Source organism: Alligator mississippiensis, chromosome 5 (genome assembly GCF_030867095.1).
Source record: "Alligator mississippiensis isolate rAllMis1 chromosome 5, rAllMis1, whole genome shotgun sequence".
NCBI lineage: Eukaryota > Metazoa > Chordata > Crocodylia > Alligatoridae > Alligator > Alligator mississippiensis.
In genome coordinates, this window is record NC_081828.1 from 217,303,446 (window position 1) to 217,539,526 (window position 236,081).

Here is a 236,081-nt window from a genome sequence, read left to right on the forward strand (position 1 = left end):
TAGTGGTCTGATGACAATGAATACAGCCAACAAGAAGCTGCTGCCCAGCTCAGCAGCATAATGACTTCCTAAGGGAGGTGTACAGGCCATTTTTTAATTCATTTTCTAATGAATCAGTTTGCAGAAAAACTGCTTCTGTCTTGAAAGGTACCTTTGCTGGCTTGCAGGGCTTACTAATTCTCAAAGTCAAAGCTACCTGAAGAGTGCTGCCTAATTATGCAATGTCAAATTATGCAATGTCACTACAAATCTCACAATATCCGCTGTCACTCTCAATGCCAGTAGTGTAAGAGAAATATGTTAGCCACAATGGCCCAGAAATTATACCATGCAAGCATTTCTTAGGGTAATATATTTTATGGAACCAACAGTGTAATGTTTTTAATGCCCCAATTCCTGGGGGTGCATGCTTATGAGAGAGTGTTAAGATAATCCCACAATGGAAAAAGAAAGTTTGGAACCATGGACGACCCTGAAAACTGAAAAAAAAAACCCTACATTTTGAATGCAACAATTTTTTAAGCCAATTCCATAGGTTTTGACCAGGAGTTTAGCAGTATTCCAAAAGGGGCAAAACCAGAGATTTTGAATGTAACAGAATCTAACTGCAGCGTTATAATACTGCAGCAACAAGCACATGCCTAACTTGACATAATTAGAACTATAATTAGGAACAGGCTCTCCAGAACAACACATGGCAGATACCCTTCTATGCAGTGTATTATGTTGATAAATCTTTTCTTTAGCTCTTTTACAGGACAGAAAACAGCTGTGAGCAGCCCAGCCTAGCTGGAATAATGACCATGCCCTACTGTGTGCACCAGGGCAGTTTGATATGAAGGTAAACTGCACTCACATGTACTTCAGCTTGGCCTGTCTACACTTGCTGCTTGCTTGGGTTGGGCACCAGCAACTGGATCTGGGGCAAACTCCCTCTGTAGACGTGACCTTATTTCATAAGGAAGGAGACTCCCTCCTTTCCAGTTCTTTGAAGGCATTTTGAAAACACAACGCTCTAAAGATTTTGCTCAATACTTCAACGAACTGTTTAAAATATTGCTTGGACTGACCTCCCTTCCTTCCTCAAAGTGGGAATGCTCGCAGCTCTGCACGTGTATATGCAGCTAGACATATACAAACACGTGCATGTATGAACAGGCTGTATAACCAGATAAATGTGCTGTCTACCTCAGTAGCTGCATATATACCCTGTAAAAGCAATCAGAAATCTTGTGGTAGAGGTGATATCTTTCATTAGACCAACTATAGTTGCAAAAAAAAAAAAAAGTCTTTATTTGCAAGCTTTCGGGCAGACACACCCTTCCTCAGGCAAAGGAGAATGCAAAGACAGTAAAATTTCTCTCTGGTAGAAATGAAACTTCATATTGCACAGGAGAAATGGAGGATGGTGCAACTTCTCCTGGGTGCAAAAGTTAATTTTATGCAAATTACGCTCAGATAAAAGTTGGGAAGTCTGTTTGCCCCAAAGGTGTCTGAGGGCAAGCAGGATCTTGACTATTGCTTCTTTCTTGAAAGAAAATTGCTTCTCACTTGCCCTCAGACACCTCTGAGGTAAATAGACTGCTCCAACTTTTATCCAAGCCTAATTTGTATAAAATGAACTTTTCCATCCAGGAAAACTTATAGCGTCCTCCATTTCTCCTGTGCAATATGAAGTTTCATTTCTACCTGGGAGAAATTTTGCGGTCTTTGCATTCTCCTTTGCCTGAGGAAGGGTGCATGAGCCCGAAAACTTGCAAATAATTTTTTTTTTTGTTGCAACTATCTAGTTGGTCAAATAAAAGATCTCCTCTACCACAAGATTTCTGATTGCTATTGCCTTTAGACCAACACAGCTACAACCTATATACCCTGTATGTCTTCTTCGGCAAGTCCTCGCTGACAAGGACAGTTGTTTTCCACGACTGTCTTATTTGTGTGTCTGAAGACAGTTGTTGAGGCCTATTCAGCATTGACAGACTCTACTGCAGCTCCGACATGTGTTTCCACGTGGGATGGGTGGCACTGGATTTGGCCCGCGACAACCCTATATGTAGTGCATGTGTACATAGGTGGCAAGCAGCCCCCAAAAGAGGTGCTCTGCTCCCAGCTTCGCCAGGGCCTCAGACCTAACAGCAGCCAAAGGAAACGCTACAAGGGCACAGAGAAGGCAATGCGCCTTCGCACGTGGCGCCGACACACGTGCGCCAAGCGAGAGGCGGCGCGCATGCGCACACTCGCTGCCGCAACCCCTCCCGGCCGCTAGGGGACGCCGCCGCCCCTTGGAGGCACGCAGGGGGCGGGGCGGGCGTGTTGGCGTCACACGCCGCGGAAGGCCCAGGGCAGGGAAGAGGCATGGCGGCGGCGGCGCTGGCGCGGGTGCGGGGGTGAGTGCGGCATCCGCCGCCATCCGCGGCCGTGCCGGGCTTAGGGTCCTCCGCGCCGTGCGGGGCAGGTCCCTCGGGGCTCTCCGCGGGCTGGGGCGGGTACAGCCCCTAACGCAGCCGCCTTTTCCCTCTCGCAGGTGCTGGGCCTGGACGCCCCCCCACGGAGCTGGTCGTTTTGGGGGTAAATCGTGCAAAAACGGGTGTTTGCAAGCTTTCGGGATCGACGTTTGCACCCCAGAGCTTGCAAAGACCAATTCCCCCGGCTGTTCAGCGGGTGGAATAAAAAGGGATCGTCTCCGTGCAGAGACCCGCGTGTCCCGGGGTGCCGGCGCGACGCCTCTGCGCCCGGGAGCCCGGCTGGGTCCCGCGGGATGCCGCGAAACGAGAAGGTAAAAGTCCGGACCTGCTTCCGAGGACGCCGCTCGGTTTCTCGTGAGCAAGCCTTCCAGCGTGGCCGGGTCTGGCGTGACCCCGCTCGTTCCTGCAGCGCTTGCTAAAGCAACCTTGAGACGGTTTGAGGCCTTGCTCCGCGCCGCTCGCTCGCTCGCTCGCTGGTTTGGAGCAAGGTTATAGACATTTCAGACATGCCCGGCGATAAACCCCTCCCGCCGTCTCGGTTCGTCGGGTTGCCAGAAGTCCCGATTTCCGTCTGCTCGTGCGCGCGGGGTCTAAACTGTTGCTTTTCCTCCGGGTTTAGCACGTCGCCCCCGTATCTGCAGCCTGTGGCTTCCCGGCGGTGCTGTTTGAAGAGAAGAGCTCGCGTTGCTGGGCTCGGTAAGGAAGCTGAAATCCCAAATGCTCTGAAAAGGAAGGGCTTCTCTGCTCTCATCTTCCCCTTTTACTTGGTCTTTCGGAGCCGCCTGACCGCAATCTGCTTCTGAGAAATCGGCGTCCGCTTCGTACGAACCCCAGGCGGGGGCAGCGCTTGTGGCTTCGGTCTGCCCGTCGAGTCAGGCTGTGGTTTCGTGCCCCTCCTGGCAGGGGGGAAAGGGCAGGTTCAGCCAAGGTGGAGTCCTAAACTCCACGCGCTGCTGCCGTGGCTATTCCGGGTATTTCCCGATATCCTAGCGTGCACATATCTAATGCTCAGCTCCCAGGAGAGGCCTCTGCGCTGCCTCTTCTCCGGGTAGGCGAGCTGGGGTGTGTAGAGTTAATTACGTGGTGCTGTAAAACCACTGCGTAGATGGACTTCAGTGACCTCCTGAGGTCCTTTCCGACCCTAATTTCCTAGGCTTCCCGTCCCCGTATATTCTCTCTGGCTGTGCTGCCATCGTTTGATCTTCAAGTGAACTACGCCCTGCTCGCTTAGGACTCCTTCGTGCTGCCCCTTCAAGCAGGAAGCCGTTTTAGGAAGGCAGGACGTGTCCCGGCTTGTAGGTTCAAAGTGAAGAGGCTAACCGCGTGCTCGGACCTTTGACGTCCTTGGGCATAGGACAGCTGGCTGGCTCCCTTTCACTGTCCCTAAATCGCAGATGGGGCTGTGTTAGGCTGTGCCTTCCCTGAGCTCTCTGGGTTCCCGCAAGCCGTTCAGCGTGGCTGGGTCTGCCTGTGACCTTGTTCATTCCTGTAGTGCTTGCAAGAGCAACCCTGAGATGGTTTGAGGCCTCGTTCTGCTTCTCCTTCGGGACGAGGTTACAAAAATTTCAGACATTCTGGCCTGGAGCTGCCCGTGCTGGAGGGAAGGGAGAGGAGAAGCTCTTCGGGACAGTCTCGAATGATGAGACTGTTGGGTGGGATGAAGACCTGGGGGGCCACATCCAATTAAGCCCCGTTGGGGGCCGTTTCTGCCCTGCCCTTGGGGGGGCCAGGGTAGAACCTGCCTGCAGCGGAGCTGCTGGCTTCCTGCCCTCCCCGCCTCACCGTGGTAAGCGACTCAAGCAGTCAGCAAGTCTTGTGGTCAGAAAGTTTTTAAGGTGTGACGTCTGGCAGGTCTTAATGGTAGGTCTGCTCTGTAACGTGACAAACCAGCTTGGATTGTTATCAGCAGCACATGCCTTGGAGGCAGGCTGCACCCCCCCCTCCCCCAAAGCGGTATCAGCTTGGGCATAAAAGCAAGGGCTCCTTGAATTTTAATGCCAGGTGTCCTGCTAATGAGCCTCAGGATTCATGGTGCCATCCCGCTTCGCAAGGGCGTTGCAGGGAACAGGTGTCTTACCCAGCGCCCGGAGCCCTACCTGCTCCTGCAGCAGCGGTCCTGATCCCCCGCAGAGACTGCTGGCTACCAAGCTGGCAGCTGCCATGTGGGAGGCGGGTAGCTCGCATCTCACTTGGGTTCATCCTCCCACGTGTTTCCCGTTAAGTGGGAACCGGTTGCCATGGTAACAAGTCTGTAAGCCTTGACCATGCCCATGTCTGTTCTTTCTGCTGCAGGTCCAGGTGCAAAAGCAGCAGCGATGGCTCCCGATCTGACCAGCGAAACATCAGGAGACGTGACTTGAGCCAGCGCCCTTTGTTCTTAGGGGACGTGCTGTTGAAAGAACCAGCGTGTGCGGTGGAGTCCAGCTGACAGACTCCAGCATCCTCCGTAACCTTCAGTGAGAGCTGGCTAGTGCTTCAGAGGAAGCATCTAGTGTGGGAGGCCGGTCGCTGCCGTCCCTAAAGACTTTCTCATACAGTGTCTGGGCCCTAAGGCGTTCTGAAGGATGTCCTGGCTCTGCCTCTGTGGCCCTGCCTGGTTTTGTAGCTCTGGCCTGTATCGTGTGCTCTCTGCTCCCACAGGGCATCTGACATTTGCTGACATGAGTGAAGGAAAAAAGATGGGGGGTGGAAGGGGATCTCCCTGTGCCTTCACGTGGCCTCCTGCTCAGCCAGATGTCCCTAACCTGCTGGGGACAGCCCTGTTGTGAGGAGTCACCTCAGGCTGTTGGGCTACAGCTGCTGTCGGGACAGCCATGGGACCTGGCTTCTCAGTATTTGAGCTGGGGCTAGCAGCAGCGTCCTCTGTGCAGGACGTCTCGAGCTGCAGATTGAGCTCTTCCTCCTCGGGGAGTCCTGGTTCATGGGCCTCCAGAGTGTGGTACCAGGTCTGGGAGTCGGGTGCGAGTCCTGTTGGCTGTTGGGGTGGGCTGCTGTGTACCTTGGTCCTGTCGCTGTAAGGAATGGGCCTTGCCTTGGGCATGTGTCCCCTTTGATTCTGTACAAATACCAATAAAGAAGTAAAGCCTGGCTTGCTGTCCTGCTTCCAAACCCAGTGGCTTCCCTCAGCCCTATCCAAGGGATGACACCCACGCCATGAAAGAAAGTGTCAAGAGCTGCGGTATCTTTTGTGTTGCTCGCTGCTATTACCCTCTGCTCCCTGGTGTCGAGATCATGGGCCAGACCCCCGCAATACCCCGAAGCCTGCAGGTGTTTAGCCTCTGACATCTGCCAAGCCCTGGTGCTGGGTTTGGGCATTGTCCCCCCCAGGTGGTGGATGTTCTTGTTCAAGCCCTTCCTCCCCCCTTGTTTGGCTTGAGGGCATGTGCCAAAGCCTCTTCGGCAGGTCCTGGTCTGGCAGCATGTGCTCTGTTCTGGGGAGGCTACGAGGCCTGGCTTTGTCAAAGTGTTGTGGCAGGTCTGCCTGCAAGAGCAGGAGCCTAGGCTCTACCCGGAGATCTGCTCTGGCTTTGTATATCCTCCCCCCTCCCTGCAAAGCCACTCCCTGTACAGCAGAGATGCAGGCTGCACCACAGCTTCTTGCTAACTGAGCTGTCAAGCAGCATGATGCTCCTGAGGGTGGCTTGCCACCACAGCTGCCCTTCTGTGGCAGTGCAGTATCACACACCTATGCTGACTGGGGAACTCGGCTCTAGCTTACGTGCAAGCTGCCTTCCTTCCCAGTGGGCCAAACCAGCTTCTCTGTTTGCTCAAGACAGCCCCTTTGGCCCAGTGCCACCCCAGGCACCCGGTTCCAGCCCCTTGCTCTCAGCAGAGGCTGCTGTGTAGTCGCCCTCAGAGCTGGCTGCATTTGAGTCTTCTGTGTCCACACAGGTCACTAAAAGCAGGATGACCTTCCTTTACAGGGGAATGAATCACTCCCCGATACCTCTGGGAGAAGAAGCTAGATTGATAACCAGGCTTGGGTGGATGTCCCTGTGCATGGCAGTGTGGAGTAAGCCCAATACGGTGGTGGGAGTTGGGAGCCTGAGTTGCCAGTCCCAGCTCTGCCACTGCCTCCCTTTTTGCCCATAGCCAGGTCCCTTAAAGCCTGACTTCTCTGAGGTGCCGTGCTCCTGGTGCTGTTATCAGGGGGGAGCTTGGACCCCTTGCTTCCCTTGCGTGGGTCTGACTTGCCAGCAGCACCCTCGTGCTCTCCCTGGGCTGTGCTGAGAGGCCTTTTGGTAGGTTAAGGACAATACATGGCACCATCAAGGGGCAGCCAGTGGGGCTTTCCAGGTGCTGTGCATGCTCATCTGCTCAGGCATGGCTGTAGCAGACTCCGCTCCCGCAGAGAAGCACCCCGATGGCTGGGTGACTCGCACTACCCCCTCCCCACAGCCCTGCTGGCATGGGAGCTCAGAAACCCTATGAAACTGGTGGGAACCTGAGTTCCCAGGGGAACCCTGGGACCCAGCTCTGGGGCAGGTCAGGGGAGCCATAGAGCCAGGAACCGGCCTGTCGTGCGAGTGGGCAGGAAACCCCACAGGGTTGCCCAGGGGTCAGAAGTGTAGGCGTTCAGAAACCGCCCCTTGGGCTTCAGTGCTTTTTTTGGCTTGCTTGTCTTGCAGAGGACCGTGCAGCTATTGCTTGGGTGGCTTCTGATCTGGACGCTCCTCTGCGCTCAACTGAAACCTTTAAAATATTTAGCAGCCAGCAATACGTTTCCTTCCCCCGACACAGCTGAGCTGAAGGTGCCTTGCCTGGGGGAGGTCACCTGCAGGTAAGGATGGTGCATGTACAACCCCACATTGCTCCAAAACCAGCATTTGGAGTACCTCAAATTAAGGCTGTTTGGACCCAGGCTCTTGCATCACATAAAGCCTGAATCCAGGACTGCAATCCATATCTAACCTGTCCTTGTTTAAACCTGTGAACCATTTCTGTTCTAACTAAAAATATCCCTCTTGATCTGGAATCTGAGGCTGGAGACAAGGCGGGGAGTCTCAGGCAAAATTATCTTTGCTTCTGAAGGTGCTTTTTTTATCCTGTTTGTGTTATGTTTAACCCTTTGGGTCCCTGCCTCCCATTGTTGGATTTTTCTGGGGGATTTTGTAAGTTGAGGTCTCTGTTTGCAGTTACTGACTTCTATTCAGCAGGGAAACATGGTTTTTCCTGAAACTGGACCTGACAACATGGGGTCGACTTCTATGCAAGGCCGATGTATAATCAGAACAATATGGTATGTAGCTGCCTGTAGGTAGGGGTGCTGACCTCTGGATCGAGCAATCCTCCTATATCCCCTGATCCTTAGCTTCTCTCTTAAAAGGGAGTGTACGAACAATGGTGTTGAGAGTCCAGTCCTTCTCAACTGGCCGCACACAGCTGCCCCGGATGGGGTCAGTACCTCTGCACCCTGAGGGTGCATTCCCATTTGGCGCATGCAGCGTGCTGGCCCCTGGCATAGCCTGTGCTGAGGATACAAGAGGGGGCCAAGCAGGGCTGGGTCAGGACCAGGGTTTGGACTAGATTGACCTCATGGGTCCAGCTGGGGCCAGGCTTTAGCTGACAGAAACGATGAGCTGGACCCCCCTGCACCCTGTTCGGACCAGAGAGTATCGTATATATGCCCCAGGGACTACAGAGACACTGACCCGGCTGCAGGGTGCGCCCAGCTGTGAGTGGGAGCTGGTGGATTCCCACCATCCAGCAGAAAAAACCCACCTGCTGATGAGCATCACTGGGACGACAGCCCAGAAACCCCCTGGGCCATTCCCCCCCTCCACACACGTCCCGCGGGGACCGTCCCAGGAAGACGTGGCAGAGGCTGAGCTGCAGGGCAAGCCCCCCCCATTAGCAGGAAGGATGCTGCGTGGTCCCGCGTCTGCCACGGCCTGCCGAGTGTCACAGGGAGGAAATGAGTCATGGCAGGGCTGGGTGTCACGAAGCGCTGAGCAGCTATTTCAGTGCACCATGCAAGCTGGGCTGATAAAGCAGCTGCTTATGTAGAATAGGGCCTGGTGCCCTGCCCCCAGCCTTTGTCACTGCCGGGGGGCCCTGCCTGCCCTTCAGCCCCAGACCAGAGCCTTTTGCATCCACCGCACAGGATGTTTGTGTCCCCAGTGCCCCTCTGTGCTCCTCACCTAGCTGTTCTGCAAGCCCAGGCTGGCAGGGCCTCTGTGAGGCTCCCTGCAGGGAGGTATTGGCTTGAGGCAAGAATATGGGCAGGGAGAAAATGTGGCACCCAGCATCTGGGGCCGTGCTGGGGTGTCCCAGGGCCTGGTAAGAATCCCCCTCATCCAGGCTGGGAGCCTGGACACAAGGGCACCCCTCAAATCCACCGGCTTTGGGGCATATGCCCACAGCCCTCTCCACATCCCACCTTGCAGAGCTTCTGCCCCTGCCCACGCTCCCCTGCACTGGGGCATGCTGTCACCAGCTCCCTGGCATACATGGCACCTATGACAGGCCCTCCATCCCATGCGTGTTGTGCAGGTGGGGGCTATCTGAGCCAGGGGCCTCTCGCGGCACTGGGCAAGGCAAGCAGCAGGGCCCCTGCCAGGCTCCCCGCGCGGCCCGCCCCGCCGGTAACGCCCCTTCCCCGCCACGCACAGGAAGCCGTGTGCCGGGCTGGCTGGTTTTGAAAGCCCTCTTTCCTCTTGCACTTGCTTTCTGCATCTCTCCTCAGCCCCGGCCCCGTGTGCCCAGCAGCATGGCTGAGCTGGAGGGCCTCGAGTTTGGGAAGTCTGACTTCGTGCTCCTCGACGAGGTGACCATGGAGCAGTTCCTGGCCAACCTGAAGCTGAGGTATCCACTGCCTACCATGCTGCTTATCATGCTAACCAACATGGTACCTAGGGCAGGGCGTGGGGGCTAGGAGGCCATGGCTCAGGCTGGGCTGGGGGTCTGCAGTTGGTCTGCATCCTCCGGGAGGATCAGGAGTGCGACCGGGGTGGTCAGAGCTGTTGTCCATCCCTCCCTAGTGCTGGGGTGAAGCAGGAGCCCTGATGGCAGGTTGGGGAGCAAAATTTCCATGGGACTTCCCCCTCTGCACCGAGGGAATCCCGGCAGCGGGGCCGCACCCCAGTGCAGTAGTTACCCAGACGTGCCCCGGTGATGTCAGCGGGAGCTGGGATGTGCTCCCTACTTCCAGTTTCAGGCTGGCTGTGCTGTGCTGTGCTGTGCTGTGCTGTGCCGAGAAGGGCGGCTGCACCTTGCTTGCCATCAGCAGGGCCTCACCCCAGAGTTGGAAGCAGCAGCCCTGGCAGAGCCTGGGTGCATGCCCTGGGACTGGGGGCTCTCCTGGCTGGGGTCAGAGCCTAGGGCTGCTGCTGCTCCGGAACAGGGAGCATCTGGCTTGCCCTGGTCACAGGTCCCTTGCAGCCTCTGGGCTTCCTGGGTGGCCAGCACTCCAGGGAGAGCAGCCACTGTCAGCCAGGAGCCCTGCCCTGCCCGGGGCAGATGTGGGGCTGGCCAGGACCAAGGGCACCCGGCACAGGAGTGAGATACCTGCAGCCTCCTGCAGAGTCTGGGGCATTGTAGTGCTGGGCTGTGGTCACTCTGGGGTGGGGGGGGTGTGCAAGCATGCATGTGAAGGTGTGTGTGCCTATGCATATGTGTGTGTGTGCATGCATGTGTGCATGTGCATATGTGGGTGCGCCTATATGTGTGTATGCTTGTGTGCGTATACATGTATGTGTATACCTGCTCACATGCGTGAGTACGTGCACACCCTTTGCTGCTCTAGTAGCTGTTGCTTCCAAGTCCTTGTGGTCTCCAAGCAACCGCTCAAGTGAAGGCAGGAAGCGGGAGGTGCTGGGGGGTTACAGTGAGGGAGAGGGGAGTGTGTGCCCGGGAGGAGGATGCTGATGGTCCAGGAGGGAGGGAGGCAGCTTGGCTGGGCCTTGGGGGCATGGAGGAGAGCAAAGCCCCTTTCCCTGAGCCCTGTGGCAGCTTTCTGGCTCCTGCTGGCCCCTAAGGAGACAGGCCAGGCAGGTGCCAGTCTCCTGGCAGCATGCCCCCCCAGCCCAGCCCAGCCCATTTCCCCACATCCCCTTATTCCTGCCCCCCATGAGCACATTGGGGGTGCAGCCTCACTGCCTCAAGCTCTGCAGGGTTGACCCAGGCTCCCAGTGTTGCCCTGGGGGGCAGCCAGTACCACACACCTCTGTGCCATGGGGAAACTGAGGCAGGGCCAAGCTGGGGAGAGAACCCTGCCTCCCAGGCACCCCCTGCACTCACCCCTCCGGCCCCTGGTCCCATGTGAGCCTTCTGGGGTCATGGCCTGGCCTGGCTGAGCCACAACCCTGCAGGCATCAGCTCCCATGTCTGGCCAGGCCTCCACTGCCTCCAGATCTCCTGGGTTCCCAGGACTGGCTGGGCAGGACCTCAGTGCCCTGCTGTGCTCTCTGGTGCCTGCCAGCCCCATCAGCCTATACAGGACAGCCAGGGATGGGGGTGCCCTCCTCCATCCCCTCAGCTTCTCTCCCCTCCCACTCCTGGGGCATGTCCACGGCTCCAAGGCCCCTAGTGCTGGCTTTGCCAACATCCTGCCCACTGCTGCTCACCAGTCCCGTGCCCCTGCCTAGCTGTCTGGGGTAACTGGCATGCAGGGGCTCAATGGGGAGCAGCCAGGGATGGAGACATAGCCAGCCTGGGGCTGGGCACTGGGCACGGCATCAGAGGCTTGCAACGTGCTGCCATGAGTGCGTGTGCGAGTGAGTGAGCCAGTGCACCTGCTGATTTTTATGGGGCATGCTAGCGATGCGTTGTACATGTGTGTGCACGTGCGTGTGAGTGCACTCTTTGATTGTTATGGGGTACAGTGGTGATGCCATGGCTAACGTGTGTGTCTGCATGTGCATACACACGTGTACCTGTACCTGCTGAATCTTGCGGGGCACACTGGCAGTGCTCTGGCTAATATGTATATAGGTATGTGCTTGTGCACACATGTGTGCACCTGAACATGGTAGGCCTTGTGAGCCATGCTGGTGATGCTGTGGCTAATGTGTGTGTGTGTGTGTGTGTGTGTGTGTGTGCGCGCTCACTCATGTGTGCACCTGCACTTGCAGGGCACAGTGGTGATGCTCTGGCTAGCATGCATGTATGGGGGGAGGGGGGGGCTCATACGTCAGACCAGACCTAAGCAGACCCCTCCTGTTCCCCGATGGACTTCCCCGGCTCCTTGGCCCCTCCAGCTGGGGGGCAGGTGGGGCGCTGCCAGCTCGGGGAGCTCCACCCTTCTGCGGCCAGCATGGGGCTGGGAGTTCCCTGCTCTTTGTTTACAGGAAGAAGCAGGTTTCACAACCCCCAGGCACTGTGTCGCTGCCTTCCTCCAAGTCCAGCCCTCCTCCACCCTCTGAAGCCTGCCTGGGATGCTGCTGCCCTTTCCCTTGCAGGCTGTCCAGGGACAAGGGCATACCATACGCACCTGAGTTTGCCCAGGTGTTCCCTCCACTCCCCAGGCTGGGGCCAGCCCAAGGGACATCTCCCAGCTGCCCTGCCCATGCCCCCCAGATTGGCACGTTCAGCTGGGGGATATCAGCACCCCGCCATTACCATGTCCATGGCTGCAGAAGTGCAAGGGGCCCATAGTCACACAGCCACTTGGGTCCTGGCAGGTTCGAGAAGGGGCGGATCTACACGTACATCGGGGAGGTGGTGGTGTCAGTGAACCCCTACCGGGCCACGGAGCTGTACGGCCGGGACGTCATCGAGCAGTACCGTGGGCGCGAGCTGTACGAGCGGCCCCCCCACCTCTACGCTGTGGCTGATGCCTCCTACAAGGCCATGAAGCGCCGTGCCAAGGACACCTGCATCGTCATCTCTGGTAGGGGCTCCCAGGGACCTTGCATGTGCGTGTGCACACAACGTGGGTGCGAGAACATAGCCTGGGGTCTGCACCCCAAGGTACTGTTGGGTGTGCTACAGCCTGGAGTCCCCCAGCCCCCTGCCATTCTGGGTCTGGACCTCCAGTCCTTGCTGCCCACAGCAGCCAGGGCACGTCATGCCCATGCTACTGGCCCTACAGCTGCCTGGGCTGGTCCCCGTGGCTTCCAGCCCCACATCACTGAGTTTCAGTAAGGTGGGGGGGCTGTGAGCTCTTTCTAGCCCATCTGTCTGTCTGGCAGGGGAGAGCGGTGCTGGCAAGACAGAAGCCAGCAAGTACATCATGCAGTACATCGCGGCCATCACCAACCCCAGCCAGCGCGCCGAGGTGGAAAGGTGAGTGGGTCTGGGGTGGGCACAGGGGGGTGTGCTGACTTGCCTGGGCCTGGTCCCCCTGCTCACGCTGCCCCGTTCCTGCCCCCATAGGGTGAAGGACGTGCTGCTCAAGTCCAACTGCGTGCTGGAGGCCTTTGGCAATGCCAAGACCAGCCGCAATGACAACTCCAGCCGCTTCGGCAAGTACATGGACATCAACTTCGACTTCAAGGGTGACCCCACTGGCGGCCACATCCAGAACTACCTCCTTGAGAAGGTGAGGGGGCAGGGGCAAGTGGCCCCGGGGCTGGAGATAGTGCCCTGGGGCACCTGGGCTGGGAGGACAACCTGCTGGGGCTGCCCGGGAGCATGGGGGAGCGGAGCTAGATGGTTCTGCCTGGCGGGGCTGGCAGATCAGGTCCTGGGGCAGCAGGACCTGGTACCTGGCACTGACGTCCTGGCCTTGCCCTTGCAGTCTCGCATCCTCCAGCAGCAGCCGGGCGAGAGGAACTTCCACTCCTTCTACCAGGTGAGTGGACAGCTGGGCTGGGGGCATGAGGCTGCAGCTTGGGAGCCTCCGGGGCACTTTGGGGTCCTGGCAGAGCCCCCGGCTCCCATGGTGGCACATCCCTGATTGCTGCCTGGCAGCGGGGAGCTGGCAGGTCCACAGTCCCCACAGCTTGGGGCTGTACCAGGGAAAGGGCTTGCTCAGATCCCCTGATGGCGTGGGCTGCTGGCCCCCACACCTTGCCAGCTGGGTGACCGGGCTGTGCACCGCTAGCTACTGAACATGGGGAGCACAAGAACATCAGCACTGCCACGTGCTGGGTCAGACCCCAGGTTTGTCTCCTGTGCTACACAGCGGCAGGGAGCGGAGGCTGGAAAGGAGAGTGACCTAGATCTGACCAGGGGTTTTCCCACTCTTCCTCTCTCACTCGCAGCCTCCGGCATTTCAGGTCCGGGATGCTCTGATTCAGAGCTCCTGTGCTCCATAGCTACTAAAACCCCTTTCCTCCAAGAACGTGTCCAATCCCTTCGTGAATCTGGCTAAACACTCAGCTTCCCCCACATCTGGTGGCAACGAGCCCTTCCCTTTAATGACACGCTGGGTGGAAAAGAACTTCCTTGTGTTCATTTTAAACTAATGGCCTGCTAGTTTCATGCTGTGATCCCTCATTCTTGTATTGAGAGAGACAGTCAATAATAAATCTCTATTGACTTTCTCGTCCACATTTAGTATTTTGTAAACCCTTGCTGTGTTCTCCCTCAAGCGTCTCTTCTAAATGGAGCAGACCTGGCTCATTAGTCTCTCCCATATGAAAGCCCCTCCATGCCACTGATCATTCCTGTTGCCCTGCTCTGGACCTGACTCCGAGGGGCAGAAGTGCAGCTGCCATCTCGTGGAGCCGCGTCCCCTCTCTGCCCCGTGCCCCCACAGAAAGGAGCCTCCTGGGGGAGCAGAGCAGGGCCATGCTGCCTGCCCTCATTCCCCATGAAGTCCTCCTGTGACCTCCTGCCCTGGTTCCTCCCCCGCTGCATGGGCTACGGGGTCTCAGCGCTGCTTCTTCCTCCAGCTGCTTCTTGGGGCCTCAGACACATTGCTGAGCTCCCTGCACCTGACCCGAGATGCCGCAGCTTACCGCTACACCCAGGAGAGCGCTGGTACCAACGTGAGTCTGCCCACAGGCCGGGGGGGAGTGGAGGGGGAGCTCAGGCACTGGGGCCATCCAGAGCCAGAAGGTGGGGACTGGGGTCCTGGGCATCTCTCGGGATCAGGCCACGTCACCTGTCACCGCAGGGCTTGGACCTTGTGGACCCAGCAGGGGCAGCCAGCACTAGGTCCCAAGACAGGTGGTTCACCCTTGTCCCCCTGGCTGCACCCACCCCGGGTCCCCACGTGGCCATTGCTCCCCTGTGCAGGGGGTGGGGAGGCTGCACTCCCTGTGCCGTAGTGAGCCCCCCTACCCCAGGGCACAGCCCTGCCCCTACAGCTGCCCCAGTGAGACCTCAGCCAGAGGAGGCAAAGTGGGGATGGCCAGGAGCCCTGCCAGTCAGGCTAGAGACCGCTGCAGGGGACAGTGGGCTCCCACCAGGCTGCGTGGCTCAGCCCAGCCTCTGAGCAGAGACCACCCCAGCCAGGGACAGGCCTGGGGGTGACCCTGCCCAGTCTGGCTCCAGTCTAGGGGTGAGCAGGGGGCACCGACGTCTCTGCCCCCTGCGTTCCCTGGAGCCACGGCTCACACTGCCCCCCAACACTGCCGCAGTCCATGAACAACGACAAGTCCAACTACAAGGCGGTAGCGGATGCCATGCGGGTGATCGGCTTCAGTCCTGAGGAGGTGGACTCCGTGCACAGGATCCTGGCCACCATCCTGCACCTGGTGAGTCACGGGGTGGCCTGGCCGTGGCCCCATCCTCGGGACCGGTGCCCTGCCCCGTGCTGGCTCCGGGGGCTGTGTGGGGTCCTGGCATCGAAGCCCTGTGGCTGACAGCATCTCCCCGGGGGGAGTCCAGGGCAACGTGCACTTCGTGATGCCTGGGGAAGACGTGGAGGTGGAGGACATGGCGCTGGTGTCCCACGTGGCAACGCTGACGGCAACGGAGCCGGAGAAACTGCTCCAGGCCCTCCTCTTCCGAACTGTGGCCACTGGGGGAGGTGATGTCATTGCCAAGGGCCACAGCACCACGGAGGCCAGCTACGCCCGGGACGCCTGTGCGAAGGTGAGCGGGGGTCCCCTTCCCCAGCTCCTGGGAGTCCATACCTCCCCTAACACACACGTCCCAGGCACTGCCCTCAGCGGGCTGCATCAGCTCTGGCAGGCCTGGCACAGCCCAGCCATGCCACAGGTTGTGCCCATGTACAGCTGGGATCATTGCCTGGACCATGCTTACCCCTGCATGGCATGGAGCCTGGAGGTGACCATCGCTGGGCAGACTTTGGGGACACGGCCTGTTCCCTCGCCCAGGCTACTCTGACCTGCCGGGGCTGGGCCTGTGTGGCGGCTTCTGCCCTAGTGCCAGGGCACAGCTGTGACAGGTCCCAAACAGGCCAAGGTCCTGCAACTGCAGGCTCTGCTTTCTCCATCACTACCCTGGGACATCTTCTGCATGGGGAGGGTGCAGGCGGCAGAGTGAGCTGGGTTCATGGCAGAGCCCACACGGCTTGGAAAGGCTCCGTGGCTGCAGTGCCTGGGAGCCCTGGTTACACCGTGCCTGTGAGCCAGAGCTACACCTGGGGAACTCCCCTGCAGTCCCAGCACCGGCAGCCCCCCTCGGCCCGCGACAGAGGGTGGTCGATTCACACCCCGAGCCCCCGCCATGGGGCAGTAGTGACCATGCCCACCCCCTGCCCCCCCTAATCCTCCCTGGCCTGCTGAAAGGTGCAGTTCCCGCAGACCCAGCGGGGTCAGGCTGGGATGGGCAGCCCAGGGAGCATCTTCTCCATCTCTGTCCCCCCAGGCCATCTACGAGCGGCTGTTCTGCTGGATCGTGGGCCGCATCAACGCCGTCATCGAGGTGCAGAACTACGACCCCCGGCTTCACGGCAAGAACACCGTCATCGGCGTCCTCGATATCTATGGCTTTGAGATCTTCGACCGCAACAGGTATACCCCCACCCCCCACCCCTGCTGGTGACCTCCCAGGGGTACCCTCCTCAATAGCACCTTTCCCAGCATGCATAAGGGCTTGGTTTGGGTTACAGGGTGGATGGGAGACCTACAGGAAGAGGCTAGTGGTTCTGCAGTCAGTGCTGGGCCCAGGGGGCACCAGTGGCAAGCGGGTTTAGGTGGCCAAAGTCCACCCTCCTTGCTCATGCCACGTGGATTCTGCCCTCCAATGCCAGGAGGCATGGCCGTGTGCTGTTCCTATGCTGCTCATGGTGGACATCAGGCATGTAATACGCAAAGCGAGATGAAGTGCAGCCCCGCGTGGGCTCTGGGTGTGGAGCGGGGGTGCGTGGCACATCATCAGGGGGCAGAGGATGGGGGCTGCAGCCCCTCTCTGCCCGTCCGTGTGTGGATTTCCAGCTTCGAGCAGTTCTGCATTAATTACTGCAATGAGAAGCTGCAGCAGCTTTTCATCGAGCTCATCCTGAGGCAGGAGCAGGACGAGTACCAGCGGGAGGGCATCGAGTGGCAGCACGTGAGTGCCCATGGTGGAGGGGGGTAGGGGTGGGTCCATGGCTCCCCAGGCCTGGGGTATCCCAGGGCCACGTGCTCCCACCTCGGCCCCGCTGACCCCATCTCCCACAGATCGAGTACTTCAACAACCAGATCATCGTGGACCTGGTGGAGCAGCCGCACAAGGGCATCATCTCCTTGCTAGACGAGGCCTGCCTGACGGCCGGCACCGTCACTGATGCTCTCTTCCTCAACTCCTTGGATTCCCGGCTGGGCCGGCACCCCCACTACACCAGCCGCAAGGTACGGGGGTGGGATAAGGATGCCCCATGACCCCTTCCTGTCCACATTGGGCACAGGTTTCCCGCCGCAGCCCTGTGCAGAGCAGGGCACGGGGTGTTGTGGAACGATGGCAGGGGCTGGTGGGAGCTCAGCAATGCATTCTGGGGAGGTGGGGGTCTTGGCATGAGTGTGTGGGGCCAAGACAGGTCTGACGGTGTGGTAGGAAGGGGGGTTTGCCCCTTCTGGGGGCAGCAGGACAAGGCTGCCATCCCCCTCACTCTTGGCCCCGCACTCGCAGCTCTGCCCCACAGACAAAACCCTGGAGTTTGGCCGGGATTTCCGCGTCCGGCACTACGCCGGTGATGTCACGTGAGTCTGGGGTGCGCCGCTGGGAACAGGCAGGCACCACAGGGACCGCTTCCACCCTACTGCAGCACCTGGCTTCGATGTCAGGGTGCAGCTGTCCTGGGGAGCCCCTGAGTCTCCACCCCCCACCTCTGCCCTGGCAAGGGATGGGGCATGGACAGGATCGCCAGGGCTGTAGGCTGGGGAGGCCTCTGTGAGCATCGCCTGGCTGAGGGCTCGGCTTGGATGCATGGGTTAGGTGTGGGGCTGCTCCTGCCCCCTTCTCCACCACCCCCAGAGCCAGGGAAGGAGGGGCCCTGCCCTCTCCCAGCAGGGCATGGGTAACAGCAGCTGGTGGGGGAAGTGGAGGGAGAAGGCTTCAGCTCTTTCCCCTATACCCACCACCCCTGCCCGGCTCAGAAGAGTCCCTGCCAGAGCTGTGGGACAGGGAGTGAGCAGAGGAGCTGGCCTGGGCTTGGTGGCCAGTGTGTGTGTGTGTGTGTGTGTGTGTGTGTGTACATGTGCAACACTGGGCACGAGCATGTGTACATTTGCACATGTGTGTGTGTGCATGCGCCTGACTGGACATGGGTGTGCAGCTATTCATAGTTTCATAGTTGGTAGGGTCTGAAGGGACCTGAGCAGATCATCAAGTCCAACCCCCTGCCATGACAGGAAAGAGCACTGGGGTCAAATGACCCCAATGCCTGCTGGTCCCCCCTGACTAGTTTGTAACAGGCCACTAGATCCCCCTCAGTCTTCTCTCGTGAAGGCTGAACAGGTTCAGGTCCCTCAGCCTCTCCTCATAGGACCTGCCCTGCTGGCTCCTGATCATGTGGGTGGCCCTCCTCTGAACCCTCTCCATGCTGTCCACATCCCTCCTGAAGTGTGGGGCCCAGACCTGGACACAGTACTCCAACTGTGGCCTGACCAGTGCCGCGTAGAGGGGGAGGATCACCTCCTTGGACCTGCTCGAGATGCATCTGTGGATGCACGACAAGGTACGGCTGGCTTTCCTGACTGCATCCCCACACTGCCAGCCCATGTTCATTTTGGCATCAATAATGATTCCAAGATCCTTTTCTGCCTCTGCACTGACAAGAAGGGAGTTCCCCAGCCTGTAGGTCTGCTGCTGGTTCTTCCTCCCCAGGTGTAGCACCTTGCACTTGTCAGTGTTGAAACCCATCCTGTTCTCATCTGCCCACCCCTGTAACCTGTCTAGATCCAATTGCAGCCTATTCCTCCCTTCTAGTGTGCCCACATCCCCCCACATCTTAGTGTCGTCAGCAAATTTGAATAGGGTGCTTTTTACCCCCTTGTCCAAGTCACTGATGAAGATGTTGAACAGCGTGGGTCCGAGGACCGAGCCCTGGGGGACCCCACTGCCCACAGCCCTCCAAGTCGAAAATGACCCGTCTACCACCACTCTCTGGGTGCGGCCCTCCAGCCAGTTAGTGACCCATTTGACTGTGGAGGTGTCAACACCACAGTCCCCTAGTTTTTTAATGAGAATGGGGCGAGAGACAGTGTCGAAGGCCTTCCGGAAGTCCAGAAAGACTACGTCCACTGCTACCCCTGCGTCTAAGGATTTTGTGACCTGGTTATGGAGGGCCACCAGGTTGGTTTGACAGCACCTGCCTCTAATGAACCCATGTTGGTTCCCCCTAAGCATAACCTCCCCTGCCAACCCCTCGTGGACATGCGCCAGGATAATTCTCTCAAAAAGCTTGCCCAGGATCGAGGTAAGACTAACTGGCCTACAGTTCCCTGGGTCCTCCTTCCTCCCTTTTTTGAAAATGGGAACCACATTGGCCCTTTTCCAGTCCTCTGGCACCACACCAGAGCACCACGAGCGCTTGTAAAGCCGTGCCAGAGGTCCTGCAATGACCTCTGCTAGTTCCCTCAGCACTCGGGGGTGAAGATCGTCAGGACCAGCTGATTTAAATATGTCCAGTCCCTCCAGAAGCTCCCTGACTAGATCCTCACTGACCCTAGGCCTGTGTGTGCCTTCCCCGGGGCCTGAGGGGGTCCCAGCAGATGGGCTGATCTGGTCCCTGTTAAGGAAAACGGAGGCAAAAAAATCGTTAAATAGGTTAGCCTTGTCGTCTGGTGCGACAAACAGATTTCCTAGCATGTCTTTCAGAGGCCCCACGTTACCGGGTACCTTCTTTTTGCCCCCTATGTATTTAAAAAAGGACTTCTTGTTGTCCTTAATCCGGGTAGCTAGTCCCAGTCCCATCTCCGCCTTGGCCTTCCTGACCGCCCCCCTGCAGCCCCGAGCACCCGAGGTGTAGTCCTCCCTGGGGATGGTCCCTCCCTTCCATTGGGTGTACACCTCCCTTTTAGCTAGGAGACGTTCCCGTATGCTTTTGGTGAGCCATGGGAGCTTTTGTGCCCTCTTGCCCCCTTTGACCCATGTTGGGATTACCTCCCTTTGGGCATAGAGGATCGTCTCCTTAAGGATCGACCACTCCTCTTGGACACCCGACTCCCCTCCCCTCCCCTCCGGGACCTCAGTACTTCCCCAACTATTCTTCTTACCTCATTGAAGTCCGCCCTCCTGAAGTCCAGGGCTGCTGCCTTGCTGCTGGCTTTTGCCACCTTGCGCTGGATGGTGAATTCAAGCAGGCGATGATTGCTGTCACCCAGGTGGTCGAGCACCCGCAGCCCCCTCACGAGGTTGTCGCCTGTGGCCAGCACCAGTTTCAACAAGGCGTCTCTGGTGGGGCTATGCACCTCCTGAGTTAGATAGAGGTCCTGTTTCTCGGCTAGGAACCTATGTGAGTGGTCAGACCTGGCTAACTGCTCTTCCCATGATAGGCAATGGCTGTGAAACCACCTCAACCAATTCTGTCAGTACCCTAAGTGGGATCCCATCAGAAGCTGCCAACTTAAAATAAATATAGCTTCTCTAAGTAATCTTTAACCTGTTATTCCACTCTTTTACGCTGTTTGTCTCCTTCCCCATCTTTGCTGCTGCTTATCATCTGGTAGCTGACTTTGTTCATGTCAGAAGTGACAAAGGCCTGAAATATTTCAGCCTTTTCTGCAACATCCATAACTAGATTGCCTTTTGCATTCCACATGAGACTTCTGGTTTCTTTGGTTTTCCACTTAATTTTGATATACTTGTAGAAACCCCTTTACTGCCTTGTGTTCTCTCGTTTATGGTATTAACAGAAATGTTTTCTGGAAATCAAGGAGGGGATTCTTATGCTCTCCTTAGCGTGGGTGAGTCCTCACCTGGAGTACTGTGTCTAGTTTTGGGCCCCACACTTCAAGAAAGATGTGGACAGATTGGAAAGAGTCCAGCAGAGAGGGAGAAAAGTTTTTAGAGGCCAGGGAAACATGATTTATGAGGAACGGCTAAAAGAACTAGATTTATTTAGTCTGGAGAATAGAAAACTGAAGGAGAGATTTGATAAGTCTTCAAACACCTGAAGGGTGATTACACAGAGGATGGAGATTTTTTCTGTGGTTGTACGGGACAGGATTAGGAGCAATGACCTCAAACTACAGCGGGGGAAATTTAGGTTGGCAATTACAGGGAACTTTATGACTATGCAGGTGGTCAAGCATTGGAACAGGCTACTTAGAGAAGTAGCTATGTAGGCGTGCATACCTGTAGTGTTGGCCATACATGTGTGTGTGCATGCACACTACACAAGACTGGGTGTGAGCATGCAGCTGTGCGCACGTGTTTCTGTGCAAGTGTGTCTGAATGCAGGCCTGGATACGTGTACCTGCCTGTCCAGATATTAGTGTGCAAGTGTATACAAGTGTGGGCATAAGTGTGTTTGTGTTTGCACTTGGGCATGAACACATTTATCTGCATATGTGTGCGTGCATGACTGGGTGCAGGCATGCAGTTGTGTAGGTGTGCATACATGTAGTGGTGGTCATGCATGTGTGTGTAGGTGTACACGTGTGTTCATGTGCATGGAGGCCCCTGTGCTGTGAGCCCCTCTGCTCCCTTCCCTGCAGCACTGTGTCTCTGCCACCCAGAGCAAGGCCTGTGCCTCTGCCCTGTTTGGGGTCGCTCAGCCCTGGGGGACAGCTGGTTTCTAGGTCCCTGCACAGGGTTTAATCCCCCGCCCCCAGGCACAGCCGCTGCCATCCCAGACCTTCTCTGCACGGTGGCGGCGACCCAGGTGCCCCCCCATTCAAAGTGCAGGTTACTGGCTTTTAAGCCTTAAAGGTGCCATGGTCATTTTGGGTGGCAATGGGGCACTGCTTTGCTCCCCGTGTGGAACCACCCCAGAGGGACCCTGGGAGGGTCAGAACAGGGCTGGGCGGGGAGCTGAGGGTGGAAGGAGTGGGTGCAGTGCCCATGCCCTGTGCTGCAGGTACTCAGTGGAGGGTTTCATCGACAAGAACAAGGACACCCTCTTCCAGGACTTCAAGCGGCTTCTGTACAACAGGTAGGCACCCTGGGCATCTGCCCTCTGCCTGCACAGGACTTCAACCAAGCCCCTCCCTGCCGGGCACCATACCATTGCACCCTGGGCTGGGCATGTCCAGCAAGCAGAGGCACCAGGGATGGGGCAAGCAGGTCGTGGGTGCCCAGCACCACCTAGCCCTGAGCCCCTGGCAGGCTGACCGGGACCCGGGCTCTGGGACTTGGGTTCATCTGGAGGAGAGCTGCCTGAGGGCGCCCATCCAAGGAGCCACAGAGCTCTGGGGCACGGCTGCCTGCTGTGGTGCTCTCATGGTCATCGTGGCTGTACGTGGCCAGCTCGACCTGAGATGGGTTTGGACCCAGGTGCGGCTTCGTCATCCTCAGGGCAGTGCCAGGCAGGGAGAGCTCTGCACGGCTCAGCTCGGGCACCGACCTCCCTTCCGACTGGGGCTAGACCATGGGCTATGAGATGCCCAGCTTCCTTGGCATCCCCTCCAGCCCTGTGGGCACTGGCCAGGTTGTCATAGGAGGGGCTCCAGCTCTGGCCCAGGACGGAGGAGCTGTGGGCGCTGCCAGGGGAGACACGGTCCCCACCAGAGAGCTGACGTGGTGTCGTGGGCTCTCCCAGCGCAGACCCCGTGGTGCAGGCCATGTGGCTGGACGGCGAGGCCAGCATCACCGAGGTGACCAAGCGCCCGCTGACGGCCGCCACCTTGTTCAAGAACTCCATTGTGGCACTGGTGGAGAACCTGGCCTCCAAGGTAACCCTGGGGCACTGGGCCTTGCCCACGTGCCACCCCCCTCCTGCCACGGGGGCACTGCCATGCACCACGAGGTGTGCCCTCCCCAGGGGCGGAGCCTCACTGTTCCCACCCCTCGCCTGATAGGTCAGTTGTTTTGATTGGCAGGCAGTGGAGGCATGGCTTCACCTGGTCTTCATAAAGGGTCGGGGTGCAGGAGCATGAGGTTCCTCCAGGCTGGGGCTGGGCACCCTCCACAAGGCAGACCCCACACCCTGGGCTGCACTGCCCTGCTTGGTGCCAGCCAGAGCCAAGCAGCAGTCTGGTGAGGGAGGGGTGGCTGGTTACAGCCCCTTGTATCTGCTTCTGGGTGCCCCCCCTGCCCCATTCCCCGTCTGCAGGATCCTGGGGGGATGCAGGGGTGCCTGGCAGGGAGCGCGCCATGAGCAGCTGGGCGTTTGCTCCCATGCCTCAGCCATCACCTGCTCCCAGGCATTGCTGTAGCTAAAATTAGCCCCGGTTGGAAAAGGCAGCGCGTGGGTGGGAGCAGGGGCAGGGAGCCAGCTACATGTCACGGGGGGAGACTGGCAGGGACGTGCATGCAGCCCCCACATGGAGACACAGGAACACTCGTGCATGGCAGCACAGACATGGGATACATGCTTCTGCACATGGGCATGCCCAGGCACACAGACCCCCCCCCCAATCATGGGCATGCACATGCATGGGCACGTGCTTGGACTCACATGCACAGACTCACCCCCCCCACCATGGACATACATGCACATGGCTACGCATGTATGGACTTACATACAAAGGTCTCCTGCACACACAGACATACGTGCATGGACTTGCATGCACAGACCTACCCCCCATGGACACACACACATTTGGCTACATGTACATAGACTCACATACACAGATCCCCTGCACACACAGGCATGCATACATGGATTCACAGACACACGTGCACACAGCCATACGTGCCTGGGCTCACATACACAGACCCATCTCCTCCATGGACACACGCATGCATGACTGCACATTTATGGACTCCCATATGCAGACCCCTACCCACAAGGAGACAGACACGCATGCACAGCTACGCAGGCATGGCTTCACATGCATGCACTGAGACATACACATCTGGGGCTGTACATGCACGTGATGTAATGCACATGCAGACACATGCATGGGGCATGTGTAGATGCCCTCTGACCCCCACAAGTAGACACAGCTTGAGCCTGGAGTCAGTGAGTATGTGCCTAGGAGGTGTGGGGGTGACACACACACTCCCCCAGCCCTTCACAGCAGCCCTTGCTGGTGCCTGCTGGGGCACGGGCTGCATGTGCATGCAGCAGCTGCTCCCCGCAAGGCCTCACAAGCTGGTGTCAGAGCTGCCCCAGGGCCATCAGGTTCAAGCCAGGTGGGGCTGGGTGGAGCCTGGCCTCACCCTGCAGCCTCCACCCCAGAGCCCCCTTGGGGTCCCCCAGATCCCCTGTGCCACTCACGTCCCTCCTGCCCTGCGCCTGCAGGAGCCCTACTATGTGCGCTGCATCAAGCCCAACGACCACAAGTCGCCCATGGCCTTCGACGAGGAGCGCTGCCGCCACCAGGTCGCCTACCTGGGGCTACTGGAGAACGTGCGTGTGCGACGCGCCGGCTTTGCCTCCCGCCAGCCCTACGGCCGCTTCCTGCTCCGGTACGACCCCCCCATGCCCTGACCCTCGACTCCTGACCCCACTGGCATTGCCTCCTGCCAGTCCTATGGGCACTTCCTGCTATGGCACGACTCCTCATGCCCTGATGCCTGACCCCCAACCCTGCCAGCATCACCTTCCACCAACTTCACCACCTACCAGCCCTGTGGCTGCTTCTTGCTCTTGTATGGGCCCCCCACACCTCCAACCCTGACCCCAACCCTGCCAGCATGTGACCTTTTCCTGCTCCGGTATATCCCCCACCTTGTCCTGACCCCAACCCTGCTCTTCCTTGCTCTGCCCACACTACCTCCCTCTGCGCCCCACCAAGCCATGGTTGCCCCCTCCCTGGGCATCCCTGCCTCACCCCTGCTCCCTCGAAGGGGTCAGGGCAGGCCATGCCCAGACCCTGACCCCTCTGGGCACCCGTGATAGGTACAAGATGACATGCGAGTACACATGGCCCAACCACCTGATGGCCACGGACCAGGAGGCCACGCAGGCACTGGTGGACCAACACGGGCTGCAGGGTGAGGTGGCCTATGGGCGCTCCAAGCTCTTCATCCGCACGCCCCGCACCCTCGTGGCACTGGAGCAGGAGCGGGCCCAGCTCGTGCCCATCATCGTGCTGCTGCTGCAGAAGGTTCGATGGGGGGGCAGGGCTCCTGAGTTCCCTCCCCAGTGCTGGGAGGGGGGTGGCGTGGAGAGGGTTAATGTCTCAGGGAGTGGGAGTCAGGATGCCCGGGAGGGGAGCGGGGTCCAGGGCGTCTGGGGGGGTGCGGAGGGCATTGACAGTCAGGACACCTGGGTTTTGCCCCCAGAGCAGGAGGGGAGCAGGGTCTAGGGGGTCCTGTCTGTCCGCGGAGTCACTCGATTGCAGCCACCTCTGGGGTGGGACGTGGCCACCACTGGGGGTGGGGGGCAAGTGGCTGCTGTCTGCCCCTCCCTAGTTGGGCTGGGCTGTGACAAGCAGGGGGGGCATGTGCTGCAGGCATGGCGAGGCGCCCTGGCGCGGAGGCGATGCCGGCAGCTGCGCGCCATCTACACCATCATGGACCACTACCGGCGGCACAAGGTGCGGGCCTACCTGCGCGAGCTGTGCCGGCGCTTCCAGGGCGTGCGCACCATGCCCGATTACGGCCGCAGCGTGGCCTGGCCCCCCCCACCCGCCGTGCTCGCCCGCTTCCAGGACCACAGCCAGCAGCTCTTCCGCAGGTAACATGCCCCCTGCCCACAGCCCAGCTCCTGCCCCACAGGACCTGCTGCCCCAGCCAGCCCTGCCTATGAACCACCATCACAACCCAGGCCCCTGGTCCCCCAGCCCAGGCCCCACACTCAGTGCAGCCATGTGGACATGCAGCAGCCCTGAGCCACTGGTGGGGACATCAGCCCAGGGGGAGCCAAGCACTCCAGCAACGGCCCAGGACTCCTGCTCCCACTGTGTCCCTTCAGTGCACTGGAGGTGTTACGTGGCATCCTGCGCTGGAGGGCTCCACGGTGCATGCTATGCACGTGGGCATGTGCCTCTACTTGTGGCTGTCTGTGCATGTGTATGCATGCACACGTGTGCACATACCTGTTCATTCATGTACACAAGTGCATATGCATGTGCATGCCTGGCGTGTTGCACAGGGCTGCATTTCCCCCCTGCACAGCACAGGCCCCTGTGGGGAGCTGCCCCAGGGTGGCGGTTGTGGGGGCAGGGGCAGGGGTGCCCTGCTGACCCACGACTGCTGTGCTCCCATGGGCAGGTGGCGAGCTCGGCAGATCGTCAAGAACATCCCGCCCTCAGACATGGCACAGATCAAAGCCAAGGTGGCAGCCATGGAGAACCTGCACGGGCTGCGGCCAGACTGGGGCTGCCAGCGGAGCTGGGCGCGGGACTACTTGTCCTCGGTGAGCACCACACAGGGCCACCACTAAGGCCCCAGGAGCGCGGGTTGGAGGGGAGACCGCCATGGGGACCTCAGTTGTGCGTCCTGGGGTGGGGGGCAGGTGGGCCAGGCCCAGCACTCTGCTTACTAGGGCAATTGCACAGCTTTCTTCAAGCCCCCTCAACCTCCTTCCAGTTGCTAGGATCTCTCTGCTGTGCCCCCTGCGCTGGGGTACCCCCTTGTGCCCCCTGCCTCTCCCTAGAGAAACAGGGCAGGGAGTCTCCTGGCAGTATTGCTGTGGATCCATGAGCAGAGCTGTGTCCTGCCCAGAGCTAGCTGCATTTTGCTGGTAGCTGAGTGCACGAGTGCCCATTTCAGGGCCCATTCCCCCCACCCCGTCCCGCCCAGCACAGCTCTCACGTGCCCCCTGCCAGCCCCTTTTCTTTACCCACCCCCACCAGCCTTGATGTGGGAACCAGACTCCCTCCATTCCTCTCTAGGACCTGGCGGGTGCGGGTCTTCCTCCTTTGGGGATTGGGTCCCCCCACCCACAGGGTGCTTTTTCTCCCAGGGCTCAGTATGAGTTGGTGCTGCCTGTATCCTGAGTCTCCTACTCCCAGCACCGGCCTGGGGCCTCCACACTAGCTTGTGCATACACACGTGGGGTCGGCTTTGCTGATACGTGCCCAGGGACTGCACTGCCTGCCTGTGTCTGTGCGTGTTAGCGAGCTACCCGCCTGTGGGGACATGTGTACGGAGCTCACGTCTGTACGGCAGCCCAAGCCGTGTCGGTGTGCTGCACAGGGGGATCTCAGCAAGGGCTCCCCTCCAGTTCAGCATGTGCTACAGGAATGCAGCCACCTCTGGGGTAGGGCAGGGCAGAGCAGTACTCACAGCAACACAGTGCAGCACATGACAGGGCCTGGAGTCGATGTGTGCATGAGGGAATAAGCCAGGAGCATGGGAGGCTGAGAGAGCGGAGCCTGCTTGGACCCCGCTGGGGGAAGGGTCCAGCAGCACTGCCCCCCTTTGAGGGTCTCACCCTGTGGTCTCCCATCCAAGTGCTGCATGAAGCTGGCCCTGCTTGGCTCCGGGGGCCACAGCGACTGCCTTGTGCCCAGCACTCCTGACACTCCCCCATTTGCAGGAGGTGGAGAACCCCGCGCTGGCCATCCAGTTCGCCCACAGGGTGCAAGCGCTGAAGGACAAGGTGCATTTCGGCTTCGTGCTCTTCTCCTGCCACGTCCGCAAGGTGAGAGGCCGGGCGGGAAGCCAGGACACGCGGCACGGGCACCGAGTGGGCAGCTCAGGGCAAGGCAAATGCTGGAGGGCTCTCCTTGGCACGTGTGCCTGTGTATGCGGGTGTGCACAAGTATGTATGGGTATGCATATGTGCATCCACACGTGTGCATGTGTATGTGTGAATGTTTGTACATGTGCACATATATGCGCATGCAATGTGTGTATATCTGTGAATGTGTTCTTGTGTGTGCACATGTGCATATGTGTATATACTTGTGCATGTGCACATGCCTCCCACCCCCTCCCCCATGCTGCATGCCTGCTGTCCATGGTGCTAACGGGTCAGTGCTGCCCCGTTCCTGAGCCTCTTGTCCCTCCTGGCAGCTTGGGGTTGTGCTGATGCCTCTAGCCCTGGTGATACCCTGAGCAGGCCAGGGGGGTTCCCCCTCCCCTGCCTTGCATGGGCTGGGGCTACGGGCGCGGAGCAGGGGGCCCCAATGCGCCCCCCGAGGCCCTGCCTGGGATCCCCCCCACCCCTTCCCAACCAGGTGTCGCCTGCCCTGCAGATCAACCGCTGCAACAAGAGCCGGGACCGAGCCATCCTGATCACAGACCAGCACCTCTACAAGCTGGAGCCCCGCAAGCAGTACCGTGTCATGCGCAGCCTGCCCCTCAGCACGGTGAGTGCCTGGGGCAGGGGCTGGGTGGGTGGGTGGCCACCGTGCAGGCCCACAGCACCTCTGCCAAGCCCACAGGGACCCCACAGAGCTTCCACCCTCAGCCTTCCTGGGAGGGCAGGAGAAGCTGGAGGGACCCTACGGCAGAGGCAGAGGCAGAGTCGGGGAAGCATGGAGAAGCCATGAAGCTGAAGCGCTCCTGGGGCAGGGGCCTTGCAGAGGCAGCAGGGGCATGGGCAGGCATCTCTGGGGCACGGAGGGGCCCTGTCCTGGTGAATCAACCTCTGCTGGGCCAGGCTCCAGCCCCATCCTGCTAATTGCTCCCAGCTGCATGCAGCCTGGGCGGCTGCAGTCCCAGCGACAGGCTCTTGCAAGACCCAGCATGGGGAGACGGGGCAGCTGCCTCCCTGCACCAGACAGACACGTGGCAGCTGCCCTGGGCTCAGAGGGGATTCCCTCGCCCTGCTGGCTCCCAAGCTGTCAGGGGCAGGCCCTGGGCAGCGTGCCAAGCTGCCCTGTCATGTCCGGAGGGCTGAGGACTCTTCCTTCAGTAGGGAGGCCGGGGCTTTGTGCCCTCACTGGGCTCCCAGAGCTGGGGATTTTGCTCCCCCTGACCTCATCCTGGAGCAGGGGCAGCGGCAGGTGGCGCTCAGAGGCCTCTACCGCCTTGAGCCTCCATGACGCCAGGCTTGGGGACTGCCGGGGGGAGCCTCATTGCTGTGTACAAAGGACTCCAGGCACCTGGACTGTGCCACCCCCAGCTACCCACACTGGCTCCACCCACTTCTCCCATCAGCAAATCAGAATGCAAGCTCACCTTCCTACCCTCGGCGGTGAACCAATAAGAATAAATCTGTTTTCTCATTGGCCGACACGGTGGCCAATCATGTGCAAGGGGAGGGGTGCCCGATGTCACCACCTAGTGGCTGCGCAGGGACCTGCGCCTGCCACCTCTGGTGACCCGGGCTCTGAGATACCAAAGGCAGCGTGTGTGTGTCGGCAGGTGACGGGGGTGAGCGTGACCAACGGGCAGGACCAGCTGGTGGTCTTCCACACGTGCAGCCACAACGACCTGGTGGTCTGCTTCCACAAGATGCAGCCGGCGGGGGACAACCGGGTCGGGGAGCTGGTGGGCGTGCTGGCCGACCACTGCAAAGCGTGAGTGAGGGCTGGGGGGCAGTGTAATGCGGCCAGCGCCAGCTGGTGCAATCCTGTGGGCATGAGCTCTGAGCTGGGGCATCACAGCTGGGTCTCCGACGTTACAGCGCTGCAGCTCCCGGGATCCGTTATCCCTGGGAATTGCCCCCAGCCCCGTCTCTCTGCCCGGAGGAAACTTCTGGACCTGGCACGTCCTCCCTGGAGCCAGGGGTGGGTGGAGGGGGAGGTTTGTTCAGACTGTTGAACAGCTGCCGCACTCCACCTCAGAGCTGGGTGCATTTCCATGGTGCCGCTCCCATGCTTGGCGGCTCCACTTGGGAGAGGGGGATGTGCAGGGCCCTGCCGGGCTGGGCTTGGTGTCGGCAGGGCCCTGCCTGGTGTGCAGGGGCTGAGCAGGGGGCAGGCAGCCCGTGGGCAGCAGGTGACAGCCAGGTCAGCCCCAGGGTCGTGCTGGGCAGGTGCGGGTGCTCCTGGGAGGGTCCAGGGACCAGCTGTGCTGGAGGGAGCTGCTTGGCTCACACTGGCTGGGCGCTCCACAGGCCTGTTGTAGTGGCTGGGCCGTGCCAGGTTTCATGCCAGCCCCAGGCAGCCAGAGACTCAGCCCCTGCCCTGCGGGCACCAGCATCCTGGCGTGGGCAGCCTGACCCCCTGCGCTTGAGGGCGCCGCGCTCCTGCCGTGGCCCAGAGAGCGCTGGCTTCTAGCAGGGCTCTGGCAGGAGCATGGGCACCTGCCCCATCCTACACGCACAGGCGTGTACACATACATGTGCTCATATGCACTCACATGTATACTTGTGTGCACATGCAAATGCAGGCCCAGCTCTGTGCACGCACTCGCACACTTGCACACTGACCTATGTGCACACACGCATGCACATGCAAGCACACTTGCACATACACATGCATGCACACTCACACATGGACACACACAAATGCACACTTGCACGTGCTTTCACATACTTGCACGCACACACATGCATACCCGCACACACCCATGAGGCCCAATGCCAGCCCCTGATGTGAGAAGTCTCCTGTAGTCTCCTGGGAGCTTTTGGGTGACCCCAGCCCCACGTGCCCCCCAGCTGCTCTGTCTTGGGGTGCCAGGCTGCTAGGAAGAGGGCAGGGCAGGCCAGGGGCTGAGGTTCGGATCTGGCCAGGCTGGGATGTGGCACTGGGTGGAGGAGTCCATCCTGCCGCTGGCCGTGGCGCTGGAGGGGTGCGCAGGGCAGGAGCAGAGCTCTGGGGGAACCCCTCCTGGCCACCTGCCTCAGTTTCCCCACCCATAACATGGGCACACAGTGGCACAGCACTGCTGCCCTGCACTGAGCCAGTCCCGGAGTCCTCATCCCTTGCCCTTCTCATGGGTGGGGGGGGACAAGGCCAGGCCACCCTCAGGGAGGTCTGGGCCTTTGCTAGACACCACACATGGGGGCTGCCACAGCCCAGCCCGCAGTGTCTGGGCAGGGGGCAAGGACCAGCTCCCAGGCTGGCATCACCCTCAGTTGGCAGGGAGGGTCCCCAGGCCCCTTTCCGGCAGGCACCTGCCCCTTTACACACTGCCGTCAGCTGTGCGCATTCAGCCTGGGCTCCCTTTGTGGACCCTCGAAAGGGGGATGAGGTGGGCTAAGCCAGCAGTGGCAGCAGTGCCCCCACATCTGACTGGGATCCCTGAGCTCCTCCGTGCACGGGGCTGGCACAGCCAAGGGCTCCAGGACTCTGGGGTTCCCTCCAGCCTCGGCCCCCAACTTGCTGGGTGAAAAGACTGGCACCAGCCTTCCTGGGACAGACACGGTTGTCAGGCTGACTGGGTGGCGCTGTTAGGGTGGAGGATGGGTGTGCAATGCACTCCTGCGGGCTGTAGCACCGGGTGGTGCACACTGTTGTCAAGCTGTAGCACCGGGCAGGGCATACTGTGGTTGGGGTGTAGCACACAGTGGGGAGCTCGGGGTGGGTTGTCGGGGTGTAACGTGGAGCGGGGCACACTGATTGATCCCGGAAGTGCAGACTGGTGCGTGCCTAGGGCCACCGTGGATCCCAGGTGTGCTGATTGGTGCGTGCCCACGGCCACTCTGGCTCTCGGGCATGCTGATTGGTGCTTAGGGGTCCCCACTGGGTTTCGGGGGATGCGACCTCCTCCTACCCCCACAGGTGGGGACACAGCCACGTGGCCGGCAGGCGGCGGCTCCGGCCAGGCCAGCCAGGCGCGGCCCCCCCGTACACCACCGCCCTGCCCCACTTCTCAGCTGTCTCTCTACCTGGGAGCTGGTTGCCAGGCAATGGCAAGAGAGCTCTTTAATTGCTGAGATTCAGTAAGGAGCATGGGATGGAGAAGGGGGTGGGCGAGCAAGGACAGTGTGGCTGGCTGTGGCCTGGGGGCAGAGTGGGCCAGGGCGGGCAGCACAGAGGCCACGTGCCCACCCTGCCCCCACTGGGGGGTCAGCCCTGCTCCATGGCCTGGCACAGCGGGGACCCCCCGAGGGCTCATCTGCCCCTGACGGGGGAGGAAACTGAGGCACAGGGAGTCGCTGCTTGGATAGAAACGGGTCTCCCCCCTTCCAGATATCTCAGGATCCCTCCATGGAGTGGGTGGTTACCCTGGGAAGCCTGTCCAGGGGGCACGCAATAAGTGACCCCACAGCCAGCTAGAGCCAGCCTGGGGATGTGCGCGGTGTGCAGACTTGCATGGCAGAGCCCCACAACGTGGGAGGACATTGGCCTTCCCACGCCTTCCTCCCTGACCTTGAAGACAGGCACCAAGATCCCTGAACCGCTCTGTGCCTCAGTTTCCCCCAGCTGTAGCTCCCCGAAGGTGGTGCCAGGCTAAGCGAACCCGAGGGGGGCCCGGCAGCAATGGGGTTAACCCACCACGGCCGAATCAGCCTCTCCAATTAACAGGCAACAGGCGTGAAGCTGGCACCTCCGCCCCTGGAGCAGACGGGCGGCCGCCTCCACCGCCGCCTGAAATAGCAGCTCCCCGGGCCGGATCCTGCCCTGCTCCCGTTAAGCCCGTAGTCACAGACCTCTGGGTTTGGCAGGGGCAAGGCAGCGAGGCTGGGCACCCCTCTTTGCCCCCCATCCCCGGGACCCCAGAAGCAAAGCGCCAGGGGTGTGAGACTTTGGCCCCTGGCTGCTTTCCCGTCGCAGCCTGCAGCCGGCTCCAGGCTGGCGCTGACCCGTGCTCTCCCCCCAGGACCAGGCGGGAGCTGGAGGTGCGCGTGTCCGACTGCATCCAGATAAGCCTGCGGGGCAAGAGGAGGCTGGTGGCTGTGCAGACGCGCCCCGATGCCGCCGCGCCCGACTTCGGCAAGAGCCGCGATGGCTTCGTGCTCTACTGGCCGCACAGCTGAGGTCAGGGGGCTTAGGGGCCTGCCTAGCCTTGGGCCGGAGGGTGGAAGGAGCCGACGTCACCCCTCCACCCAGCCAAGGCTGCGTCTGGGCCGGGAGGGCCCCACAAGCTGCCCGGCCCTGCCCAGAAGCCCCCAGGACCCGCGCTGGATCCCCCCTAGGAGGAGAGGCCCAACAACCCCGGCCCTCGAGGAGCCAGACAGCCGTCGGCTGGCAGAGCCGGCTCCAGCCCCATGTCCCTCCCTGCCGGCTTCGCACCTCCTTGCCCCCTGCCCTGACCTGTTGGCTCCCCCCGGTGCCCCGTCACCCTCCAAAGAGGGACAGCCCAGACCCTGCTTGCATTGCTGCCAGGGCTGGAGCTCCCCTGCACCCCGTTGCCGGACAAATGCCCCAGCGCTGCGCGTTCAGATCGGTGGAGCCCAGCCTGGGTGCCCGGCAGGCTGTGTATGCAGGGAGCACCGCTGCCCCAGGCCCCCTTGTAAATAAACCAGAGCCCTGTGGGCACCAGACAAGGCTGGCGTCATCTCATGGGTTGGCCAGGGGGACCCCTCCCGGGCACAGCTCAGGCCTAGCTAGGGAGGTGCTGAGATCTGCAAGCCTGCACAGGGGACAGGAACAGGCTTCCAGTCTGCATGCAGGGGTCCTGCATGGTGCTGCTGCGCACTACTGGGGCTGTGCCGGTCCACCCCAGAGCTGGCTGCATTTCCACTGTGGGGTCTTCTGGTTGTCCGGCTTCCCTGGTGCTTATGGGGGGTCTTAGACTCCAGGGGAGGGGGGCAAGCACAAGAGGCAGCCAGCCCAACTCTCTGATGCTCTCCTGAGCTGCTCCCATTGTGCCTGGGCCTTGCCCCGGCCTCTTCCCAGCTTGTCGCCCTGTCCCAGCTGCTGCTACACACGGCTCGTGGTGGCACTGGGGGTGTCTCTTTGCCTGGGACATGCGGGGAGGCAAGGGGTTAAGCCAGCTGGTACCAGCAGCACCTTCCCGTAAGGCCCAGGTGGGGAGCAGCTTTGAATAGCACAGAGCCACTGGCTAACGAGCTCCCACTGGCCCTGCGTGTCCCGTTCCCTGCAGGGGCGGCTGCCTGGGGGAGCAGTTCCCTCTAGTCCCCATCTGCTCTCCCTCCAGGCTCGAGTCCTGGCATCAGGCAGGAAGGCTGGGGAGGACAAGGCCCTGGCACACGGTGCCTGGGGCTCTGGGGAGCTCTGTGCACACGCGTGTGCAGCGCAACCCATGTCCAAGGGGGTCCTGCTCCAATCCGGCGTGGTGGGGTCCGGTGGAAAGACCCGCCTGGGTGATGAACTTCACTTGTAAAGGAGTGGGGGTGGGAATTGTTCGTCGATGTGTGTGCACACATGCACTGGTACACACGTGCCTATGTGCACATGCATGTATATGCTTGCATGTGTATGTGTATATGCATATGTCTGTGCTTGCACACACAGGCACATGCATGCATACGTACCCACGCTTACAGACAAACCCATTCGCATACACCTGCGTGCACACAAACACACTGTGGACTCCCAGGCACACACGTGTCCAGCCCCACACGGCCCGTCCTGCCTTTATCCCCCCCCCAGAGAGACATTCGGCTCCTTTGGAAAAGGGGCTGCGCTGCTCTCCCAGCTGCCCCAACCCCAGCCTGGGAGTGGGGCGCAGTTCGTCGCCATGACCCGTGGCCATGCGTGCCCCTCTCACGGGGCATGTGCAGTCACTCTGAGCACTGGGAGGCGGGGGGGGGGAGCAGAGGGCACCCCCTGTGCCCCCTTGGACAGGCTGGGCCCATGCCTGAGCCTACCAAAGAGCCAGACACTCATCTCCAGGCCCTGACGTGGCAGGCGAGGGGGCCGGACCAGACCTCCAGGAGCCCTCAGCACCATGAGCTCCAGCCCGCAAGGACTCCAGCGCCAGGAGGGAGTTTTCCCGTTTTATTTTGCATAAAGTGCCACAGTCATCAGCAGGAAATGACTCTGCCCGCCGCGCGGTGTGGACCCTCCTGGCCCCGGCACGGCACAGCTAGGAAGGGAAGGCAGTTTTGCCCAGACACCGGGCAGCAAGGGGCTTTCCAGCACCTGCTGTGTCCTTCCTTCTGGCCCCGCAACACAGCCGGAGCACCCCTCACCTGCTCCCACGGGGCTCTGGCCTGAGTCACAGCAGCAGTCACGGGCAGTGGGGGCTTGGCCCGGCTCCTGGGGGGCTAACAGCGGTCCTGAATCCCCCCTTTCCGGGGATGGGCAGAAGCAGGGACTGCTGGCCCCGCAGAAGGAAATTAAAACCCAGCCAGAGTCCAGTTCGGCCAACGCAGCGTCCAGGCGGGCCTGAGGCTGTCCCTCCCGGGGCAGCGGAGGAGGAGACACGCAACCGGAGGGAGACATGGGGGAGTCCGTGTCTCCGTGTTGGCAGAGCACACGGCTCTTCACGCGGCAGTGGGGGCGGCAGCTGAGCTGGCTGTGGCTGGAAAGATTGCCGCCCACGGTCCCGATTCTGGGCAAGGAGGGCAGTGGAAAGGCAGGAGCACCGCCCGCCATGCCGTGATGACGACATGGGCTGCCCGGTATCACCCTGCCGCTCCAGCCCGGGCGCAACTCGTGGTTCTCCATGTACGTGGCCAGTGCCAGGAAGCACCCGCTCGATCGGACCCCCGGGCCCTTTCCTGCTGGGCTCGGCCCTTTTCTGGCCCTTGTGTCACACACCAGTGGAGCCGACACGCGTGTCAAGCACCGCTACCCATGAAAGGGGTTGCCGCAAGCCCTGCCGCCTCCTGACGTGCTACATTCAGAGATCTATATGCCAGACTTGCTAGCCGTAAACCATGCTCAGGCCCCCCGGCTTGCTTGGGAGGGCCCAGCTCCAGCGATGCCTCTGTGCAAGGCTTTGCCTCGTGCACTGGCAGCTTGTTGCCAGAGAAAGCCTCTCCCCCGGTGTCCGAGGGTGGCTGGAGGTACGTGGAGCCCAGCATGGGGGAGCGAAGGCAGCTCAACTCCCCTGTCGCCACCTTGCAGAGCAGGCCAGGCCCATGCAGCTCCTGGGTTTTGCTGGGCCTGGCGAGGAGGACCACCGGCCTCCCCTCTAAATAGCAGCAGGGGATTTGTCCAGCTGTGTCCTGACAGAGGCAGAGCCTGCAGAGTTGGGGACACAGGCCAGGAGGGGGGCTCTGTCTTCACCAGGACCCCTCGGTGCTGGCCCGGCTTGGCCCCCGGTACCCGGGACCATCAGTGTCTGCTCTTGTAGGACAGGGTGGTTGCAACTCGTCCCTGCCTGCAGGGAGCTGCCCCCACAGCAGAGCACCAGGATGGGGGTTGCATGAAGAGGGGGGCCCCATTCCTCCTCTTTGCTGGGCATCTTCAGCTTGGGGGTCTGCCCAGAGCAAGGTTCGGTGCCTGCTGGGATGGTGCGGGAGCAGCGGAGCTCAACAAGGCTGTCAGGGGGTATCTCTTGCTCTGGAGTCTGGGGGCTGCTCCCAGCATAGAGCGGGGTCTCCCAGCAGGCAAGACTCTTCCCCCACTGCCCTCCAGGGTGTCCGTAGCCCCCTCCCAGGGATAAGAGCCAGGTAGCGCCCAAATAACCCCCATGTCCACTCCAGGATGAGCACCTGCAGGGGCCCAAGACCCCAGCCCTGCTCCCAAACCTGTCCACCATGTGCAGCCTGGCTCCAGGGTCAGCTCCGGAGCTCATCCCCGCACAGCCAGTGCACCTAGGCTGGTGACAGGCCAGTACGGGGGTTGGAGAGAGGCTGGGGCTGGCACTGGGGCAGCAGTGTGCACAGAGGGGGTGCATGTGTGTGTGTGCATGTGTGTGGAGGGGGGTATTTGTGTGTGTGTGCATGTGTGTGGAGCTGCATGGGTGTGTGCATGGAAGGGAGGGTGTGGGCGTGTGCACGCAAGGGTCTGTGTGCCTGCATGCAGGGTTGTGTGTGTGGAGGGGATGCGTGTGCGTGCGTGCAAGGGCATGTGTGTGTGCATGCATGTGTGTAAAAGAGTACGGAGGGGGTTCACTTGTGTGCTCATGGAGTGCATGTGTGCACAGGGGTGTGGGCGTGTGCACGTGGGGATCTGTGTGTGCATGCATGTGTGTGGAGGGGGGTGCATGTGTGATTTCACGGAAGGGGTGCGTGTTTGAGTATGCGTGCATGTGCAGACAAGGGTGTGTGGGGGTGTGTGTGGAGGGGGATGCGCGTGGGTGCGTGTGAGGGGTTTGTGCATGTGCGTGTACATATGTGTGCACACACACCACCCTCCCCAGGACTCACCCCCCAAGGGGACGTGCCGAGGAGAGCGCTGCAGGAGAGGGGGCAGCTGCCGTACGCACCGAAACGCCCGCGCACCAGGACGCCCGGGGCTGCCCTGCAGCTGCCGCACCCACGGGCCGCCTCCCCCGCAGCCCCCCGGCACCAGCCCAGGGCACGGGGCCAGGCTCAGCACCGGCGCCATGCCTGGAACACGGGTCGGGGCAGAGGCACCAGTCACCTGTCAAGGATTGGGGCCAGGTCGTGGCGGGCGGTGCCCTCACTCTTGAGGTCGGCGAAGACCTGGGTGAAGTAGCGAGGGTCGGCGTTGATGCGCAGCATGCGGGCGCTGGTGGCGTGGATGATGCGCAGGCAGCGGTCCCAGAAGGCGTCCTTGCCCGCCTCCACCAGGAAGGGCTTGAGCGGGTAGGAGATCTCGTGGCCCATGTAGGAGTAAGCCAGGTAGAGGCAGGTGAGCAGGGCGGCCTGCAGGTCACGCTCGCTGGCCACGGCGTCGCCGTCGATGGCCTCGCGGCACAAAAGGTACACGAACACCACGTTGGCTGGCGTCACGAAGGCCTGGTCCTGCCAGCCCTGCAGCAGCAGCGCCCGGTCCACGCTGCGCAGCCACAGCCCCGGCTCCGCCGCCGACAGGTGCTTGAGGCGGTAGCAGCGCCGGCACAGGAAGGCTCCCAGGCACTTGAGCAGCTCGCTGGTGGACGCTTGCACCACCACGCGCCGCGGTGACGAGCCCGGGGCCACCCCAGAGATGGAGACGGCGGGCACACGCTGCGCGCTGAGGGGCGCCGGGGATTGCTCGTCCCCGGCGGAGACGGCGAGGTTGGCGCAGGACAGCGACTTCTGGGCGTTGTGGTGGTTGAGCTGGGCCACGTCCTGGGCGCCACGGGGGTCGTGGGTCTTGCCTCGCCCGCTCCTCTTCTTGGTGGAGGCCACCAGACGCTTCCAGGTCAAGGCCGGCAGCAGCATGGAGGGGCGCTTGAGGCTGCGGTCCGCCTTGGACCCGCCGCCCTTGGCGCTGGGGTAGTGGGCGAGGGAGCCGGCGGCGCCGTCGTCGTACAGGCCAGCTTGGCGGGAGCCGGGCGACAGCGACAGAACCGTGCCCATGCTGGGGGGCGCAGGGGGGCCGCCGGCTCGGGGTCACGGGGGCGAGGCAGGCATGGCCGTGCCCGGGGGGCTCTCACCTGGGCATCTTGGGGGACAGGGGCTGGGCTGCCCTCCTTGCCCTTCCCCGGCGGCTCCGGCTCTTCCTCCCCAGCTGCGCCGGGGTGATGCTGGAGCCGGGTGGCACGGCTGGGCACGGCCGGCCGCCCCCCCCAGCTCCAGCCAGCTGCGGCTCGGGGGCTCGGGGATGCTGATGGCGGTCCCTGCCCGGCTGGCAGCGGCTGCAGCCGGGAGCTGCGGAGCAACGCAGGAGGAGGAGATGGAGGCTGGTCCTGCTGCCGGGGAGGAGCTGAACCAGGCAGGGCCAGGCCGGGGGTGGATCCAGCCCCCTCCCTGCCAGCCTGCCTCCAGCCTGGGGTGGGGGCTTGCCTGGGCACCAGGGATGCTCCGTGCCCAGCGGGACGCAGGGGGCACCTCTGCCACCTCTCCTGGGCAGCAGGGAGGCCCCCACACCTGCATCCCCCCAACGCCAGCCTGCCCGTGGTGTGGGGGGCGCCGAGGGAGCTGGCAGAGCAGCCCCCTCTATCTCGCCTTGCGGCTGAGATGGGGGTTTCTCAGCTGCTCTGTGCTTGCACCCCCCGCGCGGGCAAATGGGGGCCCACGGAGCCCTGCAGGCGCGGCCGGCGTGAGCTCACGCCCGTGTGCACGCAGGGATGCAGTCGAGTATAGCGCGGGCACAAGGGCAGAGGTGGCACCCCTCGCCCTGCACGCAGCTCTGGGGTCATGTGTGCATGCAGGGCTAGGGGTCACACGTATACACACGCACAGAGCTGGGGGGGGTCTCTTACACACGCACACGCACACACAGAGCTGTGGGCTCACACACGCCCCTAGAGCTATGAGGGTCTTTCTCACATACACACACACACGTGCAGAGCGATGGGGTCGCACACACACGTGCACACCTCCACGGGCCGGCGTGCAAGCGTGCAGGCTGCATGGTGCCTCGACAGGGCCGTGACCTGGCGCTTGGGATAGCCCGGGCACACGCCACCCGCGCCGCGGGATCTTTGGGGGCGAACGCAGTCGCCCCGCTACGGGGTCCCAGTCCTGCTCGGCCAGACAGGGCAGGGAGCAAGAGCGACCCATGGGTTTGGGGTCCCATCCCCGACCCCTGGGGTGACACCCTCCCTTCCCAGGGTCTCCACGTGGCAGGGCCTCGTGTGCCCACGCGTGTGCCACGTGCACCCGCCCCGGCCCCGCCACGTGGTGGCACCCCCGTGCCAGCTGCAGGGACCAGCGGGGGGGAGGAAGTCCCCGAGGGAACAGCCCCCGTGGGGAGGGGCGCCCCCCGAGGGAACAGCCGCTCCCTGCAGCGTGGGGGGAGGGGGGAGAGTCCTGGACGGAACAGCCGGCCCCGCCCCGCCCGCGCCGCGGCCTACACTTCCCGGCGGGCGCCGCGGCCACTTCCGGTCGGGGCCTTCCGGCGCGGCGGGAGCGGCGCGGCCTGCGGCGGGATGGAGGCCGTGCCCCGCATGCCCATGATCTGGCTGGACCTCAAGGAGGCCGGAGACTTCGCCTTCCCGCAGCCCGTCAAGAAGGTGCGGCGGGCGGCGGCGGGGCAGTTAATGGGGCCGGGAAAGGGGCTGGGGGCACGCAGTGGGATGGGGGAGGGTCTCAGGGGGCAGTTAATGGGGATAGGAGGCAGTTAATGAGGTTGGGGGAGGGGCTGGGGGCAGTTAATGGGGGAGGGGTTCAGGGAGCAGTTAATGGGGGCAGGTAATGGGGTTGGGGAGGGGCTGGGGGCAGTTAATGGGGAGGGGGAGGAGCTTGGGGGTAGCTAATAGGGTGGGGGGGCTTGGGGCAGTTAATGGGGGGCAGGTAATGGGGTGGGGGACGGGCTGGGGTGACAGTAAATGGGGGAGGGTTTTAGGGGGCAGTTAATGGGGTGGGGGAGGGGCTTGGGGGCAGTTAATGGAGTGGGAGCAGTTAATAGGGGTAGGGACAGTTAATGGTGGGGCTGGGGGCAGTTAATGGGGGTGGGGACAGTTAACTGGGGGGGGAGGGGTCTTCCAGCCCCTCCTGCCCGTTGCGCGGGCGCGGCCAGGCAGCAGCGGGCGTTTGCGCTGCAGGAACCGAATGAGCGAGGGGGGGAAGGTGCCCCGACCTGGCAGGGGAGCTGCCCGCGGGCAGCCCAAGGCTCCCCCTGCCCGACCCGTCCGGGCTCTGGACCCGCCTGCTTTGAAGCCAGGGCTTGCTGGGGTCGGGGAAGGGACCGCGGGAGGCAGGGACTGGGCTGGACCGGCCCAGCAGGGCCCTGCCTGGTCTGTGTCCTGGTGAGGCTGGAGAGGAAGCGATGCCACGGACTTGCTCTATACTGAGACGGTCACAAAGCACGGGGCAGATCCCTCCCTGCTGCCGAGGAAAGATTGTCCTGCCGTCGTACCCAGGAGCGCCTCAGGCTTTCAGACTCCCAAGATTGTCCTTGGCGAACGTGGGCGCTCGGCACGGCACCAGGTCAGTTCTGCCTGGGCTTGTCCAGCTGCCATCGTTGAGATGTAAAGAGAAATGATTATAAAACAGCCGTGGGCACGGGGACGTGGGCAGGGGTCGTGCCTGAAACGGGCTGAAGGAGTTTGTTATCCTTTGCTGGATGCAGCGCAGGTTTCTGTGTATAACTTCAAACTTTCCAAGTGGCAGTGTCCCTTTGCTCGGTGCCTGCCTCAGTTTCCTCGTTGCTGTCAGTACGTGCAATGTGTGCCCACATCACCTGAGCTGGGACCCCAAGGGCTGTTTGCCCAGAAACATTGCACTGGTGCCAGCTGCTGCTGTATCTGCGCAGACTGGGCAAAAGCTGTCCTCGGAGGGAAGAAAAAGGCCTGTTGCTCCTACATGTCGGCATGCCTCTTATTTTTGTATCTCTAATATAAAAGGGGAGGCTGCGCAGATAAATGGGTGGGACTGGAAACCTCCGACTGAGCAGAAAGATGGCGAGGCCTTCGAGCCTGAGGAATCACTCTGCCCTTCCTGAGCCTGGCCTTGGTTTGACACTGCTCAGGGAGCTCGGCTCGGCACAGCTGGTGCTCAGGGACCTTCCCTGTTGGAAAGGGTCACAGGATTGTGAATGATCAGGCAGCGTCTGTGTTGCAAGTCGGGTGCTGAGTCATGTTTGCAGGGCACTGGTAGCAATAAGGAGGAAAGCGGCAGTCCTTGCCATTCCTGTTTATCTGCCGGGGCTGGGAAACACCGCTGGCTCAGCACCTCTGCTCTTCCTGGAGACGCGGCCCACAGCTGTGCTGGATCCCTGCCCAGAGGGAGGCATCCAAGCCAGGGGTCTCTTGGAGATGGCGGGGGCTCAGGGTGTGCCTATGCCGCACGTGTCCTGGGGATGACACATTTTACACCCCAAGCAGTGGAAAGCAGCACAGTGGTAGCGTTGGATGCGACTTCCCAGGGTAAAGGGCATGGCGGGGAGTATTCAGTGCGTCACTACAGCTTTGGCAGCCCATTCTCTGTGCTTTGCTGGGGCCAGGAGACCCTGGGAGGGTCAGTGCCCAGTTGGACTGGCTCATCCAGTCTTGCTGTCTAGGCCGAGATGCAGGAGCGGGTTTGTGCAGCTCCCGGCTTTAATGCTTTTGGGCACCGGGAACATGGGAGGATCTCACCAGGGTGTTGTACCCTGAGGAGCTGCAGGGACAAAACAGCTTTAGCTCCTGGCGGGTTAGGAGGCAGTGCCGAAGAGTGCGGTGCTCTGACCTGCCTTATGGCAGTAAGTGGCAAAACTCCTTTTATCCAAAGATCCCGCAGCACCTGTTGGACCGGTTGTGTTTCCCCTGAGCCCACCCTGATGCGCACGAGAGGCTTGTGTCGGTTCCTCACTGGTAATATAACCTAAACCCAAGCCTCCTGCCTCTCCCTCCCGCTTGCTGTGTGAGCTTGGGAGTCCTTCGTCTCCCCTCCAGTCTGTGAAACGGGGAGGTTGCCTGCCCGAAAGGCCAGCCCAGTTCTTGGGAAGCGCTGGATCCTCTGGAAGATCCTGTGGAAGTTGACTCCAGGAGCATCTGCTCTCAGCAGCTGGTACCATGGGCTCCCACAGCAGGGTGCAGGAGCTGTGCTGTCCTGGTGTGGCTGACAATTCCCCACTTTGTTTGCTCTTGCAGCCCGGCCCTGGTGGGATAAGCCTCCTTGGCTGGTTGTCAGCTTGATGTTCAGCCTCGCATAGTCAGCAAGGCCCTGCCGTGATCTGAACATGACTGAGTCTGATTGGCATGGAGTGGGGCCTCCTCCAGCTGGCACTCTGCTCTGGCCCACCCCAAGGGATAGTGACCCTCTCAGGGCATGTCTTTGCCACCTCTATGCCCACGTGGGTGGAGCAGGAGTGAGGAGACAGGACAAACTTCCTGTGGACAGCACAGACCTGCCTTCGAGGTACTCCATGTTCAACAGCCATGGTGCCCCACACCTGCGGGAGGCTGTCTGTTGAGGAAGCTTTGGCCACACCTGCTTACACCTTCATTGGAAGCTCTTGGGCTTTGCCTTCCTCGGGGCCCATGCATGCTTGTGCACGTGGTTGTAATGTAGGGCACAGTGCCTTGGGCCGTGTGGGACAGACCCCCGGTGAGCCAAACTCACCAGCTGCTACAGCAGTTGCTTTGTGGTGTGGGCACGTACCAGTGCTGCTTGTCCTTCCCTGTCCCCTCAGCCCCCCACACCCTCAGGGGTATGCGAGGTCTCCTCCAATTCGGCGGGGGGGGAGTAACAGGTTAATAGCTCAGCAAACAGCATTTTGGGCCATGCCGCTAGGAGCCCCACGTGGACGCAGCACCTTGGGTGCTGTGTTGCATTATCCCCACCCAGGTGGCCCTGCTGGTGGGAGTGCTGGCAGGCAGCCTCCTCATGGGGGCCCTCCACAGTGGGTCCCAGCCATGCCCTGGCAGGCTCCTGGCTCATCCCGGAGCTGTTTGTGTAGCGGCTCCCAGCCCATGCCTCTCACAGGGCTGCAGGGAGCGGCTGGCTGTCAGGTTGCAGAGCCTGTTCCCTACCCAGCATAAAGCTGTCTCCACGCTCCCTTCGCCCTGCTCACCAGAGGCAGTGCTGGCCGAGGGCCAGCCACAGGCTGGAGAGAGTGGGCCAGGGAGCACCTCCTCCCCATTCTGAGCTGAGAGGCCTTGTACCTGGCAAATGAGCATTGGCTGGAGGGAGAGCTCGGTGGGATCCCCTTGTTCTGCTGGATCCCGAACCGTCTGTCAGCTCCTCACCTGAAGGCAGTGCTTGGCCAGGGGGAAGCAGAGCCCTGGGGTCTGGCCTGCCTTCCCGCCTGAGCCGGGCTGCATCACACCAGGGTTAAAGATCAATTGGATCCACTCTAGCCAGGTGCTCTGCCCCGCTCCTTTGGTGTATTGGCAAGGGCCACGCCACAGGGGTCTTGTGGGCCAGACGTCTCCTGGAGGAAGTGCACAGCCTCGTGATGACCACGCAAGTCCCGTGGGTGGTTGTGCTGGGGGAAGGGTGACCCGACTGGGAAGGCACAGGCTTTGCACTGCCTTCTGGGCATCGTCACTGCCTGATGCAGGTCTCGCCCTTGCTAGCCATGGTCGGAGGCTCCTAAAGGTTAGGCTCAAAGGTCACAGACATGAGGCCCCCCGTTGGCCCAAGTCCTGCATCTGCAGTGGTAACGTGCGTTACCTGGCACCGTGTCTTGTAGGCACCATCCCTGCCACAGCCTGGCCACCGCTCAGTGTCCCTGTGGCAGCTCTGCTGGGTGAGACCCTAGCAGAGAAGCTGCTTTGGGGGTTGGACCGTGACCACGGTTTGTTGTGTGCCAGTAGCGCGGTGTTGTGGAGAGCAGTAGCTCAGAGTCATGGCTGAGCTAGGTTTGGACCAGGACCAGCCCCAGGACAGAAGGGCAGAGGTTTTGGCATCTCAGGTTGCAGAGTTGGCCCCAGGGCATCGCCTTAGTGAGACCACCCCCACTCACCTCTCCACGGTCTTAAACCTACTTCGTGTCCTAGCACCTCATCCCTAAGGATCTCGCGCAGAGCTTGGGGTCTGGTCAGGTGCAGCCTGCTTCCTCTGACCTGTACGGCTCCCCTTCTGGGCCTTGCTCCACTGCGTACCCTTGGCTGGCTGGTACAATGAGAGCTGGGACTCCCGGGTTCTCTTCCTGCATCTGCCATGACTTGACTTGCACCGTGGGCATATAACATCGGGATCCCACTCCATGCTGCAAGCTGAGAGCTCAGCTCATCAGCCACAGGCCTGTGCCCAGCTGGTTGTAACACTCTCAAAGGCACCAGGAGCTATGAGGTGGGTCTCCCTTGTGACCCCAAAGCAGCCAGCTCACAGCAGGCAGGGGCAGAGCCAAAAATAGCCGGTGCCTCTGCCTCTTCCACTATGCCGGCTGCTGGCTTGACATGTCTTTCTGAGGGAGGCCTTGCTTTCCCCAGAGTGCTCCCTGCCAAGGAGCTGCGAGTCGCAGGCTCTGCCCCCGCTCCATCTCTGCAGCTGCTGTGGCTCTCCTGCATGGCCCAGAGAGGTGGAGCGCTCCAGCAAGTGGGCGGCAGGTGCCGCTTGGAGAGCACAGCACACCTGGCACCCAGGGAACCTTAGGAAGCAGACGGCAGAGAGAGGCGTGTGGTCCTGGGCACTGCCGGTGCTATGCACAGTCCAGATCTCTGCCGCCTGCAGCCATAGCTCCTGGGGCTCCCACCCTGCTGGCCCTCCGTGCTGAGAGCTTGGGCGGCTGCCGTGCGTATGAACAGCAGGTTCTCCAGAAGACTGCCCGTGACGATCCAGCTCCCTGCCTGAGCAGGTGTTCTGGCTCTTCTCTGGTTGTTGAGCCATTGCTCTGATCCCTGAGGGTCACTTACACCTGCGGTCGTGCTTGTCCGTGCAGTGGGTCCGTAAGCCCAGCTTTGCATTGCACAGCTTTCTTGTGGCTTCCCTTTCAGCCTCTGTTCCTGCATCTTGTCCTGGATTGCTGTGGTGTTGGCGTGCACCGCAGGCAGCTGCCACGTTTCACCCCAGGGGTGGCTGCTTTCAGAGTAGACCCGCATGGGTTGGTTTGTCTCGGGCAGGTTAGCGAGAGTTTAGCACAATGTACCATAAAGGCAGACCAAGACATCTGCCTCCCTGCCATAGAAACTCTCCCCCAGTGAATCATCCCATTGGAAAGGGCAGCTGTGCTTGGGGAGCTGGCCTTTCTGAGCAGTGGGTGTTGGGAGTCTCTTCCCTGCTGGTCCCAATTGCAGGCTCTAACTGGTCTTTCCTCCTCCAGTTTGTTCTGAAGAACTATGGGGAGAACCCAGAGAACTACAATGAGGAACTGAAGAAGCTGGAGCTGCTCCGGCAGGTGAGCATGTGGCTGGCCTTGCCTGTGCTGTAGCGGGGAGTGGCCCTGTGCCAGGCCAGAGCTCAGGCCAGTTAACAGCTGGAGCCACACTCAAGTGGGAGCCAGGGCAGGCTGTGCACCAGGGGCACCGATGGCAGGGTAATACTCCCCTCCTTTCCCCTCAAGGCAGCTGGTTTCAGGCCAAGCCATGTGCCTACAACAGTCCTTCCCAACATGGATGGTGGGAAGGCTTTGAGCCCAGCTGGCAAGGATCAAAACCACCGTGAGATCTCACCAGAACAGTGCCTGCCTTGGCAGCTGCACAAATCAGTCATGGGGCCTGAGTTTTCCTTCATGTCTGGCTTGTGACCCACGTGGGGGCCAAGCTAGGAGGTAGCACCTCACTGCTGTGGATAAAAAGCCACCTGGTCTCGGGCACCTTTCGGCATAGCCAGAGGCAGACAGGACTCTTGTGGGTTGGGAGATGGATCCTGGCAGTAGTGTCAATACCCAGCCACAGTGTCGGGGGCCTGGGCTTCAAAGACAGACTGGAAAGGCCAGAGGCAGGAGTATCAGTGCTGCCCGTGGTGTGACTCCCTCTGTGGAACATGCTTACGCAGAGCTGTGAGGATTTGCAAGCCTGGCAGCCAAGCCCACTCATTACATTAGCGTCACTCTTCAGGCCCTGCACCCTGGCTTCTGGCTGGTCCGATATAAAAAGAGCGGCTGGAGTCCCTGGCACTTTGAACTCTCACCAGCAAAATTTAAATCCCAAGATTTAAATCCCCTGTGGACACCTTGGGCTCCCTGCTGGGCAGGATGTGAGAGCACCTGCCTCTCCCAGTGAAATGCAGAGCCCTGGGGGGGGGTGTCTGCCTCCGACACACACTTGCTTTCCCCAAAATAGGATCGTGGGAGCATAGAAAAACAGGGCTGGTGGGGGCGCCACGCTCGGCTCCCTGCAGTCATCCCTGGCCAAACCATCCCAGACAACCTGATTTTACAAATTTCCAACAAGAGAGACTCAAAGTTGGAAAGCTCTTCCTAATACCCAGCCAAAACCTCCCTGGCTGCAACTTGAGACTGTTATTGCTTGTTCTGTCCCCTGCAGCCACAGAGATCAGCCCACCTTCATCCCCTTCACAACCACCCCAATCATACTGAAAAGCTGTTATCTGGTTGTCCCCACTCCCCCAGTCTTCCCCTAGCTCCAAACTAAATCATCCCAGTTCTCCTAACTTAGTCTCGAGAGCCTTGTTTCCTAGGCCTCTAATCATTGGACTTTCCAGTCTGTCTACATCTGTCCTGAAGCTGGGGCCCACAAAGCAGAGCTCCAGGGGAGGCCTCACCAGTGCCAAATAGAGTGGCAGAATCACTTCCCTTGATTTGCAAGTGATGCTCCTGTTAAAAGCCAAAAGCTGGGTTGCTGTTTTTGCAACAAGAGCATGCTGTTGCATCTAATTCAGTGTCTGCAGCTCCACCCAGCTTGGTGAGCTCAGATCAGAGACCCACTGTGCTATACGCTGCTGAGGAACAAGGAGAGAGTCTCCACCCCAAGGCACTAGCAGCCACTCCTTGCTCATCACCAGAGAGGACCACTCTGGGAACCACACTTGTCTTGGCACCAAGCAAAGTCCCTTTGAGAGGCGCTGCCATTGAGGGTATCGGTTGCCCCTCCCCTGGGAGTGTCCCCCACCCCTGTCTGGAAGCACCGGACCTTTCTCTCATGCTTCCTACCCTCTGTTCTCCCCAGAATGCAGTAAATGTGCCCCGGGACTTCGAGGGTTGCAGCATCCTGCGAAAGTACTTCGGGCAGCTCCACTACCTGCAGAGCCGCATCCCCATGGGGGCTGAGCAGGAGGCGGCCGTGCCCATCACCTGGTAAGGCTGTGCTGTGCTCTCCTCCCCTCCGCGTGATGGCAGGTCTGCGTCCAGCTGTCTGCCTGCCCTAGGGGAGCTCAGGAGCCCTTTCCCAACAGCAGGAGCAGGGCAGGTGAAGGAGGGACTCGTGTGGGCTCCAAGGGCATGCTATGAGCCAAGTGGCTTTGTCTCTTGTCTCAGTTTCCTTGTGGATTCAGGTCCTTCCTAGACTGCTGGAACATCCTACTCTCCAGCCTGCAGCTCTCCCACACTGGTTACTGGGTGACCTACCCTCGGACCAGCTCACCCCTCTCAGCCCTGTCCCTACTCTGCTTTGCGGGTCTTTTCTGCACCTCCACCCCTGCTCTTTCCCTTCATGCTCCTTCCCACAAACTCCTGGAAGACTGATTCAGGATCAACTTTAGGAAAAACTTCTTCACAGTCAGGGTGTCCAGACTGGAATAAGATCCCTCCAGAGGTGGTGCAGTCACCTACCCTGGGCATCTTCATGAAGAGACTAGACGGTCACCTTGCTGGGGTCACCTGACCCCCAGGTATCTTTCCTGCTTGGTGCAGGGGGCTGGACCCAATGATCTTCCAAGGTCCCTTACAGTCTATGAATCTACTGTTCCCTTCCCATGCTAGGAACTTCCCCTCAGCCCTGTGTGTGCTTTGCCCAGGACTCCCTCCCCGCTCCGGCCTTCCCGGTGACCTGTGCAGGATGGAACGAACCCGGAGACTCTGCTCTCTCTGTTTGCTCTGGGCCTGACATGTTCTCTCCTCATTGCCTACCTACCTGTGCTCTAGGGCTGGCAAGCCCATAACCCTTTCCAGCGCAACCAGGGCTCTTTGCTGCAAAATGCCACATGCATTTGGGACTATAGAATAATCTGATACAATCCCCTACTCCTGGGGCAACGGGAGTCTAGGGGTACAAGTGTTATGTGCTGTGGGTTAGCCCGGGCTGACGGGAGCTAGCCGAGGGTCCGTTCAGCAGTGAGATATTGCTGTTGCAGCACTCGCACTTTGCCAGACACTGACACGCACCCTCTGGCTGGCATGGTGGTGTCCCAGTAACCCGAGCCCCAGCGGAGGTATTGCTTCCTGTCCCCTCAAAAATGTGGGGGCCATGGTGAGAGCCAAGCTGAGACCAGGCCTGCGGGGAACATGTGGCAGATAGTGGCCTGGCGTTACACTGCTGGCCCCCAGGATGCTGGGGTAGGGATGGGCTGGGTTGTGCCAGAGGCAGCAGCCGGGTGAGCTTGTGTCTCTTGCTGTGCACACACATGGGCGGTGTGTACCTACACTCCACATGCTTTCAGCTTAAGTGCTAGGTGCCAGCTTGATACAGGATAGGAAGGGACCCCTTAGTCCACTGAGCATGTTTCTCTGTTCACAGTCAACAGCATATCCAGACTCAAACAGTGTCTGCTCCACCCCCTTATGCACCACAGCTACAAAGCACATGACAAAGCTACCACGCCTCTGCTGGGCCCCTTGGGTAACAGGCAGGAAGACAGGGGCTGTGTCTTGCTGCAGCAGATCAAGCCAGCCTCAATCCCAGAAGTGTCAAATGGAGCTCATCCCTGGGGAGCCTGTCAAAGTCTGCTAGTGGTGCAGTGTTCCCAGAGTAGCCTGATCATGCCAGCCTCTGAACTACCTGTTAATCTTCATCATTTCTCCCTTCTCTCAGGATGGGGAGATATACAAAACAGTGACCTAGATGGGTTGGCAGAGGAACTGCTCCTTTCCCCTAACATAAGAACAAGGGACTCCCAGTTGAAGCTCCTTCAGGCTAAGATCCACATATGAACCTCCCTGCCCATCTCATTAGTGAGGCCTCGGGGTTTGAAATTGGAAGTCTTAAACATAGAATCATAGAAAATGAGGGTTGGGAGGGACCGCAGGAGGTCACATCTAGTCCACCCCCCTGCTCCAAGCAGGACCAGCCCCAACTACATCATCCCTGCCAAGGCTTTGTTGAGCCAGGCCATAACACCTCCCGGAGATCCCACCACCACTGAGTAACATGTTCCAGTACTTTACCACCCTGCTAGTGAGAGTTTTTTCCAACCTAAACCACCCTTGCTGCAACTGGAGCCCATTGCTCCTTGTCCTGTCATCTGCCCCCACTGAGAACAGTCCAGCTCCATCCTCTTTGCACCCCGCTGCAGGGAGATGAAGGCTGTTATCAAATCCCCCTCAGTCTTCTCTTCTGCAGACTAAATAAGCCCAGTTTCCTCAGTCTTTCCTCACCAGTCCTGTCCCCCAGTCCTTGAACCATTTTCATTGCCTTCCACTGGACTCTCTCCAATATGTCCACAACCTTTCTTTGGTGGAGGGGGCCCACAGCTGGACACAGGACTCCAGATGTGGCCTCCCCAGTGCTGAATAGAGGGGAAAAATCACTTCCCTCAATCTGCTGACAAAGCTTCTACCAATGCAGCCCAGGATGCCGTTTGCCTTCTTGGCAACAAGGGCACACTGCTGGCTCGTATCCGTCTTATTGCCCGCTGTCAGCCCCAGGTCCTTTTCTGCAGAGGTGCTGCCCAGCCAGTTAGCCCCCTGCCTGCACCAGTACATGGGATTTTTCCATCCTAAGTGCAGGACTTTGCACTTCTCCTTATTGAACCTCATGAGATTTCTTTTGGGCCAGTCCTCCAACTTGGAGTAGCTGGGCTCGGGCTGTCCTGACACTCATGCAGAAGTAGGGCAGCTCCATCCCTACAGAGCCCCGGGGGAGTGTGCGAGCAGTGCCAACGTCCTGCTGTGTTGCTGACGCAGCCTTCCTCTCTTGGAGAAGGTCGGGCGTACTCCCTCTTGCTCTAACTGCTATGCAGTGTTTCACTAGTAGTCTGAGAAGGTGGATCACAACTAAGATCAAAGAGTGTGAATGGAGCTGGCAGTTGCACCATTAAGTTGTTACCCAGCATTAACAAACCCATTTCATTCGGGTTTAAAGTTACAGCAGGTTAGCTTGCTTACTCCAGGAGAGGCGTGAGCAGATGTAATGGTCAATTCAAGCTCCTGAGTAGCAGGTCTCACCTCCCCTTTGAAAATGGTTGAACATCATGTCCGCCCATGGCCTGAAACATCAGAGCTGGGCTGGCATTGGGCACCCACAGTCTTTTAGATCATTTGACTCCGGGCCAGTTGTCAGAGCTGTTAGTACTAACCCGTGCGCCTCTCCCAAAGCCATCATCGGTGTGTGCTCCGTGGGCAGCTGGGCTGTGCCCTAAGGCATCTTGCCAGCTTCCTTTGTGGCAGGCAGTAACTCACTCTCCTCCTCTCTTCGCAGGACAGAGATCTTCTCTGGCAAGACAGTTACTCATGAAGATATCAAATATGAACAGGCATGCATCCTCTATAACCTTGGTAAGGCCAAGAGCACAATGGCTTGGCTTCCTTGGCAGCCTCTGTTTGCAGAGAGAGTCTGCCATGGCTTGTTCAACCCCAGACAAGTGTCCTTCTCCCTGGCCAGCCCTTCCTCTCTGCATGACCCATCTCCTACTGTGCTAGGAGGGACCTGAGAGGGTAGAGAACCTAGGCAGCCTCCAGGAAGGTGCTTTGCCTTTTAGTGCCTTGCCATGAACAGGGAAGGCCGCTAAATGAGGCCCTTGTCGCTTTACAGCATTGGCCAAACCACAGCCCTTGATGTGCTTCTTTTCTGTGTGTCCTGTAGCCTTTGATCTGAGGCTACGTTCAAGGTGTGTGACTCTGTGTGTGTGTGTGCACGTGCGCGCGTGCAGTCAAGGATGATTCTCTTCCATGATGGTCTTATTTGTGGTCCGAAGGTGCCTGATGAGGCCTATCCAGGACTGACAGACTGTTTTGGCTCAGGCACATGTTTCGGTACAGGGTGGGTGCCTCTGGGTTTTTGGTTCTCGTGTGTGTGTGTGTGTGTGTGTGTGTGTGTGTGTGTGTGTGTGTGTGTGTGTGTGTGTGTGTGTGTGAGAGAGAGAGAGAGAGACAGACAGAAAAGCCTGATTCCAGGACCTAGCCAGGAGAGCTTGTCCCTTTCTCGGTGAATGACCTAGCAGTGTATCCACGTTTCACCACACCTGACAAATCCAGGACATATCTGCGTGAAAGCTGTATCAATTGAACTGCCACACATGCAGCTTTTCCCCCAAACATTCATCCTCCAAAATTGATGTGTGCATCTCAAGCGAGGAAGCTGATTTTCTGCCTGGAATAGAAGCATGGAGGCACTGTGAAATGGCTCCTGTTCTTTTTCTTCTCTCCTCCCACCTCCTCCTCACCCACCTAGCGTTGCAGTGAGGGAGGGGTGGAGTTCAGTCTTCAGCAGCAACTATCATTTTAACTGTTTTGTGCACACTGAAAACCTGGTAGTCGCTTTAGCTGTGCAGCTAAGAGTTGCTGCCAGTTATGCAGTGGCTTAAACCTGTAGCTTTTGCCTGTTCAGAAATGGGGGGTGAGGGAGCTGAAGATCGGGCTTTGCCCTGCTCCATGAGACTAACTCTGGGGGAGAAACCTTTCTTCATTCTACATTTCAGAAACAAGGTGCACGTGGTATATAAGAAAATGCAGTGTTTAGCCCTGGATCTGGGTGAAGTGGAGCAAACTGCCCCTTATTGGGGCAAAGATTCACCCTCCTTAAGTCAACTTGGATTTTTAGTAAAGTCATGGCCTTGTGAATTGGGGTATCCAGGGGGAGACCTCATGCCGGGGCAGGCATGGGGTTACAACCATATCTCCTTGAGCCATGGTAAAATAGTAGAAAAATAGAAAATGGGGGTGGAAGGGACATCAGTAGGTCGCATCTAGTCCAACCCCCTGCTCACAGCAGGACCAGTCCCAACTAGACCAGTCCCAACTAAATCATCAACATCCAGATGTTGAGAAAGGAGGCAAGTGCTGGGCAGCCTTCCCTGGAGCCTGCATGAATTTAGTGCTGCAGCCTGATGCTTGTGGGTGCTGTGTGCTAACTTCTCAGTGAGACTCGGAGCCACAATCCCAATTGTTCCTGGTCACCTCAGCTCCCTCGGCGCTATGTGAGAGTCAGGATGCCACTAGCAAACAGCCACGGCCACTTCCAGCTGTGAGCAGCATTCTTGCCTCCTAGACACCCCCCTTGGTGTTTGCAGCTGGACATCGCAGCCTCCTTCATTTCTTGTTGGAAGCTGTTCTCTGGGGTGCGTGCACCCTCACACAACTCTGCCCCACAGCTAAAGCTGGAACCCTAGCTGCTGCTGAAGGCTGGTCTCCTTGAGCAGAGCTATACAGTTTTAAAAGAGCTGAAGAGTCTCCAAGGTTGTGAAATGGGAGGAGAGAGACCTGGAGCAGCTAGCAGACTACAAAATTGCCTTAAGAGAGGTTACAAGACCATTTAAAAACCAGAGATGACTGTAAACACCCCTGGAGTGAAGAACAATGAAGCCATGGAAGTCAGGTGACTCCTGGAATAGCAATGCAACAGCTGCCGTAACATGGTGCAGGAATCAAAGCGGGGGGCATCTATCCCAGTCAGAAAATCAGCTTTCCTGCTCAACAGGAAGGTAAGCAGAGAAGGTAAATGTGCGCTAGAAACTGTGGTACTTTGTGCCCATGTCAGTATAAAACATACAGTCAAACATAGCTGTGCCAGTGCCACAGCCTGGCCAAGGGCCTTCAGTAACCTACAGTGGGTTCGTTTTACTGAAAGAGTCTTCCTTTGGGAGCTGTGATCGTGGACACGCAATGTGTGTAGTCTGGTAAATGTGGCATGTGTGTGAAATGGCTGCCGTTACTTCTGCCGACAGCCTGACTTGAGCCTTTTGTTTCCAACAGGCGCGTTGCACTCCATGCTGGGCGCCATGGACAAGAGAGTGTCAGAGGAGGTAAGGCTGTTGGAACAACTCGGTTCTTGCCTCTCTTCCCCCAAATGAATAGTAGCACAGAGGCCTGTAGGACTGAGAGCCTTTGAAATGGTCATGGTTTATCCCCCTTGGGGACTCGGCATCATGAATTCATTTAAAATCTCATGGCCTAAAATGTTTTAATCCCCACTTTCAAATATGAGAGTTGTGGCTGGCAAAGATGAAGGAACAAGGTTTGTGTGTAGCTGCAGAATCAAAAAGCAATGCAGCTGCACCATCCTGTCAGAAGGGGAGAGATTGCAGCTAGCACTGATTGTGGAAGTGTGTCTGGGGAGCATGTCCTGGGGTCACTAGGTCCCAACCCACTAAAAGCACAGCAAGTGAAACCCAGCACCGCCTACTCTACCTGGGACCTTACGGGCAGCCGCAGCTTGGGTGTAACATGCTTTTGCTGATACATGCGTGTGCTTTCTCCCCTCCCCGCCGCCCCTGGTCAGGGCATGAAGGTTTCCTGCACCCATTTCCAGTGCGCGGCGGGGGCTTTCACCTACCTGCGGGATCACTTCCCTCACTCCTACAGTGTGGACATGAGTCACCAGATCCTGAATCTCAATATCAACCTCATGCTGGTAAGTAGCAGGCATTAGTTGTGCCACCGATCCCAGTTACCTGGGATCTAGGCTTGTCAAATACTTAATTTTTAAAGGGATATTAACTAAGCTGGAGCTGGGGAGATGCATCCAGACCTGAATCTCCCTCCGCATGTCTGCTTCAAAGCCCAGTTCAAGGGGAAGCCTTTTGCAGGGCCATTGGATCCCATGGACAAGGTCTGAGTTGTCTTGGTGCTTTCCAAGACGTTATCTTTCTCAAGATGCTCCAAAGTGCAACTGTATGGGAGGAATTGTGCCTCAGGCTGTAGGACAGAGGCTGATCCCACTGTGGTGGGGCAGGAACGCTCTCTTGTCCAGCTACAGCATTGCATCCTGGCTTGTGGAGTTTCCTTGGGGTCTTCGTGACTGTTATCAGAATCGGACCTCAAGCTGTCTGGCGTAGGGGCCTGAGCAAGCAGCGGGAGTTGATTTTCAGATGGAGGGAAATAGCATGGTACGGAAAGAGGCTGCACAGGTGGCTGTTGATATGGAAGGTGATGAAGATACCTTGGCGTTGTCAATATTATGTTGAACACTTCAAATAGGACGGCTTTGTTGAGTCCATCCATTTTGCTGAACTTAATGCATGAAGTGCGGGAAGTCCAGGCTCCCTGGAGCAGAGGGAAGGGGTGGAAGTCTCTGGCTGGTGTGGGATCACCGGCCTTTCTTTGTCTTTGGGGAGTGCTGGGGTCTTGCACCAACAGGGGTGACCCAAATATGTGTGTGTTGGCTCTGATCGCTCGACCCGCAGAGTGAATGCAGTCTGGGCACCCTGGATGGACCAGCAGTCTGCCTCAATCCTGGCACCTGCCCTCCAACTGAGAGCGCAAGTCAGCATCCATGGCCCTTACAGTCCTTGCTTGACCTGGCCGCTATTGCTGCGCCTAGGTGGCTAATTTTGGCAGTGGGTCTTAGTCCACCAATCCTGGACTGAACCCGCCTGCCCACTGCTCTCAGACAGGGGTTAGTGCTTCAGGTCTCAGTGGCACCTGGCTACTGCTGGCTCCGAGGGCTTTGAATGGCTTTATCCTGGTGCATTGTTCATCCCCTGAGCTGCTTGCGCCTCTTGGCTTTGATTATTGTTTTTTAAGTATATTTGCTTTTGTGTGGGAGGTGGTGGCGAGACCAACTCCGGAGGAGTGCTGAAATGAAGCCGTGTGATACCCATTTCCCTGTGTCTCTTTCTCTCCCTCAAGGGCCAAGCTCAGGAGTGTCTCCTGGAAAAGTCTATGCTGGACAACAGGAAGAGCTTCCTCGTGGCCAGGATCAGTGCCCAGGTGGGGGATGGGGGTGGCGCTGACACTCCAGCTCTTTTGTCTCTGCTGTGCCAGGCTCCGCACCATTTATGCCGGTAGCTGTCCTGACCAGGACTGCTTCAGATGCTTCCCTTGCCCCATATCAGCATCCACTGCAGTCTTCAACCCTGGGTCAGGGGGGTTTGGAAGGAATGGAAAATATCCCTGTGAGACCTCGCTGCTGCTCGCTGAGCTGACACCGCTGGCAGCAGAGTTGGGAGGATCTGTCCAAGTTCCACTGAGTGCGAGAGGAACTTGTTAGAGAGAAAGGTGCCCAGAGTCAAGTCGCTTGAATCTGTGTGAACACCCCATAATCCAGTGCAGATGGGGCTTGCAGAAAGCCATGACGATCACAGTACTTGGGCACCTCGGGGCAGCCTGGCCTCAGGGTCGCATTTACTTTGGGCTTACGCTTTAGCTTGTGTTGTCGGTGTATATACCCACCAGTGCTTGCATGGAGAGGGCCATCTCCAGGGGTGCTGGTCTGTCTCGTTGCCAGTCAGCAGTTCGTTACCCTGCCTAAGTAACCATGAAGTCACATGGCTGCGTTCCAGCGAGCCCCCTCCCTGCCTTGTGGTTTTGCTCCTGTCTGACCCGGGACCGGCCCTGCTGTGAATCCCACTCATGCTCCCTCTGTCCTCCTCTCCCTGCGCAGGTGGTAGACTACTACAAAGAGGCCTGCCGGGCACTGGAGAACTCCGAAACGGCCTCACTGCTGGGAAAGATCCAGAAGGACTGGAAGAAGCTAGTGCAGATGAAGATTTACTACTTCGCGGCCGTAGCTCACGTAAGTGGGAGAGACGAGGCTGCACATTGGGAATGTCATGTTCTTTGGCACCTGGGGAAGTGCCTCTCTCCACCTTCGGTTGTCGATGGTGGTTCCCCACAGCCAGGATTGTCCTTGGAGACATGTGAAGTACAGGGTGCTACAGGGCCACTGAACCTTTCCTTAGGGCAAGGGTCAGCAACGTTTTGTTGTCAGCTCACACCATGAGTTGCAGATCTCTGCCCCTGGAGCATCCAAGCCACCTGCTCTTACCCTTGCTGCCATCCCTGTCCCCAGCAGCTGTGGCACGGGTAGATTCTCCAGCAAGAGCAAGCACAGGGGTGAGATCAGTGGGGACAGCTGTGAGCCAGGGATTTCCCTGGGCCAGGTTCAACCTTTTGGGGGGATGTCGGTCACCACCCCCTGCCTCGCGACATCCGGGGAACTTGTCTGCTTACCATCCGCGGCATGTGTTTCTTTGCAGTTGCATATGGGAAAACAGGCCGAGGAGCAGCAGAAGTTTGGAGAGCGAGTAAGTAGAGCCCAGTTGCTGCTTTCTGTTGTTTGGTGAATGCCCTCACAGAAGGGGTAGAGAGTTGCACCTTACAGACTGACTGAATCAGCAGTGTGGGAGCTGTTGAGAGCAGCTCTTGCCTCTGCCGTAAAGGGACCGGGTTTCACCTCCTGGCAGGACCCGTCCCTTGCGGAGCGCGCGTGCGTCTGTCCATGGTGCTGAAACCGCGGTGACTCAGGGGTCTGTTAAAATTGATCTCGGCAGCACCTCCCTGTCATGAACCAGCGTCCGAGCTGGAATACACAGGCTGGTCAGTCTCTCCTACTCCTTGTAAACTGCCACGCTACCCTCCTTGTTCCTGGGCGGGCTTTCAGCCAGCCAAGCTTTCTGTTCTTGCTGGTGTCCTGCAAAAGTGGCTGTTGGCTGCCCTCGGGCAGAGGGACGAGAGTTAAAGCTGAAAGCCGTATGTATATGCCAGCGATACAAGTTGCAGACCCTGGTGTCAGAAGAATTTGTGGGCATGGGTGAGCTGCCTCTGATCCCAGACACTGGGGTCCCCTACAGCATGTGACATTCCCAGATACCGGGGTCCCTTGCACCGTGTGATATTTCCCCAAGTGTCAACACTAGCTGTGGAAACCAAGCTGGCAGAGCATCATGCACGATAGCTGTAGCTGTGTTATTCTGTAGTAGGTGGTGTGTCGCAGCGCCCACATCTACATCCTTTCTCTAGGGCATAGTCATGGCTGTCTCATGGGCTGGGCACCTCCACTAGGTTTGGTTGCTTGGTGCCTTCTTGTCTTAGAAAGCTGTGCTGTACTTCTTAAAACTGGACTGTCCTAAGTGTCTCTATGCTGGGGACTGACTGCAGTGAGGCTGCCTTGTTGTTGTTCTCATGGGGACGTGGTAAGGGCTTACAAAAAATTTAATTGACAAAGAGAAAGTCAGAATCCTAGAAAATGAGGGTTGAAGAGAGCTCAGGAGGTCACATCTAGTCCCACCCCCTGCTCCAAGCAGGACCAGCCCCAACTACACTGTCCCAGACAAGGCTTTGTCTACCTGGGTCTTAAATACCTCCAAGGATGGAATAAGGATTTGCTCTTTACCACCTCTCTCCATAAGAGAATGAGGGGTCACAAAATGAAACTAGTAAATAGTCAGTTTAAAGCTAATACAAGGAAGTTTTTTCACACACCATGGAATCAGTGTGGGGCTCGTTGCCACCAGGTGTGGTTGAAGCTGACCACTTAGCCCGATTCAGAAAGGGATTGGATGCATGCCTGGAGGAAAGGGGCATCAGCACAGGAGTGAGGGGCACGGCCTTTGAATCAGAGCTTCCTAGATCTCAAATGCTGGAGGTTGCAAGTGGGAGAAGAACGGGGGGGTGGTGGAAACCATGGGCATGCCTAGGTCACTCTCCCTTCCCACGTCTGCTTTCAGCCGCAGTGTGATGCAGGAGACTGGGCAAGTTGGACCTATGATCTGACCCAGTCTGAGGCAGGTCTCGTGTTCTTGGGCCCCTCTCTTCCTAGGGGGGTGAGGCAGAACTAACCCTGCCTCTCTCTGCAGGTCGTCTACTTCCAGAGTGCTCTGGATAAACTCAACGAAGCCATCAAACTGGCAAAGGTACTTCCCCCTCCTGCCCCCCCTTCTGTGGTGCTGATTGTGTTTTAAAACCTTGTGCTCCGTGGTTGGGTGTCCCTTCAGGACACTAGCAGTGCAGAGTGTGCATATCCCCTGCAGATAACAGGGGGCACGACACCAAAACTGGCCCCCGCAGGGTGCTGGTGACTACAGCTAACTCTGGCTTTCTCTCCTAGGGTCAGCCGGAAACTGTCCAAGAAGCCCTGAGGTTCGCGATGGATGTGATCGGGGGGAAGTGAGTGCTGAACGAGTTGTGGCTGGATTATCTGTTCTGTATCGCTCTGGGCCCAGTCTTTGGCAGACCCTCCCTTCCCTTCCCTTCTGCTCCCTAGACTGGCTCTAGGGAGCTGTGTATCTTCAGTGTGTGTTAAATAGACGAGGCCGAGGTGCAGCCACGGGTTCTTTCCCACCCTCGCCCCTCGTCTGTATGCACCTTCCAGCTCCACATTGCTCAACGTGAGCACTGTCGCATGCACTTCACTCTTACCTCTTCCCCAGGCAGATCCCCACCCACTGACTGCCCAGCCTATAGAGCAGAGATGGCAGTGCTTGTTTCAGCCTCCCAGAGGCAGCAAACGTGTGATCTCGTAGCCTTGACAGTCACTTTTGTGGGGTTTTTTAGGTATAACTCGGCCAAAAAAGACAACGATTTCATCTTCCACGAGGCCGTCCCTGCTCTGGACACCCTGCAGTCTGTGAAAGGTGAGAGGGGCTGGGCATGGCATGGGTCTGGCGCTCTTAGCACTCGGTCTGCTCTGGCAGCAGAAGGGATGGGAACATGTCAGAGCAGCGGTGTGTGGCCAAGGGTAGAGAACAGGGCCAAGCCCTCATTAACCCCTTACTGCCAGTGGCATCTTTGCCAGCAAGGTTCTGCCTCCTGAAGGTGAAAAACTGTCTTGGTGGGATCAGTTGCTTCTGGGGACTCTGCTGTGTACTCTGTGATACTCTCCCTCCAAAGCCTTCATGACTTGCCACCCTCTGAGATGAGACTCTGGACTAGAGGGCCTCCGGTCTGCTTGAGCGTGGCGGGCAGCCCTCTGCCCACTGGGGATACGAGGGGCTGTGCTGCTGCCTCGGACAGAATAATGACATCCATGTCCGTTGTGAACCCAGGTGCCCCCCTGGTGAAGGCCCTACCCGTCAACCCCACCGATCCTGCCGTCACGGGCCCGGATATCTTCGCCAAGCTGGTGCCCATGGCTGCCCATGAAGCCTCCTCTCTGTACAGGTGAGTGGAGGGGGACCTGGAGCCAGCGCTTCCCCAGGCAGGCTCCCCTGCAGCTGCCATGAGGGGGGCTGGGGGTTGTTACTTCTTGTGATGTTCCCAGTCTGCAGGTGTCACAGGCTTTGCCATGGGGATATGTTCCCTGCAGGGGTGGCGGTGTGGGTCCTTCATGCCAACTGATGGGGCTGGGCAGTAAGGGGCTTACTCCACTCTGCAGGTCGGCGGGTGGGATTGTAGGAGCCAGTGCTAACCAGAGGTTCCCGAGTGGGTCGTGCCTCTCCTGGTAGTGTAGCTAGAACAACCCTTGGAAAGCTTGTTCCTCTCTCCAGTGCTTGCCTCCCGGCTCCTTTCCAGCCGGGCTGGTGAGGGGCTGGAGTACATAGGGCAAGGCTGGTCCAGCCTGGAGCGCAGCAGGGCATCAAGCAAGGGGTCGCCTCCCTCCCTTACCTGCTTCCCCATGCTAAGCACCCTTCTCTTCTCTGTCCTAGTGAGGAGAAAGCTAAGCTGCTGCGAGAAGTGATGGTGAAGATCGAGGCCAAGAACGAAGTGCTGGAGTACGTGTGCACTCGCATTTAACTGGGACCACGTCCCTCCCCCGTGCTTACTCCTTCCGCCATCATTCGGTCTTCCCCCATCCCAGCTGGCAAGGGGTGACCCCTCCCTGCAAGTCCAATTGCGTGTGCTCAGCTGTGTCCCGGCCCCCTGGCCAACTGGCAGCTGGGGATTCCCTCTTGGCTGAAGTGCTGCAGGCTGTGGCCCTGTCAGGCCTGAGGAGAGATGTTGGGTGGATTGGCTAAGGGAAGGTGCAGGTCCATGGGTCCCTGACTGTGGTCTGCGTGGGGAGGGTCTGCCATGGCAAGTGCTGGTGTGTGGTTTGCCCCAGGGTGATTCAGAGCGTGAAAAATGGTGCTGGAAATTGCGAGGGCTGATGGCGGTGCCTTGGCCCCAGCAGTTTGGGAGCCCCTGGTGTAGTTACTGCCCTTACATCAGAGCTGGTCACGGTGCTGCCAGGGAGCCCAGTTTGGAGCGCACACAACACCAGCAGCTTGTGACGTGCCCCTGGCCTGTGCTGATGGGCAGGGGATAACCCTGCCACTGGCCCAGCCAGCTGAGGAGCAACAGTCTCTGAACTCACCCAGCCCTTGCTCCCCCTTCCCCTCTGGACCTCCGCGGTGCCATGTGCTGTTGACAGCAGTTGCAGCCGTGTCTGGGGCGGAGCACATGCCAGTAGCAGTCTCCGTTCTGCGGGGCACGCTGGGGTCTTTCCAGCTCCTCTCTCTCGTCCACGTCCTCGGCTTGCGAGAAACCGGAGTCTGATACTCTCATCTCTCCAGCGCAGCCCAGGCAGGTCTCAAGCACTTTTTTTTTTGTGTTCACAGCCAGTTCATGGACTCCCTGCAGCTGGACCCTGAGACGGTGGACAACCTGGATATGTACAGCCACATCCCCCCGGTCCTGATGGAGAAGTGCGCTGCGCTCAGCGTGCGCCCAGACACAGTGAAGAACCTGGTGCAGTCCATGCAGGGTGAGGGGCCAGGGCTGTCTGCCAGAGCTCGGGCGCTGCCTGGGGATTAGAGCACAAGGGTGGCAATGGGATGCTTGGGGCCTGTCCTCTGCTTCGAGTCATGTCTCCTCTGTCTTGTCTTCCTGCCTGTGAAGCAGAGGTGGTAGCCAGCTGGGCTGGGTGGAGGGCTAGTGCAAGTCCTGGGGTCAAGCGGGTGTTTGTGGGGTGCCCCCATCTGCCAATCTAGGCCTGGTCGTCCATCTGATGCCTTGTGGCATCCTGCCCAGAACAGCTCTGGAGTTGGTAACACCACCCCTTCTCTGCCCTTCAGCACTCTCGGGAGTTTACACGGACGTGGAGGCCTCCCTGAAGGAGATCCGTGACCTGCTGGATGAGGACGAGGCGCAGGAGCAGAAACTGCAGGAGCTTCTGGGGAAGCCACCGGTGCAGCAGGCATCGCCCCCTGCCCCGGCCCCCGCACTGGCTGAGGTGGGCAAGGAGTGGACCAAGTACATGGAGGTGCACGAGAAGGCCAGTTTCACCAACACGGAGCTGCACAAGGCCATGAACCTGCATATCGGCAACCTGCGCCTGCTGAGCGGGCCCCTGGAGCAGGTGCGGGCTGCCCTGCCTGCCCCTGCCCTCACTGAAGGTGAGTGATGCCTCCTTGGGTAGGGGCAGCTAGCTCTGAGCTGCTTGGAAGTGCTGGCCTGACCCAGCCCGGCCCCAGTTACCTCCTTGCAGGGCTGAGACTGAGCCAGTGCCAGGGTCCTGCAGAAAAACGGGCACGTTCTCCCTTGCTCCTCCATCTTCTCCCTCCCCAGCAGACAGCAAGGGAAATCCACTGCTTGTAAGTGCCCCAGAGGTGCCCGTGATGTCGGGCTCTCAAGGCAGCTCATTTGTAGCCGAACAACTCGCTCGGCTGCCATCTGAGCCAACGGGGCATGCAGGACACGTGAGCTCAGCCCCGAGCTGGCGCAGTCTGAAGCACTAAGGGGAAGAGGAGCAAGGGGCAGAGCACCCCTGCCAAGTCGGTGCGGTCGGTGTCCAGCAGCTGCTCTGTGGGAAGAGGATGTACCTGCTGCCAGCAGCAAGCACTAGTGCTGTCTGGCTGGGGGAGTGATCCTGATCCTTCCTGTCTAGTGTGGGCAACATGAGCCAGCTGGGCCCCCATCGTGCCTGTGACCTGCGAAGGGTCCAGCTTTCCCCCAGTACCAGTTAGCCTGGTTCTGCTGGCACCCGTGGGCCCTGGAGCTGGGCAGCCTGTGGCTCTTGGAGTCCGAAGGCTGGCGCTGGCAAGCGTCCTTCAGCTCTCCATCTGCTTCCTCTTCCTGTAGACGACAACCTGGCGCTGCAGAACCTGAAGCGGATCCTGTCCAAGGTGCAGGAGATGAAGGACCAACGCACGTCCCTGGAGCAGCAGCTGCGGGAGATGATCCAGAAGGACGACATCACCACCTCCCTGGTGACCACGGACCGCTCCGAGATGAAGGTGAGGCGTGCCGGGAGGCGAGTGGGGCTTCCCAGGCCAGCACAAGGCCAGGTGGGTTGGCCAAGGAGAGTTGAAGGCATGCAGTGTGAATCTACCCCTCTCGCAGGCTTCCTCTTTGCTCATGTTCCTGCCCAGTTTCTATCTGGCCCGCTGGATAAAAAACACAGTCCAGACTGTTTGTAAAACTACTGTCGACCCTGATGCAGCACCAAGCATCGCACCCAAACCTGCCACAGGGAAGGCAGGGGACCGCAGCAGCCAACGTCCTCTGCTGTAAATGGTGGTTAATGTGTGCTCGAGAGATCCCAGGGAGAGGCCGTGCCCACACTGCAGAGGGAGGCAAACCTGCCCCCAGTCCGTACCGATCTGACCAGGGTGGGAAATTCCTTCTTGAGGTCTGACCCTGAGCAGAGGGGAAGACCCTCTAGCCAGGAACTTGCGGCTTTGCTCCCAGCAGGAGCACTGGCGCAGCCCAGTCAAAGTCCCCAGCCTGGGCTGCAGCCAACAGAGGAAGGCTTAAAAATCACCCTGCCACACATGGCAGAAGGGGAGGGCAACTAGCAGAGCCCAGAAGCCTGGGAAGTCTTCATAGGAGAGCATAAGCACAGGTTACACCTAAATCATCCCTGACCAGCGGCTCTCCTTGAATATCTCCAGGGATGGAGACTACAGCTTCTTGGGGCATCTCTTCCACTGCTTCCCTGCTCTAACAGCAAAGTTTCCAGGTGTCCAATCTGTCACTGTTCAGCCTCCTTCCAGAGAGCTGAAGTCACTGGTCAGACATGAATGCCATGTCCCTGGGACAGATGACCAGGGCGTGGGGCAGAGGTCTCCTGCAGGGGCCACAGGCTGTACAATCCAGGCCAGGCCTGGCCTCCTTCCTGCCGCAGTCTTACTGCACAGACACCATCGTAGGCTCTGTGGTCAGCCTCCAGGCTCACTCTCCTCCCACCCCATCACTAGTGACCTCCAACCTCTACTCTTCCCCCTGAGCAGAAACTCTTTGAGGAGCAACTGAAGAAATACGACCAGATCAAGGTGTACCTGGAGCAGAACCTGGCTGCCCAGGAGAACATCCTGAAAGCCCTGACCGATGCCAACGTCAAGTACGCGGCCGTGCGGAAGGTCCTCGCCGAGGTGGAGCACAAGTGAGTGCCGGGCAGTGGGTGTGCATGCAGCTGGGTCCTCTGGTCACACTGCATCCTCCTGCAGAGGGTGCCTGAAGTGCCCCGGCTGTGCCCGGAGCCTGTGAGAACAGCGGCACAGAGACGGTGGGGCTCTCAGCTGGGACATCGGGGGCTGGCAATGTCCCTCGTGCCCACCCGTGGGTTCAGACTGAGCTGCCTGCTCTGGTGCATCCTAGAAGCACTTGCACAACTGGCTCTGGAGGGTCCCACATTGTTCCTACGTGGCCTTCCTAACCCTTCACCCGCTCACCAGGATGAGCGTGTGCTGTTGCAGCCCGTGTGTGACCGCATCTGAAATGTAGGGGAGCAGTGGGAGGCACCAGACTTTGCTCTGCCATCTGCTCGCAGAGACCTCTCTATGGGGAGCAGTGTCCCCGGTTAAAGCAGAGGGTCTCACCAGCCACGTGCTCTTCCTTGACATCTCCAACTCTCATGTGCAAGGCAAAAGTGTGACGTACACAGACCTCCTGGGGGCTACGTGCCCACCCCCTGCTTTTCCTATACCCCACCTCTCATCCTGTACCCACACGTCTCCAGGTGGAACACCACTGTCCAGACTCTGGTGGCGTCCTACGAGGCCTACGAAGACCTGATGAAGAAGTGCCAGGAGGGGAAGGATTTCTACACTGACCTGGAGAGCAAAGCGGCCAAGCTCCTTGAGAAGGCCCGAGCAGCCTGCAACGCGACGGAGCAGAACCGCCAGCAGGTCCTGGAGAAGTGAGTCTCACCCCTGCTTTAATCTCGGGGTGGGAGGCGGATAAATCAAGCAAGGGCTCGGGAGGGGTGTGGGGCAGCACGTTGTCTACAAGCCCCATATTTAAGGGTGGGTAAGCAGGGCCAGACCCCGCTGGTACATGCCAGCCTGATCCCAACAGCCCCGTGTGGCCTTGCCTTGGCAGGGAGATGAAGAAGAAGCCCCCTCCACGGCCCACAGCCCCCAAGCCCTTGCAGAAGTCCTTGGATCCGGAGGCAGCGGGCGGCCTGGACGGGGCAGAGCTGCCATCGCTGGGCTCCCTCACACTGGCTGACCTGCCTGAGGAGCTGCGCAGCTTGCCCCCCGATGTGCTGGCCGCCCACTTCGCCCGCCTGCCCCCCGACACCGCAGCCGCCTTTGCTGCCAACCCTGCCCTGGGCATCAGCCTCCGGGCCCCCGGCCCAGAAGTCTTTGTGGGTCCTGGCCGCACGGCGAGTGCCCCCCTGCAGCCCCCTCTGGCTGGTCCACCGGGTGCCCCGTTTGCCCCTGGCCACTTCCCAGCCTCGACCCCGCTGCCCGGGCACTACCTCCCCGGGAGGGTGCATGCCCCACCTGCCGGCATGCCCATGGGCTCAGTGCAGGGTCCCTTCCCCCCTGCCACATACGGCGGGCCCCCAGGGCCACCCGCCCCGCTCATGCAGCCCTCGACCCCGCAGCCAGCCCTGCCACGACCTGGATCCGCACCCTCGCCCAGCCCGCAGCTCTTCCCAGGGGCTGCACTGGCACGAGGCATAGCACACTCCAGCGCTGCCCCTGTGCCTGTCCAGCCAGGCTACGCCGGGCCTCACGTGGCCCCCCCGAGATCTTCTCCACAGCACATGCCCATGGCGGTCTCTGGCCCCGCGCCAGGGACCCCCGGTGCCACCTACAGCCTGGGGCAGCCCGTCTCCCCAGGCGGGGTCATGCCTAGCGGTCTCCCTGCCGCTGTCCCGGTCAGACCCCCTGTCATGGCCCCCTCGGGCCCACTCCCATTTAGCCAAGGCAGCAGGGACATCCCACAGCAGCCCCAAGGCGTGCGACCTGCCACCACCACCGTGGACAGCATCCAGGCGCCCATCTCCAGCTGCACGGCCCCCCGTGCCATGGCTGGCCCGGTGCCACCGCAGCAGCTGCCTCCTCATGGCGGCTTCGTCCCACCGCAGATGCCCATGGGCCCAGCCGCCCAGTTCCCGTACGCGCAGGGCAGCGTCCAGCCCTTTGTGCCCCAGCCCCCCTTCCCCGCCGGGCAGCCGTCGCACGCCTTCCCCCCTCACGTCCAGCTCCCGCCCGGCGCCGAGATGCCAGTCCGGCCCCAGCCGTTCCAGCCCCAGGCGCCCTTCCTGCCTCCGAGCCGGCCCCAAGCCCCGCTCCCGCAGCAGCCCGTCTTCCCGCCTCAGGCCCGACCGCTCTCGCAGGCCCCGATGCTGCCCCCGGCGCAGTTCCCACCCCAGTTCTCCGGCCAGCCCACCGTGCTGGCCCCCGGGCAGCCTGCCCTGCACATGAGGACCCGGCTCTACCAGCTGCCGCTTCAGGACAAGCTGCCCCCGCACTCTGGGAACATCGCGTTCCCCCATGGGCCGCCCCAGCCCGGCCCTGCCGCCATGCTGGCCCCGGGGCAGCAGCTCCACCCACTGCCCGCCGTGCAGCCGGTGCCCGCGGGCTCCCCTGCACCGCTCGTCTCCGCCGTGCCCTTCTGCCCTCCCTCTAATGCCCGGCATCCGGGTACCCAGGCAGGCCCGATGCCGCCGGGGCCTGTACCACTGGGTCCCCAGCCCGCATCCTCTAGTCAGTCTGGCCCCCACCACGTGGCCCCCGTGCCCAGCCCGGCACTGAGCCAGATGCCGGGTGGGGTGGTGGTCGCAGGCCCGGCCATGCCCTCCCCGGCACCGTCCCCACAGCCTTCTCTGACCATGGTGCCACCGGCCACAGCCGGCCCTGCCGCCCTGCCGCAGCGGCCCCCACCCTCGCTCACCCCCGGCGCGGCTCCTGGCGAGGTGCAATTCCACCGGCAGAGCTCCTCCACCGACGACCTCCTGTCGTCGAGCCCCGAGAGCCAGCACGGGGGCTCCCAGGCGGCGGTGAGCCAGCCGCTGCTGCAGCCCACCAAGGCGGATGCCAAGGACGGCGCCAAGCCCAGGGCCGTGCAGCTCATCGAGAACGACCCCTACGAGAAGCCTGAGCGCGTCCTGCGCCTACGAGCCGAGCTGGAGCGCTTCCGCGCCCTGGTAGCCGGGCTGGAGCAGCCCGCAGGCGGCAGCACCAGCGAGCTGGACGCTGTCTGGAAGGACCTGCAGGATGCCCAGGAGAGGGACGCCCGGCAGCTGTCCATCGCCATCGCCCGCTGCTACTCCATGAAGAACCGGCACCAGGACATCATGCCCTACGACAGGAACCGCGTGGTCCTGCACTCTGGCAAGGACGACTACATCAATGCCAGCCGCATCGAGGATCTCTCGCCCTACTGCCCTGCCATCATTGCCACCCAGGCCCCGCTGGTGGGCACTGCCGCGGACTTCTGGCTCATGATCTACGAGCAAAAGGTGTCGGTCATCGTCATGCTGGTTTCTGAGCAGGAGATTGAGAAGGTAAGGCCCTGGGAACAGCCTTGCCCCACCTTGCCCGGCTGCTCTCTGGGTTGGCATGCAGCTGTAGTGCTAGGACCATGGGCTCTGTCTCTGCTGAGCTCCTGGGGTGGCCATGAGCCACAGACCAGGCCACAGCCTGCCAGAAGGACGCTGGCAGCACTGGGGAAGCGGCAGCCCTGGCTGCTTTGGGGCTCGAGTGAGCATGAAGCCCAGGTATCGGCGCTGTAGCAAGCGTCCTCTTGCCCCCGGTATTGGTGGGCTCTGATCACAGCCGCTTCCCATCCCCTGTGTGCATCAGCTGAGCTAAGGGCCGGGGTCTTGGGGAAGGCTAGGGGGGAGATGTCAGCTGGGCAGGGGCAGTCTGCTTCTCGCACTGCTGGGCTGGGGTGGCGCGGGGCCTCCTGAGCCGGCTCTCTCTCCCCGCAGCAGAAGGTGGTGCGCTACTTCCCAGCCGAGCGGGGCCAGCCCATGGTGCAGGGGCCCATCACCCTCACCCTGACCAGCCTCAAAGCTGCACCCACGCACGTGGAGAGGATGATCACACTCCAGTTCCGCGACCAGAGCCTCAAGCGCACCGTCATCCACCTGCAGTTCACCTCCTGGCCCGAGCTGTACGTGCCAGCGTGCAGGGGGGATAGCCAAGCTGGGGGCAGGAGGGTGCCGTTGCCTGGTGCTGGGGGGGGCACAGCTGGTTCCCGTGGGGAGAGCTCGCAATGCCCCACTGGGGCGGGATGGAGGGGGCTCCTTGGCTCTCAGCAGGGACCAAGCTGAGCTGTGCAGAGCCCCCTGCATGGGCTGTGCCGGGGCCCTGCAGCAGCCACTCTTTCCCTCCCTGCAGGGGCCTGCCCGACAGCAAGGGGAACCTGCTGCGCTTCATCCAGGAGGTGCACGGGCACTACCTGCACCAGCGTCCCCTGCACATGCCCGTCGTCGTCCACTGCAGGTAAAGCCCGGGGGCAGGTGCGGGCCTTCACAGCAGCAGCCCCAGCCCCGCTTCTCCCTGGCGGGGGGTGACTGCATGCATACGGCAGGGCTGTGCACGCTGCCCTGCACCCTACTCAGAGCCACCCTCCCCTGCCTCCAGGGGAAAGGCAGCTCCCTCCACTCGCCCCAGGGATGTCCTCTCTGTCCCCACCCCTGCGCTTGAGCCAGGCAGCTGCTCCCGCCCATGGATGCCTGCCTCGCTTTTCTTGCATCCCTGGGGCTCTGTGTTGTAACCCCCCCTGACGCCATGCCCTCCTCTCCCAGCTCGGGCGTGGGCCGCACGGGTGCCTTCTGCCTGCTGTACGCAGCCATGCAGGAGGTGGAGGCCGGCAACGGCATCCCGGACCTGGCCCAGCTCGTCCAGCGCATGCGGCGGCAGAGGAAGCACATGCTGCAGGAGAAGGTACCGGGCTGGGCTTGTGGAGGGGGCACGGGGCCGGGATCTCCGGCTTGCCCGGCCCTGCCCCTCACCCTGGCCTCCCTTCCAGTTGCACCTGAAGTTCTGCTACGAGGCCGTCCTCAAGCACGCGGAGCAGGTGCTGCAGAGACACGGGGTGTCTGCGCCCGCCGCCAACAAGCCCCCCCCGCCCAGTGCCGCGCACAAGGTAGGGCTGCCTGAGCTGGGGAAGGGGCAGTGGCAGGGAAGGGTCCGCAGCAGCTTGCGCTGAGCTGGCCAAGGCCTGGTTGTTCGTGCTGGCTGTGTCCTACTGCCCCAGGCACGCCTGATCTGCAGAGTGGGGGCACCGTTGCTCACGCCTGCTCCCAGGCACCTGTGGGGGCTCTGGGCCTGCGCGGGGAGCGCTGGTGGGACCAGTCTGACACGTCTTCCTTTTCTCCGTCCAGCTCTACGTGCACCAGGACCCGCAAGACCTGGTGCTGGGCGGGGACATGCCCATCAGCTCCATCCAGGCCACCATTGCCAAGCTGAGCATCAAGCCCTGTGCCCCCGGCCTTGAGCCCCCCATGCCCTGGCTGCTGCCCGAGCCGGCCCCTGCAGGCGACACTGGGACGGGCACGGTGCCCCCAGCCACCACCGCGGCAGCGCCTCCCAGTCTTGGAGACGGTGCCAGCCCTGTCCCCGCCGAGCTGCCCCCCACATCCGCCCCGGAGGTGGCACCTGAGCCAGAGAGCAGCAACCACGTGGAGGAGAGCCCAGGGCAGAGCCCCCCCGCAGAGCCCCCGGCCAGCGCGGCGCCCTCGTCCTCGTCGCTGGAGCTGCTGGCCTCGCTCACCCCTGAGGCCTTCTCGCTGGACAGCTCGCTGCGGGGTAAGCCCCGCGTCAGCAAGCAGAGCTTCCTGCAGCCCCACGACGGCGAGGGGCTGCGCGGCGCCCGGCCCTCCGACGACCCTCTCAGCATGCTCGACCCCCTCTGGACCCTCAACAGGGCCTGAGTGTGGCCGGGGGGGCCTCTGCCTCCGGCAATGCCAAAGCCCTTGCCTGCCTCGATCCCAGCAGCCAACTGCAGCTGCTGGACGCGGGCAGAGCCCGGGACTTGGGGGCTTTGGATGTACTCAGCACTACAGCGATGTCTCTGGCTGCTCCCACCCACTCGGTACGTCCGGCCTGGCCTGCCGGGAGCAGCCAGCCCAGACGCGCAAGGGGCCGGGCTGTCTCCTCCTGCCTCCGGGTTGAGCAGTGCCCTTCCCTCCCCAGCAGGAGAGGGCATTGGGGCAGGCTGGGAGGGTCATGTTATGTCCCATCCTGTCTGAAGGCTCAGCTCTGGCTGCAGTCCAGGCTGCGCCGCCCCTGGCCCCCCGCTCACCGGCAGGATCCCGGCGGCTGCCGCGGTTCTGCCTGGTCGATGCCTCCAGGGCAGGCGTCTGGCTCGCAGCTCCTTGCCCCTGCGCTGGAGACCGAGGGCAATTGCACTTTACCTGGGGGCAGCCAGGCACCGCCGGGGTCCATCTGGTGTGGAAGCTGGGGGCGGCGGGGCACAGCCTGGGCCTGCCCTCCGCTCTGTCCGGGGTGGAGGCTGTCTTGGAGGGCACCAAGGACCTCCCTCTGCCTGTGCGCAGCACTCCAGCTGCCTCCTGGCCCCGCGCTCTTCCTGAGCCCTGTAGCTGCAGGCTCTTCCCCGACACCAGGCCCCTCTCGGGCTGGCTGCCCCGTTGCTCCCTGCTCCTGCTCGGGGTCTGTGCAGTCAGCAGCACCACGGAGCTGGGCCTGCAGCCTGGGACCACAGAGCTGGGCCTGCTTGCCTTGGCCCGTGCTGGCGGCAGGCCTGCTGTAAAGCATCCCTTCAAACTCAAGAGACTTCAGCTCGCTTCCCGGGGCCCGTTGCACCCAGCAGGGCCCTGAGCAAGTGGGATCCCTGCAGGCACCACCCCTCCCTCTGCAGCACCAGGGTTGCTGGCCCGGGAGAGGGGCTGTAGGGGCTGCTGCCTGCGCTGCACCCAGGAGGCTGGTGCTGGGCCACCAGCGCAGGCAAGCCCTGATCCCAGCCAGTGCTGCGGCCTCGTGCTTGTGCCAGGAGCAGCTTCCACTGCTGGGGGCTCTGCCTGGCCTCTCTCACGCCTTGGGCCCCTGCTCCCCACGTGTCTGGGTGCAGCAGCTGCTGCCAGTGCCCGGGGAGCCCGGCCTGCCCTGCATGTAGCCGGGCTGTGGCCCGCAGCACCCGCCCTGCCTGGTCCAGGCTGCTCCACTACACCAGGGTCTCTGCCTTCACCCGGGTGCCAGCATCTATCTCCAGATTGCCTCTAACCAGAACTGACTTTTTCAGCTCTTTGCTACTAAAATAAACGGAAGGTTTGATCTGGCGCCGGGGGCTGCTCTGCTCGCTGCTTGTGGCGGGGGGGAGGAGGGGGCTCGGTGTTTTGGGAGGTCTGTAAGATGATGGGCTTGGACACGCGCAGTGAGGGGGCTAGCGCTGGCTCTGCCCTGGGCACAAGCACCCGCGCCCGCTGCATCTCCACTGCTGGCTGCAGCGAGCGAGCTGAGAGCATGGCCGCGCCAGCGGGGACGCGGCCCTTTGGCCAGGGTCAAAGTCTGTGCGACGCCAGCTATAAAAAGGGGCTTGGCCTGGAGCCGGCGGCTTCTCTGGCACCGTCTCCTAAAAGTTATGGCCAACCAGGCCTCTGGCCGTCAGAGCCAGAGCGGTGCCACTCGCCTCCCGGGGGCTGCAGTGACCTGGTTTGCACGCGGTGAGTGTCAGCCCAGCACAGCCCCGCTTCCACGTGCACATGCAGGATGAGTGTGTCTGCCCAGCGCCGTGAGCAGCCCAGTGTGGCGGCCTAGATGGGTGCAGTGGGTCCGCGCCCCTCTTCCAAGAAGGCAGGGTCGAGAGGCACCTTGTAGACCTGGGGCTCTCAGCCAGGGGTCCTGGGAGGGAGGCTGCACCACCTAGGTGCTGCGTGCGCCGGTAAATGCTCTCGTCCCCCGTCTCGCACTTCTGCCGCCTTCCCTGCTAGCACGAGACCCCACAGGCGGCCCTTGCCCCTCAGCTCCAGCCCGGGGGCAGACGGGGCAGAGAGCAGGGCATGGCAGGGCCTTGCCCTCACCTTGGATTGGTGATTCTCAACCTTCATTTTTTTTTTTCCCCGAATGTCTATAGCAGCTGGTGATTCTCAACCAGGTGCTGCTAAGGTCGGAAGAGCCCTGGAGGGGCCTGGAGGCTGGACAGGTTGAGAACCGCTGGTGCAGCCTAACCCAGCGGCAGGCTTCGGACTCGTGGCTCAAGTACCGCCGCCTGCGAAGGGGCTAACTGTTAACCAGCTCTATCCCGGCGTTCACGGGAACTCCCGGCACAAGGCAGGCAGTAGCTCCTGGCGTGCAGAGGCATGAGCTCCTGTCAACCAGGCTGGGGTTGTGAAAGCTCAGCCTGCTTCGTGCCGCAACAACGATCCCGCTTAGAAACCTTTTCAGCTGGAAGGGGATGTTTTTGGCTGCCCGGAGCCGTGGCGGGGAATGATGGGACCGTCCGGACCGCTGGTCCCCTTATTCCTTGGGGAACACGTGCCCCTCGCCAGGGGGTCCATTTGGAAAGCACCTTCCTTGGAGGATGCTCGCTAGAAGATCCTTGCTCAGCTCAGTAGAGCACCCCAGCAGCAAAAGGAGAAGCATCTGTGGCAAAGTGAAAGGCTGAAGAGCCCCTTTGACCGGAGAGGAGCTGGGAAAAGGACGCTTAAAAACCCTTTACGCTTTGCAATGAAAAGAAAGCGCAAAGGAGAGGGTCTGGGACGTGGAGATGGGCTGCAGACAGCAAGCTGGACGTCTGCAAAGGGCCGAAACCTGCAAAATCCAACCGAGGCGCTCGCAGGAGAACCAGGACCTAGGAAAGGGAGAGAAGCAGTGGTAGGAGCAGGCTCTCCGCCTGACCACAGCTGCAAGCGAGGGCGCGATGGGCCCTACAAGCGAGGGCGTGATGGGCCCTACAAGCGGGGCGCACCAAGCTCGCTGCCCCCTCCCTTGAGCTCAGCCCGGAGGCACACTACTAAGTCTGCTGCGTTTTGGAGGGGGAAAGCAGCAGATCCCAGGAAGAGCAGCGAGCCGTACACCGGAGGAACGGAAAGACTTCCAGTCTTTACGACAGACCGTAGGGGCAAGGGCCCTGGTCCCGCAACGAGAAGCAGCTCCATGACACGGAAAGGCAAACTGGGAAGGCCGGGAAGAAGGCAATGCCAGCGGACCAAGGAGCTTGGGAGGAGCGGCAAACCTGGGGCCAAGCGAGAGGACTGAGGGAGCGTGACGGGGCGCAGACATCCTTCAAGGCCCCGCAAGCATTTGCTTGGCAATGAAGGGCAGGCAGGGGCATGGCGACCCTGGGCAGAGCCGCACCTGGGGGCGTTTAAGGGGTGGAGACCATTTGAGGCCTGAGCTGGAAGGACGGGGTAGTCTTTCCAACCTCCGGGGGTTGTGGGCAGGTGGGTCTGAGCCTCTGCCCTTGCAAGACGACTCCGAAACGGTGCGGTTTTGAACCCCGAAGGCGGTGCTCTTCAATGTGCCCTGGACCCCCTGCCACCGGCACGTCCGGCTGCCACTGGCGCAACCCCCTGCGGAGGTGGATGGACAACGTGGAAGAGGGAACGGCGCCGAGGAAAAACAGTCGTGTTGGGAGGGCAGCGGAGACGTACTCCAAGGCTCGGAGCGAGGGGCAATGGGGGGAGGCACGTGCACGTAGCGGGACATGGGGAGAGAGCGGTGGGCGCTGCAATACGCCTCTGCGCTGCTTCCTCCAGAGACCGGTGCGCGGTCATGAGTAACATAGTGCCAGGGCTGTGGGCTCTGTGAGCAGTGCTGTTGTCAGGGCTGACGGCAGTGTCACGTAGAGTTTGGAGAGGGATGACCGTGCTTCGGGCAGAGGGTTGGACTAGATGTGACCTTTGGAGATCCTGCGCAGCCCCACTTCTCTAGAGGGATCCACTTCTCTGTGCCCCCATAGAGACTAGATAGATGGGGTGGACCCCACCCCCCATGGGAAGTTCACAGCACGGAGGGGGAAGAGTTAAACACCTCTTTCCAGTTGAGGGCTGGGGGGGAGCCCCACATTTTGGGCTGAAGGGTATAGCTGCCCGGGGGAGGGGAGTCGGACTGGGTGACTATTAAGGGGGGGAGAGGACTTGGGGAAATCCAGGTACGGGGAGGGCTGGGGTGGGGGCGAGAATCCCCTAGGCTTATTCCACGAAACGCGTCAAAACAGCCTGGGCACAAAGGCCGTGCCGCTCGCCGGGCATTCGGATAAGAGGGGGGTGGGCATAGTGATTTTAGTCTTGAGACAGGCCGGTCCTTGACAAAAGCAGGTACTTTTTGATCACAGGAGGTTTTAAAGACTCAGAAACATAAAAAACGAGGGCTGGAAGGATCTCAGGAGGTCACGCCTAGTCCAACCCCTGCTCCAAGCAGGACCAGCCCCAACTACATCGTCCCAGACAAGGCTTTGTCTAGTTGGGTCTTCAAAACCTCCGAGGACGGAGAGTCCACCGCCTTGCTGGGTAACCTGTTCCAATATTTTACCACCCTCCTACTGAGAGAGGTTTTTCCTAACATCCAGCCTCAACTTCCCTTGCTGCAACTTGAGCCCATTGCTCCTTGTCCTGTCATCTGCCCCCCCGAGCACAGAAATATTAACAGCCGTAGATAGCTACCCCCTGGTCCCCAGCCAGGCTCAGCTCTCTTTCTTTTTCCGGTTGTTCAGAGCGCTTAATAAAGGCAGGGGAGGGAAAGTTTCATCTAAGCTCTAGGGCGTGAATTTGAGCGAGGTCCTGATGCGGTGGCGATGGTCAAGATGTGTGCGAAGGAAGGGATGGGAGAGGCTGGGAAACTTGGTACGGGATATTTGGGGGGTGAAGAGCCCAGGAGCTGCGCGTCCCGCTGTGCTGGGGCCGAGCGGTCCGGTAGCTCCAGCTCCGCGCGCCCTCGGGTCGTCTCGGCGTCCCCCTGCACGGGCCGTCGGGCTGGTCGCTCCCGTGTCTCTGGTATCGAGTGCAGAGGAGCCCGGGAGCCCAACACCCCTCTGCCCCGGGAGCCCCTACGGCTGCAGGAGCCACAGGGATTTCCCAAACTAGTGAAGAGCCCGCGTTAGCCCCTGCTCCACCCAGAGTTGAAAGCCAATGAGCTCAGCATCTCCACTTTGACCTCACGGCTCGTTAGAAATCTACCCGTTTCCTTCTAAACTCTTCACTCCACAGGTGTTAACGCCCCTCCTTGCCATGGTCTGGATGGTCCACTGATCAAGCTCACCTTTTCCCTGCAAGCTGCTGTCTGGTCCCTGTTCCCTCGACAGCCCTGCAGCCTGCTTTTACCTCGCTGCAGTCGCAACGAAGTGGGGCTGGACGGGCCCGGCCCGAGGAAGGATCAACCCTGGACGTAGCCAGCCTGCGCCATCACATAGGCAGACACGCTGCAGATCAATAGTGGGAGCCTGGTATCGAGCATGCGTCAAACACCAGCCGCGGTGTTTTCTCTCTTTCATGGGCACATGGCAGCCTACGCAGGGGCAGATAGAGCAGGGAGCAGAAAGCAGAGCGGCAGCTCAGGCAAGGGAAGGGGCTCGGAGTGGCCATTTGTGGCACCCCTGCCAAAGTTGTTGTTTGCCCCCGGCTCTAGAGCAGCCTTTTCACCTGGTTCAGGAACCTGGTTCGTGTGCCGCAGCGCTCGCCTGCGTGAGGAGCAGGGAAGAGCCTGCGCGCACCTGGCTCGTCTGCTCTCCGGCAGCTCCTGGCCGTGGCGCTCGCGGCACCCCGCGCGGGAATTGCTGCCGCAGATGCAGGGGCCGGCCTCTGGCTGCGGAGCACGGGCCCATCCAGGGCTCTGCTCAGAGTGAGACTTTGCAGTGCACGCTGCAGCAGGAGGGCATTGCATGGGATCCCTCTGCACTGATCCATCCCCTGTTCAAAACCTGCCCTGGATCCCCCTTTACTGGGCAAGAGAGGGCAGAGGAAGCCTCGCCCTCCTCGCTGTTCAACAGCCACGAGTAGCTCGGCCCTCCACGAGTGTCCCCAGCCCCTTGCTGGCTGTGCTGTCTGCCTCCACCCGTCCTGTGGCAGTGAGTGCCACGAGTTAACAATGCAGTGCATCAAAAAAAATAGGACTTTCCCTTGCTTCTCCTGTACCTAAGGACCCTGGAGCTTTTGTACTAGCACCAGGACGCCTCTTGTGCAGCTTTTCATTGACAAGAGGATGTAGCAGCGATGCCAGCCCCGCGGGTTTACTCCCAACGTGGCACCTCCGGCTGCAGCAGGATTCCCAGACACAAGAGATACAGGCTGGGTCGGGAGTGAAACACACTGTGCCGCTGCTTGCAAAAGACCCTCTGCCCTCCCTCAAAGCAATAGCGTTGCAGCCAAGCGGCCTGGGTCTGGGCCGTGGGGATGGGGCTGGCCCTGCCCAGAGCCGGGGGCAGACTAGATGTGACCCGGCCTCTCTACGACCATCCGTCGCGTTTCTGAGACCCTTCAGCAAGACTTGGACATTAGTTAAGGAGCCAAGGGTGAGCACATCGGTGTTACACTGGGCTGATTGAGTCTGCAGAAGGGAAGACCGAGGGGGATTGAATAGCAGCCTTCACCTCCCTGCAGGGGGGCTGCAAAGGGGACTGGGCTGTTCTCAGTGGGGGCAGATGGCAGGACGAGGAGCAATGGGCTCAGCTGCAGCAAGGGAAGCTGAGGTTGGATATTGGGAAAAACTCCCGAGGAGGGTGGTGAGGCACTGGGACAGGTTCCCCAGAGAGGTGGTGGAGTCTCCATCCTTGGAGGTGTTGAAGACCCGGGTGGACAAAGCCCTGGCTGGGATGCTGTAGCTGGGGCTGGTCTTGCTTTGCCCACCGGGCAGCACGCAGCGCCTTCCCCAGCACCTGCCCCACAGTCAGCCCAACCACGGGGACGGCTTTCAGTAGGAGGGCCAGGCGCAAAGTGCGTGACCTGCCAGTTCCTGATGTCCTCATGTCCCCCGGCCCTGCAACCGTTTTCATTGCCCCCCACGGGTGGCTTGGACGTGTCCACGTCACCCAGATCCCGCTGCACCTCAGTGGCTTCAGCTTGCTGCCTCACCACAAGCCGGCTCTTGCCCCTACTCTAATATCATCTACTATCAAGGACTCGGGCCTTCAGGATGAGCCACTAACGCACGGGTGAGTGGGCTGACACGGCCCCGCTCTCGCCCCGGGGCTGGGGCACAAGCTCCCGGCCACCCCGCGGTAGCTCCGTGGCAGACACCAGTGCCGCACTGGAGCTCAGCTCGCCTGGGGCAGCACGGCTGCGGCCGTCCGGACACCCCTGGGAAATCGCTGGTGTCCCCTGGTTGCTCCCCAGCTATGAAGGTCCCTCGGGCCCCGCTGGCCTCAGGCACCTCCTGCTTGGGAAGGCCGGGACCGCCCGGCTCCATCCCTCTCCACTGGGGACGAAACCGCCCAGCATGCAGGGGCCAAAGAGCCTCGCAAGGGCCTGCGACAGCCTGATGCGCCCATGTGCTGTTAGAGGGGCCAGGTCAGCCGCCGTGGGACACAGGGCAGGAGGGTCCCGGGGTCTGGGCCAGCACGTGGCAGCTCCCATGTCCCGTAAGCCCCGGACACCTCCCCGCCGGGGGCCGGGTGCACCGCAGTCCAGTTCAGCCCGGTGCCCCCACATCCCCTCCGCAGGGCTGGCGCGTCCCCCCCGGGCGCGGGGAGTGGGCGGAGGCACAGCCGAGTTAGTGCCGTTTACTGCGTGTCTGTACACGTTATAAAACACAGTCCAGTACAAAAGCTTCCCCTGTACAGTACAAAGCGTACAGCGGGGTAAGGCCACCCGCGGCGTGGTGCAGACGGACGATGGGTGGGGGGGCGCAGCAGGCAGGGACCGGCACGGGCGCCTGGGTTTGGGGGGCAGGCCTGGCTGGCTGCCCCCACCCCACTTAGATGACCCACATGGGTGGGCTCTGGCCTGGGCGGCGCGGGGCTAACCGTTAATGCTGCTTTACGCTGCTGCGCTGCTGTACTTCAGCGCCAGCCCTGCTCCACCCCGCCGGCCCCATGGGCTGCACCAGCTCCCTGGCACATCCCTCCTCCCCCAGGCCAGGACCTCATGCTGGTGCCAGTGCCTGCAGACGGGGCCTTGCCCACTGCTGCCCAGGGGCCGCCTCCGCTGCCCCCTGCGCTCCCACCAGGCTGGGATGGCGGGTGCGGCTCCGCTCTGCCCCAGCCGGGCCGTGGGGACACACGACAGTCGCTGGGAGCCGGGGCCGGCCAAGTGAGGTGTCTCACAGCTGGAGCTGCCCAGCGCCCGCGTGCCTGCTCCCAGCCCCGGGGGCCGCGGGCTCAGCGCACCCAGCGCCCCGTGCCGGGAGCCGGCTCTGAGCTGGGTAAGTTACTGCGCGGGAACAGCCCTGTCGTGTCGTGTGTCCGCGCCGTCCCCGGGGCAGGGCGAAGGCCGCTCTGCCGAGCGAGGAGCCGGGTGCTTTGGTGTGCGGCGGCAGGCGCCCCCTCGCCCCTGCCAATAAATAAATATGTACAGCATATAAATAAATAAGGCAGGCGAGGCTGCAGTGCGGGGCCTGGCCCGGCCGCTCCTCGGGGGTACCTGAGAGCTGACCCCCTCCGAGGAGCAGGCCTGGCCGCTGTGACCCTCTGCCACCCCCCAGCAGCGCAAGGAGGCTGCCAGGAGCCCCAGGGAGCAGGCCCCCCCGCCGGCTGCAGAGGAACACTCCCAGCCCCGTCCCCATCGGCGCCACTCGGGGCGCTGAGATGCTTTGCATGTGCTTTGGGGGCCCCAGTGCTCTGGGCAGCAGCTCCTAGGCAAGGCCTGCTCCACTGCCCTGGGGGCAGGGAGCACCGGGTGCCCAGGACGGTCCTGGCCGTGCTGGGCCAGCGCCAGGGAGGGCCCCACAGCCGCTGTGCATTGGGCCTGCTCCTCTTCTCCATGGGGTGACACCCCCACACCTCCCACATGCCCCGGCTGGAAGGCAGCCGGTCCCCGGGGCGTGGAGCCCTGGCTGGGGTGAGCCTAGGGGCGATGGAGACGTGCATGCGGGCTCCGCCACCAGCCCACGTGCCACCCCACCGTGCCCCCACGGCCGCCCTGCCCTGCTCAGTCCAGCTTCTCCAGCACGGAGGGCACGTAGACCAGGCTGAGCTCGCTGCCGAAGTTGCAGACGATGGCAGCGTTCTCCAGCACCAGGATCTGCCGGGCGGGCTGCGACTCGTTGCTCTTGCCCAGGTAGACGGTCTGCAGCAGGTCCCCGTAGCCGATGTCCCAGAAGGAGACGCAGCCCTGGCCCCCCGTCACCAGCAGGTTGTCCGAGATGACGCCCAGGCTGGACCCGCAGCCCATGTCCTGCAGGAGCCATAGGGGGGCTGTCAGAGGGGGCCAAGCTAGCCCCAACCCCAGCACCTGCCCCCTCCTGCAGAGGAGCATGCCGGACAGACAGACAGCCCCGCAATAAGACCACAGATGGCAGGGGTGTGATGGGCACAGAGGCCGCTGGTGGAGGAAGAGCCAGGGACCCTGCCAGGAAACCAGCCGCCCTCGCCTGGAAGGTCTCTCCCACTCCCCACGGCTGGACCGAGCCCCCCCACCCATGTGCTGCAACCGGCCGCCCACCTGCTGGATCGAGTAGAGCTTGGCCCCGGAGCTGCGGTCCCAGATGCTGATGACGTCGTCCAAGCCGCTGCTGATGACGCAGGACGTGGTGCAGGTGAGGGAGGTGACGTCCCCGCGATGGGCGTACATGTGGCTAACGCGGCTTCCCGTCAGCACGTCCCAGAGGCAGATGGCACCGTCCTGGCCCCCGCTCGCCAGCACCATTGTCTGCGAGGACACGGGCTGGGTGAGACATGGCTGTCCCAGGCCTTCGAGGCACGCGGCTCGCACCCGGGCACCGTGGCCAGGTCTGAAAGCTGGGTCCAGCCTGGCTGCTGACCGTCTGCTGGGGCTGGGCAGCACTTACCTGCCATGTACTGACCCAGGGCCCAGCCCATCTCCGCCTGCCCTGACACTCCAGCCAGGATGCTGCCCCCCAACCTGCTCTGCACCCGGCCCGCACCCCCTCCTCACCTGATCTATGTACACGGCAGTGATGCCTCCCGAGTGCCCCTGTAGCGTGAACAAGCAGCACGAGTCCTCCAGGCGATACACCTGCAGGTCAGAGCAGAGCCGGCGTCAGCCTCCGTGCTGCATGAGCCCCTCTGCCGGAGCCCATCCCAAGGTCTTGCTGCTCCTTTCCCCATCCACCCGCCCCATATCTCCTGCATCCCAGCACCCCCGTGACTTCCGGGGGGCAAGGCCTATCCCTCAGCCCCAGCTAAGTGGGGTGTGGGTTTGTGGCAAGAGGGCACGTGAGGCCAGAGTCATGTGGCTTCACACCCGAGTTAGCTGGAGATGGGGAGGGAACTACCCGCCCAGAGTCAGTCCCAACCCCTGTGGTCCGGGTCGGGGGGGCACTCACTCGCAGCGTGTGGTCCTGGCTGCCCGTCACCAGCCGCCCTGCTGCTGCCTTCAGGGCTGTGATGGGTTTCTGGTGCGCGCAGGACACCGTGTGGGTGAGCTGACACAGGACGACGTCACTGCTGCTGAACACGGGGGAGGAGGGCATGCTGCTCCTGCTGGGCGTTCCTGGGGGGGCACACATGCACACGCAAATCACATGGGTTGTGGCAGCCTCGCATGCCAAGGCTGGCCTCCCACTCCCCCTCTCCATGCCTAGCCAGGGACGCAAAGGGGAGCCCCGGTCCGTTAGCAGCAATGCATGGGTGCCATGTTGCTCTTATGTAGTCATTGCTGCTAGAGGATGTCATCTCAGGATGGGCTATGCCCAGGAGAGGTGTTGCTGGTAAGCAGCAGTTGCTCTTACCAGGTGTTGCTGCAAGTGAGCATTGACTGCACCTCCTTTCTGGAGCTGGACTTGCCGTGCCCTGGGCCAGGTTTTTCCCAAGGGCTGAGCCCCCGGCAAGCCGCGCAGAGACAGCAGCTGCTCAGCACCCCCGGGGCCCTCTGCCACAGGGGGTCCCAGCCCCCTCCCACAGCAGCAGCTGCTGGTGACGATCAGCAGGACACAACTGTGCGGGCAGCAAGGCCCCAACCCATACCTTACCCTGCCCCAGAGTCTCCAGAGCCGATGCTGGGACATTGTCCCCAACCAGCTTTGGACACCTCCCTCCCTAGCTACGTGCAGAGGAACCACCGGGATCTTCAGGGCTGGACTGCAGCGCTCAGCCCTGGGGCTTCCCTGTGTTTTCTGAGCGGCAATGCTGAGCGCGAGGACATGAGCTGAGAGCACGGGGAGGGGACAGGGGAAGAGACTGAGGTCTCCCCATGTCATCCTTGGCTGTGCAGCGTGCCCGGCACTCGCTCACCTCGGAACTGCAGGTGGTTGAAGGACGCGCGCGTCTCCAGGGAGAAGAAGTCCAAGGAGCCGTTCAGCCTGGCAGCCACGATCCTGGTGGACAGAAGCACACGCACGTAAGTACATGGTGGGGGCAGATCTGGAGACGCCTCCAGAGGCAGAGTGAGGGCTATACTGCCCAGGCTGCACTCGCATGCCCCTTGCCATAGCTTTGATGCACATGCTGATGAGGAGGGGATAGGGCTACTGGGAACAGGCCCAGACACGGGGTGCGAGAGCTCTTGTACCCAGCAGGAGACACCGATATGCTGGCCAGAAAAGCGGGGACTCGTCATCACAGCCTGCAGCTGCCTGACCCATGTCAGAGTGAATCCTGGCAGCTGTGCTGACAGCTGGCTTCAAATGACACGGGGGGTGCGGACAGACAAGGGAAACGTCAGAGGCGGTCGGTCACCTGTTGTTCAGGAACACAAGTGCCGTGATGCCTGACTGGCCCTCGTCATTGCTGCAGCGCAGGGTCCCCTCGATGGCGTCCCACACCTGTAAGAGAGGCCGTGTGAAAGGCAGCCTGCGGGCCCCAGGGCTTGCATCTCTGCCCCAGCACCGCCGGCGCTCGTCCTCCTGCCGGCTGCCGGCCCAGTTCTGTTTGAACCCGGACTGGACACAAAGGTCAATGCCAGATGCTCCGGGGTGCTGTTCAGAACAAGAGCCCGGTGCTCGGGAGCGCATTTAAAAGGTGAAAGACATGCACCGCACTGCATAGCATGTCTGTGTGCTCCTGCCCTCTCCGGGAAGGATCGCGGCCTGCATCAAACGCTGAGCGGGAGAGTTTGTTGTAAGTTTTTTGATGGGAAACACTGTCCAGATGACAACAGATTTCATGCACTGAGATCCCTTTCCATGAGCAGGCAACAGCAAGGTTTGAAACAGTTTGCTTTTAATTCAGCTTTGGAAAAATATTGGAGTTTCATTTCCTAAACTTATTTTATGTTGCTGTTTCTATTGCTCTTATTTCTTTAGGTCATTTCATGACATGTTGGTAAAAACAGTGTTCAGTTTGATGGCACACTGAGTTATAGCAACAACCAAAATAGTTCATTAACTTAGAGCATCTTAGCTGCTTTCTAAACCCTTTGAGGGCAGCTGCCACCTGATGCAATCTGAATCATATCATCGTCTCGCCTGGTTCAAATGGGCTCCTGTTTGTGTGGTAATGAAAAAGCTTAATCCTCTGAACAGAACAGAAAGATAAGCGCTTAATGCGCTGACGATGACGGAGAAGATGACAGACATTTCTAAATGAAGATCTCATCCTGACGCACGATCTCTGCAACCATCAGACGCTCCCATCCAAAGCCCCTAAAAGAACCTGAAGCTGCCCCATGGGGACGAGGGCTGGCAGCCTGGGCCCTAACCCAGCTGGGGCCCTAGCTGCTGGCATGTTGCTCACAGCATCTGGTCCCTCCCTCCAGGGAAAGCACCCCGGCCCCTTCGCTTACCTCCAGCTTCCCGTTGCTGCGGCCAGCCACAATGAGGTTCCCCTGCAGATCCAAGCTCCAGACAGAGCTTTCGAAATCGCCGCTCCAGGTGGGAACAGGCGAGGACTTGTCAAATCCGGGAAGCACCTCGTCCCCCAGGCTCCTCCTGCGGGCACTGCACCCGCTCTCCCCGCTCCCGCAGCTGGGGGACCGGGAGCCGCTGGCTCCCGTGCACAGCCCGACCTGTCCATGCGGGGTGGAGAAGCCTGTGAAGTTCATGCAGTTCAAAGCACTGTGCTCCTCGTAGGCCTTCCCCACCAGGCTGCCGAAGTCATAACCCGCCTCCTTCTGGTGGGCGCAGACCGTGCGGTGCCGCGTCTCCGACGCCGCTCTCGCCTGCTCGCAGAAGTTGGTGTCAATGAGAGACGTGAGGTCCGGCTGGTCACAGAAGAGTGGGGGCTGGGGAGGGCTGAGCATCCTTTTGAGCTGGTGGCCATTGTCGTAGGACTCCTCTGGCCCACACTTGGCGTCTGGGCTCTGGTCCCAGCCCTCCTGGTAATCGAAGATGCCACTGCTGTCCCTTCGCAACCTGAAATGCAGCAGCTGTAGGTTAGTGTGCCCTTCCCTACGGGCTGGGATTGGGCCCAGGAGGGACAGGTGGGACTGGACTGCTACAGCAGCCTCAGGACCGTGGAAGGAAAAGGGCAAAGCAGCAGTGGCCACGTACCCCAGCTTGGGGATGACAGTGAGGCAGTCTCCGGTCTGGGCGTCCCACACACGGATCTGCCCCACCAGGCAGCAGCTGACGAGCAGCATCCCGTCACTGGCCAGGCACTCGATGTCCTGAGAAGGGAACACAGGCTTGGGTGAGCAAGGAGCTAGCAACACCTCTGGATTCCAGCCATCGCCTTCCTTGGGGCTGCCCGTACACCAAGCACCCCCTGCACAGCAATGCCCAGCTCCAAACCACCAGTGGGCTTGGGCCCTTCCATGCTGCATCAGGGCAGGGGTTGCCCCAGGAGCCCAGTGCCGTATCCACACAGAAGCAAAGCAGGCTTCAACTGCCTTCCACTTCCCGATGAATCTAGCCTGAAGAGGCTGCGGGCCCCAGCCCACCCTGTGAGTGAGTGCCCGCTCATGCTGGACTGCTCCACACACAAAGGGAGAGCAGTCATAGACTTCATGTGCACAACGCTGGAAGGGGCAGGTTCAATGCCCCCTACATTTGGCTACACGCAGCACCACTGGTGGCCTGGTCTTTCGTGGTTGTCTACGTGGTTTTGGACCTCTCCAGGGCATTGGGTTTTCTACTGCTGGGCGCACAGCCCTGCATATGTAGATAACCACATGACTAGTCTGTGACGGTAGAGTCAGAGGCCCTATGCATGCTCCTTGCTGGCATGAAGAACCGGACGCCTCCACGTGGAGTCCCCCAGAACCCGTGGTCATGGGCTTGAGCCGCAGGACCAGACGAGCTGCACGTGTACAGCCTTTGTTAGCCCCCAGGGCTCAGTGTACTTGTCTGAGAAGCTGGAAGCTCTGGGCCCCAGGCCCCCCTCACCTAGAGGAGGGTTTGATCCCTGACTTCCCACAGGCCAGGCACTGCTTGTACCCCACTGCAGTGTCCCAGGTGAAGCTGAGCCCCTACCGCTGCCCTTGGCAGAAAAGGACAGACGGACACTTCTGCCTCACCAGGAGCAGGGCTGCAGTCCTTTTCAGGCCAGCAGACACCTCACTGAGCTACACACCCTCTAGCCTACTTCCTTCCCCACAGCCTCCTGTCTCTTTCAGCCCTCTTGTAGCTGCCTGGGGTGAAATGCCAGGGGGAATGCCAAAGAAGGGTTTGGGTAATGGCTGAGCTGCAGGGAGGTGGGGAGGGTGCTGTGCTAGGAAGTCAGAGCTAGGTTCAAGGCCCCTCTGGGTGAGGGGGGTGTTGAAAACCCAGGACCTCTGACTTTCCAGGTGAGTGCCCTGGCCACTGAGCTGTCTGGGGAAAGACGAGGTCTCTCAACATGCGTGTAGCAGCCTACACACTCAGGAATACAAGAGCCCAAGATGTACTGAAAAGCAGCCCCTGAGACAACTGGAAAAGAACCGGGCCATGCCACGTCTGGTGGTGCACTGTGCGCTGGCTACATTGCTCCGGATTGTCAATCCCGGGTCCCCATGACTTACCTCTGTGCTACAATTAGGCCACCAGACTGGCCCGTCAGGTCTCGCACTCACGGCTGACAGAAGCACAAAGCAGGAGGGCATGGATTACAAATACAGGTCTCTCCTAACAAAGCCTGTTGGAGCAGATATGCGTAAGCCAGCCCAAGCCAACCTACCATAAGGTGACCTCTGAGAACCAAAGGAACAATCTCGGTCTCAGGCGGTGAGTAACCATAATCGTCACAGGGCAGGTCCCCTCTCTTCCTTCGCGTGTGTGAGAGTCCGTTCTGCCCATAGTTCTTGGGGCAGAAGACTTTGTACAGGCAGAAGAGCAGAAGGACCAGGAGGATGCCGGAGGCCAGGCCCAGCGCTGCAACCCTGGTGGGCAAGACACACCGGCGTGTTAGTTGTACCTTACCCCCACACACCGGCCCCACTGACACGTGCTGGTGCACGTGGTAGCCCCTGCCAGGAAGCTCACAGCCTCTGAGCCCAAGTAAGTTGTGAATGGAGGGGCTGGGCGGGTGTCTGTCTGGGATGGGTCAGGGCCACACCTCCTGCAGGGGCTTGGAGTAGAAGACCCTGGGGGTCCTTTCCAACTCCAATGCTCTGATTAATGTTCGGCGGCTGAAAATGAGCAGCCTGGGCTAAGTAAGCCTATGTATGTGTCCACCCCGTGCCCCATGAAGAGCTAGAGGGTGACCTGCTGCTGCAGGGAAGGAGGCTGCCCTGGCTGGGCAATGGGGCAGTCAGGGAAGCGCATGAGGGGAGTGCTGTGTGCTGGGGCTGTGCAAGCTCTTTACTGGTAGAGGGTGACATCGCGGTGCCCCTGCAGCCTGGGTGAGCCCTCGGCAACTCGCCCTTCCGCCTCCGATCTCCCACGGCCCACGGGGAAGAAGGAATGGTAGCGATTGGCCTCCTGGGGATGGCGCACTTCTAAGGCCTCTTGTGGATTCAGGTACAGGGTGACGGGGATCGCCGGGAGGATGCTGATATACCTGCGAGGGGAAGGGAAGACCACGGACCAACTTAGACTGACAGGGAAGAACCCCGCTGGAGCATCCAGACTCTCCCCATCCCCTGCGGACCAGGGTAGGGCCCCCCAGCATAGCCTCCACTGCTCTGTCCAGTCTCTCAGGAAGCCACTGGGCTTCACACCAAAACCCAGTGAGACTCCGCTCCATCTCCCCAGCTCTGCGAGGGGGGCAAAGAGCCAGCGTAGGAGCAGGTCACCCACGTGGCCACCTGGGTTTCACAGACAGCAGGCACCACTACCTCACCTCCTGCATAACCCAGGGTGGGGAACCCAATCCGGCAACCCCAACATCTAGCCAGAGTGTGTGGTTGAACCAGAACGCATCCCTCTGACATAAGCTGGGCCTTTGATTGCAGCAGGCCACAAACTGCTTCCAAACATACCCATGTGGCAGCACTGACATGCAGCTGCCTCTGGGGTGAAGGGAAACAGCCAAGCACATGGCTCACCGCAGCAAGGTGGGAGAGGTCAGGGATGACTGGATCAACCAGAAACCCCCATTCTTAAGGCAAAAGGCACTGGGACGAAGAGGTGCTAGGCAGAGCAGAGACAACCTGGAGAGCCAGTCCCAGCCAGCAGCGGGGACTGTAGCCACGGACAAAGGACAGCAAGTCAAAATGGGGCAGGGACTTACCGTGGAGCAGTTACCCCGCAGTACGTGAGTTAAACCAGGGCAGCTTAAGTTTCATTCAGGGCTAAGCTGCCCCAGGTCAGCTTCCAGTTACTGCAGTGTAAGAGCAGGCAGCACCCCCAGAGCCATTGCTCTGGGCAAGTCCCCATGCCCCCACGCCCAGGCAATTCGCCGTCTTTGGTCCATTTGTCCAGGCCCTTGGTTTGTCTGCCCTGAGGGAGGGAGGGAGGGAGGGCTGAGCCCGGCCTGCTGGGCTCTGTGGGGCATGCACAGGGCCGCAGCCCCCACGCTCCCAGCCACTTGCCTCTTGGCCAGCGTGATGTTGTAGTAGCTGAAGAGGGCTGGCCAGTGCCGGAAGGACAGCTTCCTCCAGATCTCCTCGTCCTCTGCCCCCCATGTCACCTCTGCAGCAGTGCCCAGCTCTGGCTGCCCGTTCCCCCTGTTCTCTGCTCCCTGGGCCCACGCGTCCTCCTCCAGCTGGTCCAGGGACTCCAGCCCCGCCTTCTGCTCCCGCTGCTGCGTCTGGTTCTCAGACAGCGGCACAGGGTCCGCCGGGAAGACAGAGAGGTCGATCTTGGCATCCCCGGCGGGAAGGACCCCACCGGGCACGGGCATGGGGGGCAACCCTGCCTCTCCCAGAGGGCTCTGCTCGGTGACCTGCGACGTGAGGTAGGTACGGAGGCCGGCGGGGTCGGTGTAGACCAGGATTCCAATCCAAATCACCGTCCCGGCCTGCACGGCACAAGTGGAGAGACAAGAGTGTTTAAAACCCGGTGCCCTGTTCACAGTGGCCAACATCCCCACTGCACAGGGCCCTCCCAGACACCACGTGCTATCTGGCTTGCTGTCAACAGCCTCCCACAGAGACAGTCCTGCTCCAGCAGGATCGAACCCCCTGACTTCGGCTGGAGCTGTGAGGATTTGCAAAGCAGCAAAGCACCCACAGAAGCCTGACACTATGAATGTCTAGGAACTCCTGGTCTCCATCACATAAGGACATCTGCCCTGGATCTCTTGAGTGCATTGTAACAACCCTGGGAGCAACAGGACCCTGCCAGCCCTCGTCCCTGTGCTACCTGTGCTGGGATTGGGTGTTCCTCGTCTTTTGGGGCATTGTGCTTTGTGCAACAGGGTTGACTGTAAAGTTTTAGGACTTGTCTGGGATGATTTAGACAGGGATGGTCTTGCCTAGAACAAGGGGCTGGACTGGAAGGGACCTCCAGAAGGCCCTGCTGGTCTGACTAGCTGTGCTTCTGTGATATTTGTGCCACGCACACATGCACATCCACACTCCCCTGTGTACCAGGAGAATGGTTCATTGCTGCCAAGTTTCCAGTAGGATAAGTGACTTGCCTGAAGCAGTGTGGAAAATAGTTTCATCTCTGTGTGATGAAAAGCCCTAACCTTTCCCTCCACACTGCCCCAGGAGCTGAGTACTTGTCCTTCTCAGGATCTCTCTTCTCTCCTCATTCAACCACTCCTGAAAGGATGCCTCTGCAGAGATGCCTTCAAGTAACTAAAAGGAGCCTGGCTAGAGGGGAACTGGGAATAGCCCACTAATCACTGCTCAGTGTCAGTTAGATTTTGTGCTCTAATTACTGAGCAGAGCCCTGGAGCCAACGGAAACAGGCAGACAGGGCTCGCAGGGAGCTGCTTCCCTGATGACACCACCACTGCGAGAAGAACACGAAGCTTGAGGGGAACAAAGCTGCTCAAGAAGCCACGTTTCTTTTTCTGGAAATGCAGCCCCCGGATATGGGTCGGCAGGGTGCACCAGACAGCTGAGCTTGCACGTACCATGATGAGTCTCTGGGCCAGCCGGGTCCTGGCGAAAAAGTAGATGACCCGCAGCCTCTTGGGCAGGCGCAGGTTCCTGAAGGAGGAGGGCTGCAGGGTGATGGTGTGCGGGGTGGCAGGGCGCATGGCCAGCTGGCGCTCGTACCGCTGGGAGCGGCTGATGGACTTTGCTGGGGGCAGGCAGGCTTCTGAAGGCAGCCGTTTGTTCAGGTCCGCAAGCTGCGAAAGGACAGCAGAGGGGTCAGGGAGGTGACAGACTTCCAGAGAGACATGACCCCTGAATCACCTGGCTGTACGTGGGTCCGGGCCTGAGCAAGCAGGTGAGGCCAGGCCCGTTCCCATGGTCTGCAGATACACATGTGCACCTGAGCACCCAGCCTCGTGTGTGTGGCCGTCCATTCCCAGGCTCTCCCAGCCATGCATACCCATGGCCCAGCAATCGGGTGTTGCTGACATCTCTCTCACGCACCCAACCGCACCTGCTGGATGTTAGTTTTCTGCATATGCCCGCTGCTGTCCCTCCCTCTAACTGCCACCTCTAGCAAGCACCTCCCCAACCTCCCACGTTGGCTCTTCTCTCTGCATGAGAAACAAGATCGCAGGGAGAAGCAGCAGCAACGTCAGGCGTGGATCCCCCCACCCCGGGCACCAACCTCCATACGGCGAATGTCGATGGACAACACGGTGCTGAAGAAAAACATCTGCAGGAAGAAGTCAGACACCAGTCCGACCACGGCGAAGAGGCAAAATTCCTGCAAGATAATATGCCCCACATCAGCACAGAAGCCTTCTGGGCTCCCGGCAAGTATTCAAAGGCAAGCCCACTGCCCAGCCCTGAGCATGCTCCCTGCAGAGGTGGTGCAATCACCTACCCTGGAAATCTTCAAGAGGCGACTGGACGGTCACCTCACTGGGGACACCTGACCCCAGTTGTCTTTCCTGCCTAGTGCAGCGGGGGCTGGACCCAATGATCTTGCAAGGTCCCTTCCAGCCCCTTACAATCTATAAACTTATGCCTGGCTGGCAACACTGATTTCCCACGGTTTAATTTGTGTGGGTGAACTTTGTTCTGTTGGCGGGGGCCCACTGCAGAGCTCTGGAGCCCGCTTATGTGCAGAACAGGTCTAACATTTCTTGTGCTTCTTATCCAAACATCTCAGCATGCTTTGGGGAAAGCGAGGCAGGAGACATGAACTCAGTCCAGGGTGTAGTGGCAGGCCCGGAGCCAGCACTTGCAGCTTCCTGGGCTCGTGATCTCACCACAGGACCAGCAACATGCCTGACCTCCTCCAGCATGCAAGAAGCTCAGTCTCCGGACTCAAGCAATCACTGGCCTGCCGCTACGGGGGCGACCCGTTCCAACTGCAGCGGTGATGCTGGTGGGATGTGAACAAGCCCCCGGCTAACCGCACTGGCCAGATAGCAGACAGCATCCTTCAATCTCCAGCTCTTCCTGGTGGCAAGGGAAGGATCCCACAATCCAACAAGCCTTTCCACGTCAAACCCTACGAATCGGAGGCGAGAACGGCAGAAGCCCCTGCAATGCTCCTCTCTCCCGGCAGGTGTCAGCGTGTGGACGAGGATGGGCACAGTTACCGAGCCTGAAACTGTGCAGCAAGCCACCGCCCCAAACACAGTGCCCAGCATCATGCAGGTCCCCACCTGCTACCTCTCAAGAGTGTTAGTGCCCAGGACTCCTCTGTCCTTTGAGGGAGCAGGGTCCTGTCCAGCCCAGCGAAGGGTCAGGAGAGTAAGGATGTGGAGAGCTCGGGACCAGTGCTGGGCTAAACAGCAGGCTCAGGACACAGTGGCAGAACGACGCCAGCAGACACGCCCCCCCCAGACCCTGTGCTCCCCCTTCTGCACAGGCAGCCATGGGTCCCCTTCCCACCCTGCTGTGCGGGTCGTTTGCCTCCCAGGCACCTCCACAGAGCTGGGGCAGAGGTGGACAGGGAACAGCTTTGTCCTGCCCTAGACACAACCCCTTGTCCTGCCAATGCTGCTCTCAGACACAAGCAGTGCAAACAGCTGCTTGGGGCCCTGCATGGACTTGGCGGCGCACAGACCCAGCAGGCCGCAAAGTGAAGTGTTTTCGAGTCAGCTGTTGCCTCTGGCAAAACCCCACCAGCAAAGGCATTTCCTTCCGGCTCCGCATCTGGGCTGGAGATGGGGGGGATGGACAAAAAGGCTGGAGTTCTCCCTTGGGCCGGGGGAAGGAACATGCAGCTGGATTTCACCCTTAACCAGACACCCACCGAGCCCCAAATCTCTGGGTCAGCCCTGTTTTGTGCACAGCTCAGGTCTCCTTATGCTCCACCTGGGATCTAAGACAAATGAACCCAAGGTTGCCGTACTGACCCGCTACAGACTGGCTGTGTACGGACCATGCACACAATGCTGCTGCCCCCATGGCTTTGACTGAGAGCAGGATTGGGCCCTGGGAACCGCAGACATTTTGGATGGCTGAGGTTGAAAGGGCAGAGAGAGTGGGAGAGGGCAGGCACCCAATCAGCCCCCAAGGCACAGAAGCACTGCTTTTCATGGGTCTGAGGTTTCTCAGTGAGGTTTTAACTGGGCCGCCGTCCTGGGACAAGGGGGCTTCCTGCCTGCCTGCCATACAGTAGGAAGGGATGCCTGCCCCACCCCTTAAAGGTGGAGATGCAATTTGCAACTGGTTCTGGCTGCAAGACGTGTCCTATCAAGCCCAACTTTGGGAGACCCCAGAGAGCAGGACAAAATCAGAGGAAAACATGGCTCCCCTACACCCCTGGAGCTGACAGCAGGCTTCAGGCTGAGGGATCTGCTGCTCCTCTCCACATCTCAGGCACAGATGCACATAAACTCTAGTGGGGACCTGGATCAGCGGTTACTATGCAACCGTCATGTCTGCATGATTCTGCAATGATGGAAGGGCAGCAAAACTGCTCCAGCGTTAGCCCTGCTCCATCCACGGTTGCAATCAGAGTAAATCAGCTCACTTGCGTAGGACCAGGCAGATGTAATGCTTATAAGCTAATGTCCCCCCCGGCTTTCTAAAGGGGCTAGAAAGTACATCTGTCCATAGCCCTGATGCATTTGGCGCTGTGCTGCACAGCAACCAGGAGCAAAGGTCAGTGCCAGACGCACATGGCCCAGATCTCTATCTCCTGGGTTCCTTGGACTCTGCGACACTAGCGCTGCATCTTATCTCCACTGCGTCCTTCACTTCTTACCTCCGTTGCGTCCTTCACTCACACATACACAGGCGCACACACACTCCAGCAGAGCAGCACCCAAAGACAGCTTTGCTATGCAGCCTGGAAAAGTTGGAGGTCACAGCAGGAGAGGATCATGGGTGACGCATGGGCGGTGGGGATGATCACATACATCAAGGGACAACCAAGTATAACACAACAATTACAATATAATGAGCAGCGTCCAGACATGCGTGGACATTTGGTTCCCCGGGGACAACGAGCGGCAGCGCAGCCTGTGCTGCTGCTAGTTGCCCCTGGGGAATTCCTGTGCCAAACGTGCTGTGGCGTGTGGCAAGTTACCCTGGGTGGGGTAGGGTTGGCTGGAGCAGCCTTACCTGGGGTACTGGGGGCCTCCTGGGGCTGCAGCAGTGGTGATCCTGCCATGCGGAGCCAGGCCAGTGGTGGAGTATGGTTCTGGCCGGCCAGGCTTCAGTTTTGAGTGGCATATGCTGCTCGGCCTTTTTTCCCCCATGAGTTTTTTTGACCCCTGGATATCCGGGGGTCAAAAAAACCCTCTGTGCTGCTCCCTTGCAGTGCGGAGAACAACTGACTGTGCAGTATATGGCGCCACAGACGTGTCTGCAGCACCACATATTGCACAGCCATGCTTGTCTGGACGTGGCCATAGAGGAGTGGAGCCGGAAGGTACCTGCAGAGGTCACATCTAGTCCAACCCACTGCCTGAGGCAGGGTCAGCCTTGTCCAAACTACCCCAGACAAATCCATAATCTAAACTCTTTGTAAAACTACTGTCAAGCCCCATCACGAGGGTGCGGCGCAGCATCACCCTCTTCCAGGGTAGCCCATGGACTCCTTAAGCACTTTTTTTGGCTGCTCCACCCTCAGTTTATAGCTACAGGCGTCAGGACCTACAGGGCTCACTCACCCTGCAAGGCTCTGTCTCCTTCTGAGAGCTTGGTCTTCTTGCACCCAAGCAGGACTCAGCCTACTGGACCCTCTCGCCCCTGCTGACAGCGCCTTCACCATCCACTCTTCAACCTGCTCCACTGTACACAAACTGGGCTTGTACATGTGGCAAGTCACCAAAATAGCCCTTGGGTGAGGAACCTGCTGGATGTCCCTACCTCAGGCACTAGTTCTGCATCCATTGGGGACTGTGATGTGTGGGGGAGGATTCAAGATGGCTGACCTGTTTGCTGTGGAGCAGGAACCAGGAGTGTGGGGAGACTTGTTGCCCTTGCTGGGAGAAGCGTGGCGCTGCCTCAGCAGTATTACCTGTGCACATGGCCGGCCTGGCACAAACCCTGGCTGGGTAGGGACACTGGCAGCAGTTATCAGGGGAGTCACCTTTGACTTGCAGATGACCCAGCAGCCCTGGTGCTGGAAGCAGTAGTGTTCAGTGGAGATGGCAAAGGGCTGGGAGGTGAGAGACCTCAGTTCCACTCCTGGCCTCTGCCAAGGACTCAGTCTCTTTGGCTGTGAAAGGGGGGTAGTAATGCCCACCTTTGTAAAGCTCTAAGGGCTTATGATCATGGGAAGAAAATCCAGGACAGCTCCTCTGCACTTGCTCTCATGCAGGTGTCTATTCTGCACCTACTGAGAGGCCTTGCCTAGCTCACTCTGGAAGTGGCTTAAGTCAACCCACACAAAGCCACTCAGGACAGGGGCAGAAGAAACACTTACATTGGCGTATTTGGCAATAATTAGCAATTCACCAGCATAAAGAGGCAGTGGACAGATAACCCAGCCTGCTAAACTGGGGTGACTTCAACCAATCCAGTGGAGAACTGTCCCTGATAAAATGAGGGGTAAAATTCCTGCAGTGTTAAGCTACAGCACTGTAACGATGGTCTGTCTGCGCTGCATCCAACCTGGAGTAGCCAGCCGCTAAAGGCAAAGAGGCTACTCCCTGCTCTCCTACCAGAGAGCAGCAAGCCATAGAGGAGCCAGCGCACGACAGCTGCACATCTGTTTGTTCCTGATCCTGGTATCACATTTATATCAGCATCTAAAGCCAATGTACAACACGCCAGGGTGTGTGTTCATCTGCCTGTGCCCTCAGCATGGGGTAGGGGTGGAATCGCTCTTGTGCTTTCAATTCGTGCCATTTTGCAATAGATTCTTGATGAGCCCTGAACTCTATGGGAATAGATGAGCCCTGAAATCTATGGGTTATTGGATTGGAGGGAATTAAAGTGCCCAGTTTTTGTAACACAAAAATGTGTCACTGGCTGTGAACAGCCTGAGGGTCGCAGGCTGCAGCCAGGCTAAGTGGAGCATGTCGCAAGGGAGGAGAAGGGGCCGAAGGGCGCTCTGCATACCAGAGGATGTTGGCTGGAAGGCTCCAGTGGTGGGTAATGAAGCAGGAATCATGCCAGTTCCTCAGGGAGGGACTGGCCTGTCCTTCTAGAGCAAGAAACTGGAAGGACAGGAGAAATAATAACCAATTTGTGCCTTAGGTCCTGTTTCCATCACTCAGTCCTGCTCACAAGCTGTTTCCACACACTGATTGAGAGGGACTGAGGGACTGGTGAGATATGCTGCATCACTCCACTGCATACGCTGTGCAGAGATTGAGGGAGATTCTCAGCTAAGCAGGGCGAGTGAGGAGAGCAAGGAGGATAGCAGCTGGCTGCAAATGTGCCAGGCCTCGATTTACATTTCCTGCCTGCAGAGACTGCTAGCACAGCACCAGGACGCTGGTTCCATGCTGATTCAGACCCTCCTCACAAGTGGCGCCGGGAGCCTTGGTGTTTGCAAAGCGCTGTGAGAAACCCAGAGAGAAGGCAGAAGAGAAGTGAAGTGCTATGAATTCTCCTGCAATTTGCGTGGAGTGTCTGATACTTTACACCCTCTCCTTGTGCAGTGGGAGATGTCACAACACACGGCCAAACAACTGCTGGGCTCCAAGAGCTGGCAGTAATTCCAATGGGGGGAAGAGACTCTTGAGGACTGAATGGTCACAGGTGAGCTTACAAGCCTGTCTACAACCTCCTTAAGCCCTGACACTGAACAGCTGCACGCACCTGGATAGCTGGGACCAGTGTGAAATATCCGATCAAGATGATCCCAAGCTCCGTGGCCATGTTCTTCATAATAGACCAGCTCTCGTTGCTCAAGCCTGGAGAAAGAAAACACGCAGTCAGGTACAAGGAAGAGACAGTGCTCGCTACTCGCTGGAACAGGGAATTGGCACTCAGGACTCCTGGGTTCTATTTCTGCCCCTATATGCCTCCTAGGAGAAGGCTCTGAGCCTTAGCCTTGCTACCCGTGAAACGGGGATTATTCTGAGACTCAGACAGAAGGCAGCAGAGAAGCATTATTTTTCCCTGAGGTCGAAAAAAAAAGTCTCCTTTTCTTTTTCTTTCTGAAGGAAGCAGATTGCCGTTGCTTTCCTGTGTTAACACACAGATCTGATCTGCACAGACCGTCTCAGTCAGCAAAGCTCCACGTTGATCCAAGCAGGTGGAGGACACTGCGTGGGATCTAGGAAGATGGTGCCCAGGATTGGAAGGGACCTTCTGGCCCAGTCACTTAGTCTCCTGCTGTCAACCAGCACCACATAGCTCCATTCGTAGCAATCTCCACCTTAAAGCAGGTCAGGTTCCTCGCCGCCACTATCCCTACTGGAAGGCTGCTTCAGCCCCCCAGTCCTCTGATGACCAGAGACCTTTTAATTTCCAGACTGAGTTCATTTCTACATCCCCACAAGGTCTCCCTGGGGAACACCGGCCTATTAAAGACAAGGAGCCTGTCACACAAGCCATGGGACTGCATCTGCCTTGGAGGCAGCATGTTGGCTGTCTTTGCTCCGAGTGGACATGGCACCAGAGACCAACGTTAAGAAATGCCAGGGCTTTCCTTTTGCTGGTGATCACTCCATATTAGCTTACCTAGCATGCACAAGCCAGGGTCAGGTCTGGGAACCCCAGTGACCAGGAGCCACATTTATGGGCTTTCGCTAGCTCTTAGCAGCAACTGCAGTCACTATTAAAGACAGTCAATATGATTCCCAGCTCCAAATGCGGTCCTGCTTTCTCCCTTCTCAGATTGTGTGTGACATTCCTTCCCAGCCCCTAGTCCCAGGATACCCTCCTTCAGACCGAAAGCGAACTTCCTCCTTCCCAGAGCTGTCAAATACCTTGCGCGATCCTTAGCTTCACTTCCAGGTCAACCGGTGTGGAGACAACCGACTTGGTGAGAACCAGGACATTCTCCAGCCCGATCACCACCACCAGGTATGGAAAGATCTCCCTGGGGGAATGTGAACAGAAAGGGAGCAGAGAGTGATGAACAGAGCTGAGAAATGAGGCAGGAGAATGGATTAAGTGACAACCAAGGCCCAAGGGACTTTGTTCAGGCCGGAGTAACGTCCTCCCTCAGACAATGCTAGTCTGGGAGCAGGAGACAGGTGCTGACATTTTGTGTTTGCTGGTGAATTGGCCATCAAATGCTGTCCTTAACTCACACTGAGAGCGCTCCAAGGACTTGGCCTCCTGAGTGTGTTTGTACAGCGCATAACACCGCAGGGCCTGGAGCCAAGGTCAGAGCTTTAAGCACTGCTGCAATGCAGTTAATGATAAACGGTCAGGGTCGCAGCCGGGCATCAGCATTACACCCCCTGCCGAGTCACAGGAGGTCCTCACGTCTGTCCAGCCAAGCCATGTCAAAGCTTCTCAGGGAGAGGAGCAGGGCAGGGCCGTGGGGCTGGGTGAGATGCCTGGGGGGCAGGTTGCAAACTCACCAACAAGAGTACCAAGCTCCCTGCAAGCTACAGATGTGGGCAGCCTTTGCGCTGAATGGAGCAGACACCCTTGTGTCCGCAGGCCAGCACAACCCCACGCAGGCTGGGCGAAAGCTGAGGCCCTACTGTACTCTGCTGAAAGAAAGCCCTGCAGCCTGGGTGGTGATCCTCCACCCTGTCAAGGCAGGGGGGATCAGCCATCCAGATACCCCTGCTCAGCCACCCAACTGCTCCCAGGCCCCAGCTAGCCCCCACAGAGGCATCCCTGCAGTGTGCAGCAGAGATGTAACCCGAACACGATTGAAGCAAACCCTGCCAGGGAAAACTCTCATTCAAGGCGTGGAAAGATGCTTCCAATGGCAATGTCTCCTTTGAAACGTGGCACATGGCAAAATAAGCCCCTGTCCCAGGTCACTGTGGGGCTCTATTCAGCCCTCCTGCCTCCCCTGAAAAACCACCTGTGCTCCCTGCTGCTCACACCAGCCCAGGAAAGATTAATTCACAGATGCCACCACCTTGTCCGGGCCAGAGAAGTGAACGGCCACCCTGCAAGCACCGATGTCACTGAGAGGACCCAGTGGAGAAAGAGCTGAGAAGGAAACTCAGCTCCTTGGCAAGCCAGCCTTGGGCACAACAGCGAGACAGCAGCGCTGCAGCCAAATGAACCCACTCTGCTTGCTGCACGGCTGGTCCCCATGCTGAGCCCTATACCCACACGTGCCTCAGTAATGCACAAGGCTTTGGCAGCAGGTGCACACATACAAGTGAGAGCAGAAGAGATGTCTCCTTTTGCAAGCTCAGACATTGCTGCTAAGAACATGACCTGCTCAGGGCCGCTGCTAACTCAGCTCTTTCACTCCGATCGATTCTTTAAACAAGGTGAAGCGGCTGTTGCTCTTTTGGAAAATAAGAGGGAGAACTCAACCTGTGCCCTGGGCTGCCCTGTGCTTGCGGCTCCCATGAGCTGCTGCAGGTGGGAGGAGGCTCTCGCTGAGCAGCCGGCTGGCCAGTGAACTCTGCAAGGGGAAAAGGGCGCAGCTCTCAGACGAGCACAGGCACAGAGCAGGGCAGAGCAACGCACATGCTGGCCCATCTGCTAGGCAAAGGTCAGCAAGGGGAGATGCACTAGCTAATGTGCTCTCCTGTGCTGCCTGTGAGGTGAAGGCCACTTTCCAGCTCCCCTACATTATGACACAAGTTTCCAGGGCTTTGCTGGGTGCCCCAAGGGGCTGGGAAGACATTTTTTGCTACAGGTGTCCGGGGTTTTTATTCACCTTTCTCAGAGCCAAAGTTGGGGATGATGACTGGGCTGTGCCAATGCTCCTGCTGAGACTTAAAGCTGGAGATTCCTGGCTAGAGGGTCTTGACCCTCTACCCAGGGTCAGACCAATGCCCCATGGTCAGACTGGTACCAACTGAGGGGCTTTGCCTTCCTCTGTAGTGGGGACATGGCTGGGATCTCTCAAATGTATTTTTAACAAACTCTTTCCAGTGCTTGCAGCAGGACACTGGCAGGGCCCTGCTTTGCCTGTGGTAAGCTAAGACACGTTTCTGATATATTGGGCATTGTGCCTGGTAGTTGCGCCTGTGAGTTTATTTCCAAGTTTTTAAGAGCAGGCCAGGTAAACACTTGTCTGGGATGTTTTGGACAGGACTGATCCTGCCCAGAGCAGGGGCCTGACTTCCCGTGGGCCCTGCCAGCCCGACTCTTCTACGCTTCCCATGTGGGGTGGGGAAAGATGGTATGTAACAGATTTCTACTAGGGAGCTCTACCCTCCTCCACGGATTAGCTGTCCAGACCAGCCGTGGTCCAGAGGAAAAACCCTGCTCGGTCATCTCCCCACTCAGTGCGGAGCCAAAGTCATTTTGCTGGACCTACATTTTGGAGAGGGGCCCCTTGGCTACCAGGGCACCTCGGCACAGCAGGCTGGTGGCGTCTTTGTTCAGAATTAAACAATGCAGGCATTTCACTGCACTAATGAGAGTGAAGAATGGACGCCGCTCCTGCGCTGTTTAGCGCTATTCAATTTACAGGGAACTTCACTTAGGCACAAACCTGGCAGGGGCATCATTCACTTAGCTGCATACCTCAGTGCCAGCCCCAGTGTGTTGCCTTACACTGTAACAAGCCTTGGTTATAGGCACATGGGTTAAACGCACACACTGCTTCCCTGCGTGGCAGCTGTCAAAAGGCTCCAGTTAGAAGGCTTGAGAATGACAGGAGGAAGTTGGCTTCAGCCCACGCACTTACCACAGCACAAAAGGGCTGTGTATTTAAAGAGCAGTGTCTGCAAGGATTTTGGCTAAGCTCGTGGGCAGTCCTGCGGCCATGTACTCACAGCGAGTAAGGATGCTGTACTCCCTGCACTCTCCATCTCTCAAGATGCTGCAGAATTTTCTACCGACAGCACATAATTATGGCACAGAAGCCATCGAGGAGAAGCTGAGGGGCAGCTGGACCCCTGCTCACGTGAAAGATGACGGGACTGCGAAAAAGCACATCAGCTCGCTGCTTTTTGCTAAACCAATTAGATGGTTAATACTGGCAATACTGTAGTATCTTTGGACCCCAGAGATAACAGTTCTTAGACCCACTGCTCAAAGCTGCCAGAAAATTTCAGTTTTTGCATGTTTCTACATTTATCTGCATGACTCTGAGGGGCAGGCAGAGCTTTTGGTAACTAAAGCTGCGTCTCTAAAGTATCGTCCGTGGACGGGGGTGGAAACGATGGCAAATTCCATGACCGCAGAACCGCGAGCTACGTGCAGCTTTGCAAATAACTAAAGGAGTGGGGACAGGGCTGATTAGCTTCTCTGTTTAAAGTGCCTAAGGAAAAGGAACCTGAGCTGCCACAGATCCATAAAATACCATTCCCCAGAGCTCCCTGCCCGGTTTTCTCTGGATGCCCTGGGGAATTATAGACCCCGATCTCTTTAGAAGTCTTCTAGCGTGTCACCTCAGCTGGTCCTCTGAACAGCTCTCATGAACTAACCACTATCTGCACTGGGACAGGAGACAGCTCTCCAGGAAGAAAAACTACAGAAAAACCCAGGGTTTAGCCGGGGATACTTCTCACTCCTCCAGATGCTGAGGAATGAGAAGACCTTGCCCCAATGTGACAGGTGCTTCCTTCCGGGGTGGGACATTAATCTTGGCTCCTACCCGCAGGTGATTGCCATTAAACACTCCCTGGCATTTTTCTCAGCAGATGTGCCAGCCTGGTGGGCTGGCAATTACACTACAGACTCCAATCCTCCCGCAGTTTTAACTGACTACAGTGCTCACTTCATTTTTTGCCAAAGCTGCGGTGTAGCAAGTGAAATAAATGCACGCACACAAACAGCCTACGGGCACAGCGTCCACCCCTGGACTTCCCGGACCCAGAAAGCGTGCTCTGCTTTAGTTATCAAAGGCGCTTCCATGAGGCAAGCTCATTTCCATTTCCCTGCGTGGTCCTTTCAGACAGGACTGTACGTGAGAAAAGCATTTTGGGCTCCCCTGGGATGGAAGGCACGAAGGAGAGAGCGAGTGAGAGACAGAAGACAGATGTCTGCAGGGCAGGCAAAGAAAAATCCAGCCTGGCTCAGAAGTGCACCTGCTGATGCCCTGTACGTTGGCTTCCAGATAAGCTGCGCAGAAACCTTCAGAGGTCATCGGAGGGAGAGGAGATAAGAGAAACAAAACCATAAACTCTCACATCGGCCACATCCTACTTAACCAGTGGTTCCTGTTGCTGCAGAAGGTAACTAATGGAGATGCAGGACAGCTCCAGGCACTGAGATTAAACAGATCAGTAACTGTTACTACTGTAAATAAATAACAATTTAAAATCCAAGGAGACATTCATTTCTCTTGAATGATGGAAAAACAGGGTTAACAGGTAGTCCAACCCCCTGCTCAACACAGGATCATCCCATGTAAATAAGAAGGAGATGCGTACGTGCTCCCCAAACTCAAGCTGCTTGCCCTCTCTGAACAAGGCATAGAAACCCAAGCTCCCCAGTCGCTAGCGGTGGAGAGTCAGACTGCACAGGGCACTGCTGCCACACAGCACCTCGGAGAAGTATGAACAGGGCTGAGAAACAGGGGAGGCTCTGCGATGCTCATATCTGTCTATGGAAACACTGACATGGAGCTCATTACTCCAGGTCAGAAGGTGCAGTGTTAAAGCCTGACCTCACACCTGATAAAGTCAATGGGAACACTCCCACTGACTTGGGTGGACCTGAATCAAGTGGAGGGGAATGGTGCTTCTCTAACCTCAGACCTTTTGTTAAAAGAGTCACTTACTGGTTGATCCAACACATTCAGAGAGATGCCCAGTAATTACAGCAGAGCTCTCCCAGCTTCTCTTCTCAGCCCTCCCACTGACTCTTTCCAGGCCTTCGCCTTCTCATCTGTAAAATGGGGACAATGCTGCTGCTTCCTACAGTTACTCTACTTCATTAATAGTCACAATGTGCTTTGAAATCCTCAGATGAAATTTGCCAGTGAGGAGTAAAGGGCTACATGGACTGCTGTAGATATTCCTGGTGTTTATATCATGATCTCAAAACAGCACCTTGGCGCCTTACAAAATCCGTGAGAAAGAGAGGCTGATAAATAAATACAGGCCTGCAAAAACACTCCTTTGGAGCCACCCTGCTGCAGAAATAGGCCAGGGTCACATGGAAGCTAAACCAAATGGGCAGGTTTGGTACTGCTTTCTGAAGCTCTGGCAGATGTCCCTGAGAAGACCGTGCCACCCATCCTGGAAAGTTCAATACCAGGTAACGGGACGAAAGGTGCTCTGGGGAGGATCAAAAAAGGCTACAGTGAAAGAGCTGCTGTGGGTAACTGAGTCCCACTCCATTCCTGTGGTCATCTCCCAGGTCTGCTGGTATCATTTCCATCACACCCAGAGAACCCCAAGTCTGTCTGCTCTTGACATAGCCTCACCTCTGACAAGTGCTAAGAGAACAGTGCTTCAGCATATGAGGAAGTGAAGAACACAGCCGAGCACTGCTCAGGTCCTGAGAAGTCAGAGCATCTCAGCATCTCTTCTAGTGACTATACACATGGGGAGTACCAGAAGGAAGAGTGGGAATCCCAGCGAGAATACATACCCCTTTACCACCCCTTGGGTATGGCAAGAGGAAGGAACTCCCCTGCCGACAGGCCACTGCTATTGCCAGCTCTCAGAAAACAACAAGCAAATGTGTCCATCTCCATCCAAGAAGACTTCGTGGGCCTCTAGCAAGTAGCGTGTGTCAGCAGCCAGCAATGCAATCTACCCCTACACCTCCAAATGAACTGGAGAGCACAGCCACCTGGGGAGTCAGGATGTGACTCCAGGTGCTCTAGCGTGACCTTCCCCACAGAGACGTCAGAGAACAGGCCACTGCTGACCAGGCTAGTACGACCCAGAGATGAGTTTCTGAGCAAGCGCTTCGACACTGCTTCTCTACGGAGCACCTCTCTATCTTGATAGACATACAGCCCCCATCCCAGCAGCAGAGACAGGTCTCCCACATAATTAAATATGACATTTTCAAAGCTAGTCCCAACCCTGCCAAGAAGCTGCCTATGGGCAGCCAAAGCCAATGAGACTCCTCGTGGAAGCGGCTTTTGGTGTCTGCTGCTCCCAGCTTCCCACACCTCAGTGGGCCAAGCACAGTGAATCCTAGAGCCAAAGCCTCCTGCCAGGGCCAATTGCTTGAGTCAGGGCAGGTGTACCTTCCTGCCTTGGCATGCCAACCACAAATCCTAAGGAGGTAGGGGCAAGGGAAAAGGTGTGTGGCTGCCAGACTGCTGGTGTTGGCAGATAAAAGGCTGTCACACTGAACTGTCAGCAGAACTGGAACAACGGCCGTGCAGAGAAATGCCCTAAGCAGGCATGGAGCCCAGGCAGATCTGCTGGTGTTAGAGCGGGCATGGGTCCTGAGCTCAGCATGGGGGTGGGTTGGTCTGGGAGACGGGATGTAGGGTGATCAGGAGAAGGCTTGGTTACAGAAGCCTAGATCCTAGAAACAAGGGGCTATGCTGCTGTTTTTTGGACAGACTCAGGGCCCAGCTCCCCTCACCCCTTCCTTTAGCAAGAGCTTTGGCTGTAGATACGTACCCTCCGTTGAGAGTCGGTGTCAGGCCAAAGAGAGTGCAGAGACCCACGGACATGAGCAGAGAGCTGAGCACTGTCACAACCGCTGCTAGTGCCAAGCCCCATTTTGATTTCACCATGTCGATCTTTCCTGCAAGAGAGAGCACAAGGCCCTGAAACCAGTGAGCGAAAATGGGCAGCAGGAAGAGATCCGTGGGGTCACCTCCTACAGCATGGAGCCTGCTAGCCTGAGGCCCAGTGGTTTAAGATCCGTATCCCAGCCTCAGGCTCTAAGTGGCTGCTGACACAGCAGCGCAGTACCACAGAACACAAGATGGATGTTTGGATGGCCCAGAGATCTTTATCCCAACTACCAGAATGACCAGGCCACATTTGGAAGGACCTCTGAAAGTAGCCTCAGCTCACTGGTAGGTTCTGACACCACAAACCCAAAACATGCATGAGACCTGCGACTTTCCAAACTGCTGACAGGTCTCCCCAGAGAAATGGAGGAAGAGCTGATATACTGGGACATGTCATACAACAAAGCAGAGTCCCATATGCTAAGCCATAGAGAACCATTATGCCTAGACTAAGGAAATAGCTTATTGGGCCTTTCCCTCTCTGGGTCCAAGTACTGCATCCCAGCTAGATTTCAGCTTCACAGGCTTGCAGGGGTGATAGGAAACAGCAGCACCACAGGCCTGGCTCTGCCCCCTCTAACACAAAGGACAAGGTGTATTCTACCCTTGCCAGCCTCTCTGCTGGAAAGCACAGCAATGGGGTGCTAGCCTGGCCTCCCTCCCTCCCAGGACCTACGTGTGGAGAAGTAGATGTAGGCAAAGAGGATGATGTAGGTGGTGACCAAGGGGATCAGCTCAGCGATGCCAATCTCTTCTTTGAAGTGGACATGGACGATGTTCTCCTCCCGCAGGGTGCAGTTGGGGCTGGGGTGCAGCAGCTTGAGCCGGGACCGGAGGCTAGTGAGGAACCTGACACAAGAGAAAAGTAGAAGGACTGGATCCTTGCTCAGGGCTGTGGCCCTGGGGAGGATGGGGGAGAGCAGTGGCTCTGGGCCAGCTGGTAAAGCAGTCCTACAGACCTATACACTACTCCAGGGATGGCAATTAACCATGGTGCTGCTGCACCCCGCGGTGCTGTGAGATCCTTCTAAGAGTGCCACATAACTTTAGCACCATTCGGTGCGCAAACACCCTACACAATTCACACAACAGACCCAAAGCTTTCACACAGGAATGCAGAGTCAAAGCCATTCTGCCCTGTCGTGGGCTTGCTGCGTGCTCTGCAACATAAGAATTGCTCTGGTATTCTTCCATAGTCAAAAACCACATGAAAGCTGAGAGCTGGCATTTTCCGAGCTGGGCCCTGAGTCTAACGAGATTGAGGGCACAGTGCCTCCCTCCATAGCTAGGCTGCTGCCCAGGCCCAAATGCCAGGTCTGGATGTCTCCTTCCTACCTCCTGCAGCACTGCGGTGTTGTGACAGCCTTGCAAGATCTGCATCGCCACCAAACAGGATTCAAGGAGGGGCGCTGTGCAGGAACGAGCATCATTTTAAAGTTCCTCGCGTGCAGAGCCGTGCCTGAAGGGGCTTGGGTGGCGATAGGCCCCTTGTGGTCATTGTCGCAGAGTTTACATAAGTGGCACTGATGAGTGGAGCTGACTAACCATCCTGGACATGGAGGCTTCCCCCCAGTGTGCCAATGTGCCAGCCGTTCCCTGGGAGAACCACCCGTAGGGTAGAGAGGAGCATTCATCCTCCAGCTCACTCAGTCCCTGCTTTCTCTGCTGGGGTTGCCATCAAGGGGATCAATTAGTGCCCAGTGTGATGGGTCTTACTGGGAGGCAGAAATCCAGTGCCTAGAAACTGGACTGAACCAAACCTACTTCCCAGAGGCCAACTGGCAGCATCATGAAGGCAACGGCTGGCAGCTGTGACAAATAATCATTTAAAAATGACTCAGTGTGGACAGGCAAAGACCTCCCAGAGGGGTACTTGGCTGGCAGCTGTGACTCCTAGGTGGGCCATGTTAAGATCAAGTGTCCGATGGAAAAGTGTGGATTCTACCCTGTGCTTTAATCCCACTCCCATCTCCAAGTGCTCTACAGCTCTGTCTAAAACCCTGACAGGATACAGAAAAGGAACAAGCCATTAGCACAAACAGCAAACTTGCCAAGAGCTGAATAAGCGAGCCCAACAGCAAAATGGCCTAACATGGGAGCAGCCCAGGCCAAGCTCCTTACCTGGCATCATACCGCTGGAGACCCAGTGTGACGGTATAGGACACCACCCGCTTCCGATTGTACAAGTTCACCCCGCTGTACTTCCCTGGGAGTCCAAACAGCAGATCTGCCAACAGACAGCATGAGAAAACACCATGAGACTAGGCTAAGTCCTGTGTGGGTAAGAGGCCTGCACGGATATGAGATCCTGTTACCAAGGATGCTGGAGAACACGTCCTTTCTTGTGGGACTGCAGGGCCCCCACAGAGCAGGCATGTCTTTGGTCTCTGAACACCCACCCAAGCACTGACATGCAGCCCAGAGGTGACGGATATGGGGTGTGCTCTAGCAGGACTCAACCTGCCCTGCTAGGGACACTTGGGCTAAAAACAGATGTCAGGTTTATCTCAGGTCTGACTGTCCTGGGCTTTGACTAGCAACAAAACAGGCACAGGGACAATCATTTATACACACAGCTTGAATGGCAATTAATTCAAATCAACCACAATTGTCCTGGGAGAAAGTGTTACCTTGGGTACTTCATAGGTCCTTATAGAGGGAGAATGGGAACCTGTAGGATCCCGTAGGATTGTGGGATAAAAGGGTTTGTTCCAAGAGAAATCCAAGACCTGCTTTTATCCTTAGATCATGACACCTCGTTTCTCTGCTTCAACTAAGGCACGCACCCAGCTCTAAAAGAACACCACCTCAGGGGACTCCATCTTTTGTGTGTTTATCTGGAACCTGCACTCCCAGGGGAAAAGGCCATGTCCTCCTTTGATATGCTGTCATTGCTGAACACGTTCCAGGTGCTCAACAAAACCAGTTGTTTAATGACAGAGGGTTAGGGTACCAAGGCCTCCTTCCAGGCAGTCAGAAGGAAAGCTTCCCGGCCTCACCAGCATCCCTCTAGACAGGAGGGAGTAAATACTCCTCTGGCGTTCTGGTACCGCTGAACGGCGGGACTTCAGCCTCAGATTGATTCGCTTAATGAAAAGAGCAGAGACATTTTTATCCCTGCAGCATCCCAGCCTGAGATAAGCCCCCTGGGTGAACAGCGGCAATAACCAGCAGAGGTGCAATATGGAACACAATGAATGTTCGCTCGTCAGTGGTAACGACACACTCTGGGCAGCTCAGCCACTGCTCTTCGGAGAGAAGAGACTGGGTGAGAGATGCAAGCAAACAAAGTAATAGAGACCAAGGGGTTAGCCAGAGTTGCCTGCTATGTGCAAATAGCCTGTATGTCTGTAAGGAGGGACAGGGTGGGGTTAGGTCACCCTCATTTCACCTAGAAGGCTGCGTCCATACGCAGATGTAAACCCACAGATGAACCAAGTTGGGTGGCCTCATCCTACAGCTCCTGTGAGGGAAAAAACCTACCACTCAACTGGGTATTACTGGCCTTCAGTGGTGCATTAGGACAGCAGGGCAGGACAGAGGTAGCCACCCCAGTCTCTCAGGAGCTATGGCCTCTCACCTTTGAGGGTCGCTGACGTCTGCAGTGTCTTTGGTTCATGCTGGTGGATAGTTTTGATGATATCTGGGTCGGAGTTGAAGCGCTCACGGTCGTTCTGCCAGAAGTTCCCCGGGGACAGCAGGAGGCAGCCATGCTCCGGCAGCAGGTTGCGCAGCTTCTTCAAGCTGGGCAGGAGGTCTGTCACCTGCAGGCAAACTTCCTCCACGCTTCTGATCCCAGAACTGAAAGACAGGCCCAGGCCACGAGCAGTCACATGTGGAGCAGCATGGGCAACAGCTTGTGTCCGAAACACAAAGCTGTCTAGCAGGGTGCACCCAGGACGTGCCTCTTATTACCGCTCCCGTTCTTTACTATCACAGTGCCCAGGAGCTGTAGCCCTGGAGTACACCTCCATCCTACTATGGACTCTTGCCTTCCACCCAACAGGAGACTTTACCACACCTTCTGCTCTCCTGTGAAATACGAATTTTCATTTCTACCGAGGAGAACTTTTACAATCCTTGCAGTCTCCTATGCCTGATGAAGGGTGCCTGTGCCCAAAAGCTCGCAAATAATTTTTTTTTTGCAAATATCTAGTTGGTCTAATAAAAGATATCACCTCTGGCACAAGTTCTGATTCCTTTTGCCTCTAGACCAATACGGCTACAACCTGGATACCCGACTTCCACCCTGCACTTAATACATGGCCTGTGGGCATACTGATTTAAAGTGTGTGCCTGTCTGAGTTACTTCCATTTCTAAAGCCAAAAGTTATGCCAATTTTCAGAGGTGCTGGCCACTGAAGTTCCCACTGGGTGAAATTAATGTGATGCAATAAACTCCAGAGCAAATTGTACCGCAGTTTATTGCTCCCAGGTGCCACATTTACATGTATGCCCGGGACCACAGCACATTGATCTGTGTTGGAACAGCCCTGGCTGGCGGGGAGGGGAAGGGGGGGCGGGTGTCAGTCTGCCACCACGGGGCTGCTCCAACCTGGCTCAACATGCTGAAGGGCTGGTTGGGGCACAAGGGTGCTCCAGTGCAGGGCTAAAGCACCCTCATGCCCCAGCCAGCCCCATCAGCATCTATATGTGCGCTGCTGTGCAAAAAAAGAACGGTGCCATAGGACAGTACTTGAGTACTCAGGTTCCAGGGAGGTACCCGTTACTTAGGCAGCATTGTAAGTGCCTCTCTTCCCAGCTGGCAAAGTGGTGTGCACTTGCCTTTAGTGTCAGGCACACGAAAGTGCCATGTGTTCTACACAATGAGATAAAAACTTGCTCAGCACAAGATTATGTAATCTGTACCAATAAATCAGAGGCCCATGAGACACAATTCAATCTTGGTTTATATTGGCCCCGGGTTGTGCAAGGCCCAGGGACTACAAGGCATGGGAGTGGCTGCAATTTCTCTTTGGCTCTTCCAGCACAAGGTGTTGCCCAGAAAGAGAACAATGCTTTGGAAGTGGGCATAGCCAGGGCAACTGGCAGGACCTGCCCTAGAACCCGTGGCCCACCCCACAGCTGTGCCCAATTATTCATTCCAGAAAAATCACTGTGTTTCACCCTCCTGGGCACACAAGTAACAGTCCAACTGGAAACCACAGGCAAGTGATATAAAGCTGCCTGCCTGAATCAGCAAGGAACCTGAAGCAATAGCTCAGGGAAAGGGGAGGATTCTGTTTTTTTCTCGCAGCCAGGCCTCGAATAACTCCAAAATCTAATGCTGACGAAACTGCCTCCTATGTCTTACTGACTCCACATCACCAGCTGCTTTTACTCAATGCCCAACATAAGCCACTAACAGCTTTGGCATATACCTATACTTTTCCCTATTAAAAATAAGTGCTCCAGCACATCGCACGTTTTGGAGCAGACTGAAATAAATGGAATGTGATATCCCAACAAGTACACAATCCAAGGGATATCACACGTACTATGGTGCTGCATTACACTGTATACCACGTGGACCCTTTTCCCAAATATGGCTATTCACAACTGGCGTGTGTGTTTTAAATAACGAAGCTGATTTCCACACTGGAATGGAGGCACAGGGATGCTGTAATGGATGCTGAGGTCTGTGCTGCTTTCCCAGGCCCGTGCTATATAGTCCAGTTCTCAGTTAAACTCAGCCCAAAGTTGCTGCCAATTCAGCAGCAGCTGTGACAGAGTTAAAGCTTGAGCTTTGGAGCCGGAAGGAGAGGGCGAGTGACATGTATGCCTGGGACCAGTCAGCCATGGGGAGCCCATGTGCATCTTATCTGACAGCATGTGCTATATGAAACAATATGGTGTTCCTTTCAGACTGACTTTGCAAACAGCTATAAAAATGAGAGCCTTTCTTACCAAGATTAGCTGTAGCTGGCCATGAGAGTACACAGCCCTTTATTTCTAGTTGGCACATGCAGTGGCATTGACCATCAAGGGCATCGCACTGATCAGAGATAACATAGACACAGGGAGCAGCCTGTTTGTAACTGGTGACTAACAAACACACAGCATCATCCGATCGCGATCCATACAGGGAAGATAAAGAGGCAGATGAACTGAAAACAAACATGCACAGCCAGGACATCAGTGCCAAAGCTATTGAGACCTGGTATGGAAGTGTGCCAGCACTAAAGAGATGAATAACCCCTCAGAAAGGATGGTACGTGTAAGCAAGGAGCCTAGAAAGAAACAGAACAAAAGACTGATCAGCAAAGGAAACCATATGTGGAAGGTCAGGAGCACAGGTGGGGCTAAAGCAAGAGCTTACAAAACCTCAGCTGAGTTAGACCCTGCAAAGGGAATTAAAACAAATGGTGGAAGTTTCTTTTGCCATAAAAATCATAGAAGAAAGAAGAACAGCAGCAAGGATGGAATTGAGACTGAAGAGAAGCTACGTACAGTCAGAAAATCGAATCAATACCTTACCACTCTCTGGCTCAGTTTTCAATGGAGCGACGGCTGTTCAGCTCTGGGGCAAAGGCAAGATGGCTAATAAGAGCGAGGACAAATGAACAAGGAAATCACCACGCATGTGGGGGAGGCAACATTCAGAGAACCTGATGGGTCCAACGAGCCAGATAATCTTCAACCAAAGACCTAGCACCTGAACTCACAAAGCTGGCAGCAATAAGTCTGTCAAGGCAAGTGTGGTATCATATGCCTGGCGAATAACATATGTTTAAGCGGGGAGAAAAAAACGATCAGAGGAACTCTAGACCCAACAGCCTGACCTTCGCTGTATGCAAGGTTTTACAACAAACCCAGAAGGAAAGAATACTAAAGACATGGACTCCAAGTGGACTCCAAGATGAACATGAGTCGGCAGTGTGATGAAGCCATCAGAAAAGCTAATGGCATTTTATCGTGCATCAGCAGATGCATGACAAACAGATCCAAGGAGGTGACACTTCCCCTCTGTCGGGCGCTGGTCAGACCGCAGTTGGAGCCACTAGGGTTATCAAAGAAACAGAGAGCTGACTTCAGGTGGGAAGCCTAAAAGCTTGGCTTGTCCAGCCTAGCCAAACGTTGCTCCTCTATAAATACAACAGGGAGATAAATACCAGAAAGGAAGAAGAGCTATTTAAGCCAGTGATGCTCAACCAGGAGGATGCAGCACCCTAGGGTTCCTTGAGATCTTTTCAAGGGTGCAATGCAATGCTACCACTATTAGATCCAAACATGTTTCACAAGATAAACTCAGAGATTTGAAAAAGGAATCCATGGTGTTAGAAACATGCTGCCCAGGTATGGTCCTTCTGAGTTCTCTGCCACAGAAGAATCGCTCTAGTGTTTTTTGTAGTCAAAAAGGAGTAAAAACAAAAAGTTGGCATTTTCTGAGGGGTACCTTGAGTCTAACCAGGGGGTCCTAGACATTCAGGGGTGCTCTGAGTCTAAAAAGGCTGATTTAGGCTACAGGATAATGCTGGCACAAGGACAAATGGGTACACACTAACCACAAATCATGATTTGAGCTGGAAACTTGGAGGTTTCCAACCATGGGAGGTGCTGGGACCGCTGTCTGTGAAAGGGATGATTTCCATGGTTGTTTGTGACAGCAGGGGAACAGGCTCTGTGATCTGGGAAGTCCCTGCCAGCCCTGTGTCCCCAAGGCTGCTACCGGAGGACGTCTGACAGCTCTTTCTGAATAGGGTTGTGCTCTGGTGGGCAGGGTGTGACGGGTGTGAGTGACGCCTGCCACCTGCCATCAGGCCCAGCTCCATTTTCACATCTCTTATTTCCAGAGTCTGAGAATTTCAATCCTGATGGCTGGACCCAGACCCACTGAGCACTAGGTCTGAAGCTGAGCCCTTACAACACTGACAGGCACTTGCATGCTTTCTGCAGACATCCATAAACTGTAACTACCTGTCCCTCAGGGCATGGTTTCTAATCTCCTCCACGAGCTGGAAGACCCGGGACAGCGGTGAACGAAACACATCAACAGCGAGGAAGTGCTTGTGCCAGGGGGAGACGGTGGCTTTCACGAAGATTTGCTGGATGTAGGCCACGGGAGCGCCAACATACTGTGGAAGAAAGCAGAGGGACAATGGGGAATTACCTTCTGGGAACAGTGGCTGGATGTGGAGACTGCAAGGAGCTGGGGTAGGCAAGGACCTCTTTAGTAAACGCTAGAGCACCAACTCCTAACCTTTCCTGCAGGCCCCTCCTGTGAAGGACTGGTAGACAGGTGCCCTCCATCCATACCTGCTTGTCCTCCTCCCCACCACATCCTCTCTCTCTTCTTGTCTTAATTTCAGGGCAGTTTTCTGCCTTTGTAGTTTTTGTCCCGTAGTGCTTTTCCCTCTGTCAGTTCTCCGCATTCCTCCCACTTGTTCTGCTTACTAGAAAGCTACAGGCTGCTTTTGGATGGGCACAGCAAGAGATTTTACCAGCCAACAGCAGCCTGAGCCAACAGCCCTGATTATGAGAACTGCTGTGGCTGGCTGCACTGGGGCAACTGCAAGAGTGTGGGGGAAAACAGACATAGCTTCTAGAGCACGCTAGAAGCAGGGAGATCCTGGTTTTCCAGCAATTTTAACACACTAGGCAGTCTCTGCTTAAAAGAGGTGTTGGAATGTAAAGACTGGAGCCACAGGGGCATGGAGGATGCTAGCAGAGCTATAATATGCAAGAAAAGGTGACTTTTGACTACAGTTACTGACCTCGGAGAAAAGGTCCCAGTCGGCTCATGCAAAAGTCACGGTAAACTCTCGCCCGATGCATTTGGCCATATGTCTCAAATTTGCACAATCCCAGTCAACACAAGGAACCCAAATTACCTCCCCAGGTCAGCGTGAACCCTGTATTCATCCTTCCTCTCATTAGCACACAGCATGCTAGTCATGCCGGGGCAGCCAGCTGGGGCTGGTGGCTGCTTAAAGTCGCATGGAAAATACTTGGTCTTGGCCTTAAGAAATCGGCTTTCACACTGGCCATGAGCCAGATTGGCAACATCGCCCGGAAAAGGCTCCTTGCTGTGATGGAGACGCTCAGCTGCTTTGTGGGGTGGAAGGAGAGCCTACAGAGGCTCAAAGAATTGGGAACAGATCGGTTCACCTCCCAGCCACCACCCTGGTCCCAGCTCAGGCGGATCACGACCGACAGCCTTTGTGTTCTGGTAGCTGCTCAGCTGCCAGAGTGTTGCTAGTTGGTTGGTAGGCCAGGAGCCAGCTCCCAGCCCACTGGCATCCCTAGTATCAAGGCCATCAGATAATAAACAAGAAGTGACCCTGCCCTACCCCTTAACTTTAAGCAGCAGCAGCAAGGTGATGGGGCAGAGGAAGAACAGGGTAGCTTCCTCTCCCATAGTCTGCGATGCACCTGTTGGGCTGGTAACATAAGACTGCCTCCTGGCCTATCAATCCAGCACATGCAACTAAATTCACTTAAAACAACTGAGGAAAAATTGAGAAGAGCAATTGAGGAGACGTCATGCTGGCCTCAGGCTACAATTATCCATTTTCTCCCTGGCAAGCAAACCCTCAACAAACAGCTCCTGACAGCTTTTACCTACTCTGGCTGCTTGGAACGACTCCTGGTAGCATGTGAGACTCAGGACAGACCATGCGAGGTGCAGAAATCATCAGGTGTGTCACCAGCTCATGGCACAAAGGTGCACAAGGCACTGGAGAGGTCTCACACACTCATGTACACCGCAGTAGTGCATACTTACCCAATCGGGCCTCTCACTGGGGTCTCCTTGCCGGGGGCTGGGCGCCAAAGAAGGTGGAGCGTAGTCCTTCACAGGGGTACTGTACTCCACAGGTCCTGTTCCAGGTAACGGGAGCTTGAGCAGCGGGTAGCTAAGTCAAAGACACAAACAGGAGGCATTAGACAGCTAGACAAGCCAGGATTTACTACATGTTTCATGCTGAAATTTGCTGCACCAATGGCCATGCTTGATAGAGACTGGGATGGCTCAAGAGATCTGCAACTCCAGGTGCCCGGTTTGAATCCGACCCAGAACAACAGCCACCCCGGTGATAGTCTCTACTGTGGCTACCAACTCAGACTGCACCTTTCCTACTGCACAGACTTCAGTGCTTAGCTGGCTTGCTGAATGGAGACCTCGAAGTCACGCGAGCCCAACAGCCCTCTCACCTTCAAGCTCTCCCCCTCCAAGAGCAGCTGTACAAGGGTGGGCTTTTGGAGGTGGTGGAAGCTATTTTGTGTATCATCTCAAGGGGGAGGTTCTAGACATTCATGGTTTTGCTTTGTAGCCTGGAAGAGAATATTTGAGAATCTCAGTGGAGAGGGCAGAAAAGTCCGGGATGGAGCATGGCCGAATGGCTGTCAATGACCCGCTGTCACTCCTGATGTCTGAGGTGGACCTAACAGGCTCCATGCCCCATTTTCAGTCCACCCCAACAACCAGCCCTCACTGTCTGATTCTCTGCACTGAGGTTTGAACAACTTCTGACACTTGCCACAAACCTCAGGGGTCTGGAAAGCATTTTTACCGATGGGTCGAGATAAACCAGATCTTGAGAGTCACCTAAACCTCGCTGCCATCCTGCTCCCCCGCTGCTGCAATTCCAGGGGAGTGGAAGCAGCAGCTTTGTATTAATAACTCGTAATAGTGATTAATGCTTTATACGGTTTGAAAGCCGGGATGGCCAGTTTACAGAGAGCATAAAACACTGTTTTTCACATCTAAAGATTCTTCTGGTTGCAGTCACTAAAATCAGGTTAGAGTTGAACTGGGGAAAACACAAGATGATAGTCAGAAAGACATTCGGTCAACAGCCTGGAACTGCCAGGTTTAGAAACAATTAAAAGAGGATTCCTGGCTTTCCAGTGGCATAAATTGTGCTTCTGTAGTCTGCCGGATCACAATGCATCAGCATTACATTTGTCACTGATTCTTCAGTCTAGCAGAGCTTTTTGTTGGCAGCGGTCCCAAGCTAAATATAAAAGCTCTGGACCTTGGACCAATGCTGCTTTCAGTAATCTGTGACACAGCAATAAATGTACTGCCCATTTATTTATTTGGTGATCTGTCAGAGTCTGAAAACCTGTGAGGCGTCTCAGGCTCATGTTTCTCCAGGCGTGGAGGAGGCAGGAGAGAGATAAAAGACAAGGTTTCAGAATAAGCAGCAAAGCACAAAGCTATACAGAGTTATGCGATGAGACACAGAGCACGGCAGATTTGCTGCTTTGGTACTCTCCACATTTTTAATAATTTGACAAAATGCAGCATCTAGGAAAAGAAAGAGTCTGACCCAAATGGCAATATATGAATGAAGAAGTAAAAACGTATTAGAAGGGTGAATCCACAATAAAGGCCATACTTTTGGAGTGGAAATGAAGCCATTTCTCAGGCATGCAATTATCTCTTTCAGCCCTTTTCCTGTATAACAGGTGGTAACTGCCTGTTGCACAAGATCCCATGAGATAGCAGCCAAGGGGGCACGGTGTGACTTGCTTTGAGATGGGCATGATTCAAACGAAAGATGCTAAAGACAGATAAAGCAGAAGGGCTGAGAGGGTGATTGAGAGAGGATGATTTTATTACAGTGCTTTTGGTGCTGAAGCCTGAATGCATGGGTAAGTCCACAAGTCCAGCATGGTCTGGTGTAGCCATGAATTCCTGTCATTCACAGTAGCAGCTGACGCGGAGGACATGCTTGCATAGCCACCTGTGAGGTTTCAAAGCCAGATCGATGTCCTTTCCTAGGGCTTAAGTCATTTATAATTAGATTCATGGCATCAGAAAGACAGAGTGCTAATGAGGAGGACATTGGGGTCTGAATAGCCACATGGCACTGCACGCTTCAGAGCCACTTTCATCGCTGCGGTGGAGGAAGTGCTACTGCCCAGAGCCGTGATCTTGTCGGATACAGCCACCGAACTGTTGAGTTCTCCATTGAAACTGGACCCTTCATTTCTGGACCTCTGAGCAGAGTACTGCTGCGCCTGGGACTCCAGTCCTATCGCCTCCACTGGAAACCAGAGAGCGCACACAGGTCGGCAGGACCCAGCAGGAAACAGGAGTCAAAAGGGTCCTGCTGTGACCCCAGACACCGATGGATGGCCTGGCTGTCCTGCCCCAGCCTCTCCTACCTGGCTGGCCAAGTGAAAGGCATCTTACATAGCACAAACCTCCCGCACCCAAATACCGGCGCTAAAGGAGGTCCAGGAGCAAAGTCGAGCAGCGAATCATAGAAAATGTTTCTACCTTCCGGTCATAGAAGCACGACCAAATCAAGGCTAGCCACACAACTGGAGAGGGGCCTTTAGCTGGTCTAGACGAGTGTTGCCCTACGCTCAGCCTCTCTCTACCTGCCTGGCTCAAGGCAATGCAGATGGGTGCCTATCAGACCCTACAGGCCAGAGAAGTGACGGCTGGCAGCTGGTAGCATTTTCCAGACCCTGACACCCCCCACATCATCAACCCACTGCTGACTGTGTTGATGCACAACAGACATGGCTCTTTGGGTAAATGTGATACCTTTTATGAGACCAACTAAAAAATTGGAAAAATTGTTCTTTGCAAGCTTTTGCGCACAAACACCCTTCACTTTTTGCCCCAAAGTTTGCAAAGAACAATCTTTCCAACTATTTAATTGGTCTCATAAAAGATATCATGTTTACCCAAAGAACCGCATCTGCCTATGTCCTTAGACCAACAGGACTACAACCAACAGCCCTTGATTCACTCAGTCACTCATCTCCCAGAGAGAAGAGTGCATCAGGGGTGACATGATGCACATTTAAGTTTGTAGAAGTAGGGGAGAGGGGACAGGAGAGAGGCACACAGGAGCCTGGCAGACATGGAATAGCAGGGGAAGGAGCTTGGCACAGTAAACTGTGTGATCCTCAAGCCCTGGGTAACCAAGGCAGGTGCAGTCATGGAGGAAACCGAAGATGTAGAACTCCTGGCTTAAGGCGGAAGCAAGAGACCTGGACAGTACGCTGAATCCCTGGCACAGGGGAGAAGAGCAGAGCCAGAACTAGGGTGGGGGAAGCGGGGCACACACAGAGCCTGTCGCAGGATGGAGAGGGGGGCTGCAGGGAGTCCCTCATGTAGCAGTCAGTGGTGCAGGACTTGTGGGAGGGAATGAAGGAATTAGTCCTTGGTGCATAATAACCGTGGCCAACAGGGCAGCGTACAAAGGTTTGTGACGGGATCATACACACTTCTCCCACAGGCCCCTGTGCCCACCCCATTCAGAGAGCACATCATTATATCTCCTGGCAGCGTGGGGGTGATGCCATAGCCAGAGCAAGCGCCAGCAACATCCTGGTCCCACTTAGAGCTTTGGTGGCATTTGCTGTCCCAGGGCCAGGTGCTCCACCCAGGACCTGCTGTGGCCGGACAGTGGAGAGGAGGGATGGCAGGAAAAGTGGCAGTGGCAGCCGGGCTTAGCACCAGTCCACCTAAGACAGTCCACCTCAGAAAACACTGCCAACCCCTGGTCCAGGGACTATGCAAGAGGCAAGGATCTATATCCTGCCATTATCCTCGAGGTTTAACATACCACATGACCCCCCACAAATTATTTAGCTGCCAGTTATACAAAAATATGGCTGGCAGGAGGTTGCATCTAGTCCAGGCCCCTACTCAAGGTGAGATCATCCCTATCTAAACCATCCCAAAGTGCTTGTCCAACATGTTCTTAAACCCCTTCATTGATGGAGACTTCTTCCTGGGGAAGCTGCTTTGCTGCTGATGCACCCCAAGCATTAGAAATGTCTTCCTAATACGCAACCCAAACTTTCTTGTTCCTATTTAAGCCTGTTCCTTCTTGTCCTGTCCTGTGTGAACACAGGAAATAGTCCATTGCCATCTTCTTTATAACCACCCAAATGTGAGACACTACCAAATTTATATAGATTTAATTTTATATGTTATATGCATTTGCTTTCCTCTCACTCAAAGGCAAGATTTGGACTCAAGCTCATGCAGTCATGCTGGTCTCATCATGGACAACTTCAGTGTGAAAAGGCAGAAGTGTTTTTTTTTAAGTGAGTAACAAGAAAAGGGGTCAGAGCCAAAATTGCTCTGGATCCTTAACTGGATAAGGAGCTATGCACACGCACCCCTTTGCCATTGCACAGTGCACAAAGAGACTCAGGCTTAAACACCCTAAGTCACAGCAAGAGCATTAAAACTGAGGTACAGAGAAATTAAGGCCAACATATGCAAAGCACCTGCTGTTTGTCTGCCTCAGTTGCTAGGAGGCAAATGTACTTTTTTCATAGGCACTGCACACTAACCACTCAAAGGGAAGGCAGCAAGACCCAGCGAGGGGCCAGCACCCAAAAGAGTTTCACCATTTATTTTGGAAGCTGAATACAGGTTTGAGGTAACGATGTGGGCATGAACAGTTCCTGGAATCAAAGACAATGAGGGCTGGAAGGGACCTCAGGAGGCCACATCTAGTCCAGCCCCTGCTCCAAGCAGGACCAGGCCCAACTACATCAGCCCAGCCAGGACTTTGTCTACCTGAGTCTTCAAAGCCTCCAAGGATGGAGACTCCACAACCTCTCTGTTAACCCGTTCCAGTGCTCTCCTAGCCTCCTAGTGAGAGAGGTTTTCCTGATATCCAACCTCAACTTCCCTTGCTGCAGCTTGAGCCCATTGCTCCTTGTCCTGGCACCTGCCCCCACTGAGAACAGTCCAGCTCCATCCTCTTTGCAGCCCCCCTGCAGGGAGGTGAAGGCTGCTATTTAATCCCTCTCCGTTTTCTCTTCTGCAGACTAAATCAGCCCAGTTCCCTCAGCCTCTCCTCACCAGTCCTGTCCCCCAGCCCCTGAACCATTTTTGTTGCCCTCCACTGGACTCTCTCATATTTGTCCACACCTTTTTTGCAGTGGGGAGGGCAGCAAAACTGGACACAGGACTCCAGATGTGGCCTCCCCAGTGCTGAATAGAAGGGAACAATCATTTTTGCAACTTGCGCAGCAGAGGATGGGAAAAGTTGGCTTCAAATTCTTCCATTAAAAAAAAAAAAAAAAAAAGGAGAGAAACTGCTTATGCCCTTTTGACATCACAGTTGCCTCCTAGTAAATGAGGCACGTGAACAGCAGGTGCTTTGCAGATGTTGGCCTTAATTTCTCTGTAATGAAGGGGAACAGCAAAAACACTACAGTATGTAGCAATGTTGTTGGAAACTAAAATGTGATGGAAAATGTCTGAGAAGCTAAGTCACACACAGTAAAACTGAACAAGTTTTATTAACCGTGTTACAGAAGGACTTACAGAGCCCATCAAATGAGAGGTTATTAGGCTTGATGCTGTACAAATGATTAAAAAAATAAGTAAGTCAATCAGCACCAACCTCACAGTGCTTACAGGCTTAAATAGGCAGACAGATGCAACAGGCAAGCAGTGACTTTAGAGTGGGATATAAAATACAACCAAAGCTAGCAACACTCTTAGTAAGCCCTGGGGTTGCAGACGCAGTGTCATGTTTGCAGGAGGTTGCCCTCCGCTCAGATTTGCAATCCCAGCTGAATGGCTGGTTTTAAAATAGGTGGATTTCTGATCAGACTTTGCTTCAGATGGACCTGAAGCATCTCCCTCCCTACTCCATCCCCCAACCATTTCCTTCTCCTCCTCAGCTGTCGGTATACCCCATGCTATTAGCATCATGTGGCTGAAATCGGATCCAGGAGCTTAGTTGCAGGGGACTGGAGGTCATCTGTGCAAGTGTCCACGTAACCCTATTACACATCTCCAGGGATTCAGAGCCAGAGGAAAGCGACACAAACACATTATGGTATCTGCTCAGATTTGATTTGTTCTAGGCTCCAGTGTGCACTTGATGGTTTCTTTCTCCTACTAGCAGTCTGTGCTCTGTGGCTGTGCTGCATTCAGCCAGCATCCTCCCCTGGGTTGTGAAGGCTTAATACAGGAAGCTGCAAGGGAGCCATGAAGACCTTCCAGAGGGTCTACTTCACAGCTGGAATGACAAGTTGGTCTAATAAAAGATATCAGATTTACCCAAAGAACCTCGTCTGCCTGTGTCCTTAGACCAACAGGGCAACAACCTAAACCCCTGGAATGACAAGGGCATTTGTCAAGCCTTCCAAAAGTGGGTTTACCCCACATCACTTGGGAGAAGCCCTGGCCATTCCTGCCCTCTGGGTCTTCGTGCAGAGACGTGGAGGGGAATGAAGACAAAAAAAGCCTATGCACAGATCTACTGGAAATTGTGACCTGGTTGGCCCAATTATGGCTATGTTCGGGGCTTTTCTTTTTTGCCCCCCTTAAGTGACCTGAAAGTAAAAGGATAAGCGAAAAAGCTTCCTGTTTCCCCACAACTTCCTCCCACAGCCAGCATGCAAAGGCAGCTGCTTTTTGGTAAAACTGAGTAATAGAAACCAGGATCAATTGGGGAATGACAAGGCATTTCTCCTCCAACTGCAGATCCTTTAAGCAGAGTTGGTTGTAGCCACATAGGCAGACAATGTTCTTTGCGTAAATCCAATGCATTTTATTAGACCAACTAAAATAGTGGGGAAAAAATCTTCTTTGCAAGCTACTTAACAATTTTTTTTTTTTTCTTTGCAAGTATTTTAGTTGGTCTAATAAAAGATACTGGATTTACCCAAAGATCCCCGTCTGCCTAGATCTTCTAGTGAGCACTCTGGGGCAATTACTGTGAAATACCTCTCCTCCAACATCAACCAGACTGCCACCTTCACCTGCAATTTTGCGTGCTCCTCGTGTTATTTGCTAACAGAGGGAGAGAAAAACGTAACGCTGAGACCAGGGGAACAGAAGTGGGATGCTGCGTTCCTATTCCGTGTGAAAGCAACTCGGCGCACGGCCCTGGAGAACCCCGTCACCACTCCACCTCAACTTGCTCTCTTGTAAAACCTGCCAAGGAAGCCGCTGTAGAGATGCAGTACTTACATCTTCAAGGCACTATGCAAATAGATAACATTAAACACAGTCTAGAGGGCTCGCTGAATAGCAAAAGCATAGATCTTAAACGGCAAGAGAAAAGCTAGATGTTCTTTCCTGTTATTCACCGTGTTGTTTAAGGGGAATTTGTTTCCACCTATTAATACTTTCAGTGCTTGGGGCTATGGGAGAGGAGACATAACAGGGCACCTTTCATATCGCAGAAACAGTCCAGAGACTCCAGTGGCGTCTCTCAGCCTCCCTGCCACCGCGCAAGCCAGAAGCATATTTACATCTGAATAAGAGTGTCCCAGCTCCCAGAATGGCTTCTGGTGCCAGACCCTGCCACGGGGTCATAATTCTGTTTATTAGTGACAAATCCCCTCTTGCATTCACACCCACCAGGCAGGGCAGGCCAGGCTGTTGCTATGAAGGGGCTGCTGCTGCCTGACAAGTCCTGCATTGTGCCTTCACGTGAGAACCACGCCGAGGGAGCGCAGACGCTTTGTGACCAGCCAGAGAGGGGAAAGCAGAGACAGGGAGCGGATTTAATATCCTAAGCGTGAAAAAATGTTCGTGTTCCCTGCCGCAGGAGGCACCCTTTTCAATGGGCGCAGTAAGGGAACAGCACAGCACTTAAGCCACTTAAAGGCCCACAATAGGCACGTAGTGTGAAAACGGAGACTAAAGAGCTTATCGGCATCCAGGCGTCCTGGATTAATCCCATGTGTAGACACTTATTCCAGGAACAAGGAGGGCCTTGTTCCTGCTTAGCTTAACCCACTTATGGGCCAGTCCCAAGTCCTCCCAAGACTGTCCTAGCACCGACCCAGGAAGAGGTAAAGAAAAAGGCCAAGCTACTTCCTCATATGTAACGCATGGCAAATTGGCTTGTTTGCTTCCTTGCCTATGGCAAGGTTAACCTGAGCCTGCCCTTCTGCTAAGGAAAGGGAAGAGAGAAGAGCAACATGTAACTGGGGCAGGGTGGATGAAAAAAAAAAAAAAATCAACAATTAAACCCCCTGGCCAAAAAAAACAACAAATCATATATATTTTTTTTTTTAAATCAGGGTTTAAGATTTGTTTTTTAACAAAAAAAGCATAAATTTACAGAAAGATATCTTAAATTAAAACTATGTTAAAAGTTCAAAGATATCCTCAAGGAATAGGGATTATAACTTCATTATATACTATTTGAGACAATATATTCATGTAACCTTTTTTAGAAGTTTTATAAATAGGTCACAACAGGCCACGGGCTATATTCGGGCCCAATCTTACGGGGGTTCCCAGAGGCTCCTCTACAGACTAGTAAAGAAACCGCTCGGCCCAATGGGAATCAGTGCTCAGTCTAGAACAGAGGTTCTCGCGCTATGGTCCGTAGAAAGGTTGCAGAACAATTGAGAATATCTGTAGCTGGCCCTGCCCTTTATTTATTTTCTGACAGCAGAGATTAAGGCCATTTTGAAGACGATGCAAAAAAAAATTTAAGTGGTCTGCTGAGACCCTCAGCAATTTTCAAGTCGTCCACGAAAAAAAAAGTTTGAGAACCGCTGGTCTAGAAGATCCCATGAAGCATCTCGGTAATGCTGTTTCAGTTCTCAGACTGGATGTGCGTCTCCAGAGATCATAGGCAGACAAGGTTCTTTGGTTCGATGGGATATCTTTTATTAGACCAACTAAATAGTTGGAAAAATTGTTCCTGCCAATCTTTCAGGCAGGAATGCCCTTCTTCAGGCATAGGGAGAGTGTGTCGTTTCCAGAGATCACATCTTTGTTAACAGCAGCGTGTGGAGATGAGAGAGAACAGACCTGATACCCACCCATCAACCCTCTGGTCACTGCAAGTTTGCGTCACACAGTCAAGCCCTCATCTCTCTCTAAAAAAAGTGCAGTTTCAAGAAGTGAAATGAATAAAGGCTATCAAACAACAAGAACGCAGTTTTTGTAGGAAATGATTAAATCAAGGCTTCTTAACCAGTGATTTAAATAGATCTGATTTAAATCAAATCCACCCTGAACGAAAGAAATTAATTCTTTTCTGTATTGTTGTGCGAGACTTTTCCACAACTTTACTGTTCCCTCCCTACAAGTTGCACTGGATGAGTAGTAAAAGATTCTTGCCAACTATCTTGTCATTTTAAACTTCTGTCTGGGTTTGCAATCCAGGTGGAAAGAGCATCAGCAGCACCTTTGTGGAGCACTGGAAGACGAGAGGACGGGGAGAAATCTGCAGGAGAGAATGACAAGAGGCAGAAAAGGGGGGGGGGTGTCACAGAATGCAGGAATTGGGGGTCTGTATGCAGGTACGGTGCAAGCCAAGTCCAGCTGTGGCTGTCAGTGTAACCAGGGCCATCAGGAGTCCTATATTCCACACCTTCCTCTACCAGTTTGCACTCAACTAGGTACATATCGAAATCACACTTCAGGCTTCCCTGCAAGTCCACCGCTGGGTTATGAATGTGGAACAGGATGATGCAGCATGAAGCGATCCATCTGTTCTCCTCCAATTATATAGGCCAAATCTCTCCCTATATTAGACAAGGTGGAAGAGAGGAGCCTCTTTAATGCCCCAGGCTAACTGGATGGCCCACTTGTCTGTCTCTCAAGACTAAGCTCGCTCATCGTCAGTTGATGGCAAGGCAGACAATCTTCCTGGAAGCTGCGAGACTGTCTGTGCCTTCAATCTTCTCCGCTTCTCAGGCTACTATTTAGCAAATGCAGGCATGGCAAACACACCGGTGATTTCCTTTCTCCTCCATGTACTTAAATATGAATTTAGCTCTGAAGACTCTAGCCATCCCTTGAGCTAAATCTGACAACACAAGGTGTCACAATCCAAACACCAGGGACCTTGACCATGGCCATGAAGCTAGTACAAGCAGTCCCCGAACTGTCCTGCTCCCATGGCTCACTGCTGAGCAGCATCCAAGGTCAGTGTTCCCTAGGGCATCTACTTTCGACTCCAAAGTAGAACAGACCATGCAAGGCCTTGCTAGAGTGTTGATCAATATATGCTGCTCACATAAAGGCTTTGCTAAAGTACTGGCCAGAGTAGCCTTCACCAGCAAACCTGACCAATGTATGAACTCCTCACACAAACAAAACTTGGCACATGGGCCAGATGTGCGCTCCTGCCAAGAGCTGGGAAGGAGAGCTGATGGTACAAAAGGTAGGATAGTCCAGTACCAGGATGAGGCTGGAACAGGAACGCCCAGGTTAGGACGTGAAGCAGGCCCCTGGTACAGGGTGGTTCGAGATGCAGGTGGAATGCAATGTGTCATTTGTTTGATCACGATATAAAAAGGACAACGGGAAAGCAGGGAAACTTCGTAGGGGCCTGGGGAGCCTGCGTGGTGTTGTGCCAACTACCTCGTCGCAGGTCCAAATGCCTTAGCTCCGGGTACAATGCGCTTGTCAAGCCAAAACACGTCACGGCTGTTCTTTTAGATAATAAAACCTGGCTGAATCTTTGCCGCTGAAGCCGAATCAAGCCTGTGGTCGTTCTTTAAGACCAGATTAGCGTTGGGATCTCCTGGCTGCAACTTGTCGACATCACAGTTCCTGAAAACTTCAGTGCTGACAACACATCAATAGCACTTGATGAGGACAACAGCAACCACGACACTGGTGACACCGACTGATAACCCCAGAGGACAGACCACGCTCTCTGCAGCAGTTTAGACACCCATTCACATGCCAAGCACCTATACGTGACATTGCACTAATGGGACACATGCTGTCCTCTCCTCCCTTGGCTGAACATGCATTTGGTTCCTTCACTGCGAACACTGGCTGTACCATCTTTGAGGCACGGCCTTTGTGTCGCATACCTGAACTGCTCAGCACACCCCGGGTGCCTTGGCATGTGGATGTATAGGCATTCTGCATTAAGAGAGCTGCAGTGACAGTGCTCCCGGTGCGCTTGAGCTGGAAAAGGAAGGGTCGCTTTCAGCCAGACAGGCCCCGTTGCTCTGCAGAGTACAGATTCTTTTCCTCAGAGCAATGAAAGACTCACTGAAACCACTGGCCAGGAAGTGGACAAGGACAGACACCTGCAGCTATGGTAGCCCACCCCTTATTCCCCAGCAGAGAGGAACTCATACAGATTTCACCCTCATTGGGCATGGACTTTGGGCAGTTTAAAAACACCCAGAGAAAATCCTGAAGGATTGTGTCATCATTCCTCATTTCTTAAACTAGGCAGCAAACACAAAGCACGAACAGATAAATGGACAAGCGCAAACACAACCGCGACTAAGAACTTGCCTTTGTTCTCTGCTCCCCCCCCCCCCCCACCTCGGGCTGGATGCTTGGTTTGCCACATCTGCACGTTCTGTCCTGTCATTTAGATTTCGAGCTCTTTGGAGCAGGGATTTTCATTATGCATTTGAACAATGGGAGGGACAAACATGTCGTCTTATCCTTGCTCTTCAACATCACAGACTAAGAAAATGAAGAATGGCTGGCTACCACATCACCTCCTACCCACCTAGGTTACATTTGGGTTCGAGGGTAGCCAGTTCATGGTATTTTATAGTTACGGAAACCGAACAGACTCCCGCTCATCTCAAATAACCACGGATTGGATGTGTGTGTTTTAAAGGGGGACCTTTAACAAGCTTTCATGTTTACCATCTACCTTGGATATGGCAATCAGGGCTTGCGGTAGAGGTGATCTTTTATTAGACCAACAAGATTTTTGCAAAAAAACCCCAACATCTTTAAATTGCAAGCTTTCAGGCACAAACACCCTTCATCAGGCATCGGAGAAAAGATTGTAAAAGTTCTCCTGGGTAGAAATGAAAGTTCATATTTCATGGGATTTCACAGAGGAGTCAATAGATGGAAAGCTCTTCTGGGCAGGCGTTTCTTAGCTGGTTACCTTGGATATGGTGCACCAAACCCTAGTTTTTGTCTTGCTGCATGCTAGAAAACTACTTTAGGAGACTATGAAAACTCTCAGGTCAATGATAAAATTTCTGTTTAAAGGTGAAGAAAAGGAATAAGTCTATTTAGCAGACAGAACAGATCTTCAGGATTCTCTTTCCACCTCTCTCAAACTCACTTATGTTGAAGCAACTGCAATCTTCCTTACTGAGACAGAGGAAACACAGACCTCTATCAAAGGGCAGTGCAAAGAATAGTAGTTATGGAGGGCTTTGAGCTCATCTGATGAAAGAGCCCCCAGAATGTGAGCTTTCCTTTCATCAACCTGGTTCAAAGCTACTACAATGGCGAGCTTAAATGAGGTTTCCAACTAACACAAGACTAAATAGGCTTAAGAATTAATGAGGGCAGGTTAATTACAGCAACAGCGCTCACAGCCGCGGACAACAGAGCCAAGCTACCAAAAGGAAAGAAAAGGAAGCAAAAAAAAAGTCAGAAGGCAGCAGCGCAAAGAAACTACAAAATTCCTTAAATTTGCTACCTGGGAAGCAGAAACGTTTCAGAACCTTTGAGGATACAAAAGGTGCTTAAAATAAACCAAGAGCTGCCATTCAGCCATCAGAGGGACTCCAGCTTCCCTCGAGTGACTACGAGGGTTCAGGAGCCTGCCAAGACCAGTTCGCTTCTTTTATTAGTAAAAAAGTGCCCACTAGACAAAGTACCCAGACTGCTCTAGATCAAGAGTTATGGGGACAAAGGAATGAGTCTTGGGCAAGAAGGGAAGATAAAGGAAAAGGAAATCTGAAGCAGAGAGTGTGATCCAGGGGCAAATGAGCCTTCCTGAATGCCAGCATGGAGGAGAAAAAAAATGGGGAGGAAGAGCAGAGACTTGGGAGTTAACACAGTTAAACGACAGAGGACAGGATCTTCCAAAAAAGACACCGTTCTGAGAAAGGTCCTTACTAGACACCAAAGTGCCCCAAATGAGCCCTGCTCCCCACACAAGGGCAACCCTGCTCAACAGCAGGTTTTTAATCCCAGAAGTGAAGCAGCTGCCAGGTAGGATGCTTCCTAGACAGATAGCTATGCGCTTCCATTTGTTTTACATATTTTCAAGATTGTTTAGAGAGCCAAACTGGACACCTGCCAGTTCAGCCCGCAGCAGCTGAAAATCCTGCCATCCCTCCCCTTGTTCACCAGCGCCTCAGTCATGAGAGACAGGACACCAGCCTAGACAGACATTTGGTCTCGCCCAACACAGCAGCGCTTGTTTATCAAACCAAGGTGGAAATCACCTCCATCTTCCATCTCCCCATCCCACCAGCACCGCCTCCATGTTATCTGGAGAGATGTGCGGCCCGTGCACAAGCCAAAGAAAATGATGGAGAACAGCCAACACCTGCAGGACACAATGCAGTTCTCTCTAGCTTCGCACCAAATCCAGCAAGAAGTGCTAAATGAATTTGGCAGCTTTTTTGTTATCTGCTCCTCAAAAGGGGACTAAACAGAAGTCCTCTCGCTTTTCATTTCACTTCCTTTCGCTGCCCTAAGAAAACTAAGGAGTACTTAAGGAGCAACACGAGATAGCATTCGTTTCTCTCCTGGGGCTGGTTTGTTTGTTAATAAGGCACCTGGTTTCTTGGTCGGTAACTCTCAGCGGGCAGAGGGGACATGATTTCGTTCAGGGCCAGATGTTGGCGACAACGGCTCACTGTTTCACGCCGACAAATGTGCAGATGCATTAAACGATGTTGCAACATCAGTTCAGGAAGACTTAACGAGTATTGCTCGCACAGCACGAAGACTGGGCCCCACTCCTGTGACCTTCACACGAAGCAGCGCATTGCAGGAGCAAAAAGATTGATATTTTTAATCCTCTGCCATGGGCTTGTTTTATTTTGGAAACGAAACAGGGGAGATCTCACTCCAGAGAGCACGTTTGCTTCTTGTTTCATCATTCACCTCCCCAGGAGATTGTAGTCTCTCTGTGGGGAAGGGGAACATGTTAAAGAGGCAGACAAGGCTGAGAGCAGCTTCATTCCAAGGGTTAAAAGCAGGAGGCAGATGAGTGAGTGGGTAACATGAAGTTATAAACCTGGCAGGGGAAATACTGTGATCACTAAGGCAGGTTTCCTAGTCACTGAAGATAACTGGTTTTCTGGCACATTGTAGTACCCACAGAGGTAGTGAACAGGTAACCTCCTACTTTCACTTCCACTGGGAAGATCTTGGCTTTATGCCCACTGTCTGGAAATGGAAGACCTCTCCCAAGCTTGCTCCTGTGGCTGTAAAGCTGAGGGCAAATAAAATTTGGGGACATTAAAAAACAAAATCTCCATATTTAACCACTTAACTATATTGGATGGTTTAGATAGGGATGATCCTGCCTCGGGCAGGGATTGGGCTGGATGTGATCTCCTCAAGGTATTTCCAGCCCTGCTTTTCTATCTTATTAATAAAATGTGTGCATACAGGATACAGAGCCACGATTCAAGACAGGGACTGATGAGGCTTGCACATTTTACACGTAAAAGTGGTGGAAATACAGAATGATAGTCAAGCCGCCACCTTCTGCCTCTCCTTCCTGTCATCCTTCCATTCAAAAGAAGACAGACTACCATACACCTGAATGAATGCATGCAAAATGACTAAGGACAGACAACTTCAGCAATATAGCCACCTACCAAGCCTTGGCAGTTTTTTATCCGAATGCGAACTGTTACAGACCAGTGATAGAATTTTTCTGAACTGAGTATCACAGTGTCAATTTTATAGACCAAAGGCTTGTGTGGGGTACTGGATGTATTATTTTAAAAGGGCATCTTTTATGGAGGGTAGTAAAGCACTGCAACAGGTTACCCAGAGAGGCTGACAGATCTCCACCCTTGGAGGTTTTAGGACCTGGCTAAACAAAGCCTTGGCTGGGATGATGTAGTTGGGACTGGTCCTGCTTTGGGCAGGGGGGTGGACTAGATGTGACCTCCTGAGGTCTCTTCCAGCCCTCATTTTCTATGATCTTGTATGTTGGCCAAAAAAGCAACAGATGTATTAACTCTTAGCAGGTTTAGTTTCATGAGATATAGTGCCACAGTTGCCCAATACACCCTTAAGTTCTGTAAAAACTCCTCGTCGAAGTGACTGCAACCAGGATGGCAACTTCTAAAAGACACAAGTGCTAAGGGCACCTGGTACAAGATTTAGGTCCAACGAGGAAACCGAAAAGGCAGGTCCAAGAAATTCTTTCATTGAACTGTGCCTCTATCTACTTGCTGTTCAAAGTGAACCGAGAATGTCAATCACTTTGATTAGGATTTTACAGTATGAACTTCTTAGAAGATATGCTTTGCCTTGGGTGGATCTATCCATGCCAATAACTTAGCACTATGCTTTAAAGACATGTAATTAAAATGCCCTATTCATATCCTGCTTTCAAGGTTGAAAGTGCTCATACAAATACATTCAAACAAGGTATTTTAATTGGGTACCTATTAACTATTCCATAACTAGATTAGTTATCTAGGACTTGGCTGTGCACTTTGAGAGCAGACCTTTCTGTTATAGGAGGCATAACTGAATGATGATTGCCACGTGAAACCAAAAGAGTACCAGGACCTCCTAGGTCAATGCGAGGCCACTCAGCTCACAGCTTCTTTAAATTACTCCGAAGAACATCATGAACACAAAGACAGCCAAGTTGGGGCCACAGGGGAAAGACCATGACCAAAGCTCTGGCCCAATCTCTCTTCAGTTACATTAAGCCTTCAGGACCTTCGCTAGCTCCTAAATGCGCACATCCACTGAGAAGGATCACAGGAAAGCAAGGCCAGAAGGAACTTCATAAGGCCATTTCGTCCAGCCCCCTGCTCAAGATAGAGTCATCCCTGACTAAATGAGCCCAGCCAAATGTCTGTCCAACCTCATCTTGAAAACGTCCAAGGGTGGAGATTCCACAACTTCTCTAGGCAGTCTGCTGCAACGCTTGATAAACAGAGCCAGATAGTTCCTCCTCATCTGCAGCTTCAAACTCCTCTGCTGCAGCTTGCAGGCACTGTTCCTAGACCAGTCCCCTGCGGCCATCTCCATCATAGTTCATAGAAGCAGGGTCAGAGGGGACCGGAGCAGATCATCTAGTCCAACCCCCTGCCTTGAGCAGGAATGAATACAGGGCTCATATGACCCCTGCTAAGTTTAAGCTCAAATGACCCCCCTAGCCCTACCCTCCAAAAGTGTGTGCAGCTCCATCTAACTTGGTTAATGGAGAATGGCATGCGAGACTGTGTCAAAGCCATTGCTAACATCAAGGTACATCACAGCCACTCCTTTACCCCCATACAAAGAACCTTCCATCTTATCATAGAAGGAAATCAGGTTGGTCTGGCATGACTTGCTCTTGTGAATCCATGCTGGCTGTTTCTGGTCATCTTGTGCTCCTTTATGTGCCTTGTGACAGATTCCAAACTTAGTCTTCCATTCAGAGTTTAGGATCTACTCTCCTCCTGTTTAATCAACTACATTTATCATCATGATTATTATTATGTTATGAGTTAAGTTTATTTTCTATTTGCATTAAGCTTGAAGAAAAAAAAACAAAACAGAAGTGTTTTTTGGGGGTTTTTTTTATACTTTTCTGTCTCTCTTTCATTTCCCCTAAAACAGATACTAGATGCCTATAGCAGGACTGAGGTTCTGTGACTTCCTTTCTTGCTGAGTTTTCAAAGTGCTGTATCACCTCACAAGTAGATCATGAATCAGAGCTCTTAGGGCCCAACTGCTCAGAGCCTGATCCAATTATTATGGATTTGTACTATTATTAACGCTGTGTCAGAGGTCCGTGCTATTAGCCTTGGATGAAACCGAAGCTTGAATACACTTCTTTCTTGCAGCCGGCATTGGTTTTCTCCATTTATCCTCTCCAATTCTGATGTGCTCAAGTCCTCCAAGTACCCTTTTCACCACAGAATGAGTGAAGATGGGGATGCTGGGTTCTGTGCACTCCAGACATTAAAGCACAAGGAATCTGACAACTGTATGTTAGTGCAAGACACCTACATTCTAGTCAGGTCAAGTCCTGACAGATGGAGAACAAGTAACATGGGGCCTTGGAGGTCACAAGCTTCTCAATCCTGTCCTTCAAGAAATACACTTCTGTGGAGGTAGACATCTCTCACTCCCCTACGTAATACCAACTACAGAATCATCGCACTCACGGTAGGGGTAGCAAACCTAGGTTAAGCCGAAAATAAATACTGGCTGCATAAAAAAAAAAAAAAAAAAAAAAACTACTTTGCCAACCTTCTCTACATAAAATGCCCAAATGAGCAGATAGTTGTCAAAAGGGCACACACAAACCCTTCTTGATCAAAGAAAACAAGGAACTTGAACCAGAACTTTGGAAAGCACCCCGAGGGAAGTAGGTAGGCCAAAAGTTAAAAGCAGCAAACCATTAACAGCCTCTTGCACTGGAAGCTAGGAGGAGCCGTGAGGGAAGGCTTGTTTAATTTAAAAAAAAAGAAAGCATACTTCAGATAAAGATCAGCAATAAGGAAAAAAAAAATCCCCTTTTTAAATTGTTGCTCCAATGAAATTGGCAGCCTTCATCCCAAACTGTTTCTTGAACAGATTCCTGCAAAAGCATCTCAAGTTGGAAACTTCCCAGTCTCAGCAGTGTTTGGGAACGAGGAAGATAAGGGCATGTAGCCCTAAGCCTCTTTCTTCCCTTAGAGGTGATAAACTTACTGTCTGCGTGCTCCAGAGTTTCAAATGGATGGAGAAAGAAGTTTGTTACTAACCAATATTGGAACTGCAGTGAGTCTAGAAGGTGCAGAGCTAGATTGCATCTCCTCTCCACCTGGCATTCATTTTTTTTTTTTTTTTTTGGGGGGGGGGGGGGAGGGGAGGGGAGTCGTGATACAACACTTCGAAGTTTCTTGCCACTTCCTCACTATTTGGGGAATATTTCCACTTAATCTCCTCCATCGCTCATGCTGTTCGGCATATTCATTCAACTAGCTGGACAACTCTTCTGCAATTCTTATCCGGATCGAAAAGGAGCACCAAGACTACACCAGAGCAGATGGCCACATCTACAAGGTGAATTTACAGTCCCTAGCAAAGGTGTACAACACGCTCCCCCTCACAGGCTGCCTCCAAAACCAGAAGCAGCACAGCCATGTCCAGACAGTACTGAGAGTTGGCTAGTGAGAACTACCAACTGTCGGGGCCAATTCTTCAGGCAGTGGCACCACGCAGACACAGCTTAGCTTCTTCGGTTTCAAGAGCAGGGCGATATGCAGAAACTGTCAGTGTATTACAAAGCTTCCTTTTCTGTGTTTGCTTCAAGAAGGCTGCCATGACAGCCAAACAGAATTATGAGAGCCCACCCTTAGCAGTAACCACTGCCTGCTTTGTCTGGGATAGGCTTTCCAGGGTCTCGGGCAGAGCTAGTGCTGTAACACGGAGCAGCACATTGACAGATTTATTGCTCTTACTGAGGGTTTCAGGCTATTGTTAGGTGGCAGGGCAGCAGATGGGCGATATCCTTGGGAGTCTTATTTGATTGAGAGGCTTCCACAGCAATGTGTATTGTGGGAAAAGGTTAAGGTCCTGGGATTCCCCACCCAGCTACAGCACTGCTCCAATACACAGTCTGTGGGTTGCCTTCCTGTGGAGCATGAAGCAGCAGACAAGACGAAAGAACATGAACTGCTGGCACGACCCAGTACGGCATTATTGGTTCTAAGCACCAGTGCAAGACCTGTCAAAGAAATAGGCTGAAGAGACATTTTTGAGTCCAGAGTCAGGAAAACAAAATAGTTCTCATCGAGTCAGCAGCAAGAAGGCAGCACCTTTTAAGAGTTCAGCTAAAACTCTAATGAAAAAAACACTCTTAATACCTTGACAATTCAATACCAGCAACGCTTGAATTCCTGAGATGGGCAAATATGGATTGCTAAATAGACTTGAAAGACACACAGATTTCATAGACATTAGGGTTGGAAGGGACCTCATGAGATCATAGGTTCCAGCCCCCTGCCCAAGGGGCAGGAAGTCAGCTGGCATCAGATCACCCCAGCAAGACAGGTATCCAGAGTAGGTGCCTGCACCATTTCTGGGGGAGTCTATTCCAGACTCTGAACACTCAGACAGTAAAGAAGATTTTCCTTATGTCCAGCCTAAAATGGTCTTCCCGGAGTTTGGAACCGTTGGACCTAGTCTTCCCTTGGGGTGCTCTGGTGAACAGACATTCCCCCAGATCCTGATGCACACCCCTGATATGCTTGCAGGCTGCCACCAGGTCTCCCCTGAGCCTGCACTTCTCCAGGCTGGATCCCACAGCTCGCAGCCTCTCCTCATCCACCTTCATTCATCACTGGCCTCGTATCCAATAAGACCTTTCCAAGTCCAGAGCCAGTATTTCTGCACTTATATCCCCGAATGCTGACAAAGGCCCTTTTATCCTACACCATTCAGTAGCTGTGCAACGAGGTTTTTCAGAGATTTCTCCTTAAAACAGAGATGTCAGTAACAACAGCTTCCTTTTAAAGCTACATGCATGGTGGAAGAAACTATGGCATGACAAGAAAAACACCAGGCCTCAGAGAGAATTTCTGTATCAATATAAATTTCAAACATGGGCTAGACTCCTTTTTGAAGGAGAGCTGGGGCAGGTCACAACAGATTATCCTTTAGTTACCTTCCAAATTTTTAGGCAGAGATCTAGGCTCCAAGCCCTTCTTGGCAGAAGCTATAATGTGTTCAGCATTATGTTCAGCACAACAGGTTCCTCGGTGCCAACTGGCCACTGCTCTAAAGGGTAACAATCTCCTACATGAGTGTTCTGGATAATCCAAGAGCTAACTCTGTGGGAGATACAAGATGTACTAGGATACATTTGAATATCTGAACGCTCGTGGCGCACGGGCCAAGTCCCGGAGGACTGGAAAAGGGCCAATGTGGTCCCCATTTTCAAGAAGGGGAGGAAGGAGGACCCGGACAACTATAGGCCAGTCAGTCTCATCTCCATCCTTGGCAAAGTCTTTGAAAAAATTATCAAGGCTCACATTTGTGAGAGCCCGGCAGGACAAATTATGCTGAGGGGAAACTAGCATGGGTTCATGGCAGGCAGATCGTGCCTGACCAATCTAGTCTCTTTCTATGACCAGGTTACGAAACGCCTGGACACAGGAGGAGGGGCGGATGTCGTATACTTAGACTTCAGGAAGGCCTTCGATACGGTATCCCACCCCATACTGGTGAACAAGTTAAGAGGCTGTGACTTGGATGACTACAGTCCGGTGGGTGGCAAATTGGCTGGAGGGTCGCACCCAGAGAGTCGTGGTGGATGGGTCGGCTTCGACCTGGAAAGGTGTGGGCAGTGGGGTCCCGCAGGGCTCGGTCCTTGGACCGATACTCTTTGTCTTCGTCGGCAACTTGGACAAGGGAGTGAAAGGTACTCTGTCCAAGTTTGCGGATGACACAAAGCTATGGGGAGAAGTGGACACGCCAGAGGGCAGGGAACAGCTGTAAGCAGACCTGGACAGGTTGGACAAGTTGGCAGAAAACAACAGAATGCAGTTCAACAAGGAGAAATGCGAAGTGCTGCACCTGGGGAGGAAAAATGTCCAGCACACCTACAGCCTAGGGAATGACCTGCTGGGTGGCACAGAGGTGGAAAGGGATCTTGGAGTCCTAGTGGACTCCAAGATGAACATGAGCCGGCAGTGTGACGAAGCCATCAGAAAAGCCAATGGCACTTTATCGTGCATCAGCAGATGCATGATGAATAGGTCCAAGGAGGTGATACTTCCCCTCTATCAGGCGCTGGTCAGACCACAATTGGAGTACTGCGTGCAATTCTGGGTGCCGGAATTCAAGAGGGATGCGGATAACCTGGAGAGGGTCCAGAGAAGGGCCACTCGTATGGTTAAGAGCCTGCAGACCAAGCCCTATGAGGAGAGACTAGAGAACCTGGACCTTTTCAGCCTCCGCAAGAGAAGGTTGAGAGGCGACCTTGTGGCTGCCTATAAGTTCATCACGGGGGCACAGAAGGGAATTGGTGAGGCTTTACTCACCAGGGCGCCCCCGGGGGTTACAAGAAATAATGGCCACAAGCTAGCAGAGAGCAGATTTAGACTGGACATTAGGAAGAACTTCACAGTTCGAGTGGCCAAGGTCTGGAACGGGCTCCCAAGGGAGGTGGTGCTCTCCCCTACCCTGGGGGTCTTCAAGAGGAGGTTAGATGAGCATCTAGCTGGGGTCATCTAGACCCAGCACTCTTTCCTGCCTATGCAGGGGGTCAGACTCGATGATCTATTGAGGTCCCTTCCGACCCCAACATCTATGAATCTAGGGCAGCATTTCTCAAAACTGGGGTAACAAACCCCCAGGAGATCTGCAGAAAACTTCCAGAAGGTAACCAAGAGTGGAAGAAAGGAAGAAGGAACTATAAATGGAGGAAGAGAAAGAAACAAGTGAAGAACTTGATACCTCAGGATGCTGGAGAGGTTAGAGAGACAGAGTTACTTTTTTATTCATCTCTAATGCTCAAGCCAAACCATTATCGTGTTCAGAAGCAGTTTGAGAGCTAAAAAAGTTTGGAGAATCACTGTGGCAGGGTAAGGCTGCATAAAGATAAGGTAACACAGCTGCAGGGACAATGATTTAGGTGGAAAACGTGGGGGTGGAGAGGAATACAGAGATAATTTCTTCCCCTGCTTCTCATTTCTGGTTTGGAGTTGTTCGTTCATCAGCTGGTCCTTGTTTTTAGAAATCAAGACGTTTTATCCAGAGCTTCCATCTTTGCCTCCAAAGAACAAGAAACATCAGAAGCTTCCACGCTAGAACAAATACTTCCGGGATAGCAATGAAATCTTATAGCCATCTCCGCACTCAAAGATCTCCACAAACGAACAGCACATCACCAAGTGACAACCTGTGAAGACAAGCACTGTGCAGGACTTACCAGCAGGCCAAGATACAGAGGCCTGTGAAGAGGATGATGGGAATGGGGTAGGAAGCGCACAGCAGCCCGTGGTTGTAGAACGCCCGCGATATCTTCTCGCGCAGTTTTTCAGTCAGGGTCATCCTCAGCTGTCGTCACCTAGCTGCCATCCCGGAACGTGTCGGGGGTCGGGAGGGGGTTAGTCGAGTCCACCACGGACAACACTTCAAAAGCACTGCGCTCAGGGCAGGAGGCTGGAAAAAAAAGGGAGACAGAGGATGTAAGAGGAGCAGCATAGCCAACTCTGCTCTAGACAACATCTCCAGAGGAAGATGACCGAGAAACCTTCCTCAGTAGCCCAGGACAAGTAGTAGAATCAACACAAAAAGTGAGGGTTGAAGGGACCTCAGGAGGTCATGTCTAGTCCAACCCCCTGCTCCGAGGAGAATCAGCCCCAACTACATCAGCCCAGACAAGGCTCTGTCTAGCTGGGTCTTCAAAACCTCCAAGGATGGATAGTCCACCGCCTCTCTGGAGAACCTGGTCCAGTGTTAGCACTAATGCAGGAGGATGGGAGCCAGCTGAGAGGCCTGAGACACAGGAGCAGAAAGGTGGGAGGGCATGGAGAAAATAGGCAGAGGATCTCCAAGCGGAAATGAAACAGAGAGAATGGAGGTGCTGCAAGGGTCGAGGGGAGGAGTCTTTAGGGCACAATAAACCCATGCTCTACCAGTGAGAAAGAAAGGGCCGGGAGGCCAAGACACCAGTTAAACAGGGGAAGTGCTGGGCATCATTCCTGGCCATAACATCTTAGGATAAAGTGCACTGAAACATGCTGAATGCTGAGCCTCTGTTTGAAGGTCCCACTGTGAGAGACCCCATGGTGGCAAAGGGAAGAGATCAGGCATGGGATTTACAGACAAGACCAAGGTGGGTATTTCTTTCTCTGCAAAAAAGCAATAGTTTAAATCTGCAAGCCCTGTTAGAGCATGCCGGGTATTAAACAGAGACTACAGCACAAGTTAAATGCGTATCTGGACTAACTAGGAGAGAAATGGTCTAATATTTTGTTACTGCTTTACAACTGCAAACATGCCGCTAGCACCAGGCAGTTTGAATTTGCTAGTCATCGATGTACAAAGCATGGTAAAGCCTCTCTACTGAATCCACCAATACGCACATCAGTAAAGTTAAAAACAATAAAATAAAAATCTAATATAGGAACATTAAAGGGCTTCCCCACCACTTGCTCAGAAATACTGGGTGCTGGCTGCAACCAAGGCTGAGGATGGTAACTGGGCTGTGCCAACGCTCCTGCTAGTTCCTGGTGAAAGGGTCTTGCTCCTTCACTTCCCTCTAGCAGGGGGCATGGTCCTCTGTCTTGGAGGATCATCACTTGAGACTCCTTTAACCAATTAATCCCTGTCCTGGCAGTGGCAGGATGCCGACAGTGCCCTTGACCCCCTAGCAAGTTAAATGATCTTTTTTGCGTTTGGGACATTACACCTGGAAGCTGTGCATGAGGGCTGTTGCTCAAGTTTTAAAAGCAGATCTGACAAGCACAAAGGATTAGATAAGGATGGTCCTGCCTTGAGCAAGGGGACTGGACTACATGCAACCTCCTGAGGGCCATGACAGGCCTGTTTTTCTAAACCAACCTTACTGGTTGGGTCATACAACTGTAAAGCACATAGTACAGACCAGAAGGCTAAGAAAAAAGGGACTCTTGGCTCTTAACACACTCTCTGCTATTCACAGAAAGATAAGATTATCTATGAATTTCATATTGGAAAAATTAAAACGTGATTCGCAGAATGCAGGAGATTGCGCTGATAAGAGCAATCTCTTTGTAAGCAGGTGGAAGAACTCAAAATGGGCGGAGCAGGAAGCACGTTACTTTGCCTATAAGCTCCCACCTCGCTTCTGCCCCTTAGGGAGCTGTTAAGACACTTCTCTGGGGCCATCTGAAGCCCTCAGCCACCTGCAGACCAAAGACAGCCCTAATCTTACTGCCACTGCCAAATTAAGTGGATCAGGATGTGTCCTGGCATGGCCGATCCGCTTCGCTGGACGAAACGTGCGTCGCCCTCCATCCTACTCATTGATCCTGTGGGACAGCAGGCAATGTGTTCCCAGCTTGGAGAGGCATGCCCAGAAACTCCCTAGGGCGCGTCTTCATAGCAGAGAAAGTTGAGGATCCTACTTGCAAAGACATGTGCACCTCCGCAAACGGGAAACCTCAGCTTTCCCCTCTCAGAGTCATGCCCCGGAGATACCTGGGGGCATGTCTCTTTAGGGGTCAGAAAACCAGGCAGCCAGGGCTTGAAGGGTCCAAACCTGTGCAGGAATTCCCAGGGTGTGCAGGATCACGAGCACCTGCCTGGGGCAGCTGAAGAGTTCAGGCAACTCCAGGGTGCCCGTTCTCTCCTGCCATAAAGATAACAGATGCCTGCTGCAATAATGCGGCAGAAACTACCACCTCCTTTTGGCGGACTAACTTTTGTGACGCGGCAAATTGTCTAGACACCCGTTTGCTTCCCCTTCCGTAGCATCATAGTGCTTAGGGTCGGAAGGGACCTAAAGAGATCATCAGGTCCAACCCCCTGCCCCGGGCAGGAACGGGTGCCAGGGTCATACCACCCCAGCCAAATATCTGTCCAGCCTCCTCTTGAAGACGCCCATAAAGGTGGTAATGGAGGCACAAAGGCAATATCCATTTGCAATTTAAGATCGAGGTCTATTTAACATCTCCCAAGGGAAATTCTTCCAGAGAACCAGCCTATTCTTTGCGAAGTGCCTCAGAAATGCCACTGAAAGTCGGGGGGGGGGGGGGGGGGGGGTGTTCTGGTTCTGTTTTTTAAGTAAATGCTTGTTAAAAAGAACCACTTAATGTTTTACAGTTGAGCCAGAAATCTGCATAAAGCAGGTTAGTAAAAGATGGGAAATCTTTTCTCTGCTTATACAGCAGACCTGGAGGCTGGAGCAGAGGATGGATTGTACAGCTTTGTCATTCGCGGAGATGCTCTTAAAAAGTGCTCAAAAAAAAAAAAAAAATGTTGGCTTGAATTTAGTGCAGCACCGAAATTGGACTAGTCAAGTGATGCTGTGACACAGAGACAAGATAAACCTCTTGCTGCTGTGCAGCCAAGTCATCCCAGCCTTCAGCATGCTATTCTGAACCCCAGAAAAGGGAGACAGTTAAAAGTTTGAAATATTTCCCCCCACCTCTAATTTACCATTTAACAGCCCAAATGAGGACTGCATAGTCAAGCCCTCCTTGTTAATTCATTATAATCAACTGTGAGCCAATTCAGAAGCAACAACCAGGTATGCTGAGTTGCAAGCCAAAAATCTAAATATTATTTTTTTAATCCATCAGTTAGTGGTTCCCATCCAGGGTGCTACTAATTCCTTCCCAAGAGTGCCACTCAAATTAGCACTGCTAGGTGTGTATCTGAAATCCATGGGCCACGTTCCCTTGGTTTTAAGACTCTCGTGCCATACAGATTGGGAGACTGGAGATTGTGATGTGCCTAACAACCCACCTTAAACAGGCACAGACAGGACAGGAACATGCCCCACACCAGCAGTTGCCTCAACTATGTCAGTGCCATCAAGTCCCAAACAAGCGAACAGGTCAGTGCTGAACACAGCTTTTAGCCATAAAGAAATGACGTGACTTGGCTAAAAGGCTCTGGTAACAGTGACCAGCATGGAGTTTTTGAACAGCAAATCACCAGCCTGAACAATTTAAAAGTAACATGATAAAAATCCAGCACAGAAAGCTACAGGCTCAAGCTGGGGAAGAAGCTTCCTGGCAGGAAGGCTGAAGACACATCTGCCTCTGTGCTTTCAGTCATTCGCTGGCTGAACCCCCCGCAGAAGGCCTATTCACACCACTCGAGTACACAGGCCTGTTTGCACCGACTCTATTTACACAGCAGCCTGCTGCGGGTTCCCATATAACACATGCCATTTTGGAGCGGCTTCCAGAAGCCAAAGCAGGGCGATGGATGCATCAGCTGTAGGGCATGAACTGAGCCCACCTTGAAGTGAGGAGCTTGGTGGCATAGCAGCCTGGTTTCAGAAGCTCTCCTTTCCATAGCAGAGACCAAATGATACTCTGCTGTCGTTACAATGCTGTCCCAGAGAAACCAAGCACAGACAAAAGAGGGCAGGTGCTGCACAAGTTACAATCCTTGGTTAAAAACAGGGACTCCCAGCAGGCTTCCCATAAGACAGACCGCTCCGGTGCAAGGTAAGGGAGACCACCGGGTCACTGACCCACTGAGCCACAGGGTTTGCTTTGGCAAGTGAATGCAAACAGGTGTATCTGTTCAAAAGAGCAAAACAGGACAATCAAGCTGCAAAGCAAGAGGAGCTGCTGCCACCTACAACCTTCCTTTGGCCTCTCAGTCTGCTGCCTCTTAGGGACAGCTGGCCTTTGTGGCATCTTAATCACAGAAAGAGGGTTGGAAGGGACCTCAGGAAGTCAGATCTAGTGCATCCCCCTGCTCCAAGCAGGACCAGCCCCAACTCCATCATCCCAGCCAGGGCTATGTCTACCCAGGTCTTTAAAACCTCCAAGGATGGAGAGTCCACCACCACTCTGGGTAACTTCTTCCACTGCTTTACTACCCTCCTAGTGAGAGTTTATCCTAATGTCAAACCTCAACTTCCCTTGCTGCAGCTTGAGCCCATTGCTCCTTGTCCTGCCACCTGCCCCCACTGAGAACAGTCCAGCTCCATCCTCTTTGCAGCCCCCCTGCAGGGAGATGAAGGCTGTTATTCAATCCTGAGGTCTTCCCTTCTGAGGAGAGGCGGAGGGAACTGGTCTGCAGAAGAAGGTTGACCACAAGGAGATCCTGGATATCTGGGACGTGCATCCCTGACATTAGGGACACTGCCCCCCACCCCATGCTCTCACAAGAAGGCAACCATGCCTGCCCGCTGCTTGCGAGCCAGGTCACACCACTCAGGCTCCCTGCCCTGCACCTCTGCATTGCCAGGACACCCTAATAATTCTCCTCAGCCAGCTGGGACTGGATTCTTAAATGACAGGACTGTCCCAGCTAAACTGGGACAGATGGTCACCCTACTCACAAGTCCTGTCCCCCAGCTCCCCAACCATTTTCGTTGCCCTCCACAGGACTCTCTCCAACTTGTCTACATCCTTTCTGCAGTAGGGGGCCCACAGCTGGACACAGGACTCCAGATGTGGCCTCTCCAGTGCTGAATAGAGGGGAAGAATCACTGCCCTCCATCTGCTGGCACCGCTCCTACCAATGCAGCCCAGGATGCCGTTAGCCTTCTTGGCAACAAGGGCACACTGCTGGCTCCTGTTCAGCTTCTTGTCCCCCGTCACCCCCAGGTCCTTTTCTGCAGAGCTGCTGTCTAGCCAGTCCACCCCCAGTCTGTACTGGTGCCTGGGATTGTTCCATCCCAAGTGCAAGACTTTGCACTTGTCCTTGTTGAACCTCATGAGATGTCTTTTGGTCCAGTCCTCCAATTTATCAAAGTCTCTGTAAATCCTAACCCTACCTCCAGCGTATCTACCACTCCCCACAACTTGGTGTCATCTGCAGACTTGCTGAGGGTGCACTGCATCCCATCTTCCAGGATGTTGATGAAGACATTGAACAAAACCGGCCCCATGGCCAACCCCTGGGGCACTCCACGTGATACCAGGTGCCGGCTAGACATTGAGCCATTGATAACTACCTTCTGAGCCCAATGATCCAGCCAGCTTTCTATCCACCATACAGTCCATTCATCCAGCCTGTACTTCCTTAGCTTGCCTGCAAGAATATTGTGGGAGACCATATCAAAAGCCTTGCTTAAGTCAAGGTATAGCTGCCTATAAGCATAGGTATATCATGTGCACTGGGCTCCCTGCATCCACAGAGCCAGACATCTCATCACAGAAGGCAATCAGATTGGTCAGGCATGACTTGCCCTTGGTGAATCCATGCCATTTCTGATCACCTTCCCCCCCCCCCAAATGTACCTGGCAATGCTCAATCCAGGAAATCCTTTCCTCAGCTATGCTAGACCCCAAGGGAACAGGTACACCTGTTCAGAAGAGCAAGCACAATGGTCTTATTCGTATGATGCTAGAGATGCTAAGATCTCTGCACATTCTGTACCGAGCATCATGTTCAATCTGCAGCCTAACCATAAAGTGCCAAGATTGTACTGCTGCTGCAGCAGAGAAAGGAGAGAACTCAGATTATGGGCGCTTCAGTGCTACCAGGAGGCTGGCAGCGATGTCAAGGGCCATCTAGTCCATCACCAAAGAAACAGCTGGAGCCAGAACTCCATTGCCAGCACAACCTGTCTTCCCACACACAGAAGAGATGGGAGCACTGCACACCAACACAGCACAACCTGCCACAAGTTGAAGGGGAGCAAAGATGGCTTCTAGAAACCAAAAATACAGGCTGCAACAGGGCTGCCTTCCTTCTCACTGCCCACCTGGTATGTTTTACTCTGGAAACCAGACCTTCCATGGGTGAATTCAGTCCTCATGGACCATTCTGCTACAGCCTTGTCTCAGCAGTGCAGGTCTCTCAACGTCACTGCCTAGCACGTTCTATTAGAGGCAGGTAGCCATGCAAGTTTGTGGTGTGTTCCCAGTGACTTGTCCTCCGGACAGAAAGTGAAGCACGGTTGGTCACAAAGGCAGGGGCCATTTGCTAGTCCTTCCTCCGAGGCAGAGCTGTGACCTGACATCACTAGGGCCTACTGTTTCCTCCTAGAAATACTTGCCATGTCTACAGTCGAACATGCAGATCTCCGATCGGCCTCCTCAGTCATCTATGGACTCAATGACTTTGCTATTTTACTTGAAGACTGATCTCCCTCATGTCGAAGGGCTGCTGACAGGACAACGACAAAGCTGTTGAAAGCATTGTCATTATGCATCCTAAGCCCATGTTAATAAGGAAGCTCTCCAGAGGGCTGAAAAGCACCCTCTCAGGGAGCAAAGGACCTCAAGAAAAAGTAATCACCGGATCCAATGAGGGTGGAATCAAATCGTTTATCTGCTGTTCACCTATAAAATGTAGGACAGGCAGAAGGAAGAGTAGACACCCACACTCCAATCACCCCAGGGCCCACTCCCCAAGTGGATCACCACCTGAACTGGGAAATCTGTTGAACTGCCTCCAGATGATGATGCAACACCCATACATTTTTCCAGAAGACTGCAAGCTGTAATTTCTTCTCTTCTACTCTCTTTGCATGGAACAGGATACTAAGCACTGTCCCCTCATTCAAAACCCTTCCACAAGCCCCTCTCCTTCATCTGTATTGCCCGCCTGCCCACAATTCTCACTCAGACAGGAGTAAGTCTCTGCTCAAAATAGTTTTCCTGAATCACAGACAATGAGGGTGGGAAGGAACCCCAGGAGGTCACATCTAGTCCAGCCCCTACTCCAAGCAGGACCAGCCCCAACTACATCATCCCAGCCAGGCCTTTGTTTATCTGGGTCTTAAAACACCTCCAAGGATGGAGAGTTCACCACCTCTCTGGGGAGCCTGTCCCAGTGCTTCACCACCCTCCTAGCGAGAAAGTTTTTCCTAATATCCAACCTCAACTTCCCTCCTGCAACATGAGCCCATTGCTCCTCGTCCTGTCATCTGCCCCCCTGAGAACAGTCCAGCTCCGTCCTCTTTACACCCCCTCTGCAGGGAGGTGAAGACTGCTATTCAATCCCCCTCAGTCTTCCCTTCTGCAGGCTCAATCAGCCCATTTCCCTCACCCTCTCCTCATCAGTCCTGTCCCCCAGCCCCACAACCATTTTTGCTGCCCTCCGCTGGACTCTCTCCAATGTGTCCACATCCTTTCTGTAGCGGGGGAGCCCACAGCTGGACACACAACTCCAGATGTGGCCTCCCAGTGTCGAATAGAGGGGAAGAATCACTGCCCTCGATCTGCTGCAAATGCTCCTGACAATGCAGCCCAGGATGCCGCTAGCCTTCCTGAAGTTTGACTAGTTTGTTGCGAAGCTTTTTGAAAAGCAAGAGGCCAATTTCAGTGTTAGATAATGGAGGTAGATCAAGTGGAGGATCATCCATCAAGATCAGGTGTATGCTAACCTACTGTGTGCTGTGGGATCAGCTAATGCCACTGTGAAATAATTCAATGACATTCATGTAAGATGATCATGGAAACAGATGGCTTTTCATCTCCAGCCAATTAACTCACCCGTAGCAAGTCAGCAGCAGTCAAAACAGCTCCTGGAAGAGACAGCATCTCTGTGCCAGCACGGGACAGAGGAGAGAGGTAATAGAACTGAACCAGTGAAGAAAACCGCAATTGGATATTGATTCTCCAGGTCATTGCTTCAACTCCAGTCTAGACCAGCAACAACAGGATTCATAACCTGCTGCGGCTAGACAGAGGCCTATGAAATGTGGAGAGATGTGACCACCCCAGATGACACCTTCCCTTTGTTAATACTAGTAGAGCTCACTAGGTGGTGGCCTGGGACAGCCTGCTTTGTCACCCTACATGCTGGGCACATCCTTTAGGGCAAGGGACTTAGCTAAGAGGGATGCCAACACGGCACTTTTCATTACTTAAGTGAACATGAACCGAAACTGGCAGCACTGGAATAAGTTTAGGACGTTCCAGCCAGCACTGGCAGATCCCCTGTATGGAGTAATTCTCACTGCACAACAGCTCTCTCCTGCTTACACACACTTTGTGTCAGCGCATGAGGCCTGCAACAGCCACACACAAACAGGAACGGTGTCTGCTGTTTCTTGTGGCTGCTAAACCACCCTGGAGAAAAGCCACAACTAGTCTAACATCACTGAAGCGCGGCTCAACATGCCAGGGGCAGGGTCCGCTGTTCTGTGGCATTTCCAAAGCCTGAAGGCTCTGTCTTGGCTACCTTTATTATCTTGGGAATTTTTAAGGTTATTCCCAAGTGTTTGCAAAAATTTACAAAATCAAAATGACCTGGGAGAGAAGGGAAAATTGCTGCAGTTGGTCAGAGAATTTCCTCCTATAGGAAAGATAAGAGATGCTAGAGAGAGTTGCTTCTCCACATGCAACCCCTTTCTTCCTCTAGCACCAGTATTATGTATTCTACGTTTCTACCAACGTACTACATTCATAACATATACATATGGGCATCACTTCCCCAGTGAAACACAGCATGGAGTAGGTACCCAGGACTGCCCCAGTATGCAGAAAGCTCATTAGCCATGTTAAAATAAAAATTTACTCTAAGGACTCCAAGGAAATTCCTGCTGTTAAGAAAAACCTGGGGAGGTTTAGATAGTTTTGATTTGCCATTTATGCCTTTGTAAGATTTCTTTTGTGCAAGACTTTCATGTAATCACCAGAAAAAGGAGAGAGAGAGAGAGAGAGAGAGAGAGAGAGAGACTGCTGAAATTGTTCTTAGCAAAACATCAGAGCACTGAGCTAGTGTGACAGTAAAATACCTACTCTTTGCTCATTGTTCAGGAAATCCCATTTTAAAGGGTTATTTCTGATCACTTTAAAGAGCTATTTTCTTCCATCAATCTTGTTGCTATTGAAAACAAGGCAAGGGATTCTGCTTTAAAATGTTTTTCACTTTATACTGGCATCTCTTTAAAGCCCTGAGCATGCTGGATACAAGGGTGAGGTAGGAGTACATCCAGCAGCGCTAATGGAGATCTCTAGCTTTGCCATAATTAGCATCCCCGGGAACCCGAACAGACACATCTCAAAACGTACAAGCAGTCCACACTCCCAATATACCCCCCGTACTTTGCATAAAGGAAACACTTGCTCCTGGCAAGATGCAGAACGCTGGTAGCTTTGCTGGCCTGGTTGCATACATGTACTCCTGCCGCTTCAGAAAAAAGGAGGAACTGGAGAGGTCTGGACAGGTCATTCCCCCAATATGAAGCAACAAAAGCTGGCTCTTACGATATAGCCCACGAGGGCAAGCAGGACCTTGGACTATTAGAGGGAATTCACCCTCCTAATGCAACACTAATTTAGTAGTAGTAACAGCAAGCATCCATCTCACGAGACAAGAGGATTATGCCAAGTGAGACATCAGCTTGCTGAAAGTAATCCTTGCTTGAAAGATAAAAAGCACCCTGGAGAGAGAGACGCTGAGCTGCCTACACACCAGCGTTCCCCTCTCAGCCTTGCTGGTTTGATCCAAAGGAAAGGCAGGTTCCAGTACATTTGGAACCAGCTTGGCCACAGGAGCTGCCGGAGCAAAGGAGATCCTTTACCCATCTACTGGGGCTCCACTCCTAAACTGGCTGCTGACCAGGGTTCAAGAGCCCAGTCTACCCTATCATGGAGCACATTTCAGTTCCACAACTTTGTGGCAGCATTTCCTCCGCCAGTGGTAAGACTAGTACCCCCTGCAAGGTGCTCTTCTGCAAAGTCATCAGCGCCCTAGAGACTGCCACGTTATTTAACCGCTACTCAGCGGTAACAGTCACAGGTAGGTCCCTCTACTACAACTTACAGTAGCAGGTGAACCTGACCTGCCCTGTATTAGCACCAGAACACAGTTCCTAGTTCCCCAAGAGTGAGGCTTTGTATGTATTTAACTATCTGTGTGTGCCCTTGCTGACTTCCTTATTTTCTGACACATTGGCACAGCAACAAAATAGCCTGGTGTGCTTTCCTTCCTAGGAGCTTTGGAGAACTCTTCTTCAGTGGCTGGTGTACCTCCACGCATCCTACCTTTTTTAGTTCTGAAATCCCATCCTAGCTGCCAGTCTCACCAAGTTTGTGTGTGTGTGTGGGGGGGGGGGTGGTGGAGGAGAACAGGACACTCTATGCAGGAACATATATTAAATAGTTGTCAGGGTTGTACGTTACCCCAGCTACTTGTACCTGCAATAAGAAAACCTCTGTTTTAGCAAACGCTGATAAAATTTGTGAATATCTGCTGTGCATTTAAAACTACTTGATTACCCCCCACCCCCAAACACACACACACACACACACACACACACACACACACACACACCCCCTCCCCTCTCCCCCCAGCACAAACACTAAACAGACATGCAGAAAAGTTTTCTGTGGTCTATCTGTAGGAAGGGTACTTTGTGTCTAAAAGGTCATCCAACATCTCTTCCAGCTATGCAGTTGGCCCAATAAAAATATCACCCCAAAAAGTCCTTGCCTCTCCTACTTTCAAAGTCATTTCAAAACCAGAGGAGATAACACAGCTGATCCCATTTGAGACCAGATTAGACAGACATCCTATTTCAAAGTCATGCCATCTCATGGAAAAAATGGGTTCAACAGGCACCAAAAGCCGTTCTCAGTCAAGGGCAACTAGGTGAACCAGGAGCCAATACAAGCCAAAGGGCTCTCCCTACACAGCAGTTCGACACGGTACAGAAAGACGCATTCTCATTCCATTGCCCGAGACAACGGTGCACATTTTTTGGCTGAAACCCCACAGAAAAAAAAAGCAATAGCAGACGGTACCTCGGGCACCAGAACCTGATCTTTAGCTTCCGCTGAGCGGCTATGGTCCTGATCTCTTTTCAGCATTCTCTGCAGAGGTGACTGAAGTATAATAGACAGCTGAAACCTGGAATACCAGAGTTCGCACAGAAGATAAACTGAAACCAAATCCCACCAGCTTCTGCTGCCAACTACAAGAGAAACAGGCGAGCTGCAGGCCCCAGGTGGCACATGCAGCAGTAAGACGAAAGCTGCTATCTCAGCCTTCTGTGCCAGTGACCAAACCGCACCACTAGAGAGATTCTCTCTCTCTCTATATATATATATATACACATATACACACACAACATTATATAATAACTGCCCTCCTTACCAAACCACATGCAGGGAGTCGCACTGAGGCTTGCTGTGATGGGAGGTCATATCCCAACCTGAACGTTAGCACCATTCAAAGAAGAGGGGAAAGGAAGGATACACCAGTGAGACCCAGCCTTTCCACCTGCCAGTAGACGTCATCTGAGTTTATTCCCATTTGACTCCTGCTTCAGTGGGGGCTGGGGTGGGAAGTCATTTCTCTAAAAAGAAGTTCAGAGAGGAAGAGAGAAAAAAAAATAATAATATCTAGGCTGTGCTCAGGCCACTGGCCTGTTTCACAAGCCTGCTACACAGTGAGGTCTGAAACACCAGCTTTCTGTTCTCCACTGATATTCCCATGGCGAGAATAGCATGCTTTGTGCTGCGCAGGGAGAGAGGCCAAGGGTCCAGAACACTTCCGATGGGAAAGTCACAACCGAAGCTCTGACCCCTGGGGGGGCTGGTGCTTTGGGTGGGCAAGGCCTGGCTCAGCTCTTTGAGAAGTAAGGCTCCAGGCTGTCTGGGGTCCGTTCGGTGCCGTACATTCCTCGTAGAAGGTGCCTTTCACCAAAGAGCAATCCCAGTGGCAGTGGCTGACTGAAGTTCACCTCAGGACCACAGCCGTTGATTCCATCGATTCACAAGCATAATTCAAATTCGGTACCCAAGTCCAAAGTGGGCACCTTCCCAGGCACACAGCATGGGACACCCTCACGGCCCATGGAATCAAATGCATGGATCACTTGGGCAGTCTTGCACCCGCTTGACTCAAGATGGCCCTGCCGAGATCACCTCACTTCTTATTGCATTGCAAATTTACTCTGTTCTTCAGTTCAAAGCACTAGCATGATGCAGACCTACTTATATCAGTGACCCAATCTCCTTTTGTGCTATAAACAGCTGTCACTTCCATAAACACCATACTCCTGTTTATCCTTTTCATGTGGCAGCACTGCAGGTTTTCCATTACGCTTGGATTATACCCTCCAAGCCTTATGCCATGAAGGTAATAATATGCTCAGTCCTGCTTCTGCTGCTCAGCAACTCCCAAGGCACACAGAGGAAAATGACTTGCTGATTTCCCCATGTGTAAGACAGAAATAATGATACTGACCTCCCTTGTAAAGGGCTCGAGGAAGTAGAGGGGGGAAAAGGGAGAATGCCTACAGCTAGATATGTTAAATAGTAAGGAGCTACGTACCAGAAAAGTTGTCTTCTCAGGCCCCTCAGAAAAGTTCCCTGCGCTAAGTGAAGTGGTTCTCGGAATAAAGACGAAGTCCTTCAGAAAATAGCAGCCATTGTTTTGTCTGGCAACAGACCGTTTGGGAGGATTTCTAGGTACTGAAAACAATCCTCCCGTTTCTATTGCACCAGCTGTGAGGGAGCTTTGGGACAGCAGTGCCACTCTGTCTCACTTGCAGAGAGCTGATTAATTAGGATGCAAAGCCAACTAGCTTGCAGCCAAGCTCTTCTCGGGTTTGTTTCAGTTGTCACCATCCTACCCGTGTTCAATGCCCATGATCCAAAAGCTTAATAGGACTCAAAAAAGGACTAGACTGATAGAAAAAATAAAGAACCACCTTCATCATTATAACAGTGTGGATTTAAAAAAAAAACAAACCCCAAAACAAACAAGCCACACACCAGAAGAACAGCCACGTGATCTGAAAGCAATATAATCCTTCAAGCTTCAGGGCACTGGCCAATTTGTAAGTAATGGGAGCTTGGAAGCAATGCTTGCAAGGAAGTTGCTTTCTGAAGGTTTCTTTGGAGACTTCTCCTCAAGAGCCTGTGAGAGCAACTGATGGACCCTCAGCCAGAGAGACAGCTAGCCTGATGCAGGGCCAAGCCCATTTCTCTGCAGACACACATGGAGGCTGGACCCGAAGATCTCACGAGGTCCTGTCCTGCCCTAAATTTCTGTTAAAGCTTTGCCCAGAGATTCCTTTGAAGCTTGACAAAGACAAGTCTCCCCTAGAACGGAAGGAAAACCTGACCTATCATTCAGCATGAGTCATCCCTTACTAGACCACAGGTGGATCAGACTGGACTTTACTTAGAGTGACTCAGTGCTTAACCTCTACACAGACAAAAAGCAGGGAAGTGGTTTTGAACAAGGACTCTTTGTGATTGTGAATTTTTTAGATGTTGCCAACCACCTACCGGAAGCTACATCATCCCTGGCCATGTCACCAGTTCTGGAGTAAGTCAGCGCCCTCTCATTTAGCAACCAACCCGCTTCACAACACGTGGCAGGGGAATGACTGCCTCTTTTGGTGTTGAACAGGCAATACAACAGCCACATGCGATTGCCCCCTCAGTTCTCCATAATGCAATGCAGCTGCCCGGGAGATGAGAAGCCAGGTCTTCAACTTCTGTCTTCCAACTCAATGTGTGGTACGATACTAGGATTCCTGCTCTGTGCTCCAGGTAAAGACATAAGGAAGCCAAGACATTCATTAAGATGTGCTTGTGGAGAAGAAGTTCTTTCCAAGCCCCAGCTGCAGCAGTATAGCAGGAGCCGATTTCTGAATGCAAGCAGGGCAAAAAAATAAAAATCACCTCCATGTAAGCATGTAATATATTCCACATGCCAGATAAAGTATGGAAGTAATTTTTTCAGCTTGCTTGTTAAAAAAAATTTAAAATCTCTCTACAGAAATGCTTAAAACCATAACGTTTTATTTTATTATTCCTGCCACATTACTCGACTGTAGATCTCAATCAAGTTCCATCGCCCTGCTATACACATCACACTTCGCCCATTTCCATCTCCTCCTCTTAGAGGTGCTCAGTTAAATTATATCCATTTAGCTCTTTTTCACATCAGGCAGACACCCCAGTCAGCTGACCACTGGTTACTGCCTCAGAAGTTGTACATTTACAATGGAATCCACTTGCATTCATGCCATATACATCCTTAATGGGAATGTCTGCATGCACAAGTTAGTTTGGGAGCAGTTTACTGTTGAGTAAACTGCTCGAAATTAAGCTCTCCTGGGCATGTGTCTATACGTGCAGGGACATGGGAGCAGATTTGCTGCTCCTAGCAGCAGACTGCTCCCTGCAACACCCAGGTGGCTCCCCTGGATGCTAGCCCAGGGACGAGGAGACAGCTGTCTCCTGACGGGGGCTGGGACATTGCTCCCTGCTCAGCAGCAGGCAGCTCCTGGGGGGCGGGCTTTGCCAGCAGAGCCCAGGCGTGGACAATGTCCCCCTCCCCTGGCAGCAGGGAACTACCAGCCCACACCCCGCAATCACAAGGAAGGCAGATCCCAGGGGCAGGGAGCAATCTCCCATCCCCTGCTGCCCAGGAGTATATTTGCTCCTGGTCAAACATCTACACGTGTGCTACTGCACAGTAAGTAATGTCAAGTAAATTTGCCACTTGCATTTGCAGGTAACAAGTTTACTCATGATTAGAGATAATTACCACACAATAAGCATTTGCATATGTAGACATGGACACTTACTCCACAGCAATTAGCTCTACTGCACAGTGAAGTGTCTCATGTAGATGTTCCCAACTTGCCTAACTGCATTACACAACCTCAATCCCAAATTTGTTTCCACTGCTATGGTTTACATTTTAAGAAGCAATAGTTACCCAAGTACTGGCCAAATGCAAGAAGCTTTTAGCTGCACTGCCTACTCCTTAATTTAATTGAATTCCATTTAATGGCATAATAGGTGGCAACACGAACAGTGAAGCAGAAGCAGCTGTCAATGGCTTGAAGAGAAACTGGAAACGATGGGAGATAACAGGCCTAGAACTGACTAGCTCCAGCCATTTTCAAGGCTCCTAATACTAGCCCCGACTATGAGGAGCCTGGAAATGGATAGGACCCAGTCACAGCACTGTACACCTAAGGAGCACTGCTTACATGAAGTCCAAGTCCCATGCTATGCACTTAAATTGAGCACAGTCATCTACAAACAGGATGATGGGCACATGTCTAGGGAAAGTGTCATCATCTTGCTACAAACACTGTTCCTACCCCGTGCACCTAAAGGTATCAGGCATACCATTTCCACTGTAATCTCCTGGGGCCAAAGAGCAGGTCTTTCTGCTTGTACTGGGAAGCACCTAGTATGGTCAGGTACTGCTCAAATAAGCTGGTATTTGCAGTTTGTCAAGGGGTTTGCTGCACGAGACCAAGAAAGGCTGTGAACCTGGATGTCCGAGTATGAAGTACTTTTGGACCGGAGGTGGAAAACAAAAAGGTATTCTCTTTACTGGCACACCCTGTTCTGGCAGACAGCCACAGAAATTGCACTTCCTGCCTTCTGCAATTTAACATCTCATTAGAGCACAAAAAAGTTCTGAAAGTGCCCCAACACCACCATCTTTATATTGTTGAGCTCCAAATGTCTATGCCAAATCAGGGCACAGAGTCTTTGCCCTCATGTTTAAGCAGTGCCTTGTGACCTACCGCATGCAGTTTTCAACAGTGAAGCAGAAACAGCCTGCACTTCAGTGGGTACCCCCCCAAATCCTATTTTTATTACAGAAGTAGCCAGGAAACCTATTCAGGGACTGGGACGCCACTGTTCAGAGTAAGAGATGTACAGCGACTCCAAGACGAGAGAAATGGGTAAATACAGACAAGGGTGCACAGAGAAACAACGAGTGGATGTCTCATTAAGGTCTCACATACCACTTTAAAGGCAAAACCGTATCATAGACCAGTGGTTAAAGCATAAAACCTGGACTTTTCTTCCCAGCTCTGACTGTTGTACCATGACCAGAAAGTTTATAATAACCAAGATAAACACCAGCAGTCGTGCATCATGTGGGCTGTTTACCCGGCACAAGTGTACTAAGCTCTTCACTGGGCAATCCCCAACCAGTCACATTTAATTCAATGTCCATTTTCAAATTAAAATTTGACCTTGCCTCTTCTCTCTATCTTTAGCCTCAGCTTATCATAAAAATTAAGGGCTGGAAGGGACCTCAAAAGATTGAGTCCAACCCCCCTGCTCTGGGCAGGAACACTGCTGAGATCAGATGATCTCAGCAAGGCGTCTGTCCAGTCTCCTCTTGAAGATTTCCCAGGTTGGGGACTGCATCCCTCCTTGGGAAGTCTAGTCCAGATTGTGGTCACCCTTACCATAAAACACATTCTTCCTTGCATCCAACCTGAAACCATCCTTTAACACAGGGGTTTTCAACCTTTTTGGATCAGTGTACCCCTAGCCACTGGACACGGAGCGGAGGGAGTTGCACAGTGGCGTTCCATCCCCACCCGCTAGCATGTACCCCCTAGGTAGGCCCTTCTCAGGTTCCCCCGGTAGAGAACGCCTGCTCCAACAGTTTATGGCCATTGCTCCTTGTCCTCCCCTGGGGTGCCCTAATGAACAGTTTCTTCCAGCTCCTAATATTCACCCCTTATATGCTTATAGATGGCCAGCGAGTCCTCCCCCCAAGTCTCCTCTTCCCCAGGCTGAACAGTCCCAGATCCCTCAGTCTTTCCTCATAAGGTTTGTCCTCCAAGCCCTTCATCATGGTAAAAAGTCTGCAGTTGCTTTTACTATGAATCATAGACAATGAGGGTTGAAGGGAACTCATGTGGTCACATCTAGTCCAGCCCCAACTACATCATCCCAGCCAAGGCTTTGTCTACCTGGGTCTTAAAAACCTTGAATGATGGAGACTCCACAACCTCCCCCGGTAACCTGTCTAGTGCTTTACTACCCTCCTTGTGAGAAAGTTTTTTTTCCCCAAATATCTGACCTAAAACTTCCCTTCCTGCAACTTGAGCCCATTGCTCCTTGTTCTGTCATCTGCCCCCACTGAGAGCAGCCCAGCTCCATCCTCTTTGCAGCCCCCTGCAGGGAGGTGAAGGCTGCTATTCAATCCCCCTTGGTCTACTCTTCTCCAGAAGAAATCAGCCCAGTTCCCTCAGCCTCTCCTCACCAGTCCTGTCCCCTAGCCCCCAAACCATTTTCGCTGCTTGCTGCTGGACTCTCTCCAACTTGTCCACATCCTTTGTCGTGCGAGGCCCAAAACCGGACACAGGACTCCAGATGTGCCCTCCCCAGTGCTGAATAGAGGGGAAGAATCACTGCCCTCCATCTGCTGGCAACGCTCCTGCCAATGCAGCCCAGGATGCCAGTAGCCTTCTTGGCAACAAGGGCACACTGCTGACTTCAGGGGTAACTCTTCAGATGTGGTAAGAAGCTGGACACAATCAAAGTTGCTCTTCATTTCCCTGTAGTTGTTTTGCTTTGTTTAGAGGGGTTTTTGGGTAGTTTTTTTTGCAGGTGAGGGGGGTGGAAGTTTGTGCCTTTGTTTTAAACAGTAAGGAAGGACAACCAATAGGCAAAATTCACCGTTTCCTCAATCAGCTGAAAAGCCACTTTGCAGAGGTAACCTTGATGCCCTTTTGAACATCACCTTTAGTTGCTACAGCGGTAACCTTGATGCCCTTTTGAACATCACCTTTAGTTGCTACAGCGGTAACCTTGATGCCCTTTTGAACATCACCTTTAGTTGCTACAGCCCCTTGTGAAGAGGAACTGCTCAGTAATGGGGACACATCCATATTTCACTCCCCACCCTTCCATTTCCCAAGGGCAGGTTGTGTACATTTTTGATGGGTGGAAAAAAGATGGGTGCTTGTCCAACAGATACTTGCCACCAGAGGCAAAGGTGTATATCCAGGAGATTACCACCATACCTCTGATCTATTACGGACGTAATCTTGGATGCCACAGGATCTCCACTGAATTCCTGAAGGCCGTCCCAGGAAAAAGAACTTCACAACAAATCCTTTAGCTGAAATCCAAGTTTTGGCCCTTCTTTCAGGACAGAAGGCTCTTTCTTACCAAGTCTGCTCAGAGATGGCGGGCTGGAGAGGCTGTCAGAGGACTGAGCGGGCCCTTACATTTTTCATGAAGATCAGTGCATTTATTTTTCTAGATGAAGTGATGATTGCTGTTGGTGTTAGATACAGTTTCTGCCCAGGTCTTCAAACACATAGCTGTTTCACAGACAGGAGCTCAAAAACGTACAACTCTAGAAGCTGTAAGAGGAACGAGCTTTTCCAGCTTAGAGAGAGACTTACATTTGGTCCATTTCTAAGTTTCATGCCTTGCCCAGTTCTTTCTCCATTCAGACCTTTTCCCCAAAGCAGGATGAAAGCTATTGCAGCAGGTGGTATTTAGGCCTGATGATCGTTTGATTTGTGTCGTTTGGAATAACTAAATGACTGACTGGGCAGAACAGCTCTGTGGCCATGATTTTATGGTTTCAGTGAAGGACAGGAGGGGGTGCCTTCACTTCTACTCTTTCAGAAGCAGAGCTGTACAGACAATCTGCACATTGTTACTGAGAGGTGAACTTAAAAATGTTGGTGACAGAAAACACACTCGATTTTCTGGCAATGCATCTTCTTTGACTTAGTTTACTAGTCTTTTTTGGGGAGAACCAGCCCAACTTAGATGTTAGATTAACATCACGTGGCACTCAGAAGCTCAGCTCTTGCCATCAGACCCACTTTTAGTAGAGCTGGTTTAAGGTAAAAATCTTAACCGTCATGAAGCTTTCCAGGTCTATATAGCAAGCGAGATGTATTCCTACTTCAGCTGAGTTGGAGCAGGCTCCTAAGACTGTCTGCATATCCCATGTCATTGCTCTAACCACTGGGATGTTTGGCTACACTGGAGCCAAACAGTGAATGACTCTCATGATAAACCCAGAGAGATTTTGAAAGTCTCAGGGTCATTGTAATGTGGGATGGAGAAAAATCACTACCTTCCCAGCTGTATTTCTGCCCATTTGCTTTAAATTCTACAGAGCAAGGTGTTATAGGAGGCCACATTATTAGTTTGTAAAAGTCACAACTTCACAGATGCTAAAAACTACCCCCAAGTCCAAGACAGAGTTAAAAATAGGACTCAGGAAAGTTGAGAACTGGCTTCCATTATTATATGGTCTCACTTCAGCCTACTGCTCTATTACATTGTCTTATAATACTGTTTAGCTCTGCAAAATATAATTTTGTCTCTAAAAGAACCTTTTAAAAAGTTCAAACAAGTTTACTAAACAGGAAAAGCACCTAGGTTTCTAAAACCCTGTATTAGTCACTGCAGAAAAAAACTAAACCATATTTTGCTTTCTTAAGTAACGTACTTCTATTCGGCATGGATTTAGTGCAACTCATATTGCCTAAGAGTTTCCAACTTGTTTCAATCATATAACATTTCCCCACTGTTGTACACTTATTCTCTCCCACATACAATTAGCCAGTAATCACCTTGGAGGAAAATATAGTCATGTAGTAAAAAGGTAGCTTTCAATACATTTCCCTGTAATATTAGAGGAAATATTAACATAGCCACCCATCACCCAGGCAAACAAGTTTCTACAAGAGTTTTTAAAACAGTGAATCTACATTTACTAGCCCCTTTCCAAGCAGACTTTCAGTGCACTTTGCAAACTTGGTGAGCGGAGAGAGTTATTTCATCCACTTCTGAAATGCAGGCGGCACCTGTGAGATGACTCACAGCAGCCATAGATTACTTTCTAACAGGCTCTAGATTACAAAAATACCATTTTTGCAGGCCTGAATATGCATAGCACTTAGCAGCAGCTGAGTCAGCAGCTCGCTGGATAAAATCCTATATATTTTAATTCCACAGAGTCCAGTGATATCAGAAAGACTCACCAACGAGACATTTGATTTCCGGGAGCAGCAAAGCACTACCACGTTTCTCCTTGCATTAGAGAAACAAATCCTAAAGCTACTTTCTTACTAAACAAATCGGACTTTGAGGATGTTGCTACTGAGAACAAACCAACTATTATTCCTATGGCATCTTTATCACAATGGTCCATGCAAGACTAATTCAACGTAGTCAAAGAAATGCAACTCCCCTCCCCACATTCCCACACTGCTCTCTCCCTCCAGATGAAGTCCCAGAAGCAGGCATCTTGCAGCCTTGTGGCCCCTTTTCAAGAGACTCCAATTATACAGGAAAGAAATGGGCACAAGCTGTGAAACTGGAACAGGTGTCCTAGCCTCAGGGTACAGGTCAAAAGATTCACTGGAAGAAGTCATCTTCTACCACCATCTATCTATTTTAGAGTCGGACTCCTCAGATGAGGAACCACCACTGATTCTGAACGCCAACGGCTTCTGCAAACTATGAGCCACAGAGATGCACTATTGCAGAACTCCTGCAGCCTTCCCCCCACAAACCCTACAACACATGGAATAAAAAGCTTCTCATCTCTGCCTTTAAGGAGGAGGGAAAGGGCATCCAGTTAGAGTCTGGGTCCAATGAGAAGACTGGTGGGACAATTTGGGGGGGCAGTGCCTTGAAGACAGAGGAGCAGCCTGAATGTGTTTGCCAGTGAAAGATGCAGGACACTGAAATGGGGAAACAAAGAGTAAAATGATCACAGGCCACAAGCCGAAGAGGCAAGAAGTTCACTATAAAGAACTTAACATGCAGCCCGAGCTTTCCTGGATTCATAGGATTTGCTGTTCTTCCAGGCTGTATCCCTTTATAGCATAAGCACTTTGCATGTCAAGAGCACTTAATCATTTGTAAAGTTCAACTCCCTCCATCAGGATGCCAACAAAAACACCAACATCAGGGCTGCTGATGTGCTAAAACCAATGTCGATGATGCTGACTAATCCAGTCTCTTAGTATTCCTCCCACCTGGCTGCACCCATCTGATCTTTCTGGTCTTCCCCTTTGATTACAAGCTCTTTGCTGCTGGCACTGGGTTTCTGGTTTTTTTATGGTGCATTTATACTGCTCCAAGCACAGAAGAGCCATGATCCAGGACTGGGGCTCCTATGTTATTTGTATTACCAAAGCACCAAAAAAGCCATTTTATAAAGTGAAAATCATCCTACCCTACAGACCGGCATGGACAGCCAGAGTTTAAGCAGCTTTCTTCCAAGAGACACAGCAAGCTAGCAGCGATCAGGAATAAGCCAAACAAATCCTGACCTCCACACATTCGGTAACATCTCTGCACCACAGCCACTTCCTTCTTCTTTAGCTTGTCCACTTTAGTTATTTGTCCTCAGCTACAGCCCCCCTTAGTTGCTCAGCCAAGCTTCATCTCTTCCAGTCTGAAGAGCAGTCATTCTTTCCAACCCCCCGGTTGAATGATTTACTTCCATGTCTGTGATGAGATTCTTACTGGACATATCCACATATGATTTAAATAATTCTCCCAACAGCTATCCTCAATACCAACTTCATTTGACAAATTTCATACACCTTGGTTTCAAGTAGTAGGAGGCTGTTTATGCAATCCTGAAACAGAAAACTGACTCTGTTCTGCTCTTCTATAGCTTTTAGTGGATCAAATTATTCAAGCTAGATTTCATAATGTAAACATATGATGCTGAAATTCAAACATTCAGATCAGAGCTAGAATCAGCCATTCAGGTGATTCCTCTCAGTCATGGGATGAATGAGAGGCCAACAGCAGCACAACAACCAGCAGTTTATACGTGCAGAATTAAAAAAAACCAGAAAAACTCCCCCACCAACCCTAAGCCACTTTTTTCTTTTTTTTTTTTTAAAGAAAGGAATAAACCAACTGATCCATTTGCTGAAACACCACAGCTCCTGTAATCCTAATCTTATGACATTAATTAAAATGTCTGTGGCAATACACTAATTTCAAGCACTGGGATCCCAGGACAAACAAAAGCAAGGTACAAAAGAGGAGCTTGTTTGTATTTTACGAACCGTCAGAAAACTGGAAGCTGCATCCAGAGATTTTTGGCAAAAGGCATTGGACACAACAGCTCCTTCTCTCCATGCTCCAAGTCCCAAATGCACAACTTCTCCCCCTTGTAACGGACAGAGAAGTCCAGCTCCCTCCCCACTGATTTCAGAAGCCGCCACCTGCTCTTTCAGAGCTGGAACGTTTGCTGGATTCACAACCCCATGGATTAGACTGCTAACCAGCATGAAAAAAAAAAAAAAAATACATGGTCCACCAGGTCCATCAGCCCACAGCAGCATCCACAGGACTTCCCCTCCTTCTCACACGTCCTCTTAGTGCCTATTTATTCCCCGTGTCTTCTGCACCCACGCTCTGCCCCCTGCTCTCCTTTTGCAAAAGGAGCAACAGCTCAGAGTCATAACACTACACCAGTCACTACCCCCTGCCTTCATCCGTGGGATGATCAGATGCTCTGTTCCCTATTTTTATTCCCTTCTTCTGCAGGCAATGGCTCCCCTACAGCCCCTCAGGCCACCCTATGCTTCCACAAGCCTCAAACAAGAAGTTTCTCCCAGCTGAATGTTTTGGGCTCTTCTACAGAGGTGAACAAGCAACCAGCCCTCTCTACTTCTCTTCCCACATCTAGCACTTGCCTCCAATAGTCTCAGTGTCCAGCTACAGGAGGGACAGAGATCCCCGTCTTCTGCAGGTCTTAAGCAGCTTCGGTCTCTGCAGGGTAGGTAAGGTTAGCTGAATGGTCCTCCCTTCCCTTTCCCCAGGCTGTTTAATGCTGCCACCCTCCTTAGTTACTATTTAACCCTTTCACCAGGCAAGGCCGCTTGGGACGCAGCACGCACCATGCCTGAGGGAGCAGTTCTTGCCTAGCAGAGCCTGATTCCCAGCCCACAACCAAGCATCTAAAACAAGCCCCTCAGGTGCACCAGCCTGCTCGACCGGAGCCCGAGCAAGACAAGCTCGGCCCAACACGCCTACACGGGGCCCCGTCACACCTGGATCAGAGGAAACCAGCCCTCTACTCACAGCTCAGGCTATACAGCTCGTTTCTGTCGGTCTGCAAGGTGCAAACCTACACGGCTCCCAGACTAACACAGACCTCTCCTTGGCAGTGACTTCTCCACCTCCCTGGCTAGGCCCAGCCATCTCCTAACTGGAAAAAGGAGGCAACAAATCCCCCTCCCCAAACTGCCGGGGCCAAGTGGCTTCTGCTTGACTGACGAGCAGGGTCAGGTAATTAGCATGATGATAACAGTAATAATCATAGTGATACCCATCATCAGATAAAGATACTAATGACAAACAAAGTAATGAGGCTATTGATACTAATAAAATAACAACATTAATACCCCCTCCCCCCCCGCCATCAATGGGCACTAATACCTTCCCCCACCAGGAAACAAAGGGCACTAATACCACCCTGCCTCCCCCGGGCATCAGTGGGTACAAATACCACCACCCCCAGGCAACAATGGGCACTAATACCCACCCACCCCTGGCATCAATGGGTACTAACACCACCCTCACCACCACCCCAAGGCAGCCATGGGCACTAATACCCACCCCCCCCCCAGCATTAATGGATACCAATATCCCACCCCCCAGGCATCAATGGGCATTAACCCCTGCCTCCCCCCAGGCATCAATGGGCACTAACCGCCCCCCCTGGCCAGGCATGAATGGACACTAACACCGACCCCCCCCCCCAGCATCAATGGATACCAATATCCCCCCCCCAATCAATGGGTACTAATACCCCACAACAATACCAATACAACTAATAAGCAGGGATCTGCTTATTTTCTCTGATTGGGGATTTGTTTTTCTATTTTTGGTTAAAAAAAAGTAACCCCAACTCCACGTTGTTCTGTGACTTTAAATGAAACGCTGCCAATATACAGATATACATATATAATATACAAGCATCTGTATGTACTGCAGAGGTACATGTATATCTATATATTGACGGCGTTTCGTTTAAAGTCACAGAACAACGTGGAGTTGGGGTTACTTTTCTTTTTGTTTTAAACCAAAAATGGGGGTGTTTGTTTGTTTTTTTTAAGTCATAGAAAGCCAGGATCCCTGCTAGTGAGATATTACTTGCGATACCAAGTGACAATATTAATAAGTAACGATACCAATCAATAACGGTATGAACGATACTAGTATGATACTGATTATGATACCAATAACTACCGTTACTCCCCCAAGCAAGGATACCTTACTATACTTCCACGAAAATCTTTAGTAAAAAGGTGAAAGATTTATGCGATCTGAAGAGAAACCAGAGTATACCAGAGAAACCTTATTATACTTACTGACTAATAAGGAACAATAACAATACACAGCAATATATCAATGATACTAGTAAGATATTAAACGTGACACCAACAATGGGACCAATCGCACTCGGGACACCAATAAATAACGGTATCAACGATGCCAGTAAGGTATCGATTGCGATACCAATAAGTAACGATACTTATTGACCGAGTAATCAGGAACAACAGCAATGGTTACTAATAAGTAACGATACCAATAAACAGCGATGATCCCAAGACGCGGCAATACCAATGATACAGGTAAGGTATTCATTGTGCCACCAATAACGGGACCAGTCGTAAAACTGATGTAAAGTCAGTCAGTGCCGGCACCAACGGCAGGGATGACACCCGCCCCGCCCCCGCTACTAACCATGGCACCGGGGGGGAGGGAGGGGGGCAACACCACCGCGGAGGCCACGACACGACCCGCGCTGCTAACGGCGCCCCGCCTGAGGAGAATGGGTCGGGGGTCCCGCCCCCCGGGGCCGGAAGTAGGGTCCGCACCTTCCGGCCGCGCCACCTTCCTGGCGCGCTCAGCCTCGCTCCGGCTCCCGGCCGGCTGCGGCTGCAGCTCCCTGCGCCCTCTGCCCTCTCACCCCGTGACGTCACGCCGCGCCCACGCATGGCCCCGCCCATCCAGCGCGTGGCCACGCCCCCGCCCGCCCGCCCGCCAGCCAGAGCGAGGCAACATGGCGGCGGGGGTGGGACGGCGTGGAGCAATATGGGGTGGGGAGTGGGGGCACATCTGGAGTGCTGTGTCCAGCTGTGACCCCCCCCCCCCCACTACAGAAAGGATGTGGACACATTGGAGAGTCCAGTGGAGGATAACAAAAATGGTGGTGGGGCTGGGGGACAGGACTGGTGAGGTGAGGCTGAGGGAAATGGGCTGATTTAGACTGCAGAAGGGAAGACTGAGGAGGATTGAATAGCAGCCTTCAGCTCCCTGCAGGGGGTTGCACAGAGGATGGAGCTGGGCTGTTCTCAGTGGGGGCAGATGACAGGACAAGGAGCAATGGGCTCAAGCTGCAGCAAGGGACGTTGAGGTTGGATATTAGGAAAAACTCTCACGAGGAGGGCGGTGATACACTGGAACCGGCTCCCCGGAGCAGCAGAGGAGTCTCCATCCTTGGAGGTTTTGAGGACAAGCCCGGGTGCGTTGAGGCTAACGTCTATGAGACGTGACCTCCCGAGGTCCCTTCAGCCCTCGTTGTCCCGGTCCACGATCTGCGCGACGTTATTTCTGCGCGGTGCCTGAGGGGGAGCTCCGGGGTGGGGGGGACGATCCTCTGGATGGTTAATCCGGCCACCCAGACGGGGTCGGTAAAGCAAGGGCACGCTGGAAACGATTATGGCATCGCCACGTGTGCGCTGGCAGCCGTTTCATCAAACCGTTCCTTATAAAATAAGCTAAAAATCCCTTGTAAAAACCCATCCTGCTCTCACAGATGAGGGTAAAGGGTGGTCAGATGCCCACGTCTCTCTGAGGATCGTTGCTGACGTGCCCGTGGTGAGGAGCATAATACTCAACCGCTAGGACCAGGATGATCGTGAAAGCCAGACAAGCAACTGGTGAACGAATCGTCCCGGGGTGCTTGGAGGGAGCGAGCCCTCGCTGACAGGTTCAGGTACCTTTGACCATTCGTGGAAGCACTTGGACCTCCTGCAGAAAAGCCAGGATCGGCGTGGAGGGGGAGAAACATTAACAATATTTACGCAATTTGGAAGCTTCCTCTCAGTGACCTCCAGTGGGATGGTGCTTCTAGGCAAACCTTTGCTGGCTGGATCAACCCCTGCAGCGCAGCACCAAGGCAACTGGGCTCCCGCTGCTGGGCTTCGGCAGCCGCTGGAGAGGACATGGAGCTGCCCGACGAGCTGTCACGATGCCGGAGAGGGAGAGGTGCTTTTAAAGCCAGGGTGGCAGCAAGACTGGCCCTTCCTAGACTTGCAGTTTCGGTGCCTTTGCAGCCCAATGACAGAGCAGGGTGGGAGCTGAGCCAACAGCACAGCAGATCATCTCACAGAGGCATCAGCTGCCCTAAGCCAGACTTGCTGGACCGCCCATGCTCCATGCCATGCTTGCGGGACTGTGTGGTCAGTGCAATACGTAGGAACCCCCTCCTTTGTCAGAGGCCAGGCCTGTGCTATCACTGCCTAGACTTGAGCTGTTGAAGATAGCTCAGGCTGGCCTCCAGGGACACAGCAGCCAGGGGCCCTGCAGGTGACATAGTCCTGGGCACACTGGCAAGGCTGAACAAGTGCTGGGAGAAGCAGAGACAGGCAAGGAGCAGCAGGGACAGACAAGAACGCTACACGCTGTTGCAACCGGCATCATCTGAATGCACACACAGACGTCACATACCTGCTAGCTTCGCTCTGGCACCTAGACACCCTCCCTGCACACCAGACTCCCGTCGTGCTAGGTGCTGCACAAAGCCATTTGCTCCCCCTGATGGTAGAGGAAGCTAGGGTCTGTTAGGGTCTCTGATCAGGCATGCCCAGCTAGGCCAAGCACCCGAGTTTCTCGCCTGCCCCTGATCCCTGGTTAATCCGACCACCCCAGTTCTCTGCAACTGAATGGCAGCTGAAGGCACCACTCACCCCTTTCAAGCACACCTGCAGCCCCAGGTCTGTTTTGCAAGCCTCATGGACGCTGCTATCTGATTCTCCTGGCTCCTGACTTGGCTTCAGCTTTCCCTGGCCCTGACCCTGAATCTGCCCTGGAACTTGGTACTGGCTCTCTGACCCCTGGTTTTGGATCTCAGCTCACGTCGCACTGTGCCTATTGGATCTCCCTTTTTCGCTCTCCTGGACCTTGGTCCCTGCTTTCTCCAACCTTCCAACCCAGACCCCAACCTGGCACTTGGGTAATGAATGCTCCCACCTGGTTGACCCCCAGGTTGCTCCTAGTGGCCCAGCTGCCTATGTCCCAGATGAACCCTCATGGGGCAGCTCCAAGGGACATTGCAGGTGTTCCCCACATGCAGCAGCTGCACCCGGGAGTCTGAGCAAGGGCAGGACACTGCAAAACCACGTTGTCCACATCAATTGCTGCAGGGCATTAACTTCCATTCATGACTGTAACAACCTCCTTGTGTGGCCTACGAGAGCCAGGTGCCCAAGGTTAGCTCTGGGTATGTGAATTACTCCCCCAGGTCCAGGCATTTGTGGAAGCGGGGCAGATTGTGCTGAAGCACAGGCTGACCTTTCCTCCAAGGCTGGGGCAGTCCTGCCAAGGGATGAGGTTACCATTGTGGCTTCCAGCCAGGCTGTGATAATAGGGAATTAATTGAAATGTTTCCGTGTGTCAAGCCCACACTCGGCACCTGCAAGCAGCCGCTTGTTGTAGGCCATGTCTGCTGTAGCAGAAACAGGATGAAAGCAACCATGTCATGGTGACTGGCTTGCTGTGACTTGCCAGGACTCAGTTCGGGACAGCACCCACCATGGAGCTGCCCAGCAACCTGTCACAATGCCAGAGGGAGAGATGCAAGATGCACTTTTCCTATGCCCACAGATTCAGCTTCTTCACAGCCTGAGGACAGAGCAGGGTCAGAGCTGAGCCAGCAGCACGTCAGAACATCTCACAGAGGTGTCAGCTGCCACAGGTGGGGGAGAAGCAAAACCCTGGCATCTGAAACCCTACACAAGCCATGCAGGGAATAAAAAAGGTATTCCCATGTCCAGTGGACACCTGAGAATAGGTAACCAGGGGGCGGTGGCACTGGGGGGGGGTGGGGAGGGACAGAGCAGGGGAAAGAGCAGAGAACAAAGCAGCAGCAGCAGCAAAGAGACTAGAAAAGGTCTGACCCCTGCTCTGATGACATCTCTCTCCACAGTGCTGCTTTTGGGGCACGTTTTTCAACCCCTTCACTGGAGCGTCAGCTGCATTACGTGATGCCCAGCCCCAACCTTGCTGTGGCCTGTTTACATTCGTTGCACCGGGACTTTTCCCAGGTAGAGGATGGGGTTTTCCTATAAGTTTGTCAATACTGTGTTTTAAATACCCCGCGGGGGTGGTCTCTGTCAGGTCCCAGTTGGAGCACAGTGTTGCCATGTCTGGTCCTGGGACTATGGCCCTTGCTGCACATTTTCCCAGGCCAAACACCATTGCTGGATTGGTGGGGGGTATCCAGAACCATTCCAGGAAGGACACATTGCTGCCAGGATGTAGACGTTCCCCTTCAAGCCTCAAATTTCTTCTCCCACTGTTCTGCTTTGCAAACAGCACTTTAGATAGATTTGGGTACTCTGAGATCACGGACTTCCTAACTGACTTCCTGCCCATTGGTCAGGCTGGATTCAATCTGACGAGGGGGCTGGATTCAATCTTACGAGGTTCCATCCAGCCCTAATGTCTATGAAATCTATGAATTGGACAAGCAGCCAAGCTTCTACAATATATGAAGAATTACAGTCATGACCTCCTCATGCCTTCAGCCCCCCTCTACATGGTAGCTTTAAACTGACCTGGGAAGTTAGTGACATGATTGGCCCTAAACCATGTCTCATGTATTTAAAACTTGCTGACACCCTTGCCTCGCTTTTGTGGCTGCCTCCCTGTTTCTGCAGGGTGGACAAGGTCCCTCAGCAGGGGGTGTCAAATTACTCTCCCAGACCTCTGTGTGGGCATCCCTAAAATGATCCGCTTCGCCCGCATGCACGTCAAACAGGCATTCTCCTCCCTGCTGAGGTTTTCCTAGAAGGCAGTCTTGCAAGCTAGGTGAGGTGGCAGACTGGATGTGGAGCAGGGTTGCCAACTGTCCATAAATATACAGACAACCCATAAGCAGTAGGGGGAAAAACAAACCCTTGATGCACAAAAATAATGGGAACTGTCTCTAAAAAACAGAGAATCAGTGAGCTTGATGGACAGACAGAGCAGAGCAGTGCCACCTAGCATCGGAGTGGGAGCATGGCACCCTGCAGAGAGCACTTTCCAGGGCTTTGTGGTTCCCCCCTTCTCTACTCCCCATCCATGTGCTGCCACTGCATTCCCCCACCCCTTATGCCTGCCTCTAATAGCTGCTTAGCCAGCATGGAGCTGTAGGGTTGGGAGAAGGGAAAGGCGGCAGATAGAGGTCTGTGCTAGGACAGGTGGTGCAGGGCCGGTCGGGGTAAGGCTGTGGGGTGAGATGGGAGTGTGGTCAAGGGTGTCAGTGTGTGAGAGGTGAATAGGGGACCTTGGGATGGGTGTAAAAACATTGCTGCAGTCAAGCAGGGTCACCAACCCAAGACATTTTTTTTTACTAATGATCTGCAAACAATTTTTATTATGGTGGGTGTTAACCCCTAAATATGAGCCCGGCCCTTGTCCCGGGCCTGGCAGAAGGATTATGCAAGACATCTGTCAGTAAAAACACGTCAGTAAAAAAAGTTCTGTCATCAGTAAAAAGTTTGCAGGTTGTCAGTAAACAAAAAAAAAATCTGGAATTGGCAACCCTGACGTGGAGACGCAACAGAAGGCTCCTGGAGGTTGCTTTGTGGCTACAATCCAGCCAGGCCTGTTTTAGATGACTTAGATGAAACCAGGTTGGTTGCAAGAACGTGATTGCACTTTGCCATGGAGATTGGGGGAGCCTGGACGTTCCTCCTGTCAATACACGGAGCATAGAAAAGCAAGCTGCACAGTGGTGGAGGCTCTTCTGCAAAACTACTAGCATGCTAGAAACACTGTTGCTTCCCCACTGGATGCTGCTTCTGGCCAAGCCCGTGTTGTCACTTCTTGCCCCAGGCTCCAGGCCATTTTCACCTGTCCTTTTGAAGAGGAGCTGCCAGTGCTCACTGCCTCTCAGATTTGGCTGCAGAGAGGATCTCCCATTTCTATCCAGGCATCAGGACTTGGGGGTTACAGCGGACAATAAGATAGTTATGAGCCAGCAGCGTGCCCTTGTTGCCAAAGGGGCTAACAGCATCCTGGGCTGCATTAGTAGGAGCGTTACTAGCAGATTGGGGGAAATGATTCTTCCCCTCTATTCTGCACTGATGAGGCCACATCTGGAGTCTTGTGTCCTGTTCTGGGCCCCCCACTACAGAACGGATGTGGACAAGTTGGAGAGAGTCCAGTGGAGGGCAATGAAAATGGTTCAAGGGCTGGGGGACAGGACTGGTGAGGAGAGGCTGAGGGAACTGGGCTGATTTAATCTGCAGAGGAGAAGACCGAGGGGGATTGAATAGCAGCCTTCACCTCCCTGCAGGGGGGTGCAAAGAGGATGGAGCTGGGCTGGTCTCAGTGGGGGCAGATGACAGGACAAGGAGCAATGGGCTCAAGCTGCAGCAAGGGAAGTTGAGGTTGGATATTAGGAAAAACTCTCTCTCTAGGAGGGTGGTGAAGCACTGGAATGGGTTAAACAGAGAGGTGGTGGGATCTCTGTCCTTGGGGGTGTTTAAGACCTGGATAGACATCCTTAGCTGGGATGATGTAGCTGGGGCTGGTCCTGCTTGGAGCAGGGGGTTGGACTGGATGTGACCTCCTGAGGTCCCTTCCAGCCCTCATTTTCTATGATCAGCTCATTGGCATAGTGCCCTGGATGCCCCCTTCTCGTTGCAATGATCACCCTCAAACACTGCGTGCCTCCCTGCAGCTCACAGGTAAGAAGCAAGATGGGCCTCAAAACCCTCCATCAAGTCCTGAACTTTCCAAGAATCCCAGCCCAGGGCCAGTTTCCCCCAACCGGCATTGCAGGGAGCAGCCTTGTGTTCCAGGAGGCCCTTGGACATCAGGAACTGTCTGCAAAACTGTCATTTCTAGAGGGGAAGCAATGGGGACCTGCTCCTGCGCCTGCCCCCTAGATGCTCTTCCTGCCCTGCAGGAGATATGTGGGCCTCACTGGAGCACTGATCACTGGAGGCCTCACCACAAACCTGACCGATGCATGAACTCCGCACAGAAACAAAACTTGGAGGACTCACATGCCAAGAGCTGGGAAGCAGAGCTGAGGGTACAAGGTGGGATAGTCCAGTGGCAGGATGATGAGGCTGGAACAGGAACACCCAGGTCAGGATGTGAAACAAGCCCCGGTAAAGGACGGTTCGAGATCTTCAAGATGCAGATGGAATAATTTTGTTTGGAGCGCTGTATAAAAGGAGAACTGGAAAGCAATGGCAGCTTGCGTGGTGGTGTGCCGACTACCTGGTCACACGAACAGATGTCTCGGCTCCTGGTCTGATGCGCTTGTTAAGTCAAAAACGTGTTAGGGCTGTGCTTGTAGACAATAAACGTGAACGAATCTTTGCCACTGAAGCGAGCCTGTGGTCATCCTTTAAGACAAGGTTCATGTTGGGATCTTCTGGCTGCCACTTTGCTGGCACTGCAGTTCCTGAGACTTCAACACTGGGAGCACATCAGTAGCACCTGACGAGGGCAGCAGCAATGACACAATGATAACGTCAGAGGACAGGATAGTGCTGCACCTGGGTGCCACACATAGCAATGGGCAGCTGGAGAGCACGAAGAAGCATCATGTACCAGCTCTCAGCAGCCACGACAACCTAGAAGACCGATGCTCCCATGTAAAAAGGTGGAGACAAGCCCCCAAGGGGGAATTGTCTGGGTAGAGACACACTGGGGAGGGGAAGGGCAGAGGAAGATGCACCCAGCCACACATCACCTATCATTTTATCACTGGTAAAATGCAGAGGTTTTCCAAGGGAGCTAAGCGCTAGACCACACTTCGGTGGTGGGTTCACCTGGTGTCCAGCCATAAAGGAACATGGCAACGACTGCACAGCTCACAGCGAGGCCTCGTTTGGGACAGGAAGTGAAGATGACATCGTCCAATCACATTGCAGGGGGGACGTACAAAGGCAGAACAGGATGACCAGGCTTGAGATTTGGTTAGCCTGATGAGTTAACCAATTGTAATGCTGCAGAGACCGGCATGCAACCTTCACTGCCACACGGGCAAGACCTCCTCTGGACACCCCACTGGAAAGACAGTGCCCCTAGTTGTGCCAGCAGCACAACGCCAACTCAGAGGGACAAATATCCCCTGCTGATCAGCACCGTCTCCTGCAGAGCCTGGGTCTTCAGGGAAATGTCTCCTCCAATTGCTCACCACACCCTTCCAAGTCAGGGCTAGCAAAGGCAACAGGGCTGCACGTGTTCACCGAGCCCTTTCCCACCCAAAGGCATTCCAAGATGTTGTTCCTTCAAGGACCTGAGAGGCCGACTGCTCCGCCTAGGTGCTTGTATTGGAAATAGGCATCATCACCAGTATGTACCAGTATCTGCCTGGCCCCCTATGCTTTCTGTGCTGAGAGCAGTGCTTCCAGTGCTCGTTGCATACACAAATTCTAACCCTACAAGCCAAGCAGCTGTCCTGGTCCTGCTGGCCTCAATACAAGTTTTCCCCTTGGATTTCAGCTGGACTCAAACTGGGCCTTCAGTGCAAGAGACAGTCCACAGAGCCACTGACCAGGTACCGGAAGGCAAGGAGATGGTGGGCAAAGACAGCTACAGTAGGTAGAAGCAGAACTAACAGAGGGATCCTGACACACAGAAGGGAGAGACTTCTTCTGTGAGAGTGGCATGAAAGAGCCTGGGAGCACAATGGAGAGAGCAATTAGGAGAAAGACTGGGGGCAGAGCCGAGGTCAGATGGCAATTCCACAGGTAATTCAGGCCTGCCAAGTTACATGCAGTGGTGTGTGCAAGTCTGGCTGTGGATCCTTGGCCTATGCAAAGCTGAGGAATATGAGAGTTAGAACCAGCGGCAGAGAAAGCAGCAGGCACTCCACGCTGAGAGGAAGAAACCAGGGCAGAGTTAGACGCCCCAATAGACTCAGAAACCCAAAGCTGCTCTTGGAAATGCAGGCGGGAGCACTTATGGGAGACTCACCGGCAGGATTTGAATCAGAGCCCGCCTGTCTGCTGGGAACGTGCTGAGATCACAGTTCCAAGATTACCTGTGAGATGCACAAGTGGCATCAGCTGTACTGTGTGTCCATCTCAGACACCACTCAGCCCCCTCTCCCCTGCATCCGACTTCTGTGTTTTCCTCCAACATTTAGCCTTCCTTTCTCATCATTTCCTCCTAATGAGCTCCTGTGTGCTGTACCCCATGCCACTTGCACCCAAACCCAGCATTGGCTAAGATCCCTGTAAAATGGCTTTGGCGGTTTTCAGAACGTGCAAATGGGCAAAGAGGAGTATTTAGCCAGAGGATCTTCCAGGGTAACAACAAAGCTGAAACCAAGCCCTTTGAAAGCTCTGCTTTGTTCCTCAGCCCAGGGGTTAGAAGACAGAAATGGAAGAGGATTTCAAAAGTAGGCAGTGGCTGTCCTAGCATGCCAGAGGTGGCAGCTATCAGGAACCAAGGGTGGAGACTGCAGGACAGGTATTACACCACCAGCACTGGGAGTCACACACCCTGCAGCTTCCCCCAACCAGGCTCCTTTCTCCATTTCCCTGCAGGCTACCTTCCATCCCTCTCTGCAAAGATGCCCTATAAAAGTCTTCCCATCATGCCAGGTACACCATGCATCTCCTATTCTCCTCCCCCCCTGCCCATGCCAAGGGGCTCCAAGTTGCTTCTTTGTCCCCATAGCAAGATCCAGGATCCCCCTATACCCCTATTCTTTCTTTCCTTATTTTGCTCAGCAGGTAAGTCACTCAGAGCATCCCCACAGGGTGATGGGGGACTGCACTATGCCGGAAGCTGTTAGTGGGCATCTTTGCCCTCTGGATGATTCCAGCCCTGGCTGAAGTTGCTGGTCTGTTAACCAGGGTCTAGGAGAGGGGTGCTCAATCCCTGGCCCACAGGCCAGATCCAGCACCCAGAGCCATGTCATCCAGCCTGTGGACCCTCCCCATGGACCTGTGGGGTACCTGCAGGCTGCAGACTGGGTGCACAAGGTGGTTCATGGCCTTATTCCGGTGTGCAGGGTTTGGCAGGGGCAACATAGGGCCTAACACTGGCTGGGAGGAAGCAGCGTGGGTCCTCAAGGCCCAACCCCAGCACACAGTGGCTGGGCAGAGGCAGTGTGGTGCCTCTGGAGCCCAATCCTGGTTGGGCAGGGGCTAGGGGGAGATGGCACAGGGCCTGATCCAGTCCATGAACTGGCCCTGCACCATTCATTTGGTCAAAACTGAGCACCACTGCTGTAGGCGGTCCTGGCAGCTCCTTTCCCCCCATCCCCCTGGGGTTTTCCAGTTTTTACCACAATAAAGTCCCAGGCATCAAGCCCAAGAACATCCCGTGAGACGCCAGGACACGAGGAGCGGCATCCCAAAGCAACAAGGAGCCAGGGGCCATCGAGGCAAGGGCAAGAGAGGCAGCTCCCAGGACAGGCTGGAAAAAATGCTTAGAAGGGAACAGTGAAGCCTCCTAGCTGAGTGTCCAGCGGAGAACATTCCCAGTGGTGCAATGGGCCCGGTCCAGCAGGTACCACAGCATTTTTATCTGCCCTAGAAAAAATATTCACTTCTGGAATATATCACATGCATCAGGCCTGCAGGAATTCTTGTCAGGCACTGAACACAGCTTGGCTTTGTTACATGCCTGCTCGAGGTTTAACTGCTGAGCCCAGCCCTATAATTTACTAATGAAGAGTGTTAAGATAATTGATGGGGACCAAGGCCTGTGCTACCATGTGGGAGGAACAGAGATAAACCTCTCCCATGTGCTGCACCAACACGCCAGTGTGTGCAAGCTCCCAGCTTGTATTTGTATTTAAAATCATAATCCCAGCCCCTCCTGCCCTGGAGACCACCTGACTGTGAGCAGAAAGAACGTGCTGCCTGAGTCTGCAGAGATGCTCGAGGCGCATCTGTGTTGGAGGACAAGGGGGCTTGCTCTTATCATGTGTGGCTGCTTAATAGAAGCAATCTGGTTATTTCCATGGCTTAGCCATTTGCTATAAACTTGGACTTGAGCTGGTGACCGGCGCAATGACTCAGGAAGGTGACCTTGCCTTCCCTCGTGTTTGCACCCAATTCTGACGAGCTGCCCCCACTTCAGGGCTCACAGAACAGCCCTTTTGGCAGCAGAGATGCAGCTGCTGACACTGGAAGTCTGCAGCTGGACCAGAAAGCAACCTGCCCTCCAGTCTCTGCTCCTTTCATCTCACCAGGATGTGCGCTCTGAAGCCCACCAAGGAGGATTGAAGATGGCAAGCTTAGCAGAAACATCCAGGTGACTCAAGGGACTGTGGCTGGAACTTGCCAAGAACGCCAGCAGTGTCTTCTATTCACAGCTGGCCTTTCTGCTCAAGCAAGCCCTCGCCACCCCCCAGCTGTCACATCATGGTATCGGTTAACTTACTGCTTGTAACTTTTTAAATTAAAGCCAAGTGAGTGATGAGCTCCCAGCAGGGTTATCTCAGACAGATGCTGGTGGTGCCTAGGATTAATTACTTGCATTCCAAAAATGGCTGGAGACTCCAGCAGAGAAAGTGGGCCAAGAACAGTAGGATCTGTATTTAATACAAAATGAGAAATGTAACGTGAGGAGCCCACACTTGAATTAGACATAACCAGATGGGGGAGAGAGGGGTTGATGCAGCCAACCATGAGCGTGTCCGCGTCGCAGCAGCCCAGGTCCTTTCTTCTGCCAGTGGGGAAGGACCAGCTGTATGGACTCAGCTGGGCTTTCTGCCAGCTATTGCAGCCCCTTTGCCAGCTGGTGCTTCCCAGGGTGCACCCCACACCCTGCCAAGGTGCCTCCCATGCCCTACCAGCATAGCTGCTTAAGCCAAGCTGCCCAGGTCTAACAGGAGCTATGCAGAGCCTTCAAGAAGACGTGCTGGGGGCTTCCTCCCAGCAGCTGCTCTCTGCCACCAGAACTAGCAGTCACATGAAAGGAAGGCCTTGGATTGCAAGTGCAGCAGGGCACCAACTAGCCCCCATGTGCCCAACGCTTGGCACCACAGATGCCCGGTCCTCTCTGCAATACAAACAGTCAGTGTCGGCCTGGAGATGGCAGCTGCCCGCCAGACGTATCTGCATTTGGAATTCATTGATCACTGCAGTACATTTTGCTCTTCCCAGTTCCCTGAGGCTGGAACGCGGCCCGAGGGCAGGGCAGAGGGAATGGGCTTAGGCTCCGATCCCACAACAAGCACCAGCCAAGTGAATCACTGCACCCAGACAGATCTCAGCAGGGCTGAGGCTGCATCAGGATGTTTGGGGGCAGTGATGGGAGAGGGACTGGGCTGAGCTGCTGCCACATTCTGTTTTCCCAGGTATTAAGCACCACCGTCCTCTCTGCCCCAGGCCTCCAAGATCACAGCACGGCCGCGGACATCCCTCTGGCGAAGAACGTGACATTCCTGTCCTGAATTTTGTACTGGTAGGTTCGGGGGAGATCCCTCTCTGTGGACAGCACTGCTGGCCCCCTTGGAATGATCTTCAGCTGCAAACAAGAAACGAGATTGGGAGCAGCTTTCCTGTGGCTGCCGTCACAGCCCCATCGTCCCGAGAGAAAGGCCTGACATGTCAACGATTCAGCTTAGGCTAAAAAGCCTTTCAAGTCCCTCACTGGCCTGGCTGGAAGGGTTGTGACTGCCAACCGAGGGATCACCCTACAGTCACCAAAGCAGGCACCTTTGCTGGCAGTGGCCTGAGCAGAGGCCAAGCAGCTAACTGAGTCCTCAATAGTGCTCTGCCCTTCCTGGCCTCCAAACCAGGCCTGGGGTCATCTGAAGAGGTTGCTGAGAGAAGTTCCTCCATGTTATACCACAGCCATCATCACCTCTGTGCTAGAGGAGCAGCCCAGGCTGTGCTGCAGGTGGTCTCTGCAGAGCCTCAGTCCCCGTTGTCCTACCTTCCCCTCCCAGCAGCACGGACTTCATGGCACGTACCTCCCGCAGCAAGTTTGCAGGGTCAGAGCCTTGCTTTGCTCTGGCTGCACCATACCAGGGGATCTGAGCCAGCAGGGTGAAGCCTGGAGATCAGCAGAGAGCTGCTATAATGGCTCTTTCCTCTCCCAAAAGGTCACGGCAGGAGGAGGGGATGTCATTACCATGCCAGCACACCATTACTGTCAAGGGTACTGAGTAGGACAGCCCAAGGGCTGCTCTACAGGACAGAGCAGTCCTTGCAGGAACCTCTCCAGAGTCTATTGCAATACAAACCACCCCAGGGCTCTAGCCCTGTGCTGCATGGGAACTTCCTGACTGCCACGTGTCATCCATCAGCAAGAGAAGGGAGCAAACTCTCCCAGGAGTTACCTGTCCATGGATGTCTTTGCAGTAGCCGGTGGCCAGCCCCTCTGCCCACAGGATGAGGTTGCTCTGGTGACACAGGGCGTTCACGACCAACTCATTCTCCGTATCATCCGAGTCCTCCCTGCTGTGCACCAGCACTACGACGTTCCCCTGGAGCAGAGAGTGCCAGAGAGCAGTTAACTCCTGTGCTGACAGCCACCTCCAGGTCATGGGAGGAGATAAAGGACCTGCACTCGCACAAACACAGCGTGTCCTAAGTTACCAAGCCCCCTAGCTCCACTGCATCCGCACCAGTCTGGGTCCTGAATCAGAGAGGTGGGAGAAGAACCAGGTTACATAACACCTCTCCAGCCTAAAAATACATGAAGGTTGTGTTACAAAGCAGCTGCTACCAGCTGCACTGATCTGTAAGCAGATTCAAAAGCCTCGGAAACACTAAGCAGAGAGCTAGCCCTGTTTGGGGTCAGGAAGGAACTGTACCCCATGGTCAAACTGGCACAGACTGGAGGGGATTTCACCTTCCTCTGTAGTGCAGTGTGGCTTCTTCCTGGGATCTCTGGAGCATGTATTAACAACCTTTTATAGAAGCAGGTCACTGGCTGCTGTGGCCTCCCTGCTTTACCTGTGGCAAGTTCAGGGGCGAAGCCTGGTGTTGTGTCAGGGCTGACTGTGTTGTTTTGCTAAGAGGGTGACAATGGATTTGTGTGGGATGGTTTGGACAGGGTGATCCTGCCTCTGGAGGTCCCTTCCAGCCAACTTTTCTCTGATTCTGTGAAGAGAGGCACTGCCAGGGGGATAGTTCCCATCAGTCATGCTGTGGGAGATGGGGTGGGGAAGGGGGAGTTTTGAACAACCCAATGCTACTTCCAGATCGTGTAAGTCTGCCTCAGCCCACATGGACCTGTTCATTAACATATTTTTTGCTGGCTTTTTTCTTTTTTTAATGAAAAGGCCTGATCCAGCTGTAACAGACTCTCCCCCGTTTCCCCAGGGCAGCCAAGATTGATTATAAAAGCAGTGGGTGCTGATTTTTGCCCACCAGCCTACAGAGCTCCTCTTGTGCTGTTTCACATCCTGCTCTCCCCTCAGTGTCTTGCCTAGTGAATCCACTTCTTACCCTTAAAGAAACCCCATTCAGGTGCTTGAAGGTCACCCTGTCCCCCACAAGTTTTCCAGTGCCCAAGATCTAGTCTCTTGCTCTATCCAAGACACTATGGAGAACAGTTCAGTTCAGGCTCCTGTCTGAAGAGCCGGAGACACATAACCGGTATGGCTGAGGTACAGCCAATCCCATGTCTGACCCTCAAGACCCCACCAACTCTTTGCTTGGGAAAAGAAGAGATGAAAAATATTTCTTTCTTCCATCTGCATAGAGGACATCACTTTACCCCAATAACCAGTTATCCCTCAGTGTCCTGGAGCAGGGATGGGGAGACCTCACTTCCCTGGCCACCAAAAAACACCCTGGTGTCATGGAGCACAGGGGATGTTAAACAGCACAGAGCCACATCTAACAGCCGGAGGCCAACCCCACTCTCGCACCATGGTGATGCTCTGAAATACCTCTAATTCAAATGGGAACTGCAGAAGGAGTTTGGGCCCATGCCTGAGCTGGAACTGGATCACTATCCCAAAGGGCAAAGCCCGCTCAGCTCATTAGTACCCAACAGCAGGCAGCAGCTCTGCCCCGTGGAGGAAAAGCAGTGGTTGCTAATCCCAGGCAAAGCAGCGCTGATTGAAGGGAAGAATGCCGCTGAGAAGCAGCCTGGATATTCAACTTCTGTCTGGGCTGGTTTGGACAGGGCTGACCCTGCCTTAGACAGGGGTTGGACTCAATGACTTCTAGAGGTCCCTTCCAGCCCATCTCTCCGATTCTAATTGTGGGCAGGGGGAGCAGAGAAGCCCGGCCATACCTTTAGCTGAGAGCACACAGTGGCCCTGCAGTAATGGATGAAATCCAACACATCCACAGGCCTCATGCCCAGGCTGAGCAGGACGCTGACATCATCCACGAGCAGCACAGGACACTTCCAGGAATCACTCTCCGAGGGCGTCAGGGATGTGCGGACAAACTCGTACAGGGCTTTCAGGTTAGAGCCACCCTCTCTGGAAGAGAAGACAAGTGTCCCTGGGCCTGGTGCGCCTGCTGCACTGGCCCTGCTCTCATTAGAAGCTGGTGCAACTAAAGCAGCATGACCTCCTCTGTGACAAAAAGCAGCTGTATCTGATGCAAAGGTGCTTTGCACTGGGACAAGCACTGCTAGTGCAATGCAGCCATGACACAGTGCTTCTGTCACGCTCATTTCTCCGTGGGTGCAGACAAGAGCACTGCAGAGTGCAGAGAGAGAGAGGAATAGCTTATTACTGCTGAAAAGCTCTGTCCCATGTCTTGTAGGGGCCCCTGCAGCTGTACAACTGCCCTGTGCATCTGAGAAAGTTTCCCTCTAAGGATCCCCTTCCAGTAGCTCACCCAGCCTGTCTCCAGGCCAGAAGTACAGGGAAAGAGGCCCACTCCATCCCTCAGCCCCCAGCAGAGAGCAGGATGGAGCCACTTCCTTCCTCAGCAGCCAGGAGAGCCCCAGGTAGGCACAGTCACAGCAACACAGCGAGTATTTCAGGGTTTCTGAGTCATTTCCATTTGTGAGTGTGAACTGAATGCTGGACCTACAGCCTTGCAGATATCTAACCCTGTTTATCCAGGCAGCAGTGAGATAGGCACAGCACCAGCCTGACACGCACTGCCCAGAGCTAACATGCCAGGGAGGGCCAAGTGCCAGCCGACAGCAAGCCCAAGCAGATAGCCAGCGGTGTAACTGCTTACACCACCTGTCCAGCTGCAGCCCAGAATCACATCATGGCAAGGTTGTAGCATGCCCACGTACTGCAGCAGCCAGAGGTGGAAGTCAGTTGCCTGTCGGAGCCCAGAAGCCTCCCAGGCACATGCAGACACAGCGAACGTGCAAGTGAACCTTGCACCTTTGACTAGGAAGCGTGTGGGAGAAGGGAAGGGCTAAGGACTGGCTGGTCAGTGCCAGGCATGGTGCAAAAGGAGGTAAGAAAAACTTCTTTGCTGTTAGAGCAGGGAAGCAGTGGGATAGCTGCCAGGGAAGCTGTGGACTTCCCATTGCTGGAGGTGTTCAAGGAGAGGTTGGACGGCCGCTGGTGGAGGACAGTCTAGGTGTAGCTCTGCTGTCTTCTACCATGGGGACTTCCCAGGCTTCTGGGCTGTAGTGTTTGCCCCCTTCCCTCCTTTCTGCTATTATGTCACAGTATTTTTAAACCTCCCTCAGAGGCATTAGGTGCTGGCTGCAGCCCAGGTTGGGAATGGAGACTGGGCTGTGCCAGTACTCCTGCTGGGACTCAACCCAGGAGGGTCCTAGCTAGAGGGTCTTGCCCCTCCACTTAAGCTCAGGCCAATGCTGCATTTGAGGTCAGGAAGGGGCTTTACCCTGGGGTCAGATTGGTACAGACTGGACAGAGGTTTGCCTTCCTCTGTAGCAAGGGGTGTAGCCTCTACCTGGGATCTCTTGAGCCTATATTAACAACCTTTTGTAGAAGCAGGACACTGGGTGCCGTGGTTCCCCCGCTTTCTCTGCGGCCAGTGCATATGTGATGCCTTGTGTTGTGTCAGGGCTGATGGAAATTTTACAGATTCGATTATGGATTTGTATAGGATGGTATGGACAGGGCTGACCCTGCCTCAGGCAGGGGGTTGGACTAGATGTGACCTCGGCAGCAACCTTCCAGCCCAACTTCTCTATGATTCTTTGAAATCCTCCCAGACAGGAGCTGCTTCTCACAAAGGCATGAGTCTTGGCTGAAGCCAATTCCTCAGAGTCTCAAAGAACAGAGAAAGCAAAGCTAGCAGCTGAGGGGGAAGACCCAAAGCCTGGTCTGCTCAGACGGGGGACCTGGACTGTACAGGTCCCAGCAGGGGGAGAGCGGAGGTGCTGGTGACTAAGGACAGGACAGATGACCTGTGGTGTTGGGCACTATCTCAAGCTTGGACTGACTCATGTGTCTGCACTTAGAAGGGTCAGTGCACGTGTTGCTACTACCAATAAAAGACTTGAAGAGTGATTGCCGTCACATGCAGCACCTGGAAGGAGGGGTCAGAAGGGAGCTCTGTTGCAACTGCTGCCACGTGGCACCAGCTACATTGGTCCCTGGGCCGGGTGCTGAGCCCACACACTGTTGCTTGTACTCTTCCTAAAGGCTCAGACCTGATAAACTGCAGAGGGTTTGGCTGTCCCGTGGGTGGCTCCTCCTTGAACAGGACCTCGAAGCAGGACTTCAGGCCTTCCAGGAACACGAGCTGTCCCCGTTCCTTGGCTGCAGGCAGGCTGACTCCCTGGGGACAGAAGGACATTACAACACCAGTGGCCTCACACAAATAACCATGTGCACCCCAGCCCTAATCTCATGTACTCTGAAGCCAGACCCCAGCTGAATCCCATGCAATAGTGGAGACAGACAGCTCAGCTTTCCACACTGCTGGATGCACCCACTTCCTGCATTTTGCCAAACCCTCTGAAGCAACTGCACTGAACATTTTCCATGTCCTTTGGAGCTCAACCCCTCTAAATGACACTATTTGAAGGAGTCCTCAGTAATTAAAGGTGTCCTCGCAACACCTGTGGGATGCAGGTAGCATGATTATTACTTACAGCTGGAGGAAAAAAAGAACACATTAAATACAGAGAAGGGCAACCAAGATGATCAGGGGTATGGAGCAGCAGCTGTGCCTGGAGCAAGGGAAAAGGCTGGGCAACTTCGTTTGGAAAGGAGGTTGAGGAGTCTTTAATGTCAGAAAGAACGTGGACAAGGTGAACACTCACCAAGTCCCAGGAAACAAGAAGTGGGGGGGACCCCTAAAACGAGCAGGAAATAGGATTAAAACCAACAAAAGAAAGGACTTCTGCAGGCAGCACGTAGCTGACTTGAGGAACTCCGTGCCACAACAGGCTGTAGAGGCAGATTGTATAGCTAGGTTAAAAAAAGGACCAGACAAATTCATGGAGAACAGGCCCACTGGGAGCAACGGGATTAGAAGGGTCAGGGGTGTATCCTCTGAGAGCCCCAAACCAATGATGCTGGATGCTCGGGAGGGTCTGACGGGATGGCTTACATGCCCTGCACGTATACCCACCCTGTAAAGCATCTTCTGCTGGGTACTGTGCTAAATGGACTGCTGCTCTGAACTAGGGTAGCAACACTTGTGTTTTTCTGTGCTGAAGTGGTGCCCTCAGAAATCAAAACGCACACCAGCCTCAGAGCCTGGATCTAGAACAGGGCTCATGGCAACCAGTCCTGGCCCAAGACTTTCCCCCCATCTGAGCTCGTCATTTTTCTCTACCAGTGCTCCTGGACACGTTTCCATCCTCTGAGGCATCCGTGTGGGGGAGCTTTACAAGTACTATCTGCTCAGGATGTGGCTTCAGACACTACTTGCAGCTGTTTGACAACAGTGTCTCCCCCAGCACAGCCAGGATCCTCCAGGCTCGGTGTGCCTCACATGTATGGAAAGTGGGAAGGATGATCCAGGAGGCTGCCCCCTGCTCTTGCAGTGTTTCTCTGGGAAGCGAGTCAACATTGCCTCCACGTCAGAGATGGGAAACCCGATGCAGTGGGAACTCCCAGCTCATGCAACGTGTCAGAAACAGAACTGGAACAAGATGAAGATCTTCCTCAATCAACCCCATCTCCACCCAACCCCTGCACAAGTCTTCACTGGTATGGATTCCCAGGCAGGTGTTTTTTGTTGCAACACCCCTCTAGCCCCTCTGGGAAAGTCAGCGTGCCTAGCACACACAGCTTGGGATCAAAACAAGCCGGAGTCAGAATTCACCTCTGCTCCTCTGTTAGGGCAGCTTTAGTTGCACCTACTTGAGTGGTGACTTATAGGATTATTTGAACTTTTCTGTTATATTCAGCCTTATTTAACCATTGCTTCTCTATAGCCTCATTATTATTTGAACTCTTCTGTTTCATTTTGTATCTGTGCTATCAGCGAATAGCCTTGAGCTCACTTTCATAGGAAGCTTACGTGCCAGCGTTATCAATATAGGCATGTACAAGGTCTGTTCAAAAAGTATCGAGACTAATGCTGTAGGAAACTAAATATTTTATTTACAGGAGTTTCAGCTTAATCTCCTTCAAAGTATGCTCCTTGTGCAGCCACGCACTTCTCCCAACATTTCTGCCATTGTTGGAAGCACCTCTGATCAGCGATTTGTGGAATTGCAAAAGCTGCTCAGTAGCATTTTGTTTTATGGTTTCCACATCACAAAATCTTCTTCCTTTCAAGGTTTTCTTTAGTTGAAGGAAGAGAAAAAAAGTCACATGGGGCTATATCACATGAATATGGAGGCTATGGCACTTTTGGGATATGGTGTTTGGCTAAAATTTCGCCAAAAACTGCTTCGTAAGCTGTGCTGAGTGGGTAGGCGCATTGTCATGGTGAAGCATCCAAGAGTCGGACGCTCACTTTTCTGGTCGTTTTTCTGATTGTTTCATTCCCAAATCGCTGGTTAAAATTGAATGACATGAACCAAGAGAAATTCCAACTTCTTCTGCTATCTCTCAGACAGTCAATCGCCTATCATTTCAAACCAGACTGCAAAGCACTGCCACATTTTCATCATTTTGTGATATTGAAGGGCATCCGGAATGCTCAACACTTTCAACCAATGATCGTCCTCCTTTAAACCGACGATACTGCTCACAAACTCTTGCATGGCTCATAGTGTCATCACCAAATGCTATTTTAAGTAAGTCACATGTTTCACTTGCCATTTTCCCGATTTTCATGAAAAATTGAACGCACAAGCATTGTTCTGGACACTCTGACAACAAAAGGGGACGTGAGAGACAAACGATCTTACTTCAACCGCTGGCCACAGAAAACCAGGGAAACACCATGAGCTGCAAACTTGTCCAGAGGAGTCCCAACATGCCCAGACATTTTCAGCAAAACCATGCCCCCTCACCCAATAGTTTGTACCACAAATACACATTCAGTCTCGATACTTTTTGAACAGACCTTTACAGTGTGGTCCTTGTTACTAGCTCAAATTAACTGAACTTGGCACTAACCAACTAAATCAGAGGGATGACATGATTGGATATGTTAATGAAAGGTGATAAGAGGGGACCAACTGGACAGTGCCCAACTGCAGAGACCTTTGAATTTCTGGCTTTTATGGACAGACCAAATTAGGAGTCCAGGGCATGCCCAAATTAAGACACTGGGAAAAGATCAAAGTAAAATGTGTGCATATGATGGGTTTGTTGGAACAAAGGAATAGGGTGACAGAATAAAAACATGACTAGTATGATGATGCTCACAGAGAAATCAATCAATGGTACCTGGAAATGAAGACTCATCGGAGGAGTAAAGTTAAAGAAAAAGCATAAAAGGGGGGGGTAACAAGAAATTTGGGTATGTGTTGTCATCCAAAAACAGCCATTACTCACAGACGACCACCCTCTACTTTCAGGAACTGATTGGCCATCTTTTCTATGATGCGGAATGACATTTGGGATTGGGTAAGACCATTGAACTAAAGGTTTTTCTTTCTCTCTATGTAGAAAATATTAATACAGTTCATGTGTTAAAACAATTAGATTTTAGTTAAGTTGAATGGTGTGAGCCGTATTCCATGTTCCCTCTGGGTTGATTATGCTTTAGTGATCCTTTAGTGCCATGGGTGCGTAACATCCCCAGTGTGGAAAGTGAGGTAGAAGGGACTAAACTGATGTTAGGTTTAACCGCATTAACTTCCTTGGACTGGCATCAGGCTTGGATTAGGTTCAGTGAGATTTAGGACTTGTCTTCAATTAACAGATCGGGGCTTGGCACGTCCCCAGAACAGCAGTCAAGCTACGAACGGCGACAGGGTTAGCTTCTGAGCAGCAGCTGTGACCAGAGATACTCGATCCCTCTACATGACCAGCTCCAGCATCAGGAATGCTTGGACTCCAACCTGCCCCCTCTCCTTTAGCAGTCCTGCTATCTGGAGCTTAAAGCACTGCTAACTCCAAACCAGACAGGTATGCACACATGTAACAGGTGTCCAATCAGGGGCAAACCTGAGTTAACATCACAGCCAAGCCAGGCCCGAGAGCCCAGTTATGGGACGGGCCCAGCACCTGTGGCTCCTGCTGACATCTGCCTGCCACTTTGGAAGGCTGGGTCCCCAACTCGCCCAAGAAGTCCAAGTCAATGACAGAGCAAGGGAAAGAACCCCAGCCTCCCAGGACCTGGCTCAATCTTCTTGTCTCCATCAGCATGACTTTTTCTTGCTGAGTATCTTGTAGCACATCCAGCCTGTTCATAACTGGATCATTCTAGATGCTTGAGAAAAGCCAGATTCGTTACAGACAGGCTCAAGCAAACACATTCCACATCTAAACATACCTCTCCACTGTCTTGTTTTCTGAGCCAGATTTTTAAAGCACTAATTTAACTTTGAAATGTAGGCTGCTCCACAAGGGTGAAAGTTTGCAAATGGACCATCCAGTCACACTGAACATTAGTCCCCTCTTCAGTGCAAGTGGCTAGAAGACAGAAACAACAGAAAGTCTACCACGAGGTGCCACAAAACTCGTTTTAATGTGATACCTTATTGCTCAGTACTCCAAACTGGGGAGTCAGGCTAAGCTTGGTGCATTCTTGAATGCTACGAAAAAGGGTCTGGCACGTACAGGCCACAATCTTTTGAGATCTTGTATAACAATGATTGGTTCCATCCCTAAGCAAGCTGTAGGGTGAGCCAGGTGCTCAACTGACCACCCACACAATAGAATAATAGAAAATGAGGGCTGAAGGGACCTTAGGAGGTCGCGTCTAGTCCAACCTCCTGCTCCAAGCAGGACCAGCCCCAACTACATCATCCCAGCTAGGGTTTCCTTGAGCCAGGTCTTAAAAACCTCCAAGGATGGAGAATCCACCACCGCTCTGGGTAACCTGTTCCAGTGCTTCACCACCCTCCTAGTGAGAAAGATTTTTTTAATATCTAACCCCAACTTCCCTTGCTGCAACTTGAGCCCATTGCTCCTTGTCCTGTCACCTGTCACCAGTGAGAAGTCCAGCTCCATCCTCTTTGAAACCCCTCCTTCAGGTAGTTTAAGGCTGCTATTCATTCCCAAGTCCTGTCCCCCAGCCCCAAAATTATTTTTGTTGCCCTCCACCGACTCTCTCCAACTTGTCCGCATCCTTTCTGTCATGGGGGGCCCACAACTGGATACAAGACTCCAGATGTGGCCTCCCCAGTGCTGAATAGAGGGGAAGAATCACTGCCCTCCATCTGCTGGCAACGCTCCTGCCAATGCAGCCCAGGATGCTGTTAGCTATGTCGACTGATTGCCCATTACTTGACTGCAGTCAAAAACTCCACAAAGCCAAAAATGCCCTTGTGTAGGTAGCAGCCTCCCTTGCATCCCAGTATCATCCATTAGCAGGTCCTCGGCCCACAAGAGTGAAGATCCTCCCTCCCCCTCTCTCTCAGGAGCTACTCTGTGCTGAGGGAGGAACCCAAACCAGAACAGCCAACTTCTGTCCTCTACAGCTGCTGTGCCTTTCATTTCTGTTTAATTTCATTTGCAGCATTTCATAGCTGGTTGGACTGACCCGAGATTCTGGGATAAAAGGCAGGGAAAACTACCATTCAGTGCTGAATATCGCTCCCACAGATACTAACCTACCATCTGTTTGTTATATGCATTCATTACAATGTTGTACGGTTCCATTTCCTTGTTTCACAATAACAGTTAACGACATCGGGGGGATTTACAATTTATAAGCATCCAACCTGCTAAAGATGAAAGTCTCTGTCTGTATTGATCTAATAAATCAGTGTTTAAAATACTTGACTGTTATTTGGCAGTATTTGATGGGCAACTGACCAAGTCTTTTTGGACTGGTCACATACCCAACCCTAGCAGGCTATGAAGCAACTTTGGCTTCCTGATGGAACGGCAGCAATCCTCCAAGGTGGAGACGCAGGAGAAAGAAGACTCACAAGCAGACATTTGGTTTGTGAAGCTTCTTGCTTGCCCACTACGGCACCTAGAAGGCAGCTATTTTGCTAGCATCCACGTTACTACTTAATCAAAGTCTTACACCTTGAATTTTTCAACACCGTTCTCTGTAGAGAGTTTGGACTTCTCCCAAACATCACTTGGCCATCACAGTGCCCCTAGAAGACACGCACTGCTATCCTCAGTTGACTGATGAGAGACAGACACACGCACCTAAATGTGAAACGATCTGCCCAGAACTGCTGAGCAAGATCAACAGCAGAGCCAAGAATAGCCCCTACCTCTCCCAATTTCTAATCCCACCATTCATGCACCTCATCGTCCCATCCCCGATTATGAAACTCAAAGTTCAGGAAGCAACACGGTGCATTTTATTCTTTTTCCTCCTCTTATTAGAAAAAAAAGCAAGCGTTAAATGTCCGGTCTTTCAGACCTGTTCCTTCCAGCTGTCACGTTTCACCTGGTTTGGAAGCTTCCATAAGAGCCTGGCCTAGGGACCAGCAGGAGGGAAGAGCCTGGGTTTCACCAGATAAAGCAAAGTCATTTCCAAGACATTAGCTTTGTGCTTTCTGCTTTGTGGATCAATATGCTCCTTCAGTGCTTATCAGGCCACCCGTGCTCTGCTAATGATATCAGAGAGAGATCTGCCCGGTCGGTGTCCCTTCCCAGCTGAAATGCTGAGGACAGAACTCCATTCATCACGGCCGATGCCAGAGAAGAATTGTTCAAGGCGATTTAGAAAAGGAGATTTTGGTACAATGCTTTCTATCTGTGTCAGCTGATAGGGCTGAAACCATCGACTGGTATCTTTGTCTCGTGAAGGCCTTTGGGAGGAAGACGTGGGGATCTGATTCAGAGTCATTATTTTCTCTGTGCTAAATCTGCCCTGGCTTTACCCTTCATCAAGGCGCACTGATCACTGTCATGCCGGGCTGTGGGTGGCCAAGTCTGGGGGTCCCCCAAGGTCAGAAGAAGCAACCAAGATCTGAAGGGAGCGAGCAGTCTGAGTGATGGGGAGCCAGGAAGCCAGAAGGACCATCTGGGGGACTGAATCAGAGATCCAGGGGGTCACGCAGGGCGCAGGGTCAGGTATATGAGAGATCAAACCAGAGGTGGGTTAGAAAACCAAAGGGTCAGGCCAAACTCAGGGTCTGCAGGCAACCCAGGCCGGGTTGCCAGAGAATCCGGCAGAGGCACAAGCCAAGGGTGAGGCAGCCTGGGTACAAGATGTTGTCCAGAAACTTCCTCTTCTGGGTCAGGGATTCATAGATCCATAGATGTTGGGGTCGGAAGGGACCTCAATAGATCATCGAGTCCAACCCTAACCCTAAACCCCGAGTCAGGGGTTTTTATAGGGAGGGGTAAAGGGTCAGCTGCCCCTCGCTCGTCACTCCAGTGGCAGGGAGCGGGTGGATGGCTAGGCCCACATAACGGGTTCTGACCACCCACGTCCACTCTGGTGCTCAGCAGAGGAGGGGGAGACTCAACGAGCGGCTGCACCAGGAAGGCCAAGGCTCCAGGTTCAAGGCCACGGCCTGATAACCACCTTGCACCCATTTCTGGGAGGAAACCATTCCTACCCGTGTTTGGGACCTTGGCTACGGCTCTTCTTGGTGAGACTGAACGCAGGAGTTCTTTGAAAGAACTGGCCTGTTCTTTCTGGCACGGCCCTTTACTTCCACAGCATCATCGAGCAGCATTGACAAACCCAACCCTCCTGTTGGCAACACACAGGGGCTTCATCCCACTGCACTGTCCTCTTGCCTCTCACAGCTCCCCAGGGGGGGCAACGAGGGCAAGGCTCAGTGAACAGACACATGCGCACAGTACCTGGCATGCAGCTGCCGGTTTCCCCACCGGTTTGCTCCCTATCACACCTGCCCCAGCTTCCTGCAGAGGCCGACCTTGGACTTGAAAGGTGGCAATGGAGCTCTGCAGGCAGCACTACCACCCAGCTGGCAAAGCAAATGTATGCTACAGCCCGCTCTGTGAAGGCAAATGCTGCACCAAGGAAAACCCATTCCCAGGCCAGGGGAAAAAATACATTCTGTTACATGGGCTGGGGGCTGGACCTGCTGACCTGATGAGGTCCCTTCCAGCCCTAATGTCTATGAAATATATTAAATCTATGGAACTTGTGGGCCACCACCAACCCACGGGAAATGTGTTTGCCTGCTGCTTGCATCTGCAAGTCCCCAGTGATCAGTCCATCTGAAACAAGGCTGAGGAGCAAGATGGCCCCCTGGCCTGGTGCTTCCATTCGTGCCCTCCCAGGTTCAGTGGGGAATGGGAACACACCTCGTTATCCACACATTAATGCTAGGCCCATCACAGTCCCAGATCCCGGCCCTGGCTGCCCATCCTGCTGCTGGATGCCACTCCCCACGTGCCCATGGCCCCATCTCACCTGCCTGGCCGCATGCCCTGCCCATGGGGGTCCCGGGCCGGTCTCCATCCAGCACCCCCTGACCAGTCTAGGAATCTACCACTTAGGGAGTTTTGCTGAGCTGTTGCAGGCTGGAGGGTGAAGTCCTGACCCAGCCTGCAACCGCCCACCAAAACTTTCTAAGTGGCCCCCTGGTCCAAATAATTGCCCACCCCTGGGTTAATGCAGGGTCATGAAGAATGGACTGCCCAGTGAGGACAGAGGAGCCAGGAACCGGCTTGGCTCCATCAGCACAAAAACACTAAACTAAACACCTTGTAACCTGCAAATGAAGCACACGCTGTGCTCTAGAGAAACGGCAACCCACCTGGCAGCTGTCGTAGGGCCAGCTGGCAAGCTCTTCTGAGCACTGGACCATCCGGTGACTAGGACTGCAGGGGAGACACTACGCACAAGTGCTGTGGGAGCCTCTGGCATGCAGCCTTGTTCCTAAGCGTACGACACCGTTAGCATCAAGCTCTGGGCCTCTGAAGGCTGCTGGGAGTGGGAGGTTTTATCTGTAAAACAGGATTGTCCTTCCAGATCTGTGAGTGATCAGGTGAGATTTGAAACACACCTTTTAAGCTAGAAAGACAGCCTGTTGGTCAGAGTGATCATGCCAACCCCTGAATTTGCACAAAGATCTGTGAATGTTAAATAGTTGAAGGGCCCAGACCTCTGGCCCCAACGCACCTGGCCATCCGTGGGCTGCTACTGACACAGTATGGGCTACACCAGTGATTTGCCAACATTTGTGGCCATATGCCCCTGCAAAATATTGCTGCTCATGCCCGACACCTGACATGCCTCTGCATGTTCAACACTGTCGACACGTGGCCATGCTGTTACTTGCTGCACACGGACCATTCAAAAACTCCCCTGGCAAAGCATCACGTACCCCAGGGGGTATGTATATCCCAGTTTGAAAACCCCTGAGCTAGGACTGGGGGGGTCAAAAATACTGCCCATGGGCCGGCAGGCTGCTGGAAGTTGCTGGGTGTGGCTGGGGGCAGATGGCCTCATACAACCCAGGTCACCCTCTGGCTACTTTGCTTTTCACTACTGCTGCAACTCTACCTACCCCCCACCGTCCCCCATATCTGCCCCGTGCTAGAGCCAGAGCCAGGGTTGTTGCTACCGCTGCTCTCTGATGCCCCAGGCTGGATCCAGCCCACAAGAAGTCCCATGATCCAGACACAGCCACAGAGAGAATCTGAGTTCCAACACAAGGACAACAGCAGGCACCAAAACCGAAGCCCTAGAGCCAGTTCACAGCCATACGTGCAGGTAACCATCCCTCGGCACTCCCCGGGAGGAACACGATTGCTTCTCTTACCATACCCATGTGTGACGCTAGCATGACTCAGGATGGTGAGCAACAAAATGTTGCAGTTGGCACCGCAAGCGTACCCCAGCTAATCCGCACTGTTCTCTCACTTCTCACGTTCCCCCAGGGGGGCGAGATGACAGTAACACCTATTAGCAGGCACAGCAGCCTCCTCTGCACCGAGACGTTGCATCGTGGCAGGGAGCCTATTAACTGACATAGCACGCATGGCTTTGCCCTTCGTGTGCACAAGGACACTTATCCCTAGAAGCATCCCTGCGAACTGCTGCTGTCCGCACACATTGCAAAGTCCCATTTAGCATATGAAGGAAGACAGTGGGGTGGGCAATTATTTCGGCCGGAAAGCCACTTAATGAGTTTTGGTGAGCTGTCAAGGGCTGCGCACATAAAATCTTTTAGAGGCTAGCATGTTAACAAATAACAGATTGAAAAACAACATCAAATCCTACACTAAAAATCAAACCTCTACTATAACATATTTTAATTTTATTTAAAAAAAAAAAGTTTGTCCTGATTTACATGTGTTTGAGTAGTGGATAGAGAGGCAATTGCATAGACCCCTACTCTTGTATATTGTGCGTGTGGGGTGGAAGTGTGTGTGTAGAGGGGGCGTGGGGGAGTGTGTGGGGGGTATGCATGTTGGGGAGGTTGTGGGGGGAGTGTGGATGTGCATATGTGTTGGGGGGGTTGCTTGCACACTAGGTGCCTGGAGTCGGCAGGGGTGGAGGTGGGTTGGGGGGCGGGCAGAATGGGGGTAGAAGGCAGCGGGAGCTGAGGCCCCACATGCTGGGGAGGATCTGCCTGGCTGCAGCTCCCCCCCACCCGAAGTGGAGCAGCAGAAGGAGGAGAAGAAGCCACTGGAGGCTGGGGGAGCTGAGCAGTATCCGGGCAGCTACAGCTTGGCCCCATGCAGAGCGCCATGGGGGCAGCCATGGGCTGGATCCAATCAATTGGTGGGTTGGATTTGGCCATTGGCCAGATTCTGCCTACCCCTGGTCTAACAGGATGCCTTTGCCTCAAGGTGCACACAGCCATGAGTTTACCAGCAAGGCTGTAAAGTGCCAAGAACTCTTCCCAGTCCCACCAACCACACGGCCAAGCAGACTCCAGAGGCTGGTGAGGAAAACCTAGCTCGCAGGTGGTATTTCCCTGCTGCCATCCTGCTGGGAATGCAAAGGTAAAACCTTTATGTGAAACCCTGCCATCTTACCAAGGAAATGCCATTTCCCTCGCACCAGGTCTGAGCTTGCAGTCCATATATCCTGGACTAAAATGCAGAAAGGGGGTGCTAAAGAAGCAAAGTGTGGTCACCTGATAAAGCACCAAAACCCAATCCATCAGCACCTGCTTCTTCCAGACACCTGAAATCTTGAAAGACAGTGTCTGGGACCTTCTGTTTAAGCAAAACTAGAGGAGGGTGGAACAGCACAATGGTTTCCTCTTTTTTCTTGGAAAAACCAGCTGAACAGGAAGACCGAGCGCTACAGAATCTGGTCTCTGTTACTTGTGTGTGGAGCGCGGGGACATCCCTTACCCGCCATGTGCCTCAGGTTCCCCATCTATAAAACTTGCATACTTCTTGCCCACTTCCCCAGGGCATTGTGAGACAATTCACTGGTGTTAGCAAAGTGCTCGATTATCCTCACATAAAAGTTGATGAAAGTCTGGCTACGTTACTCCGAGTTGATAAAGTTTTCTACCTCGCTGTTAACACAAGTTCCCCAGAACGACTGTGTTGCATCATCACAATCTCACCCGGCCACCAGGGACTTGGATATGGACTTTCATTGCAATTAAATAATCTGGAGAAATCTAGAAAACTGGCAAAGCAGTACTCACTACAGCTGTGATGCAAGTCGGGGCTTGTTGTGGGCATACAAGCACACCAGGAGCCGGAGGGACCATGATTGAAGAGGGAAAATTAAGAGAGCTCTAAATTAGCATAGTGTAGCTAAGAATCAGCTAACGAGGAAAGAAAAATGGCCTGTAAACACCCATGAACACCAATAGAGCCAGAGGGGGTGTTGAGAACCTGCACAGGCCAATTCGCATTGCACCATTCTCACTTTTCTTCTCTTGAGAAAGAGTCCTCCTGGTGTGACCCCACCACACAGACAGTTGTCAGACACCTGTGCAGCAAGTGTGTCATTGCTTACACAGCAGCAGCTAACATCTGTTTTGCTGCCTTCCAAACCATGGAAAGCGGATCATCTAAACCAGTGGTTTTCCACCTTGTTAGACTCAAGGACCCTTTAGTATTTCAGCTTTAGTATTTTTCTGGAGTAAAAAACCTAAGCTTTTTTTCTGGAGTCAAAACAACTCTTCTTTTGCAAAGAACGTAGAACAAGCACAGCAGGCAGAATGGTTTAACACACTGGATTCTTATTTGAAATCTCGGGGTTTATCTTCTGAATCACAGAATCACAGACAACGAAGGTTGAAGGGAGCTCAGGAGGTCACATTTAGTCTGACCCCCTGCTCCAAGCAGGACCAGCCCCACTGCATCATCTCAGCCAAGGCTTTGTCAAGCCGGGTCTTACACACCTCCAAGGATGGAGATTCAACAACTTCTCTGGGTAACCTGTTCCAGTGCTTTACTACCCTCCTTGTGAGAAAATTTTTCCTAATATCCAGCCTCAACTTCCCTTGCTGCAATTTGAGCCCATTGCTCCTTGTCCTGTCACCTGCCCCCTCTGAGGACAGTCCAGCTCCAGCCTCTTTGCAACCCCCCTGCAGGGTGGTGAAGGCTGCTATTCAATCCCCCTCAGTTGCCTCTTCTGCAGGTTAAATCAGCCCAGTTCCCTCAGCCTCTCCTCACCAGTCATGTGCCCCAGTCCCTGAACCATTTTTGTTGCCCTCCACTGGACTCTGGAAAGGATCTCAAGACACTGAGAATCACTGATATAAGCAGTCCTGAAAAACCCATCAGGCTCCAACATATAGGGTCAAACTGAACCTCGGAGTTGATGGATGCAACCCCACTGAGGATCAGGGAGCTGCACCCATTGACACCAGAGCTCAGCGTGGTCCTTAGAGCTGAACTCCAGGAAAAGAGATATAGTTAGCAGACACGATCGGGTTTTGAGTCTGTCCCGGTTGAATCACAAATCTTCCCTCGAAGAAATATCCAATAAGGAGATGCTAGCTCTTTGTGCCATTCAAACATGCTCCTCCAAAGACAACAGGGCTTAGACACCTCAACACACATCAAAGAGCAAAGCCTGGAATAGAAGAGGGCCAAGTGGCAAGTCTACTCTGATGGAAAGGAGCAGGTCAAGAATAGTAGGCTCAATCCAGTGCCGTGCCAAGTCTTCCACTCCCTCCCAAACAAGCTTAACAAACCCAACTCTCCCCAGAATCAGATCCATGCAAAGCAAAGGGCTACGATCGATGGCTTTTGGGAGGCCTCGAGGAATATCACATGCATAGTTTCAGGAGAAGGCAGTGAGAGACAAGTTCAGATATCCATGAAAAAGAGGTGATGTTGCCCTCTAGCGGTTGTAGCCTCCTCAGGTCTTAAACCCTAATACTGCTGCTCAGGCGTGGAGCGTCACGCTTCATCCAGAACCACCCCACCGTTATCATCATTAGACTCCAAGAGACTTACCAGCTTTTGTGCTACGACGTTATAGTGACTGAATGACTGGATCAGGGCCACAAAACAGACTTTACAGCCAGCTGGGAAATAATAAGAGACAAGTTATCACTGTGATCATGCACACACATATCATCATTAAAGTGTTTCCAATGCAGCAAAGGCAGAGGAAAAAATTAGATACCTAAAGCCTATCAAAAGAGGCCCGAGGGAGGGTGAAGAGGCTGCAAAGAGCCTTGTACCATCTGCTGGAGTGTGGCTACAGAGTTCAGATGGGTTTAAAACATTTAAGATTTTTGCCCAGTAAAGAATTTTAAAAATGGTTTAAAGAGGAGAGAGACACTTCCCTTTCTCCCCTCCACCTCTGCTGCTGGGAGAACCCTTGGCATTTCTGCTAGCAGCTTCGAAATAAAGACAGTGGCGCACACTGTCTTTTCCGATGAAGTGCTAACAGCTCTTGGCCTCTCTGGTTTGGCTCTTCTGGGGCACAGACACATGGGCCTCATTTAAAGCTCGTCATGACAGATTTGATAATAAATGAGAAACTGTAATAAAAGTAAAAGTCTCATGAAGGTGACAGACAAATGCAGGTTTGGGATGACAAGGGAATCCAAAAGCATTGCAGCAGCAGCCATCAGAAATGCCATCTTCAAGTTTGGGAGCACATGGAGTTAGTTCTTCCCACCAGAGATGGTGAGGAGCTACCAAAAAGGAGTTCACTATCATCCCACAAAGTGTGTGTCCTGCTATGCCAGATGCATATGGCAAGATATTTAGTTTCTGGGAATAGAAATAAAATTCCTCAGATCCAAAACAAGTCATGGTTCAAGTCAAACCATGTCCCAGCGCTGCCATGGCCAATCCCAACAATCAGCTTATTGTCAGCATTGGCCCTGGGAAGGACCAGGGTCTGCATACGCATGCCACACTTGTCATTAAAGGAAGCATATAATCCAGCCACAAAGATGTTCCACATCATATGCAACTCTCCACTATATGTGGAACATCTCTGTGGCTTGTTTGCCATTTGATGGCCCTATAACTGGTCTGAATGTGTGGCATGCTGCAATTTATTTCTGGTTTCTGGTCAGGACTGAAGGGTACTGATACATAATTCCTACCAATGCAAGTGTTCATAGAGCACCCAGCACAGTTAAAGGTTGAGTAACTTCTTTATCTGCATCACTGCTGCAGTTAAACAAGAGAACAAGATGTGGTGCAACGACTGCCTATCACAGGGGAACCTCCAATAGCCAAGGTGAGGCTGCAGTGCTGGGCAGGAGCTCAGTCAGAAGGAAGGGGCAAGAAAGCCAGAGTGGAAAGTCTGCACAACCCCAAGGTCAAGATGCACTTCTGTGGCCCTCATTTTCGAAACACTCAGCAAGTGCAACAAGAGTTTGGTGAGATCTGCCCCTCAGCAACACCCCTGCAATCGTACGGTCTCAGAGCAAGCTACACAGCCACTTAGGCTGAAAAAGCTAGATCCCATTATTCACCCTGCACATAACCACATGGCCAATATACTGAGCCAGACAGCAGCCTGCTCCAATACCCTGCCTTGCTCACCCCAAGCTCCCTCCTGAATGGAAGTATATAGTGACGTTGGCCCTGCACCACAGATCAGCTCTCCAGCCTTGCCTCTAGATCAGATCACCTGTGAGGATCAGTGGGCGCGTCTACACGAGACACTTTAAGGCACATTAGCCCAAATTTAAGGCGTGTTAGGGAGTGCATCTACACATGCACGCCCATAATGTGCTTTAAAAATTGTGATTTTGGGCTAATCACACCTAAATTTGATACCTCCAAATGCAGGTATCAAATTTAAGTGCGAATAGTTAAAGTGCATTAGCGCACATGCAGACGTGGTAACGTGCATTAACACTGTGCAGGGACTGACTTGGGACTAACTTTAGTGTTAATGCATTAATGCACTTTAACACCTGCATGTATAGATAATTGCCTAAACCCGCTTAATGCGCATCAAGCTAATGCGCATTAAATTTATGCACTTACATGCATGTGTAGACATGCCCAGTGTGGTGCATTTGAATATGCTGCTGTCTGAAGTCCCAGAGGTGTGCCCATGAAAGCAATGCAGAGATTTACTGGAGCTTTGTCACAAGAGGTCTGGAAGAATCCAGGGTTCTCCACAGTATTTAAAACAATTCAATTAGACCAACCTTATCAGACAAAATATTAACAGGAGGAACCACCAGAGGAGAGAAAACTTACAAGGCATCTTGTTTCTGTATAAAAAGGGAATTTGGGTACCCCAAGCTATTATAACATAAAAGGGAGTATGGTGGATGATGGCACTGATATCTACACACCTTCCAGCCCCAAGGAGTCAGAGGGTTTTACAGCATTCACTTACCTGTGCAACACTCCTGCTGGCAAAGCAGTACCTGACTTAGCAGAGTGAAAAACCAAACCCCAGAGAGATAACGTGCCTTGGGAGTAGACAAGAGCCAATGAATGCCAACCCCCACTCTCTCACTAATCACAAGCTGCCACTGCTGCTTTACCCCACTGGCAGACCTCACTTGTGAGGGAACCTCCATCCAAAGAGAGAAAAATTGCAAGTCCTTTGTTGTATTCCACCTCCTCACCTACCTTTGAGGTAGAAAGAGAGGAAGTGGTGCACCAGGAAGCTGCCATCTGTCCTGGTGTCCCGCAGCAGGGTGAATGTCCCCTGAAAGACATGGAGCAAAAGAGCTTAAAGAGGAGACCCCCCAACCATTGCAGCAGATCTGATGGTGATCAAAGATATCAGAAAGAAAGACACACACACATGTAGGTCCCACATATTCCATAAATTCTCATGCAATAGGGAAGTCACAATTAATTCGCAATGGTGATTCTTTGTGCAGGATGATCAGGACCAGAAGGTGCTAAGAGGTCTCAGATTGTACTAGAGTTCTGCCAAGTGCAAGAAACACAGCTCAACCCTGCCTAGCACAACTTTAAGGTTTCCTACCATTGGCCAATAACACAAAGGAGAGCCCAAGACTGCTGCTACAGGCTGATTTCAGCTGGAAAACTGAAGGCCTTGTCCATTCAGCTGTCACTAGCAATTTTCCCATCAGGGCTTGCCGCTGAGCGGTGGAAGGCAGTGTAAGGGAAGGGGCAGGGCTTGACTTCAGTGGAAACCTGGTTGCATGGACGTCCATGTGACACCTTACACTGGTATCCCAAGTTAAGTCTTGGCAGAAATCAGGAGCAATTTCACACTGGAGTCTGTCACGTCACATTCACATGGTCATACCTGTGCTCCAAAGCAGACTGGTGGTCCTCCAGCCGCCTTCCCATGCTGCTTTGTGCCCTTCTCCAGTGGGCCAGCCTTTATCTGTGCAGTCTACCGCCCTGAGGTCATGGTGACCAACTATCACCTCCTGTTTTGCACGTTGTATGCAGCCAGGTCCTATCTCTGTGCACCCATATAATCCAGGAGTCGCCCATCTAGCAAGCACATCTACCAGCTCTTCCTACCTAGACCACATAAACCCTCCGCCCTGCTTCCAACTGGATTTAGGCAGAGGTGTGGAACCTCCTCATCCCCTGGAGGAGATGGAGTTCAGGAAGCCTTGGGGTCCAGACACAGGAACGAAAGCAGACTGTAGGGAAGTGCCATGACGAAAGCCAATGGGTGACAACTGGGATGCTGGGCAGCACCATACCAAAGCCAAGGATAAGAGGATGGCTTGAGAGAGCAAAAAGGCTAAAAAGAAACCCCCCAGGCCTCCAGCAGCACTCCCACCACCTGCCCACAGTACAAGGAGTTGGATGGGATCCTAGAGAGGATTCCTGCACAGACCTGGACTTCAGCCAAGGGCCAAGACCCAGGCACTCCACCCACAAAACATGCCTCACAAGCAGAAGCCTGAATGAGGCCCACACAAGCCAACTTAGACACGCATGTCCTCAACTTCCCTGCTCGGCAGGTTCTCAGGCTGCCAGCAGCACTGCAAAGGACACTAGTAAGCACTTGTCTTTATCACAGGTGACTGGTACCACGCACCGAGACGTACCAGCAACGCGCGTGTCTGCTCCCACGGCTGGACAGCTTTGTCACGGGTGGCTGTGAGCGAGCACCTTTTCCAAGATCTGCTCCCCGTGCCCCAAGTTACAGCATCCCTCCACAAATGGGGTACAAATGGCCACTGCAAACTGTGCATGCTAGCTACAGCATGCTCATGACCTTCTGGACATTGCCACTTCCTTCCCTGGGACTCTCGACGCTCTCCCACCCTTCTGATGAAACCAATTGGCTTCTTGTACCACATACTCAAAAAAACAGCCACGCTGCCACTGTCAGCTTCTTATGGATCAGCCTACTGCTCCAACTCTGCCCCCACGACCATGCCTATCCCCCAGGCCACCTGCTCACCTTGCAATTGTGCTGGCTACCAACAAGAAAGTGCAGATCAGCTGTTACGTTTATGGGGAGCCGCACATCCTACAGCTCTGTTACAAAGCAGGCGCTGCATTTCAGTCGTGCTGGAAATGAATCCAGTTCATCAGTACAGGCTTGTTATCCACATAAATCTCATCACAGCGCTTGTTTTTCAGTAACTGCTTAGCAAGCCCTTTTTAAATCAACACGAATCTTCAAAAGGGCTTTTTGCTGATTGAAGAAATGTGCTGGCAGGCTTCATTTTTTTTTTTAATCTACTCAAGGAAACACAGCAGCATTAAGCTACTAGAAGCAGGCAGCATCTCACAATGAACAAAGCAAGCTCCCCCGAGGCCTAAAACGCATTGCAGAGCAACGTTAATGACACGGCTAACGTTGGTCATGTCTGCAAAGGATGCAAAATGGGACCCTGATGCCACAAGGCTGAGCTGCCTCGATCCGGGCTCTCAAACAGGCAGCAATACCCTGCAGCCAGGCAGAACGGTAGAAGGGACCATTCTGGTGAGTGACAGTGGGCGTATCTACACGTGCACATTTAATGGGCATTAGCACATTAAGGTGTATTAAGGGCGTGTCTACACGTGTGTGCCCTTAATGCACCTTAAAAATGGTGATTTAAGCCTATTCAAGCCTAAATTTGATGCCTGCATAAACCAGCTATCAAATTTATGCGAGAATAGCTAAATCACATTAGCAAACATGTAGATGTGCTAACGTGCATTAACGCGATGTGTGTTCATTGACTTGGGACTAACTTTAGTCCCAAATCATTCTGCACACCTGCATTAATGCGCATTAGCATGTGCACATGTAGATGAGCACCTAAATTGCCTTAATGCGCGCTAGGTTAATGCGCATTAAGTTTAGGCACGCGTAAAAACACATGTAGACACGCCCAGTAGCACGTATCTGGCTGGGCTCTCCCTTGCCTCTGGAAATAGCTTCTGTCTGTACAGAAGACACATGTGGCAATCAAAAAACTGCCCGATAGTTGGGGCGGGCAATTAATCCCTGTAGCCCATCTCAACCACAGCCGGCAGGGTGCTATTAGCAGCCTGGAAACTGAGGCGTTCCCATCAATTTCATGGCTGCTGATAGAGTCGAGGTGCTCCGAGCAATACTGCAGAAAGCGGGAGGCTGAAGCTCTGGCAGGAATTAGCTGCTTAAGCTTACAGGGTGACTTTAATACCAAAATTGACAGGATTTGCCCAAGGGCTAGTGCCACTTGCACTATTAATTGGCTGCCCACCCCACCCGCGGACATCTTTGCTGGCTGGTGCTGTATTTCCTTGCGGTTTTGTCTCAAGGATCAGGAAGGAGGAGGATCTAGGGAACTACAGACCAGTCAGCTTCAACACAGCCCCCGGAAAAATTATGGAGCAGATCCTCAAGGAATCCATTTCTAAGCACTTGGAGGAGAAGGTGATTAGAAACAGTCAGCATGGATTCACCACGGGCAAGTCATGCCTGTCCAAACCGACTGCTTTCTATGATGACATGACTCCTTCTGTGGATGAAGGGAGACCAGTGGATGTGGTGTACCTTGATTTCAGCAAGGGTTTTGATACAGTCTCCCACCTTTTTGCAGGCAAGCTAAGGAAGTATGGGCTGGATGAATGGACTGTAAGGTGGATAGCAAACTGGCTGGAGCATCGGGCTCAGAGAGTAGGAATCAATGGCTCGATGTCTACTTGGCAGCCGGTATCAAGTGGAGTGCCCCAGGGGTCGATCCAGGGGCTGGTTTTGTTCCATATCTTCATCAACAACTTGGAAGATGGCACAGAGTGCACCCTCAGCAAGTCCATGGATGATATCAAACCGGGGAGTGTAGCAGATATGCTGGAGAGTCGGGCTAGGATGCAGAGCGACCTAGACGAATTGGAGGATTGGGCCAAAAGGAGTCTCATGAGGTTCAACAAGGACAAGTGCAAAGTTCTGCACGTAGGACAGAATCCCATGCACCAGTACAGGCTGGGGACCAATTGGCTAAGCAGCAGCTCTGCAGAAAAGGACCTGGGGGTGTCCGTGGACAATAAGATGGATATGAACCAGCAGTGTGCCCTTGTTGTGAGGAAGGCTACCGGCATCGTGGGCTGCATTGGTAGGAGCGTCGCCAGCAGATCGAGGGACGTGATCCTTCCCTTCTACTCAGCACTGGGCAGGCCACATCTGGAGTCCTGTGTCCAGTTGTGAGCCCTGCACTATAGAAAAGATGGGGACAAGTTGGAGGGCAACGAAAATATTTTGGGGGCTGTGGGACAGGACTGGTGAGGAGAGGCTGAGGGAACTGGGCTGATTTAGCCTGGAGAAGAGAAGACTGAAGGAGGAATTAGCAACCTTTAACTACTTGAAGGGGAGTTGCAAAGAGGATGGAGCTAGACCAGGGGTGGGTAAAATACAGCCCCTGGGCCAGATCCAGCCTGCGGAGGGACTTTGTCTGGCCCGCATCAGATCCCTCTGTCCTGCCTGGCCCAGGTGCCATCCGGCCCATGGCACATCCTGCCGCCCCTGGGTGCGCAGCAGGGCTGGGATGGCTCTGCAGCTGGACTGCATTTCTGGGCAGCCCGAAGCAGTGGCAACTCTTTCTGGCTGCTGCCACTGCTAGCCCCAGCCCCATGCTACTGGTGGGGACCCGCACACAGCTCTACCCCCAGCCCACCCCGGACCACCCACTGCTGCTGGGCCCTTAGTGCTGCAGCCACCCTTAGTTGAAGCCTGACCTCTGCTTCCAGAGCCTCTGACCCCAAACACCTCCTTCATGTGGGGTCAAGTGGAGCCCAGCAGGTCCCACACCTGCCTTATGCAACCACTGCCACCCACTAGGAATAACCTCCATGAGCCAGAGGCTCCCTACATCTCTGTTATTATGCAGCTGAGAGGAAAGGCGGAGGGACCATGCTCAGAGTCTCCGAGGATGGTGGCTCTGAGGAGGCATCCCACAGTGGCAGGGTAGGATGGGAATGAACAACGATGGCTTGTTATTCTCCTTCCCTTCCAGGGGCAGCGCCTCAGATGTCCAGGCCCCCACAAACACCCGTGTTAGTCCAGCCCAACGGCTGGTCATCTCGGGAACCAAAGAGGAACCCTTCAGTGCACTAGTGGAGGCTTCTGAGAGGAGGGCACAGGAGCAGGGGGTATTTCTCAGGGAAGAGAAGGCAAAGGGCCCCAAGGCTGAGAACGGAGAGCTCAGGGTCACCAGGGAACTGGCCGAGAAGGGGCTTGCAGGGACACAGCAGAGCCTCGCTGCGACTAAGTAGATACAGAGACGTAGAAACAGAGGTTTCTTGGGCAACACCTTTTATTTGACCTGCTGCATAGCTGGGGGAGATGCCAGACGAGCCTTCAGGCACAAAAAAAAGCTCACGTGACACCTCTCCCAGCTAGACAGTTGGTCCAATAAAAGATGTCACCAAACAAGCCTTACTTGTTGCATATTCCCTGGGCCACCGTGATGCACTGCTCCAGTCTTACTACAATATAGAGGCAAAGGCAGCCAACAAGCAATAAACAAGCAAAGCTTCCACTTAGCACACTCTTGCACACCTGACAGCCACAGGCTCCTCGTTCAGGTGGCAAAACAGAGAGGAAAGATGACAGCAGAAATCCAGCACGCCGTGACCCTGCTGGTGATTCGGGTCTCGTGGAGCACAGAAAATGTAGATGGAGGGCTCAAGGTCTTGATTAGCTTTAGGACCTGGGAGCCATAGCACAGCGGTGCTCAATCTTCTAGCTGTGCAGGCAGGATCAGTGGTGCGGGCCCAGTGCACAAGTCAGATCCAGCATGGGCTCAGCGTGCGGGATCAGTCTGCGGGTGTGAGCGGCACACAGCCTGATCCCACACACCAGATACAGCCATGGAGTAACCCCACACACCAGGTCCACTGTGTGCCAACACAATTTAGCATGCAGGGCTATGTCGCCCGGCCTGCAGAACTCCCCAGGGGCCCAGTTATTTGACAACAGAGGAGCAGCAGTTAATACTGCCACAGCTCCCCTAATGCCAAATTTTCAGAGCCATGGACAGATACACAAGCCAAATGACACAGCTAGATCTGGCCCATGGGCCGGAGACTGAGCACCCTTGCTCCAGCACCTGAGATTTGCCAGGAAGAAGCACTCCCTTCCAGCACTGCCCTGCAGAGTGAGAGCACGGTTGCAATAAGTTAAGGAAAGCTGGACCAGGCAGACTACCGAGGACAAAACCAATGCTCTAGACAGTTATGTTAGAAACTCAGTAGGTGACACTTAATCCCTCCGAGCCTCCATCTAGCACCTGAGTCTATTTAAGATCATCCAAAACTCCAGGAGGAGGATTAGGGTCAAGAGCAAAGGAACGGTTGGGCCTGTGTATGACCCCAGGCTCATCCTGTCTCCAAGGGTGGCCAGCACCTGCTGTTCCTGAGGCAGGTCTAAGACCCCAGCAGTTCTCTAACTCTTTGTATGCTCTCTCATCCAGTCTAAAACAGGGAACCATTCAATATTATGCACCTAAATATTTTGTAGGTTTAGTGACTGCAGCTGCCCAAGGATGAGGCCTTCATTACACAGGCTACAGCCAGCCCCGGAGTGAAACTACCCCTGCCTGAGTCTTTGCCGGGATCAGAAGCTACGATAGCAAATGACAGAAAGTAAAGGGGAAAGAGGAACAGCCATTTTCCCATTGTTCTGTAGAGCTGTTTTGTATCTTGCTATGGTAATAACAACGAAGCCAGCAGTCAGCTGTCTGCACTGCTGCCCAAACCCAGCCACCGTCATTGGCCACTTTCTTAGGAGCGTCTCAGCAACAGCAGGTCTGGAGGGACCTGGAGGAGAAAAGCAGCGGCAGCAGACACTAGGAGCTTTGTGTGTGAAGCTGGCAAATCGGCTTATTAAATGAGGACGGAAATGCATGGATAGATGAGAAGAGAGCAGGCAGGTCATGAAGAGCCTTGAAAGAAAGGACAGGAATTTTAATTTCTCTCACCCCCTCCTCCAACCGAGGAAGAACGTCTTACATTTGAAAGCTTCTCTAACTCTGTGCCAACTATAATGAAAGCTACCGCCCTGAGAAACCCTTGCTTCTCGCATAACTCCTGGGCCATCGTGGCTACATCACCCTTCTGCTACCACCACAAGTTACCAAATTAAAGTGCATCGCGTCTACATCAAAGGTCTGAAGCAGTGCAACTACAGCAGGATCCGCACGCTAACGAACACATCCGCAGGGCCTGAATCGGGAGCAATTTAGCAAGTGGTCAGCACACCTGGCAAGAGAGGACAGCATTGCAGCAGCAGTTCCCAATCTTTGCCCCACAGCAACTCGCTCCCAGCCCAAGCCTGCCCCGCTGTAACTGCATTTTTGCAAACAAGCGTCACAATCCCCCGCTGAGCTCCGACCCCGAGTTTTGTAGCTGATGTGTTACAGCAGGGGTGTCAAATGTATGGTCTCCACAGAGCCCCATCTTCCATCCCTTGGTGCCAGCCCTGGGTCTGAACTGACCCGGACCAGCCCTGTGGGCAGGGTTCAGGACGAATGCAGCGCACGGCACTTGCTCCAGGACACACGCTGCGCACGGGGCCAGCTCCGAGCGGTCTGAGACCAGCTCTTGCACTGGCTCCGGCAGGCACTGTGTGGATGCCACAGAAGGTGCCCACGGACCCGCCGGAGCCAGCCCCTGCCACCGCCCGCGCCAGCGGGACAACGACTTCGGCACCTGGCTCCAGAGCCGGCAGGGCCCCTCCAGCCAGCGCGGCACAGACAAGACAGCTCGTCACGTGTCGCCGGCAAGAAACACAAAGGCTGGACACGGATGCTGGACACGTGGATGACGGGGAACACCAGCGACACGCAGGGAGGGAGACAGGAGCGCACGGCTCCTGCGACCGCCGACGCGGGTGACGGAGAGAAAAATCCACTTCTCTACGGACCGCGAGAGAAATATCTGTGTGTCTATCGATTTTGAGACAAATATCTGTGAGAAATACCAATTTCTCTACGGATTTTGAGAGAAATATCTGTGAAACAATATCCATTTCTCTGTGGATTTGGAGATCTGTGGATTTTGCATGAAATATCCGTGAGAAATATCCATTTCTCGATGGATTTCGAGAGAAATAGCTGTACGTCTATAGATTTTGGGAGACATAGTCGTTCCTCTGTGGATTTCGAAAGAAATATTTGAGAGAAATAGCTGTTTCTGTCCAGGTTTGTGAGAAATATTCATTTCTCTGTGGATTTTAAGAGCACTATCCGTATGTCTGTAGGTGCGGGGAGAAGCGTCCGTGTCTCGGTGGATTCTGGAAGCATTCTTGTTTCTCTGCGGATGATGGATGCTGACAGGTGTGCGCTCCTCCGTCTCTCCGGGGATCGGTGCACCACAGTAGTGGCACAGCCGTCCTGGGGTCACTACAGTTCATTCATAAATCAAGGGCTGCCGGGGTGTCTCATCAAGCAGCAGGGGGACGGCGGGGTGCTAGCTACTACAGCTCCCGGCATGCACCGCGCACTGCCCTTCCCAAGCGGGACGGGGACTACAGCTCCCGGCATGCACCGCGCACTGCCCGTCCCAAACGGGGCAGGGACTACAGCTCCTGGCATGCACCGCGCACGGCCCGTCTCAACCGGGGTCTACAACTCCCAGCATGCACCGCGCGGGCGGCATGCTGGGAGTCGTAGTTCGGGTTAGGCCGCGCCTCACGGGGCGCGGGGAGGCCGAACTTGTGCGGCGCACTCCTCACCTGCTCCGGCCGCTCCGGGGAGGCGTGTAACAGCTCGTTCAGCTCCACAAACATCGTGCGGCCTGGGCCGAGCGTCGACGGCGTCCGCGTGGGGTCAAAAGCCGCGCTCCCGGGTGGGCGCTCGGAGGCGCATGGAACGCTCGGAAGGGCGCGGTGCTGGGTATTGTGCGCATGCGCCCCCCACTGGCGATGCGGGCGGGCGCGCTAAAGCCAGCAGGTCGGGCGGGCGGGGAAAGCTGCAGTGCCTGGACCACCCCATGCCTGAGCTGAGTGCATTGCTTGCACCTGCCCCTGGGGCGGGGGGGCAGTAAGTCCCTTCACAGTCCTTGCAACTGCCCCACAAGGGGCAATAATGCTCAACTCCACCCCCTTGAATTCTTCTTCCTATCTGCATCCAGATGCAAGGGCAGCTGGAGACAACTTGGAGACCGGGTCCTACATCCTCATCTTCCCCCTCCGCCTCGTCCTGGGCTGCACCGCTGCACCTGGCCCCGGTAGAGGGTCTGGCCCCTATACTCAGGGTCAGACCGCTGCTGCATTTGGGGTCGGTCAGGGAGGAGGTGACCCTGCGGGCTTGGCCGTCCTCATTAGGACAGAGGCAGGCAAGGTTCTTCGAGCAGATGTGCTACCTCTTATTAAACCAGCTGAGCAAACTACTCAGGTGGTCTAATAAAAGAGCACAACTGCTCAAAGAAATTTGCCTGCCTATATCTTAAATATCCCCATGTGCAGCTTGAAGCCATTGCTCGAAGTCCCTTGCAGCCACAGAGAAAAGCCCATCTCCATCCTCTGTAATCTGTCTTCGGGTATTTGAAGATCGTAATCAAATCCCTCATCCATCTTTTCTTCTCTGGGCTAAATCACCCCACTCTTCCTGCCTTTCCTCACGAGTCTTGCTTCCCAGGCCTCTATGCATTTTTGTCACTTTGCGCTGGACTCTTTCCAAACTGCCCGTGCCCTTTTTGAGGTGTGAGGCCCGAACCTGGACCCGGATGATTTAGACAGGGATTATTTTGGTGGGAGCGGGGTGCTAGATTAGATGCAACCTCCTGAGGTCCCTTCCGGCCCTACTTCCCTATGACTCCATGATATCTTAGTCCCTGCTGTACCCCATCTTCAATACCCATTCTGACTAGGGTAAAGCTTTCTGGGCGGCTTTCTGGTACCACGTCAGACAAGGAGTGTAGTAAATTGGAAGGGGACCAAAAAACCATGTAAACTACAGCCAGATTTCTCACAACACCTATTGCCTTTCTCACTATATTCCCTTCTCACATTTCACAGCTTGTTACTGTGATAACCCAGTGAAAATTCAGCTGGTAAAGCTGTTACACTACTTTCTACTTTTAGCTTATTTGCAATACTCGGCAACTCCTCCACTGCCTTGCAAGCATCACGGAAACCATCCGGCATGCATGCTTTCATGATGTTGTACATATTCAAGTCCCTACACTGATATCAAAGCAGCAAATAAAGGGAAAGCCTAGGAAACAGCATAAAATACCAAGCAACCAATCTTAAGATTTTCAAGGTTATTCCCAAGAATATAAAGGGAGGGGGGATAGTAAACTAAAAACATGAGTCTCTTTGATGTTGTGAATGGGTTGAAAGGGATCCCCAGTGACCGGGGATGTTCTAGTCTCCTAGAATGATAACAAACAGGTTTTTTAAAAAGAAACTCACATCACTGCAAAAATAGCAGCACCCTCCTACTCTCCCAATGGAGGGATTTTCTCATCTCCAGATATAACTCAGTTGTTGCTAATCAGTCCTCTAGACTGCTACGGGAAGTAATGCCAAAGTCAAGTGACGTTCTGGGTCCTCTGCAGCTGGGAAATATTAGTAAGGGGGCGGTTAGGTACAAGTCGGATGAAAGGGGCTGGGGGAAAAAAAAGCAAAAAGCAAATGATAACGTCAACTCTGCTCACGTTCCCAGGAATAAATGTCAGTCTATTTAACACTTAATGAGAATATAAGGATTGCCGTTTACTGGGTCGGACCATAGGTCTGTCTTGCCCAGTCTCTTGCGTCTCACAGGGTGTGTCTATGCATGCGTTAGATCTGGGTGCAGTTTATTCAGCAGTAACCTACTCAGGAGCAAACACTCCCAGGCAGGCGTCTACACGTGTAGGGAAGTGGGAGCAGATTTGCTGCTAATGGCAGCAAACTGCACTCCTTTCCTGGGCCCCTGCAATGGGCCCCTGCTGCCACCAGGGGGAGCTCTAGGCTCAGCTGTCTCCTGGGGTGGGGGGGCTGGGACAATGCTGCCTGCCCCAGGGGGCTGCTTGCTACTGGGGCAGAGCCCATGTCCCCCTGCCCTGGCAGCAGGGAGCTCCTGGCCCAGCTCCCCGATCAGGGGCAGGGGGCTTGAAAAGAGCCGGAGGGGAGGGGAGGGGAGGGGCAGGTCCCAGCCCCCTGCCCTGATCTGCGGTGGGACAGCTAGCAGCAAGCCACTGGCTGGGCAGCGATTCCCAGCACCAGCCCCACGACCAGGGAGTTGGTGCTGGGGGAGGAGGATCTCCCAGTCCCCCATCATGATGGCAAAGTGGAGGCTGGGGGATAAGTATTTCCCAGCCCCCACTCCCCTATGGAGATCTCGGAGCAGGGGCTTGGAGTTCCCCGCTGCCGGGGTAGTGGGACACCGTCCCTGCCCGGGCTCCTGTGGCGGAGCCTGGAGCAGATTTGCTCCCAGTCAGGTGTCTACACGAGCGCTACTGCGCACTTACTCATTGCAAGTAAATTTGCTACGTGCATTGGCAGGTAGCAAATTTACTCGTGATTAGTGAGGTTTACTGCTCGGTAAGCCTGGGCACTTGCTTACTGTGCAGTAAACTATGCTACTTCGAAGTAAAGCAGCTCATGCAGATGCACCCACAGTGGCAGGGAGCGGATGCTGGACGGGAGAGTGAACTGTGTCTGAGCAGGGTTTCTCCGCTATTCCTCTCTCCCTTGCAGCCTCCAGCATTTCCGGTCTGGGATGTTCTGGTTCAGAGCCTGTGCCCCTCGCTCCCCCGCTCTGTAGCTAACTCCAAAGCTCGATAGCACTCGAGCTCTGTGACATAGCAAAGAAGCAGCTGGAGGCACTAAGGGAAGGATGGGTCCAGCCCCCTAGGTGCCGAATTTCACTCGAGTAATATGGGAGTGAGATTCGGACTGAATTTCCAAGGAAGCGGGTCTCTTTCTGTGCCAGCAGCTGGGGAAGGAGCTGTACCACTCAGGGAGAAAGGGTACGGGCAGTGCTGCTGTCAGGGACATGGGTGCCGCCGTGCTATAAATGCCCTCTGACACTGCCCCTCTGCTAGCAGAGCCAGCAGCTCTCGTCTCTGCGTAAAGCGAGCGATTGCATAGGGCAGCAGACAGCTGGTTTGTTGCCAGACTGATAGTCCAGGGTGAGGGGCGGACGTCGTATCTGCCACCAGCCTGCCTAGGGCAAGCGCACAGAAGCACCAATGCTGGTTACAGTCAGTGGCTGCTTATAGCTACAAGGGCTACGCTCCCTGATACTGTCGGAGCCCATTGATGCTGCTTCTCGGTGCAGTGGTCCCCAGCGGGACCGCCGCAGTCACAATCGCTGCCCTTTCTTTCTCTCTCTTCTGCGCTGATGCCCTCACCCCCTTCAGGGGTCACAAGTCCTGCATGTCCTTCTCAGACACGGTCTCAGAGGCTCAGGCTGGAGCAGGGCAAGCCACTTCCAAAAGGCTCAGGGAGGAGTGAGCTTTGCTTCCTGGCTCCTCTGTCTTGGCAAGGCTTGGGAAAACCATCAGTGAAGGAGCTGAGCCCGGCCAGCACCTATAACCCCACAGTGGTCTCAGGGCTGAGCTGTGAGGCCATCCATCTACAAGGCTTCAAGGAGAAAGCACCAGGCGAGAGGAAAGGAAATGTGAAAATGCCTGAAAACCCACCAAAGTGATAGGCAGTGTCCAGAGCTCCCAAACCACCGAATCCTGCACCAGTGCTGCCTCTTTAATGGGACAGGTAGCTAATGCCCGGCTGGTGATGAGGGCCTGAAAGCTGTCCTGCAACTCCAACCTGCAGAGGGAAAAATGGAGGGTGTCCTCCTATACTCTTCTTTATGATGGCTATGGAAGGCCGGAAAACTTTTTTTAACGTTTCTTCTGTGTGTGTGTGTGTGTTTCCTGTATGTATAATGTATATGTATGTGTGTATATGTGTGTATGTATATGTGTGTATGTATATATGTATGTGTGTTTACAGTACATATAAATGTACATATACAACCACACAGACACATATACATAGTATAGGTATATATATGCAAACACACATACATATATATTATACTATATCTATATATTATAGTATATATCTATATAGATGAATTTTTTAAATTAGCTTTCAGGCCTTTCTTAGTCATCATAAAGAAGAGTATAAGAGGATGCCCTTCTTTTTTCCCTGTGCAGGTCATTTTTGAAGGACACATATATTTCTAATACATACACACACACACACACACACACACACACATATGTATACATATACACACACACATATATACACACACATATACATACATACATATACACACACACATATATACACACACATATACATACATACATACATATACACACACATATATACATACATATATACACACAAATACAATATATACACACACATATACACACATATATATATATATATATACACACACACATACATATATATGCAAATATATATACACACACATACGTATATATGTGTGTGTGTGTGTGTGTGCGTGTATAAAATAAAGGAATTCAGGCTTTGTTTGTGCTGCTTTCCTTGGAAGAGCGGGTGGAGAGCCCCTAGGCTGGGTCACCAGAGAGGCAAAGTAAACTCAGCCGATGAATTGTGAGGAATATTGATTTTGGCTCCATCTGCTTTAAACTCTTTGCTTTTCATTTGCTTGTGCTAAGCCCCCAGTTGACTCCAACACCTGATGGGCATGTCCAAGAAGATCCCTTGGCTCCTGCCTAATCATCCCACTGGCCCCAGTGAAAGGGGGCAGACACTCTTCCAGGAGAAACAAAGCTGTTGCCTACCAAAGCTCATGCTTCTCTGAGCCAATTAGTCTCAAAGGTGCCGCCTGCCCTGCCTTGTGCAGGAAGAGCAGGGGGACATGTCTTTGCATTCCTGCAAGCAAACACGCACCAAACACCGCGCTTCCACTGCCAAGCATGAAAACGGGCGGGGGGAGCAATCCAGGATTTCCATTTCCTTCAGATCGACTTGTGCATCCCTGTCTGAGCTTGGAAGCTGAGACTTCTGCCAGTATCCCACCAGCGGGGACCCTGCCGTCTTCCAGGGCAGCGGGCCAAATTCTGGGTGTGCGAAAGTGTGATCAGTGGAACAGGAGTCAGGAGAAAGCCATCAGAAATGGAGATCTACCCATGTGCTTTGATCTCTTCCATTAAAGCAAAAAAATTAATCCTTGCCTCTTCAGCTATCATCTCATCTCCTTTCCATCTCCTTTGCCAAGAACTAGGGGGTCACAAACCGAAACGAGTAAGTAATACACTGAAAACTACCAAAAGGAAGTTCTTTTTGCCCCGGCGTGTCATGCAAGCGTAGCGTTTGTCGCCACCAGATGTGGGGGAAGCGGAGAGCTGGGCCAGGTTCAACAAGGGGTTGGACACGTTGCTGGAGGAAAGGGGAATCAGGAGCTATTGAGCCCGGGAGCGAGGGGCACGGCCTCTGCATCGCAGTCTCCTACCCCTTAAACGCTGGCGGCTGCAAGTGAGAGAAGAAAGCAGAAACCCCCTGGTCAGCCCTAGGTCGCTCTCCCTTGCAGCATCCGCTCTCTGCCGTGTGTGACACAGGAGACGGGTCACGACGGACCTGCCGTCTGGCCCAGGGAACAGCCGTTTTTATACGCCCCCAGTGCATTGCACACATGGGGCACAATCGCTGTCTGGATTCTCGCCACAGCCTTCCCCAAACACGACCTGCACCAAAGTCCTTCATCATCTGCCCTCAAACCACACAACCAGAGTCCACCGCCGTTCTCCTGGACCCATCGGCTACGGTCCTTTCAGCCAGCCCCGCTCTTGCACTGAAACTCCCTCGGACAGCACACGTCCTTCGTCCTGAACCTCGGCTTCCGTGTTTCTCTTCCTCCCTGTTTCTCCTCCTTCCTCTCCACTGGCTCGCTTTGCAGGTTGCGCTAAAGATCCTCGTTGGCGCTCGCTGGGTGGTCGCACACGGCTTTCCCTTTGGTTCCCGTCCCGCCACTGCCCAGGCCTTGCTCCTGCCACAGAAATAAAGGTAGCTGCCACGTCTCCCAGATCCGGCTCGGCTCCCGACCGGTCTCCAAATGAAAGAGGCAGCTTGTGTCTGCCCCGCATTGCATGTGTCCAACCATTTATCCCTAAATGTACTATCACGGGTGATCGTCAATACCCATTTTGAACGCTCTCTCTGCGTAAGCAAGTACAAAGCGACTTCTCTACCCTTATTGCAATCCTCCATTAAAACTCTCCTTTTCTGTGAGCTCTACCAAAAACTTGTGAATGGGTGTGCCACCGTAGAAAAAGAGGGCCAGAAAGGACCTCCGGAGACCTCTTGGAGTCCAGCCCCATGCTCAAGGCAGCATCGGTCTCATCCAAGGGGTAACGTGGCCCACTCTGCAAAACTTCTTCGGGGATGAAGCCTCCACCTCCGCGAGGTTATCTGCTCCATCATAGCTTGTGATGAGACCGCTACTTATTACACTGACCACGGTTGTCTCATAGATTCATAGATGTTAGGGTCGGAAGGGACCTCAGTAGTGGGGAGACAGAGGAGTACAGGTGCACTGAGACTCCTTACCCCTCACACAAGTTCTCCTCCCTCTCTCCGGACGAGAGGCAAGGGCTTCCCTTAGTCCCACGCGGCTGAAGGGCAACGTAGCAAGGCTGACAATTTGTCCTCTCTGGCCTGCATGCTCACCAAAGCAAGGCGCTCAGAGCCGACCCCACCAGGAAAGGTCTCGTTGTCCATCCCCGCGTCGCCCGTGTGCCCAAATGCCTGGGCAACGTCTTGTCCTCGTCCCACTCAGCCAGTCCTGCGGTAGAGTCACAGCAGCCCCCACAGCACAGCAGTATGGGTCCAAAGTAATCCCATAGAGCAGGGGATCTGTCTGATCCAGCCCATCTGTTGCTGGACTGACCCCGCGTGCCAGATCCCAGGGCGCAGGAACGCTGAAGGAGGTGGGGGCAGATGAGACAGCAGAGGCGCTTGTACACGTGACGGTCAAGCACCTGATTGTGCACGGGGGCCGAGCCCAGCAGCTGAAAGCACCTGCCCCTCGGGGCTGGAAGACAACGCGCCTTCCCCGCGCAGCACGTGGTGCACCCCCAACCCCTAGCGCCTGCACAGGTGCCCGAGAGCAAGACAGACCCCTTGGGTGAGCGTGCTACGAGGGCAGGAAGGGGGACAGAAAGGGAGGGGAGCACCCCCCCGCCACCGCGTCTTCCCTCAGCGCCGAGTGTGCAAAATTGCACAGGTCTCCTGTTGTGCTTGTGAAACATGCACGCACATGCACATGTGCATATACACACATACCCATATGCATGCGCACCCACACGCACCCCCCCATGCGCACACACATCCATGCAGGCACACCCATGTGCACATACACATTCACACATACACCCACATGCATGCACACACACACACACCCATGTGTGCATGCACACCCACCCACACAGGCACACATGCACACACCCCCACATGCATGCATGCACCCACATGCACGCTTGCACACCCACCCATGTATTCATATGCACGCACCCACACGGATGCATGCACACGCACACCCACCCACATGTGCACACACATATACACACATCCACATGTGCGTGCACACACATATCCATATACCACTGCAGGGGGGGACCCCTGTGGGCGCGGGCGCTGGGGGTCTGGACACAGGAGAGCTCGGGGGCGGCCGGAGCCCAGGGCAGGGCTAGAGAAGGTCCCCAAATGTCCAGGCCTCAGAGAAACACCTGGACTCACCTGAAGGCAGACCGGGAATCTTGTCGAGGGCAGGGAAGGGGTCAGGCCCATCCTGACAGTCCCCGAGTGGGCCTGCACGTGTGCATGGTGCACGTGCGTGTGCACGTCCCAGCCGCAGCAGCCGGCCTTCGTCCTTTGGCAGGCCCCAGAGGAGCGGCCGAGGAGCCAGGTGGGAAGACCGCAGAGCAGTTCGGTTGGCAGATTTCCACTTCGCCACCCTCGCAGCGCAGCTTTAGAGCATCTGCCCTCTGAGGTGCTGGGAACAAAACCCCCCGGCAGCTCAGGGAGGGGAAGAAGCCAAGGAGTTGGGGTCGGAGATGGGCCGGGGAAGGCGCAGGCACTGGCGGGGAGGAAGACAGCATCAGACACGTCGGCAGTGCCTGCCGAGGGGAGAGGGGAAGCCGCTACCATGACCCCTTTTCCTCTCCCTGGCTATTGCCCCCTCCGCTCCCTCGCTCTCACCGCAGCTTCAGCTGGTGAATCACAGCTCGGAGCGATCTGGTTTCAAGCAAGACAGGGAGAAGAAAGGCTCCTTGTCTGGAGGGTCACGGCTCTAATCCTGTTCTGCGTCGCGGAGAGAAAGGAGACGGACGGAGTGAGAAGCACAGACCTGGTTTCTATGCCAGCTCCCTCTTTCAGCCCCCCTCGCCTGTGCCAGCCGCTGCCCTGCCACAAAAGGCGGGCTCCCCTCCCAGCAAACTAACCAAGCATCTAAATTTAATAGCTGCCCACAGCCCGTCCGTCGGAAAGTGATTAAACAGCCGGTGAAAGCCCAGGGGTCGCTCCCCTGAACGGGAGGCAAATTCCTCGGTGGCCTCGAGGCTGTCGTCCCAGCTCCCCTCCGGTGGGAATGGGGCCCTGCCCATCTCCAGCACGCGGGGCATCCGCCTCGCGCCTTCCAGACCCGCCGAACCTCCCGGCTCCCCAGGACCTGCTTCTGGCTCGTGTGGTCTTACCGCGGGAGCCCTATCAGGATGGTTCAATCGAAGGCAGAAAGCGCGGCGATGTGTTTTAAAAGCAGGAGGCCTGATGTCCTTAGGGCAGCATCTTTGCAATACAGATGGGGAAACTGAGGCACAAAGAGGCAATGAGACCTGCTCGTGGTCCCGAAGGGAATCATAGGATCACAGAGAATCAGGGCTGGAAGGGAGCTCTGGAGGTGACATCTAGTCCGACTCCCGCTCGAGCAGGACCAGCCCCAGCTGCGTCATCCCAGCCAAGGGCTTTGTCTACCCGGGTCTTAAACACCTCAAAGGACAGAGAGTCCACCACCTCTCCGGGGAGCCTGTCCCAGTGCTTTACTAGTTTCCCCATGAGAAAGTTTTTCCTAATATCCAACCCCAACGTCCCTTGCTGCAGCTTGAGCCCATTGCTCCTTGTCCTGCCATCTGCCCCCATTGAGACCAGTCCCACTCCATCCTCTCTGCAACCCCCCTGCAGGGAGGTGAAGGCTGCTATTCAATCCCCCTCGGTCTTCTCTTCTGCAGAATAAATCAGCCCAGTTCCCTCAGCCTCTCCTCACCAGTCCTGTCCCCCAGCCCCACAACCATTTTCATTGCCCTCCACTGGACTCCCTCCAATGTGTCCACATCCTTTCTGTTGTCCACAGCTGGACACAGGACTCCAGATGTGGCCTCCCCAGTGCTGAATAGAGGGGAAGAATCACTGCCCTCCATCTGCGGGCAGCGCTCCTACCCATGCAGCCCAGGGTGCCGGTAGCCTTCCTGGCACCAAGGGCACACTGCTGGCTCCGGTTCAGGTCCTCGTCCCCTGTCCCCACAGGTCCTTTCCTGCAGTCGGCCTGTAGCGGTGCATGGGAAGCTCTGGAGGTCCCAGCTCCGAATCACTTTGTGTCTCACTTTGGCCTTTTGCACGGTCTTTTGGGAGAAGCGGTTTTCCTCCCCGCCTGAGAAAGCAGGAGCGACTCCATGAATACGGAGAAGCAGAGGGCGTCTTGCAGGGATCTCCGTCGGCCAGACAAGACGAGTGATCCCAGGGGAAGCCAGCACGGATGCACCACACGCCTACCCCCTGCAGCTGGTTTCTGCCCTCACCTCGGGGCAGATCAAAAATGCCACTGAAATGGCAGAGACCTCCACTATACAATGGCTCTGTTTTAGCCAGGGGCCCCAAACTGAACCCTGCCATCCATCCATGCCACTGAAAGTCCTGGCATATATTGTCTAGGATGCACCCAGACAAGGGTGGTCCCCAGGCACGAGGTTGCTCCCTGTGGCCCTCACACGGGTGGGCAGGAGCTATTTTGCAGCACTTTCTGGCTAGCTCCGGGCTGAGCGGCTCCCTGGGCAGCAAACCAGCAGCGAGACCGAGGCACAGCAAATGGGTCACGCGGGCTCGGGTGCGAGGGTCAATCGCAGTTGCAAGCGCTTCCCACCAGAAGCCGGGCAGAGCTCCCGAAGGGGCTGGCGGCCGGCTCCGGGGCCGTCTGCCTGGGGCAGCGCGTGATGAACGAGGGCCTGGCCGCGCCGTTCCTGGAAGGCTGGCCTGCCGCCGAGCCAACAACCCAGCAAGCAGAAGCCAGGCAAAGATGCTCGTCTCCTTTGTCGGAGCGGGAAACCTCCCTGCCGCCGGCTGGGGAACAAAGCTGTGCAATTTAGGGCTCGCTCGCTGCGTGGACTGGTTTTCCTCTGCAAAAGCAGGTCTCTCCGCAGCCCGGCTCGGCCCACAGCACCGTTCGCTGGTCACCCTGCCACGGGTGCAGGAGCAGAAGGATTCGACTGTGCTTTGGAAATCTTTCATTTTGCTGCCTTTGATTCCTCTCCAAACCCTCCTGCTGCTCCTCTCTCTGCAGGGGCCCTTCCCCATGCCCAGCACAGGGGGTGGGAAGCCAGGAGACCCTTGAGGTCTCATCCTGGGTCTTCCACTGACTTGGTGCCCAGGGCTTAAAAATACACAGTCACCGTCAAGCAATACAAGGGCGAAGGGGAGAAATGCACCCCTGAGAACAAGATCCTCTCCCCAACGTTGCTTGCTTGACTGCTGCAAGCTCCCTGCATTGTGTGCTGGCCAAACTGCAAAATGGGTGATGGGATTTGCCTTCCCCGCCAGTGCAGAAGTGCCGGTAACAAGATGCCAGACACCGCAAAGCTCCCATCCTTTGGACAACAGCCTTTAAGGTGGTGGGCTGACCTGGGCTTTGGAGCTGTACGGACAGGCTCCTCGGGCCGTTGGGCTTGAGACAGCTCCCCGATCACGCGTGCGACAGAGTAAAGGCTGACCGCATCCTGGACAACCCTGCCCTGCGAGGAGCGGGGTCAAACACGGCTGCATCTCGGGTCCCCCGTTTGCTCTGCTCTACCCGGCGAAGAAGCAGTGACCGGCTCAGTGCAAACACCGGGCTTCACGTCTGAATTGCAGGATGGTTGTTTAATTTCTCCAGGCCGCGTGCTGGGCGTAAGGCTGCCAAGCAAGCTTTATAGCAGCGGCTCTCAATCTTTTTTAGACACCAGACCCCGCTTCTAGGCAACGCTAGCTCCGCTACTGCTCTTTTTTTTTGACTACAGAGAGGTACTAGAGCAATTCTCCCATTGCAAAGCACTCAGGAAGCCCCCAGCGGGGCAGAAAGCTCGTGATGCTCTGCAGCCGGTGAAGCACGTGTAGGTGCGGGCACCCCGCGCAACAGTAGACTTGCAGGGCACCCTTCAAAGGAGCGTACGGTGCCCTGGAGCAAAACGGCACCCCGGTGGAGAATCGTTTGCTGAGGCCTGCATTGGTGGCCTGCATCGGGGAAGATCGTCAACAGCTGCTGGACCATTTCATGGCAGGGAACACAGGGCTGGGAGCAGAAAGCAGAGCAGGAGATCGGGTGGAGGGTCACTCTTTGCGGGTGCTATCAAACCTATTTGCAGTGGATCATTGTATCGTGTCGTAGGGCTTGGAGGACTTCGCACACCCACCCTGCTAGTGAGTGGCGAATAACGCGCGGGTGAATAACTCGCATCCTAACAAGGTTTCACGCGGGGTGAAACGACTCCTTTGAGGACTTCGGTACTGTCGAGACTTTACACGGGGACGGTTTATCACCCGTCAACCAGCCTGTGGATACCTATGGATAAGCAGCTAGGCTCAATGCACCCATGGGAAGAAAGGCTAAATTGGCAGGGATGATGATTTGACGAGTAATTATTTAATGAACCGGTCAATTAACCAAACTCTTGAGCCTGAAAAGAGGAAGGGGCCTTTCTGCGAGGCCCGGCGAACTCGCGCTGCAGCGGGGAGGCAGCCGGCTGCTTGACTTTTTGGGGTTTAAAAGCAAAAAAAAACCCAAAAACCACTTCATTTCAAGTTCTTTCCTTTTTTTTGTTTTTAATCGTATTTCAAAAAAAGTCGGGTAAAAGTACAAAAAAAGTCAGTCGCGTCACAGCAAAGATTTAGAAATCACAGCGGTGGAGCTAACCCGAGCGAGACACAGACAGAGCACAGACCCAACGACCCAACGGACACGACGCGCCGGACGAGCGTCTGGATTCTTCTTCGTTTTTGTACGATCATTGTTACGTGGTTGGTTTCCTCTGTACAACATACACCAAAGCATGCCATGGACCCGGGGGGCTGGGGGGGGGCGGGACGCACGGTTATGAGACACAAGATGGGTACGTGAGGACACGGGATGCGTGTGAGCTCTCCTCCCTCTCCGTTGCCTTCATGTCAAGTTGTTCTGCAGACAGTTCACCTCGGCCTCGTCCGGCTCCCCCTTGCCGCTGTCGTGCTTGGGCGACGTGGAGTTCTGGATGTTGAAGGACTCCTCTTCCTTCGTGCAGGGCTTCAGCGACTCCTGCAGCTTGTGGGGAGCCGCCGGGTCGTCCTGGAGGGGAAAATGGGGGGGCCCAGAGGAGAAAAGGGGCGAGGGAAGGTCAGGAGCAGGCTGTGCTGCAGATGCCCTTCCCCTCCTTGAGAAAGCAGAGGGCGGCGGTACGGGGTAGCAGCAACGCAAGCGGGCACGGGCGCGGGCGCCGCCTGCCCGGGGGTGACAGCAATGGGTCCAGGGGCGAGGCTGCGGGGTCCCATAACCCACAAAAAGCAGGGGCCTCTCCCCCCACGTGCTGCGGAGGTCCCCGCCGGTTCACGGGGCGCTCCCCAGCCTTTGCTCCTGCCGTGGGTCTAATGACCACGCATCCCGCCGGCCACCGAGGCCGTGCAGAGAAGGGCTGGAGCCAGCGACCGTGGATGCAGGGGGCTCGCGGGCAAAGCCCGGGAGACGGCGTCGCTCACCTCCTGGGGGCAGGTAGCCGCAGCCTCCGATCTGTGCACACCAGAGGAGGCAACTGCAGCGGAGGGAGCTGAGCCCCTTGCCCAAAGCTCGTGCCAGGAGTTTGTGGCAGCCGGGGAGAGAGCCCAGGAGTCCCGATCCGTTGCCCTGCACCACCCCGGGCAGCGTTTCTGCCTCTGCCCCATGACCGAGCACCCTAGATCTGCTGGGCTGCCCCCTTAAACCAAAGGGAGATGGTTTAAGCAATGCCCACATCTGCCTTTCAGACCTCCGGCGGCTGGGGAGCAACACCAGCTCGGCTCCGGGAAGTTGGCATTGCAAACCTCAAGCGGCGCCACCCTCTCGCGGACACAATCGGCTCTGCTCTACTGTGTGTCAGGGGGGCTATACTGCTGGCAGCAGAGGGAGATTCACCTGTAACTCCAATAGGGGCCCAGGGCTGGTCATATCAGCTCCTGGGTGACTTCTTTCCTCCTCGTTAAATATAAGAGCTCTTTTTGCCGTTCTGGGGATGCACGGCGCATGGGAAGGCCAGAACAGGCTGCCGCCATTGTGTCTGACCTCCTGCACGGCACACGCCGGAGACTTGCACCGTGCTCTGCCCGGCGTGGCCATCCCGGGACCGACGGCCGCAAGGACGGAGGGGCCTGGGGTCTCCAGGGGCTGCTCAGCCTTGCGCTGGGGTACTGCGTGCCCTGCCCCTGCTCACGGGATGGATATTCCCTGCGCTGGCCAGGCAGGGGTCCTATCCAGCTGGAGATGCCACCACTCCCCTGGGCAGGCCGTGCCGCCACCTCGCTGGCAACCGAGAGCACAGCCAAATTGGCAATTCACCCTCCTGCATCGGCCGCACGGTGCTGCTCGGGGCTGCCTGGTCTTCTCCAGACACAGCTGCATCGCGCTGGTCGGGGGTGAAGTGTTCCCTGTAGACTCCTTCCCTTCTCCTGCGGCAGTGTGCACATGCGCACGCATGTGTATGTGCATATGCACACGCATGCACACACAGGCCTCGAGCACAGCAAGATGCTGCTGGTGCAGAGAGCTGCCCGCGAGCTGACGGTCACCCCGTCCCCTAGCTGAACCCCTGGATCCGTGCGAGCTCGGCCCCTTGCACCCATAGCTCGCTCCTGGCCTCCCCTATTGTCACCTACTCAGTCCACCTGTTTGCACTGGACCAGGCTTTTTAGCTGCCTTGCTGTGAAGCCCCGCCATGGTAGCAGCCCTCGTGCTTCGGGGCTCTCTCTCCTTAGAGCCCCACCCCGGGACTGCACTCAGGTGTAGAGTGGGGTGCACACTGCAAGGGGGAGACCGGTGCCCCTGCTCCTCTCTCCTCTCCCCGGTGCCCCCAGTCGCCAGCCAGGCGGCGAGCGGCTGACGCTGGACACAGACACACGCAGACAGACACGTGTGCAGGTCCGTGGCCGCCGGGGCGGGCGGGAGGGCGGGAAGGGGGCGATGCAGAGATGAGCGCAGAGCAGGCGGGCGCCAAGCGGCTGCAGCGCGGATGGGGGCGGCTTTCGACGGCCCTCGGGGTGACGGGGTCTGCTGGGAGCCCCGCTCCAGAGCTGGGTGCTGCACCCGGGGGCTCGTGCTCACGGCGATCGCATCCGGCGTGACAGCACGGGACGACACAGCCATGTACCCTGTCCATCAGAGGGGCCTGATCCCTCCCGGCCCCAGGGGAGCCAGGGGTCCTGCCAGCGCCCCGGGCGATGTCGGAAGCAGCCCCCGGGGCGGGCGGGGGGGAAGGAAGGGGGCAGCAGGCAGAAGGGGGAGACGTGAAGAAGACGATTACCTGACAGATAATGTTATCATAGTAAGCCAATGCACGGGCATGAGGGGAGAGGTTACGGGGGGTGTCGCAAAGTGTCCTTACATTTGGGTGGGAGCCCTCGGCAATGGTGGACAGCGAGAAGTTGTCGTTGTGCAGCTCCGACGGCGTCCGGTACCTGGCAGACAAAGCGAGGGGGGTCAGTGTCCGCGGCGGTGGCTCCCTGCACCCCCCCGCCGCCCTGCCCGTGCCCAGGGGGGCTCTGGTCCATGCCCGCTGAGGGACGCTCCTCACACCGGGGATGCCAACCCAGCAACTGGGGACTCCGCCAGCGCAGGGCAAGCCGAGCCGGGGGTCCTGGTCTTCACAGGGAGCCCCCAGGTCATGGGGAGGGGGATCGCCCGCGCGCTGTGGCTGCTGTCCATGTGAACACAGTGCATGCACACGCCTGCCTTGCACACACACACACACACACACACACAGAGCAATGCTACCTGCTCTTCCCCTTGCTCTGTATCATGCACACACCCCCCCGACAGCCTGCACGCCTGCGTGCTCGCTCTCCCTCTCCCTCTCACACATGCACGCACACTTTATGCTGCACACATCTGTGCTTTCTGGCACGCACCGGCCAGCACGCACGGCAGCACCTGCACACACGCTATCGTCCCATCAGACTCCCGGGTGTGTGTGCAAATGCGAGTAGAGAGAGGTGCAGGTTGGCTGCTCTAGGTGAGCATGTGTGCACTAGTGTGTGTGTGCGAGACACGTGGCCTGTACACGGCAGGGGTCCCGACTACCTCTGGGGGACGAGAGCCCTGGGGTCCTGCTAGTGACTGAGATATCGCCCCCCACAAAACCCTCCTCCTCCATCACAACCATGGGGCACAGGCCTGGGAGCCAGGACAGCCTGAGGGCTGAACCCTGCTCCCGAAACGACTCTCTTCCACGACTCTGCACACGGCACTTCCCTGTGCCTCAGTTTCCCCCATCTGAGAATCTGAGCTGATCCTTAGACCCTGGAGGATGGGAGAAAATCTGGGGCATGTGTGCACTGTGTGTACACCATGTGCGTGGACCCCGGGTATATGGGGCATGTGTGTGCCATGTGTGTGAAGCATGTGTGTGTGTGGGGGGGTGTACTATGTGCATGGACCTCATGCGCATGGGGCATGTGCCATGTCTGTGAAGCACGTCTGTGTGGGGCATGTGTGCACTGTGTGTCTGAGACACTTGTGCTCTGTATGAGGCATGTGTGTACCAATTGCACGGACCCCATGTGCTTGGGGCACATGTGCACCATGTGTGTGAAGCATGTGCGCATGGGGCATGTGTGTGCTGTGTGCGTATGAGGCATATGCATGCCGTGCACATGGACCCCATGTGCATGGGGCAAGTGTGCCATCTGTGGGAAGTGTGTGCAAGCGGCACGTGTGCACTGTGTGTACGAGACGTGTGTGCACCGTGTGCATGGGGCACGTGTGTGTGAAGCAGGTGTGTGTGGGACATGTGGGGAAGAATCTGCCGGGCTGCAGGAGGGAAGAGCTAGATGAGCTGGGCTCTGGGGACCCGGACAGGGGCCTGCTATCCCTGGGGTGTGGGGGCTCCATGGGCAGGCAGGCTGGCAGCGGGGGCCAGATGAGCAGGAAGGCGGTGGCAGTGCCTCCCTGGGGGCAGGGGGGCGTCATTCACGGCTTGGGAGGCCACCAACGCTCCTGGCTAATAATTGCACTTGGCACTTTGCAAAGAGTCATTAACGCTCGTTAGGGAGCCGGCCAGCCCGGCCCTGGGGGAGCAGGGATGGAGTTGTGCAGGCCGTTCCAGTGCCGGGGTGCTGCACCCCGTTGCACCGCAGGCGGGGGCAGCCCCCAGCAGGATGCCCCATCTGCTCCGCTCCCGCAAGGGTGCCCGAGGCAGAGCCCAGCCCTCGGGGTCAGGTGGGCCTAGCGGGGACCCCGGAGCTGACAGCAATACAGACACGCTAGCGCAGGGGGCTGCCTGGGTTTCTCAGCTCTGCTGGGGCACGGGGGGTAGGAGCTGCCTTGCTGTCGTGACTTGGAGCCGGCAGGATTTGGGGTCCTCAATCCTTGGGGCTGTAAGGCTGCCTTTGCCTCTTGGGGACGTGGCGAGGGGCTCCTGGCAGCACGGGTCTCTGCCCAGGCTATTTGCTGCCGGACATGGGGCGTGCAAAGGGTCCGAGTCCGCTCACGACACCACCGCCCACCTCCCCTCATGGGTTTCCGAAGCCAGAAGAGACCGCGGCGAGCCCTGCGTGTGACGGCTCACGTCGCCCAGGCTGGGGACCTGCAGACATCCCGTGATAACCCCCAGCCCCACGCGAGCCGCGGGGACCAACAAGCTTGTGTTCACAGAGCTCTTCGAGGTCCCCTCTACACGCTACAGGTATCATGCAATTAACTGGTTAATGGTACAACGACCTTGAGGCCAGGAAAGTACCTATCCCACCACAGAAAGCTCCAACCAGCTATAAAGTTAGACCTTAAAAATATGTGCTAACTTTATAGCTGGTTGCTATCAAGCTTCAGTTTGCAAATGTAGCGGGGTCTCCCCTGCAGCTGGGAGCCCTGTCAGCTGCCCCTGGGCCCTGGCAGCACATGGATGTGGGTGTTGAGACCCAGGTGGGTCCTGGAGCCGGGGGTGCAGCTGCCTCCGGGGTGCGTGAAACCCCCAGGCCTGGAGGATCACAGCTGCCGTGCACCGGGGCACCTCCACGGTTGGATGCCCCTCAGCCAAGGGGGTCTCCCAGGCACGGGAGCTTGTTTCTTGCCGGTGCAAGGGGAGCTGGGGATCAGGTGTGATGGGCTCTAACATGATCCCACAATCGCATCTCCTGCCAGGCAAGAGCGGATCACACACCAGATCCCATCGTGACTTGACCTGCCCATGTAGAGGGGGCCTAAATCACTAGAAGGACTTCAGGGGAACAATTGCAGGCTGTCTTTCTAGGAAGCAGAGTCATCCAAAGGCTGAAGATCCCCCTCACTGAAATGCAGCCACCTCTGGGGTGGGACGCAGCAGCGGAAGAACAGACTGCAACGATCTAGGAAGAAACCCTTGTCCGATGATGCCTGCGGGAGGTGCAGGGGGGCTAAGAGCCCGAGCCGGGATGACGGGGATGCTGGGGCGGACACCCCCGTGCTCACAAAACGTCTCCCCGAGGCTCGCGAACTGCAGAACCAGCGCCCGCCGCGGAGGATTCCCCTCCAGACAGCGCCGAGCCGCAGGGATCCGAGCCGACGTCAGGCTGCGAATGCAGCTGCCGCGATGGCAGTGGGCCCAGCCTGGAGTGTCCCCCGCTCGGGGAGCTCCTCCTGCCCGTGACGGCGGAGCCAGGCCCCGCCGCCCGGGGAAATTTACTGCCTGCTGGAAGCAGAGCGGAGGGACGAGCCCGTTCCGGCTCACGGGTGACGCTGCCCTCTGCTCCGCGCCACGGATGCTGTCGTGAATCACGCACCGCCGCTGCCTGGTCCACGGACAACCCTGCGCTGTCTCAGCAGGGCCTGGAGACCCTCTGTGCTGCCTGTCCCAAGGGCCGCGTGCTGTCCAGCTGCCGCAGCCCACCCCAGAGGTGGACGCATTTCACGAGCAGGGTTTGGCCAAAGCCTGACAAGCCTCTCCGCCGTGCCAGTGCCTGTTTCCCCCCTATGTCCGCCCTCCAGGACAAGGCAGCCACCGGCTGGGAGCAGAGGGGGCCTGAAACCAACAGGCACGGCCACCCCATCCCTTCTGCTCCTTGGGGCAAGCAGGAGGCTTCCCTCCCTCCCTCCCTCCCCGCCGGCCCCGGCTCACTTGGTCTTGCGCAGTTTGTTGTTCTCAGTCTTGAGCAGATAGAGCTTCTTGGCGAAGAAGACGGTCATCATGAAGAGCAGCAGCACGACGAGGGCGGCCGAGCCCACGGCCACGCACATCACCTGGAAGTCGGTGATGATGGACTCGCAGCGCATGCCCTTGTGCCAGATGTAGTCCTGGGTGTTGCACCTGCAACGGGACCCCGGCGGGCGGTCAGGGCAAGCCACGGCCCGGCAATGCTCCCCCATCCCAGCCACTGCCCCGGCCCCGGCCCCGGCCCCGGCCCCGGCCCCGGCCCCGGCCCAGCCCCACGGACCTGCCTGGCCCCAGGTCCTGCCCTGCGGGACTGTGCCCGGCTCAGAGCAGGACCCCGGCTGGGCAAGCTGGAGGGTTCCCCCTGGACGGACCGCCCCAGGTACACGGGGGCCATGCCTGCAGCACACACGTGTTCTCCTTGTGCACATGGCACGCATCTGCTCCTCTGCATGTGGGGTCCCTGCAACCAGCACGCACATGCCCCATGTATGCAGGGTTTGTGCACACAGCACATAGCATATATGCTCCCCTTGTGCACAGTCTGCGCCATGCAGCACACGCATGAGCTCTGTGCACATGGGGCCATGTACCGAGCATGTGCATGCCCCGTACACATAGGGCCCATGTATGCAGTGCACACGTATCTATGTACACATGGTCCACACATACAGCACACACGTGTCCTATGCACACGGAGTCCACGTACATGGCACACTTGCCCCCCCACAGGCCTCACACACATAGCACACACATGCCCCATGCACGTGGGTCCATGCACATGGTACACACATGCCCCATGCACACATGCTTCACACACAGCACACAAATGCCCAGTGCACACATGCTTCACACCAATGGCACATGCGTGCCCCATGCACACGGGGTCTATGCATACAGCACACACATGCCTCATTACATATGCTTTACACACATAGCACTCATGTGCCCCATGCACACAGCACACACATGCCCTCCATGCACACATGCCTCACAAACACAACCTTCACATTCCCATGCACACAGGGTCCATGCACATGGCACACATATGCCCATGCACACGGGGTCCATGCACACAGCACATACATGCTTCGCACCCACGTGCCTCATACACATAGCGCGCACATTCCCTATGCACACGGGGTCTGTGCACGTGGCACACACATGCCTCACACTCATGGGCCCACACACACAGCACACGCATGCCCCCAGCATGCAAAGCTCCCATGGCTGACAGGCCCGCTGCTGTCCTGTGGCACAGGCTGCCAGCGCTGATCCGCGGCATGGGCACATCCCAGCGTGCCATCTCGGTGGAGCGGCGCTGACCTACTTCCCGCCCCGCTGAGCAGAGCAGAGCAGAGCAGCGCTCTGGGCAGGGCGGGATGGGGAAATCCCTCACCCTGCACCAGCCAGGGCTCAGGGCACCCGGGATGCAGGGAGCCGGGGCTGGGCATCAGGAAGTCCCCGAGCACCCTGAGAGGAGGAGATGGGTGCACCGAGGCCGGGAGCCTCTGGAGTCGCTGGGAGGGGGGGGATGGAAAGACAGACGCCCGAGACAGATGCCAGGGTCTGCTCCAGGCCTGAGCTCCTCTCTGGGCATGGGTGTGTGTGTGTGGGGGGGGGTCCAGCACCCGCTGTCCTGAGCACCCCACCCTGTCCCTGCCCACTCAGGCCTGGAGGAGCACCCCACAGGGGCAGCCAGAGACCGAGGGGCTGATCCCAGAGCAGAGCCGGCTCCCGCGGCCCCAGCGCGACAGGTGGCTCTGTGGGGTATGCCAATCCCAATGCCAGGTATCCCAATGCCAGGGGGAGCATGGAGAAGCAAAGGCCCCGTGGGCCAGCGTGGGGCTGGAGGGTGCCTGGCTCTGCTGGGCCAGGGCTCCAGACTGTTGCATCCCCTCCATGGACGCCACGGGAGCCCCGTCTGCCCTGGGCGCCAGCCCCGTCCGTCCGTCGGGGTCCATCGCACCGTGATCTGTCTCCCCCCAGGGGCCAACTGGCCTCATTCACTGGGGAGCACCAGGCTCACTGCTCGAGGGGGTGCGGGCCGGGAGCAGGAGCCCAACACACAGGCGTGCGCACGGACACACATGCATGTATTTGCACAGGCATGTGTGTAGGCACATGTGCACACAATCACACCTATGCACGCACAGACAGACACGCACACGTGCACACAGACAGGCATGCAGATGCACTGCACGCACACACATACGCACCACAAACATGCAAGCACACACGGGCACACACATGTGCATGTCACACCCATGCACACACATGTACACACACAGGTCTGCAGATGCACCACGCACACACGTGCATGTGCACACACACAGGCACATGCACACACACAGGCAAACACACACACGTGCATACAGCGATAGCTGTGCACATACATGTACACACACATGCAGGCATGCTCATGCACTACTCCCAAGCTCTCTACACATGCATGCACACATGCACAGCCACGCACACATGTACGTACGTACACACACACACGCATACAGATACGTGCACACAATATGCATGTATATGCACACACATCAAACGTGCTCCCAGGTCATCTCCAGAGCAGCCAGGCCCCCCTGCAGCACCCAGCCTGCAGCCAGCCCCCGAGCCGCACCTCAGCCCGTCCCACCTGTGCCCTGGGCCTCACCTATGGCCCAGCCCTTCTCTGCCCCTCCTGCAGCCCCAGGGCCCCACGTTCATGCAGCATGCAACCAGCACACCCTGCGGGACCCAGGTTCCCCCGTGGGGCTGCACCGTGGTGGCTGGAAGAAACAGCCTGGGGGCACTGGTGCCACCTGGCCCTGGGGACCCCGCCTCACCCCGAGCTGTTCATCACAAGCAGGGCCCAGGGCCCAGCCACAGACCCACCTGGGTCAGCGCTGCACCTTGGAAAGCCCTGGCTGGCTCCCTGCCCCCTTGGGTTTAGCTGGAAAAGCCCCTTCCCCTCCACTGCCCTTCTGATCCTGGGGAGCCCTTAGGGATGGGACTGGCAGGGCAGAGGTGCGACATGGGGGTGGCCAATCCCCACAGCCCACCTCAGCCCCTGGCCGGTGGGACTTGGGCATTTTGAGGCTGCTAGGAGAGGCAAGACCCTCAGAGGGACCAGGGGCCAAGCCTTAACGAAGCCTTAATGAGGTGCGAACAGCTGAGAGCGGCCTGCAGCGACTTAGCCGGCTCCCGTCCATGTGGCTGGAGGATGCTTTGACGGTTGAAGTCAATGGGATCTGGCCATTAGCTGCCCCCTTGACCCACCCGAGGTGTCTTACATCACCCCCGCCACCAGCTCCATCCCTCCAGCCCTGCTCCCCGACCCTGCTGGGCCCACGTGCCCCCTACCTGCAGAAGGCTCCCAGGCTTTCCACCAGGTAGCATTGGCCCCCGTTGTGGCAGTAGCTGGGGAAGATGTCGCACACGGACTTGCAGGAGTTGTTGTGCCGCACGTAGCCGCTGCGGCACTCGGTGCCGTTCTCTCCTGCCACGGACGCCGGGCTCAGGTCCTTGCTGGGGTGCGGCCGGGCGGTGGCACCAGGCCCGGCCACGACGAAGGTCTGCAGCGGGGGCACGACGAAGCGACGGCTGGTGGGTTCGGCCGCCAGGGTCTTGGGCACGGCCGGGGTGGGTGCCGCACGGCCATTCTCGTCCTCCAAGTCCCTGGCCAGCCCGGCGCCCCCGTCCTCCTCCTCGTCTTCCTCCTCGTCCTCCTCCGGCTCGTCCAGCTCGTCGTCCTCGCCCTCCTCGTCGCCGTCGGTGTAGAAGGAGGTGGTGGGGTAGAAGTCGGACTCGTCGAAGGGCGTGAAGTCGTCGTAGAGCTCGTGGAGGGACCAGGACGAGGCCTTGTCGCCCGGCTTCTTGGCCGCACCGGGGCCCCCGGCCGCGAAGTCGTCCAGCCCCTCGGCCCCGCCGTGGCTGTCCCCGTCGAAGAGGTCGTAGTAGTCGATGTCGATGATCTCGGAGGCCGTCTGCTCCGAGGGCGGTTCGGGGGTCTTGAGGCCAGCGGGGGCATCGGTGGCTGATGGCAGTGCCTCCGTGGGCAGCCAGGTCACATCGGTGTGGCCCAGCGCGCCCTGAGCCGGAGAGCTGCTGGCCAGCTCCAGCCACAGCTCCAGCGACTCCTCCTTCTGGGCCGAGCCGGGCGCCAGGCCCGGGGTGCGGGCCCCGGGGGGGGGAGACCCCGGCCCGGCGTCCCCGGCGGCCTCCAGGAGGAGGTCGGTCTCTGCCGAGTCGGAGCTGAGGCCCGGCGTGGTGGACGGGCGCGTGGTCCCCGTGGTGGGGCGCTGGGTGGGCGCTGAGGCCCTGCCCGCCGGGTCTCCGCTCCCGGGCTCCTCGGGGCTCTCGGGGGCAGGGGCGGTGCTCTCCAGGGCTCCCTTGGTGGCGTTTAGGTCCAAAACAATAGCCTCCCCATCCGCCGGCCACGCCACGCTGGTCACGGCGGCTGAGGCCTCCAAAGCCTCCTCATTGTCCCGAGCTGACAAAGGCTGCGGGGGCCGGGCACCGGGGTCTCCCGTCCCCTCTGCGCAGCCCGGACACGGCCGGGACGAGTTGCCCGCTCCGCTAATCTCCGCGGGGCCGCGTGGGACCGGGTGGGCTGCTTCGGGGAGGCCGAGATCAGCAGGTGCCTGTTGCCGAGATGCCTTCGCTTCGGGGGCTGCAGCTGGCACGGGATTCCCCTCCACCCCCGGGGCATCTCCTGGCGGGTGCTGCCAGCTTCCCCCTGTCCCTGGGGCTTGGTGGGGACCCTGCCGGCCCCCCACCCAGGCCTCGGCGGCGCTGCGGGGCCGTTCGGACGCTGGAGGGGACACAGGGAAAGAGGCAGCATCAGGCAGCGCGGCAAGGGGGGCGGGGGTAGAGCCCCCACCAGGCCCCGTCTGGGCTGGGCATCCCACTGCCCCCCTCCCATCCCCAAAGCACCTCCCTGGGCTCGAAGACCCCCCGCCCTGCCCTCCAGGGCTCCCCCAGCCTGGCAAACCGCTGCAACGGAGATGCCTGCCTGCCACGCCTGACACGGGGGGTGCCGGCAGCTCCCCGTAGACCCCCCCTTCCTCCCCAGGTGCAGGCTGAGCGCCCCCGCCCCACTCCGGTGGGGGCAGGATGCGCCCCCCCTGCACGCTGCTGGCTTGCAGAAGCCAAAGGCTGGCGGTGGGGGGCAGCATGCGTACACCCACCCCCCCAGCACCCCTTAAAACCCGGGGGTGCGGGTACTGTGCACCCCCCGCACCTGGGCATGCACCCCGTGCATGCACCCCTTGCACCCCCCGCACCCGGGCACGCACCCCGCACGCGGGCATGCACCCCTTGCACCCCGGGCACGTACCGGGCGCGGCCCCCGGGAGCGCGGCGAGCGCCAGCAGCAGCAGCAGGCGGGGCAGGGCTCCCCCGCGGGCCCCGCTCCCCATCGCGGCTCAGGGCGGCAGCTGCTGCATGGGGCCGGCTCGGCGCAGCCCCAGCCCCATCCCCGCGCCCGCCCGCCCGCCCGCACCGCCCGGCCGGCCGGCCCGCCCCGCCCGCAGCCCGCCCGCACGTCGGGCTGACGCGCCCGGCCGGCCGCGGGAGGAGGAGGAGGAGGAGACGGAGGCGGGGGCCGGCGCGCTCCAGCTGTTCCAGCTGTTCCAGCTGCGGCCGCAGCCAGCCCGCGCTGCGCTGGCACCGCAGGAGGGAGCGGGGTCTGGCCCAGGGGTGCCACGGGGGACGGAGCTGGCTTGAGCAAGGGCGCTGGGGCCATGCCAGGGCTGACCGCCCCCCGCCCCAGGGGCATGGAGATACCCACACCCTCAAAGGCGCTTCCAGCATTGCCCGACAGCAAATTCGGAGTCGAGGAGATGACCCCCAGCTGCAGCAAAGGGGGTTGAGGCCGGCGACGAAGCGAGGACCCTGGGGCGCTGGCAGCCGTGGTCTGCAGTGGCGAGCGGTCGTCCCTCCAGCTCCACGGCGCGGCCATGCCACTCCTGGAGATGGTTTTGGGGAGCTTGGAAGTCCGCGTGGAGCCTATTTTTATGCTCCTCCACCCACCCGTAGTCACCACCAGTCTGGCCGCACCGGGCCCAGAAAGGGGGGGCAGGGGGATCAAAATTAACACATCTTGACAAGAGACTTCACATCGTTCAGCAGCACGTGATGGAGAAGCTGGTGTCGTCTGATCTCACAGGGCTCAGCCCCAGGGGCACCTCTGTCATTGGGGGGGTTCAGAGCAGGGTCGACCCTCCTCCGCCAGGGACAACTTGGGGGTCCTGGGCTGGTGGATCTCTCCCAGGATCCTGGTTGTAAGGTGGGGACCCTTTGGAAACGGGGAAATGGTGGCAGCGTGGAGCGGGCCAAGCTGTAGCAAAGGCCCGTGAGCAGGGCTCAATGCATGGGGAAGCAGGGCTGGAAGGGACTTCCCAGGCAACAGCAGTGTGGTGCTCCCAGAGCGACTACACACAGCGTCGCTAGAAAAACCTTTCTTTGTTTAACCCACGTAGTTGAGGAGAGCGGCGTGGAAATGCCAGCCAAGGGTAACCCAGCCCTCGCCAGTAACCAGGAGCATCTCAAAGAGGTGTTAACTCCCCGGCACGCTGCTCTGACGGCACCTCGCCTGCAGAGCAGGAGCAGAGAGGAGCGATGAGCGACCCCAACCACTGCCCCTTTGCAAGAGGGGGGCCTGCCGCCCCTAAACCCCACAGCGCGTGGGGCCGTAGGGCCCAGGTCAGGCTTCGATGCGAGGTGCTGGGTGGCTGGCACATGGCAGAGCACGCGGGAAGCCCACAGCACTGCCTGCATGAGACGGGGGCGCAGACGTAGGAGGTGTTATGGCAACACCGCTGGCTGTGCTGCCCCAATTTTGTACCAGCTGAGGAGCTTCCCCACAGGAAAAGGGGACGGATGGGCAGACGGGAGGCTCAGCCCGGGGACAGACAGGTGGAGGGAGATCCGCAGCACAGAGGGACGTAGCAGAGCCTGTCGTGGGCACGGACTGGGTGTCTCCGGGAGCCACTGGTGCCTCTGCAAGCAGGCAGGTGGCTGGCGAGGTCCCGGGGTCCTGCCTGCGGGTACAGCCTGTGATGGGTGGGTAGGATTTGCACACAGAGCTTGGGGCTCCTGCAGCCGGAGCATGCTGCAGAAACCCGGTCCCCACCCTGCGGAGCACACTGCAGAAACGTGCAGCAGAGCCAGGCCTGCAGCAGGACCCAGCCCCCTTCCCTCCCCTCCCCTCCCCAGAGAGAGGCACCAGGGGCTGGCACATCTGCACCTGCAGCTGGCTGGAGGCGCCGGGGCCAGCTGTTTAGGTGGTGCAAGACAGAGCAGCCCCATGGACTCTCCCTGTGGCTGGGAAAGCAAGCAGGAGAGGGGCTGGGATGGGCCAGGGACCTTGGGGTCTCACTGCAGGGCAGCCCCCAGGCCCCCAACTAAAGCAGCTCCCAGGCCTGATGGCAGAGGCCAAGGGACCCCAAGGTGGCGGGGAGGGCCCCAGGCCTGCGCCGGGCTGGGGGAGGGGTGGGCGTCCAGGCTGCAGCCGACAGGCATTGAAGACGCCGGAGCCAAAGAAGAAAAGGGATGGAGAAGAAAAGGGACAGAGAGTTTGGGGGAAGGGGCCGGGGCTGCAGCACAGAGGCTGGATTGAGCGGGAGGGCAGAGGGGGGCGAGGAAAGGCAGACGTGACCCGCCTGCCAAGCGCCGAGCGCTGCGGGGTCCGGCAGCAGGGAGAGGGCAGTGCCCAGGCACCCCCGGGGGCAAATGGGAGCAGGCCTGGCCCTGGAGGGTGGATCTACCAGTGTGCTACGATGAGATGTGCGTGTGTACATGTGTGCATGCATGCATGCAAGAGCAGAGCGTGTCTGTGCATCTGTATGAGAATAAATGAGTGAACGTGTGTGAATGTGTGCATGTGTGTACACGCATGAGCAGAGCATGTCTATAAGAATGTGCGTGTGTACATGTCTGCACATACATGAGCAGAGCACATCTGTGCAACTGTATGAGCATGAATGAGTTCACGTGCGTGTATGTCTGTGTGCACGTGCGCGAAAACAGCATGTCTGTGCAACTATATCAGAATGAATGCACGTGTGTGTGTGCACGTGTGCAAGAGCAGAGCATGTCTATGCACTTACATGAGAATGAATGAGTGCATATGGGTGTGTATGCATCTGTGTGTGCGTGTGCATGTGTGTGTGTGTGTGTGTGCGCGCGTGCATGTGCAAGAATAAAGCCTGTCTGCAAGCTGGTATGAGAACAAATGAGTGCACATGCGAATGTGTGCATGTAAGAGCAGAACACATCTGTGAACCTGTATGAGAATGACCAAGTACACGTGTGTGTGCACAGGTGTGTGGAAAGGTGAGCACGTGTGCACATCTAAGTGTAAACAGGAGGGTACATGTGCACAAGGGTGGGGGGGGCAAAGTCAGCAAGAGCAGGTGTGCACGTGTGTGCTCCAGGGCATACAGAACAGCTGAGCATGCTGGTGATGGTGTGCCTGCAGGCTCCCGGCACACGGGTGAGCAAGGGCACAGGTGCATGCACGTGCCCATGTGTCCAGCCCCGCAGCCCTCGCGCTCCCCTGCTTTGCTGCTGCGTGAGTAGAGGCCCCTGCCCCAGCGCGTCCCCTCGCCGGCAGGAGGGACCCAGCCAGGTCCAAGTCGCCTGCGTGGACTGGCGCTCGGCTAGGCCTGCTCCACCCCGGGTCAGCGATCTGGAAGAGCGGAGAGGATCGTTGCTGGTAACCCGTGCAGGGGATACCAAAATCACCGGAGCTCGTCACGGCAGACAGGGGCCGGCTGCGCAGACCGAGGTGGGGCGCTTGCTACTGAGCCGCACGCATTTGTCTCCTGCAGCCAGGCATCCAGGAACGGAGAATGTAGGTCATGCTAGCGCGGCCGAGCCAGCAGCCCAGAGGCAGCGGATCTGGAAGGGACTTGCACGCAGCCAGCCGACCGCAAGCGGCTGCAGCTCAGGAGCAATGCCCTCCTTGGACGGCTAGAAGCAGACGGGATGTCACCCCGTTAGGAGATCATCCCCATGTCATGCACCCTGTGAGGAAGGGCTTGGTTAAGGGGTGCAAAAATACCATTATTGCCAATCCCTGCATAGGAGGAGGATCTCCACTGTGGCTCACGGATGGGTCTTCAGGTGCCTGAAGAGTCCAAGCTTTGAGCCACAGGCCTGGCACAGCTCCTTCCCATGTCGCCATCCATCCCCCTGAGGTCTGCCATCCACGTGTCTTGGCACCGCTTCCTTTGGTGGCCGCAACTCTTTTATGCTGCCAAAACCAAGCCAGGCCCCGAGCACGTGCCCAGTCGCGAGGAAGGTGGGAAGCGCGGCCTGTGTGGTCACCCACGGGAAGGCGAAGAGGCGACTTAATAAGGACAGCGGTTGGGAGGAGACTTCTCGCAGCTCTTTGTGGTCCAAGCACAGGCAGGGGGGTAACAAGGCCTGACCCCTGCCCCTGGGGCCGCTGGTGTTTGTCACCCCCCTGCCCCAGGAGCTGGCACGTCCCAGCAAGCAGACATTGACCCCGTACCATTGGATGCAGGATGCTGCAGCCCCGGGAAAGCCTATTTCCTGGCCCCATTTTCATGGCTTTCCTCCCCCAACACCTGGGAAACACAAATGCAGCATGGGGATCCGGAGTTTAGAGAAGACCGAGGGGGATTGAATAGCCTTCACCTCCCTGCCAGGGGGCTGCAAAGAGGACGGAGCTGGGCTGGTCTCAGTGGGGGCAGATGGCAGGACAAGGAGCAATGGGCTCAAGCTGCAGCAAGGGAAGTTGAGGAATTACTTTCTCACTGGGAGGGTAGCAAAGCTCTGGAACAGGTTACCCAGAGAGGCGGTGGACTCTCCATCCTTGGAGGTTTTGAACACCTGGCTCAACAAAGCCTCGGCTGGGATGATGTAGTTGGGGCTGGTGCTGCTTGGAGCAGGGGTTGGACTAGATGTGACCTCCTGAGCTCCCTTCAACCTGAATTTTCTATGATTCTGTGATCCGGGCATCAGAGAAATCACACACTGAACAGGAGTCAGCAACGTCCTAGCATTGCAACACGCCCCAAACACCCGACCGGGATGTACAACAGGAGAGCTGCGGGCAAGAAACATGCAATAGTCCTTCCGCGCTGCTCAGCACCGGCCCGCAGAGCCGAGCTGGAGGCCGAGAGGTTGCACCGTGCTTCAAGAAGGGTGCGGACCAGCTGGAGACTGTCCAGGGCAGAGCAACAAGGGAAAGAGAGCAGGACACATGAGGAAAGCCTGACGGGACTCAGTTTGGTCTAGGGAAGAGGAGACATTATAATAGTCTTAACTATGTCAAAGCTCTTGCGAAGAGGCAGGTACTGAATTGCAATCTGTGTCTGCTGGGACTGAGACAAGCCGTCAGCCCTAGAGCCTGGAAGCCAAGGTCCCTCCCTTGCACTTGGTTTCCCTAGTATCTAGCTGCCAGCTGGCCCCAGATCCAGGCTGGTGGCTACAAGGTCAAGACCACGGGGCTTCCCGCGGCGATGCAAGGTCACGTGCAGGCATCACCACCAGGGCTACGATCGGACCCGTGGGAGAGACGGTGCCTGCAGAGCCCCCCGGCCGTGCAAAAGTACTGCAGTCCAGCAGTGCCCCAGCCTCTGGGGCCTGGGAGGGAGATGCTGGTGCAGGTGGGTCAGGACTGTCCTGGCGTCACCTGGCCATTTCCTGCTGGGCCCCAGGCAGGGCCGATGCCCCCAGGCTCCCGCCTGGGCCCATTGCTCTGCAAGGCACAGCTGGGGGTGCAAGCCCCAGCCCCGTTGCAGAGCGGGAATGCGTGAGAGCAAGCCCCACGCTGCTCCCTCGCTCCTCGCAGGGGCGGCAGGGAGATGCCTAGAGAGGTGCACACTAGCAGTGCGTGTGCAATGACAGTCGAGGGGGTGCTGGGTGGTGGGCACGCAGCGTGGGCTGGCCCAACCACGTGGCATTGGTGCAGCAGAGCTATAGGCCAGGGGGGTCCACTAACACCCATAATACCCATACCGTTAGCTGCAACATGTACACACATGCACGTACACAGTGTCTTGCTGTGTGTGCATGTGCATGCCCTCTGCACCCGTGTTACACATGCATGCCTTAACTTTTGTGTGCATGCATATATGTGCGCACACACAGACCACAAAGCGTGTACTGGTGTGCACACGGGCATGCAAATTCCTCTTTGCAACGTGCTCCTCCACCAGCCCTGGAAGTGCAGCCGCCGCTAAGGCCGAAGGCTGAAAACCTGGGCAGCTGGTTGCGGGGCAGCTGGTGGGACACGGGGCTGCCACCCTGGTGCAGAAGAGGGAGGCACATGGGGCTGGAGGAGAGCCCGGGGCTCCCCCAGTCCATGGGGGAGCAGAGACCCACTCCCCAAGCATGAAATGGGCACGTGGGCTCAGCCCAGCTCAGACGGGAGCATCCCCCAAGCCTTGTGCCAAAACCGCGCTCTCCTCCCGTGGGCTCCAGCTCTCCAGGAGTGGCTTTCAGGGCTGGAGACACCCGTAAAGGGCCTGACCGGCACTCTGGAGACCGGTGCTTCCTTCAACGGGACCGAGACCCGTCACATTCAGCGCGCGCAGAGTGGCCTTCCCGCCTCCATCACCCCGGGCTGGATTCGAACCCAGGTCCTGGGGGCAGGAGGCTCCAGGCTCGGTTGCTAATACCACATCAAGGGGGTTCGGCCTGGGGTCCTGGCTCTGCTGCCCAGAGTAGGGACAGAGCCAGAGCCTTGATGGTCCCTGGGGGACACCCCCCATCCTCAGGCTATTCCCAGCCCCGTGGAGGGGCTGAGCCGGCGCCCCCCACCTCCCGCGGCTGCTCCAGGAGCCGCGCGCCTTCGCTGAGGGCTGCCGCGGGCTCCCTGCACCCAGCGCCGGCGCGGGGAACAAGCCCGGCTCTGTCTGCTTTGATACTGGCTTTCAAAAGGGGATTGAATGGGGCTGCACCTGCTTTACATTCCCCAACTTCCGCCCGCCCCGGCATGAATGTGCTCCCAGGCTCCCAGGCCCCGTGCACGTCTCCGGCTGTTTCCAAGGGGACTGGCCGGGAGGGGGGCTTGGCAGGGCCTTGCGCCTGGGCCAGGCCACGGCAGAGGGGCCCGGCGCTCGGGCAGTGGCGGACTGGGGACAGGCCCCCACATCCTGCCCTTACCCCATGGGCTGCGGGAGATGGGGCTCTGGCTGCTCCATGCTCGCCGCCGGTTACTTTTACCTGCTTTAGCCTCATGCGGGGCTGGACGGTAAAAGTCTTGCCGCTCACGCCCCAGGATCAGGACCGGGGCTCCTGGACCTCAAAGGAGTGGGGACCCAATGCCCCTGCACTGACCAGGCGCCCGGATCCTCGGACCCTGGGCCTGAAGGTGCAGGAATACCAAAGGCAGATCGCTGCGGAGGGGTGCCGTCATCCACGGCATGCTGCACCCATGCACGGCACCCGGGTCCCCAACCAGAGCCCGGAGCATGCAAAGGCTGCTCTGTGCGTGGCCATCCCAGGCCCACGTGTTCCTGAGCCTCACGGGAGCAGGGCAGGTGGCCGCATCTGGCCCGAAGGAAGCTGCTGCAGGGACGGGAGGAAAAGCAGACATCAGGGCTCCCTGATGCACCCAGCTGGGCACCGGTGGGACCTGGTCCGTGGACCCGTGAGCACAGCATTGATGCCCTCTTGCTAAACACCCCGCTGACGCATGGCACCTTTGTCCGGGGATCAAGACAGGCAGCTCCACATGGGCGCAGCTCCCCGGTGGGTGCAACGCACCCCGTGGAGGAACTGGGCGAGCAACACTGGTGCAAGCTGCATCGTCGCACGTGTCCGTGCCTTGCCCCAGGGCAGCTCCTGGCCCTACCTGTCCCTTGGGGAATGGGGCTGCCCTGGGGAAAGGGGATCTGTTATCCCGACTGCTGGGAAACCCCCAGGCTGGGTCTGTCTGGACACGGGATTTGCCCCCTGCCCCAAAGGGACAGCCCCCATCGAGGGTCCGAGCACCGCACACCCGCATCGGCTCCTGAACACGGCGCAGGACTGTGGAGTCGGGGGCACGCGGGGCTGGCAGCGAGCTCCAGGGGTGATGTCTTGTCCAGCCCTGTCCAAACCAAATCCTCTGTCCGACCTCCGAGCAACACGGCCAGCAGCCCAGGTAACACGATGCAGCATGCTACATCATGCCAGCGCATGTGGTCACATCCCTGCCTCACTCACCCAGGGCTGCAAGGTCGGGCACCGCTGATGGAGACGAGGTCCCTCACGCCTGTGGCTCTGCGTTCGCTTCCGGCTGGGCCATGAGCAGGGCTAGACTCATGCACCAGCCTCTTCCACTTCATTCCTAGATGGGGGAAAGTCGGCCATTAGCATCCAGTATTTTCCTTCTGTATAGCGACCTCTGCAACGTTCCTGATGCAGCCCACGTGGGGAGACCAAGGGGCTTTGCCCACGGTTACCCCGCTGTCGGTGAGAGCAGCACCACGCAGCACAGCCCAGGGAGACGCCCCCTCCCGGGCTTCCCTCGGGCCTTGATGTTATACGATGCCGCGAACCCCGGTGAGGGGTCCAGCCACGGGAGCAGACCACGGTCCAGCAGCCGCAGCCACGTGCAAGCCGGCAGGGACGGCACGGACCGGCAGGTGCCGGATCTCCAAGCCAGGAGCATTTCTTAGCGGCCGCAGCAAACCCGAGAGTTGTCGGATCGCGCCAGGACAGGGCTGGCCAGCCGGTCAAGTGAGCTGGTCAAAGACAATGGCAATTTTACAAAAAAACTACATTTTTCTGTAGTTGGCTAGACAGAAGTCGGATTTTTTTAAATTGCTTTTTGACACATTTCGTCATGACAACTTTGCATTTTTCCCGTGTATTATTTGGACCTATTGGCTATTTTTTTTAACCATTCTTGACCAATATTTGACTGGCCAAATCCCCAAGCCCATGACCGGGAGACAGCTACACAGCTCTGCATCAGCAGGCCACCGGCGCGCCCCCTCTCCAAGGGCTAAGCAGAATCAGCCTTCGCTCCGGCCTCGGACACCCGGGTCCAGCGCCGAGCTCTGCCCGAGGCGACCCCGCACAAGCCCCTCATTGTCTGACCGAGAAGCCGGGGAAGGGCCGTTACCTCCGCTCGGCGGCAGGTTGGGGGCTGCGACGGGAAGAAGAGCCAGGGCTGAGACTCTTCTCCCCCGGCTGCAGCTCAGCAACCTGCCCCTCCGCGGCCGACCCCGCTCTCCTGCCTCTCGTTCCTCTCAGGCCCGAGGGATGGACCTGGATGGTGCTTTATTCAGGACTTCCCCACCTCCATCTCTCCGGCGCCTGCAGGGACCCCAGCTCCGGTCCCCAAGGAGTCACACGACACAGCCAGCACGGTCCCCACCAGCCAAATAAATGCAACCCCCAGCTCCCTGCCCCCGGGCTCCCCGACTTTCACCCCCAGGAAGAGCACTGCACTGCAAGCTGAGGTCCGTGCTCCAGCTGGTTTATAGGACCAGAGCTGTTTAAATTGCACGGAAATGTTTGCCGAAACCCAGGCATGACGTCTGGGTGAGGCGCAGTGGAACCGACTGAGCAAAAGAGACGAGGAAGCGGCCGCTGCATTGCAAGGACCAGCTGCAGGGAACGAGCCGACGGCTTGGGTGGCTGCAAGGACTAGATTAACACAAGCAAGCAAGGCCTACCCCACATCAGCCCAGCATACCTCTTTGCAGCACCTCGGAGCTGGATGGTGATGCTTCCATAACATTCATCACGCCGCCAGCTGGCCCCTTGGCTGCTGGGGTGGAGCAGCGCAGCTGCTTAACGAGCCCGGAGCAGGAGGGAGGAGAAAGCCAAGCTAGCAGAGGAGGTTGAGGAGGGCAGAACGTGGACATCTGAGCTGGAAGGTGATGTCTCCGTAACATTCATCACGCTGCCAGCTAGCCCTTTGCCTGCCGGAAATGCAGCTACTTCTCAGGTGGAGCAGGGCAGCCACCTAATGACCTCGAGCGTGTCCCATCCAGCCTGGTACCCAGAAAGAAGGCACCCCCCCCCCCGGGCTGCACACCGAGGACACAGCCGGTCCCGCTCACCTGGCAGCTCCTGCGATGGGGGAAGCTGCTCACCTCCTGCAAGAGGCAGCAGCAGCTGCAAGTCATCCTGCAGGTCACAGGCCCGGGGGCAAAGTCGTCTTGCCCCCGGGCAGCTCAGGGCTGCAGACTTCTGCACCTGAAGCCTCCTTGGGACAGCTGTTAGCCCGTCTCGAGGGCTGCGGGGTGGCCGCAGGGACCTGGGACTCAGCACGCTGGCAGAACAGGAGGGCTAGGGCTCGGAGAAGGGGCTACTCGGGACCCGGGGAGAAGCGCGTATTGGGAGACACAAATGCAAGACCCGTCCCATGTCAACCCCGTTTCACGATGCACCCCCAGCCCACGTGGCCAGGCATCCGTGCTGAAGAGGAGGGCAACAGCAGGGCTCTTCCCCACGGTTACCAGCTCGGGGCCAGGGCAAGATTTACGGTGGAGTCACAAAGGCGTGGGGCTGGCAGGGAGCTCCACAGGTCACGTCTAATCCAACCCTGCCCGGAGGCAGCATCAGCCCTGTCCAAACCAGCCCAGACACATCCATCATCTGAACTCTTCCTAAAGCTACTGTCAGCCCTGACGCAGCACCAGGCATCGCATCCGAGCCTGCTCCGGGGGAAGCAGGGGACCGCAGCAGCCAGCGTCCTGCTCCTATAAAAGGTTGTTTCTAGATGCTCGAGATAGACAAGGCAGAGGACGTGCCCCCGCTGCAGAGGAAGGCAAACCCCCCAAGCCTGTGCTTACTTGGCTGGGGGAAACCCCTCCCTGCCCCCTATGCAGCATTGGTCTGATCCCGAGCACAGGGGCAAGACCCTTCGGAGTTGGTCGTGGTAGCACATAGGCAGAACTATGCCTAGATTAGCCCTAAAACAGCGTCTGGGGTGCATTTTAACCTGGTGCATTTGACAGCAAAATGCAGCAGGAGGCAGCTGCAAATGGGTCGTGTGGACTGATTAGGGCCCAGGTAGTAAATGCTGAGCTGTGTGCATCTGGCCAGACCCTCGCGTGGAGCTTCTGCCGCAAGGGGAGGCAGCGCGGGGTCCCAGCAAGGACCCTGGGCCCTCCGTTAGCCAAATGTCTCCTGAGAAGGGTGCAGAAGGGTGACCCCGGTGAGCCCCGGGAGCAGGCAGGGAGACTAGTAGAGCCCTCGGGGAGGTCCCTGGTGCTAGACCGCAGCGTGGCAAGGGGCTCGCTGAGAGGGGGCACTGCTATGCATGCCGCACGCAGCCAGGAGGGAAGTGGCTGGATAACGAGTGACACTGTTCACCCGGGCTGAGGAGAGCCCAATGGGGCATGGGTCATGCTGGAGACTGGAGCTCGGGCTGCTCCCCCTGCCCTGCTCCCCACTTGGCTCAGCAGCTTGTTGCCCACCGCACAGCCATGTGCTGCTTAAATCCAGGTATTGGCATGTGTGTGCATGCATGTGCAGTGGGGGTCAGGTGTTGGCATGTGCACGTGTTGGATATTAGGGGGGTTGCATGTGCATGTGTGCGTGACAGAGGTATTCGGGGGTGTTTGTGTCAAGTATTGGAGTGTGCGTGCACACGTACTAGAGGTACTGGGGATGCGTGTGTGCGCACATGCTTGAGAAGTATTTGTGTGTGTGTTTATGTCAGGTATTGGGTGTGTGTGCGTGCACACATGCATATCAGCTATTGTGGGGTGCATGTATGCAGGCGCATGAGAGGTACTGCAGGGTGCATGTTTGTGTCAGGTATTGTGTGCGTGTGCACATGTGTACACAGGGGGAGCTTGGACACCCCACATCTCAACCAGGCACCCCGAGCTCCAGGCATCGAAGGGGGCTGGACTTGATGATCTTCCGAGGTCCCTTCCAGCCCTAATGTCTGTGAAATGTGTGAAGACGAGATAATGATTTTCTGGGGCGAGTTTTCCACCCCCCCCCCCGACACTTCCTTTCTCGACAGCAGGGACTGGGTGCAGGAAGGGGCGACAGCAGGGACTGGGTGCGAGGTTCGGTGCTGGGGGCAAAGGCGGGAAGGACAGGGGCAGGCAGCCGGGCGAAGAGTCACAGGTGCTGGCAAAGACCTGGCACAGTCGTAACACGTACGGGCCTTTTTACTGATGCTTTTACATTTCAAAGCAGAACCCGCAAGGGGCGAAACTGGAATAGCTGAGGAGAGGCAGACGCTGAGCACAAGAGACACGGCATAAGTGCCAGACATGAAGAGCGTGCCACGGTCATGGCACCCAACAGGGAGAAGAGGGTGCAGCCCGCCTAGAAAAAACCCAGGCAAAGATGAGGCCTGTGGGATCTCCTCATCATGTGCCCAGATCTGCAAATCCCTCAAAGACTTCCCAAATACCCGGCAGCAAGGAGATGCTCTGCCCCCAGAATTACACATCTACGCAAGGCTGCTGTATTTTTTTGACTAATTATGTTGCATTTGCAGTTAAATTGTGTTTTAGCTTAGGCTAAACACAGAACA

At 55.5% G+C, this 236,081-nt stretch overlaps 6 protein-coding genes, 1 long non-coding RNA gene and 2 other non-coding genes across 15 annotated transcripts; 5 read left to right on the forward strand and 4 right to left on the reverse strand.

The window, feature by feature from the left end:
* Positions 1-2,821: 2,821 nt before the first annotated feature.
* LOC132251059 (small nucleolar RNA SNORA9) lies at positions 2,822-2,975 on the forward strand. The gene has a single exon (XR_009462864.1). It is a non-coding gene; the product is annotated as a small nucleolar RNA SNORA9 (small nucleolar RNA).
* Positions 2,976-3,903: 928 nt separating this feature from the next.
* LOC132251060 (small nucleolar RNA SNORA9) lies at positions 3,904-4,040 on the forward strand. The gene has a single exon (XR_009462865.1). It is a non-coding gene; the product is annotated as a small nucleolar RNA SNORA9 (small nucleolar RNA).
* A 5,076-nt stretch (positions 4,041-9,116) lies between these two features.
* On the forward strand, positions 9,117-33,050 carry MYO1G (myosin IG). Its single transcript, XM_059729265.1, has 22 exons — positions 9,117-9,269; positions 12,086-12,294; positions 12,596-12,689; positions 12,780-12,945; positions 13,144-13,197; positions 14,243-14,338; positions 14,933-15,049; positions 15,183-15,389; positions 16,128-16,273; positions 16,697-16,811; positions 16,922-17,092; positions 17,370-17,440; positions 21,763-21,837; positions 22,444-22,576; positions 24,091-24,257; positions 24,691-24,898; positions 25,247-25,470; positions 26,007-26,151; positions 27,277-27,381; positions 27,938-28,051; positions 29,052-29,206; positions 32,397-33,050. The coding sequence occupies exons 1-22, from the start codon at positions 9,175-9,177 to the stop codon at positions 32,551-32,553; spliced, it is 3,024 nt and encodes a 1,007-aa protein (XP_059585248.1). The 5' UTR covers positions 9,117-9,174; the 3' UTR covers positions 32,554-33,050.
* Positions 33,051-34,465: 1,415 nt separating this feature from the next.
* LOC102572662 (cyclin-dependent kinase 5 activator 1) lies at positions 34,466-39,285 on the reverse strand. Its single transcript, XM_059729266.1, has one exon. It carries the CDS (start codon positions 37,900-37,902, stop codon positions 37,015-37,017), a length of 888 nt encoding a protein of 295 aa, XP_059585249.1. The 5' UTR covers positions 37,903-39,285; the 3' UTR covers positions 34,466-37,014.
* Positions 39,286-39,368: 83 nt separating this feature from the next.
* PTPN23 (protein tyrosine phosphatase non-receptor type 23) lies at positions 39,369-70,245 on the forward strand. Of its 2 annotated transcripts, none has more exons than XM_059729268.1 (25): positions 39,369-39,500; positions 45,176-45,250; positions 46,983-47,110; positions 50,388-50,464; positions 52,880-52,929; positions 53,406-53,537; positions 54,755-54,835; positions 55,509-55,640; positions 56,104-56,151; positions 57,703-57,759; positions 57,954-58,012; positions 58,400-58,479; positions 58,891-59,005; positions 59,491-59,556; positions 60,382-60,527; positions 60,838-61,158; positions 61,844-61,998; positions 62,995-63,146; positions 63,723-63,902; positions 64,085-66,503; positions 66,930-67,114; positions 67,342-67,446; positions 67,752-67,890; positions 67,976-68,092; positions 68,331-70,245. In XM_059729268.1, exons 1-25 carry the CDS (start codon positions 39,417-39,419, stop codon positions 68,877-68,879), a joined length of 5,652 nt encoding a protein of 1,883 aa, XP_059585251.1. In that variant the 5' UTR covers positions 39,369-39,416; the 3' UTR covers positions 68,880-70,245. The 2 variants fall into 2 exon arrangements, with proteins under 2 accessions (XP_059585251.1, XP_059585252.1); XM_059729269.1 differs by having other exon boundaries at positions 66,933-67,114.
* A 6,359-nt stretch (positions 70,246-76,604) lies between these two features.
* Positions 76,605-158,676, reverse strand: SCAP (SREBF chaperone). 3 transcript variants are annotated; one of them, XM_019492414.2, is made up of 23 exons: positions 158,577-158,676; positions 133,254-133,486; positions 111,221-111,350; positions 109,414-109,571; positions 105,077-105,297; positions 103,618-103,723; positions 102,173-102,345; positions 101,378-101,504; positions 94,673-94,785; positions 93,558-93,652; positions 87,988-88,086; positions 87,335-87,553; positions 85,842-86,269; positions 84,674-84,868; positions 84,047-84,248; positions 82,444-82,559; positions 81,738-82,305; positions 80,693-80,778; positions 80,249-80,331; positions 79,342-79,508; positions 78,951-79,031; positions 78,498-78,704; positions 76,605-78,230 (listed from the first exon to the last, which is right to left on the reverse strand). In XM_019492414.2, the coding sequence occupies exons 2-23, from the start codon at positions 133,373-133,375 to the stop codon at positions 77,985-77,987; spliced, it is 3,942 nt and encodes a 1,313-aa protein (XP_019347959.1). In that variant the 5' UTR covers positions 133,376-133,486; positions 158,577-158,676; the 3' UTR covers positions 76,605-77,984. The 3 variants fall into 3 exon arrangements, with proteins under 3 accessions (XP_019347959.1, XP_019347961.1, XP_019347960.1); XM_019492416.2 differs by lacking the exon at positions 158,577-158,676 and adding an exon at positions 158,443-158,544; XM_019492415.2 differs by lacking the exon at positions 158,577-158,676 and adding an exon at positions 155,754-155,964.
* A 10,796-nt stretch (positions 158,677-169,472) lies between these two features.
* Positions 169,473-199,952, reverse strand: ELP6 (elongator acetyltransferase complex subunit 6). 2 transcript variants are annotated; one of them, XM_014604468.3, is made up of 7 exons: positions 199,779-199,952; positions 191,261-191,339; positions 188,657-188,727; positions 175,459-175,586; positions 173,149-173,341; positions 171,239-171,385; positions 169,473-170,421 (listed from the first exon to the last, which is right to left on the reverse strand). In XM_014604468.3, exons 1-7 carry the CDS (start codon positions 199,830-199,832, stop codon positions 170,293-170,295), a joined length of 801 nt encoding a protein of 266 aa, XP_014459954.1. In that variant the 5' UTR covers positions 199,833-199,952; the 3' UTR covers positions 169,473-170,292. The 2 variants fall into 2 exon arrangements, with proteins under 2 accessions (XP_014459954.1, XP_019347965.1); XM_019492420.2 differs by lacking the exons at positions 191,261-191,339; positions 199,779-199,952 and adding an exon at positions 184,030-184,219.
* Positions 173,590-181,103, forward strand: LOC109284332 (uncharacterized). 3 transcript variants are annotated; one of them, XR_002091743.2, is made up of 3 exons: positions 173,590-174,287; positions 178,735-178,783; positions 179,082-181,103. It is a non-coding gene; the product is annotated as an uncharacterized LOC109284332 (long non-coding RNA). The 3 variants fall into 3 exon arrangements; XR_002091744.2 differs by lacking the exon at positions 173,590-174,287 and adding an exon at positions 175,581-176,968; XR_009462749.1 differs by lacking the exon at positions 173,590-174,287 and having other exon boundaries at positions 175,581-178,783.
* Positions 199,953-212,075: 12,123 nt separating the features above from the next.
* On the reverse strand, positions 212,076-224,080 carry CSPG5 (chondroitin sulfate proteoglycan 5). Its single transcript, XM_006268299.4, has 5 exons — positions 223,944-224,080; positions 221,969-223,418; positions 218,588-218,776; positions 214,883-214,955; positions 212,076-212,601 (listed from the first exon to the last, which is right to left on the reverse strand). The coding sequence occupies exons 1-5, from the start codon at positions 224,023-224,025 to the stop codon at positions 212,440-212,442; spliced, it is 1,956 nt and encodes a 651-aa protein (XP_006268361.3). The 5' UTR covers positions 224,026-224,080; the 3' UTR covers positions 212,076-212,439.
* Between the last annotated feature and the right edge of the window lie 12,001 nt (positions 224,081-236,081).

What these genes read in the sequence shown, in the direction of transcription:
- MYO1G (XM_059729265.1), top strand. Translation starts at nt 9,175, where the DNA reads ATGGCTGAGCTGGAGGGCCTCGAGTTTGGGAAGTCTGACTTCGTGCTC. An exon ending in GAGATCTTCGACCGCAACAG is followed by an intron (nt 16,274 to 16,696) that starts GTATACCCCCAC and finishes GTGGATTTCCAG; the next exon opens with CTTCGAGCAGTTCTGCATTA. An exon ending in CTGGCCGACCACTGCAAAGC is followed by an intron (nt 29,207 to 32,396) that starts GTGAGTGAGGGC and finishes CTCTCCCCCCAG; the next exon opens with GACCAGGCGGGAGCTGGAGG.
- LOC102572662 (XM_059729266.1), bottom strand. Translation starts at nt 37,902, where the DNA reads ATGGGCACGGTTCTGTCGCTGTCGCCCGGCTCCCGCCAAGCTGGCCTG.
- PTPN23 (XM_059729268.1), top strand. Translation starts at nt 39,417, where the DNA reads ATGGAGGCCGTGCCCCGCATGCCCATGATCTGGCTGGACCTCAAGGAG. An exon ending in GAAGCCTCCTCTCTGTACAG is followed by an intron (nt 59,006 to 59,490) that starts GTGAGTGGAGGG and finishes TCTCTGTCCTAG; the next exon opens with TGAGGAGAAAGCTAAGCTGC. An exon ending in CGCCAGCAGGTCCTGGAGAA is followed by an intron (nt 63,903 to 64,084) that starts GTGAGTCTCACC and finishes TTGCCTTGGCAG; the next exon opens with GGAGATGAAGAAGAAGCCCC.
- SCAP (XM_019492414.2), bottom strand. Translation starts at nt 133,375, where the DNA reads ATGACCCTGACTGAAAAACTGCGCGAGAAGATATCGCGGGCGTTCTAC. An exon ending in CCAGTGAGAGGCCCGATTGG is followed by an intron (nt 109,572 to 111,220) that starts GTAAGTATGCAC and finishes TTTCTTCCACAG; the next exon opens with TATGTTGGCGCTCCCGTGGC. An exon ending in ACTGTCATCCCCAAGCTGGG is followed by an intron (nt 82,306 to 82,443) that starts GTACGTGGCCAC and finishes GCTGCATTTCAG; the next exon opens with GTTGCGAAGGGACAGCAGTG.
- ELP6 (XM_014604468.3), bottom strand. Translation starts at nt 199,832, where the DNA reads ATGTTTGTGGAGCTGAACGAGCTGTTACACGCCTCCCCGGAGCGGCCG. An exon ending in CCTCTCTTTCTACCTCAAAG is followed by an intron (nt 188,728 to 191,260) that starts GTAGGTGAGGAG and finishes ATTATTTCCCAG; the next exon opens with CTGGCTGTAAAGTCTGTTTT. An exon ending in AACCCTCTGCAGTTTATCAG is followed by an intron (nt 173,342 to 175,458) that starts GTCTGAGCCTTT and finishes CTTCTCTTCCAG; the next exon opens with AGAGGGTGGCTCTAACCTGA.
- CSPG5 (XM_006268299.4), bottom strand. Translation starts at nt 224,025, where the DNA reads ATGGGGAGCGGGGCCCGCGGGGGAGCCCTGCCCCGCCTGCTGCTGCTG. An exon ending in GCTCCCGGGGGCCGCGCCCG is followed by an intron (nt 223,419 to 223,943) that starts GTACGTGCCCGG and finishes TGTCCCCTCCAG; the next exon opens with CGTCCGAACGGCCCCGCAGC. An exon ending in AACAAACTGCGCAAGACCAA is followed by an intron (nt 214,956 to 218,587) that starts GTGAGCCGGGGC and finishes TTTGTCTGCCAG; the next exon opens with GTACCGGACGCCGTCGGAGC.